Raw genomic sequence first — 288,358 nt, 5'->3', positions numbered from 1 at the left:
TCACAACTGGAGAGGGGGTTGCTAATGGCATCTGGTGGGTGATGGCCAGAGATGATGTTAAATCTAAAATGCGCAGTACAGCCCACCAAAGAAAGACAAGCCCAAAATGTCAATAGTGGCGAGATGGAGACACTCTGCCCTGACAGCTCTTTCTCCTGCGGTCTCTCCTGAAGAAACACCAAGGGAACCAAGGTCTGATGTCCCTGTGGTCCGTTGCATCGGGAACTGTTTCTGAGAAAAGCAAGTTGTGGGGACCGGCAACGCTGTTTTTAGCACAGAGCAAAATCACAGAGGACCGAAGCCCTAGTAACCCTCCCTCCTTCCCACTGGGCGTACCCCTCTGGCTTCCGTCTCCTGGCAGGGTTTGTGCAAAGCCGCAGCTAGAGCAACATTTTGTTATAATCAAACCTCCAAAAGAATCCATGGAACACTGTGGCCCGTCTGCAAAGGCCAGAGGGGGGAAGGGATTGTGTTTGGGGGGCTGATGACGCTGACCTTTCAACCCTTCTTGGCAATGTTTGCTGGCCAGAAAGCAAAGCCAGCTGGAACTTGGACGGTGCTTTCCACAAACAGACAACACAGACTGTTATCTCCTAAATTGGAGGCTTTCTGCAGTGTCTTCTCATGTGGGCACTGGGCTCAGGCAGGAAGACCACCCACAGGCAAACACACAGCACCTCCCAGGGAGGCCTCGAATCACCCACCGCTCTCACCACCTGTTCTGGGGCCCGGCTATCAGATGGGAAGGAGCCAGTTAATAACCGTTTATAAGCTATAAATGGAAGTGGCCATGGCAGGGAGCTGATAAACATTTGGGGGCCAATTATTTGTGTAGCTGACTGTCATTTGCACCCGCTCTCAACTGCTTGCAAGTATGTGTTTCAGGTTACAGGATGTCCAAATGGCTGTTTGTGGAGAGGGGTGTCTACTGAAGGGCCGTGTCTGTGGTCTTGATCCAGACCACAGATAGTGAGAGCTGCCTTGGACATTTTCAGCCTTCTTAGGCATCAGATCTTTCTCCTTAACTCTGCTTAGGGGTCAAAAGAAAATTCCAAAGCTAGGAGGCCCTAAAGTACTTCATGCACTTTGGAATCTCAAATCTCCGTTTTGATGGAAATGCATGGACAGAGTGCTCAGCTCTAAGTTGTTTACAGTGAGCTTTTATGTGCTGCACTTGTTAGTTTATAATGTGGGGTGTTTTTTCCTGCGAAAAAAGAAGGTGAGCATAGGGATGCTACATTTAAACCTTCAGCTGACAGCCTGAGGCTCCTGCAGATTCAGAATTGTGACTGCTGGGGCTGGCAGAAGCAGCATGTCGGGAACTCAATGTGGTGGCAACTGAACCGCCTATGACCTTGGGTTGGCAGCTATTGGATTAAAAGGCTCAGAGGACAAATTTGGAAATGAAAATGGTGTGAGGAACAGGGAAGAAGGGCCTTGACATTTAAATAACAAAAGTGACACCACACTGGTTCTCTCACCTGGTTAGTGGGGAGTGGGCAGGGGCAGCTGGTCCAGCCCTGCATCCCCGTGGAAGGGGTTTCTGCCTCTGTCTTCCCAGGGAAGCCAAAGCTTGGAACTGGGTACTACCGGTTTCTAGTGCCTCTGGGTGACGAGTGCTGGCTCCGGGGATCACTAATTTCAGGCAGTGTCTGGGTGTGGGAATGGTGCCAGGCAGGGGCCTGCAGGAGTCTGGTTCCAGATTCACTGCGCTCCTGCGAGGTGATGTGATCTTCGCCAAGAATCTGAATTTCTCTTTTGCCCCCCGTCCTTATTTGACACCAGGGATGCTTATGGCTCAAGACACTGCTGGAAGCTACAGAAGTTTGGCATACAAACCACCCTCAGGGGATAAATGCTTGCCCTGGAGATAAACCTTATCTCTGACAAGATTATCAAGTAGTCAAGGCCGCATAGGAAAAGCCAGTAGTGCTACAGGGAATAAACGGTGCCAGGGTTTAGTCAAGGGAGGGACGGGGTTCTGGAGAGAGAGTGAAGACTTCAGGGAGGAGATTTGACTTGAGAGAGGCCACCTTGAATGGTGACCTGCTGGCCGGATGCTCAGCAACAGGTGTTCACAGCGACTTTCCAAGGGACAATCCATTTATGTGTCCTAAAGGAACAGGAAGGAGCTGTCCAGGTTAACCTTGGGGAGGCAGATTGTGATCAGATTGTGAGGGGCTTGAGTCCTCGGTGAGGAGCTCAGTCTCTTCCTTGTCATATCTTACGAGGAAGTACTGGAAAGCAGTGATGCCAGGCAGGTGGGTCTGGTGGAAAGGTGAGACACTCAAGATAGAGATGGCTGCTGATCCAGGCATAAGGGTGAGCAGCTCAGAGGCAGTTGGAGTGGACAGGGGGGTCTTTGGGGACTGCAGAGATCCTAGAGGAAGAGCCAAGGGACTCAATGAGGAGGCAAGACCAGGCCCAACCCTGAAGGCACAGCACCTTCCACAGAAGCTAGCAAGGCCTGAAGAATGAAAGGAAGGCATCGTTTCATATACCTTGAATTTGGGGCAAAACATTCAAATAGAAATGCCCAGTTACAAGTTGGAATGGCAGAACTGGAGTTGAAAAGTGTTTCTGCTTCTCGATGCCCCTACTAGATTGCTAGCACTTCAGAGGCACCAGGAATGTCCCAGGACGGCATGAGCATTAGAGCGGGCACCAACCATGAAATACATCATTAGCTATCACTTTCCGAAGGCATGCTCTTGTTAGGCCACAGGCCTGCAACAGCAGGATTACGATAGTCATAATTTCAGGTCCAGAAACTGAGGTTCAGAGAAGTTGGGAAATTTATCCAAGATCACACAGCTTGTATGTGGTTGAATTGGGATGTGAATTCAGGGCTAGCTGTTGCTGAAAGCCATAGCTTTCCCTTTCTCCCTCACATCCTCTCTTGGCCATTTTTATGCAGGAACTCTTTCATACTGAGCTTTTACTTCTCTGTAACTTACACAATGCCTTGGGTCAGGTTTTCGATATGTGTGTTTTATTAATCCTTTTTTCTGCTACCAAATTTCTTACAAACAAATATCCAGAGTTTATTAGCCAACTATTTTAAAAAGTAAAACAAAAACAACAACAACAGAAATCTTGCCTCTTTTTCTTAAAAGTATACACATTCAAGACATCAAATTCATCATTCTTTATCAAGTTAAAAAATTACACTGTGTTTTATTTGGCAAAGCAAAGGGAATTTCTGAAAGACAAGAGACAATATAAATTTACTCCTTGTCTTTATTAGGAAGTATTTATCTAGAAGATTTTGTTAACAGAACCCTTTGGAAAAAGTTTAACACATTTTCCGAAAGTAAAACTCACGGGCCTCTCTTCCATGTAGCTCTCAGGCCAAATTAATCCTTATACATGTAAAAACATTATTTACATATTGGGGAAGGAAAACACACAGATTATGCAAGGGCTCAAAATAGCTAAAAGTCAGCATTTAAAGTTAGTGTTTACCACTTCTATTCTTAAACTCATGCCAGGGCCAAGCTACATCCCATATAGTTTCAGGGGAAAATGAAATCAGAAACCTAGCTATGGCGATTTTTACAGCGTTGAAGTTTTTGCCAAATTTGGGTTCTGAAAGGAATTTCCCTCCAGGGCTTTTTGGCAGAGACCCTGCATTTTTTTCAGCTTTCCCCTGGAGCCCTTAGCTGGGATCCTCTGTTGTATAATCTGTTTGCTTCAACCATTCCTGCTCTCCTCTTTACTCTGAACCACGGGCACATGACGTAGTGTTGGAGGAGAAAGCAGCTCTGAGAGGATATTAGGATGTGTCTCTCCTTCGACTACGAGTTCCTTCCTCCACAGCCAGTTGACGGGAGAGAAAGGGCCAATCTCTATTCATTTACTGGAGAATGAGCATTTTCTGTCAATGCACCTTGCTCTTTCACCCAGGGAATTTCTGTTCGCCAGAGAAAAACCCTAGACAAGGGGTCAATAGTTGGCTTGATGAAACCGCTGCCTCTGTAGGAATGATCTCTTTCTCCCATGAGCCCAATCATGAAGGTCAATATGTCCACAGATGTCTGAAACAAATTAAGTTAAGCTGTAAGGAAATGGAGAGACAGAGCTGGGTGCAGTAGCACATGCCTGTCGTCCCTGAATTGGCAGTTTTGCGTAAGGGAAGTGTCTGACCCCCTCTTCATGTTGATTTCTAGCTCAGGCATATGTCCATATGGTAATGGGTGATGAGACCGTAGCACTTGGCTTCTCTCTTAACCAACCAGGCCAGGCCTGAGCTCTAGATCCAGCACTGGCACAAGCTGGCTATGAGAACTTGGCCAGGTCACTCCATTTTTCTTCATCCATAAAATGGAGGGTTTGGTACATAAACCTTAAGGTTCTTTCCTGCTCTAGAATTCACTGTAACAACAGCCCCCACCCATGAGCCGACCATGAACCTTAGCGGATCTTTAATTTTTTTGTTTATTAGAGTCAGAGTCTCGCTGTGTCATCCAGTCGGACCTCCCGGGCTCAAGCAATGCTCCCGCCTCAGCCTCCCCAGTAGGTGGGACCACAGGCGAATGCCACCATGCCAGGCTAATTTTTAAATTTTTTGTAGAGATGTGGTCCCACTGTGTTGCCCAGGCTACTGTGGTTTTTGTTTTTGGTTTTGGTTTTGAGACAGAGTCTTGTTCTGTCGCCCAGGCTGGAGTGCAGTGGCGCGATCTCAGCTCACTGCAACCTCTGCCTCCTGGGTTCAAGCAATTCTCCTCCCTCAGCCTCCTGAATAGCTGGGACTACAGGCATCCGCCACCACACCTGGTTAATTTTTTGTATTTTTAGTAGAGACGAGGTTTCACCATGTTAGCCAGGATGGTCTCAATCTCCTGACCTCATGATCCACCCCCTCATCCTCCTAAAGTGCTGGAATTACAGGCATGAGCCACCACGCCCAGCCCAGGCTACTGTTTTTATAGAATATAATTTGCTGTGTGATGATTAAATCATGACAGATGTTTAGCTATTTTTTTCTCTAGAAAAGTATGATGATGCAGGGTTTTTCAAAAAAATCTCAAATGTAATTTGAATTATTTTATTAATCTTGCCTATTCTTATGAACAAAAGTACTGTTTTCTTTTTTTCTTTTCTTTTCCTTTATTTATTTATTTATTTATTTATTTATTTTTGAGACAGGATCTTCCTCTGTCACCCTGGCTGGAGTGCAGTGGCACAATCACAGGTCACTGCAGCCTCAACCTCCTGGGCTCATGCAATCCTCCTGCCTCAGCCTCCCAAGTAGCTGGGACTACAGGCACTTGACACCACACTCAGTTAATCTTTTATCCTTTGTAGAGATGGGGCCTCCCTATGTTGCCCAGGCTGGTCTTGATCTGCTGGGCTCAAGTGATCCTCTCACCTTAGCCTCCCAAAGTGCTGGAGTTACAGGCATGAGCCACCACACCCAGACCCAAAGTACTAATTTTAAGGGTACTTTAAAAGTGTTTAAGCCCGGGCGTGGTGGCTCAAACCTGTAATCCCAGCACTTTGGGAGGCTGAGGCGGGCAGATCACAAGGTCAGGAGATGGAGACCACCCTGGCTAACATGGAGAAAACCCGTCTCTACTAAAAATACAAAAAATTAGCCAGGCGTGGTGGCGGGACTAGTAGTAGTCCCAGTTACTCGGGAGGCTGAGGCAGGAGAATGGTGTGAACCCGGGAGGCGGAGGTTGCAGTGAGCCGAGATTGTGCCACCGCACTCCAGCCTGGCGACAGAGCAAGACTCCGTGTCAAAAAAAAAAAAAGTACGTAAGTGCTTTAAATGCTTTTTAAAGCAAAAAGTATTCTCCAGCGTATCACCCATCCTCTCCACCAGACTCAGCTCTGAATGACTTTTGCACCCACCCCCGAGAAGTGAAGATGCGTCACCACTGAAACCTATTCAAAGAAATGTGCCATGTGAACACACCAAAGATGGCAGGCAGAGGCATCCTCAAAGCTGACCTCAAGGTTGGAATAGAGGTCGGTCATCTTCCAAACTGCACCTCAGAGCCAATAGCATTCTTTCTTTAAAAAAAAAAAAAAAAAGTGAGACGAATTATTCAATATCCACAACTGGTGTGATAACATTCCTGCCCACCCAAGTACCCATGGTTAGAGAGTTAAACAAAACATATACCCAAGAGAAAATGTGGAAAATGCTTTAAATTTTAGACTTCTATTTTTTCCTATATGGGAAATTTTCAGGAAACTTGTGTGAGACGAACCTCAGTTTGACATCTCAGGGTAGAGTTTCTCACTGTGTGATTGCAAAACCCATCAGAATTGTAGGGGAAGAAAGATTTCTTTCCTCATTCATCACTAGGTTCATGGCTGAGGCTCCTCTAACAAAAGACAGCTTAACAAGTGAGAAGCATACACGCTGATTTCATGTAACTTTTACCTGACACGAGAGCTTGCAGGAATGAAGACCCAAAGAGAGTGGGAAACCTGCATATTTTTATGCTTAGGTTTGATGAAGAGTGGTCAGGTGTGCGGAAGTGTGATTGGACAGGGGAGAGCTAGTGGTGCTAGCCTGGGGAGACTTGCAAGGCGTTAGTTCAGGTTCTTCTCTGCATCCCTGCGAGTTCTGAGATAAGGATGCTACTCTCCTCTGGGTATAGGGGGAGCCTCTCAAGTGAGGGCCTTATGACTGGCTTCAGGAGAGAAGAGCAGGAGAAAGTCACAGAGTGACGTTGTGGGTTGTAGGATCTGTGTCAGGCGAGAAGGGCTTTCCTGTTTCTGCTATTTTCTGAAATGCCAAGGTGCCAGATTTGGAGGTAACATGCCTTGAAGCTCATGAAAATCATTTGGGGAGCTTGTTAAAAATAAGATGCAGGTCGGGCATGGTGGCTCATGCTCGTAATCCCAGCACTTTGGGAGACTGAGGAGAGGGGATCACGAGGTCAGGAGTTTAAGACCAGCCTTGCCAACATGGAGAAACTCCGTCTCTACTAAAAATACAAAAATTAGCCAGGCGTGGTGGCGCACACTGGTAATCCCAGCTACTGGGGAGGCTGAGGCAGGAGAATCGCTTGAACTTGCAGTAAGCTGAGATTGCGCCACTGCGTGCTTCAGCCTGGTTGACACAGCAAGACTCCGTCTCAAAAAAGAAAAAAAAAAAAAAGAAGATGCCTGGGTCCACCCTGGACCTATGGAATCAGAATCTGCTCTAATGAATAAATACATGAATAAAAGATCTGCCGAGCTTCATGGTCTGCTAATAGGGCAAGGGGCTATCGTTACAGAGAATTCTAGAGCGGGAAAACACTTACAGTTTCTGTGCCAAACCCTGCATTTTACTGATGAAGAAATGCAGATCCAGAATCACCAGGGAATTTTAGATAAACTTCCTAGCTAATTCTCAGACACAGTAAACCCTCAGAAACTTGTCCTACAGTTTGTTTGTGTCCTGTGGAGGACGGCTCTTCTTCAATCTCCTGGGTTGCTTCTTGTCTTAAACATCAAGAATGCTCCCTGACAGCAGAGGAGCAGGCCCGGGAGCGCTCAGAACCGTGGGGGAGCACTCGGAACTGAGCGAACGCAGGCCAGAGAGTGTCCCGCAGCCCAAGGGCTCCGAGTTAGTTTTTAGCTAAGCCATTTGCAGTCAGAAAGAGGCCAAGAATGCCATTCTTAATTTAAGATAAAGGTAAGGCCGAAGGATGTGCGCATATTTGTGACAAGCTCAACATGTGCTGAGCAAAAGACACATGGCACTAAGCAACTCCGTGGGTTTTTTTCCTCCTCTAATGACAGACTTAAATTCAGTCTGAAAGCTGACCTTCAAGGCCCTATTTCATTATTCTAAGCCAGCATTATCGGTTATGGGAAATAATCCTGCTGGCAGAAGGAAATACGTAAGGAGCAGTTTACTTTAGTCTTTGCTAGGCGTGTGATGTAGTATGGGAACGAAAACCAGGGATGTTTCAGGTTCGCCCCATGTCCACCGGTGAGATGACGGACTCGTGGTTTTAGAAATAAAGACATCTTCTGCATGAAGACCGTAAGTTAAATTCCTAGGTCTTTGAGACCAGTGACAAAGGGGAAAATGGAGACAGTGAACTGGGTTATTTTATTTTATTTTTGAGACAGGGTCTTACTCTTTTGGGCAGCTGGAGTGCAGTGGTGCAATCAGCAGAGCTCACGGCAACCTGGACCTCTCGGGTCTGAGCGATCTTTCTACCTCAGCCTCTTGAGGAGCTGGGACTACAGGAGAACACCAGCACACCTGGCTAGTATTCTTATTTTTCATTTTTTATGGTGGAGACGGGGTCTTCCTAAGTCACCCGGGGTGGTCTCGAACTCGGGCTCAAGCAATCTGCCTACCTTGACCTCCCAAAACACTGGGATTACTGGCATGAGTCATCACGCCCGGCCTGGATACTTTTAGACAAAGGAGAAATACCGACATTATTCCTCTAGAGTGCCATGGTTTTGGTGAAGAGACTCACCCTATTTTGTCATTACGGATGTAAGATTCATTTCAGAGTATCTCCCTGAATTTGACTAATTGACCGACTGATTTTTCCCTGGTTACTGTCCTTGGTTACACACACGACAGAATCTCTAAGGCTGCTTTTCGCAGCAGTTGAGTGTGGGTACTGGAGTCCCGCTGACTAGATTCAGATCCCAGCTCTTCTGCTTACCATCTGGGTGACCTGGCTTGGGTCCCCAATCATCCTGGCCTGCCAGGGACTGAAGGATTTTTCTGGATGTGGAACTTTTGGTGCTAAAGCCAAGAAAGAGCCAGGTGAACTGGGGCCAGCTGGTCATCCTGGCCTTTGAGCAAGTTACTTTACTGCTCCAAGCTTGAGCGTACACGCCTACAGTGCAGGTTGCCAGTCATCGTGAGTTACCTTGAGGGGCTGCTGCAGGAGTCAGGAGGTGCGGCCCTAAAGCAGTTGGAACTGGGCCTGGCACGTGGCCCCTGTGTGTTTGGTGTCACTTTTTCATCAGCAACACTCCATGCCACCCCCTGGCGTTACACACGGCATTGGAGGGCGGGTGTCATGTGGTGGCAGAACGCAACCAGAACCGGACCAGACCACAGACACCACGTGTGGACATTGTGAAGTGTTCACTGGAACCTTCCTTCACTGTGTGGTTAATGGTTGAGATGCTTGCAAAACAGGTATTTGGTATGTCTTGTGTGGTAACAGTTGTGACATCTGGGCCCCGAATAACGAGTGTACCTGCCGGTAGGTAGGGTGGCCATAGACTCACCTGTGGGCCATGGAAAGCAGGGAGGCCATGCTCATTGTGATGAAGCTGGTAAGATGGTGACCACGCCTGGGCATGGACGGAGATGGGACAGGAGTAGTCCTGTGTGCGGGGAAGGGTTTGGGGAAGGGGACGTCAGACAAGTCAAACATGGACTTGGACTCACGAGCTGATCAGGGACCTTAAATGTCACCTGCACCTGGGAGTCCCGTCACAGGAGGAAAAAAGCCAAGTCTGTTTTCTAAGTTCCTCAAAACTTAATAGGAGAGAAGAAAAATGATGGGAACAGTCATCAATAACAAAAGGAAAGTAATGGAAATATGAAGCTGTAGGGGCCAGAGTTTATAACAAATCTCCTTCATGTGTCATATGCCATCAATTCAACACATTTATTGAACACCTACTATGTGCCAGGTGCTCTGTGCCACCTGCACTGGAGCTGTGTCCCGGAACACAACAGACAGTGCCTTCTACTGTAGTTGGGCCAGACTTCCATTTCTTCATTCAGCATATGGATATAGAGCACCTACTATGTGCCATGAAGCCTTCTAGGCACCTGCTTTGTGGCATTTGTAGATGAATAAACATGTACAGGAAAATATCAGGGTCGGCTGGGCACAGTGGCCCATGCCTTTAATCCCAGCACCTTGGGAGGCCAAGGTGGGTGGATCACCTGAGATCAGGAGTTAGAGACTAGCCTGGCCAACATGGCAAAACCCTGTCTCTACCAAAAATACAAAAATTAGCCGAGCATGATGGCATGTGCCTGTAATCCCAATTACTCGGGAGACTGAGGTGGGATAACTGCTTTAACGAGGGAGGCAGAGGTTGCAGTGAGCCGAGATCGCGCCACTGCACTCAGCCAGGGTGACAAAGCAAGATTACATTTCACACACACACACACACACACACACACACACACACACAAAATTAATAAAAATAAAAATAAATAAAATATCAGGGACACGAGAGAATAAGAAGGCTCCGGCTCTCGGGACACCTGCTCTGGGTCTGGCCTTCCTCCACTTGCTCAATACATCTTCTCTCATTGAAGCTTCACCACAGTCTACCTCCTATTAAACTAAGCTAACTTACATAGCATGAGCTAACATATTATACATAATTTTATCCTCATTTTATAAATGAGAGAGCTGAGGCACTGAGATGAGAGCCCCACCCTGCTCTTCAGCTCTATCCTAGCCCATCTCTCTCGAGGCCTCGGGCAATGCCGGGGGGTACTTTAGGTTGTTGCACCTGTGGAATTGCTGCCGCTTTCTAGTGGGCAGAGGCCAGAGATGCTGCTAAACATCCTACAAGGCACAGGACCGCCCCATAACAGAGAATTCTCTAGCCCCAAAGGGCCTGAGTGCCAGGTGGAGACACCCTGCTCTCGAATGCCTGGGGAGAGGGCTTGTGGGAGGCCTCTGTGCTCTTCCAGGTTTGGGCCGCGTCCACGGCCACGCAGCTGTCTGGGAACAGCAGGGGCAAAGGCCCCGGCAGGATGGGCATTGGCCTGTGCATGGAGGACACCCAGGAGGAGGCGACAGAGGCGGAGGGTGGGGGAGAGTGGGGAGCTGTGGCCGAGGTCCAGGAGTGGGCATTGACCCTTGAGTGTCATCAGGAGCCACTGGAAGGTCATAAAGTATGAGATTATAGATGCCTTTTTATTGTTCTTTTGCTTATTTCTATTTTATGACAGCTGTGGGCTGAATTATGTCCCCTGCAAAGCTCAGGTGTTGAAATCCTAAGCTCCGGTGCCTCAGAATGTGACTAGGTTTGGAGATAGGGTCTTTACAAGGTAATGAAGTGGAAGTGAGGTAATTAGGGTGGACCCTCCTAATCCACTGTGACCAGTGCCCTTATAAAAAGAAATGAGAACACACACACGTTTGCACACAGGGAAGACTCTGTGAAGACACAGGGAGGAAAGGACGGCCATCTACAAGCCATGGAGAGAGGCCTCAAGAGCAAACAGCCCCTCCCACACCGTCATCTCAGGTTCCTGTCCTCTAGAATTGTAAGAAAATACGTCTCTGCTGTCTCAGCCACCCAGGCTGTGGGACTTTGTTATGGCAGCCCTGGCAAACTCACACAGTGGCTGTTCTCCAGGAGAGAAATACGTGTACACAGCCGTATAGTTACAGAACCCATCCGTCCCCCATTCCACCCCTGCCGCCAAAAAATTAAACAAAGACTAAAAAACAGTAAAAATGCTTTAAAAGGATGAGTCAAAGGAGACACCGTCAACACCCTGGAGACTCCATGCAGAAAGGAAAGCTCCGTCTAAAATCTAGCTGTAGGGATGTGAGGAGAAATCATTTTCCAGAAACCTGGATCCCCCAAGAGGAATTACAGGTAGGACGTTTCAGCGTCTCCGGCCTGACAAGTCCAGACACGCGCGCATCTCACCGTGAAGGCGGACAGTGCTCAGCACACCCAGCCTTCAGAGGATTCAGTCTGGAGAGAAGCACGCAGGGCTGCGGTGGATGTATTCACACCGTAACCACCACCTGCCTCCTTCTGATGAGTTTTGAAACTGCTTTGGAAAAGGCAGTGGTTTACAAAGGGCATCCAAGGTTACAACAGGGGTGGCATCATAGAAAGAAAGAGAAAGGACGAGGAGGAAGGGAGGGAGGGAGGGAGGGAGGGAGGGAGGGAGGGAAATAAACGACTCAAACGTTTAGCAGACAGTTTCAAATGGCCACTATGGGTGGTTGTCAAAATGAGAAGGGGAGTTGTGAAGAAAATATGTAATAAAACATGCACAGTGGGCTAAGGAGGAGGGGCCAAGGAAGCCTGTGTTAGCCCAGGTTACTTTGCACTTGGATGCATTTAGAGTGCTGTTGGTTTGCACACCGCAGACATACTGTGCAGTGGTTCTAAATGTCCCCTTATGAATGGAATATGCACAGACCACAGCTGTCCCCCCCAAACTGTGCCCTATTAATTGTGGAATTGTGGAATTGCCTTGCTTGGATCTCAGAAGGAAAGCTCAGTTGCATCTTTCTCTTTGTAGTGCAATCTGACCTGCATAGACAGGACTGGAGTAAGGCTGTTCGAATTTTCTTTAATTTAGAAACTTCCACCATCATCACTTTATCTGACAGCTTGTGAGAAACCTAGAAACCATTCCCTCAGCCAGGCACAGTGGCTCAGACCAGTAATCCCAGCACTTTGGGAGGCTGAGGCGGGTGATGACATGAGGCCAGGAGTTCGAGACCAGCCTGGCCAACATGGTGAAAGCCCGTCTCTACTAAAAATACAGAAATTAGCCAGGTGTGGTGGCGGGCGCCTGTCGTCCCAGCTACTCAGGAGGCTGAGGCAGGAGAATTGCTTGAACCCGGGAGGCGGAGGTTGCAGTAAGCTGAGATTGCCTGTCTCAAAAAAAAAAAAAAAGAAAGAAAGAAAGAAGAAGAAAGAAAAAAAAGAAACCATTCCCTCTTAGCAAATGCCTCAGTAGAAGCCACCAGTGACTGTTTCCACTGACCCTCCCTGCCAGGGCTCCCCTCTCTATCTGACAACTGCTGCCTATTCCAAATTCCCTGTCGTGAAAACTTCCCGTCCCTAGATGTCTCAGAGGCTGTGGTGGGTGCTGAGTCTGGCTGGGCCTGGAAGGTTGAAGTGGAATTAAAACCATCTGAGTAAGTGACCGTGGGTTGACCATGTGGTCCCGGCCGAGATGCAGTCAGTTTCTGCAAGAGGGTGGGTGATGGACACCTCCTCAGAGAAAGCCGGGAGGGCTGAGGACGGGGTGAGAATGAGAGTGCCCCGGTGTTCAGAACAAAAGGAAAAGTGGTGAGGGCAGGACGTGTTGTCCCTTAGTAGAAAACGGAGTGAGAGGAGCTACGGAAATCGTAGTAGGCTGACTTTGAAGATGGTCCATAATTCCCACCTTCTGGTACATGCCCCCTGATGTCATCCTTGACCTGGTATGGGCTGGACCTAGTGACTTGCTCCTGTGATTAAATTACGAGTGACTGTGACTTCCGCCTTTGCTAGCGCACACTCTTTCTCCCTGGTGGGCTTTGATGAAGCTGCCACGCTGGAGAGGCCCACACGGCAGGCGACTGAGAGTGTCTTCTGGTCAACAGCTGGCAGGGAACTGGGTCCTGCCACCACTGGCAGGCCAACCACGGAGCAAGCCTGGAAGTGGATCCTGCCCCAGCTGAGTCTCTATGACAGCCATATGGGACAGGACGCTGGGAGCCCACACCATGATCGCAGCCTCTGAGACACCCTGAGGGAGGGGTCCTCTAAGCATGCCCAGATTCCTGACCCACAGGAACTATGAGTCCAAAACATGGGATTTTTTTCAGCTATAAATTTTGAAGTAACTTACTATGCAGTGATGGATAACAGCACAAACCCCAGCTGAGACTTGTATCCTCTTACCCCAGACCCTGAGTCAGAGGCCAGCCTGGTGCTACTGCTGGGGCAGTGTGAGCCCTCATTTGCAACACAAGAGGGTGGACCCCAGTCCCTTCCAGGTCGAGAACTCTACATACCTGCTGGCATTACCATGTAACGAGCTGTTCTCCTGCACAAAAGCCTGACCCTTTCTTGCCACTGTAGACCCAGGCTCGGAGCTTCCAGTATGCCCTAATGCCCAAAGGTGGGCACTGAAACCCTTTGTAAAATGAGATGAGCCATTCTTAAATCGCCTAACATTTGGAGACTAGGAGTACCTCTGAAACTATGAAAGCAGAAGCATTTCTCGAATTCTTTTTTTTTTTCTTTTTTTTTTTTTGAGAAGGAGTTTTGCTCTTTTTGACCAGGCTGGAGTGCAATGGTGCGAACTTGGCTCACTGCAACCTCTGCCTCCTGGGTTCAGGTGATTCACCTGCCTCAGCCTCCTGAGTAGCTGGGATTACAGGCACCTGCCACCATGCCCAGCTAATTTTGTATTTTTTTTTTCAGTAGAGACAGGGTTTCACCATATTGGCCAGGCTGGCTAGAACACCTTACCTCAGGTGATCCACCCATCTCGGCCTCCCAAAGTGCTGGGATTACAGGCGTGAGCTGCTGCGCCTGGCCTCTTGAATTCTTCTTCGGGTAACCTCCCCGCCTTGCTCTATTTTTTTCTCTAACATTTCCACCATCTAATGAGCTTTATTATTTACTGATTGATGCTGTCCTTTGCACATTGTCTGTCTCAACCCACCCACATGTACTCAAAAGAAATTCTGCCAATCAGTAATCCTTGTCTGTCTGATTCACTGATGTATTCCAAGCACCTAAAATAGTTTTGGGAGCACAGCATTTGCTCAATAAATAATTGCTTAATAAAAGATTGTTGGCCGGGCGCGGTGGCTCAAGCCTGTAATCCCAGCACTTTGGGAGGCCGAGACGGGCGGATCACGAGGTCAGGAGATCGAGACCATCCTGGCTAACACGGTGAAACCCCGTCTCTATTAAATACAAAAAAAAAAAACTAGCTGGGCGTGGTGGTGGGCGCCTGTAGTCCCAGCTACTCGGGAGGCTGAGGCCGGAGAATGGCGTGAACCCGGGAGGCGGAGCTTGCAGTGAGCCGAGATCCGGCCACTGCACTCCAGCCTGGGTGACAGAGCGAGACTCCGTCTCAAAAAAAAAAAAAAAAAAAAGATTGTTTTGGGGAGGCAGGTAGGATGGGGTAAGGAGGGGAAGGTATTAGGATACAAGTCACAATCAACTTTGAACTGTGCTGCATTAAAATTTTTTATTAGGCTGGGCACGGTGGCTCACACCTATAATCCCAGCACTTTGGGAAGTTGAGTCGGGCAAATCACCAGAGGTCAGGAGTTCAAGACCAGCTTGGCCAACATGGTGAAACATCATCTCTACTAAAAATACAAAAATTAGCTGGGCATGGTGGTGCACACCTGTAATCCCAGCTACTCGAGAGACTGAGGCAGGAGAATCACTGAACCTGCGAGGTTGCGGTTGTAGTCCGCGGTGATGGCGCCACTGCACTCCAGCCTGGGTGACAGAGTGAGACTCCATTTCGAAAAAAAAAAAATTATTAAATGCCCACACTGGATCTTGAGCCCCAGTTTTACGCCCTAACACGGAGTTTTCCAAGAGTTGACCCAGTACAAGTTATCGCTTCCTCAGCCCTCGGAAAGTCTGCAGCCCCTGACCAATTAATCTCAGAGAAGCCAGCTATGGATGGAATGTTTGTGTCCCCCCAACATTCATGTGTTGAAATCCTAAACCCAAATGTGATGGTATCAGGAAGAGAGGCCTTTGGGAGGTGATTAGATCATGAGGGCAGAGCCCTCACAAATGGGATTAGTACCCCTGTACAAGCCCAACAGACCTCCCTTGCCCCTTCCATCATGTGAGGTTTCAATGAGACTGAGGTCTAGAAACCAGGAAGTGGGCCTCACCAGACACGGCACCCGTGGCGTCTTGATCTTGCACCTCCCAGACTCCAGAACTTTGGAAAATAAATGTGTTGTTTATAAGCCACCCAGTCTATGGCATTCCATTAGACCATCAGACTAAGATAGCCTCTATTAGAATCCCCAATCCCTGGCTGGGTGCGGTGGCTCACGCCTGTAATCCCAGCACTTTGGGAGGCAGAGGCGGGTGGATGACCTGGGGTCAGGAGTTCGACAGCAACCTGGCCAACATGGCGAAACCCCGTCTCTACTAAAAATACAAAACAGAAAAAAAATTAGCTGGGCATGTTGGCAGGAGGCTGTAATCCCAGCTACTCTGGAGGCTGAAGCAGGAGAATCGCTTGAACCTGGCAGGCAGAGGTTGCAGAGCTGAGATCGAACCGCTGCACTCCAGCCTGGGTGACAAGGGCAAAACTCTGTCTCAAAAAAAAAAAAAAAAAAAAAAAAATCCCAAATCCCCTCCCATTTTCCCAGGCTGCCTGCACACATTACACCTTTCTATGTGACCCAGGAAGGCTGGGAAGCATTGGCAACGCTAATCAACCTTAATTATGAAGTTCAAAACAGACCATTTTTGAATATTAGTCTGTGGATAATTATATACTGAATTGGACACTTATTCTTTTTCCTGCCTAGACTTTACTACTCTTCTGTTAGTAATAGAATGTGTATTTTTCTAGAAGAGCCCTTACTTCTCTGCTCCTGAATCTCTAACAACATTCGGGTCAGGGCTGGGCACCTGACTCCATCCTGGCCAATCATAGCATGGGCTCTTCATGGCCTCAGTGAGTGGTTCACGGTGGACACTTGACTCCAGCCTGGTCAATCATGCAGGACTCTTCTTGGCCTCATTGAGTGGTTCATTGGTCCACTCAGGTAGACACCTGACTCCAGCCTGGCCAATCATAGCATGGACTCTTCATGACCTCAGTGATTGGTTCATGGTGGACACCTGACCCAGGCCTGGCCAATCAGAGGATGGATTCTCCATAACCTTGCTGATTGGTTCAGGGGTGGGCACCTGAGCCAGGACTGGACGCATAGATTCCCCAGGTCACAGCAATTGGTCCAGATTCCTGGAGGTGATCCAAGTCCAGCTGGTAAGACTCCATTTAGGGATGTTCCTTTGAATTGTTGTGACAAAAGCTTGCTTCTTTTACTGCAGTTTCTGCAAGGATAGAGAATAAACCTGAACCTCCAGCATCTGTCTCTGGATCATGAGGCTGCCTGATAAAAGAGCCTGCATGAAGGAAAGCTGAATGAAGAGGTGGAAAGATTGAGGCAAAGTTCTGATGACATCATCTGAGTGCCTGGATCCAGCTGTGCCTGAAGGTAGGATTTTCAGTTACGTAAGACAATAGTTTCCATTTTCTTGCTTATGCCAGTTGGAATGGGAAGAGTTCTAATCCAATAATGCACAGAGGATATAGCTTACAAACCAGCCCATCTCGTTTTCCTTGTCCTCAGTGCAAGGCAACAAAAAGATGCCAGTGCACATGTCACTGATAATTAAGTTAACATCGCATTATCTCTGACGGCATTCTGAATGGCACAGTGCTACAGAAGAGGAACATTTTACACAGCCACGCTCCTGACTGTTGTCCCATTGGCAGAAGGACTCACCAAGCTGCCAGTTTGTCTGGTGTTATAAATGTCAGACCCTTGGTACCACTGAGCTACTTTGTAAACCTTAAGAGCACAGCGGAGAGGACTGTCTGCTTACCTGTGCCCACACGCACAGTGTCTTAAAGACAGCAACAGGGTCCTTTATGTTTCTCAATCACTGATCTGCAGGTGAGTTATGCGATAGTTTATTTCGCACAAACACTAAGTCTGAGCAGCAAATAGCCCTTTTTACTCCGGATAAGCATGTGAAACATTGGATCTTCTGGCTGAAACACCAAATCGTATATTTCTCGCCCTGCACTCAGCCACTCCAGTGACAGCTACAGAGCAGGCCCGGATCTGAACAGGCTGAGGTATGTGACACAGGACAGCAAAGTGGGAAGTCTGCAGTAGTGGCGCTCAGGCCTGGGCAACTGGCGCGGTGTGTGGTCCAGGGAGCTCTCCAATTACACAGCCCTCCTCTCCCCCAGATTCAGACAAGTCCCCAGGGGGCAAATGCTTTGTAAAGCTTCCCGGGGATTCCCTGGCGACCCCCACTCTAGGCTGAGAATCAAAGCTCTGAATTGCCCTTGCTGTTGATAAGCCTCATACGCTAGTGCTCCAGGCCCTGGTCAGATGAGGCATGGGACTTAATCTACAAACACCTTATCTTCAAAGGGAAAATATTTTCATGATTGCCTAAGTAGTAACATGGTCATTACAGAAGATTGTAAGATACCAAAAGCTATACTGTAAAGAAGAAAAAAATCTACCCATACCTTGCTAGTCTCAGCGTCATCGCCACCAGGGCACTTGTTAGGAGTGCTCCTCCCCCCCCCCACCCCCGCCAGACCTCGGAATCCGAATCTGCCTTTTTCCCAGACCCCCAGAGGGTTGTGTACCTGTTCAAGTTTGAGAAGCCCCGAGCTAGTAATTCTACAACTGCATTTGAGTGTCTTGTAGCATCTTATACTTTTATTAAAGTTGGGATTAATATTGGATAATCAATGCTGCAATCGGCATCATTAAAAATGTGATAGTAACTGTATTTTAGTATGACTCAAATTCTCAGTTTGGTGTGCTGCTTCTCTCCCTGAATAGTATACAGTATCCACCATCACATCGTTTGCTTCTGAGACTTTCTTAAAACCCAGTTTCTCCCTTCATCCTCAGCTGGAGAATAAACCAGCAGGCGGCACACAACGGGTTAACGTCTACCGATCGCGTTAATACCCATCTAAAGACCCAGCGGCCACCCCAGCAAAGCCGAGATTTTGCAATGTTTGCCATGCGTTTGCTTCATGTTGAGAGATGGGCTGAATGGAGGTTTCTTTGTGTTTGCGCGTATTTGTGTGTGTGAGTGTGTGTGTGTTCCCCGCAGTCTCCGTGGGTGGCCTCCTGCGGGTGAATGCGCAGTGTTCCTTCCCACTGTGGCTTATCCTGCAGGGTTTCCAAACCTCCCTCCGCCGACAGACAGCCGGGGAAGCACGTCTCTGCCATGAGAAACCCAAGGAAGCTGCAGAAGAGATTTCTTGGTCTGTTCCTGTTCGGGGAAGGCGAGGAAGGCCTCGTTCGCCAAGGTCTCTTTTACAAGCCTGTTTCCTTTCACACACGTAGTTTTGGAAGGTGCCCAAAAGACTGTCCAGTGTCCCAGCCTTCTCCGACAGCGCCGGGAAGCAAGAGGTGGCTGCTGCCGCTTGCAAGTGGGGATGAAGGCCTGAGCCGAGCTGGGCGATCAGGGCCAGGAAGGCAGGAGGGGAGTGGCTGGGAGGAGGGGGCGCTTCCAGGGTCCGTGGGCCTGAGCTGGACACTAGGCCACAGGACGGGGAGGCGACAGTGGAATTACTGTCTGCCAGTCCCCAGGGTCTGTCATCTCTCTTGGCTTTCCCCTGCAAGAAGATCTCTCTCTCTCTACACACACACACACACACTCACACACACAAACACAGACACACACACAGACACACACATTCACACACACACAGTCACACAGACACACACGGACACGCAGACACACACACTCAGACACACACACACACACTCTCTCACATTCACACACAGACACACTCACACACACAGACACACACAGACACACACAGACACACTCACACTCTCACACAGACACACACACAGACACACACACTCACACAGATACACACACAGACACACTCTCACACACTCTCACACAGACACACACAGACACACAGACACACACAGACACACACACAGACACACAGACACACACTCACACAGACACACACACATACACTCACACACAGACACACACACAGACACTCACACACAGACACACACACACAGATACACACACACGCTCTCACACACACACTCACACACACAGACACACACACAGACACACTCACACACACACAGACACACACACACACACACCATGCGCCCCCCCAACCACTCGCACAGACGTAGGTTCCTGGAACTGTTTCCCCTAGTTCTCTCCCTCACACATCTTCACCCCATGTCCTGCCCTGATCTGGTGTTCTGGGCATGGCTCCTTTTACTGCTTTTTAAAAGGAGTCTGTGGTTTTATGAGGGCTGTTTGGCCGGCAGAGGTTGGGCTAGGCCGGGTTTTCGATGCCTGTGGCCCCGTCAGCCCAGGGAACAGGCCACCGAAGCTGAGCAGCTGCTCCTGAAAACAGCCCGGGACAGCTCTTCCCAGCCTCCGCCGCTGCACTGAGCACTGCACTCTGTCTCCCCTCCGCTGCTAGCTCTGATGGCAGCCCCAGGCCTCTCAGTAATCCTCAGCAACTCAAGCCTTCCCCGGAGTCCTCGGCGGGTGGGCGGCTGTAAAATCTTTTTGTTTGCTGCCTTGTCATCCTCTTCTCATCCCGAACCCCTATGGTCTGGGAAATAAACACCCAGTACAAAACCTCCCTGTTCGTATCTGGTAAATTTTCAACTAAAAAGTTCAGCATTCAGGTGAGTGGGCTCAAGATCCAGCTGGTTTGAAGAGAGGAATAAAGGACAAGGTGTTGGGCGTGGGACTGGCACCCGCTGAAACCCGCATCCTGTGGGTGCCCAGTGTGGGTCGCCGCTGGCGTCACAACGCACAACCCACCTGCTCTGCCAGCTTCCGCAACCTTGATCTCAGCCAATCCTGTTTTGGGCCCCATCACAGTCTTTCTGTCTGTGAAGCTGGGCAAGCAGGAGGTTTCTCAGGGCCCAGGATGGTTTTTCAGATGTGGATATTGGCCAACTCCCGAAGTTGCTAGAAAAATGTAGGCAGCTTGGCCACCTAAGTAAAAGCCATCCATGGCATTTTTCCCAGCCTCAGCTGAATTCAAACCACTGAACTCTTGTGGTTTATTTTTTTTACAGCTTTCGTAGCTAACAGGACTGGATGCCTTTAAAAAACTTTTCAAAATAATATTTTGAAACCTACCATTATTTGGTTTTCCCTCTGTAAAGGCTAATCTGTCATCATTTCCCCATAGCTTGCTTTGTGGAAGGGAGTGGGTGAGGGACAAAGGAAAGGTAACATGCTGACCAAGACAAGCCCGGCATGAAGGAAGGGTAAGTCCCGCGTTCCAGGCCCTGTGCGGCCTCTGCCCAGCACAGTCACGAGCTTTGTGGGCCTCAGTGCCCTCCTCTGGAGAATGGGAAGAGTAGTACGACAGGCCTAACGACAAGACAGTTCTGTGCTTAGGCTGATGTTCGTCAGAGCATGTATTCGCTGTAAAGTGCTACATAATATGAATTGTTGTGCTTTAACAAATAATCTGAAAGTAGTATAAAGTGCTTCTGGACTTGCAGATATCAAGAAACCTGGGTATCTGGGTTATTCATTCTCGGTTGGCAAAAGGTGGTCCCTGCATGATCAGCCCTGCAGGCCCCATGTGTTCTTTCAAGGCCTCAGGCTTTTGGAAAGCTGCTCAGTGCAGCCAGCGTGACTAGCAAGGGCTACTCCGTGCTCTTTACTTACCGGTTTTTGCCTTAAACCATGACAGTTGCCACAAGGGTTAGGGATGCGGGTAGCGTTGCAGACAGACTGACAGAGCTTTGAGTTCTATCTTGGCCAATTAGCTTAGCTTCTCTGAGCCCAGTTTCCTCATCTGTAAAACAGGTATAACAACAACAACAACAATAGTAATAATCTGCTGATATGATTCTTGTGAGATTAAGAGACAATGTTCACACATTGCTTACCAATATGATATCTTGCACGTTGATTAAATGAATGTAAGATAATGGTGTTGATAATTATTTTAAGGAATTTGAGAGAGAAAATTCCCACCTATGAGTTCCTTTGCACCTAGTGGTGGGACTTTCTCTTGGTCATGCATTCATCTGACAAGCGTTTACTGAATACCTTCGACGAGCTCCTGGGAGATCAGAATATGCCATCCCCAAATACGAAGGATTGTTCAGCTGACAATGATTAAGAAGCAGATGCAGGAACCCCTCAGTCTTCCCTCTATTTGTCTAAAAGCGGGACATAGATTTACAGAGACAAAGAGTATTCCTGCCCAGGAGAACAAAGGTCGACCACTGAAGGCTGCTTTAGACTCTCATTGGCCTGGAGGTGATACAGAGGTCTCTACTTAACCGGCTGTCGAGCCAGCCTTTATCCACCATGGATTTGCCTTCCCGCAGGTTGCCCGCAGAGACTTACAGTCCTTTTCCTTTGTTTTGTCCCTTCTCTAAAAATGTACTATTCTTTGTTGAAGATCTTACGTAAGCTGGGGGTCAAGGCCACTTCTTGGAGAATGATTCAGGACAGTTCTCTGGGTATCTCCCATGTATATATAAAATACACATATTAATCAACTTCTGTTTGTTTTTCTCTTGTTTATGTGTCCTTTGTAACAGGGGTTCATTACAACTAAGAACCTACCAGGAGTTACTCTTCCCCTACAAGATCCAGAATGCCTTTTGGTTTCCTCTAATGAAGCAGCAGCCTGACAAGTCCTACCCACTGCTCTAGTACCGAGAACTCCAGCTGCAGCGCACAAAAGGAAAGTGAACACAGGGAAAGCTGGGACTTCTTTGTGGGTCACAGAGGAGTGGTTCCACGGGGTGCCAGGGGTGTGGGAGCAGAGTCTTGGCCTTTGGAGCAGGTAGCCTGCATGGTGAAAAGTGATGGGAATAGTGCTGCATGCAGATACAGGATGGACCACAATAACAAAGAGACTCAATGCGGTGGCTGAGAGGCAAGTTCATTTCTCTTACTTAAGGATGGAGCAGGTGATCCAGAGCTACAGCAGTGGCTCGATGGGGCAGGGAGCCAGGCTCTCCGCCTTGTTACTCCACCTTCTCCTAGGGGGTTCCTTTGGTCCAGGTGGTTCCTTCACATGAATGATGGCTTCATAGTCCAGCAGGTAGGAAGGAGAAAAGAGTGAGGGAAGGCGCAACCGCTCTTTTGAAGGCCATGGCCTGGAACTTACCCAGCTTCCTACCTTAACTGAGTGACATGAGCACAACTAGCAAAGGAGGCTGGGAAATGTAGTCTTAATGCTACGTTGTCCTATGACCAGCAAAAATGTGGGGATTTCATTATTAAAGGCAGAAAGAGAGCATGTTAGGGGGACAAGAAGGCAATCAAAGGGGTAGATTAGGAGGGACGGGAATATCGTTGTCCACCCAGCAAGGAAGACAGTGTTGGGCACATAAGGGAGAGTGGGAAATGTGAAGGCAGAAATGACAGCTGATGATGACGGGGGGAACGAAGCCACTGACCACTCAGGACCCTGTGATCTGGATGGTAAAGAGGGTATTGTGATAGGAGGCCAGTAAAGACAGGGACCTGGGGTTCACTGGGGTGTTGTGCAGGGTGCTGCGGCATGGTGGGCACACTGACTGGGATTGTAGAAGAAAGTACGGTTTGGGGACTGGCGCGTCAGCACCTCAGTGTCTTTTCTGGGAAAATCTGGTTCTGTCTGGAATTTTTCTCTGCTATGTGAATTCCTTGCTCATTCACTATGGGGTCACTTCATTGATTTTCTACTCTTTTTTCTATTTTCTTATATGAGCTCTTCTCATTAATCTCTACTGCCAATTGTTTCAATGTAACAGTATTACCAAGAGGTACCATTGGACTACGGACTTTCTGAGGTGTTTTAGATGTGACCTTGACTTGGTTAAAAAGGATGGATGCAATCACCTCCCAAAATCTCCAAATTTATCACCCTAAAACCTCCAATTGGGTGGTTGAAAACTGCAATAAAAAGTCAGACAGATTTAAACTGGCATGAACCAATGTAGAGAAGGCTTATCAGTACACTTAAAAAACACTTTTATAGTTTTCATCTCCATCCTCAATTTGATAGCTCCAAGCTACAAATGATTCTTATAAACATCTGCTTCTTGTGTTTATTATGGTTTTGGATTTTTGTGCCAAGAATATGCATGACAGGGCTGCCATTCTTTTCGACCAAATGTATCTGAACATGTGTTTCTGCATTCTCATCTGTTTCTCTGTAGAGAAAACATGCATTGAACCAATAGCATGTCTGGAGCAGTATCTTGTGATTTCAACAGCTTCCCTCTGTGATCCACCAAACAGATATTCATGGTGGGCACTCTGTGCTCTCAACCTGAATCTAACTCTGCCAAGCCGTGGTTCTCCAGCTCAGATATGGATGGTATTAACCGGGGGTCTTCCGGGTTGTTGGAGCCTCTACAGCCTGGAGGAAGTGCAGCGTGTCAAGTGTGCCTATGCAAACTCAGCTTTAATCTGCTAAGAAGTGACAGAGCGTATGGGATGACGGGAAAACCTGCCATATTGTTCCTCAAGCACTGAATCATCAAGAAATGCTCAGTAGCAATGAATACGAAGTAAGTTACCTGGGTTCTGGCTCAGTCTTGTCACTCAAAACGCTTTGGTAGGTCATTACAGCTCCATATGCGTGTGGCTGAGAATAAAGAGTCTGAATGTGATGCACATGTAAACACACAATTACGGTATTCTGTGTGAGTTCTAGATTGGAGGTTGTAGGGCTACAAACAAACTAGAGCACCTAAGCTGGGATTTGATGCAGCAGAGCAACGCCTCCCACATTCTGGCATTTCAGGGTGCCCTCCGCTCACTCTATAGTGAAGCTGTCAGCCAAAGGATGTATGTGCCAGCAACACTGACAGTGTAAACGTAAAAACTATAGAGACTGAGATGACAGAAGACAGAGGAGTAGAAGTAGAAATAATTGAAGGTATGTGGCCTGATGACCCTGTCTTACAAAGCAGGGACAGAAGAGGTTTCATCTTTAGTTGATGGAAAGAGAAATAATGGAGTAAATAAAACTACATTGACCGACAGGAACAATAGAGAGACTGAAATGGTGACGAACCTTTATTGGTGGGAAGAATTAAGGAGAAGTAGTGGAGAGGCTCAAGAGAGCTGAAGTCAATAGACAGTGCCTAAAAATAGAAACATATTGTTTAGAGATGTGGAAATAGCCACTTAAAAGGGTTTGCCTCGGGAGTGGTGCTGGGGAGGCATTAGGATTTGTTCGTTGTTTTTCTTTATAAGCTCTTCGTACTGATGAAGATTTTTAAGTCTCGTTGCATTGGTTAGAATTAAGTTTAGTAGCAAGTGACAGAATGCCACAAATAACAGCTTAAATAAGAAAGATGGCTATTGTCTTCTCATGTAAATTTAGTTCAGGGGTAAGCAGCTCAGGACTGTTGTGGTGGCCCTGTTGTACACAGCCTTCAGGGTCCCAGGCTTCCCCCAGTTCAGGGCTCCACAATGCGATCCCTAGGCTGCCATCTTCATCCTCATGGTCCAAGATGGCCACATCCGTGTTCCAGGTAGCAGAATGGAGGAAGAGAGGAAAAAGAGGGCAAAAGGGGCACTGGCCCTGGCATGCTGCCCCTTAGACAAGGGTCCGAGAAGCTGTCTCATGATACTTCCTCTTATATTTAATTGGCCAGAACGTAGTCACATGGCTACACCTGCTGTGTGAGCTGCAAATGAGCTGGGAAATGTAGTCTTTATACTAAATTTCTATGTCCATATTTTAAAACTCAATTACTATGGATAAAGGGGAGGATATATATTATTGGAGAGCTAGCCACCCCTGCTACACTCACCTTGATATAAATAACAAAAATCACGAGCATTAACAATAAGACTGTGTTTTCATAAGATAATGCTGGAAAAGAAAATATCAAAAACTGGAAAGGATTGATAGAAGGAGAGAAGAATGGGTAGATGAATGGATACATGAGAAGCAGGCATGCCGGAATGATCATTGGGAAATCTAGGTAGTTGGTATGTTTAGTGTAAAATGTTCAACTTCTCTGTATACTTGAAAACATTAATAATGTTGGGAGAAAATAGGTTTAGGGAGAAAAAGAGCGATTATTTTTTAAACTATTTTTGAAATTCAAAGCGGGTCTGTCCCGAGGACTTGGTTTTGCCCATCGCTCTTCTTTCCTCAGCTTTCCTTCAGAACTCCTTTGGTTCTTCATATCCTGACTTGCTTCTCCCACACCCAGTGCCCCGACTCCCTGCGTTTCTCTGCCCCTTTATTTTCTGGCTTCTGTCTAGGTCTCAATACATGGCTTCTGGTGCCTCGGGCTGGAGCCCCCCCCGGGTTGCCCTCAATCTGAATATGAGTCAGAGAGAGTCCTGGCCCTGGTGGCCCAGCTCACTGGCATGACCGCCTGGGCAGGCTCCCCTCCCCCTTCCCTAGCTGGAATAATTAAACGCAGTATTTTGTTCAACAACTTTGAAGACAATTTCCTTCCTTCCTCCCTCCATTTCCTCCTTTGTTTTGTGACAAAGTATAGCAGTTATATCATAGCTTATAGAATGATGAAGGGAGACAGGGCTAGTTCTAAGATACATGCACTTTATAAAACCATCAGCATAATTAAATCTCAATGCAGGTCATGGTGAGGTTTTGGCCATTCACTGAGTCAGTGAGTATTCAGTGCTTCCTATGAACCAGACACCATAATGGCTGTGGGCATTGATTCATCCTGGGCACTAGTCATTTGGGAAGCAGCTTAGTTTCCCAATGAAAGCTGTAACAGGGCCTGCTGATACACGATCTTTGGGGTGGCACTACAGCTGACCTTGCCTGATTAGAGGTCCTTTCGGGAATTTGGTAACTAAGCACCTTGGACGGGGGCCGGGGGCCTGTGCTAGAATGCATCCTCCTCTGCAGGGTTTGTGCTGAGAGCCGTATGCCATTGCTGGACTCAGACCACCTGCCCCTACTCATCACACAATCGCCTCATGATTCGACCTCGCAGGTGTGTTTCATGCTTGGCAAAATCTGAAGTGAGCAAACTGTGCAGACTCTGTCTCTCTCTGTACCTTTCCAGTTCGATGCAATCCAGTTCCTTGCCTAAATAGTTCATCCATTTATTCCACGTCAACAATCACCACTTACTTTCTCGATACTCTAGTTTATATGACTTTGGATAAACTTGTCATTGCCCAGATGAGTCTTTCATTATGTTGAGACATGCCATGCTATCCTTTCCTTTTTATTTTGCCTTGGAAAAAATTTAGTGTGTGGCCTTTGTGTAGTGTTTTCTGCCTAGTATTTCCAAACGGCCATTTCTGTAGAATTCAGCAAAAAGAGGAGAGGAGAGAAAATAAGGAGCGACAGGGCAAAACAAAGCCAGCTGTTTGGCTGAAAAACAAAAAAGCCTGCAGTCTCCTTAGCTGGCATTTCCTGTCAGGAACAACACGTGTGGAATTAGTCACATTGTCTTCACTTTCTAGGTAATAGCAGTAAAGCTTGTCAATAATGATGGGAAGGTTGCTGAACGCATCTGCCCCAGCCATCTGGCCTAAGTGACACTACTGGCCTCTTTATGCCCTTGAAAATACGTTATTTATTTATTTATTTATTTATTTATTTATTTATTTATTTTTGAGACAGAGTTTTGGTCTTATTGCCCAGGCTGGAGTGCAATGGCGTGATCTCGGCTCACCACAACCTCTGCCTGCCGGGTTCAAGCAATTCTCCTGCCTCAGCCTCCCGAGTAGGTGGGATTACAGGCATGCACCACTACACCCGGCTAATTTTGTATTTTTAGTAGAGACTAAATGTTGGTCAGGCTGGTCTTGAGAAAATATGTTATTATCAGATGCACCTGGTGTGAATCAGGATAGATCAATTGCTTTGCTATTTCTTTTTTTGTCTTTTTTTTTTTTTTTTTCCTTTTTGTGGAGAACGGGGTCTCGCTATATTACCCAGGCAAGTCTCGAACTCCTGGGCTCAAGCTATCCTCCCGCCTCTGCCTCCCTGAGAGCTGGGATTACAGGCGTGAGCCACCGCGCCCGGCCTGCTTTGCTATTTCTTTGCAATGTCTTTGTAGTAGGAGAGGACTGAGTTAATAATAAGAATAATAATAATTCAGGTGCCTCTTCCTAGGGCTTCCTCAGGACTCATCAGTTTGGGAGCTGATGGGCTAACCCCCTCCCCGTTCCTCCTGAGCAGGGGACACTGAGTAACACACTGATGGGCTAACCCCTCCCCATTCCTCCTGAGCAGGGGACACTGAGTAACACACTGATGGGCTAACCCCTCCCCGTTCCTCCTGAGCAGGGGACACTGAGTGACACACTGATGGGCTAACCCCTTCCCCGCTCCCCTGAGTAACACACTAAGTAACACACTGATGGGCTAACCCCCTCCCCGTTCCCCTGAGTAACACACTAAGTAACACACTGATGGGCTAACCCCCTCCCCGCTCCCCCTGAGTAACACACTGAGTAACACACTGATGGGCTAACCCCCTCCCCATTCCTCCTGAGTAACACACTAAGTAACACACTGATGGGCTAACCCCCTCCCCGTTCCTCCTGAGTAACAAACTGAGTAACACACTGATGGGCTAACCCCCTCCCCGTTCCTCCTGAGTAACACCCTAAGTAACACACTGATGGGCTAACCCCCTCCCCGTTCCTCCTGAGTAACACACTGAGTGACACACTGATGGGCTAACCCCCTCCCCGTTCCCCTGAGTAAGGGACACTGAGTGACACACTGATGGGCTAACCCCCTCCCCGTTCCCCCTGAGTAAGGGAGCTGCTGGTGGCTCTCCTTGTTAATGCCTTTGGTACAAACTGCAGGACATATGAGAAGGAGCCTCTCTAAATGCATGCAGGTGGCTTCTTGCCTCGGGTAACAGCCTCATTGTCCCTTTGTGTCCTCACATTCAGTGAGTCTCTGGCAAAACAATAAGTGACACTGTAGAAAAGGCAGGAGGGCAAATAGGGATCCCTAAACAAAGAAGGTAGTTTGGGAAGAAGGAAAAAAAAGAAAGAAAGAAAATCCCTTGAAACATCTTAAAAGCGGCCAACCCTAAGCATGGCCGTATGAAAAGACATTCTCTTTTATTTCACCAAGTCGACTTGAGTTTACTTCTGTTTTTTCTTTTCTTTTCTTTTTTTTTACTTTAAGAGATTTTGTGGCACAAACAAGTTTCTCCAGAAATCAAGACAATGGGCATTTTAAATGATCCATTGAAAGGATCTTTTAATTTAAGCTGACGTTTCAGACTATATTTTAATAATACCGGCTGCATAACAAAAGCAAAAAGAGCAACAGTCAAACAGCGCTTCGGGTGGAACGGCACCTTTCTCAGCGGCGCGCACAGTGACTTATAAACCTTGTTAATTCACAGGGCAAGCACCTCATCACCTGAACAAGCAGGCAGCGACGAGTGCCCTTCTTTGCAGGTGGGCAACCAAGGAAGCAAGTGACCCTTCAGAGATTCCAGTGTCGTGGCCTGAACGTACAGAAATGTTCCAGGCCAGGCTGATCCTGCCCAGTCTTGCCCCCAAGCTGAAGAGGTCACAGCATCACTGTTCAAACCTCATGTCTTGGCCCTTTTCTGCTAGCTAGTGCCTCAGAGAGTCCACCGTACCTGGTAGGAGAAGGTGGCGGCTTTAAGTCCTGTGGCCAGTTCAAACCTAGGCCAGGACTCTTCTTTCTGTAATCAACTTGTTTTTCAACTTCATCTTGTTTATTGCCAAATCTAGCTTTGTGACGTCGGCTTACTTGATTAAGTTCTTGAAACTGTGGTTTCCTGATTTATTAAATTGGAGCAATGACACCCACGTTTCGGGATGGTTGCAAGAACTTGGAAAAAGTAAGTGCAGCACATGGCACTATGTCTCCCATGTAGGAGATGTTCAAAACACGTTGGATTTACGTATTTGTATTTTTTTAGTAAGTGGGAGTAGCGCTCTCCTGCTTTGCAAACATCAGAGAAGATTGTTCCTAATGTACATTAGCCAGTTTGACTTATCAGGGGAACGATGTGATTCTTGCCCCTCCTTCCTCCCCCCCATGCACATACACACACACACACACACACACTCACACACACACTCACACACACACACACTCACACATACATTCTCTCACACACACACTCACACAGACACACACACTCACACACACGCACAGTCACACATACACACTCTCACACACACTCACACACTCACACACACACACACACGCACACTCACACACACACTCTCACACACACTCACACATACACACACACTCACACACACACACTCTCACACATACACACACACATTCTCTCTCACACACACACTCTCACACATACACACTCACATACACACACACTCTCACACATACACACTCACATACACACACACTCTCACACATACACACTCACATACACACTCTCACACATACACACTCACATACACACTCTCACACATACACACTCACATACACACTCTCACACACACACACTCACATACACACACACTCTCACACATACACACTCACATACACACACTCTCACACACACACTCACATACACACACACACACTCACACACTCACACATACATTCTCTCACACACACACTCACACATACACACACACTCACACACACACATTCTCTCTCACACACACACTGTCTCACACACACTCTCACACATACACACACGCACACTCATACACACACTCACACACAGTCACACATACACACACTCACACACACTCACACATACACACACTCACGCACACTCACACACACTCACACACACACTCACACATACACACACACTCACACACACATTCTCTCACACACACACTCACACACATACACACTCTCACACACACACACACACACTCACACACACTCACACCAGATCTTCCCAGGGAGCTTGGTTACACTTTTTGCAATTTGTGTCAAGTCTAGACTTAAAAAAATAGAAGTTTTATACAACAATGAGCGAAGTTTACTAGTTCTGTGGTTACAGCTTCATAAAGGGAGGTGGTGCAGCCAGGTTCACTTCCTAAGAAGAAAGGTTTCACCCAAGTTTCCCCCAGAAACTGGCAGATAATCTTACAATGAGCTAGTGTTGGGAACATAGGCTTCAGAATAAGACCGGCCTGGGTTTGCCTCCCCAAACTCTGTTCTCATTTGTAAAATTGGGGATGATAGAGGATAGGAATGCCTGTCTCACAGCTTCGTATAAGAATGGATATAATGGGCTGGGTGCGGTGGCTCACGCCTATAACCCCAGCACTTGGGGAGGCCAAGGCAGGTGGATCACGGATGAGGTCAAGAGCATCCTGGCCAACATGGTGACACCCCGTCTCTACTAAAAATACAAAAATTAGCCAGGCGTGGTGGCGCACACCTGTAATCCCAGCTACTCAGGAGGCTGAGGCAGGAGAATCGCTTGAACCCGGGAGGCAGAGGTTGCAGTGAGCCAAGATTGTGCACCACTGCACTCCAGCCTGGCGACAGAGTGAGACTCCATCTCAAAAAGAAAAGAGTGGATATAACGTAGGTGAGATGCTTTGCGCAGCTCCTGGACACCGCTCTGGAAGTGGTAGCTACAGCAGTTCAGAATGATCATGCGGAGAATGAGAACACTTTGCAAATTCAGTGCAAACCTAAGTTTTCCTTTAATCCTGAGCCACAGAACTTGTAGCAGCTAGTTTTGAGTGTACACCATGTTCAGGCTCCTGGAAGAAAGGAACCTTAAGCATCTAATTAATTAGAGAACACAGAAACACACAGAATCTCCTGTAAGGGTGAAGATGGTATTCATGGGTGGATGGAATTGTTAAAACATTTTAGAACAGCTGCTGGAATTTCAGGACTTCATCGTGCGTGTATGTGTGTGTGTGCGTGTGTGTGTGCGTGCACGTGCATGCTTTAAAACTTTGAAGAGTTTTGTAGGGACTGAAAATATTTGGGGATAAATGTCTAAATGCAAAGCTTTTGGCTGAAACAGAAAATTGTCATTCAGAATCCAGGTTTGACTTGGACAGGGAGTGACTTAGAAAAACAAGGAGACAGACATTTATGGAAATTGTATTTACTCAAGGCTGAAGAGAAGGTTTCTGTCTAGCCTAAAAGTGATGTCACAGAAATTAAGAAGGGAAAGCCTGAGGGGACACATTGGGCAGTGCTTCCCAAAGTGTGTTCATAGAACACAAGTCTCAGGAGATGCTTGGTGACGGAGGGGTTCTGTGGCCAACTGAGTTTAGGAAGCGAACTTCACCTCTTGAGATGGACGGTGCGCATGCACATGGAAAGGCACTCAGAAGACTCAAAGTGAAAAACTGTCGTGGCAGACCCCATTGGTGGCTTCTGAATAGCTGTTTCTTCTTTATTTCTGAGATCAGAACTATGATCTTGTTCAAGAAACACAGGGCCAGCTGCAGTGGCTCACGCCTGTAATCCCAGCACTTTGGGAGGCTGAGATGGGCGGATTACCTGAGGTCAGAAGTTTGAGACCAGTCTGGCCAACATGGTGCAACCCTGTCACTACTAACAATACAAAAATTAGCTGGGAGTGGTGTCAGGCACCTATAATCCCAGCTTTTGGGGAGGCTGAGGCAGGAGAATCACTTGAGGTGGATGTTGCAGTGAGCGGAGATCGTGCCACTGCACTCTGGGCGGCTCTAGAGCAAGACTCGATCTCAATTAAAAAAAAAAAAAGAGGAAGAAAGACCGGGCCCAGCCCCAGTGGGCGAATCATCCTGTTTCTATGGCAGTCATAGGCCCTGTACTCCCCTTTGCCAGTCATCAGTACAGGGTGAGCATCTGACTCAGCCCTTCTGGCCAATGAGACTTAAGGGGAGGGAGGCTTTGAGATGTTTGGGAAATACAGAGAGAAACGCAGGGGCAGCTGCCTTTGCGTGAGATAGGGTGAGGTAGCAGGATTCCTGGAGCGGTTGGAGCGGGCGGCGCTGAGAACGGAGACTGGGGACGGTCGGAGTGGCCCTGACACTGCGAGCCCAGAGCTGAGCTCGGGCCTCCAGGCTTCCTGTTACCCCCAGCGCAGGCCCCAGGGCTTGAGCCACGGTGGCTGGGGATGGCACGCAGCCTGTGCGAGGCGGCCTTTCCTTCCCAGTGTCAGCCTCTTGATCTGAGTCCATTTTTACAGAACTGCCCTCACCCCGGCTCCCCAGTAGCGTGTGTTCCGTGGAGCGCAGTTTGGGAAAGGCTCGTGGGAAGGGGACGGGAGAGAGGCGGGACGGTGGGCTCCCGGGCCCACTCCCCCGCGAGTACAGCAGTCGTGCCTTGGTTTCATGGTCTGGAAAATGAGGGGCGGGCCCACATCCCCCCTTCCCTCCCGGCCAGCTCTCGGGGTCCAGTGTCTGCGCCCAGGCCCTGGAGCCGGATCCCGGCAGCCGCCGCCCGCCTGCCCCGCCTGCCGCGAAGCTAAGCCTCTGCCTTCCCGCGGTTTAGAGAAAGGACAGCAGCACGGACTGTCCTCCTGGGGGTCAGCTCGCATTACACACACGCATTGAAAGCTTGCCTTGCTTCGACTTCCCCGCCCACCCTTATAGGGGGTCACAGCGGCCTGGCAGCTGCGGGCACCCGGTGGGGGCACGGTCACCGCACTGGCCTGGGGCCCACGCGGGGTGGTGGGTGGACCGGGTGGGAGGCGGTCATGCGACCCACGCCTCTCCCGCGGCCGGAGGGCATCGGTTCAGCTGGTTCCCGGTCGCGGTTAAGGGGCCTGTGTGAAAACCTCGTTGTGCAGGAGCAGAACTCGACAGCACCCCGGGTTCGGGCCTCCCCGGCCAGGAGGAGCCACCGCAGGCTCCACGCGGCTGAGCGGGCACAGGGGAGGCCCCCGCTCCAGCGCGGTCCGTCACCAGCTGCAGCATCGCCGCTCCCGGGAGCCCCGGCCTCCAGCGGGGCCTTCATTTATTAGCTGCGCGTCTAGCTGTCCCACGAGGTTGAGACCGTCTCCGGGTTTCCTGCAAACAGATGCTCCTCCCTCGCCTTCAGAGCAACCCTGTCCCCCTTCAGAAAGGAACGACAACGAAATGATGCCGGGTTTTCTTTTTGGACGATTTCCTGACCTGTGTGTATGAGCGGAGGTGGGAGAACACGTGACCTGTGTGTATGAGCGGAGGTGGGAGAACAGGTGACCTGTGTGTATGAGCGGAGGTGGGAGAACAGGTGACCTATGTGTATGAGCGGTGGTCAGAGAACAGGTGACCTGTGTGTGTGAGCAGAGGTGGGAGAACAGGTGACCTATGTGTATGAGCGGTGGTCAGAGAACAGGTGACCTGTGTGTATGAGCGGAGGTGGGAGAACAGGTGACTTATGTGTATGAGTGGCGGTGGGAGAACAGGGATGCCAGAACCAAGAACAGAGACTCTTCCCCCCAGCTCTGCTCAGTTACCCTAAAAACCCAAGTAGCCAGTTTTACTACGATATTCTTTAGAGATATAGACACTGAGGCTCAAAAAGACGGAGAAACCCGTCCAAGGTCACACGCAGCTAGAAGGAGGGAGCTATAAGATTCAAACTTGGCCATCTGACCCCAAAGCCACGCCCTTGACCGGCTCAGGAGGCTTCTACCTTGGGGACATGCCCATTGGCTGGGAAATTCTCCCAGATGGTGTCTAGGTCTGTGTGTAGCTTTCAGAGTTATGGAAGGGTCAGAAGATGTATAAAGATTTTCAGATTAATATGCTCAAGAACCTGACCATGTGGGTTGTAGAAGGATGGCAGATTTCAGTAGAGACGGTAGAATCTGACCGCCTTGGAATGAGGTGTTCCTGCGAAGGCATCTTTGGGCGAGGTAGCTTCCCATGCTGTGACACGGCAGCCCCGTGCAGCCTCCAGCCTGGTGGTCTTGGGCGGTAAACAGATGACCTCATTGGCTGAGGCCATCTGTCTGGGCTTCTCTAGAACTCTAGTATCATTTTAAAAGGTGGCCGGGCAAAGACAAGCGTGAGAGAGGACTCCCTTTAGGGATCCCGTGTTGACCGCTCTTTATAACCTCCAAGACGGCTTCTGCAGAAATTGCATTTTTAATATTTAAGTAAGAATTGGCACGCTTTGGGGAGCCTAACTGAATTTCCAATGGATCAGCAGAAAAGTCAACAAGAGGCTGTGTTTCTTGTTCTAATCCCTTCACTTATTCCACCGAATGGCTGTCAGATGTTCAACCACACCGAGAGCTAGGGAAAGCCCACACCAGGAAGGCTGAACGTTGCCTGCTGCAAGGTGTCTTAAAAACAGTGGTGTTACTTAGGGTTCTGGAAACAGTTGAAAGCCTGGAAGGAGCGCCCGTGTGCTTTATGATGCCTAGGGACAAGGTGGGAGGAAAGGGGAATAAAAGGCTTGCTTGTTGCTGAGCTACAAGGAGTCAGTATGAAAATCCAGATTGCCTTAAGCAGAGTTGACTTCCATAGGCTTTGCTCTCTGTATTGGAGGAGCACTGGTATCCTGCAGAATGAGCCTTGGAGCCTCTGCTACACCAGTACTACCTTCTAATAAGAAACGAAGGCAAGGATCTTGATTCCTGGCATTCGTCAAATTGCTGTGTGCAAATAGTTTCCATGTATTTCCCAGCTCTGATGACTTGGTAGTGGTTTCATGCAGCATGTGATGAGAAGGCATCTGAGGCCTTATGTGAGCTCAGAGGAGGAAGGTGTGATGATCAATCAGTGATCCCCGCCATGGTCTCAGTGGGGGAAAGCGGCAGCAGGTAGCCAGACATGTGCCAGCCGCTGTGGAATAGAACTGCGATGACCAGTAGGGGTTTAGAGTGACACCGCTTGAGACTTCCATAGGCCTTGTATTGTGGAGCCTAAGTTTACATATGCTATTTCAGTGCGCCAGAAGAAGGTCTCGCCTCTTTATTTTCTAAAGGTATCTAATCTTCCCTGCAAACCTCAATTGCTGGGTGGCTGGAAAGGATGGGTTTCAGGAAGAGGACGGAGGTGGTTTGGAACTCCTTTAATTTGCCAGTTTTTGGAGTTTAGGTTTCTTCATGTTTAAACAGTTTTCTGGGGAGGGGAGTGGGGAGAGCAACCCAGTCTTTCATGTTTCCTCTTCCTCAGCTTGCTGTTCCCAAGAGGGCACCTGGGTCTGTGGAAATGGGAAGGGGTGGCAGTGACTTTGTGACCGAGGGGAGAAGCCTCAGGCTGGGAGCTGCCCTGGGATCCCGGTTGCTGCCATCTGCTTTGGGTAGTGTCATCTGGCCCCTGAGCTCCTCCGCTCCTGGGCCTAGGGTTCTGCCAGGTAACCTGTGGCTTGTTCTTCTGGTTTGTGGCTGTTCTCCTCCTTGACTTGGCCTCATGTCATTTCTCCTTGATGCCTCAGGCCCTTCTGAACCTCAGCAGTGTCTTCCAGCGGGCCCCTGGCCAGGATGCATGGCTTGCCATCCCCAAGACAGTGCTGCCGGCAATTAGGATTTTGGAGTTTCAAGTAACAATACAAAACTTCAACTCACACTGCATGAAGCAATGGGAAGATGTATTCTCTTACATCATGAGAAGTCTAGAGGCAGGCTGGCCTCCAGGAACACTGTGGTCACCGATAATAGGGTCTTTCTTCCCCTCCGCTCTCTTTATCCTGAAGCTGCTCTGTGCCCTAAACCCTGCCACAAAATGATTTTCAATGGAAAACAACGTGGTTTACTTTCCTGTTAACAGCCCTCAGAAGAGAACCAAAGCCTCTCCTCAAGCAAAGATGGTTCCATGCCTTCACTGTGACTGGCTTTCTTTTCCTGTCAGGACAGAGATCTGACGTTATGTGTGTTACTTCCTTAGCGTGTGGAGGAGTGGCCTCCTCTGCTGTCAGCGCGCCAGGCTTGCCCCCACTCTGAAGCCATAGCCCACTGGTTTATCATCTCCCCAGTATTATTATGCCTCATCTGTAAACTGAAGATGATAGAGTATCTAATACATGGTATTGTTACCAGGCTAAGCTGAAATAATTTATGTAACGTGACTTTGTATAGTTTCTGACACATAAAAGTGATAATAAATGTTAGCTTTTTTTTCCCCCAGTTCTCATAGGAAATGTGAATTTTTTCCTTTGGCAAAAATAAATGTCAACATTCTGAAACTGTTTTCAGAAAGATGATGTTAGGACAGGAAGGTTTTTTTGTTTTGATTTTTTTTTTGAGATGGAGTCTCGCTCTGTGGCCAGGCTGGAGTGCAGTGGCGGGATCTGGGCTCACTGCAACCTCCACCTCCTGGGTTCAAATGATTCTCCTGCCTCAGCAGCCAGAGTAGCTGGGATTACAGGAACCCACCACCACACCCAGCTAATTTTTGTATTTTTAGAAGAGACAGGGTTTCACCCTGTTGGCCAGGCTGGTCTTGAACTCCTGACCTCGTGATCCACCTGCCTTGGCCTCCCAAAGTGCTGGGATTACAGGTGAGCCACTGCGCCCAGGCTAGGACAAGAAGTCTTGTCGGCTTAGTTCATTGCTAGCACCTAAAAGTAAGAGCTGGCACCCAGTTAGAGCCTCAGTTAATGTAAGGCATCTTCTAGAGTAGAACCAGTCTTTTAATTTTTGAGAATGCTTCAAGTAAAAATGTTAAGTCCCACAGATATATCACTTCTGGAATGTCTTGGGTGTTGACACTCAGTCAGAACTCTACCACATCCCTCAACCCTCCAGTGGACATTCGATGCCTTTAGATCCCGGCTCCTCCCCTTGCTCTTGGCAAAGGATGGCTGAAGCCCTGGGGAGAGTCGAGCTGGCTATGACACACTTAAAAGATGTAAAGTGAAGACAGGTTTAAGATCTTTGTGGTGTTAGTGACACCAGGGAATTCTCCCCACAAGGGCCTAGATTTTTAGATCACAAATTACTCATGAACAGAAGATTGTTTATGTAATTCTTGGAGAAGTGATTCTAATAGAGAACCAAAAGGGGGTAAAAAAGATAATCACGGGACCGAGTGAAGACAGTTTTCGGCTTTGAGTGTGCGTGGAGTAAATACAGCGTGCCTTGTCTGAGATTCCAGCACCAGATCCTCATTCGGGACGTAGAGTTCTGCCAAGATCCAACTGCTGCCATGATTTAGCTAGAGCCAAAAAGCACTGAAAAAAGAGACTTTTCATAGAGAGACAGGTGGACAGTTACGCTCTGGCTGGCGTGCGCACTTTGCCTCTGCTGCTGAACAAAAGGTCCCCGTGCAAGGCCAATGCGTAATGCGCCACAGTTCGGCTGGAAATACATTTCCGATGGCTTCCATCCCTCTGCAGAACAACAGGGAAACCCAATTCAGGTCAGCACTTCGTTGCATCCTCATTTGATGAGAAAGAACATTTTTTTCATTGGCTGCCGGCACAGTCTCCCTGCTCGTGGGAAGAAGCATCTTGGATCCACTTGGCACAGGTGGTGAGGTCGAGTCCCATCACTGTCCGTGCAGAACTCCGCCAGCGTCTCTGCTTAGAGATTTGCTGCATATTATCGTATGCAGTGCATGCAAATAGGCCTTCATTTCTCTCTGGCGCCTTCTCTCCTTTTTCCTCTACTCTTTTGGAAGTGCTTGAAAACCTTTACCTTTCAGAACGAGGAAGAATCTACATTTTTATTTTTATTTTTTATTTATTTATTTTTTTGAGACGGAGTCTCTCTCTGCCGCCCAGGCTGGAGTGCAGTGGCCGGATCTCAGCTCACTGCAAGCTCCGCCTCCCGGGTTCACGCCATTCTCCTGCCTCAGCCTCCCGAGTAGCTGGGACTACAGGCGCCGCCACCTCGCCCGGCTAGTTTTTTGTATTTTTAGTAGAGACGGGGTTTCACCGTGTTAGCCAGGATGGTCTCCTGATCTCCTGACCTCGTGATCCGCCCGTCTCGGCCTCCCAAAGTGCTGGGATTGCAGGCTTGAGCCACCGCACCCGGCCAGAATCTACATTTTTAAATTAACAATAATATCTTTTATTTGGCCTGATTTTATTTTACTTTATTTTTTGTATTTAACTTGTACAACTTGATGTTTTGATATACACATACGTTGTGGGAAATCATCACAATCAAGCTAATTAATGTATCTATTACCTCACATTGTTACCATTTTTTTCTTTTTTTTTTCTTTTTTGTGGTGAGAACACAAGATCTACCCTCTTGGCAAATTTCAAGTATACAATACCGTATTGTTGTTATATTCACATTGCTGTACATTAGATCTTCAGAAGTTATTTACCTTGTGTAACTGAAACTTTGTTTTGTATCCTTCGACAAACATCTCCCATTTCTCCCTCCTCCAGCCTCTGGCAACCACCATTCTACTCTGTTTCCATGATCTCCACTTTTCTGGATTCCACAAGTCAGTGAGATCATGCAGAATCTTCTTTCTATATCTGGCTTATTTCACTTAGCACGGTGTCCTCTGATTCATCCATATTGTCACAGTCTCGCTCAGTCGCCCAGGCTGGAGTGCAGTGGTGTGATCTCTGCTCACTGCAACCTCTGCCTCCTGGGTTGAAGCGATTCTCCTGCCTCAGCCTCCCAGTAGCTGGGATTACAGGAGCCCGCCGCCACACCCAGCAATTTTGGGGTTTTTTTGAATTTTTAGTAGAGATGGGGTTTCACCATGTTGGCCAGACTGGTCTCCAACCCCGACCTTAAATAATTCGCCCACCTCAGCCTCCCAAAGTGCTGGGATTACAGGCATGAGCCACCCTGCCCAGTCAGGATTTCCTTCTTTTTAAAGGCCAAATAATATTCTGTTGTGTATATATCACATTTTCTTTATACATTCATCCAAATTGATGGACACATAGGTTGATTTCGTATCTTGGCTATGGTGAATAACGCTGCCATGAAGATGGGAGTGCAGGTACTTCTTTGAAATACTCATCTCATTTCCTTTGGAAAAATAAAAGAAGTAGGATTGCTGGATTAAAAGGTGATCTAATTTTTAATTTTGTGGGAAAATTCCATACCTCTTGCCATAATGGCTGTACCCATTTGCATTCCCATCAATAGTGTATAAGGGTTTCCTTTTCTCCACATCCTCACAAGCACTTCTTATCTTTTGCCTTGTTGATAATCTAACAGGTGTGAGGTGGATATCTTATTGTGACTTTGATTTGCAAGAGGAAGAATATTTTTGATTGTGAAACACTCTAATTTTGTGCTATGCAATATGGTAGTCACTAGTCAGTCATGTTGTAACTATTTAAATTTGAATTAATTAAAATGAAAAAAAAAAAGAAAAAACCAACGAGATCCTCAGTTGCAGTAGCCACATTTCAAGTGTTCAGTAGCCACGTGTGCTAGCACATTGAACAGTGCAGATTCTAGAACATTCCCATCAGCACAGAAAGTTCTACTGAACAGCACTGCTCCAGATTATTTATTTATTTATTTATTTATATCTATTTACTTTTGAGATGGGATTTGCTCTGTCACCCAGGCTGGAACGCAGTAGCATGATCATAGCTCACCATAGCCTCGAACTCTTGGGTTCAAGCAATCCTCCCATTTCACCCTCCCACGTGGCTGGAACTACAGGTGCACACCACCACGCCCAGCTAACTTTTTATTTTTTTTGTAGAGACGGGGTCTCACTATGGTTCTCAGGGTGGTCTTGAACTCCTGGCCTCAAGCAGTCCTCCAACCTCAGTCTTCCAAGTAGCTGAAACTACAGGTTCATGCCACCATTCCCGGCTTTCTGTAGAGAGGGAGTCTCACTATATGATTCCCAAGCTGTTCTTGAACTCCTCGCCTCAAGCAATTCTCCTGTCTCAGCCTCCCAAAGTGCTGAGATTACAGTCATGAGTGGCCACACTTGCCTAGATTCTTAAAGTTTGGTCTATGGTCCAACAGCATCAGCTTCAATGGTCATGCTTTAATTTGAAACATAAGTTGTTAAAATAAATGTCAATACAAGATTCCTTCCTTTTTACTTGCCTTCAAAAAAAGCAAGATCTTAACTTTATAATATCTTTTCAGTGCATATAATTAAATTAAAAATTTTCATATCGTACTTGAAAATATTTATTTTTAATTCTTTTTTGGTAAATAAATTATGCTATATTCATACAAATGGAATATCTGTAGTCATTAAAATGATATTGTAGAAGATTGTTTATGGCATGGCAGGATTCCATAATGTATTTATTTTTATTTGTATTGTTTAATTTCTTTACAGCTTTATTCTGCCTGACACAATATATTGCTGAGGAGGAAAACCCCAGATTGCGAGAGCAAATACTGTGTTACCACGCGCACACATGCACACACACACTCCCACAAAAAGAAGGGATGTTTATTCAGACGTTAACCAAGGTCAGTCCTGCAGACTGTTAGCTATGGACAATGTTGATTGCCTCCCCCGTGTCCATCCCCCCTACTTTCCTTTAGAGTAACTTGTCACTTTGGGCTCAGTATCTCCCCAAGCCCCATTGACTCCTGTGTCTCAAGGGGCAGCTGACCATCTTCGTGGCTCTTTCTGATTGCTCGAAAAGGAATCCCACCCCCTTGTACGTGTTGATTAAGGAGTGGGCGTGTCCTCCGGTTCTGGCCGATAGAATGTGAGGAAGAGTCCATTAGAAAGCTCTTCCAAGAAAATGTCTTACTTGTAAAAGAGATGAGGAAGTCTCTCTTTTTCCTTTCGATGTGGTTATGTCTTGATGTAACACCTTGAACTACTGTTGTCACCATTGCAACAGCCTGTGGGGCTGATGTTAAAACCACACTGAAGACAGCAGATCAGAGAGATGAAATAAACCTGGATTTTTAATGACATCAATGAACCACTGGAAAAACCAGCCCTGAAGCCCACCCAGCTGGCCCTGGCCTCCTTGTCATGTAGTAGAGTCTGTACTGCTTAAGCCAGGTTTCCTTCTCCTGGAGCTGAGGCACACAAACAGATATAATGGGTGCTTTTAACTTCTTTTGGCTCATATGAGTTTTCTAAGTCTTTTTACATGAGAATGTATTTCTTTTGTAATATTAAATACAACACTAAAATCTGGCCAGGCGCAGTGGTTCATGTCTGTAATCCCAGCACTTTGAGAGACTGAGGCGGGCAGATCACAAGGTCAGGAGTTCGAGATCAGCCTGGCCAATATGGTGAAACTCTGTCTCTACTAAAAATACAAAAATTATCCGGGCGTGGTGGCGGCGCCTGTAGTCCCAGCTCCTCAGGAGGCTGAAGCAGGAGAATTGCTTGAACCTGGGAGGTGGAGCTTGCAGTGAGCTGAGATCGCGCCACTCACTGCATTCCAGCCTGGGCGACAGAGCGAGACTCCATCTCAAAAAAAAAAACCCAAACAACAAAACAACAATGACAACAAAAAAACTTACTAAAATTATGTCTTTAATACAAGGGGAAAATAAGCAAAATATGATAACCTTTCGTCTTCCCACCAGTGAGGTGTCCCTTTCCATTCAAGTAAAAAAGTTAGCTGAATTATTTTCATTTCATTGCTACCAAAAATGAAAAAAAAAAAAAAAACAAAAAACGGCCGGGCGCGGTGGCTCAACCCTGTAATCCCAGCACTTTGGGAGGCCGAGGCGGGTGGATCACGAGGTCAGGAGATCGAGACCATCCTGGCTAACACGGTGAAACCCCGTCTCTACTAAAAAAATACAAAAAACTAGCCGGGCGAGGTGGCAGGCGCCTGTAGTCCCAGCTACTCGGAGGCTGAGGCAGGAGAATGGCGTAAACCCGGGAGGCTGAGCTTGCAGTGAGCCGAGATCGCGCCACTGCACTCCAGCCCAGGCGACAGAGCGAGACTCCGTCTCAAAAAAAAAAAAAAAAAAAAAAAAACATCTTTTAGTTTATAAGACCCACATATGGACACTTAGTGAGTTTGACCCTCCCAGTGCTTAAGTTACCACAGAGGAACAAGGTGGGGCTATGGGGCTATTTATGACCATCTTGCTCCATGATACTTTCATAAGACCTCTAGGTCCACATGACGCACTGAAATGCAGAAGCCACCTTGTTAGGGACACTTCAGATTCGGAGATGACACACAGAGGATGTGCCAGGCACAGTGTTACTCTCGCAATTGTTCATAAAGTTAAATTTCTTAGAAGACTGTCTATACTCATCAGCTCTAGTTCATACCCTCCCATTGATTTTTGAACTCACTGTGATCCGGAGTCTTTTGAAGGCCATGGATGATCTTCTTATGACCAAGTTCAACAGTACTCTTCAATGACCGTCTCACTTGTGTCTGCAGCATTCTTGTTTCCTTACTGCCTTTTGAAACTTTTTTCTCCCTCGACTTCTGATGCTCCTGGTTTCCCCCTTGCTTTCTGTACACTCTTAAATCTTCAGGCTTCTCTCATTCTGCTTACCTCTTACAGGTTGAAATAGTCAAGAATTTTCCCTTCTCTATTCTCTTTTCAGTGACCTAAATCCTCTTTTTTATGTGACTGGATCTCACACTGTCACCCAGGCCAGAGTGCAGTTGTACAATCATAGCCCACTGCAGCCTCCTCCTCCTGGGCTCAAGTGATCCTCCTGCCTCAGCCTCCCAAAGTGCTGGGTTTACAGGCATGAGCCAGTGTGGCCCCAAATGCTTTTGATTAGTAGTATTCAGTAGACATTTCTGCAGTGATGGAAATGTTCTGTGTCTGCGCTGTCCAGCAGGGGAGCCACTAGCCATACTTACGTATGTAGGATTTGAAATGTGGATAGTGCAACTGATGGTCTAACTAAGTACATCTTTTCCTCTACTTTTAGAATATTTTAGAAAAAAATAATATTGGGGCCTCAGTTTTGTTGAAATAACTGCTTCAATTCTCTGCTGGATGTCTGCAAAGATCTAGGTGGTAAAAGATATAAGGCCGGCTGAATAGTCTAGTTAATCTTGTGCTTTCCACATTGTAATAAATTTACACTCGTTTCTCTTAAAGCTTGCATGTAGTGAGATGTCCAGTATCCAAGTCCTGCCAAAGTGTTACTCATGATGAACTTGTTGAGGTGAGGATAGGAAAATACGTCTCCTGTTGGCACTTTTTAACTCTATCCCTAGCCTTTATTTGAGCTAAATTTCCTATCCCAAGGCAGGTTTATATGCAGAATTTCACTGCTTGTTTACCTTATTGCTTGTGAAATATCTGGCCATCCTTTGATTATTCAACCTAAAATCCAGCCATTGCTTCTTCAATACTTTCTTCATTCATCTTTGGTGAGCATCTGCAGCTCAGGAGGAACAGGAATATTTTGCAGTGTGGAGATGGGAAGGACCAACCACCAAGAATTTTAATGGTCAGCTCTGGACTAGAGTGTAGAAAACACCAGAAGAAATAGTGATGTAGTCAGCATTACTCAGTTTCGGTGATTATAACTTTTGAAGCTCACCAGCAAAAAAGAAAAAAAAAAAAGTGTTATGCAAATGTACCTCTCTCTTTTCTTTATTTCTTTTCCCAGCAAAAACATTGTAAATTGCTCAAAGTCTTCTGGTGACTTGTCATATTTGGCACGAGTTTAATTGGTTTTGGCAATTGTATTTTAGTGACTCATGAGAGAATACTTCTAGTTTTTTTACTAACAGATGTAGCAGTGCCTGTGCTAAAAGCAATGACAGTAATGTCATAAGGTTATAAAATTGCAGGAATTTGCTGCTGGTGGTCCAATAAAAACAAACTAGTATGAAGAGGGAGCTGTGGGAAGATAAGAATAAAATATACAGTGCTGTCAATGTTTAGTCACAAAAGATCTGATCCTTTGTCATTTGTTTAAACAACATATGTTGAAATTGGGAATCTGCACATGATATCCGAGGAACCACTACATTTTGAATTCAATGTGTTTGCAATCATATTTCATTTGCATCATTGCTCTCACTTCTTGTTCAGGGAAGTGACTCTACCACCACTAGAAAATTCAGATGATATCCTACTCACACTTTGTTTCTTTAAGAAATGTCTTTTTGAAAACTGTGCTGTATTTCTGGGTCTTTAAAAGGTTATCATTTCCCCTTTCATCATCTGATTGGATGGCCATTACAACTGCAGGAGGCACTTTCATTTGAAACATGAAATATTTATGCAGCCAATGTTTGAGTGCCCATTTGTCTGCCAAGAGCTCTGCCAGGTATTGGAGAAACAGTTCTGGAGAACTCCCTGGCCTCCAGGAGCTTACCGTCCAGAGGGAGGAGAGGCAAGAAGACACCTGTGCTGCTTGTGTTAGAAGAACTACACACTATGTCAACATCATAGAGATGAGGTCCATTCGTGTGGGATATTCCCAGCCTCCTCTCTAGTCCAGACCCAAGCGGCATTCTACTTTGCCTCCGCCTCAGTCCTCCGGGGAGATTCTGTCTTTGCCAGCCTTGATGGGGGATTGTCGTGTTTTCGAACGAAGAAAATGGAGAGAGGGAGATTGAAAAGGTGTGAGGAGGCCAGTTGCGGTGGCTCGCACCTGTAATCCCAGCACTTGGGGAGGCTGAGGTGGGCAGATCACGAGGTCAGGAGATCTAGAGCATTCTGGCTAACATGATGAAACTCCGTCTCTACTTAAAATACAAAAATTAGCTGGGCGTGGAAGCGCATGCCTGTAGTCCCAGCTACACAGGAGGCTGAGGCAGGGGAATTGCTTGAACCCAGGAGGCAGAGTTTGCAGTGAGCTGAGATCGAGCCACTGCACTCCAGCCTGGGCAACGAGTGAGATTCCGTCTGAAAGAAAGAAAGAAAAAGGTTGGTGGGGGGGAGAGAGAGAGAGAGAGAGAGAGAGAGAGAAAGAGAAAGAAAGAAAGAAAGAAAGGGAGAGAGAGAGAGAGGGAGGGAGGGAGGGAGGGAGGGAAAAAAGAGGGAGGGAGGGAGGGAGGGAAGGAAGGAAGGAAGGAAGGGAGGGAGGTGTGAAGAAAGGGGAACAATTATTTTTTCCCAGATTAGTTCCTGGGCTTCACCATTATGAAAAAAATAATCCTCGTGGTGGGGAAAATAGAAAAAACACTTAAAAAGAAGTTGAGGCTGGGTGGAGTGGCTCACGCTTGTGATCCCAACACTTGGGGAGGCCGAGGCAAGAGGAGCACTTGAAGCCAGGAGTCTGAGACCAGTCTGGGCAACATAGCATGACCCTGTGTCTACAAAAAATACAAAGAAAGAAATCAGGCAGGTATAGTTGCCAGCGTGGAGTCCTACCTACTTGGGAGACTGAAGTGGAAGGATTGCTTGAGCCCAGGAGTTTGTGATTGCACTGAGCTGTGATCACGCCACTGCGCTCCAGCCTGGACAACAGAGCGAGACCTTGCCTTACAAAAAGATAAAAGAAAAAAAGAAGAAGTTGTCAGGGGGACTAAGCCATGACACATAAACGCAGATGAGCGGGTTGCAGAGGCCAATGTACCTCCAATCAAAAGGCACACCCCTGACCAGTTCCCCCTGAGCGGGGTCTAGGCTGAGGTTCTCAGTCCCAGAGACAGAAGGGGGTTTGCTCCTCTTCATCCAGGCTCTTGCTACTCTTGGCTCTTTGCTTTTGAAGGTAACCACTACTAAATCTTTTTCTTAACTATTTTATTTTGTTATTGTGATAAAATATATATAACATAAATTTGCCTTTTTGAGCATTTCAACTGTACAGTTAAGTGGCATTAACTACATTCATGCAGTGGTGCAACCATCACCACTATCCTTTTTCAAACTTTTTCATTATCCAAAACAAACTCTGTACCGATTAAGCAATAACTCCCCCATTTCTATTTTTTATACTTTATGTTCTAGGGTACATGTGCACAACGTACAGGTTTGTTGTGTATACATGTGCCATGTTGGTACGCTGCACCCATTAACTTGTCATTTACATTAGGTATATCTCCTTGTAAATTTGTTTGAGTTCTTTGTAGGTTCTGGATATTAGCCCTTTGTCAGATGAGTAGATTGTAAAAATTTTCTCCCATTCTGTAGGTTGCCTGTTCACTCTGATGGTAGTTTCTTTTGCTGTGCAGAAGCTCTTTAGTTTAATTAGATCCTGTTTGTCAATTTTAGCTTTTGTTGCCATTGCTTTTGTTGTTTTAGACATGAAGTCCTTGCCCATGCCTATGTCCTGAATGGTATTACCTAGGTTTTCTTCTAGGGTTTTTATGGTTTTAGGTCTAACATTTAAGTCTCTAATCCATCTTGAATTAATTTTTGTATAAGGTGTAAGGAAGGGATCCAGTTTCAGCTTTCTACATATGGCTAGCCAGTTTTCCCAGCACCATTTATTAAATAGGGAATCCTTTCCCCATTTCTTGTTTGTGTCAGGTTTGTCAAAGAGCAGATGGTTGTAGTTGTGTGGTGTTATTTCTGAGGGCTCTGTTCTGTTCCATTGGTCTATATCTCTGTTTTGGTACCAGTACCATGCTGTTTTGGTTACTGTAGCCTTGTAGTATAGTTTGAAGTCACGTAGCGTGATGCCTCCAGCTTTGTTCTTTTGACTTAGGATTGTCTTGGCAATGTGGGCTCTTTTTTGGTTCCATATGAACTTTAAAGTAGTTTTTTTCCAATTCTGTGAAGAAAGTCATTGGTAGCTTAATGGGGATAACATTGAATCTGTAAATTACCTTGGGTGGTATGGCCATTTTCACGATATTGATTCTTCCTATCCATGAGCATTGAATGTTCTTCCATTTGTTTGTGTCCTCTTTTATTTCACTGAACAGTGGTTTGTAGTTCTCCTTGAAGAGGTCCTTCACATCCCTTGTAAGTTGGATTCCTAGGTATTTTATTCTATTTGAAGCAATTGTGAATGGGAGTTCACTTATGATTTGGCTCTCTGTTTGTCTGTCATTGGTGTATAAGAATGCTTGTGATTTTTGCACATTGATTTTGTATCCTGAGACTTTGCAACTCCCCCATTTCTCTCTTGCTCTAGTCCATGATAACTTTTATCTTTTTTTTTTTTTTTTTTTTTTTTTTGAGATGGAGTCTCACTCTGTGGCCCAGATTGGAGTGCAGTGGTGCAATCTTGGCTCACTGCAACCTCCGCCTCCCAGGTTCAAGTGATTCTCCTGCCTCAGCCTCCCAAGTAGCTGCGATTACAGGCACGTGCCACCACGCCCAGCTAATTTTTGTATTTTTAGTAGAGTCAGGGTTTCACCAGGTTGACCAGGCTGGTCTCAAACTCCTGACCTCAGGTAATGCACCTGCCTCAAGCTCGAAAAGTGCTGGGATTACAGTTGTGAGCCACCGTGTCCGGCCCTTACCCTCTCTATGAATTTACTTATTCTAGATATTTCAATAAGTGGAATCATACAATAACTGTCCTGTTATGTTTGTCCTATTTCAGTTGATGTAGTGTATTCAGGCTTCATCCCTGTTGTCACATGGGTCAGAACTTCATTCTTTTTATGGCCAAATAAAATAATTGCATTGTATGTACATATCACATGTTGTTTTATCCATTCATTTGCGGTTGGACCCTTACGTTATTTCCACCTTTGGGCATCGTGAATAGTGCTGCGTATTGGGCAAAAAAGTGGAGCATGTCGGCCAAAAAAGTATCTGGTCAAGTCCCTGCCTTTATTTCCTTAGGATGTATAACGAAGAGTAGAATCGCTGGTTCATATGGTATTTCTGTGTTTAAGCTTTTGAGGAAATATCAAATTATTTTCCACAGTGGCTGCACCATTTTACATGCCAGCCAGCAATGTACAAGAGTTCCAATTTCTCCAAGTGTTAGTTTCCTTAAAAAAAAATTACTGTAGCCACTCTAGTAGGTGTACAGTAGCATCTCATTGAGGTTTACAATTCACTTTTTCCTAGTGACAGGGGATGTCAGGCATCCAGTCATGTACTTATTGACTATGTATATGTCTTGTTTGTAGAAATGTCTACAGTTATCCCAACACATTCTTTGCCCACTTTTGAGTTGTCCTTTTGTTGTTGAGTTTTAGGAGTTATTTATATATTCTCGAGATTAAGCTCCTCTCAGATACACAATTTGCAAATATATTCTTTCATTCTGTAGGTTGTTTTGTCATTTTCTTCATGATATACTTTGATGCATAAAAGATTTTAATTTTGATAAAGTTCACTTTATCTCTTTTTTTCTTTTGTTGGTAATGCTTTTGGCATCATATCAAAGAATCAATTACCAAATCCAAGGTCATGAAGATGTATTCCTATGTTTTCTGCTTAGATATTTGTGGGTTTAATGCATATATTTAGGTCATTGATATATTTTGATTAAGTTTTGTATCTGTTTTTAAACCCTTATAAGTATATTTATACATATGTCTTGTTGAACTTTTGTAAGTTTGACAGCAATGAGGTTACTGGGTCAAAGCATTTTTAATTTTAAATTTCAAGAGATAATGACTATGATGTCTTCTCTGTTTTTTCTGTTCAAAATCATTTCAAACATTCTAGCCAGGACAATTAAGCAACATAATGAAAAAAAAAAAAAAAGCTGCATCCAGATTGGAAAGGAAAAAGTAAAACTATCTCTATTCACAATGACATGATCTACTATGTAGAAAATCCTAGCGAATTCACTAAAAAGCCATCAAAGCTAATGAAATCAGCAAGGCAGCAGGATATAAAAATCAATTGCATTTTTATACACTTGTAATGAACAATTAGAAAATGAAATTAAGAAAACAATTTCAGAATAAATTTAACAAAAGAAGTGCAAACTTTATACTCCAAAAACTACAAAATACAGTTAAAGAAAATTAAAGACTAAAAAAATTGGAAAGCCATCTCATACTCATGGATCAGGAAACTTCATATTGTTAAGATGGTAGGTAATAACTTTCCAGATTATACAGAGATCTCTACTAGAATCTCAGTTGGGGCCAGGCAAGGTGGTTCATGCCTGTAATCCCAACACTTTGGGAGGCTGAGGTGGGAGAGTCCTGGAGGTCAGGAGTTTGAGATCAGCCTGGGCAACATAGTGAGACCTTGTCTCTACAAAAAAACTAAAAATATTAGTTGAGCGTGGTAGTGCATACCTGTAATAATAGCTACTCGGGAGGCTGAGGTGGGAGGATTGCTCAAGTAAGGTTACAGTGAGCTATGATTGCAGAACTGCACTCCAGCCTGGGCAACAGAGCAAGACTCTATCTAAAAAAAAAAAAGAAAATCCCAGTTGGCTTCTTTGTAGGAGCTGACAAAGCTGATTCTAAAATCCATACGGAAATGAAAGGGGCCCCAAATAGCTAAAATGCTGTTGAAAAAAGAAGAATAAAGCTGGAGGACTCATACCTCTTGATTTTAAAACTTAGTACAAATCTATAATAATCAATCAAGACAGTGTAGAACTGACTCAAGGATAAACATATAGATGAATATAATAAAATTGAGAGTCCAGAAATGAACCCATACATCTATGGTCAATTTGTTCCAACAAAAGCGCCAGGATCATTCCATGAGGAAAGAATAGTCGCCTCAACAAATGGTCCTAGGACAGACTGACAGCCGTATGCAAAATAAACCAAGTTGGATCTTTACTGCACACCATATATAAGAATTACATAAAAATGGATTAAAAATAACCTAAATGTAAAAGCCAAAACTATATAAGTCTTATAAGAAAACAGGTTAAATCTTGGTAAACTTGGATTTGGCAATGAATTTTTAGATATGAGCAAAAAGTACAAGCAATGAAAAAAAAAAATTAGACTTTACAAACTTGTGTGCTTTGTAGGTCACTATCAAGAAAGCAAAAAAAAAAAAAAAACAAACAATCCACAGAATGAGAGAAAGATTTACAAAGAATGTATCTGATAAGGGCCTTGTATCTAGAATATGTAAAGAACAGTTATAACCAGTAACAAAAAGACAACCCAACTGGAAAATGGGCAAGGTATCTGAATAGGTATTTTTCCAGAGAAGTTATACAAATGGCCAAGAACGTGAAAAGATTTTCAACATAATTAGCCATCAGGGAAATGCAAATCGAAACCACAGGAAAACGTGGCTTCACATCCACAAAGATGTCTAAAATCAGAAAGTCAAATAATAGCATGTGTTGGCAAGGATGTGGAGAAATTGGACTCCTCATACACTGCTGTTGGGAATGTAAAATGGTTCAGCCTCTCTGGAAAATAGCTTGGCAGCTCCTCAAAAATTTAAATATAGTGTTATCATTTAACAGTGCAAATTCATTCTTTGTTACTATATACCCGAGAGAAATGGAAACATATGTCCTCACAAAAACTTTTACATGAATGTTCATAATACTATTATAATCAAAGGGTAGAAATAAGCCAAGTGTCCATCAACTGATGACTGGATAAGCAATAGTGGTATACCTACACAATGGAACATTGTTCAGCAACAAGATAAATGAAATACTGATACATGGTTTAACATAAAAGAAACTTAAAAATCATATGCTAAGGGAAAGAAGACTATTACAAAAGACCACATATGTTTCTATATGAAATGTAGGCTAACTAGCAAATCTAGGGAGACAGAAAGTAGATTAGTGGTTGCCTGGGACCAGGTATGAGGAGTAGGGTGGCTGAGAGGGAAGATAGCTAAAGGATCCGAGGGATCTTTGCAGAATGATAAAAATGTTCTAAAATTGATTGTGGTGATGGGTGCCCAACTCTGGGGATATATGAAAATCCATTGAACTGTACACATTATGTAAGCTAATTGTGTAATGCATGAATTATATATTGATAAAACTATTACAATTATATCCTTTTTAATGTTTTACTTAGATGGATATTCAATTCAGTAAACATTTTCAAATGACTTTATTTAAAAAAAAATACTAGTGTCCTCTAGGAAAACTGCACCCACTGACATCCCCCCATCAAATGGGGATGTCTGTCCCCTAGACTGATGTTCAGCTGGCAGGTGCTAACACGGGCATACTGGCATTTTACGGCTGGCATCAGTTCGGAGTAGTGGGTGTATATGTTACACCAGTGTTAAAATATTTTTAATTTCTCTCCCACTTGCTTGGCCACATCCTGACCTACCTTGGGTATCATCAAATTTTTCATATTTTTGTGAATATGAAAAATGGGTGGACTCCAGTTGCTGCAATGAAAGCCACTTTAAATTAAAACTATTACTTGAACTACTTATGTGTAAAATCTTTGTATTCCTCTATCTGGAAGAGTCTGGTGCATGGATGCTCAAAAATATTTGTTCAGAGAATGAATGAATGAAATGGGAAATCACATCTAATCAAAGCAGTTTAATCCATGCCGCTTCATACATAATTCCACTTATTTCTGCAATTTTCCATTTGTTTTCTTAAAATTCCCATTAGCTATTCAAGGTTCATATCTAATTTTCAGTGGAAATGTCTCAGGAGCAGGAATATATTATTGGCTGTATTTTTTGCTGCTTTTTTTAACGCACCCAAATTCTGACTATTAATTTTCTAATGCAGTACACCGATGGAACGATGTTTCCTATCTGTGATTAAATTCAAGGATCTGAGGAGTGTTAGTTTTCTTAAACTCCCAGAGAAAAAATTCCTAAAGGTAGTTACCTAGGGGAATGTAGTAGTGCTCACAAATAGCCCAGGGCAGTCTCAGTGGGTGTGGGGCTTCTCCTCATTGGACACCCTGTGGGTACAGAGCATGGGGTCTGGGGGATGGCAAAGGTAAAGTGGGCTCTGTAGTTTGCTCCTCTTAGGAACGTCACCAAAGGATCTGGCTTTATGGAAAATCGTCTGGCTTGATCAATGGAGCAAATCTAGCTTTGCCTGGAGTTTCTCTTTTCCCTAAAATTAAATTTCTATTCAGACTTACGTCAGCAATTTTGTTCTTTTTAAGGACACAGTCCCCTTCAACGTCTCCCCAACCCTAGTGACTGAAGGCATAATTTGAATCTGTCATGCCGTGCTGATGGTATGCGGGAGGTTTGGTCTGGCTGTTAATGCTGGCAAAGGAATTGACTTTTCCCCAACAGGATGAACATTCTGCATTTAATGAAAGCAAGATTTTAAAAATTGGCTTCTATTATACAACTTCTAGGTCTTGTAAAATTATACGTGACTTGGGGACCACTTAGATGCTATACAGGGGTGAGTTATTCTCTCCCAAGAAATCTGTGATTACAGTTGAGGTCCAGGTCCAACGGCTTCACATAAACCTTCCTTTAGAGAGACTGGAGGTGGGTACTGCCTTTAGTGGCACTTGCATGTTCAGCGTGACTGAGAACACTCTTGACAGTGTGACTTCGAACACTCTTGACAGTGTGACTTCATCACACTGTCAATAATTTTCAATTGATCAGGTGTCAATAATTTTTAAATGGCCATGTTTCTTAATGAATTCTCTCCGTGGTTCACTGCATGTAGATGCTACTGAGAGGTGAAGCCAGCTGGATTTCCTGGGTCTAGTGGGGACTTGGAGAACTTTTCTGTCTTACAAGAGGATTGTAAAACCCACCAATCAGTGCTCTGTAGGCAGCAAGAGGGTTGTAAAATGCACCAATCTGCACTCCGTAAAATGCACCAATCAGCACTCTGTAGGTAGCAAGAGGATTGTAAAATGCACCAATCAGCACTCTGGAAAATGCACCAATCAGCAGGATCCTAAAAGTAGCCAATCACAGGGAAGATTGAAAAAGGGTACTCTGATAGGATAAAAACGGAACATGGTGGGGACAAATAAGGAAATAAAAGCTGGCCATCCCAGCCAGCAGTGGCAACCCGCTGGGGTCCTTTTCTACACTGTGGGATCTTCTTTCGCTGTTCACAGTAAACCTTACCACTGCCCACTCTTTGGGTCTGTGCCATTTTTAAGAGCTGTAACACTCACTGCGAAGGTCTGCGGCAAGGCCACGAACTCACCTGGCAGGAACCAACTCCGCACACACTACCTGCTAGATAGCTCGTTTTGCATTCTTCTGAAGTGAGAAGAACATTGCTGCGGACCTCATTCTTAAGTGTGTTCTCAAAATTAACACCTCCACACTGGAATGTGAAATTAATCAAAGCAGCCAGGTCAGCACGTTGGGTGTCACTGATGTTTTCCAGGATGTTTTCCTTCTTAACCTAAAAAAATTAGAAAGCTTCTTTGCCCTCCAAATTGTAGGCAACAGAAAAGGTTAGAATACATTAGAAAACTTAGTTTAAAAGAAATTCCACTTTTAGACAGCACCTGTAGTCCAAGCTACTTGGAAGGCTTAGGGTGGAGGATCACTTGAGCCCGGAAGTTCAAGGCCAACCTGGGCAACTTACCAAGACCCCTTCTGTAAAAAGTAAGCAAATGCCAAATTCCACTTTTAGGAATTTAATTGACTAATAAACTTACTTTTAAAAAAGTCAAGCTATAGACGGATCTTCACTTAGCATTTTTTAATTGATAAAACAGCTGGAAACTACTTACATGTCTATTTGTAAAGAGCTATTGAGATATACTGTAGACTACATTGGATATATTTAGCATCTGACAGAATTGGGTGTCTTGTTCCTGTGTATCCTTGTATGCAACTGTTAAAAAGAATGAAATTGGTCTATTTGTGCTAACATGGGAAGTTCTTCAAGACATCTTATGTGAAAATGAGCCAGATGAGGCACTATAGGTACTGATTGTATGATCTTCTCTGTAAAAAGAAATGGAAAATATGTATGTATATGTGTGTGTGCGTGTGCATGTTGGTATATAAGAAAAATATTTTCTGAAAGAACTCTAAAAAACTGCTAATAATCAGAGTGACAATGACCAGATGAGTACAATATTACTTTTCACTTTACAGCTTTCTGTACTTCTTGAATTTTTGTGTCATGCAAGGGAATAAATTTTTAAAGCATGTTATCAAAGTTATCTAGGTAGTGGGAGTATTAGATATTAGTATGTTCGTTATAGTTTTATGCATGAAGAAACACTAGCAAATGTTATTTTTGCAAGGTGCAGTTATGAGAATATAGTCCTAACAAAAACACCAAGGGGGTTAAATTTCAAAATGTAATTGGTTCTTTAAAATACCTTATAAATTGTAAATTATAAGCTCTTCTAGTCTAATAGAAATGACACTAATGCAAGAACTCTTTCAATTTGATATATGAAATAGGCTGCCTCTGGGATCCAGTTGAGTTTGAGCATAGAAAGTTGTTTCAAAGTGTGATAAACTAGAATTAGGGCTTTTACAAGGCTGAGAGAGAGAAATTTCAAAAAATGTTAATGCGTAATGATTTCAGGAGAAAATTCGTAAAATAAATGTGCATAAACTATAGATAGAATTTATTTCCAAGTGTTTTTCTTTGATTGTACATTTTTTTTCAGAAACTTTTGTGAAGTTTAAAGATTTACGCAAAGATATCATGCTTTGCCACATTTGTAAAGAAATACCGCCAAAAGAGACGTTTAAAGATGCTGAATTACAAACGCATACTGGATGTCTTCCTCTCATGAGGCAGTTGATCAAGTCATTTTACATTTCCTGCCCTCTACCTGATCATTTCGATTCAATGGTTAAAATTAGTTGAGCACAGCCCTGAGCGTTCAAGAAATACACAGGGACATTTTGTTCTCCCATAACCTCAGGCTGCACTGCAGATAACACAAAGCATACACACTCCACTCAGACTTGTTGATTAACTGATTGATTATAAAGCAGGCTTGAAGTTCATTCTGGTGTATATCACTTCCATAAAATTAATGATCATCTCAAAAGTGGTTCTAGTCTGCATTCAACAGGGTCTAAGCAGTAATTCTCACTCAATTTGAGGTTTTTCTCTGATTAAAAATAGACTTTTCTGTCTTCCTTGAAGTTGAATTTCAAAGACCAGTGACTGTGGTTGGTCTGTAAGAAGGAAGTCCGTCAGTCAGATTTGCGTTTGTGACTTAGGAAGGACTTTCGTGCCTGATGGCGAGGGAAAAGGAGGACATTATGTGGGAGTGCGTTGGACAGGGACAATGGGCTTGCATGAGGCCAAGGGTTCTGTAAGTTTTCCAAGAGTTCTGGGATATTTAAAAGCATTTTCTCCTTAGCAAATGATGCCTCAGAGGGTGCCAAGTCTCACCATATTTATTCAGACTACTTGATGTGAGTCACTAAGGGAGACAACTTCCAGGAAGAATATTTTAACAATTTTTTTGTAGGAGTTGACTTTTGCCACAAATGCATTTCAATTAAATATACCCAAATATTTGCTGAGGAAATACCCGGTCAGGTCATAGTTGAGAGTCTATGCATTTCACACCAACTCCATCACTGGTCATATTACTGAAGTTCTCTCCATTACATCAGAATGGCGACTCATTCACTTTTATGAATTTTCTGAAAAAGATTTTCCTCTCTCTGGGTTCTTATGAGTCTCTGGAAACTTGCTCCTGAATTTTATCCCTCTCTTCAATGCTAGCTTAGTTTTAACACCGGTTCAGATATATTTGAAGTAGGTTTCGGGCTTTAACCCTCCATTGCCTCTTTTGGTCGTGATAAACTTAATATTTCTGTTTGTACCAACTCTTGCCCCAGTCCTATTTCCATCTGCAACAAGATGTTGTGGATCTACATCCAAAGTGAGAATTTGTTTGGCCCGATTGTGCTTGTTAAAAGCCCTGAAAGTTGGTGTGTTTATTATCTTTTGACTTTGGAGACTCCAGGCTCAAGTACCTCCCATGACCTTTCGTTCCTGTGTATCCTTGTATGTAAACAGCTTTGCAGCAGCAAAGCTCCAGCTCTCTGTGACCTTGGCAGCAGGGCAGTGAGCAATGGTTTCCAGAGGAAAGTCTCTCTGAATACATCTTGCTCCACATCTCCTGGTCCCAGTAGGGTTGTTGTCAGTGCTAGACATGTCATTTCTCCTCCACATGATCTTATTTTTAGACGAGCATCTTCAAAAGAGCAAGCTGGAGGATAATTTCCATTCATCTTTCCATCGTCTTTCATTTCTTGTTTTCACTAAGCATAAAGACTCTCATTTTCTCATTTCTTTGGGGGTACGTCTCTATGTTTAGCTTCCTTTCAAAAGAAAGATATTTTCGCCTTATTCAAATGGCTTTTGGCTTAGATCTTTCTATCTTCCCAAATCCCAACATCCTCATCCTGAATCCTTAGGAAAGGTGCACAAGCTGGTTTCTGCCTTCAAATAGCACTTTCTGAAGAGAAACATTCCCCTGATTTCCACCCATTGCCTGCCTGCCCTCCAGCTCCCAGCCCAACAGCTGCAGGGCAGACTATGTCTGAGCAGAGACCCGGCAGGGACTCCAGAAGGGGAAAGAGCTTGTGCTAGGGGTCAGGGCAAGACCCAGGGGACACCTACCTTTCTGAACACCATGGCCCCTTCAATAGGATGCCTTTGCAATCTGAATGTGGCTTCCTGGGAACTGTTTAAAACCTTTGCCTTGGGCCATTCTGGCCCTTTGCCCAGAAACAAATGCAGATTAAGGGAAGAAGTCCAGAATGAAGCAAATAATGCTTCAGTATTGTCCCGTTTAAGCATTTGTTTTCCCAGTATAGGATTGTTCACTAATGATGTCTAACCAAGGACAGATGAGGACTGTACATGGTCTCACAGGACTACAAGGTCCTCCCCAGTAAATGTTCATGGGACTTAGAATCTTAGGAAGAAAAAGTCTGAAATATATAAGTGGCAAAGTTAAGAGAGTTTACAGGAAGGGATCAACACTGGCCAACAGGATTGGAGGAGGCATTTTATACATGAGGATGGGATAGCCGAAGGGTGGTGAGAGTTTGTGAATAGATCAGGGCAACCTAGGTTTCATGAGCCAAGGTGTAAATTGGTGGGCAAGCCCTTGGGGATAGAAAGAGCAAAGCCTGGCCTGAATGGAGGGTTTGTGTGAGGGAACATTGGAAAATCATGTCTAACCCCAGAGTTGTCAGATTCCCAACATATTGACAGTGGTTTCTATTATCTGTCTCCTTTTAATTCTCTTGCATTTAATATTGAGATGGGATGATTTTTGTCTGACTGCATTTCCCAAACCTCCCCTGCTTCCAACCACATAAATCAAAGCAAGATTAGATTTTGGATTTACTTTTCTGTATGTTCTGCTACTAGAATCCTCTAGATTTTTCACACATCAGAGTTAAACCCAGGGATTGTCCACAGCCATGCCACAGATCCTCAGGGGGCATGAAAGACTCTTCTAGAGCCTGAGCCTGCCCAAAGCCAAGTCCAGTAGCAGACACCATGTAAATGACAAATGAATATCTAGAATAATCAGGTTATGTTTGCCTTGCTATTATCATCATATATCATGTTCCCAAATTCTACAGCTGGATCATTTATTTTTTATGATCAATCACTACACTAAACCAATGTGTTGATAATCATTTTTTTCAGGTGTCTTTACTGTTCAGATTGCTGAAACATGTAACCAGCAATAATATGAGGCATCATTTACTTTCTTAATCTCTGGGCTTATTTAGCTACTCACAAATATCAGGCTCTTTTGAAAAATATTGGTAGCCTCTAGCAGTTAGAAGGAGGTGAAGGTCTAGGTCCTTTCCCTCCCCCTACCTCACCAGGACTTGTTTTTAAATGAAAGCAAGTCTCAGACCAAATTCTGCCTCATACACACAAACATTTATTGGGAGGTAAGTACAAAAATAGTCATACAAACTCTTTCTCTCGTTATCTTGTCTTTTTAGGTACTTTGGAAAGCATCTTGCAGGAAATATTTACTTTGTTGTGGTCACAACAAAATTTTAACATCAGAGTAGGTGACAGAGATGACATAGGCTGCTCTCCATTAGGTGGGGACCATAAGACAGAATTCTACCAACAGAGAGAGATGCTGTCACTCCAAAGGTGGCCAGCTGCTGGGTTTGCCAGATAAGGGAGGCAGTGCCAGTGGAAGTCTCTTCAGCCAACTACAAGCCTTAGCATCACACATTTCTCCAATGAAAATTTCCTTCTAACAACCCCTGTGATAACAAATAAACCCTCTAGGGCAGATGGAGAAGGACTATTTAAAACCTTTGCCTTGGGCCATTCTGGAGCCTAAATGTAAGATTAGGGTTTGTGAGTGAAATACTTAAACTCACCCAGTTTTCCCTCTGCTTTCATGTAAAAAAAAAAAAAAAAAAAAACAACAAAAAAAAACACAGAAGACTTTGGTGACCAAATGTGGGGGGTTTCCCCAGACACCAAGCAGCGGACACCAGCTGGGTGTTTAATTCAATTCAATTCTGGCTGGGCACAGTGGCTCAAGCCTGTAATCCCAACACTTTAGGGGAGGATTGCTTGGGTCCAGGAGTGTGAGACCAGCCTAGCCAACATGGAGAAACTCCCTCTCTACTAAAAAATGCAAAACTTAGCTAGGTGTGATGGCACGCACCTGTAATCCCTGCTACTTGGGAGGCTGAGGCAGGAGAATCGCTTGAACCTGGAAGGCAGAGGTTGCAGTGAACTGAGATCAAGCCACTGTACTCCAGCTTGGACAACAGTGAAATTCTGTCTTAAAAAAAAAAAAAAAAAAATTCAGAGGCTATCTACCTGTAGATGGCCTCAGATCCCACAGGTTAAGGGCTCAGTACCCTAAACTGATCCCCCCTTCAGAGACCAGTCACAAGTTGGGGCCCCTGGAACATCTGTCCAACTGACTTCATATTGGGGTTCCCACCACCCCCTCTTTGGGTTTGATTAATTTACTAGAGTGGCCACAGAACTCAGGGAAACTTAGGTTTAGTGGTTTATTATAAAGGCTATTACAAAGGATATAGATGAAGAGATGCTTAGGGGGAGCTACGGGGGAAGGGGCAGGGAGCTTCCATGCCTTCCCTGGGTGCACCACCCTCTAGGAAGCTCCATGGGTTCAGCTAACCAGAAGCTCTCCAAACGGTCCTTTTGGGTTTTTATGGAGGCTTCATTCTGTAGGCAGGATTGATTACATCACTGGCCATTGGTGGTCAACAACCTGCCCACCCTCTGTGGTTCCTGGAGGTGGGAGTAGGGGGCTGAGAGTCCCAACCCTCTAATGCTACCTTGGTCTTTCCTATGACCAGTCCCTGTCCAGAAGCTACATAGAGGCTGTCGGCCACCAGTCAACTCATAAGCATACAAAAAGATACTATCACTTTGGAGATTTGAAGGATTTTAGGAGTTGAATGTCAGAAAATCGAGTCAAAGACCAAATATATATTTAAAGAAATCACAGGGTTCTTAATATGTTAACCAACAAATGCTGACTAATCACCCTGAGGCACAGATGAAAGCAGGGTAGCTATCATCCGGTTTGCCTATATTTTAGGTCCTTCTTCCTTAAATCTTCAAAAGCTGTGCTAAGCCGCCTTGAGTAAAAACCTAGTCCGGGTTACACAGTGTGCTGCTGCACTCCTGCTGCTTCCCTGTTGGTCCCCTGGCACCTTCCAGCCCCTCTATCATCATAGTGAGAGCATCACTATTGGATTTCTCCTGAAAACAAATGTAAGAGCCACATGATAGAATCCAGATTCAAATGACTGATGTCCCAGAGACCCAGAGGCAGTTGCTTGGATCCACACAGAGTAGACGCTGTGAAGCAACATCTCAGGAATGAAAAATGTGTTCCCTGAGCTGCCAGGAGTTCTGCTGGGGCAGGCTTCACTCGTCAGGCCTCTCCAGAATTGCCCAGGCTGAAGACAGCAACTTCACCTGAGATTACATCCCCAGCTTGTGAATTCCTGGAGCAGTCACATTGGAAGACTCACCAATACTGGGCCCCCTTGCCACAGCACTTCTGAAGGCTGAGCTCAGCGCCAGAACCCCCACCTTCTTCTCTGCTCAATCCTGCTTCTGCCCCGTTGCTCACGGGTGTTGATCCTGAGAGTACTCCCCAAAAACCCTCCCATGCACTCATCTCCATCTATGGGTCTGCTTCACGCCTTCTTTTGGAACCATTTACTCTAAAAGTATAGGCTTACAGGGGTGCCCACTCATCTTTGCAGCATGTGTAGTATAACCATCCTGGAAAAGTTGCTGGGAGCATCCTGATCTGGAGGGACCCAAGGTATGGCACCAAGCAGGTGTGGATCCTCTGGACTCCAGTCCATTAGCACTGCGTCTTCTGGGGATGCCTGCATTCTGCTTCAGGACCCTGCTGTTCTAGGTTTTGATTGCGTCCTCAATTGTTCAAAGGATGATCTTTAAGAACCGTGTCTTATATTTACTTTTCGTTTGTATTGAAGTTGTATATGCACCGAGTTGAAAGAATCAAATGATTCTGCAAAGCTGATGTGACAGAGACTGCTGGTTGAGTACTGGCATCGAGCCTCACTTTCTTTAATATCAGGACTCCAGTATCTTAGCTGAGCACGTGGCTCACAGCTAGACCCTATGCTTCCCAGCTTCCCATGCAGCTGTGGTCCATGTGCCCACATCCTGACCAACGGATGCGTGGCCCTTCTGGGGCATGTTCCTATCAGTTACGCACATGTGCTCTCCTGACCCAGTCCTCTTTCCCTCTGGCTGGGAAGACAAAAACTAGAATGGCTGCCTTAGTCCCACAGGTGGAAGCTACGTTTTAAGAATCATAAAGATGACCTTCCAACCCAGATTGCTTCTCTCGAGATCATATCAAACAAGAGAAACTTATACCTATCTCATTTAAGTTTCTGTATTTTGGTGTCTTTTTGCTAAAGCAGCTTAGCCCTTTAATTTCATCCATATTGCATGTTTAAACAAACAACTGTATGTTTAAACAACATACAAACAGTCTTCCCCATCCTCTTTTCTTTTTCCCAGAAGCACCACCATATGTTTAAATATTACGTTTCTATTAGATATTTCATGTTTAGGCATTATCTATTGAGTTTCCAATTTGGAAGATGAATATTTCACCCTCTCCTTCTCTCCCACCTTCACCTCAGCCTCCCTTCTCCCATAAACACTCAGCACCCACTCCTCCATCTTCCAAATATACTTATGTTGTAATTTTGGATAGATCAATAGATATTTAATATTTATACAATTATGACACTGCAAGTGGTATATAAAACAGTGTATGGGCCAGGTACGGTTGCTAACGCCTGTAATCCCAGCACTTTGGGAGGCTGAGGCGGGCAGATCACAAGGTCAGGAGATCGAGACTATCCTGGCCAACACAGTGAAATCCCGTCTCTACTAAAATTACCAAAAAAACTAGCTGGGCATGGTGGCAGGCACCTGTAATCCCAGCTGCTTGGGAGGCTGAGGCAGGAGAATGGCCTGAACCTGGGAGGCGGAGCTTGCAGTGAGCCGAGATCGTGCCACTGCACTCTAGCCTGGGCGACAGCGAGAGTCCGTCTCAAAAAAAAAAAAAACAAAACATAAAACAAACAACAGTGTGTGATGGATGCTTTTACTTTCTTGAATAACATTTTGTTTTCCCTTTGAACTTTTATTCTTTACATTTGCTTAGCATCCCATTTGCTTGCTATTAATTCAACCCTAAACAGTGTCCCTTTTATGTGATCTCCTCTCAATATATTCAAACACACTAGGATATCATTAGTTTCATCTGCTTGAAGAAATCTTCCTAGGGCTTCCTTTTTTTTCTTTTCTTTTTTCTTTTTGAGACAGAATTTCACTCTTGTTGCCCAGGCTGGAGTGCAACGGCACGATCTCGGCTCCCCACAACCTCTGCCTCCCGAGTTTGAGTGATTCTCCTGTCTCAGCCTCCTGAGTAACTGGGATTACAGGCATGTGCCATCATGCCCGGCTAATTTTGTAGTTTTAGTAGAGATGGGATTTCTCCATGTTGGTCAGGCTGGTCTCAAACTCCTGACCTGAGGTGATCCATCTGCCTTGGCCTCCCAAAGTGCTGAGATTACAGGCGAGAGCCACCATGCCCAGCCCCTAGCGGTTTCTGAGTATGGTTCCCTCTGGATTGGCTGCTCACTAAGCCTGACGTGTGTGTGTCCCATCTGCCATCTTATAACTGGATATCAGTCTTGGTCTGTGTCTTCTGATTGCCATGCAAGTCTTACTGCCTTCAACAGCTGCAAAGGCTGCTGTGGCTACATGACATAGCATGTTTCCTTAGTCTCAGTGGAGAGGACTCTGCACGGAAGTATCCTCTTGGTGAAGGGCTTCTCCTGAGAGCATTAGCAACCTTCTGCACAATGAAGGGATTGGAAGTCTCCAAGCTGGATGAATTTCTTCATGCTGGGATTTCAAACTTCAAACTCTTCCTGGTAGGCAGAAAAATGGACTCCAGTTAACAGCCTTTTCAAAAACATGAATTCAAGATATTATTGTTTAATTGCTTCAATTCAATATTCTCTTGACTACATCATTGCACATGGACGCTAGTCAATCTTCAATTTGACAGAATCCTCAAATATCTTGGGTATGGCACTGATGCACAATCTTTTGGTCCTTGTCCAAGTACAGGTTTAGGTATAACTTATCAAGAATGCCTGGAATCTAAACAGCCTAGTTTAGAGCTTAAACAGAGCCACCTTCCTCTATACCCTTCGCTGCCAACATAGTCAGAGCATGCCCCAGCTGCCAGTGGGCTCTGAGAAGACCACTTTCTTTGGTGTATTATATTACAGGCTAAACAACACCCCTAAACAACAACAGAAATTCTCTGAGGTTTCCCAATGCCTTCAAGTGGCTCTGGGAAGGCACTGGAAGGTTCTGGATGAAATTACAGGCTAAGCTGCTTTAGCAAAAAGACACACAAAATACAGAAGACTAAACTACGCAGGGAGTCTGGGAGAAAAGTTAAAGAGGAAACTGGGCAACAATTGTCAGCCTTATCTTCGCTTCAATTATCTTTCCTGAATTCCAGTATTTCGATTGCTTGAACAATCAGTGTGGTCTGATGAGAGCTTATCAGCTGAGAGTAGCAGGAGAAAGAAGTGAAGATAATTATTTCCCACTTGGAGCTGAATAAAGTGGAGATAAACCACTGAATGCAACTCCCTAAACACACACACACACATACACACACACACACTCACACACACACACACAGAGCAATATACAAACTCAAAGCTTGATCATTTCAGTCGGGCTACTGATACTTCAAAATTGCATGGGAGGAAATTGTTATGAGTTGAATTCCAGTTGAATTTCTAAATGGAAATGCCTTTGACATTTGTGCTTTTATACCAGGAGTCATTACTTCACGTTTCTGAACATCTTCTACAGAGCCCATGCCAGGCACTGCTGGCTGCATACACAGGTGATTAACAACAAATCAAGGTGGGATACATTAAATAGCCAACGGGATGGGAGAGGAGGAGATGGGACTTTATCAGCATTTCAAAGATGCAATGCAATGCCACGGAGGGGCAAGGAGTCCGTGCAAGGGGAGCGGCATGAACTTGGGGAGCAGGGGAAGAGGTGGGCTTGGCATGAATCTGGCACACTCAGAGAGCAATGAGTTTGTGCAGCAAAGCGGATTAAGGTATAGGAGTAATAAGGGCCCCTGTGAGGGGGTAAAAGGACTCTAAATTTCGGTTGATGTAAGTTGGTCAATGCCATCTTGAAGGCACTGGGAAACCTCGGAGGGTTTCTGTTGTTGTTTAGGGGTGTGGTTTGGTTGGGGAGGGAAGGAAATGTGATATATACAAGACGCTGCTTTGGGATGAGTCATTTGACCGTGATGTAGGATGGATCAGGATGGAGAGAGAGCAGGAGCGTTGGGATTGCTGCCGAGGCAGGGTGAGGAGCTGGGGGTCTGCGCTGAGGCTACCCCTGACCTACAGGCTGTGTGAGCCACGTGTTTCCCATCTTGTCTCCGTTCATCTTCATCATGCCCTGGGAAGTCGGTATCCGGCTCCATCTTACAGGTCAGGAAACCACCAGCAGGCAAGGTCCAAGGCCACGCAACTGGTAAACGCACAAGTGGGACTGGAACCCATGTTCTGGTCTTGACCTGGAAGTCCATGTTCTTTCTACTGTGACACATCAGCCTCTTGTTTTAAAGAAAATGGTGAATAATAGCGGGGACAGAGGACGTGGGAGGGACGCTGTTTGGAACTGAGTTAACTATCCTTGCAGACTCAGCGCCCTTACATTGTACCTCGATCGCATGAGTAAGTCCATATCCTGTTACCTCCCACCTGGGACTCAGGGAGTAAAACCCATTCCATGCTGTAAGAATCTCCCTGAGTGCTAAGTCTGGTGATCGCGGTGAGAGGGAAAGTGAGTAGCCAAACACGTTTCAGGTTTGTGGGAAATTGCAAAGGACAAGACAGAAATCATAAAGACGCAATTGAATTACACTGAGCCGTGGCCCCTGGGATAACAGCTGTTTTCCAGGTCTACAGTGGTTCTCATTAGGAAATGAAAAGCTCGAAGCTCCCCGTCCGCGGCCTCGCGCCGCTGGGCCACGTGGTGACAGGAAGCCCTGTGTTTGCACAGGTGGGGGAGCCAGGAGGCTTTTGCAAAGTGGGTGGCTGGAAGCTCGGCCTGGAGCGCAGGTGCGGAATCCAAAGCAGACCCCGGCAGGCAGAGGCCCGAGTGTCCGGCGCTGTCAGCTCCCCTCTGGAGGGTGGCGTGGAGGGCAGCCCTCCTCGGCGCTGGGCCAGCTCAGGGCCAGATTCGGGGAATGGTCGGGGGCTCTGTCTCCACCGAGGGATGCAGAAGGGTTTGGTCCCGTGTGAGACCAGTTCCTCCTTCCGAGCAAGTCCCAAAAAATGACCCCCAGCATGATACCTCTGTACACAGCTAAAAGCAACCCAAACTCAACAACATTCCTTTTGAGAACACAGGGAGGAATGTCAACTATTTCAGAAAGGACAAGTGTTTAAAAGCAAAGGAAAAAAGCCTCATGAGACCCAGGAAAGGGACCTCCTCCAGTTGCGGGTCTGGGGAGGTAGAGGCCAGGCTGGGGGCCCCTTGGGTGGAGGCACAGCGTTGTCAGGGTTCTGGTTTCCGGGTTGCCAGGTGAGTCCATGGGAGTTGATATAATTATTTAAAAAAACCAAACAAATCTCCATAGAAACCGTAGAGGGACGTGCATGGACCAACGGGGAGAGTACGTCAAGAACCAAAGATTATTATTAATCCATTTCTGTTCACCCAGGTGGAAAAAGAGAGACTGGAGGGAGATGTATGCCAGGACCCCCAGCCGGCCCTCTTAGTTTGCTGGAGGGCCTGGGTGCAGCCCACTGACCTGGCCTTCACCGTCTGCTGATCTCTTGGCTGTGGAGCCACTGATGCCCGCGTGTAAAGGGCACACACCTAGACAGAAATTGCTCATTGAAATGAGTAATGCTAGAAAAATTCACTTGAACATGGAGAACGGTAATAAATATTTAACTCAATCGGACATGTAGATGTCAATGATCATTTCGTCTATTAAAGGACATTTAATATCAAATAGAAAGTCAGAAAACTTAAATTTGGGAGCCTGACCTACAATGAAACAGCTTTGTAATCTCAAGAAATTAATTTTCTCCCCCGGAGGCAGAATCATCCAGGTATGCCTTTTATGGTTTCTTTTCCCTCCTTTCCTTCCCTTTTCCTCCACTTCCCTCCTGTCTACTGTCTTTTTCTCCTTTTCTTTCCTCTCGGCTCCTTTCCATTTTGTTTTGTTTTACTTTCTTTCTTTGCTAACCTGACACATCGTTTCCACTCCGAAAGAACATAAAATATTTAGAGTTTAGGCTACATGACCTCAGAGACACCACGGGCACTCACATTCCTGTCCTGCGTGGGTCGGGGCAGGGCCCTAGGACCTGTAGTCATGACACCAGGCAGCAGCCGCCCTCTGCAGCTAAGCCTGTCCCACTCAGAGCCATCTGGGGGCTTCTTCGGATATCTCCCATGCCTTATCTTGTTTCTCTGTTTTTCCTTTTTTCTTTCTTTCTTTTTTCTTTTTCTTTTCTTCGAAGAGAGAAACAGGCATGAGCCTCCATGCATGGCTTCTCTCTTCGATGTTTAAAAAAAAAAATCTCAACTTTTCCATACCTTGTGTTTAAAACACAGAACTAGAGCCATAGAAAACCAGGGAAAGAGAAAGAGGAAAAAAAAAAAAAGGCAAAGAGACTAAGATAAATGTGACTTTATGGTAGTCTGAGAAAAGTCAATTGACCACAATTAAAATAAAACAATGTATCTTTCAATGTGTCCTGTGAACTTCTCTCCCAGCCAAATTCATAGGATTAAAACGTGCTCCTGGTGAGATGTCACCATTCATGGTATGGCTGGAAGGTAAAACTTAGCTCAACAAAAACGTATTGCGGAACATCTGCGTGCCTGTGTTAGGCCCCGGAAAAAAGAAATGAACAAATCAGACAATGTCCCTGCCCTCAACGACCTCACATGGGGAAAACAAGAACCAGCTCCGTATTAGAAACTATAGAACATCAAGCCAGGCTGAGACAGGTGGAACGTCACAGAGGAGCTGGCCGCGGGGGCTGAGGGGCATCGACACCATGACAGAGTAGTCAGAAAGTTTTCTCTTCTGGGGAGATGTTGGGTTTTTTGTTCATTTGTTTTTGTTTTATTTTTTTATTTTTTATTTTTTATTTTTTTGAGACAGGGTCTTGCTCTGTCTCCCAGGCTGGAGAGCTGTGACCCAGTCATGGCTCACTGTAGCCTCGACCTCCTGGGCTCAAGCGATTCTCCCATTTCAGCCTCCCGTGTAGCTGGGATGACAGGACTGTGCTACCACACTCCTCTACTTTAAAATATATATATATATATATATATTTTTAGAGTTGGGGTCTCGTTATGTTGCCTAGGCTGGTTTTGAGCTCCTGGGCTCAACGGATCCTCCTGCCTCAGCCTCCCAAAGTTCTGGGATTGCAGGCATGATCTGTGGCTCCCAGCTGCTGGGGAAACAGTTGACCTGAGCCCTGAGTGAACGGGAGAAGCAGCCAGGTACACATCTCTTAAATGAGCTTCCCTGGCAGAGGGAATGGGCCGCCACTGCCTGACCCCTGAAGCAGCTGAGATGTGCCTGGCCTGACTGAATATCAGCAGAGGCCTATGTGGCTGGAGCCGCTATATGATTTGCAAGGCCCAGTGCAAAATGAAAATGCAGGGTCTCGTGTTCAAAAATTATTTAAACCTTCAAAAAGACAACAGCAGAGCACTGAACGGATTGTGGGGCCCCTCCAAGCTGGGGCCCTGGGTGACCGTACGTGTCACCTGGCCAGCTCTAGAGGCAGCAAGGCAGGTGATGAGGTCTGTCTGAGGACTTAAGGCTGATCCGATGGCTTGGTAAGCCATTATGGGGACCTTCGATTTTCCTCCAAGTGCAACAGGAAGCCATTGTCAGGTTCTGAGTGGGGAGGGGGTGACCCAATATGCTTCTAGCAGGATCTCTGACTCCTGTTTGGAGGGGAGCCTGGGGAGATTAGGGTCACAGCAGGGACACCAGTGAGGGGTTCCGGCAGGGGCCTGGAGAATGGCAACAACTACAAGAGAGAAAGAAGGACATGCCAGGTGCAGTGACTCACGCCTGTAATGCCAGCACTTTGGGAGGCCGAGGCGGGCGGATCACCTGAGGTCAAGAGGTCGAGATCAGCCTGGCCAACATGGCAAAACCCCATCTCTACTAAAAATTAGCCGAGTGTGGTATCTCGCACCTGTAATCCCAGCTACTCGGGAGGCTGAGGCAGGAGAATCACATGAACCTGGGAGGCAGGGGTTGCAGCGAGCTGAGAAGGCAAAGAGCCTTCACTCTAGCCTGGGTGACAGAGGGAAACTCTATCTCAAAATAATGTAATAAAAGAGAAAGAAGGACACCGCTCTCTCACCATAATTGGATACAACGCTGCCCTCACCACCCCTAGTATTTGGAGCTTTCTGTGTGTTCTTTGGCTCCAGCCATCAGTGAAACTGCTCTTGGGCTGGAGTAGATGTGGGTCTCATGCTAAAAGACGTGGGGCAGAAAGAGAAGCCAGGGCTGCAGGCACCCTTGAGCTACCAGAACGCATGCACCTCTGCTGCTGTGATGCCCAGTGAGGACGGGAAGCAGAAAGAACTTAAATACATCCTGCAGGACAATCCTGTCCTGCAGGACCCTTACTTGGAATTCCATTTCTCTTTCTTTAAAGGAAAAGGAAATTCCCGAGGGCTTAAAGAATGTCTGTCAGGGCCTCCCTCAGGTGTCACAAGAGGGGAGGTTTGGAATTCTAACGGAGCGGAGCCGAAAGGAAGGGCCAGGCTTGAGGCATGACCTCGTAGGTGGCCTCTGTAGGGTGCGACTGCATTGCCCCTGCTCCATGGAGGGACCCAGGAGACGCTGCCTTCTGAACAGTGCTGTGAGGGCAGACTTGGGTGGCGCTATGGGAGGGAGATCAAGGATGCTCCTCCCCAAAGAAGGAGGCAAAAGTGATTAAGACACAAAAAGGAAGAGGAAAGAACAAAGAATGGATGAAAATGACCTGATACATCAATACAACAGAATAATGTTCAACAATAGAAAGAGTTACAGATGAACAATACATACAACATGGAGAATCTGAAATAATGTATGCTAAGTGAGGAAGTCAGACAGGAGTACTGTTGTGTGACTCCACTCACGCAACGCTTCAGAAGATGCAAGCCCAGTCTTATAACAGGAAGCAGATGAGTCCGTGGTTGCCAGGGATGAGGAGTGGAAGGGGGAGCGAGGAAAGGGAGGATGGAACTTTTGGGGTTGTTAGATATATTCATTGCCTTCTTTGTGCTGATGGTTTAATGGGTATAATTCATACATCAAAATGTATCAAATTGTACAGTTTAATATATATGTACTTTATTGCACTAATTGTATTTTGATAAAACTATACTTTTTTAAAAAAGAAAAAAAGGGCCAGGCGTGGTGGCTCACGCCTGTAATCCCAGCACTTTGGGAGGCCGAGGCGGGTGGATCACGAGGTCAGGAGATCGAGACCATCCTGGCTAACACGTTGAAACCCCGTCTCTACTGAAAATATGAAAAATTAGCCTGGCATAGTGGTGGGCACCTGTAGTCCCAGCTACTTGGGAGGCTGAGGCAGGAGAATGGCGTGAACCTGGGAGGCGGAGCTTGCAGTGAGCTGAGATCCGGCCACTGTACTCCAGCCTGGGCGACAGAGCGAGACTCCGTCTCAAAAAAAAGAAAAAAAAAAGGAGTAGAGTAGTAGAGTAGGACTAGCGGACTAGCATCACTAGCCAGCCATTTATGAACCACAGATACACTTTAATATGGATTCGTGCCTATTCACAGCAACGTTCCGGTTACTTCTTACCGACATTTGTACAGGAAGGAAGAGGTCGAGTAACTTGCCTAAGGTCACTCATTTGGAAACAGAGGAATTTGGCTTCAAAGCCAAGCTCCTGGTTTTTCCATCTTGCCAAAACCATGATAGTGGGGTTGGATTTTTGTTTTGTTTTTAATGGTCACATATTACTCTCCCCTCATTGACTTCTCCCCTTCATTCTGTATGGGCTTCCAACTGCTTCAGCCAATGAGTATGAGGAAAGTGACTATATAGCTTCCGCTGCTAGGTCCGAGAAAGCAACACCACGTCTCTCTTCTAGCCTCCTGGGACTCTTGTGCTTGAAATACTTGCTCCTAGAATGTTTCCTCTTGGAACCTGTCAGCCGTGCTATGAGAAGCCCAAGCCATGCCGAGAGGCCACATACTTGTAAGTGCTTTGGTCAACAGTCCCAGTGAGCCCAGCTTGGAGCAGCTCAGCTAGGCATGTGGGAGAAGACACCATCTTGAAAGTAGATCCTCCAGCCTCAGTTGTTCCAGTCTTCCCAGCTGAGGCCGCAGACACCACGGAGCAGAGACAAGCCATCTCTACTGTGTCTTTTCCAAATTGTCAGTCCGCAGAATATGTAAGCCTACTCTAAAGGCTATTGTTTTACGCCACTAAATTTGGAGCAGTTGGTTATGCCAGACAACTAGAGTAGTAATTTTGTCTTGGGCTGACTTGATGGTATAAATGGATCTAAGCAATAGATCCACGGTTTGGGACTATACTGACTACAAAAACAACAAATTAATCCTTCATCTGTTATCAACTCTAGTCCAGTTTTTTTAGAAATGTCATGTGGTCTTTTAAATGCTGTCATTCAAATAAGACCTTCCTGGGCCAAACAACCGATACATCTTCTTATGCAAGTTTAAATAAAGTCTTTCTGGTTTATGTGAGATCGTGAAAGCCTCCTTCTGACACAATAATCCCATGCTCTGTAGTCTGTAAAGTCATTTGGAATTACATGGCAAATGACATTTATAAAGCAACAACTAGCTGGTGAAAGCAACGTTAAATCAGAACATTTTAATAACTTCAATTTTTATCAAGAGTAGTATGTTTTAGGCTGTATTTCTCAAACAAGAAGGCTTGGTCAAGTTTATATTTATTCAGATACCCAAACCATGTCCAGATTACATTTGAACATTTCTTTGAGGGCTCTATGTCCCATTTAACTGCTTTTGACAAGCGTGATACCCTCTAAACCTAAATAATGTGTTTCCCCTGAAAACCCCCTCAGCTAAAAACACATTGTACTGCAAGTAAAATGGTTGCATCATCTAAATTCTGTTATCTGTAGCATTTTGTAAAAGGCCTTGTTCTTGATCTCAGGGTTTCTGAAGCAAGGCTTGAGCATGAAGCCATGAGGGTGCTGCCCTGCAGCCAGGGGTCCGGCCGCTCGTCCAGGACTTGATCTCCAGGCTCTTAGCTCACCAAGGTGGGATGCAGCAGCTTGCAACTTCTTGGGGGAAAATAATTCTTGAGAAGTAATTTCAATGGGTAAACTGGTGATTTTTTGGACAGAGCTTGGGAGAATATCTGGGGCAGAACCAGAAGAAGGGAGAATGTGTAAGAGCTAAAAGGAGGCAACAATAGGAGCTAAGAACAAAGACAGGAGAGGAAAGAGTGGGCTCAGAGCAGGGGAGGGTGGTGAAGTAACACCTAGAACTCTGAAAACCCTTGTCTCCAACTGTGGCTGTCTTCACAAATCCAGACGGCAAAGGCTGCATGACTGTCCTGGTAACCCCTCTGCCTCGAGGGCCTTTGGCCCTGCCCAAACCCATGGCCATGCTGCTGTGTTGGACCCATGAACTGCAAATCCCTTTAGTGAGTGTGTGCAGAGGACTATGGCAGAAACCCACACGAGAGACTTGGGTACTGCAGCGATCCGTTGTCGGGGAAGATTAAGTGGCTCTGCTGGCTTCCATGCTGCCATCTGACTGTGGTCACCTTGAAAGTTAAGTCTTCACTTGTTTTGATCAGTGTGGCTAGCCTTGCTTCTGTTCTTAGGTTAAAAATACAACAGGGAAAACCCACTCCACCGCCACAAAGCGTAAGGCCTGGACGTGGCTAGAGGTTGGTTTTATGAGCTTGTCAGAAATGAATCATCAAGCTACTTGAAGTCAGAGACTCCAGGAAATCTAAACATTTGATAATGCTTGTTTTTGCTTAATTTAGTGAAGCAAGACCGGAGTCAAACCTGCTGCCATGCACAAGGCAGGCAGATTTTTATAAAAACAGAAGGTTTGTCCTCAAGATTCCCAAACGCCTGTGTCATCAGGCTCTGTCTAGATCTATTGAAGGCCCACCCTCCTGTGAGAAGCACAGATGCAATTCAAGCCAAGTTCAACTGGATTGAAAGTTCCTTGGGGGTGGTTACTGTCGCTCACACAGCTTTGTGTCCCTCAGAGTAAGCATGTGTGCAAGATCAGGTTCCCCAGAAACAACTCTGTGAGGTGAGGATGAAGTGGGAGGTGTTTGCTAAGGAAGTGTGCCGGGGAAGGCTGGGCAGGACTGAGGGAAGCAGGATGGTGAGGGGGAGAAGAGCCACGCCAGGGGGTTATCTCAGGCTGCGGCCTGTGGGGTGGCGCCAGCCAGATCCTGCAGGGACCTCAAGAGGATAAGGCACCCGTCAGAGCTTGTCCCCGCTGGCAGCAAAGGACCTGAGCTTTCCTATTCTCCAGGCGTGAAGCCCCTAGGAAATATGGCCAATATTTTCTCCCATGGGAATATAATTTGGGTAGGGCTCAAGATCTGGAAAATGATGTGTGAGCTGATTGTTTTCCCACCTGCTACACAGGTGTTCAAACATGGCAGAATGTGAGTGAGCTTCTCCACTCCCGGTAAGGATCAATGGGGTTCCGAATGCTGAGTTCCTCCCACATTGGTGCTCCTCAGGGAGTGAGCCTCACGGCCCTGGAGTTCTCCTTTAGACTAGCTCAACAAAGCGGGGCATGTCCTAACTATCCAAGAAAACCATGCTCCTTACATATTTAGCTATTATGATTGCTTGCCACCACAGCAGTGCTAGCCTCTGTGGTACAAAGAAATCAGAAAAAAAAATGAATTGGATCCAGTCTGTATTGAATGGCTGTTTTCATTAATTCAGTTACCTATGCCACAAATATGTACTGTGTGCCTTCTGTGCTCCAGGCATCATGCTTGGGTTTTGGAGACACAGAGCAGCAAAATATATAGTTTACAAATGAGTGGACATTCTTGAAGCAGAGGCTGGGAGGGATGGAGGGAGGTGTGAGCCTGGAGGCTTAAGCAGGAGTCCTACTGGGAGCGTCTTGGTGAAAACTGCGCTAGTGACCAAGCATTTTCACTGCTCATCTACCATGGGAGCTCTATGCCTCTTAAAATTTTATCAATGTCCTCATTTTCTTCCACTGCATCCTAGGAGAACCAAAGACCACAGGACGAAAACATGTTCAGACACACCCTCTCTCACTCCAAATCACAATTTTCACATCAAGCTCCCCTCAAGGGGATGCATTTCATAGAACTGGGTGATTGTGTTCTTTTAGGTGTATTGTCCATTTTTCTTGCCCTTTTTCTAAATTCTTTTATCTTTCGGGAACATGAGACTCACATAAAATAATCAAGGGTTAGGTTATCTTTTAAAATCCGCAATAGGTTAGCAATATTTACCTCCTTCTAACTTCAGTTATTGTGTGCAAGCTTTTATTATTGGCATGACATTTTTAAGTTCCTCAATTGACCACATATTGGGGTTCATTTTTTGATGTGCAGTATCTTATAATCCTAAGAGTACAATCCTTAAAAGGAGAGAGAAGGCCGGGCGCGGTGGCTCACACCTGTAACCCCAGCACTTTGGGAGGCTAAGGAGGGTGGATCACAAAGTCAAGAGATCAAGACCAGCCTGGCCAACATGGTGAAACCCCGTCTCTACTCAAAATACAAAAATTAGCCGGGCCTGGTGACGCATGCCTGTAGTCCCAGCTACTCCGGAGGCTGAGGCAGGAGAATCACTTGAATCCAGAAGGCAGAGGTTGCAGTGAGCCGAGATCAGTCACTGGACTCCAGCCTGGTGACAGAGCGAGACTCTGTCTCAAAAATAAATAAATAAATAAATAATAAAAATAAAAAATAAAAGGAGAGAGAAACGCCCTAAGAATGGTGCCCCAGTTCATAATCTCTACTTGGGTTCAGCATTGTAGAAATGTCGGCTTTCTCAGCCTGCCTATCTCTCTAGGATTCAAATTGCCTGATTGAGGTAATGTTGATTCCTTTTTTTTGATGGATTTAAATTTTCTGGCTCAGACTAACATCCACCAGTTATCCAAGCCGGTTGCACAGCCCAGCCACGTTTCGTCACCACCCCAAGTTCAGGATGTGCTCCCATGGCCCGCGGGCTTTGAGCTGGAACTCCTGCTTCCCTGGGGAGGCACAGGCACATCCGTGTGCTCGGGGTGTTTGCAGAGAGCTGTCCCCTAAAGGGCCCCACACGGAGGAGTGGGCTTGGCCCCCTGGATGGTGTTGGGGCAGGGGAAGGTCACAGATGGGTCTCAAGCAGAAGTACGATGGTAAGAATGAATAACAGTCCAGGTTTATCACACTCAGACATGGAATGGAGTACTATTTCCACAGTCTAAGAGAAATAACCGTTTCATGAAACTCTATAAATAATTTACACTCTTTAAAAAAAATTCGAAGCGGAAATATTTTGTACCACCACTTAAGAATTTGTAACTTCAAATTGAAGTTGTGAGGTTTGCGTCTCTATTCCACAATTTATTGACTCTATGACTCTGATCATGTTATGCAAAGTGTAAATAATACGCAGAGTGAGAATAATCATAACGATGTTATGGGCTGAACTGTGTTCCCCCGAAAGACACACTGAGTCCTAAGCCTTAGGATCTGTGAACGGGACCTTCTTTAGAGACCCTACTACACACCTAATGAAGTTAAGGTCCGGCCACGAGGGTGGGCCCTAGTCTAACATGACTGTCCTTATGAGAAGAGAAGGGACGCGGAGACAAGTGCAGAGAAGGCTACGTGAAGATGGAGGCAGAGATTGTAGTGATGCACCTGCAGCAAGGAGCTGCCAACCACAGCTTGGAGAGGCGCCTGGAACAGACTCTCCCAGACCCTTCAGAGGAAGCGTAGCTCCGCTGACCCCTTGATTTTGGACATGTAGCATCTAGAACTGTGAGAGAAGAAATTTGTGTTGTTTTAAGCCACCCAGTTTGTGGTATTTTGTTATGGCAGCCCTATGAAACTAAAACAATACCTGGCGTGCCTTTCGCAAAGGAAATTGTGCCTGGGTGCCCTTTGGAAGCTATTATAGAAGGTTATTATTATTAGGACACTTTCTCTTGTGTGGAAACAGAAACAGAAAACTTAACTCATACTCACTTCAGTTTTTTAAACAAGGAAATTTACTGACTCAAGAGGTAAGTGAGTCGAGGCCTGGAGGGACTCAGGAGTGCAGATGAGTCTCTCGGTTCTGCTTTCCAGAATATTTATTCTTGTTCTAAGGACTCGTGTGGTAACTTCTTGCGGCTCCAGACACACATCCTCCGAAATTCAGATTCAGGGGAAAATAGAGAGTGCGTGTCCCCTGTAGCTCCCAAAGAAGTTCAGGATTGTACCAACACAAGTCACAAGCCCATTTCTTAACCAATAACATGGCCAGGAGATGTGACGCTCCACGTGGCCAAGCTGAGTCACATGCAGCAGCAGAGATAGGGCCTGAGCCGCTCTCAAACCATATGCGCTGAGCATGGCAGAGCAGAGATTCCTCAAAAGAAGCTCATGAACTACTAAAAGAAAAGGAAATCAATATTCCATATCTTCCTCCAATTTCTTTGCTCTTCTTCAAAGCAAGATGTCTGCAAAGAGTTTTTTCTATTGTCACAACCTGTCCGCCTCTTGTCATCCCCAAGTGGGTTTCTGTTCCATCACCTCCAGAATGCAAAGCCAGGTCTCCAGTCTGTCCTCTCTGCTCTTGGCCTCTTGTCAGGTCGTCTCGGTGGCCCCTCCCTTCTTCCTGCACACCTGCCCCTCACCCTGTCCTGTCTGACCCTGCTCCCTCTTGCCCTCTCGACACCATGCTGGCTTCTCAACATCGCAGGGCTGCCGGCCTCCCTTGGCCACACCCTCCCTAGCTGCCTGAGCGCTCAAACACAGCTGCATGCCACTGGCCCCAGATGAAACCCCCAACCCTGACCTCTATCCTGGGCTCCAGATTTACAGCCCTTCCTGCCCGTGTCACCTTCAGAACATATCCGGCCTCCACGCACGTTCCCACATTGCTCCATCGGACGCATCTGCGTTGGTCCCAGCCAGCAGGATGGTATCCCCTGGACTCCCGCGTCAATCTCCCTTCCAGTCTCCTGGCTTCCTCCCTGGCCAGAATGATTTGATTTGAAAACACAATTCAGATTCTGTTACTCCCCTGCTTCCTGCCCTCCACCAACTTTCCACGGCACTTAAAATGGAAGGAAAATGACAGCCCAAGTCTTTACCGCAGCCTCTGGAGTTGCATATGCTCTGGCCCCTGCCTCCTGGAGATCTCATCTCCTGCCTTCTTTGATCCATCTGGGGCAGAGCGATGGGAGTGGCCAGCCCTAGGTGCAGGCTATAAGTGCGTGCACTGACCACAGAATATTAACAGATTGGTAAAACCATCGCGGTTGGTATGATTTTTATTATCACCATGAGTTAGCAATTCTAAACAACCTCAGGAATAAAATACTCCTTCCCTGAAAAATAAAGCATGTGTTGGTCTGAGTTATAAGCTATTGCTGAATGTATGTGGAATTTTAACAATGTATAGGTAAGCTTAAAATTAGCACATTTGTATCACTTATCCTTTAATAGACATTGCATTTTTACATGGAAGTTAATTTAGAGATCCCCCAAGGCACAGCAGTCAGGGAAGCTGCCGCTACATACACTGGTTTGGAGAGTGAGTGTGTAACAGTTTTTGACCATTCAGGCTGTCTTTGGGCACAGTGTACCTCTGATCCAATGATCCCATAATGCTTTCAAAGATGAGAAACAGAGGTTGACTTGCTTCAATTCAGTTTTCTATGTGGCTCCTAGAAGTTTTTAGTTTCCAAAAAAAAAGTGTTCTTTTTAAATTGCTAGCTATTTTATAACTTATAAAAAATAATGATGGCTCTGGATTGCTACGTGATTATTATAGAAAAGGATTTTGTCATACAGAGGAAGCAAGCGATAACAAACACCTCCTGGCGTTGCTGTATTTCCTCGGACGCATGGAGCTTGATCTTGACTCTGAGCCTTCACTCTAGCTCAGTGGTTCGCAACCAGGGCAGTTTGGCCCCCAGGACACTGGCCAAGGCTGGGGACATTTTGACCATCACAACTAGGGATGGGGTATGGGAGTTGCTACTGGCATCCGGTGGTCAGAGCCCCAGGATGCTGCTGCGTGTCCTGCAGTGCACAGGACAGTGGCCCGAAGGAAAGAATTATCTGGTCCAAAATGCTAATAAGGCCAAAGTGAGAAGGTTTAGAAACGCTGCTGTCCTCTCTGCCTAGAACACACCTGCATGAGAGCTTCTCGCGGCTCATTCCTTGACACTGAAGTCTCAGAATCAAAGGAACCTCCCTGTAGAGGGTTCCCCTGACCAGCCCCCCAGAGCGGAACTGAGTCGGTACTGAAGAGCGGAATGGGTTTGAATGTGAAGGGATAGAAGTCGGTATTGAAGGGTGGAATGGGTTTGAATGTGAAGGGATGGAAGTCGATATTGAACGGTGGAATGGGTTTGAATGTGAAGGGATAGAAGTCGGTATTGAAGGGTGGAATGGGTTTGAATGTGAAGGGATAGAAGTTGGTATTGAACGGTGGAATGGGTTTGAATGTGAAGGGATAGAAGTCGGTAGTGAAGGGTGGAATGGGTTTGAATGTGAAGGGATAGAAGTCGATATTGAACGGTGGAATGGGTTTGAATGTGAAGGGATAGAAGTCGGTATTGAACGGTGGAATGGGTTTGAATGTGAAGGGATAGAAGTCGGTAGTGAAGGGTGGAATGGGTTTGAATGTGAAGGGATAGAAGTCGGTAGTGAACGGTGGAATGGGTTTGAATGTGAAGGGATAGAAGTCGGTATTGAAGGGTGGAATGGGTTTGAATGTGAAGGGATAGAAGTCGGTAGTGAAGGGTGGAATGGGTTTGAATGTGAAGGAATGGAAGTCAGTATTGAACGGTGGAATGGGTTTGAATGTGAAGGGATAGAAGTCGGTAGTGAAGGGTGGAATGGGTTTGAATGTGAGGGAATAGAAGTCGGTAGTGAAGGGTGGAATGGGTTTGAATGTGAAGGAATGGAAGCAAGAGCAATGCAGCCAGAGGGCATTTCATGAGCAGAGGTGTGAAAGCTGACGCAGTGCGGCGCAAAAGAAAGCAGCAAGCATTTTGCTTTGACTGGACGGGGGATATGGAAGGGGAGTAACGGAGAACAAGGTTTCAATGGCAGTGGGGGCTGGGTGCTCCAACACACCAGAACTGTTGGCTGAGGTGTTGGGCCTCCCTGAGCTGTGGACGTGAAGCCACTAAGAGCTTTAAAGACTGCAGGCGAGATGACCGGAGCTTCAGGAAAAGGAACCTTGAAATACTGCTGAAGAAGAATCAGGTTTTTGGCGAAATCAGTGCAGTGACTCACACCTGGAATCCCAGCACTTTGAGAGGTTGAGGCGGGAGGATGCTTGAGGTCAGGAGTTTGAGATTAGTCTGGGCAACATAGCAAGACCCTATCTCTGAAAACACATTAGCTGGGCATGGTGGACATGCCTTTAGCCCCAGCAACTTGGGAGGCTGAGGCAGCAGGATGCTTGAGCCCAGTAGACTGAGGCTGCAGTGAGTTGGGATCGCACCACTGCACTCCAGCCTGGGTGACAGAGTTAGATCCTGTCTTAAAAAAATAATAAAGAAGAAGAGGGCTGCGTATGGTGGCTCAGGCCTGTAATTCCAGCATTTTGGGAGGCCGAGGTGGGCAGATCACGAGGTCAAGAGATCGAGACCATCCTGGCCAACATGGTGAAAACATCTCTACTAAAAATACAAAAATTAGCTGGGCATGGTGCCCTGCGCCTGTAGTCCCAGGTACTCGGGAGGCTGAGGCGGGAGAATCACTTGAACCCAAGAGGCGGAGGTTGCAGTGAGCTGAGATGGCACCACTGCACTCCAGCCTGGTGACAGAGTGAGACTCCATCTCAAAAAAAAAAAAAAAATCTAATTGCTGATAGAAAGAACCGGTCTGGTTGGTGGACTGAAGAGATATCTCTGTGATCCACCCTAGTAGATCCACGCTTTGAAAACAAGAAGCAAAGTCTTCTTACACCAGGTCTAACCACCCCACCTAAGGGTAAAAGATGCTGATGATGCCAGTCACCCACACAGAGTGCTCCATCCCCTGGGGCCGTTGGGTCACCATGGCCCACTCTCCCACTCAGACTCACCAGCTGTGTCTCCTGCTGCCAATGCCCTGAGCAGCAGTTATGCCACCAAAGCCATCACAGACACAGTCATTGCTGCTGACACACGTGGAAACTTCTGCATTGGGATAGTCTCCCACCCAAGTTGCTATGGCCAAAACCCAGGGCCCCTTACACCCCTGCTGCTAAAGCTGATGCTACTATCTTCAGCGGCTGCAGAGCTGCCAAGCAGGCATCCCTGCCATGATGTCAGGACCATCTTTTGAAATGACCACACTACTGGGGCCAAAGCTGCTGACACCCTGTGGCCTCAATGGCCCATGAAGGCTTTAATTTTTTGTTATACCCTCTGTCATTGTAGCACGTGATCGTTACAACTCAGGCACGGGCCCATGAGGTCTGAGCTGGAGGAAAAAGTCAGTGAGACAGACACTGGGCTTGGGCTTGTCACTGTAGCAGACCCCAGCTCCCAGCCTCACTCCGCCCCACCTCAGCTGGGGCTACTCGCCGGATGGAGAGCACCAGTCAGCCCTGCTGTCTCCTCATCTCCCAGCCCCAACAACTGGCTCTCTGGCACATTTTGAACAATGAGGGGCAGGAGACCAGGAGGTGGGAAGGAACCAGCAGATAAATTCTTACCCGTCTCCATCCCCTGTTCCTTCTTCTTCATAGACAGACTCTTCCAAAGGCTCTGTGGCTCCTGTCCAGAAGGCATCTGTGTGTGTGTCTCCCTGTGAAGGGGTAATCACCTCGGCAACCTGCGCCTAATCACCTCGGCAACCTCCGCCTTCCATTTGAATCCACTTTCCTTGTCTCAATTCCTTTTCTCCCCTCCCTTTACTCCTGCTGCCTCTGATTACATATTCCGAGAAAGCTCTAGTTTTAGGCCACTCTGGCTAAACTGCTCCCTCTCTGACCCTGGCCTAATGTCCATTCTGTCCTTCCTGAGGCTGAGTTTTCTTAGAAGCTCCTTGAGTCTTCGTAACATAGGTTCCTTCTGCACTCTCTCAAGCTGCCAGGTTTGGCTGAGTTCTGTGAACCCAGCTCGGGCTGTGGGTGGGAACCCTGTAAATCAAAGTCCAATCAGGAAAACAGAAGCCAGGCCAGGGAGTCCCTCTGGAGTTTTATTGGTAACAAGGATTCAGTAGAGAGAATAAAATGGCCAGTGAGGAAGGGGACTGGTAGAGTTGAAGGGGAAAAGAAGACAGAAGATAGTGAGGAAAACAAAGACACTGGCAACGCTAGGAAGTCGATGTCACCCTAAAGGTGGGAAGGACGCGGGACAGAGGTCGTGTTACCAGACTTAGCGGAGGGGAACCGCGGCCAGCGGCAGAGCCCAGGAGCTGGGCTGCAGAGAGGATGGGGGAGGAATATTCTGGTTGCTCCCTTCTTCCTACCCTCCAGTCTCTAACCAGTTCCCCTCTTTCACCAAACCTAAGGGAAACTATTTGGTAAAAGAGCTTTTGGGAAATGAAGTTAATGAAGATCAGCGTCCAGTGAAACAGGAAAGGCGGGAGAGAGCGGGGAATGAACGGAAAGCAAGGAGGCCAACGCACAGGCCAGGATCCAATGTCCCCGAAGCTGAGCGTCCTCCAAACAACTGGACCCTCAGAGACACTGGGCTGGGCTGAAGGCGCTTGTTCGTCATGAAGTTTCAATGATGATTGCCTCATGTTTTAGGTGCTCAAGGGTTTTCTTTTAAACTGAGTTTTATGATTGGGGTTGGAGGTGGGTATCCCTATTTTCCTAGATCCATGTATATCCAGCCTATGCTTGGAGTTGACACACGGCATTAGAATGTAGAAGGCAGAAAGAAAAGGTTGACATGAACATATTCCTGAAAACAGTAAGAATTTTCCAGGGGAGGGATAGCGTTAGGAGAAACACCTAATGTAGATGATGGGTTGAGGGGTACAGCAAACCACCATGGCACATGTATACTTAGGTAACAAACCTGCATGTTCTGCATATGTATCCCAGAACTTACAGTGTAATAAAAAATTATAATAATAATAATTTTCCATTTGCCAAAGCATGTAGTAATTTTTGTGACTAAGAAGCAAAGAATGTTGATTATATTTATTTATGATTAAATATTAAATTGATCAACATTAAAAGAAACTAATCCAGGTAAAGGATGCATTCATTGTTATTATAAATAATATTAAGAGGGGTTAATCCATTTTAAATGAATTTAAAAATCAAATATAAGCTGGACTTTCAATTGAGATTTTACTTTTCAAATCTTAGGCTTGATCTTATTAATTTTGATGAAAGATCAGATATGACTCTTACATAAAAATTGTTATCTCTGTTTTGCCAATTAATGTTTTATGAAGTTTTCCACACAACAACCTCAAATATTTTGACTAGTTACAAGTTAAAATTTGTAATTTCAAATAAAATTATCTAGATTTTGAAATGGATAGGTTTCACTAAATAATTGCTAAATATGCAATCAACTCCATGCTAGGTGGATACAGAGATACGTGCTTTATATGCTTTTATGGGTCTGTGGCTGTGCCTTGGCTAAAGCAGGGGAATGCTTCCTGGCAGCCAACATAAAAAGGAAAACAGGATACATGGCCTTCCTCGTTTGACATGAGGAAGAGCTCTAATTCACTGGAAGAGAGACGCTTTCCTGGAACTGCACCTCAATGTACATTTTGTCAAAAAGATCCAGATGCAAAGGGTATTCGAGCAACATTGCAGATAATCTCTTTAATAACAACAGAAAAAAAAAACCCGAAACATATTTACATGGGTTATTCTTAGAAAGTGTATACTCTCTCACTCTGCCTGAGCAATGCCAAATATGGCCGAGGAATGACACACGAATCTCTGCAAGATTATGTTGTCTTGTAAAGAGTTTTTGAAGTTCTAAGTTAGTATAGAGGTAGGGGTTTGAAAAACTTAAGAACAAACTTAGCGTGTCTCATAGAATATGTTTCTGTAAACAGAAATGATCTTGAGCAAGTTTGGGCGAGGGCCGCTGAGCTGCCAGTTCTTGTTCCACTCAACGCCAAGTTGCCGGAGAGTGAGCAGCGTGTGTGCCTGGGTGGAAAGATTCCTATGCATTAGGTGTTGTGTGCGGATTGTCAGGTTGATATTTTGTCAGAAAATTTAAACAACTTGAGTTACTTTTCTTTTTTTCCTGGATGGAGGGCCATCCAGCTTCCTCACAGAAACGGGCTTGCAAACCATTCAGTCATTCCCCCATTCAAACATTTGGTATTACTGACCAAAACCGATATGACGGGCACTGAGAAAACAGTGAACCAGAAGAGATTCTTCCATCCTTTACATTCAAGGAAAGGGAAGTTTTTAAAAATAAACAAAATAACTTTTAGCTAACCCATGCCTCTTGAAAATCTTACATTCACCATTTAGAGCATGTATCATGACAGTCAACAGGCCACTCCTTTCTCCAATAAAAACGCACTTTGTGACTTTCAGTATGCTAATTCAAGCAGCCCCAGGTGTTGGTTAAGGAACGCCTGAGTGCGGCCTTTCTGATAGAATGCTAGCTCCCATCTTGGATGGTGGATTCTTGGTCAGGGTAACTGATAGAGCCTGTCTCGGTGGAAGTATTTTGTGACCAGTTGCTGACGTCATAATTGTCCACATTTGAAGGGAGGAGGAGAGTGAGGACACATCAAAGGCAGAATCCACATCCTTTACATTTTGGGTAAAACCCACATACCCACCAGAGTTTCCCAGCCAAATCGATTTTGATTCCTCAGGCCTTAGAATTTCTAGGAAAATAAAACTGCTGGCTATACTCCAATAAAGAAAAATGTTTACAGTTTTCTTATCACTCTGGAGACATCCACTTTTCTTACCTCACTCCTCCAGTAAACCGAAAAGATAAAAGCTTGAAATGATAACAGATTTCAAAGGAAAAACTTTGATCTTACCTCCTGCCCAGATAGCAACTGCAGGGTACCAAGCTGATTTTTATAAAATCCTGTGTAACGTATCTTTAAATAACAATTTGAAATGTAGTAACTATTTTCATTTCTGCATCTTCTTGGAGTTAAGACACCAAAACTGCAGGCCCATCATCCTGAAACATGTCGGGGGCGAACACTCTGGGCAAACAATCTTTTAAATTGCTGATGCGGGCAATGGTTCTGCTAAGGTTCTACCAGTAAGTAATCAACATGGAAAAACTAGGCGTTCTTAGGACTCAGAAGAGGAGGACTCGGAGAAGAAAACACTTGCCCAAATTCACGTATAATCACAAAGTAATGTTGGTCATTGGCAGAGAAGTGCAAAGAGACTTTCACTGTCATCTCTCATCAAGAGATCAGATTTGGGGATTATTTATAATGAGCCCATATAATGGGCTGAAAAATAATTCCTACTTGAAATACCCTTAACATTGAAGTTCTTAAGTCTCACTAATCCTGTGTAGAATAAATATAAAGGTTAATGAAACTGAAATAAAATGAGGCATCACCAAGTTTATAAAACTTATTTGGTGGGGCAGAGAATTCATGAGCCTCGGTTCAGTTATTTCAAGGGAGTAGCTTCCTTGCTAGGCAGATTAATGGGCAGCTTAATAGACAGTCAAAGCAAGCTGTGCCTACCCCAGGCCTGGCAACCCTGTCTCTTGATTTAATAGACACGATTGGAACAAATAGTCTGGCAAAGTAAAAAAGTCGGCCTCTTAATGAAAACTCCCAAAACAAACAGAAATGTATTTACTTTTGAAAATAAACTGGTCTGAAAAAATAGAAATAAATGAAATCTTAGAGGGAGACAGCCACATAACCTGCCAATGAATAAAGGTTTGGGGACACAGTGGTGCAGGAGAAGGATCCAGTGTGATATTCTAAGTGTTTCATTGCTGGAGTCTGGTAGCTCTTTCCTCTACCCGCCCTCGGTACAAGGTAAATGATTACTAGTGATGACTTAGAAAATGGCACGAAGTGAAGATCCTTATGCCTCCAGAGCTGTCTCCTTCCTGCTATGGTCCTGGATAACGATCCACCATAATGAAAGAACAGGAATGGCTGCTTCAGAACGGTCTCACATGTCACCCATCATATTGTCCGAAGACCTACTCTCCATCTCCCTCGGTCATGCATGAACCAGCGTTCCCAGGTAAGAATTCTTCTCAACAAGATGCAGGTCTCTTCATCTACTACGTTGTATGAGGCTCGAACAGCCTTCATCTAATGACAACGGCTTTTCTGCAGATCTTTTCTACACTTGGCTTTTTCTTACTGAGAAAGTTTTTGAAACATGCTTTCATATTTATTCATCTCATGCGTCGGCTAACCTGTACGATCTCAGAAAATTCCAGAATACAAACATTCTGTCAGAGCCTATGTGGTTGGTTATACCACTTGAAGAAGCAGTGTGGATCAGAATAATAAAAATCAGATTCCAAGCTTCTATGGTATAAAATAGGAGAGTGTCCTAGCTTTCATTTCCATTAAGCTTAAATCTATGTAATGATGCTACATGTCAATGTCATGGTTTTTAATAATTTAATCCAGTAGTTATCATGAGAAACAATCAATTTGTTGGATAAGTGTTATTAGAAAAAGCACTCAATGGAAAAAGCAGAATTATTGTTAGTACAGAGGCTTTAGCATTCAGATGGAAAATGCAAATAATTCCAATGAACAGGTCAACTTTGTTTGTTTGTTTTTTCTGTAGAAGTAGAGAGTTCAATTCCAACAGACTATTATTTTGCTTGAAAACGGATACTGTATAGTAAAAAATACAGTTTTTAGGAATTCAAATTTTTAATGGCCAAAGTGAGTGTATTAGTTTGCTACAGCTGCTGTAACAAAGCACCACAGATTCGGTGGCTTCAATTAGAGAAATCTGTTTCCTCACAGTTCTGGAGGTTGGAAGCCTGAACTCCAGGTGTCAGCAGGGCAGGTGCCTCCTGAGGCCTCCCTCCTTGGCTTGTAGACAGCGTGTTCTCCCTGTGTCTTTACATAATCTTCCCCCTGTGTGCCTGTGTCCTCATATCTGCTTCTAATAGGGTCACCAGTCAGATTGGATTAGAGCTTTAATGACCTCATTTTAACATAACTAACTTTTTAAAGACTGTATCTCCAAATACAGTCACATTCTGAAGTACTGGGGTTAGGACTTCAACATAAGAATTTCGGGGAGGACAGAATTTAGTCTATAAGAGTGAGCAATTAAAATACTTGTCTTGGGCTGGGCACGGCAGCTCACACCTACAATCCCAACTCTTTAGGAGGCCGAGGTGGGGGGATCACTTGAGGTCAGGAGCTTGAGACCAGCCTGACCAATGTGGTGAAACCCCATCTCTACTAAAAATACAAAAATTAGCCAGGCATGGTGGTGCATGCCTGTAATGCTAGCTACTTGGGAAGCTGAGGCATGAAAATACCTTGGACCCAGGAGGCAGAGGTTGCAGTGATCCAAGATCATGACCCTGCACTCCAGTGTGGGCAATAGAGAGAGACTCTGTTTCAAAAAAAAAAAAAGTCCTGGCTCAGTGCAGTGGCTCACACCTGTAATCCCAGCACTTTGGGAGGCTGAAGCAGATGGATCACTTGAGGTCAGGAGTTCGAGACCAGCCTGGCCAACATAGTGAAACCCCCATCTCTACTAAAAATACAAAAATTAGCGGGGTATGGTGGCAGGTGCCTGTCATCCCAGCTACTCTGGAGGCTGAGGCAAGAGAATCGCTTGAACCTAGGAGGCGGAGGTTGCACTGAGCCAAGATCACACCATTGCACTCCAGCCTGGGCAACAAGAGCAAGACTCCATCTCAAAAAAAAAAAAAAAAAAAAAAAAACTTCTCCTGCAAATTCTAGGCAAAGTTATCTCTTGCATATTCTGAAGTACTGGACTCTGAGACACCAGAACAGACGAAAAACTCTTGAGCTTTTTGAGGAAAACGTGGGCCACTCCTCGTTGCTACTGGACGTCTCTATCACTAGGCCTAATTCCCATGTTTAAAACAGAACTAGTTTCCTGCCTCCCTCACCCTATCCTCCCCCAAATCCCAGTCTTTCCATTTCAGCAGGTTTAGCACTTTCACCCAGTGTCTTTGCCAAAACCCTCAGCATCACCTTTAATTTCTCTTCTCCTTTCACAACCCATAAGATACCCCTCAGCAAATCCCACCTAGCTACTTTCACAGCAGGGTCTGAACCCTATCCTGTCTCACTGTCTCCACCCTGAGAGCCCTTGCCTGGATTCCTGCAATACTCCCACTGGTCTCCCAGCTCCACTCCTGAGCCCTTTATATTTTCTTTGCATGAGCCAAAGTGATCCTTTTAAGGTGTAAGTCAGATCATGTCACATCTAAGAAGATAAAATCTGAATTAAATTCTGTCCGGTTTATAAGGTCACATCATCTGGCCCTGGCTAAGTCATTGGCCTCTATTTCTGTCAGTCATCCTCACCCAAGATTCCATGCTGTGAATAGTTTCCAATCTTCTTCCACTGTAAAAACCTCCTGTTGTTGTTCATTTCCTTAGCACCTAGCATTCTGACAAAACCATCACGGCGAGGCTCTCGGTAAAGCTTGCGGGTTCGTGTATTATTTCAAAGTGACCTCTTTCATCATCACCAAGGGCCTTTTATGTGCCACATTCAGTGAAGGAACCAAAGTGGCAAATGTTAGGGGTCAGAATGGTCCAGAGGAGGAGGTCATTTTTAAGTGGGAGTCTTTACCTATGCCCCAAAATGTATAATCCATGGCCTCACAAACTGCTTGTCCCCAGTGCTGACTTCCTATTCATGAACAACATTAACTAGGCTTTCTGTTAGCGATTGTTAACGTTTTTTTCCTCTTGTTTTCTAGATCAATGGGTTATTGCCAATCATTGTCATTTTTATGATGATGATGGTGATGATACACTAACAGACATCTTGTCTTTCTCTTATCTTTCTCTTGTCTTTCTCACTTTCTATAAAAAAAAATACAATTGTATCTATTTTTTACATTAGGATATTCCCATTAAGCTAATGTGAGATGGTTGACTTTTTAAAATATACGGGCAAAGCAATTGTAGCAGATGCTGTTGGTGCCCCACCCATACTCCTGGTTCTATCACTTCAGTGCTGGCCTGTCACTTGATGGCTGATGGGAGCTGCATCTCTTTGCTTAGGAGGGGCAAGGCCACTCCTCCCACTCACTGGAGGCAGAGGTGCCAGGGGAATCAGCGGTTCCAGCCCAGCAGTCTTTACAATAAGAGATTGCAGTTGGTGTATAAATACCCCAGCTCCCTCTATCCTCAGGCAGGTGAAATTCGCAATGTGTCCTATAACACTTCTCAGAGTTTCTTCACGGAAGCAATCTCTAGCTTTAATTTTAGGGGTAGCAGGCTTTAAAATGTCCCCTATCTGGAGGCTTTCCCTTCCTTGTCTTACTCCTCCACTCCTCTGCTGAGTTGCCCGTACCAGCAGCACGCTAGTAAACCAGTGCTCAAAATACAGAGGAAAACAACAAGTGGGATAGAAACAGCCCCTGCGGGAAGCAGCTGCTGGTCTCCATGGTGTCTATGCTCTCACCATGGCCTGTTTCAAGCTCTCAATGGGACATCCCTGAACCTGGAAAGGACAGCACTGTCAGCTCTCCCCATTTAGGACAAACTGCCTCCAGCATGCTTCCTAAATAACGTCCTTATTTCAGGGTGTGCCACAAAGGAAACACAAACTAAGACAGAAATGAAAGCTCAGAGAAACTAATGCAATTTTCTTAGGTATAAACACCTGGTCAGTGGCTGAAGGAACGCCTACTGTTACCTGATAAATTATACGGTAAACTGTGATATTAGCATGTTAATTACTTAGGCATTTACTTATTTGTCAAATAGTCATGCATTAAATACAGATACTTTATACAGAAGAGTGAAAGGAATTATAATTTTATTATTTTAAGACTGTGAAGTAGATAATGAAATCCTGTATTGCAACATTATATCACAATGTTCTATCAAACGGCTTGATTTCCTCCTATTCACTATTTGCTGCGTCAGTTTCGCTGGCCCTGTTCTCATGTCTGCTTCATGTGAGATTAATTTTGCACAGTAAGATTAAGAGCCATAGCTATATATTGTATTCTTCAGTAGAACAGAAATCATCAGTCTCGGGCTTTTCCTTTAAAAGCATGTTGCTAAAATATATGTAGAACCTCGTAACTTTTGAGAACACTGCCTAGAAGATGCTTGTGTTTGAAAATATTTTCCACTGCCAAGAAATTCTAAGCAGCTCAACTCCTTTTGCTTTTCCTTTGCAACATGGGCTCCATTTTGCCAAGCTCGTGAAGCCTAATCTGCAGGAATGGCCCTCCAGTGTGCAAAATGAAAGAATTTCAATTAACAGGAACATTCTGTCGTGAACTACAAAAATGGGTCAGTGTGCCAAGTATGATACGTGATATGAATTGGATGCTAAGAGAAACTTGGCTGATTGATTCATACATAATTTTTCTCTCTCTCTTTTTTTTTTTTTAGACAAGGTCTCATTCTGTCACCCAGACTGGAGTGCAGTGGCACGAGCATAGCTCACCACAGCCTCAGACTCCTGAGTAGCTGGGACTACAGGTGTGCGCACCACACCCAGCCATTTTGTTTTTTTAAAGAGACGGAGGTCTTGCCATTTTGTCCAAGCTTGTTATTCCTACTTCTCATCATCTTTTCCTCTTCAGAATCTCTTCCTGCTCATCCGGTAGAAACAAACATGAGTTTCAGAGGTAAATCATTTCCTTTAACGCTATGAACCCCACGTGCAGATTTTAACTCTCTTTTACTATATTTGTGACTTTCTCAATACCCTCCTCTATTTAAATCCCTCTTCAAGTTATTCTTTATTTAGATTGTAGATTGTAATGTAGATTGTAATGTCCTCAATTGGAGAAGCCCAGGTCTATAACGAATTTCATGACTATTAATGCTGTAATCATATGATTATGTGGCACAGAAGTAGATATTGGGTCTAATTAGGCAAATTAACAGTGCATAAATTGTAAGCTAGGTCATTGGTGGGCTGTTTAGGTCTGGGAAGAGATAATACTCATTTAATTCATTCAAAGAACCATTTATCAAATGCCTACTTTTGTATCAGGAACTGGGCATGCTAAGAGTATTCTAATGGAATATGGAGGAGTTAACACCTTACTTGCTGTTTTGTTTTGTGCTTTTTAACTTAGTCAATGTTTTACTTGTATTACTCTCCTAACATCTTCAGTACTGTCTTGAATTTATTGATTTGTGTATTTATCTTCCCCCCTTCATTAGATTTTTAAGCACTTTCAAGAAAGGGACTTGGTCTTATTTATAGACCATGCATCCAACTGCCTCACAGAGAGATCTTTGAGAAACACTGTTAAACTGAACTGAACTGAGAGGTGAGCACCTATGTTTTTCATCTGCACTTGAGCTAGCATCAAAACATAGGACTCTTGACTTCATATTCCCAGATGCTTTTCCCTCTATTTATAACTTGTACAGAATTTGTGACACAAATGCTTTTTGTGTCTGAAGAGTTTATTACTAATGGGACAGATTGCATGTTTCATATGGCAACATGTACGAGTGCCTATTTGGATAAGAGCTTTTACAGTGTTGACTTTTATTCTGACTCGGCAGACTGATTCTTTCCCTGGCTCCTCTAAATGTGGTCCAAAGTTGTGGGTGGCAAAGATGCAGCCTGTGGGCCACCTGCGTTCTCTCGGCTGTATTTGAAACAGGGAGAGTTCCTGAATTCCAGATGTAATCCGGGCTTCCAGCACAGCTTGCTGAGAAGAGCCATGCCGAGGAGACTCTGAGCCAGTGATGGAGCTGGTGCCTGCAAATGCATTGTCCACCCTTTCCCCTCACAGTCCTTAGCCTTCAACCCAGTTCTCAAGTTTTGGTCTGCTTTTAATTGAGTACTCAGGAATTCACAAGAAATCTTTGCACACACTTTCCTATTTCCCACTATGTTCTCCAACTTGATTCCATATGTCAGCTTTCTCCCTTGTGCCTTCCTCTCTTCATTCCAATCCTCTCCTCTTCCATGGGTAGAAAACCCTAACACCCCGGCTGGGCCATTTTGCTGAAGTCTTGCGTCAAAGACATGTAACTCTGTGATGTAAATTAAAGTCAAGTGTATGACTGTGATTGTATTAAAAATGGATATGACAAGCACAAGATTAAGACCAGCCAACCCTGTGGATGATAAATATGTGGATCTGTGTTGTCAGTTCCTCCCCCTGTCCCGTGGTATGTCAGCCGCTCTCGTCCTGGAGCTCTTTCCCATTGAGCCTGGGCATGACTACAGCATCCTCTTCAGCGCTGAGTTTCAAGTGTCAATGACCTTCTATCAGAGTTGGCCACAATTTGGAAGCTTTCTTTAAAATCGTCTTTTGCATTCCTTCTCCTCTTGGGAGACAAGAACTATTTTCTAAAGGAGAGTTTCTTCAAGTGTGGTTTCTCTGCCAGCAGCATAAGCATTACCTGGGAACTTGTTAGAAATGTAAATTCTCGGACCGGGCGCGGTGGCTCACGCCTGTAATCCCAGCATTTTGGGAGGCCAAGGTAAAGAGATCAGGACCATCCTGGCCAACATGGTGAAATCCCGCCTCTACTAAAAATACAAAAATCAGCTGGGCTTGGTGGTGGGCGCCTGTAGTCCCAGCTACTCAGGAGGCTGAGGCAGGAGAATGGAGGTTGCGCTGAGCCAAGATTGTGCCCTGCACTCCAGCCTGACAGCACAGCAAGACTCTGAAAAAAAGAAAAGAAAAGAAAAAAAAAGAAATGTAAATTCTCTGGCTCCAGCCCAGACCTACAGAGTCAGAAACTCTGGGAATAGGACCCAGCAATCTCTCTCTCTCTCTCTCTCTGTGTGTCCTTCTTTCTCTCTTTCTCTCTGTGTGTGTGTCCATTGTGGCAAAATATACATAATATAAAATTTACCCTTTGAACCACTTGTAAGTATACAATTTAGTAGTTTTACATATATTCATGATATTGTGCAACCATCACTGCTACTCATTTCCAGAACGTTTTTTACCATCCCAAACAGAAACTCTATACCCATTAAGCAATAGCTTCCCACTCCCCCAACCCCATCCCTAGTCCCTGGTAACCTCTATTCTACTTTTTGTCTTTGTGAATTTTCATCTGTTCTAGGTACCTCAGATAAGTGGAATCATAAAATATTTGTCTTTTTGTATCTGTTGTTTTTTTTTCACTTAGTATAATGTTTTTCAGGCTCATCTAGACTGAAGCATGTACTAAATTTCACTCTTTTTTGAGGCTGGATAATATTCCATTGTATGTATATACCATATTTTGTTTAGCTGTTGATCTGTTGATGGCCATTGGAGTTGTTTCAACGTTTTGACTATCATGAATTATGCTGTTATAAACATTGTACCAATATCTCCTTGAGTCCCTGCTTTCAATTCTTTTCAGTATAAACTGAGAATGAGGATTGCTGGATCACAGGATAATTCTCTGTTAGCTGTTTGAGGAGCTGTCAATCTGCTTTCCACAGCAGCAGCACCATTTCACATTCCTGCCAGCATGACACAAGTGTTCCAGTGTGTCCACATCCTTGCCAACATTTGCTGTTTTCTACTTTTTTGATAGCAGCCATCCTAATGGATGTGAAGTTACAGCCTATTATGGCTTTGATTTGCACTTTGCTAATGATATAGAGCTTCTTTTCATATGTTTTTGGTCATTTGTATATATTCTTTGAAGAAATATCTGTTAAAGTTGTCTTTTTTTTTTTTTTTTGAGATGGAGTCTCCCTCTGGCTCTGTCACCCAGGCTGGAGTACAATGGTGCAATCTTGGCTCACTGCAACCTCCACCTCCCGGGTTCAAGCAATTCTTCTGCCTCAGCCTCCAGAGTAGCTGAGACTACAGGCACGAGCCACCATACGTGGCTAATTTTGTATTTTTAGTAGAGCTGGGGTTTCACTATATTGGCCAGGCTGGTCTCAAACTCCTGAGCTCAAGTGATCCACTCGCCTCCGCTTCCCAAAGCACTGGGATTACAGGGGTGAGCCACTGTACCCAGCCAAGTTATCCCATTTTTGAATTGGATTGTTTGTCTTTTTCTGTTGAGTTGTAGGAGTTCTTCATATGTTTTGGAATTAATCTCTTATCAGATAGATGATCTGCAAATTTTTTCCCATTTCGTGAGTTATTTTTTTCACTGTCTTTATAGTGACTTTTTTTTTTTTTTTTTTTTTGAGACAGTCTCGCTCTGTCGCCCAGGCTGGAGTGCAATGGCCCAATCTCAGCTTACTGCAATCTCCGCCTCCCGGGTTTAAGTGATTCTCCTGCCTCAGCCTCCTAAGTAGCTGGGATTACAGGTGCCTGCCACCACGCCCAGTTAATTTTTTGTATTTTTAGTAGAGACAGGGTTCCGCCATGTTGGCCAGGCTGGTCTCAAACTCCTGACCTCAGGTGATCCTCCTGCCTCAGCCTCCCAAAGTGCTCGTATTACAGGTGTGAGCCACCACACCCAGCCTATAGAGACTTTTGATAGGCAAAATTTTTAATTTTGATGAAGTTCAACTTCTCTATGTTTTCTTTTGTTGCCTGTGCTTCTGGTGTCATATCCAAGGAATTATTGCCAAGTCCAATGTCATGAAGATTTCCCCCATGTCTTCCTCTAAGAGTTTTACAGTTTATGCTCTTGATTCATTTTGAGTTAATTTTTATATATGATATGAGGTTAAAAGTCCAACTTCATTCTTTTGCATATGGATATCTAGTTTTCTCACCACCATTTGTTGAAAAGACTGACCTTTCTCCATTGAATGATTTTGGCACCCTTGTCTCAGTCTGTGTTTTAACTAGCATCCAGGTAATTCTGATGCTGTTTTGTGTGTGTTTTATCCTTTATCTTATGCTTAGCCAATCTAAGATTGAGAGGGTCATAATCAAATGGCTTTCCCAATGCACAGAAGGCATTTTATCTTGAAATTATGATGACTCTCACCTCAGTATTCTAATGGGAATCCTAGACTCTGACATGACTTTTTGATATGACTCATATCAGAAAGGAAAATAACCAACTTAATCATTCTTGGTATAACCAGTAAGTGATCCCCTGAGTTTCTCTCATGGCCCTGTGATAATTAACCACCAAAGAACACCGATGATATTCAGCTCATTGGACTCAACAAATGAAGTTTTCTAACAGATACTCTTAAAAAGCTTTATATATAGTCTTTGAACATTTTTTTTTTTAACCAAACTTGAGTTTAAACTTATTTATGGTAAGCAAGGTTCACCTCAAGTTTAGTGCTGTGAGTTAACAAAAATAAAATTGAAAACTCAGCTCAATTTTGTATTAAAACCTGATTTGAACCATGCTAAATTGGTACTTAGCTTTCATGTATTAATTTTAAACAGAGTCTAACACACCATAAACAGATCTACTTGTATAGTTAAAAGCTGGTGTGTGTATAGCCAAGCTCAATTAGCTACATCTAAGCATGGCATCTACATGCATGCCCGAGCTTTGTAGCAATACCCAGAGATTGATCTTCCACATAGTCCTGGGAGAGAAAGAGTTACGTTAAATCTGCCAAACATTCCAAAATTCAGTGACACAGACTGATTTCTACTTATTATTTAGATACTCAGGTTTACTTAACTGACAAACTGGACTTTATTAGTCAGCTATATCTTTCAATGGTCAGTCATCATCCAACCTTGAAATAAATGTTAGTTGATTAAAGCAGTAATGGTTCAAACATTTAAACCACATGCTGTGGATCTGAAAAATCAAGTCAATATGTGTAAAGGGAAGAATTATTAGAGGATTTATGAAATCTGGCCTGAACAAATTAATTCATCAGTTTAGCCAAAGGTCTGTCAATGAATTCAAGAACCTTTTCGAAAAGGGAAAGATCTGTTGTAATTTAAGTTTCTGTTTATACGTGAAAGTGGTAGATTGTTCTTTCTGAAAAGGGATACAGTTTACACAAACAGATTTGGAAGTTAATTTGAAATTGCTCAATGTCTTTGAGAATCGGAGTGCAATCCTTCAGGGATTTGAACAATTACTGTCCTCTCCACCCCTTCTTGGTGACGGAAGGGAATTTGAACCTCACCGGGACTGCAAAATGTTCCAACAAACCACGATGCCAACTGTCCAGGAACAGATTACTGTCTAGATAATAATGCAGAGTCTCTACCTACCTGTGTTGGATTTGTTAAAATCATATGCTTAACAGAAGATTTAAAGGTACTTCCAAGCATGTACATATACATACACCATACACATACATCTCTTTCTGCCTTATACATTTACTTAGAATCTAACTTTTAAGTTAGAAGAAACTCCACTACAGCCGGGCGCGGTGGCTCACGCCTGTAATCCCAGCACTTTGGGAGGCCGAGGCGGGTGGATCACCTGAGATCAGGAGTTCGAGACCAGCCTGATCAACATGGAGAAACCTCATCTCTACTAAAAATACAAAATTAGCCGGGCGTGATAGCACATGCCTGTTATCCCAGATACTCGGGAGGCTGAGACAGGAGAATTGCTTGAACCCAGGAGGCAGAGGTTGTGGTGAGCCGAGATCGTGCCGTTGCACTCCAGCCTAGGCAACAGAGCAAGACTTCGTCTCAAAAAAAAAAAAAAAAAAGAAGAAACTCCACTATATTTTGAGCTAGTGAGGTGGGTAATGCACACATTTAACAGACAAGAAAACTGAACCTCAGAATCATCGCCTGAATGTGTTCAAGACTGCAGAGCTAGCAAGTGGCAGGACTTAAAATTGAACTAGTGTCATTTGACACAGATATTGCTTTTCCTGTTGCAACACACACCTAGCCATTCCCGGCTGTATTTTCCTAATAACGGGGGCTCATCGCTTTGCTACTCAATCTGTGATGGTGGATCAGCATCATCGGCGTTCCCTCAGAGCTTGTTAAAATGCAGAATCTCAGGCCCCACCCCAGACCTAATGAATTAAAATACGTGTTTTGACAAGATCCCCAGGTTTGTGTTATTGTTTGAGAACCTCTGTTTTAGAGCTCACTTTGGGAAACCTGTGCTAGAAGGTATTGAAATGCTGAAAAAGACCAGCTGAAACTCTTAAGATTCGATTTCAACATTCAAAAACTAATTTTCTATAGTTCAAAGATGCATAATGATTGATTTTTGTAGGTTTTGTTCCAGCTTTATTAAAGATAGAAGATCCACTAATTATTATGCATTTGAAACTAAATTTTTAATTTTTTTTGTTTGTTTTTGAGACAGAGTCTTGCTTTGTCGCCAGGCTGGAGTGCAGTGGCGCGATCTCGGCTCACTGCAACCTCTGCCTCCCTGGTTCAAGAGATTCTCCTGTTTCAGTCTCCCGGGTAGCTGGGACTGCAGGTGCACACCACCATGCCAGCTAATTTTTGTATTTTTAGTAGAGACGGGGTTTCACCACGTTGGCCAGGCTGGTCTCGATCTCCTGACATTGTGATCCGCGTGCCCCAGCCTCCCAAAGTGCTGGGATTACAGGCATGAGCCACCATACCTGGCCAAAGATATGTATTTTTATCAGCACAAAGATGTCAGAGGCGTTTGAACCAGAGCAACTCCATCTTGAATAGGAGCTGTGTAAAACCAGACTGAGACCTACTGGGCTGCATTCCAAGGAGGTTAAAGCATTAAGTCACAGGGTAAGATTAGGAGGTCGGCACAAGACACAGGTCATAAAGACCTTGCTGATAAAACAGGTTGCAATAAAGAAGCTGGATGCAGCTGCAGCAGCCCTCCTAGGGGCAGGACCTGGGCACCTCTGCAGCCTGCATCCTCGGGGGACCTGGGAAGGCCCACACTCCCCCTACCACATGCCCCCCCCCCCCCCCCCCCCCCCCCCCTCCCTGCTACCGGTGCCTGGCCTCTCTCCTCTTCCAGTGCCTGCTCTGATTTCAGAGGGGGATTGAGGCGGAGGCCCAGGACCATGAATGGCAGTGGGAGGCAGACAGATTCCTGGGTGGAAGTGGGTGGTCCCCCGTAAGTCCCCTCCTTCAGGCCAGGGAGGGCCTGTATGCTGGGAGCCTGGCTGCCAGTCCCAAGGACCAGAGCAGGGACTCAGGGCGCCTCTTCCAGGCTGCCTGTGGCCACCCACCAACTAATTAGCATGCACTTCCTCCCCTCTGAAGGCCATAAAAGCCCCCAGCTCAGCTGGAGCAGAACAGGGGATGGAGAGGCCACCAGGTGGACCAGTTGCAGAGAGGAACTACCTTCTCTGCTGACAAGACAACCTGCTGGCAGAGAGGAGCTATCCTCCCTGCTGAGAGCTTTGGAGACCTGCAGCGACGTCCAAACCACTTGTCTGTGCAGAGCAGCTGCCCTCTCCAGGGCCTTCTCTCTGCTGAGAGCTGAACACTCCACTAGATGACCTGCATACAGCGAGGAGCTACCCACTGTGGGTTTCCTCTGAGCTGTTGCAACACTCAGTAAATCTCTTCATATTGTTCATCTTCCACTTATCTGCACACCTCACTCTTCCTGGATCCAGGACAAGAACTCGGGCAAAGGCCCCGCCAGCATGGAGGTTTCCAGACAGAAAAGCAACACCCCAAAGATCCCATCACACCACCAGCTCCAGCTCCATGGTGGTTTATAAAATGCAGGGCGACGTCCGGAAGTTACCCTATATGGTCTAAAAGAGGGGAAGCATGAATAATCCGTTACCTATATGGTCTAAAAGAGGGGAAGTATGAATAATCCACCCCTTGTTTAGCAAATCGTCAAAAATAACCATAAAAATGGGCGACCTATGGAGTAGCCATTCTTGTATCCCTTTGCTTTCTTAATAAACTTGTTTCACTTTACTCTACGGATTCGCCTGGAACTCTTTCTTGCACAAAATCCAAGAGCTCTCTCTTGGGGTCTGGATCAGGACCCTTTTCCCGTAACAAAGGTAGAAGACAGCTTCTATTATCAAAAGGCCTTTATCAAGTTGCGGCTTCACAATAACCAGCCCTCCATGTCAGGAGCTGATGACAGTCACTCAATATTAAATTTTGGCTTGAGGGTCTTTGTGAACTGCAAATTCTCACTGGCTTTTAGAAAAAAAAATTGTAGCCATGACAAAAAGTATTCAATTCCTATCTCTGATATTTTCTGTTCAATAAAACTCCATAGAATTAAAACTTGAAATTCTCTAATTGTGCCTGTGATATACTTAAGCATAGCAGAGCCTCCACTGGTGACGGGACGGTACTCACCATGAGACCTGGCCACACTCAGACCTGTCAAGAGACCTGGCTGGGCTCCTAAGGGTCTATGCACATGAGAATCCAGGAGCTTTGGTGGGTCTGGCTTTCAACAGAAAATTACAAGGCATACTAAAAGGCAAGAATTACACTTTGAAGAGACAGAATAAGCATCCAAATCAATTCAGGTATGGCAGGAATGTTAGAATTATCAGACTGGAAATTCAAAACAACTGTGATAAATACGTTAAGGGATCCAGTGAAAAAACTCAGTAACACGCAAGAATCGATGTGTAATGTAAGCAGAAAGATAGGAGTTCTAGGAAAGAATAAAAATACTACAAATCAGAAACACTGCAACAGAAATGAATACTTTTGATGGACTCATGACTCATGAGCCCATCATCCTGGATGGATGACGAAAGAATTTCTCGTCTTGAGGATTTGTCAGTAGAAACTTCCAGAATTGAGAAGTCATAGGAAAAGGACAAAAACAAAAAACAAACAAAACCCCAGAATATCTAAGAACTCTGTGTAACATTAGCATAATGGAAACAAGAAAGAGAGAAAGGAACAGAAGAAATAGTGGCGGCAATAATGACTGAGCATTTCCCTAAATTAATGTCAGATATCAAGGCAGAGATCCAGAAAACTCAGAGGACACTGAGCAGGATTAATGCCAAAAAACCACACCTTAGATAGATCGTATTCAAACTGCAGAAAATGAAAGATAAAGAAAAAAATGTGAAAGAGGCCAGAGGAGAAAAACACCTTATCCACAGAGGAACAAGGATAAGAATTATGTCACAATCTCCTCAGAAACTATGCGAGCAAGAAGAGAGCAGAGTGAAATATCTGATGTGTTGAGAGAAAATAGCCACCAACACAGAGCTCTCTACTCTGCAAAACTGTTCTTCACAAGTGAAGAAGAAATACAGACTTTCTCAGACAAACAAAAATTAGTGAATTTACTGCCAACAGACTTGCCTCGCAAGAAATGTTACGGGAGGTTCTTCAGAGAGAGGGACTACGCTACAGGTCAGAAACTGGGATCTGTATAAAGAAGAGTATTGGAGAAGGAATAAGTGAAGGAAACTTTTAAACATTGATTTTTCTTATTCTTAATTGATCTAACAGAGAACAGTTTCTTCAAGATAATAGCAGCAACAATGCATTTGATTATGCGTGCTTGCGTATACGTAAATGAATACAACGTGTGTGTGTGTGCTTATGGACAAGTGAAATGAAAGACAACAATGATACAAGGGACAGGAGGGAAGAATAAGATTTTTTTTGTCGTAAAGTACTTGCACTACCTATGAAGGGATATAGCGTTATATGAAAGGTGACTTAGATTAGTTGTAAATGTATATTGCAAACTCTAAGGCAACTACTTAAAAAAGCAACAAAAAAAGTATCTTAAGAAAGCAGAGAAAATGGAATAATCTAAAATTATCAATTATGACCTCCAAAGGCAGAAAAGGAATGGAATTCAAAAATAAAAACAAAAAACAAAGGCAGTTGATAGAAAACTGTAATAAATATGGTAGATATTAATCCAACTATATCAATAATTACTTTAAATGTCAATGGTTAAATATATCAACTAGAAGACAGCTTGTCAGGGTGCATCAAAAAACAAGACCCAGCTATACATTCTCTACAAGAAACCCATGTTAAATATAAAGACACATATATTAGAAGTAAATGGATGGAGAAAGATATACTGTGCCAACACTAATAGAAAGAAAGCAGGAATAATGATATTAACTTCAGAAAGAGAAGAGTTCAGAGCACGGGAGTTGTTAGGGATTTTGGAGGGGTATTTCATAATGAAAGGGGTCATTTTGGGTGAAAACAATGTGTCAATAAAGGTTTATTGATTGTAACAAATGTAGCACTCTGTAGGGAGATGTTGATAGCGGCCGAGGCTGTATGTTTGTGGAGCCAGGGAGTTGATAGAAACTCTGTACTTTCTGATTAATTTTGCTGTGAACCTATAACTGCTCTATAAAGTCTATTTTTTTTTTTTTTTTAAACAGAGTCTTACTCTGTTGCCCAGGCTAGAGTACAGTGGTGCAATCTTGGCTCACTGCAACCTCTGCATTCCAGGTTCACGCCATTCTCCTGACTCAGCCCCCCAAGTAACTGGGACTACAGGCGCCCACTACCACGCCCAACTAATTTTTTGTATTTTTAGTAGAGACGGGGTTTCACCGGGTTAGCCAGGATGGTCTCAATCTCCTGACCTCAAGTTCTGCCTGCCTCGGCCTCCCAAAGTATTAGAATTACAGGTGCCTGGCTTATAAAGTCTATTTTTTTAAAGCGCACATGTCCATGAAATGACATATTTTGTAACAACTAAAGCAACAGAATGGAAATGGAAGCATTTGCATATAATGGAATACTCCATAGCAATGAAAAAGAACAAACCACAGCTGCATGTAACAACATGAGTGTATCTCACACACATAAAAGACACAAGAGAGTACATATTGTATTGTTCCATTCACATAAAGTTTAAGAACAGGTGAAATGAATCCCTGGTGATAGAAATCAGGATCATGATTACCTTTAGGCGGAAGGAGGTTAGGGTTAGGAGGAAGCATGATAGAATCTTCTGGGGTGCTTTAAATGTTCATCATTTTGTTCCAGATGGTGGTTACACAGGTGGATTCGTATCCAGAAATTCATCAAGCCGTATGCACTGAAGTTTTGTGCACTTTGCTGCACGGCACAGTCTTTCCCTTGGCTTGTCTTTCAGCCTGGTTCCCACCTCTGATTTAAAATGAAATCAACAGCCACATCACAAAACATAATTCACTTGAAAAATATGCTTTATTTTTTAAACTGAAATTCCAATTGTCCATAAGCCACTTTGCCATGAAATACACATGGAAGGTTTCAAATTGTTTACTGGCCAGAGTATCAAGCTATTTAGCACGCCCTTGAGGGAAGAGGTATGTTCTGGTGGAGAATCCGAGAATCATGAGCCTGAATGTACACCAAGGAGGCATGACCAGAAGTGAAAAGACAGAAGGAAGGGACAGAAATTGGAGAGGATGCTTTGGTCCAGGGAAGGCTGTTGGAAATTTCTTTCACCTCACAGTCTTGCAAAAGACCTGGGTCTCAACTTCCAGCAAATCGAGATGGAGAATTTTTTAAAACCACAATTAGGTACTTTTAAGAAATCTTCAGGTTTTGCTTTAGTTATTGGCATAATTTCCTCTATTCTCTGGGTTGCCACAGTAGTGAGGATCTGCAAACAAAAAGACATTCTTCATGGAAACAGGGAGAAAATAAACGGTTCTTGTTTATATCAGCACTGTTTTTTTTCCTCTCTGACTTACTCATTCATGAGTTTCTCCAACTGTCTTGAGTCTCTGGGAAAGGGTGTGTTTGCCCATTAATCAAGGAATAGCTATTCTCTCCTTCCTGCACTACTAATCAAGAGAAGCAACGTTTTCAATTTCTGAAAAGTCCATTTTAGATATTCCCTGTATGACTCAGTTGACATGTTCACTGGTGACAGCAATCTCGCTATGACTAACCAGCTTCTACTTTTGACATCTTCTAGTAGAAGAAATGAGTTGCTGTGTAGACATTTCCCTCCAGGTGGTCTTCACCTACAGTATAACAATTAGCCAAGTCTATAACGGGAAACTTTCTTGCAAAGAGATCAGAATGTTGATGTACTATTGCAGAGTGTATGCTGCCTCCAAGTTCTACCTCTCATAATGTCAGAAGATGATGACTTTCTGTGGCAATAAGGATTTTTACCAGGTCTTTATTTGGTGCCCAAGAATAATACTTTTCTTGTGTTTCAGATTTTCAAAAAAATAAGAACATTCCTTCTAAGAAGCTGTTATCCAGCATCATATCTCTGAATGCAGCTGACTGAAAAGTGGGCTTTTGCATGCAAGGTGGATTCAGTTGAAGGTAAATAGAAAGCTAAATTCCTTCCTGTTACACTGCCATGCATGCCAGGTCTTCTCGTCCTAACTGCCCTGAGGCCTCTGCACATCACCCACCGTGGGTTTTGAAGCCCACTGGGATCATCTAGGACCTTGAGCCGGGGTTGGCTGTTACAGGAGCGCTGGTCTATAACTGACAGACATTTCCTCCGCTCCATGTTTCATTTTCTTGTTTAACAGGTAGACCAATTTGCTACTAAGTTGGTTTCTCCAGCCTGGGCTGTGAAAAAGCAGCGTCCTTTGGGAAGCATTTTGCACTTACTGCAATATTCCAGCAATGCCAAGACACAATCTCAGTGAGCTCCACACTTACTCAGGTAAATTCAACTGATTCATGTGCTATGTTAGCTAAATGGAAAAATATTTATTTAACCATTCTGCTTACAAAGATTGTTAGATTTTATACTAAGTCAGAATTTCATCTGCCTCCTTTCTGACATCTGTGTAAAGGTTGGATGCCTATAACATTGACAATAATTTATAATATACTGACCTCTATGAGCCTACAGAGGTATAGTGCTGTAAGCTATTAACATCCTTATTTACTCTGAGAGGATGCAGGATAGTTAGAAACACAGATAATCAGTATTGTAAGGCCAATTGCCTATGTCTTAAGAATAATTACCATTATTTGCCTGGCATTTTATTTGGGTATAGGCGAATGGCATTCTTTACGAAGAGTGTTGTCTTATTCTTAAGTTTAGCTCTGTATCTTTAATGAAGATAATTCCTTAAGATCCTTTTTTCAAAATTCTAAAAGGACCTGTCTTTTACTACAAAAACTTTAATAATTTTTATTTTTTCCAGTGTTTAATTATGAACATTTTCTAACATATAGAAAATTCAGAAGAAAAATACAATGAACACTCATGTCACTTAGACACCTACCATTTAGATTCAACAATTGTTAACATTTTGCCAGACAAGTGGATGTGTGCACTTGTGTGTGTATGTTGTTTGCTTAACCTATTTCAAAATAAGCAGCAGACTTCATGATATTCTCCCCTAAATATTTCAGGGTCATCTCCTAAAAATAGGGCATTCCACTACATGATCACAATACTATTAACACATCCAAGAAAATTAGCAATTATTACAATACTATCTTATACCCAGATCATGTACAAATTTTCTCATTTGTTCCTCAGATATATATTTAAGCAATGTGTTGAATGGCTGGGTTTTGTTTTAAATCCAGATTTATATATCACATTTTGTTTCTGTATTTCTTTTAATCTCTTTTAATGCAACAGTGTTCTCAGTAGCACCCTCATGCCCCAACACATCTTCTTTTCTTTGGCATTGAATTTTTAAAGCATCCAGGACCGTTGTTTTGTATCATGTCTCAAATATGTTTATTTCTTCATAGTGTCCTATAGCTGGTTCATCTCCTGTGTATTTCTCATAAAAGTTGAGTCCTTTAGTTGCATCTTAAATATTTGATCCTAGTTATAGCCACTTATGTTGGCTTTTATATCCTTGCATGTAAATAAGACTTGACCTTATTCAACAAACTAAAGTCTTTCTGATTTTATAAAATATAAGTGCCTCTAAGTGAGACCTCTCTCCTGTACTTTATGACTTCTTAGTAAATGCATAGCACATATTTACCAGCTGAATCACACCATTCAGATTCAATCTCTCTGGATTCTTGTAAGTCATCCAAAATTTTTCATTTAGAATGTGGTGTACTACACTCAAAATTACTCTTTTCCTGCCAATATGCTGTCTTTTTTTCCTTAGGATTATCTCTTTGGAAATTTTTAATTAAATATATTCTTTTGTACTGAAAGGCAGTTAAAGTCTGAAACTTTAAACAGCTGGTTATCTACTTCTAGGGTAATAAGGTATTTTAGAAAAACCTAGAAATTCATGCAATTTATAAAAATAACTAAATTCTTTAGTGTATCAACTAAGTATGAGGGAAATCTGTACGCTAATTCTAGAATGTGCAGTGAGTAACATGAAGTAGAATAGTCTCTAGACAAGTGTGAAATTTTTAATTAATCCAAGCTATAAATATCTGAAAAAGTGATGTTTGAGGGTTTCAGAGTGATTGTAAATTAAACTAATTACAAATTGATTACCATTGATAAGTTGGTCCTTTAAATTTTTCTTAAGATAAAATGAAAGCTGAATTTTTATTTGTGACTGATTTGACTATTTCTGTACAATATTTGCTTTAGGGAAAACTTTTTAGTGTTTTCAAAATTCACCTTTTAGCTGGATCCAGTGACATGTCTGACAAAATGACAGGCAATTTGGAAAGTAAACATGAAAATATCTGGGGAAGGGCAGTCCAGACTGAAGGAACAGCAAATACAACAAACCTAGAGACAAACCCTTAACCGATACTTAGTAAAAAATAAACTAGACTAGGAAAAATGTCTGAAAAACACTAGACCACCTACGTCCTCACTTGCTACAACTTGAATAGTCCTAAAAATATTCCCATGAATACTACATTTAAGAATATTCAAGAAGAATAGTCCTTAAAAATATACTTGTGATAAATTGGGTAAATTTAGCAAATTGTTTTTAGGCAAATTGATGCTTTGCTAAGTTGACTTATAGAGGACTGGTTTTCAATCACTTGATTTCTGGCTAATTTACCTGCAGCTGTGCCTGCTGCAGAATAGACATTTAGTAAATGTTTATTGAAAGAATGATAGGAAAAAGGTTGCATGTGAAACAAAGTGTCAAGGATTGTATTGAGTATTGTATCTGAGAAAATAACTTAACTGGAACCTAATTTGGGTTTGTGGCTTATCTGCCTTTTTTGATATTTGATCCCATCCAAAAACCATCTGCAGGTTTTTTAACTGCAAAGCCCCACAAGACCTATCTCTGGGCCAGTTTATCTCCTGGTGCCTTCCTTTCATCTTCAAAGCAGACCCCAGGAACTCAGCTTTCGTTCCTCTCCAGCAACTCAACCATCCTTTCTATCCCTTCAGATTTTGTTTCATATCACTGCATAATCTCCCTCATTTTGCAATTTCTTCTACATCTGTAGATAAGCGTAGAAACTAAAAAATTTAAGGATCTGATTCCAGATCTCTGAAAAGAAATAGGATAATGAAGCCAATAGGATAATGAAGCCAACAGGATAATGAAGCCAATAGGATAATGAAGCCAATAGGATAACAGCCAATCTGGTAGAAGTGAGTAAGGTTATAGAATCCTTCCACAATTATCAGGTTATCTGTTCCTTGTCCCTTTTAAGATGGTAAATGGATCTAGGAGGATGAGACTTGTGTGTGTGACTTTTTCTCTCCCCGCTCAATTATATGAATTAGTTTTATCTCTTTAGGATTTGCCAAAAAGCAAAGCGGTTATCATTACTGGTTAAACACATTGATACTTATTTATTGTAGCAAACATGAAAGCACTTGTTACAACAGGACTACAACAGTCAGCAGAACTGGGTCCCAGCTGGTGGTGACTCCAGCAAATAGTCAGGGTCCCACCTTGTGCCCACTCTTCCATACCTTTCCTGAATAGTCAGGGTCCCACCTTGTGCCCACTCTTCCATACCTTTCCGGAATAGTCAGTCATCGGTGTTCTAGGTCTGGTGTTTGTTCCCTGAAAGGCAGCAAAGAAAGAGAGTACAGACTATAGTGTCCCTGATGAGATCATATGTGGAGCTCCTAATATCAATTTGGCTTGAATACAAGGACTGCTTTCCTATTCCAAGGGCAGGGTGGAGGTACATTCCTAGGACAGGGAATGGCAGATGTCTGAAATATACCTTGCAGACCACTACACTTCGCTGAGGTGTTGCCCTCTGCATTTATTCCTGAGGGTGGAGTTCACTAAACCACTTTCCTTCTCACCCCATTTTTAGATACAATCAAGGTAGAATAATAGGTGTTTCCTAAACTCAAATTGGCAGTTTGCAGTTTCTGGGACATCAGCAATGAATGACACCCTTTTAATGGACCTTCCGCCCTCCCTCTTCCCCCGAGGAATGATGAACATAGTTCATGTCCTTACTAATTGTCTGTGGCCCAATCACCATACAGAGTACAACGTGTAACTATCATGAAGACAGTGTTCAAGGGCAAGGCTTCAGTATATGAGGGGCAGCAGAAGTGATGGGGGGAGGAGGAGTGGAAGACCAAGGCTGAGCCATTCCCCAGAGGGATCTTGTTACCACCAGGAATGTTGCCAAGGCAGGGGCTTTTGCAGCTGTGTAAAGAGCAGATTAGGAGCAAGATAGAAGCCTGTTGTTAAAACTGGGGCCCAAGATCAGGGCTGGACAACATCAAGCATCTTTGCTGCCAGAGTACCTAAGTGTTGAGTCACAGCAACTTAATCCCTCCTATTAATACCTGGTTTGATTCTGGGGACTGGAGTGAGGCTGAGTCCCCTATTGGCTGCCAGAATTTCAGCTGCAGGGAGAGACAAACTCCAGGAAATCTACAAGTTAGGCAAGAAGGATACGGAGAAAGAGAGGTCAGTTTCCAGAGAATTAAACAACTGACATCAAAGACGTAAGGGCTGTTCCTGGTAAAGGAATGTTTTGCGTGTAGGAACTGGGCAAGGAGAAAAAGATAGTCCAGTTGCATTCACACTCTCACCTGAGTGACAAGGGAAGGCAAGATAACTAAGTGGAACTTTTTTCATTCTGTTGCTTTCTAAATTTTCGAACTAAGTTTAAAAAACAATGAGACTAAGTCTGAAGGTCACGACAACCTGGCGACTTCAAGCTAGACCCCGTGATCATGAGTGTTTGCTCTCACCTATCAATACCATGCCATTCTGAGATTGCCAGACCAACCTTCTTCCCAGCCCTGGCACCCAAGGCTCTGGCTCAGGTCTTTAATACCGACTTCCCAGCACTGACCTGACGCAGTAGCTGCTGGCCTTCCGGCTTGTCCAATGTCAGCCTAGCTCAAAACTGGGTCTTCATACCAAAAAAGTCCAAAAAAGGTGTTGAACTTGCAAATCTAAAGGCATCAAAGGGCTGCAATATGTTGGAGTGGAAAGAGGAACAGAAACTTAACGAAGTTGCTAGAGAACAACAAGAAACCAAGAACACGGAGAGCTTAATTTTAGGCTCCAGGGATTTTCCCAGACTTATTTTCACTGTTTCTTAGGACTCCAATTTTCTAAGTCCTTTGTTCTTCAGTCAAATGGAAGTACAAGGAAACGTGAGAACTCTAGATGAGGCCCTGAAGTCATTGCTACTAATCGAATGGCCCTGGCAGCTCAGATCAGCAGGTACTTTGGGAGCATCAGCAATGACCCCTGTGTCCTTGGGACGTCACTCTCCTGCTATAAAGTCTTCAGTGGATCTCTACTGCCTTGGAAGAATTGAACTCTCTGGCCTCACCTTTAAAATCTTCCAGGAGCCTTTTCTCTCACGAATCCCCTTCAGGCAGCAAATACTCCAGCAAAACTTAATCACTGGTTTTTCACACTTGACAGGAACTTTTTCCATTTTCTGACTTTTCTCAAAGTAAACTTTGTGTAGAATAATATTTTATATTTAGATGTGTCAGTTAGATAAAATGCCAGCTAAAAGCTTTTCTCTTCCAGAATGCCTTCTTTCTGATTACACTAATCTCTGATCACACCTACATTTACTTGACTTATATTACTCAGCATGTTTTTACTATAAAGTAAATCTTGTGTCATCTTCCTCATTTACACTGCACATTCATCAAACACAGATATTATATCTTATCAATGTTTTCAATTGACCTCAGTGCCAGAGAGTTGAACTAATCATATGCCTCAGTTCGTATCACCCAATCATTACAGTTGAAGCAAAATACTTAATTTAGATATTGATTCCTTTTTCATCTCATTCTCTGTTACCATTCCCTCTCCCATTCCCCCCTTTCCAGAGGCAACCGCTCTAACGAGTTTGAAGTCTAACATACGTGTATACACGCTCTTGCAAAATATAATAATATAATCCACTGTATCTTATTAGACCTTGTTCTACTTCTTATTTTTTTATTCAGTGCCGTGGGTTTTTGTTTGTTTGTTTGTTTTGTTTTGTTTTGTTTAATGAGACAGGGTTTTGCTCTTGTCGCCCAGGCTGGAGTGCAATGGCGCGATCTTGGCTCACTGCAACCTCCGCCTCCCGGGTTCAAGCGATTTTCCTGCTTCAACCTCCCGAGTAGCTGGGATTATAGGCACCCATCACCACGCCTGGCTAATTTTTGTATTTTTAGTAGAGATGGAGTTTCACCATGTTGGCCAGGCTGGTCTCAAACTCCTGACCTCAGGTGATCCACCCGCCTTGGCCTCCCAAAGCGCTGTTTTAAAGATCTATTCATATTGCTCTGTTGACACTTGGTTTGTTACTTCAAGCTGCCAAAAAATACTCAGTATTATGCAGTCTGCACATTTCACTCACCCCTTCCTCCAGGAGCGGACACCAAGATTTCCCCTAATCACTGGAAACACCACAAACAGCACTTCAATGACTACATAATACATGACTCCTATGTGTGAAAACTTCTTTACAATATATATACCCAGGTAAGGGTTGGCTGGTTAATAAGGTGTATGCATGTTGAAATTGACTAAGTACTGAATTTGATGAGCTGTACCAGTCTACTCTCACTAGTAGTTCACATAGGTTATTGTTCTCCCACATCCTTGCAAATACTTGGCCTTATCTGATTTTCTAATGCTTGTTTATCTCATGGATATCTAGTTGTAGTTTTTGAATTTGTTTAAATCACTCTTATCTGATTTTCAATACATTTGAGCATTCTTCATATAGCCTTTAGCCATTTAGGTTTCCGCTTCTGCAAATTGCCTATATATATTCTTTGTCTATTTTTCAATTAGTTTTCCTCTTTATTATTGAATGATTTGCATATGTTTTCTTGTACATCCTAAATACCAGTTAGCACATAGCTTCTCGGCCTTTTGGCTAAGATCAAGTGTGGTATCTGTTCTTGTCAGTTTAAATACTACTTAGCACATTGGTTTCAGTTTGGCTGTGGGGTCCTTCATTGAACAATTCTGATGAAGTCAAATTAACAATTCCTTACGTTTTGTTTCTGCTTTTGGTATCTTGCTTAAGAGTTCTTTCCCATACCAGGGTCATAAAGTTAACCTATAGTTTCTTCTGTAGCTTTATAGTTTTGCCATTCATATTTAGATGTTTAGTATGTATACACATATATACATATATATTTCCACACACATATAAACACACACCCCTCTATATGCATATATATATGTATACAGTATGAGATATAAATCTGTTTTTCCTCAATATGGTAAACTTACTTTCCCATTATCATAAACAGGTTTTTTCTTTCCCCAAGGATTTGTGGTATCATGTTTATGGTATCTAAGACTTCCATCTGAGATCTCCGTTCTGTTCCATTTCTTCATTTACGTTTTTACACCAGTACCATACTATTGTTTGTGTTTTTTAAAAAATTACTATAGCTTTGTTTTAATCTTGAGTGTGGTAGAACAAATTCCTGCCCTTTAGTCTTATTTTTCAAAACTGATTTAACTATTTGTGGATCTTCATTCTTCTATATACATTTTAAAATAGGTAAAGTCCTTAAAAACATCTGGCTACAATTTTCAATTGGCATGCTGTAGACTGATGCATCATTTGTTGGTTGGGGGCGTGGATGCTTTTAGAATGTTAGATGATCTTATCTGTAAAGATAAACTATTTCTCCATTTATTTAGAACTTCACGTCTTGTAACAGGTTTTTAAAACTTTAACCATGGAGGTCTTTCACATTCTTTCAAAAGTTTACTGACTTGTTATAGTTGTTTTTATTGCTGTGTATAGCAGCTTATTTCCTAATTATGTTTTCTAGATGGTCTTTACTGCTTCAGAGAAATGTTATTGACTTTTTAAAACTGATCTTGTATACAGCAACTTTGCTGAACTTCCTGATTTGTTTTACCTTCCTGACCTGTTATAATATCTATGTATAATACTGCTCTTTGCCTTTAGAAGATAATTTTGGCCTGAAGTCTTTTGATAGATTTAAGATCAAGATTGGTACTCTGGCCTTTTTTATTGTTTATATTTCTTTTGTATATGTTTTTAGTGCTTTTAATGTACCTTTCTATGTCTTTTTGTTGTAAAGTGTAAGAATGTCTTATTCTCATACTTAGCACTTTGTTTTATAATCCAATATGAGTGCCATTTACTATAATTACTGCTATATCAGGATTTATTTTTTCATTTTATACTTCCTTTTACTATGTGGCTTCTTCTTCCTCTTCGTAGTTCATCTTGTGTTCTTCCAAATAAACAAAAATGATTTCTGCTGCTTTGAGTTTTATATTCTAATTTATTCATCTAGCAAGTTATCTCTAAGTTGTCCTTTTTGACTGGGGCTTATTTCACTTAACATAATGTCTTAAAGTTTCATCCATGTTGTAGTATGTATCAGAATTTCATTCTTTTTAAAGGCTGAATAATATTTCATTGGATGTATATACCATATTTTGTTTCTGCATTCATCTATCAATGGATAGTTGAGTTCCTTCCACTTTTGGCTATTGTGATAATGTTGCTATTATTCACAATAGCAACAACATTGCTCTATGTCTGTCTTTCTGTCTTTCAGTACCACACTATTTTGATTACTGTAGCTTTGAAAGAAGAAAGTGTATGACTTTCAACTTTGTTATCTTACAAGATTGAGTTGGCTATGTGCAGTCTCTTGATATTCTGTATGAATTTTAGAATGGATTTTTTATTTCTACAAAAAAGCATTGGAATATCAACAGGGATTGCACTGAATCTGTAGAATGCTTTGGGTAGCAGTGACATCTTAACAATATCAAGTCTTCCAATTCATGAACACAGGTTTTGTTTGCCATTTATTTGTGTCTTCTTTAATATTTTTCACCAATATTTTGTAGTTCTTAGTGTACAAGTCTTTCTTTCACCTCCTTAGTTGTATTAATTCATAAGTGGTTTTTGTTGTTATTGTTTGTGGCTGAAGGAGATGCTATTGTAAGTTGAAATATTTTCTTAATTTCCTTTTTGGATTATTCATTGCTAATGTATAGAAAAGCAATGATTTTTGCATGTCAATTTTGTGATTTTGCAACTTTCCCAAATTAGTTTATTAGCTCTAACAGATTTGTTTGTGTAGAATCTCTAGGGTTTCCTACATATAAAATGATATCATCTGTGAACAGAGATAATGTTACTCCTTCTTTTCCAATTGCGATGCCTTTAATTTTTCTTTCTTACCTAACTGCACTGACTATGAATTCTAGTACTATGTTAAATAGAAGTGGCAAAACAGCATCCTTGCCTTATTCCTGATCTTAGTGGAAAAGTTTTCAGTCTTTCACCATTGAGTATGATGTTTGAGCTGTGTGTTGTTCATACATGGCTTTTATTACGTTGTGGTAATTTCCTTCCAGTCCTAGTTTGTTTGTTTGTTTTTAAATCATGACAGGGTATTGAACTATGTCAAATGCTTTCTCTGTATCAGTTGAGATGATTGTGTGTTTTTATTTCCTTTACTTGTTAATGTGGTGCATTACACTGATTGATTTTTGTGTATTGAACCATCCTTGTATTCCAGTAATAAATCCCACCTGGTCATGGTGTGTAATCCTTTTAATATACTGTTGAATTGGGCTTGCTAGTATTTTGTTGAGTATTTTGCCTCAATAATCTTAAGCGATATTTAGTTTTCTTTTCTGGTAGCATGTTTCTCTGGCTTTGATATCACATAATGCTGGACTTACAGACTTAGATAAGAACAGCTCACTCTTCTTCATTTTTTTTGGAAGAGTTTGAGAAGGATTGGCATTAATCTTTCTTTGAATGTTTGGTAGAATTCACCAGTAAAGACACCTGCTCCAAGGCTTTTCTTTGTTAGAAGGTTTTTGATTATTAATTCAATTGCCTTACTCATTAAAAAGGTCTACTCAGATTTTTATATTTCTTTATAATTTAGTTTTGTTAGGTTGTGTGTTTCTAGGAATTTGTCAGTTTCATCTAGGTTATCTAATTTGTTGGTGTACAATTATTCATGATACTGTCATAATTCTTTTTATTTCTATAAAATCAGCATTTTTTATTTTTATTTCAATCACTTGAGTCATCTCTCTTTTTTTAGCCAATCTAGCTAAAAGTTTGTCAGATTTCTTGAGCTTTTAAAATAACCAACTCTCAGTTTTGTTGATTTCTATATTATTTTTCTATTCTCCATCTCTATTCTAATCTTTGTTCTGTTTTTTTCCCCCTCTTTGCTAGGCTCTGGGTTTAGTTTGTACTTGTTTTTCTAGTTCCATAAGGTAGAAAGTTAGAGCACTGATTTGAGACCTTTCTTCTTTTTTAATATAAGCATTTACAGTTATAACTTGCCTTCTTCACACTACATTCACTGCATCCTGTAAGTTTTAGTATGTTGTTTTTATTTTCATTTGTCTCAAGATATTTTCTAATTTCCCTTGTGATTTATTCTTTGACCCTTTAGTTGTTTAAGAGTGTGTTGTTTACTTTTCACATACTTGTGAATTTTTTTTCTTCTGCTGTTGATTTCTAGTTTCATTCCATTTTGATTGGGAAAGATACACAGTATGATTTCAATATTTTTAAATTTGTTCAGGCTTGTTTTGTGACCTAACACATGGTCTACCCTGGAGAATGTTCCCTGTGCAGTTGAGAAAATATATATATTCTGCTGTTGTTGGGCATAGTATTCTCTATATGTCTGTTAGTCTAATTGTCTACAGTGTTGCTTGTGTTATTTATTTATTTATTAATTTTCTCTCTACTTGTAATACTCACCATTGAGAGTATGGTATTAAAGTCTCCTACTATTATTGTAGCCAAGATTTTCAAGAGGGTCTTTTTGTTGCAACCTTTCTGAGGTTTTATATGGCTGAGATTATTTCCATTGCACTTTTCATATTTAAATGCCAATCTAGATGAGTGCAAGATTCTAGCTTCAAAGATTTTTTTCTGCAATACTAAAAAAGTATAACTCAGGCTGGGCATGGTAGCTAATGCCTGTAATCCCAGCACTTTGGGAGGCCAAGGCAGGCGGATCACGAGGTCAAGAGATCAAGACCATCCTGGCCAACATGGTGAAACCCCATTTCTACAAAAAACACAAAAATTAGCTGTGATTGGTGGTGCACACCTGTAGTCCCAGCTACTTGGGAGGCTGAGGCAGGAGAATAGCTTGACCCTGGGAGGCGGAGATTGCAGTGAACCGATTGCACCACTGCACTCTAGCCTGGTGACAGAGCGAGACTCCATCTCAAAAAAGAACCCAAAAAACTGTAACTCAGTGTTTTGTTTTGTTTTGTGAGACAGAGTCTCGCTCTGTCACCCAGGCTGGAGTGCAGTGGCACAATCTCAGCTCACTGCAACTTCCGCCTCCCAGGGTCAAACGATTCTCCTGCCTCAGCCTCCGGAGTAGCTGGGATTACAGGCACGTGCCACCATGCCCAGCTAATTTTTGCATATTTAGTAGAGGTGGGCTTTTACCACTGGTCTTGAACTCCTGACTTCGTGATCTGCCCACCTCAACCTCCCAAAGTGCTGGGATTACAGGCACGTGCCACCATGCTGAGCTAATTTTTGTATATTTAGTAGAGGTGGGCTTTCACCATGCTGGCCAGGCTGGTCTCTAACTCCTGACTTCATGATCTGCCCACCTCGGCCTCCCAAAGTGCTAGGATTACAGGTGCATGCAACCATGCCCAGCTAATTTTTGTAAATTTAGTAGAGGTGGGCTTTCACCATGTTGGCCAGGCTGGTCTCGAATTCCTGAATTCGTGATCCACCCACCTCATCCCTCCAAAGTGGTGGGATTACAGGCATGAGCCACTGCACCCGACCAACTCAGTTGTCTTTTTGCAGAAGTTTTTGAAGTGTCTAATATGAATATGTTACCTGTTCATTTGTAAGTGATCTGTTTCTTTCTGAAAGCTTTTAGAAATTTGCCTTTGATATTCTTAAATTTTACTATATAATGTGTCTAAGTATGAAAATGATTCCAATAATAGCTGTATTATTTAACTACGTAAGAATTTGTGTACTCTCCATGTTTTAGCCAAAATTTTTGGATGCATTGATTTGACTTTGGGTTTTATGAGGGTAGGAACTATGTTTTTCTGTTTCATAGCTGTATCTTCAGTGCCTAGCAGTGTTCTTAGTATATGGTAGATGTACTAAATAAATATTTGTTGAATGAATGAATAACTGAATAGTCACCCAGGTGACTGGCAACTTTTCTAAGATTTTCTAAAATATATTATTTCTTTTGTAATTTGTCTCAATAACTAGGGATTTTTTACAGCAGACAAATAAGACATTTAATAGAATTTAACACTAAACTGAGTTAGTTTCAGTAGATGGTCTACAGGTTATAATAAATCTTTAAAAATACATAGTTAGGAAAAGAACCATGCAAATTACCATTGGCTTATACACTCATATCTGAAATCTGAAAGATACTAGTCTTGGTCAAAAACACGTCAGTATGTATTTATACAGTATAGTATCACTCTGTACTTGTCCTTGATTTACAACCCTTTCTTCCCTACTAAACTGTGACCAACTTGGAAAAACCACGTTTTTGAAGGAATAATATAGACAACAAATTTGTACTTTACTCCTTTAGACTAGTGATACGTACCACTATATAATAAGTAAAATACTTAAAAGCAGAAAAGAGTGGTAATTTTAACTTTTTTCCTTCAGGAATATCCTCTTTTATCAACGAATGCTAAGTTAAAACACAAACAAAAGTGGAAGACAGAATGGGGGCTTTCTTCATTTAATTCATCTTTGTTATGGTCTTAGGCTTATTTTGCTTAGTGGATTTATTATTTTCTAATGATATTCAACCATGTGTGAACTCCCCCCATCATCTGCTTTTCTTAACTATCATCTAAAAATACAGTACAAATGTCCACCTTTAACAGGCATGTAAATTTTCAGGGTGCCACAGACTTAGGAACTGACATAATCTTTCTTTAAGAAAAGTAATAGGGCCAGTGTGGTGGCTCACGCCTGTAATCCCAGCACTTTGGGAGGCCGACGTGGGTGGATCACGAGGTCAGGAGATCGAGACCATCCTGGCTAACACGGTGAAACCCCGTCTCTACTAAAAATAACAAAAAATTAGCTGGGCGTGCTGGCGGGCACCTGTAGTCCCAGCTACTCGGGAGGCTGAGGCAGGAGAATCGCTTGAACCCAGGAGGTGGAAGCTGCAATGAGCCAAGATCGCGCCCGTGCAATTGCACTTCAGACAGAGCAAGACTCCATCTCAAAAAAAAAAAAAAAAAAAGTATTAAAAAGGTTGATAGAAAAAGAAAAGAGATCCTCTTCTGGTTGTGAATATAAAAAGCCCAAGGACAATTCACAGTCATACGAGGCCTTATTGTGACAACACTAGGAAATGTATAAAAAATTTAAGAAAATGGTTTCAATAGTGAAATTATTGCAGGCGTTTAGATATTGAGAACCTATTTGTGAAACTGAGCTATATAAATAATTAATAGTAAGAAAAATAAAGTTCATGTTTTTCTACAGAAATTGAATGAATTATAGAAATTTGAGAAGGTGTTAACAATCTTGAAAATATGAATTCTTTGGGTTTTGCATTTCCACTGTGCAAAAGTGGTGTGGGATATTTCAACCAGTCTGTCAAATAATCTATGCATAAATTGGAGGCAGCAGTTCCCCTGAAAGAGTTGCTTTATATTAAAAAAAAATAGTATCCAGTTTAAAAATAAACTCACTTACCTTTTACATGCTTTTTATGTTTCCCTTAATTCCTCAAGTTAATTTCTTTTTAACCAAACACTGTCAATTCCCAGATCATGCCATTGCATTCTAATTTAGGGCAATGTGATAAAAATGATCCTTATAAATGAAGTATAATATTATATTTGCATTCAGAATCAACTATTCAAGTCTGCATATCTTGTAATGGCCATAGAATTCTCTTTACCCTTGTTTCGTGGTACCTAAGCTGTCAATTACTTTGGGAACATTTTTGAAAAGTAAAACTTTGGTAATAATCTTTACAAAGTATATAGACATGGTTTAAAATTTGAACTTAAAAAATTTAAACCATGTCTATATAGCTTCTCTTTTGAAAAAGTCTGCCTTGCTTGAAGAACTTAAGCAATCAGAATTCAATTCAAGGAAAGTTGCCAAAGATGAGGTGATGCATTCTAAAATAACAGAGAGAAAAGTGATCTTCAGCAGAAATCACATAGAATTTTAGACTTGAAATGGATCCTATAGGTCATGTAATCTGAAGACCACTAGGGAAGTCCATGGTAAGAATAGAAAAAATTTTTCACCCTATGATTTTACATATGATTCAAATATGTAATGTTTCCATGCAGATTTACACAATATTATAAATCTACATTTTGGGGGGGGGGATTATCTTGATGTCCTTCAAATGTAATTCATATTACTTTAGAATCTTTACGGGGTGGAGGAGGTAAGATTCTATTATGAATATGTAATTGATTTTTGGAGCTTATTCGTTGGAAAAATACATTTTTGTATTTTTCTAGATGGGAAAAAGTCTTTCTGTGGAACTTGTATCAGCCAGCTCTCTATGCTACACCATTTTTGGATATGTATGAGGGAAGGATAATAAGGATTAAGTCCAAGTATTATTTGTCAATATTTTACGTGAAATCTTATTCAATTCGTAATTTACTTTCAAGAATTAGTTTTAGCATTTTAAATTTTATTGTAATTAAGTCTGCATTTGTTGTATTTATTAAAGCAATGTTAATCTATTGATTTATGTTTACATTTTAAACATCCTACCTTTGTTTATTTAAAGCTAACAAAGGCGAGTAGCATGTTCTTATATGGACATGCTAGTGTTTTATGCTGATTATTTTTATAATAAGTTAATCATATATAACATAAATCTCATAAATGTTTCATGTTTATATTTTTTGCATTTGTCATTAAATTAAAATCTGACATTAAAAAACAAAAGAATGCCAAAAGGAATGCTCTGAACATAACCATATATGCATCATTGACATGCAAATTTTGACATGTAAACAATATAATACAATCCTATTCATTTAAAGAGTTAGGATAAAAGCATGTCTAGGAAGGCAGCTGCTTTATAAATAGTCCTACAAGTGGCATAACTATACCACTTCTTTTATCATTCTAGTACTTTACCACTCATTTGATACTTGACAGCTGTGTGGGGATGACTGGAAAATTTGAATGTGTAAAAATAACTTGTTGGATTGGTTTTTACATTTTTTCTAATTTTAAAGTTTTCTAAAAGTTTTGCATTTTACATTTTGCTTTTAATTTACTTTGAATTTAACTTTGTGTATAGGATAAGAAGTTCAACCCTATTTCTCTCCTCTGTGAAAAAAAGTTCCATCACTATTTATTCCTCTTTTCCTTTTTGATGTTTTATCAAAATTGCCTTGATCATTCTTGGCACTTCACACTTGCATATAAATTTTACAATCCTCTTGTCAAGGTCCAGGGGAAAAAACCTGCCAGTAATTTGGCAAGGAATTGCACTATGAATGATTTTGGAAAAACTGACATCTTTATTATTTTTTATACCATGAACATGGTATATTTCTCCTTCCATGTAAGTTTACAATATGGTTTTAATATTGTCTCTATAAGCAACTTGCACACATTTTTAGATAATTATTAGCTATTCTTATATATTATTGGTTGCTACTGTAAAAATACATTTTAAAAATTATACTTTCTAACTTGTGTAGCTACAGAAATAGTTGATTTTTATAAATTGCACTTGTATCCTCAAACTATGTTGAATTATCTTATTCTAAAGATTTATTTGCATATTCTCTTGCTTTTTGTGTGAATAATAATATTGTTTGTGAATAGTAGCGGTTTTGAGTCTTCCTTCTCAATATCTATAATTTACATATAGTATCTTTTATTATTGAAATGGTTAAGATCAATGATGAGTAGAAGTAGTGATAACAGACATCATTGTGTTTATGGTTTTAATCTATTGTCATTAACATTTCATCATTTCTAACATTTCATCTAACATTTCATCATTAACTGTCATGCTTGTTGCAGGTTTCGAATAGATACTCTTTAATAAAGAGTGTCTTTATTCCTTAACTTAATAAGTTAAGGAATTTTCCTTTATTGCTTTTTTTTTTTTTTTTTGAGATGCAATCTCGCCGTCAGCCAGGCTGGAGTGCAGTGGCGCGATCTCAGCTCACTGCAAGCTCCGCCTCCCAGGTTCACGCCATTCTCCTGCCTCAGCCTCCCGAGTAGCTGGGACTACAGGCGCCCGCCACCACGTCCAGCTAATTTTTTGTATTTTTAGTAGAGACGGGGTTTCACCGTGTTAGTCAGGATGGTCTCGATCTCCTAACCTCATGATCCACCCGCCTCGGCCTCCCAAAGTGCTGGGATTACAGGCGTAAGCCACCACGCCCAGCCCTTTATTGCTTTTTTGCCAATATTTGGTTGGATTTTAGAAAATTTTTTGGTTCATTGAGATGACATAATTTTTCTTCTTTATTTCTTAGAGTGGTAAATGTCACTACTAGATTTTCCACTTTTAAACTATATTTGCATTCCTGAGATAAACCCAACTTGGTCATGATGCATTATTATTATTATTATTATTATTATTCTTGCTAGTATTATTCAAAATTAGATTCAGTTGTCCAATATTTTGTTTAGAATTTTTGTATATAACTGTAAGTAAAATTTGCTTATGATTTCATGTGTCATGGTGTCCTTATTAAATTTTGCTATCAAGATTTAACCAAGTTTATAAAATAAGTTGGGAGGAGTGTTCCTTTTCTTGTATTCTCCGGAAGAGTTTATGTGATATTTATCTATTCCCTTCGACATTTGGCAGAACTTTCCTGTAAGTCACTTATGTCACTTATGTCTGGTCTTTTCTCGGAGGGACATTATCAACTACTGACTCAAGCTTCTCCAATGGTTATAGATTTCTTCAGTGCTTCTTTTCCTTTTAGTTTTTTTTTTTTTTTTTTTTTTTTTTGGCGGAGTCTCGCTCTGTCACCCAGGCTAGAGTCCAGTGGCACCATCTCGGCTCACTGCAACCTCTTCCTTGTGGGTTCAAGCGATTCTCCTGCCTCAGCCTCCTGAGTAGCTGAGACTACAGGCACGTGCCACCACGCCCAGCTAATGTTTTGTATTTTTAGTAGAGACAGGGTTTCACCATGTTAGCCAGGATGGTCTTGATCTCTTGACCTTGTGATCCGTCCACCTCAGCCTCCCAAAGTGCTGGGATTACAGGTGTGAGCCACAGTGTCTGGCCCCTTTTTAATATATTTTTTAAGGCAGTGTACATTTAAACACTTCGGCATGAAATCATTTTTAGTATACTCCCATATTTTTCTAATATTTGAATTCTCTTTAACATTGCCCTATTTTTCATTCCTAATGTTTGAGTTTTTTCTCTACTTTTCTTGATTCATTTCACCAGTGGTTTGCCTACTTCATTATTCTTTTTCAAAGAATCAACTTTTGGCTTTGTTGATCATCTCTATTGTGTTTTTTTAATTACTCTTTAACTTCTGTTTTTTATTTTTTCCTTTTATTCTAGTTTCTTTAGGATTAGTTTGTTGTCCTTTTTTAAAGTTGGAAGCACAGACAATTAATTTTCAGCTTTTCTTCTTTTTCAATATAAGCATTTTTTACACTTTAGCAATGTCCCACAAACTTTGATATGTAGTATTATTATTCAGTTCTAATGGATGTTGAAACAGCAGGACTCAGGGGATGAAATATGAATATAAGTTCATTTATTTGAACAATACTCATTCAAACCCACTTTGAGAACCATTTTTTTCTTCATATTCTTGAAAGGCGACTAGGAAAAGTCTCATGATTCTTCTAGTCTCTCTTGATAATAAAAAAAATCCTGGGGTCACTTCTAGCCACTAAAAAGAGACAAACAAAAAGTCCGTTTGGTAAAGTCCATGTAATGAAAAAAAAATTAAGACTTCAACACTTGTTCAACCCTAAAGACTTCTCCTTTCAGAGCTCACACTTGGTACAGGCAAGTGGTTGGCAGGGGAAAATGTGGGGGTGATTGCTTCTTTTATATGATTTATGCCTCACCTTCCTCTCCTACTTTCTAAGCTGCTTCCAACTTCTTTCGGGTTGATTTGGAAAAAGAGATAAAAATAAGGAACGAGGGCCAGGGGAGGTGACTCACTCCTGTAATCCCAGAACTTTGGGAGGCCAAGGCGGGCGGATTACTTGAGGTCAGGAGTTTGAGACCAGACTGGCCAACATGGTGAAACCCCGTCTCCACTAAAAATACAAAACTTAGCCAGATGTGGTGGCGCTCGCCTGTGGTCCCAGACGCTCGTAAGCTGAAGCAGGAGAACTGCTCGAACCTGGAAGGCGGAGGTTGCAGTGAGCAGAGATGGCACCACTGCACTCCAGCCTGGGTGACAGAGCAGACTCTGTCTAAAAAAAAAAAGGGAACAGGAAAGGTCTTATTTAACCAGCACTGCCGTGAGATTGCAGAGGTTCTCCTTGGGTGTCTTTCTCTCTTGGGTGCTTTTCTGTGTTCTTCAAAGTCACTACTTTCCGTTAGACATCCGGCTGTTCAGATCTCCTCCTGGGATCATCTTGATAGTTCCGCTGGCTTTCACTTACCTATGACCTACATTTACACCAGAGGAAATGTGCATCCTTTCCTAACAGTAAACTCTGGGAGTGAAGTGGCCTCAAAAGTGTGAATCTTTCCTATTACATTTCAGAGCAGTTAGCCATCCATAGTACCTCCCCTTCAGATATCTAAAGTTTGAGTCAAATAGTTCACCATATCCCACAAATTCTAGGGAATGCATACCAAAATTTCCAGGTGATCCCTCTGAAGCCCCTTTTGTTTATCTGGAGGAGAGACATGGCACTGCAATAGCTGTGTCAAAAACATCTTCTCTTCCTCTAATCTCCCATTGCCAATCCTTTTATATTCCACATGTAGGCGAGGAATTAGGATAGTAAAATCTGTGTTAATGACTTCCTTTGGTAATCTTACACGGAATATTACCTTACAAGAAAATGTGGGCTTTGTCATCTTAGGACCAGCTGAAACCGTCTAAACACATTCCATTTTTGGGGTCTGTTGCATATTTACTTTCTAGTCTTCATCATTGTTGGGAACAGGCCCCCCAAAACCTGGCTATAAACTGGCCCCATAACTGGCCATAAACAAAATCTCTGCAGCACTGTGACATGTTCATGATGGCCATAACGCCCACACTGAAGGTTGTGGGTTTACCGGAATGAGGGCAAGGAACACCTGGCCTGCCCAGGGCAGAAAGCTGCTTAAAGGCGTTCTTAAACCACAAACAATAGCATGAGCAATCTGTGCCTGAAGGACATGCTCCTGCTGCAGTTAACTAGCCCAACCTATTCCTTTAATTCGGCCCATCCCTTCATTTCCCTTAAGGGATACTTTTAGTTAATTTAGTATCTACAGAAACTAAGTTATCTTAGTTATAATATCTACAGCAAGCTAATGACTGGCTTGCTGTTAATAAACACATGGGTAAATCTCTGTTCGAGGTTCTCAGCTCTGAAGGCTGTGAGACCCCTGATTTCCCACTTCACACCTCTATATTTCTGTGTGTGTGTCTTTAATTTCTCTAGTGCTGCTGGGTTAGGGTCTCCCCAGCCGAGCTGGTCTCGGCAATCATGATTTTTTCTCTGGCTCATAAGTTATTTAGAAATGTGTTTTTACATTTCAGAATATATCATCCTTAAAAATATTCTTCAATACTGATTTCTAGGTGGAGAACATTTTTACCTCCTTGGTTTTAAAAAAAAAAAAAAAAAAAGAGGCTGGGCATGGTGGCTCATGCCTATAATCCTAGCACTTTGGGAGGCCAAGGCGGGTGGATTGCCTAAGCTTAGGAGTTCGAGACCAGCCTGGGCAAAATGGTGAAACCCCATCTCTACTAAAAATACAAAAAAATTAGCTGGGCGTGGCAGCGTGCGCCTGTAGTACCAGCTACACGGGAGGCTGAGGCAGGGGAGGGTGCAGTAAGCTGAGATTGCACCACTGCACTCCAGCCTGGGCAACAGAGCAAGACTCCATATCCAAAAAGAAAAAAAAAGCCATTTATCATTTATGTAGTTATTTGTCCCTAAAGCTTTTTGCATTAAAGCTTGTTTTGTATATTAATATTTTGAGCTACCCCAACTCTTTCATTTTTTGCCTCCTAGCCTCCATTTCTTTCAACTTTTCTACTTGGCCTTTTTGTCCTGCATTTTGGATTGTTTATTTAGATCTTTCAGTTCACAAATTCTCTAGTAGGGTATGTTGAATTGCTCTTTAAGTTACCATTGAGTTTTCCATCTCAATAATCAATTTTATTTTAAGAAGTTCTGGTTCTTTTTAAAAAATCTGTTTTAACAATGCCTTGTTTCCTTTCTTAAGTTTTCAGTTCAGTTTTTAAAAATATCAACATGTATTTTAACCACACTTTATAAACCCCCTTCTATCGATTACTTCGATTAGCTAAAATTTCTAGGGCTCTATTTCTGTTGTTTGTTCTCTCCTGGCCCTTGTTCATGATGGCTTGTTTCTGTGTATGTTTTGCAGCTTTAGGGTTGTGAATTGTTAGATGGGACTTTATCTCCAGAAATTCCGAGGAGTCCTTGTTTTAACGTTTCCCTCTAGAAAGGATGTGCGTGCTTCTTTCTAGCAACCTAGATGCAATTAACCGGGCACTACATTACACTACTATCTTGGCTTGGGGTTTCCTAGGTAATGCAGACGGTATACATTCAAATCCTAAATTTGAGGGCATAGCTGTGGTTTCAACATTTCAGACGGAATTAACAATACCCCTTCAAAAGTCCCATGCCAAGACAGACAAATCCTTCTTCATCCTCCTCCTTTTCTGCTGTCCAGACTTTTTTCTTCTAGCTCACCTTGCAAGCTTTCTGATTTCAAATGAGAGGCTCTGTTTCAATGTGGGACGTTGTGGGAGCTTAAGACTATGTCTTCTGCTCCCAGAAGCCTGTTAAAATCCAGACCTTTTTGTAACTGAGCCAGACAAATGTGTCCAGGAAAGGAGTGGTATAAGTGCCATCTTAATAAACTAGTTTTCAGTTCCTTCCTTATTTTTGGTCTATGAGTATTTCACATACTTCTTGAAAGCTCAGCTATGTATTTTGAGATTTATTTTTTATTTTTTAAATGTTTATAGATTCAGAGGGTACAGTACAGGTTACATGGATATATTGCATAATACATGGATATATTGCATAATGGTGAGGTTTGCACTTCCACTGTACCCATCACTCAAAAAGTGAACATTGTTCCCAATAGATAATTTTTCAACCCTCACCTCTGTCCCATCCTACCCACTTTTGGAGTCCTCTGTGTCTATTATTTCCTTCTGCATGTCCATAGGTACCTATTAGTTAGTTCCCATTTTTAAGTGAGAACACGTGGTATTTGATTTTCTGTTTCTGAGTCATTTTGCTTAGGATAATGGTGCCCAGCTCCATCCATGTGGCTGCAAAAGACACAGTTTAATTCTTTTTTTTTTATGGCCGCATTATATTCCATGGTGTTTATATACTACATTTTCTTTATCCAATCGTCTCTTGATAGACACTTAGATCGATTCCACGATGTTGTTATTGTGAACTTCACTGTGATAACATACAAGTGTGGGTGTCTTTTCAATATAATGATTTCCTTTCCTTTGGATAGATACTCAGTAGTGGGATTCCTGCATCAAATGGTAATTCTATTTTTAGTTCTTTGAGAAATCTCCATACTGTTTTCCATAGAGGTTGTACTAATTTACATTCCCATCAACAGTGTATAAGCATTGGCTTTTACATCTTGAGAGTTTTTATAAACATATTTCAGCCAGTAGTTCTTGGTGTTTTGTTGCAGGATTTTTATCCTTATCTGACATGAGGTATTAAATGTTCTATTATTTGAGTCTATTGAGTCTATGAAGTAAAAATGGTGTTGCTGAATATTCTAACACTTACTCTATATATCTTTCACTATACCTCGTTCAAGCCTCAAATTTTTCTTTCTTTGGCCGGAGCTTTTTTGCTGTGTTTTGCTTTATAATTGTGGTAAGAAAGAACACATTATATAAAATGTACCTTCTTAACCATTTTTAAGTGTATGGTTCAATAGTGTTAAGTATGTTCACATTGTTGTGCAACGTTGAGTTTTAAACTTTAAGATTTAGGTTATTTGTGGCAAGGGAGGACAGATCTATTTTATCTTCCTTCTCTTGCCTTCACTCATCTTTGCTTCCTTCTTCTTTTTTTTTCCATTGGCTGGAACAATGTATGAATGGAGAAATGCTGCAACCTAAAATCATCTAACTGAAACTCAAAGACTTAATTTCTCGTGTTGTCTTAAGAGTTTCACATCTATTTTTCCTGGAGCCTTTTTGCTACATTAACTTACAATTCTGGAGATCTGTCAACCACATACAGATATGTATTTGACTCTTGTAGTATGAAGATAAAGAGAGACTATTTTTTGGCAAATTACTGGTGGGTTTAACCTTCCTTCCATGAGCCTCTTTTGAAATGGCTGTGTTATCACCATCTGTGTTATTTTTTTCTCTTCTGTAGTTATAATTGGCTCAATTTTTGCTAGATCCTCCTTTGCCAAAAGTTTTGTATGTGATTCAGTTCATTTATGTGATTTATCTAACATCACACATATTAACTACAGGAATTCCGTAATATTTTACAAGATATTCAATTTAACTTTGAAGTGACTGGACTGACAGTGGTAGATGTTCACAATATCAGCATCTACACAAGGATGTCAATGCAGAGACAAAAGCTACTGTTAGGTGGGGGAAGGAATATTTGAGGATATCTAGTTTTATGAGGCAACTAGTTCACTAGGACATATTTTCATGTCATGATTATTTCTGCTTCAGTATACATTGTAAGTACAGCAGTGAGGTTAAATAATATACACTCAGAAAATGAGGTATCCTCCTCTTTTGTTAGTCACAAGGGTATTCCTTCAACCAGATGATACCTTCCATTTAAACCAAAATTTATTTCTGAATTTGCTTATCCCTTCTAATTAGAGGTCAGCTCTGTCAAGAGCTACATCTTAACTCAATGGACCTCTGGAAAAATAAGACAAAATTACACAACTAGTCATTTCAGAGAGGGAAAAAAAATCAAACTTCTTCCCTGGTAGTTGTAGGGGAAAAAAACAAGCTTGATTAAAATGTCAATTTGCATTTTGATTTTAGAGACAATGTGAAAAGAGATACAATCCATCAATAACAAGAAGCAGATTTTTCTAGATTTTAAGATTTCCAATATCAGGGTGTATGTTAGAATCAAGAATTACAATTATAATCAGTAGTGTTTTTTGCTGTGTCGCCAGATTGGAGTGCAGTGGTGCAAACTTGGCTCACTGCAACCTCCGCCTCCCAGGTTCAAGCGATTCTGCTGCCTCAGCCTCCCGAGTAGCTGGGACTACAGGCACATGCCATCACATGCCCAGCTAATTCTTGTATTTTTAGTAGAGACGGGGTTTCACCATGTTGGCCAGGATGGTCTCGATCTCTTGACCTCGTGATCTGCTCACCTCGGCCTCCCAGAGTGCTGGGATTACAGGCATGAGCCACCGCGTCCGGCCTATTAGCCAAAATATTAAACTGACATAATGTCTATGTAGAATGCAACTTTCCAGTGGATGCATTCCATTGATAATAACAGTAATAACAACACATATATTCCTTACTATGACCAGTCACTGTTTTAGGCGTTTTACTTATCTTATTTTTTACAATTACCCTTTTTAGGTAGTTTACTATTATTAGTCTCACTGTTACAGTGATCGGTGAGGACAATAAAACACAGAGAAGTGACCTGGCCAACATCTCACACAGAGATGGCTGAGTTAGATGTTTCACTTAGGCTTAAAGTTACTACCTGGTGGTAAGCAAACAAGTTATATTTTAAATGAAGCATTTTATGAACACATACTACTGGTTTTTAGTATCTGCCAAAGAATTGAGATCTATTTGCAGAGCAAACAGCCATATTGTTTTCTTAAGACACTACTGTAGGCAGAATAATGATCCCCCAAAGATGTTTATTTCCCAATCTCTGGAATTCGTGAATATATTAGCTTACACGGCAAAAGGATTCCGCTGATGTGATCAAGGGCAGAGGCCTGGAAATGGGAAGATGATCCTGGATTGCTCAGGTGAGCCCTCAGAATCTTTTCCAGCTGCCATCAGCGGTAGACTTGAGGATGGAAGGGTCGGAGATGGCACATCACTGGCTTTGAAGATGCAGGAAGGGGCCAAAGGCAACGAATGTTGACAGAAGCTGGCGAAGGCAAGCTAAGGATGGTCCTGTGGAGTCTCCAGAAAGGAGTGCAGCTAGGGTGACACCCAGTAGTACTTCTGACCTACAGAACCGCGAGACAATAAATGCAAGATGATACATTTGTGCTGTTTCAAGCTACAAAGTTTGTGGTCATTGGTTATTGTGGCAATAGGGAACGGATACAGGCCCCGTCAGGTATTTCACTCAATCCATGAAATACCTTAGAGTATGCAAATGGTAACAAGCGCGGGAGCCACTTACGGATCCCTCTGTCTGCGCTGCCTGGGAGCGTCAGGGGCCGTGTACCTCCTGCACCTCGCGGGTGGGCGCGGCTGCCTCAGATGCTCCGGGCTCAGAGCAGACGGCTGAGTCTCCCGCGTTCAGCGACCTGCCAGAAACGTCAGAGGGACGGAGGAAAACTTTACACTGTAACAGTATTTTTACGTTTATTCCCAGCAAATGTTGTTGGCTTTGTATTTAAAGTATTTATGATTCACTACAAAGTGCAGGATCCAAGAAAACGCGCTAGTTTCACTTGGCACCTGTGGGTGTCCCGGGGAGCTCTCCAAGGAGGGACTGGCTCCTGGAAGTTCCTGGGGTGCGGCACCACCACGGACGAACCAAGCTCCACCGAGAAGCGGAGAGCCGCGACTGCCGGGACGCCCTCTGCCAAGCCTCCACCGCCTCAGGGGCCCTTCACAGCCACTGCCTTCCCAAGCCCCCCAGTTATGACCAGCGTGGCTCAGCGCCCGGCCCACCCAGCGACCTCAAACCTCGCGACACTCGCAACTCCCGCGGCCCTTCCTGCTGCAGGCCTCCCAGGGGCGAGACATCGGGAAGATGGCTCCGCCCACGGAAAGGAAGATTTCGTTCTCGCGAGATCCCAGTGACAATTCGGCAGCCCGTTCTCGCGGGATTTTCCAAGGCCAGGATGGAAGTTGCGGGGTCACGAGACTGAGGTCAGATCCTGAGGAGGAGATTTGGGGGTCGCAATGCTGGCCTAGTGTTCTCCACCGGCGGCGGCGGAGCCCGAAAGAACTAGGTGAACACCGCCTTGCCAGCCTCACACAGCGTCCCGTGGCTCTGCCGCCGCTCCGGACGTCGCCCTCCCGTTCTCCTCGGGTTCCCTTAGTCGCTGCCTTAGCTGGGATCCCCCTCCTCCTTCCCGTGGCTTCGGGTTGCCGGAGAGCGATGCTCGGAGGGCGACCGGAAGTGGCGTTGGCCGCCATTGGCCCACCGGCCAGCCACCTCGCTGTCCTCCGCCTTCCGGGTGTTACGTGCAGCCGGGCTCGGCCCCTCCCCCTGGCCGGATGGATCCCTCGGCGCCACAGCCCTGCGCGGAAACCGCGGGCAAAGGTACCAGCTGCGCGCTCGCCCCTTACCCAGAGGCCTGTCTGCTGCGTCGCGTTGGACCAGTTCTCGCCGGTGCCCTTCGGGTTGGGGTTTGCCCTGTAGATCGTCTTCAGTGACAGCTGCAGATTGTGAACCCCCTGCAGGCCTGGGAGCAAATCTCCGATTCAGTGTTGAGAACCTGGACTCGGGGGTCAGCCCCTGGGATCTGGTGCTGCCTCCGACAGTTACTTGCTGAGCAACTTTGGGCAGGTTCCTCATTTGTGAAACTGGGTTCATTACTAGGTTCTTGTGATTTTTATAATGACGTGGACAATACGCAAAGCATTTATGTGACCCCGCGTCTGGCCCATATTAAGCACTCAGTAAACGTCATTTTCATTCTTTATCCTTGTATGCCCAGTTGTTAGTGAATGGCAGAAGTTTGTTGTAAGTAGGTAAATGAAGGTTGAGATATTTAGTTCAATGGAGGTTTGTTGCCTATTGAGTCAGGGCATTATATTCTGCCTTAAATAGGAGGTTTAAAGAAGGTGTGATAATCTACCACAAGTCATCTGGGATGCCTTCTGGCACCCAAATGAATAGCTTTCATTAATAATTGTGCCGTATAACAAAAGCTACCAGGTATTGAGTGATTTTCCTGAGCCCACCAATATGCTGATTGTTTAACTACTTGCTTTCTTTTGAGGAAGATATCAATCTCATTAACTAGATGAATTCAGAGCTAAAGCTCAGAGAGGGCAAGTTACAAGCCTGAATTCTGAGGTCTAGGAATTGATGACGCTGTAATTCAGGGGCCACACATATAAATACCTATAGGAGACTGGCAGCTAAAAATAAATAGATGAAGCTGCCAAGTGGAGATTATGGTGACTGGGACGTTCATTCCTTGTGATAGATATAGTCACTCTGGTATTTATTGGTGGAAGGAGCAGAAAGCTCCGGGGCCCCGAAGTGGGAACATGCTTGAGGAATAGCGAGGAGGCCATTGGAGTGAAAGAGGGAGAGAGAGACCCCATCACCAGAATGAATTGAATTGATAATTAGTTTAAACCAAAACAAATGATTTCGACTCATCAAATTATAGGAGACTTAACCCTGTTAAATCCAACAGGAAATCCTCACAATTTAAGCAGTTGTTCTGTAGTTTGGCTATTGAGAGATTCCATTTCTAACTCAAACTTAGCTGAATTTTTTTTTGTTCTAGAAATTACCCAAACTCAGAAACCAAAAATACTCCAATAAATTGTGTGATTCCCTTAAGGCTTTTTTTTTTTTGCACTTGCTGTACACTTATTTGAAATACAGTTCTTAGACCCCTTTCCCTTTTAAATTACATTTCTCAATACTCCCTTCTCATAGCATTTTTCTTCCAATGCACTTTTTACAGTTATGTATATGTTTATGTACTTTTTAGTTTTCTCTCGCGCGAGATACCAAGGATCTGTGAGATGGATAATTTGTAATAGGCCAGGCGCAGTGGCTCACACCTGTAATCCCAGTACTTTGGGGAAGCTGAGGCTGGAGGATAGTTTTAAGTCCAGCCTGGGCAACGTAAACGAGACCCTGTCTCTACTAAAAATAAAAATTTTAGCCAGGCATGTTGGTGCACACCTGTAGTCCCAGCTACTCAGGAGGCTGAGGCGGGAGGATGGCTGAGCTCAGGAGTTGGAGTTTACAGTGAACTATGATTGTGCCATGACACTCCGGACTGGGCGACAGAGAGACTCTTGTCTTAAAAAAAAAAAAGAAAAAGAATGTGTAATAAATTCACATGTTCATTGAATGTCTGCTGTGTGACTCTGTGTTGGTCCTGGGGATAAAATTTATAACAGTACAAACTTTTTCTTGGGAAGGAAATTGCTCTCTAGTGGAAGAAAAAGACAAAAACAAGTGGACATGATAATTAAATGTTATGGTAAGTGCTACAGAGGCAATAAAATGATGAGATAGAGAATAATGGGGTACCCTACTCTAAATAGGTGGACTGGGAGCAGAGAGCCTGGTTAGGCATAATTTAGGGAGAGTTGATGGTGGCATGCTTTAAGACAGGTCAGCAAACTACTGTCTGTGAGCTAAGACTGGTCTGACACTTCTTTTTGTAAATAAAGTTTTATTGGAATACAGCTCTGCCCATTTGTTTATATATTGTCTGGTTGCTTTTGCATTACAAGGGCAAGAGAATGTATGGCCTACAAAATCTAAAGTAACGAATAGCTAATAACTGACTCTACAGAAAATGTTTGCCAGCCTTTGCTTTAGTGAGATGGTGGCATGGAGGAGAGTGATTCATTTTTGAAGTAAAACCAGGCCATTCTGACAGACTGGATGTAAGGAGTAATATTAAATGAGGTTTAAGGGCTAACTAATGGTTTTCTACCTTGAAAAGTTGGTTAGATGATGATGCCAATTAATGAGATGCAGGAAAACTATTAGTCACCATCATTTTTGACATTAGTTTTCTTCATTTTATACCCATTATGTGGTATAATATTTGGTGAATAATTTGTGCTTAAATCACGTGTGTTGAATAATCGATAATAAAATGAGTCTTAAAAAATGATAGGGTAGGCAAACACATAATGGGAAAAGTAAGTAATGGGTTAAGAATTGTATAAGGGTTGCTTTAGGTTTTAAGGTGCAAATAGTACTGTTATGAAAATAGGGCCCATTGACCTATATGTTGTTTTACTTGTACAGTGGATCAAGGCTTTAGTTTGACATTAAAACACTCTTTTAGAATGGTGTAACAGTTGTCAACAGTTTGGGTCCAGAGATTAGAGTGGGAGAGAACGTTTTTCCCTGTGTACTCATTATTGTTATGGTAAAACTAACCTCATCAAAGTTAGTGGCTTTACTTTTGAAGAACAGCTGATGGATGAGGAACATAATGAACTATTCTTGCTTTAGATAGTATAAACATGTCATGTTGTAATCTTGAGTGTTATAAAAATCTAACTCAAGGTCATCAGGAAGACCCCAGGAAACTGCCAGTGGTTATCTGATCTCAGTGAGAAATGTATAAGAAAAATAATTCCTAATATTCTTATATTTGTGGCCATAGAATTATTTTTGGATTCTTGCCATAAGATTCCATTTGGAAAATTATTTTTACTTAGTTTTTTTTGATACTTTTTAATTGTATCGGTAGTATACTCTATAGACCTCCTCCTCATTCATAGTGGTATATTTTCTGAGAAAATAAAATAGATAGCTGTACAGTTAATCTCAGAATAAGTTCATGGAGAGAGAGGTAATACTCTTAGCAAAAAGAGATCTTAGAATTCATCTCTTCAAATAATTATTCAAAACCCAGAAGAGAAAAAGCGGTGACATCACTGTAGTGGAATGGGAGGTTCCTGTGGTTAGCTGTATACAAGCAGTGGTTAAAGTAACGGTTTAGAAGCAGCAGTATTGCAGGGAAAAGAAACAGCTGTTTCTAGAGAAAGGCAATGGAATAACTATAAAAAAGCGGACAGATGAACCACAAAGCATTGCTGCCCAGAGGATTTTAGTTTACTCATTACCAAGTCCTATTCACGATTACTCTACCATATCATGAAATATATGTATATATATGTTCATGAGTCAGCAAGAATATTTTAGTCGGTGGTTCTCAACCCTGGCTGTGCGTCAGAATTATCTTTTGAATTCAACAGTAACAACCAAACAAAACAATAAAACCAGATGCCCATGACCCCTATCTACTGAGTAAGAATCACCAGAGGTGGTGTCTAAGAATGTACATTTTTAAACTCCAGGGAAGATGATGACACACAGCCAGGATAGGAGCCACTGGAAATAAAGTATGTACCCTTTATTCTGTTTATTATAGGAGAATATCTGAAAATATATTTTAGAAAAACATCTATACATGTTATAATTTATCTTGTTCCAGTTTTTTGGAAAAGGCATTTATGGGAGGTATGTATTTTTTCTCATAGCTGTGGATAAATGAGGTGTTACTTTATAAGCTAGCTTTGGAAACTTTATTTTCTTTATTATTGCAGACATATGGCATCCAGGAGAAAGATGTCTTGCCCCTTCTCCAGATAATGGAAAACTTCGTGAAGCAAGCATAAAATCTGTCACAGTGGATGAAAATGGCAAGTCATTTGCAGTTGTCTTATATTCAGATTTTCAAGAAAGGAAAATACCTCTTAAACAGCTTCAAGAAGTCAAATTTGTTAAAGATTGCCCTAGGAATCTTATATTTGATGATGAAGATTTGGAAAAACCTTATTTCCCAAACCGAAAATTTCCATCATCTTCTGTTGCTTTTAAATTATCTGACGATGGAGACTCTATTCCTTATACCGTCAATAGGTATTTGAGAGACTACCAAAGAGAAGGAGCCCAGTTTCTTTATGGACATTACATCCATGGAAGAGGGTGCATTCTTGGTGATGACATGGGACTTGGAAAAACAGTACAGGTATTTATTTTAATTATGTTATAATTAAAATTCAGTAAAGTCACTTTACTGTGTACATGAGCGGATACTATCTGTAAATCTCTATTTTTACTGCTGTTATGGTAGCTATTTTGTGTGTGCGTGTGTATGTTTGTGTTTGTCTCACCAACTAGATAGTGAAGTCCTCAAAGTTGAGGACAGAGTCTCAGTTATTTTACCATTCTTCAGTACCTATGAAATACTGTATTCAAAAATAATGTTTTGGTACCACTTGGTTTGATTTTACCTTTGATAATACTGGTACTAAGATATCAGTATATTGGAAGTCATTTAACTTTCTTAATACTTTATGGAAGGAAAGCATTCTAATGTTTGTTATGCCTCTTAGCATGATTAAATTGTTCCTATAGGCCTTTTGTGCGTATTGTTTGAAGTTTATCATGTTAGAAGTTTCTTAATCTGGAATCCCTGGGTCACTAGGGGTTCTGTTTGCGAACTTTAGAGAGACTTCCAAATTCCCTAAAATGTATACTAGAATTTGTACACACACACACGTTCCTAAAGAGGCGATTTGTTGTAGTTATCTGTTTCTGTATAACAAATTATGCCAACATTTAACAGCTTAAAACAATATTCATGTATTGTCTCACAGTTTCTGTGGGTCGGGAATCCAGCTGCTGCCCAGCCTGGTCCTCCAGCTTTGCCTGTCACAGGGCTGCAGTCATCTCAAGTTGACTGGGGAAGATTCACTTCCTAGCCCACCTGTTTGTTGGCAGGATTCAGTTCCTTGTTGGGTTCTTGGCCTCAGTTTCTTGTGAGCTATTGGATGGAGGCCTCCTTTGCTTCCTTGCCACATGGGTCTCTTCATGGAGCATCTCACACAAGGTAGCTTGCTTCAAAAAAGGAGAGCAAGTTGGAGGGCAAGAGATAGCACTAGTAAGACAGAAGTCATGGTCTTTGGTGATGTAATAACGGAAGAGACATCTCACACTTTTGTCGTATTCTCTTCATTAGAAGCAAGTTGCTAGGTCCAGCTAGAACTCAAGGGAAGGAGATTAAACAGAACTGGGAATACAAAGAGGTGGGTATTATTGGAAGTCCTGTCAGAAGCTGCCTACTACAGGGTCTTTAGCTTTCGTTAGATTTTCAAAGAGGTTTGTGATCCAAAAAGAACAGAGTTTTGAATCTAGATTTTTTTTTGGATACGGAGTCTCGCCCTATCGCCCAGACTGGAGTGCAGTGGCGTGATCTGGGCTCACTGCAAGCTCCGCCTCCTGGGTTCACGCCATTCTCCTGCCTCAGCCTCCCCAGTAGCTGGGACTACAGGTGCCCGCCACCATGCCTGGCTAATTTTTTGTATTTTTAGTAGAGGCGGGGTTTCACTGTGTTAGTCAGGATGGTCTCGATCTCCTGACCTCGTGATCCACCTGCCTCGGCCTCCCAAAGTGCTGGAATTACAGGTGTGAGCCACTGCGCCTGGCCTGAATCTAGATTTTTTACTAAACAATCACTTCAGATTTTCAGGAGTGTGTGCCTAGTTTGTGATTAAGTTATGCTGCTTCCTTTCTTATTGAGTTTAACCTATTTTCTTCTTCATATTACGTCCATTAGTTATTGGAACTCAAAGGTAAGTGAAAAACTAAATATAACCTTTATAAATAGCCAAATTTCAGACACCAATGATGGAATAAGGAAAAATAAAAGAAAAAAAAATAGCCAAATAATGCTACTGTGTGTAAAGGTCTGGTGTGAAAAGCTAGGCTAAAATAAAGTCTTTCAATAATCGTATTACCATTAACCCTACTCTATGTTCCTTCAAGTCTGGGATAGTTTAGACCTGCACATTGGATGTCCTAAATGATTGTTTGTGGAATAAATGAATTTGCTTTTCATTTATTCCACAATCATTTAGCATGCCGGCCTGTAGGCGGAGGATAGACAGCAAGAATAAAGAAAGGAACCTTCAAGAAACTGCTATTGAAACTGACCCAACAGTCCCACAGACAGTTTTGTTTTTTTGTTTGTTTGTTTGTTTTTGGATAAACATAGAAATTGACCCTTCTGGTCCTAAAGCTTTAAACTTATATTTGTTTCATCTGAGTTCCTTCTTCAGGAAAGGACTCCCAGGCCTCTCAAACAGTATCAAAGAACTGAAACTCACCAGATCATAGAGTCCAGACAGTGAGACACCAGGCCTCTCATTCATCAGATTACTTCCTTAGCCCTCCCAAGTTCGTGTTTTCCCATACATTGTTACGTTTGTTCCCTGCTGTAAAAACTCCTAATTTTGGTCAGGGATGTGGATTTGAGACTGATCCTTGGCTACAGAGCCTGATTAAAGCGTTTTTTGTTGGCAATATGTGTTGTCTCAGTGATTGGCTGTCTGTATGGTGAGTAGCAGGTCTTAGACCGAACCCGTGGTATTTCAGTAACAGCATCTGTGACCAAGGTTACAGATGAGTACTAGAGGAAAATTAATTAATTAATTAAAGCCCTGCTGTAACTATTTTCACATACACTTCTACTGTTTTTGCCTGTGGTAGAATGTTTGTTACCACAATTCTTTGATTAGCCAATGCATGTTCAACTTCAAAATAAGAAACATGAGACTGGGTTTGGTGGCTCACGCCTATAATCCCAGCACTTTGGGAGGCTGAGGCCGGCGGATCACAAGGTGAAGAGATTGAGACCATCCTGGCCAACATGGTGAAACCCCATCTCTACTAAAAATACAAAAATTAGCCAGCGTGGTGGCGCACGCCTGTAATCCCAGCTACTTGGGAGGCCAAGGCAGGAGAATCACTTGAACCTGGGAGGCAGAGGTTGTAGTGAGCCAAGATTGTGCCACTGCACTCCAGCCTGGCAAAAGAGCGAGACTCTGTCTCAAAAAAAAAAAAAAAAAAGAAACATGAGGGTACTACATACAAAAAGTGATCTGTTTCGGAACCACCATCCTGCAACTTAAATACAATTCAAATTCAAATTCTTGTGCACATTTTAGTCTCAAATTTGAAGGCTGTCTTTCATCTCTGAGGCCCACGTTACAAAGAAATTTATTTTGCAGTTCATAGGAGTGTATTTAAAGGAGCTGATTTTACTGCAGAATTTTGTGTCACCTGACACACTGTAATCATTGAAGGACTTGGAGATGCCGTGGTACATGCTGTCGGTGTGCTGTGCAAGTCTTTGAGGGAGCCCATCTGAAGATTAGGAAGTGGTTTCTGTACTAATTTTGATACTCAGCCAGATTTGTCTGATGCTTAGGGACCTAGTTCTCTGGTTATTGTTGTTATAACTCAGGGAATAATTTCTACATAGATAGGTGGTTTGAAAGACCCATTTAAGATAGAGCTTCTATAGATAGATAAAGTTTTTTAGATATGACTAAGCCAGTTGAAGAAATGTGAATGATTACTGTGCTAACTAAGATTTCAAAATGTAGTAAAATTAATTGGTAATGAAAATAGGCCATTGACATTTACTCTTTGAGCTATAATTTTATCTTTTCTTCTTTTTTTTTCCTTTTTCTTGATTTCATCCCTTAAGTTTCCCCCTTTTCATATTCTAATTTGGCCATGATATGAAATTGAAGTCTTTTTTTTAAGCTTGTTTTACATACCAAATAAAGTTTCCTTCCCTCATTTCAAATTTAAAAGTAGGTGAATTTAATATTTTGCATTCTACAGGGGATGAGAATTGAAAAATGTCCATTTGTTCTAGTGACGTAGAAATCATTGGTATGCTGAACAAGAGCCATTTTGCTGGAGCTTTCAGACACAAACCATAACGGAGTAGGTGAAGACATGGACACAGAACGTGTATTTATCTCTTTAATAAATGGCTTTGAAAGGGAGTAAAAGTGACCTAGTAGTAGCTGAAGAGAGGGATGAGAATTTGAGGGGGTTTCTTTTTTATTTGTTTTGTATTGTTTGGGGATAGGAAAGACACAGTATTTTTAAGTGAATTGGAAGGACAGATCTGGTGAAGAGGGCACAGATGAATATGCAACATACATAATGATATGCCCATATACATACATATACTTCTGTAAACACACACACAAACATACATAAGCAAAAAATGGAGTCACATAATAACTACTATCTTATAAGCAGATTTTTTTTGGTCAAAGGTTATAAACTAATTTTTCCCGAATATCTTCTGACAGTTTTCTAAAATACAGAAGAGTTAAAAGAATGGTACAATGAAATGCCATATTCTCACCACTTAGATTCTGTTAATATTTCATTATACATGGTTTTGTAATATCCATCCAACTTTTGTTGCATTTTAAAGTAGCAGACATTAATATATTTTATCCCACATACACGCATCTAAGAAAAGATCATCGCAACCAAGAAGATGAACATGTCTATCACTCCCAGATTTCCTCATGTCCATTGTGCCCTTGGTATGTTTAACACCATGCAGTTCATCACCTACTATTTTTACTTTTAGTGGGACTGAAAAATTAAAGATACTTGGGAGGAACTTTGAATACAAAATCCAAGATTTTTATGACTGTCTCCCAATATTTCACAGAATTTTCACATCGAATTCAACAGGTAACTTGAAAGTGAATCCCTTTTGTACATTTACATGATAATTAGCTAGTGTAAGTACAGTAAACAATTTCAACTGGAGTGTACAGGTTTGGGAACCTGACCTTTGTTAATCGGACAGCTCGGTGATAGGAAAAGAGGTGAGCGGGTGCGTACCGTGGAATAGTGGTTCTCTAAAGTGGGTCTTTGGGTCAGCAGCATTAGTGTCACCTGGGAGCTTGTTAGGACTGTAAATTCTGGGGTCTCACTGCAGACATACTGAATTGTGAACTCTTGGGTAGTAGAAGAGGATGGCAATCTGTGTTTTAACAAATGCTTCAGTTAATTCCAAGGCCCACTCAAGTTTGAGAGCCTTTGCTCAGACGGTATGTTTTTCAGAGGGGAGAGAAAACTTTGATTATCTGGTGAGTTCAGTAAACATTGGTTAAGGGATGTTTAGTCTATGTGAATCTTTTTTTCTTTTTTTGAAGTGGGGGTCTCACTCTGTCATTCAGGGTGGAGTGCAGTAGCGAGATCTCGGCTCACTGCAACCTCCGCCTCTGGGGCTCAAGCGATCCTCCCCCCTCAGCCTCCCAAGTAGCTGCGGCCATAGTCACACACCACCACGCTCATCTAATTTTTTGTATTTTTGGTAGAGATGGGGTTTTGCCATGTTGCCCAGGCTGGTCTTGAACTCCTGAGCTCAAGTGGTCCGCCTGCCTTGACCTCTCAAAGTGCTGGGATTACAGGCAGGAAGTACTGTGCCTGGCCTCTGTATGAATATTTATACATAGAATTATGACCATTTCATTGTTTAAAAAAATACTTTTAGAAATGGAAATGACGTTAGAGACAATTTTGTTCAGCTTTTTAACGTAGTACATAAAACAGGCACAGGAATAACTTCCCTATCTAGGGTCAGGCACAGAAGGAACCATTTTCATTTCTGTTCTGGAACTCTTTACTTTCCCTTCTGTCATTTACTGCCTTCATCTTTTGGCTTAATAATACAGTTAATTAAAAGCCTTTTATTCAATTTTTAACCATTCGTTCAATTGGTTGACATTTAATAAGTAGTCAGTCTGGGCCAGGCGCTGTGATTGGCACTGAAGAGCCTAATATAAATGCATGTGATACCTACTGCAATGGTTAATACTGAGTGTCAACTTGATTGGATTGAAGGATCCCAAGTATTGATCTTGGGTGTGTCTGTGAGGGTGAGCCAAAAGAAATGAACATTTGAGTCAGTGGGCTGGGAAAGACAGACGCACCCTTAATCTGGTGGGCACAATCTTACCAGCTGTCAGCGTGGCTAGAAAGTAGGCAGGCAGAAAAATGTGAAAAGAGAGACTGGCCTAGCCTCCCAGCCTACATCTTTCTCCCGTGCTGGATGCTTCCTGCCCTTGGACTCAAGTTCTTCCCTTTTGCAACTCGGACTGACTGTCCTTGCTCTTCAGCCTGCAGACGGGCTGTTGTGGTACTTTGTGATCGTGTGAGATAACACTTAATAAACTCCCCGTGTATCTCTATGCCATTAGTCCTCTCCCTCTGGAGAACCCTGACTAATACACCTGCCCTACAGAGTCCACAAAAGGAAATGAGGCCAAGAGTCGTGATCCAGTCTGGTAAGTGGGTTGGAGGGAGAAACAAGCCTGCCTGGGGGTGTCAAGGAAGACTCCACGGGGAGGTTGGTGTTTTCACACTTTGCTTTTGGAAACCCACCAAACTATGAGTTTTGAATTGAGTTTTAATGATTTTTATTTTTTGCTGAAGGCGTAGCTCTAATATATATTTGAAAGGTGTATCACAAAAGAGAAGAGCTCAAATTCATTGAATCAAAATAATTTAGTTTTTAATCATAATGTGGTAATCAGTTTTTACAGACACCAAAGTCTTAAGGACTACTATTAAGCAGATGCAGTAATATGTCTTACCATATTTATTTTCTCATCTGCTATGCAAAGAAGATAATAGTACCTTTTGAGTAGCAGAGATAGAATTTTGCAAAGCGTGAACACATTCTTTGAATTTTTGTTTCTATATTATTAGATATTACATTGTTGAAAATGTCATTACTGAAGGCTGTCGTATTAAAAAGATGTAAACCTCACTCTTGAGGGAAATGGGATTGCTGATAATTAAAGCTTTCTTAGGTTATTTTTAGTACCATTTTTGGATAATAAGATCTTCAGTAGGTTCAAAACTACACTAAAATAGGAAGGTTCTTGGGATCTCAAGTCAAGTTATTCACTCAGGAATATAGTAGTAAAAAGAAGATTAATATTGTCTATATTTTCATTCATTGAGAAAATGCTATAATATCCAATGTTGAAGGTTAATTAGCCTCCAGATCCCTGAGCCCTTTTAAGCAGAAACAAAAATGTACCAGTATTTCAAAGATAAAATTGTGTTCCTTGTTTTGGCATGTAGTTCTGATTTTAGGAGAGAGCTTTGTAAAGATAAGTGAGAGAGACCCCATTTCAAAACAGCACTTTGTGTTTTGTTTTGTTTTGTTTTTCAAAGCAAGCAAAAATCATACTTTTGAAGTGTGGTTCTGAACCACTCTCTCTGTACCTTTTTATCTCCCAGGGAGTTGACAAATAAGGTGGTAGACTTTTTTTTTCTTTTTGTCCTATAAGAAATAGACAGTTTTTGCTATGCCTTCTTCTGTTCTGGCCGAAGGGAAGGTTTGTTGCCCTTTCCCCAACCTCAGATTTACTCTGTATGTCGTGAGCTGACTGTGTGAGTAAAGGTGACTTGTAAAACTGTTGGCCGACAGAATTTAGAAAGGAATGCATGTAAAAACAGAAAGCTTTCCCAGAGTGGTATTTCATTTCTGAAATGCAATTTTTGGCCTTTCACTATTTTAGAGGTGACTGATTTAAATATTTGTTTTTGTTCTTTTCATCTATAAGCAATTTTAGAACTGTTCCACAATAAAACATGTTCTGGCTTTTTCTTTGCAGATAAGTTACAAAACCTTCATTGTAAATTTGTCTTTAGTCTTCTGTGAATTAATATTTTGATAGACCTCTGCTGGACCACTATAGTGTGATAAGATGGCTAGATCTCCACCCAAAATACATATTTCCTTTGCCTTCTTAGAGTTTGGGCTAGCTGACAGAGACTGCATTTCCCGAGTCTCCTTGCATGTCAGTGGAGCTTGTGACTGGGTTCCGCCAACAGAAATGAGGGTAGGAGTGATGAGTGCCATTTATAGTCCTGGTCCATAAAAATACACCTGTGCTGTTCTTCATATCCTTCCTTAACTGTCTTTTGTATATTGACGCATTATTGCTAGCATTACCATGATGCCTATTAGTATATTTTAATTAATATAATTAATATATAGCTAAGAGTTTGTTAGTGGTTTTAGCTAGCTTCTCCAGTTAGTTTGTATTCTCAACTAAAGTTTATTATTTCAGCTTAAGTTTTTTGGGACTGGGTGGATGAGTAGTGTTAAGAGGTAGGGTAGATGATTTAAATGAGATACAAAGATTTTAAAAAATCATTAGTGGGTTTAGTGAATTAAGTAAAGCTAATCTATAATTAGAGTTTATAAGTTTAGCCACCACCTATGAAACATCTTCCAAAGAAATCATTAGTGGGTTTAGTGAATTAAGTAAAGCTAATCTATAATTAGAGTTTATAAATTTAGCCACCACCCATGAAACATCTTCCAAAGATCTGAGATTCTTAAATACAAGATACGTTTCACATGTCTTTGTTTTAGAGAATTTGACAAATAAAGTTAGAATTAAGATTGTATATCACCTTGGATAGATGAACAAATTGAATTATGAATTTGTACAATTAGGAATATAATTTTCCTATAATGAAACAATCCGTAGGTGAGTTATGAGCAAATCAGTGGATTAGATCTTATATGACCTCATTTAAATTGTTACGGTATCTAGTAGGTATCTCTTTTGCCTTTTCAGTAGCCTTTGAGGACCAGTTACCTACAATTAAAAAGAATGTATCTATCAATATGGTCTGTGTGTGTGTATACATATGTGTATCTTCAATTCTTTAATTAAGATACACTTAATTAAACAGTAAAATGCACAGATCTCAGGTGTACTGCTTAATGAGCTTTGACAAATGTGTCTGTCTGTGTAACTAATATGCTAATCAAAATATAGGACAATTCCATTACCTTAAAACGTTTTTTCATGCCCCTTTCCGGTCAATATGCCAATTACCTATACTTCTAATTATAAATTTTCTGTGATCAGTGTTAAATTATATTCCAAAAGGTAGTCAGAACCCAACATGTTATGCTTATTTACACCATCAAGGAATTCAGTAAGTTCTAATCTGAGATTATTTTTAATAGAAAACATAACTTTAAAAATATTTATAAAATGAAAATTGTGAACATGCATCAAAGATCTTTTACTTAGGTGGTGTTAACAATAGATAGTTCAATGCCTAAACTCGGTCATTTGTGGAGTATCCTTTCTCTTTCTTTTAATTTATGTTCTACATCAGTCAGTTTGCTCACATTAATCTCTCACTGGATTCTTCAGTAGCTGATTATTTTCTACTTTTTTCTCAACCATGCTCCTTCAGCACATCTAACTACCTCTTCCCTGCCACCCCAAATCAGCTTGATTTCGTACTACTGAATGATAGAAATACTCTTTCATCTAGACTGTTCCAGCATCTGGAAATAGCCTTTCATCTAGACTATTCCAGCATCTTGGTATTTAGTAGGTAATAAATATATTTTTATTGAATGCGTTAGTGAATTTTAAGTTGAATTGGGTAACAGTATGGTTCTATGGTTATAACTTACATTATCTATATTTGCCAGGCTCTGTGATAAACATTCTCCATTAAACTTTCGTGTTAATTAAGTATTCTTGCCTCTATTTAATTGGTGAAAATATTGACATTTATAGAAAAGTTATGTAAATTGCCCAATGTCACACAGCTAGTATGAAGCTGGTCAGACACCAAAGTCTTTGGGATAAGTCCTGCAAATTGAAATGCAAATTTTGTTAGAATATTTTCAAACTTAGGACAAGTTTTAACCATCCTATTTGTCATTTTTTAATAATATTTTAGAAAACATAATTTGCAAAAGCTACTTTGTGTATTATATACAAGATCATATGCAAGGAACAAAGCCTTCTTACCTTAAGGAATGATGCCAGAGAAATAGGTCATGTGTTTTTGTTTTTTCTGACAATGTCTCGCTCTTCTGCCCAGGCTGGAGTGCAGTGGTGCAATCTTGGCTCACTGCAGCCTTGACCTCCTGGGCTCAAGTGATCCTCCCACCTCAGTCTCCCCAGTAGCTGGAACTACAGATGCGCACTACCAGGCCTGGGTAATTTTTGTATTTTTTGTGGAGGTGGGATTTCACCATGCTGCTCAGGCTGGCCTTAAACTCCTGAGCTTGCCCGCCTCTGCCTCCCAAAGTGCTGGGATTAAAAATAGCTACTGTTTGTCTGTAATCCCAGCACTTTGGGGGCTGAGGTGAGTGGATCACCAGAGGTTGGGAGTTCAAGACCAGCCTGACCAACATGGAGAAACCCTGTCTCTACTAAAAGTACAAAATTAGCCGGGCATGGTAGCATAAGTTTGTAATCCCAGCTAACTCAGGAGGCTGAGGCAGGAGAATCACTTACACCTGGGAGGTGGAGGCTGCGGTGCTCTCCAGCCTAGGCAACGAGAGTGAAACTCCGTCTCCAAAAAAACAAAAAGCTCTTGTTTATTGAATTATTGATATTTACTGACTTGACACTTTACATACATACTTTGTAATTTTTTTCAAGAATAAAAATAATTCTGATTACACCATAATACGCAAATGCATTCATATAAAAATGCAAGCTGTAATTTTTAAATTGAAGTTAAATCCACACAACATTAATTCGTTATTTAAAATGATTGATTGAGTGCATTTAATGCATTCAGAATGTTGTGCAACTCCCACCTCTTTCTAGTTTCTGGGTTGTTCCCACTTTTAGTTATTATGAATAATGCTTCTGTAAACATTTGTGTACAAACATTTCTCCTGTGTGTATTCCTAGAATTGGAATTACTGGGTTTTATGGTAATTCAGTGTGTCTTTTTTTTTGTCGAGGAACTGCAATACTGTTTTCCGCAATGGCTAAAACATTTTACATTCCTACCAACAATTGTCCAGGTTTCCTATGCCTCCGCATCATTGCCAGCACTTGTTATTTTTTGGTTTTCTTCGTTATAGCCATCCTACTATGTGTGAAGTGGTATTTCATTACAGTTTTGATTTGCATTTCTGTAATGGCCAGTGATGTTGAACATCTTTTCATGTGCTTTTTTGGCCCTTTGTATATCTTTAGAGAAAGAAATATGTATTTCAGTCTTTTGCCTGTTTTTTAATTTCATTGTCTTCTTTATTGTTGAGTTGTAAGAATTCTTTATATATTTTAGATACTAATCCCTCATCAGATATGTGATTTGCAAATATTTTCTCCCATTCTGTAGTTGTCTTTTTATTTTCTTGTTATTTTACTTTGATGCACAAAAGTTAGGTTTTATGAAGTCCAGTCTGTTTTTTTATTTGGTTGAACAAGTTATAATTTTAATGTATATGTAAATAAATTTTAAAAATAGGACTATTATTTCCATATGTTATTCTGCTCTTTGCTTTTTTTCACTTAAACATGGGTCTTGGAGATCTTTTTATGTTGGTACGTAAGGATTGTCCTCATTCATTAATTAATAAATTACCACATACTATAGGTGATATGTTGTAACTTCACCATTCCTCTAGGGACCTAGGGAGAAGGATTTTGGGGTTTTTGCCTATTTTAGGAAATGGCAAATAGTGAATATCTGTAGGATAGAATCCTAAGAGTATTTCTGTATAGGATAGATTCCTAAAAGTCAAATTTCTGGGTAAAGTGTATAAATCTTTTTTTTTTTTTTTTCTTTTGAAATAAGGTCTTGCTCCGTCGCCCAGGCTGGAGCACCGTGGTGACCTCGGCTCACAGCAACCTCTGCCTCCTCTTCAAGTGATTCTCATGCCTCAGCCTCCCAGGTAGCTGGGATTATAGGCATGTGCCACCACACTTGGCTAATTTTTGTATTTTTTAGTAGAAGCAGGGTTTCACCATGTTGGCCAGGCTGGGCTTGAACTCCTGACCTCAAGTGATCCACCCACCTAGGCTTCCCAGAGCGCTGGGATTCCACGTGTGAACCACTGTACCCAGCCAGATTTGTCTATTTCTTTTAATCTGCCAGTTTTACCTTCATATATTTCGAAGCTCTGTTTCAGGGTCACAAACCTTTATGGTTGTTATATCTTCCTTATGAATTGACTGGTTTTTTTTTACTATGAAATGTCCCTTGTAGACAGCTCTTTTATTCATTCTGACAGTCTCTGATATTTAATTGGAATATTTAGTTCATTTACATTTAATGTCATTCTTATGTTTGGATTTGGATATAACATTTGCTTTCTGTTCGTTCGGAAACAGTCTGATTTGAACAGTTTGAACAACCTGTTTTCTGTTCTTCTTTCCTGCCTGCCTTTGGGTTGATACGATATTTTTTAGAATTTGATTTTAATTTTTCTATTGACTTTTTATCTATACTTCTTTGCTTTTTATTTTTAGTGGTTCCTCTAGTGATAAAATATACATTCTCAACTTTTTGCCGTGTGCCTAATAATGTACTGCTTCTGGTAAAATATGTTTCTTGTAATAGGTCATTCTATTCTCATTTTAAGGAATCTAAGTTAGGAATGCTACGTGTAATGCCTAAGATACCTAGCTGATAACTACCTAATACCTAAATTTCAAAGGTTAAACCAAACTTATATTTGCAGAATATAGCCAGTTTGGTTTTGGTATATATTATTTCCTTTTTTAAATCTCTGTGTTCTGTGTCCTAACATTTTGTTTAAGAGTTCGGCTTCTATATGAGTAAGAGAAACTGGCTTGTAAATTTCCTGTATTATAATGTACTTGTCAGATTTTCTTATCAAAGTTATGCCAAACTCACAAAACGAGGTAAGAATATTTTCCCCTTTTTCTAAACCCTGAAAGGGTCTGTTGTGGATTAGCATTACATTTTTCTTAAGCATTAGGTAGAATTTGTTGGTGAAACTATCTGGCCCTAAACTTTTCTTTGTAGAAGGTTTATAATTACATATTCAGGTTTATTTCATGGTTTTATGAGTATGTAGATTTCCTTTTCTTGTGTCGGTTTTTGATAAGTTCTATTTCTACGTTTCCTCTAAATGTTTACATTTATTGGCAAAGCATTATTATGGGTTATACATATTTTTTGTTTGCCTTTTTTTTTTCTCTATTATCTTTATCAATTTTGCCAGGAGTTTATTTAAAAAATTCTTTCAAAGTATGATCATTTGGCATTGTTGATCATTTTCATTGTATTTTTTAGTAATCTCTGCTTTCTGTGTTAAATTTTCTGTTATTTTCTTAAGTTTTTGAGATAGATTCTTTGATAACTGATTAATAGTCCCTCTTCTTTCCTAATACAGATGCTCCTTGACTTCACAGTGGGGTTATATCCCCATAAATATATGCTATAGCTTAGCCTGTCCTACCTTAAATATGCTCAGAACACTTAACATTAGCATGTAGTTGGGCGAAATCATCTAACACAATGCCTATTTCATACCGAAGTATTGAATCTGATGTCGTTTATTGAATATTTTACTAAAAGTGAAAAACAATGATTGTATGGGTACTTGATTTACAGTTCTACTGAATGCGTATTACTTTTACACCATTGTAAATTGAAAAATTGCAAGTTGAGCTATTATAATAAGTTGAGGACTGTCTGTAATATTCATTTAAGTCCCTAAGGTACAGCTTTAGCCGTACTCTACAAATTCAACACGTATTGTTACTCATTATTTAATTCAAATATTTTATAATTTATATTGTGAGTTCTTTGAACTCTGTTCCTTACTGTCCAAACATTTGGAGATTTTCTGCTTATATTTTTGTTATTTCTAGTTTCTTGTATTGTGATCAAAAAACATATTCTGTATGGTTTCTGTCTATTGAAATGTATTGAGACTTCAGTGGCCTGGCATACGTCAACCTTTTTTTTGTTGAGACAGAGTTTCACTCTTGTTGCCCAAACTGGAGTGCAATGGCACGATCTTGGCTCACCGCAACCTCCGCCTGGGTTCAAGTGATTCTTCTGCCTCAGCCTTCCGAGTAGCTGGGATTATAGGCACGTGCCACCATGCCCAGCTATTTTTTTGTATTTTTAGTAGAAATGGGGTTTCACCATGTTAGCCAGGCTGGTTTCGAACTCCTGACCTCAGGTGATAGGCCCTCCTCGGCCTCCCAAAGTGCTGGGATTACAGGTGTGAGCCACTGCACCAGGCCCCATATGTCAACTTTGGTAACTATTTCGTGGGTACTTGAACTGAAACTGCTTTGCAGTAGTGTGCAGTGTTCTAGCAAATGTTCACTAGGTCAAGGCTGACAATCGTTTTAAAGTCTTCTATATCTTTACTGATTATTTTGTTTGTTCTTGCTGAGTTATTTTAAAATCTACCATTGTGCTTGTGGATTTGTCTACTTTTATTTCAGTAAATTTTTCTTTATTGATAAATTTAGACTTCTTAAAATTTCCAAGTGAACTAATTTTATTATCAATATTAAGTTAAAGTGTGCCTCTTTAATTTCATAATAGTTTTTTGCCTCAGCATCTTTGTCTGATACGAATATAGCTGTATCAATTTTCTTTGATTTTTGTTTACATGGTCTGTCATTTTTATTTTCTAATTAGAACTTTATCCCTTTTTTTTAAGAAGTTTTTCTTGTAAATGGCAAGGAAATATATTTTATTTGGACAATCTTTATCTTTTGTTTAGACTGTTCAGTCCATTTCCATATAATGTGCTTTCTAATATATTTGGATTTAAACTTAGTATTTTACTGTTTGCTTTTTATTTATTCCATGTCACGTTTTTCCCACTTTTTTTGTGTCCTTTTGGACAGATTGTTTCCTATAACTTTATTGTCCCCTTTTATTAGGTACACATTCTTTTATTCTATTAATTGTTACCCTAGAGATGACAATAGATACCATTGATTTATCATAATCTAACATAAATTAGTACTTTAATTTCCTCCCTACAGCATAGTGACCTCAGAATATTATAACTACACTTGTGCTCCTTCCGACTAGTATACATTTGTTGTCATAGCTTTTAATCTGTTGATTTCAACAAAACTTTTTTATTGTTTCATAATGTCAATCAATATACATATATATTTTGTATATATTTACCATTTTGTTGCTCTTAATTTTTCCCTGTGTCACCACCGGTCTTCTATCTAGAGTCATTTTCCTTGTACCTGAAAACATTCTTTAGATAGTTTCTTTAGTGTGGCTCTTTTGGTGACGAATTGGCTCACTTTTTGGTTGTCTGAAAATCTTTACCCTTCATTCTTGAATATCATCCGTAGGTATAAAAATATACGTTGCTTTTATTATCACTTTGAAAATATTCTGTAGTACCTTCCATTCTTTTCCTGCAAGGTCAGCTACTTGTCTATTTGTTTGTTTGTTTGGTTGGTTTTGGTTTTTTTTTTTTTTGAGATAGGGTCTTGCTGTGTGGCCCAGGCTGGAGTACAGTGGTACAGTGGTGCCGTGGCGGCTCACTGCAGCCTCATTCTCCTGGGCTCGAGCAATCCTCCTACTTCAGCTTTCCAAGTAGCTAGTGATATAAGCACGAGCCACCCTGTGCCCAGCTAATTTTTGTAATTTTTGTAGAGATGGGGTTTTGTCATGTTGCCCAGGCTGGTCTCGAATTCCTGGGCTCAAATGATCTGCTTGCCTTGGCCTCCCAAAGTGCTGGGATTACATGTGTGAGCCACCGTGGCCAGACCGGTTGTTGCTTTTTTGTAGGTGATCTGTTGTTGTTTTTTCTGGCTGCTTTTAACAAACATTTTTCTGTCTCAAGTTGTTTCAGTGAAGCACCTGCTTGTGGTTTTTTGTTAGTTGGTTTTTGGTTTTCATTTTGTTTTGGTTTTGGTTCTTAGAAGAAGATTTTGAATCTGTGGCTTGATTTTTTTTAAAATCAGTTAAGTTTTCAGCTTTTATTTCTTCAGACACTTCTCCTGTATCACTTATTTTCTTCTATCGTTTGGGATTCAGACTAGGTATCCACACCCTTGTTAAGTATACTTTTTTCTATAATTTTTCTGATTCTCGCATAGTTTTTTGTTTTATATAGTTTTTCTTCTTATATAATTTATTTTTGTAAGGTAATGATCAGTTATTTTCTTCCATATGGATACCTCATATACCTTTCTTCCCAATCTTTAAAACAACCCTGCCAAAATTATTTTTTGCCATTTTTACAAATATTATTCAGAGAGGTTAACTACCTTGTCCAAGTTCATAGAGCAGCCAAGCAATCAGAGCCAACATTTGATTCAAAGTCTAATCAATTCAGTATTTCTTGCTCTTTATTATATGAGGTTGTGATTCCTTTTTTCTGTCTGTTTTTCTCACTTGATTTCTGGAGATGAGCTGTTACTCAAAATGTTGTATATATTAATGAATTAGTCTATCTTAAAATAACATTTTGCCTTTTCACATATATTTATTAGATAAATAGAAATGTACAAATTTATGGGCCAAATATTATCCCCTTAAGGAGTTTATTTTCTATATGGAAACAAGAATGTATACAGTTTATTCTAATAGAGGATATGAAGAGATAGTTTCCATGGTTAGAAACAAATAAGAAAGTAGTGTCTCAAGTGATGGAGTTAAGAAAGAATTCGTTGGGTAGGTAGAAGTTATCGTGAAAAGAGGGTAATGTGAGATTTTTGTTTGTTTGTTTACAAGTGTGAAAAATACTGTTTGTTATTAGAATTAAAGAAAATTTGTATTAATATTTCACATTCTATTTTTCCCCCCAACAAATCTCTTTGTACATACTTTGTCACTAATTGAATAGTCATGTAAGCAGTGAAATTTTGTACGTCATGATACATTATACACAGTGATTGAAAAAGTCCTTTTTCTCCAGGTTATTTCATTTCTGGCTGCAGTTTTGCATAAAAAGGGAACTCGTGAGGATATTGAAAATAACATGCCAGAGTTTTTACTAAGAAGCATGAAGAAGGAGCCCCCTTCTTCTACAGCAAAAAAGGTAAAATCTCTAGACATTTTTGACTCATGATGCTGGTATTGCAAAAGCACATAGAAATATTTAAATATCACACATTGAAATGTATTAGTATAAATTTTAAAACCTAAGAATTTAAAGATGTTATTAAAATATTTGTTTTATAGTTCTAATTTTTGAAAGATTACCAATTTTATTCCCAAGTTAAATTTGATTGACTATCATAATGGCAAAACGGAATTTCAGCTTGGGTTTGCTTTGGGGTTTTAATCTGTTGCTTGGCTGGATTTACATAATTTACTTAGGTTGATTTGTTAAACTTCCATGAATGTATATGTAAAGTTAATTGAAACCTTCTTTATATTGTTTTTTATTTATGTGAGAATGTAAAGGTGATAGTTATAGATATTGGTAACAAAAGTGCTTCATGAACTTATTTCAAGTTGTCTAGCTGACTAATTGCATCCAAAAAATATGAAATAAGTTCTACCAATACAGGAAAGTTGCAATCAGAAAGACTAGGTCTGTGCTTACTTGTCTCTGCCCTTATGTCTGTGAATGCTATTCATATCCATCCTTCAGTTTTCTCCTTCATAAATGTATGCTTATGAATATGTTATATATAATTCTTACCAAAAAGATTTCAAATAACCAATGAAATATAAAAAGGTATATTATACTTACATGTCTTTTAAAAAATACTACCCTCAGCCTCGCGGAAACCAGATAAGAATAAAAGTGAAGTGATTTTATGAAATCTTTTATCATATTTGGTAATGAACTACTTACTGTAAGTTTTAAAACAGACTCTTTCATACAAGCCTTAAATACAAGATTGCTGAGAAGTCCAAGTTTACTCTTGTCTATCATAAAGACCATTTCAACGCAGACTTTTCAGAACTGCTGGCTCCAGATATTATAATTGTTGTCATTTTAAATTCTCTTAGTTTTTCAGTAGCATAAATGCATCCTGAGTATCAGATTCAATGTGATCCTGAAGATAATAATGGTACTTAATGTATTTTAAGTATTCAATAGCTCAAGTACTGTTTTTAGCTCTGAATTCAGTTGTTCCCTGGTTCTCAATGTCACTACCGAGCCTTTATATATCTCTTTTATGCCACTGTGACAGCAGACAGGAGAGAGAGCAAAAGAGGGAAAAGTAATATTTTAAATATATTAAAATACTTAAAGATATTTAAAATATTATAGAACAAGAATGGGCCAGGCACAGTGGTTCATGCCTGTAATCCCAGTACTTTGGGAGGCCAAGGAAGGTGAATTGCTTGAGCCCAAGAGTTAAAGACCAGCTTGGGCAACATGTCAAAACATCTTTCCTACTAAAAATACAGAAAATTAGCTAGGTGTGGTGGTGTGTGCCAGTAGTCCCAGGTACTTCAGAGGCTGAAGTGGGAGGATCACCTGAGTCTGGGGAGGTTGAGGCTGCGGTGAGCCATGTTTGCACCACTGCACTCCAGCCAGGGGAATAAAGCGAGACCCCTGTCTCAAAAAAAAAAAAAAAACAAAAAAAGAACAAGAATGAAAGAAAATAAAGTTAACAAAGATACTCATTTGATAATGTGGTAAAATATGCTTGTAATAGTTACCTCATTTGACTCAAATTCCTCTCTTACCTTTCTTTTTCTTCCTCTTTATATATATATATGCATATGTGTGTGTATGTATGCATATGTGGTGTATCATATCTCTCTCACACACACACACAAACATACATATACAGTTGTCTCTTGGTATCCATGTAGGATTGGTTTCAGGACCTCTCTTGGGTACCAAAATGTGTGGATTCTCAAGTCCTTGATATAAAATAGTGTATTTACATATAACCTATTATCCTCCCATATACTTTAAATCATCTGCAGTTTACTTAGTGCAATGTAAAGTCTACATAAATAGCTTTTATATTGTTTTGTTTAGGAAATAATGACAAGGTCTGTGTACATGTTTAGTGCAGATGGAATTTTTTAGTATTTCAATTTGTAGTTAGTTGAATCCACTGTTATGAAACCCACAGATATGGAGGAACAACTGTAAATTCCTTGCTATAATGTACATCGCTATTTACCTTCTTCAGTTGATTTCTTAATTTATTTGTTTTCAGTCTTTTTGTATTCTAATAAATTACCTTAAAGCTGTAAGTGGTCCTTTGGGCCAGGCATGGTTACTCACACCTGTAATCCCAGCACTTTGGGAGGCTGACGCGGGAGGATCGTCCAGGAGTTTGAGACCAGCCTGGGCACCATAAGGAGACCCTGTCTTTACAGAAAATAAAAAAAATAAAACAGCCAGTTGTGGTAGTGTGTGCCGGTGGTCTCAGTTACTGGGGAGACTGAGGTGAGAGAATCTCATGAGCCCGGGAGTTCTAGGCTGCAGTGAGCCGTGACCATGCCACTGCACTGCAGCCTGGGCAACAGAGAAGACCCTGTCTCAGAAAAAAGTTCCTTTCAGTACTCCTTTGGCTGTGTTCTATAGTTTTTAACATGTAGTCTTTTCATTAGTCTTTTCTAAATTATCTGTGGCCCCAATTTTTATTCTCTTTTACCCAAGTACTATTTAAAAGAGAAGTTTTAAAATTTCGAAGTGAATAGCTATTGTTGGGGCACAGGATGATAGGAGGGCTGAACCCTTTTTGACAATTTCTAGTTTTGTTGCATCAGATAAAGCCTTGATATTTTTTTAATTGTGATTACATCCATGAATCAGTTTTTATGCTTTGATGTTGTGCATGGTGTAGTCTCTGTTGTTTTAAAATATTGCTTATGTTGTGCATTCTTTGTAATCATGGTCACATGGTTTTATATATTTCTATTTAATCATGTTTGTTAATTGCATTGTTAAAATGTTTAATAGTGTTATTTTCTTTTTGTCTGAGCATTTGGATCTGGAAAGAAGTATGTTAAATTTTCTTGTTATGACTTTCACTTTATTTCTCTTTGTGTTCATACCAACTTTTGCATAATGTCTTCCGTTAATTCTTCAGAGGCCAGGTGTGGTGGTTTGTGCCTGTAGTCCCAGCTACTCAGGGGGCTGAGGTAGGAGGATCACTTGAGCTCAGGAGGTTGAGGCTGCAGTGAGCCATGATTGTGCCACTGCACTCCCGCTTGGGTGACAGAGTGGGACTGTGTCTCAGAAAAAGAAAAAAATTCTTCGGTAAATTTTATGTGTTTGTATGTTGCTCTCACACTTGATTATCCATAGGCTTATCTGCCTATAGAATTTTAAGTTCAAAATTTTCTTTTATAATGACAAAACTCATTTTATTATCTTCTGTCACTCCATGTTGCAGATGAGAGTTCAATGTCAACCTGACTTTTTTCCTTGGAAAGAATTTTTTTTAATTGTTTGGAAGTATTAAGGATTTTTTTAATTGATGAAATTCGGAAATTTCCACAAGCCCTAACAGTCACTGTAGAATTCTTCCACATAAATTTTGCTTTAGAAAAATACATACAGTGCTTTATGCAGGGAAGGTTGCATACTGATGCTAGAATCAGTTTCTTTGATGACTGATGTAACTTTTCCTTCTTAAAATTACTTGGCCATTTTTTTTCTTCACTCAGTCTTTCCAACTACCTTAGCTGTTTTGTTGAGTTTTGTTTTGCTTATCGTTGTTTTTTAGGTTCCTTCTAGGAAAAGTAAAGTTTTTAGTGGGGGAGGGCAGGGGGAGGTTTCGCTTTCAGAGGTGTAGGATGGGTTGCTCAGTTCTTCAGGTGTGCCAGTTCTCATCTGCTCCTGCACTGTTCTGACCTGCTGGTGCTGCCCTTCCAGGCATTCTACCACTATTATGGATTTATTAGGTTTGTTCTTTTGTTTCATTGGCATCAACACAAACATGTGTTGAGTTAGTCATTTGAACTGGAATTTAGAGTTTTTAATGGAATCACCAGTGACATTCTACAGTATTTCCCAGAAGTAAATACAAACAAAAATGGTATCTTTGAAAGTTTTGAAAGATAAATTTGTATTGGTTCATTTAAAACAATGTATGTTTTAAAAAGACAGTTTATGAAATGGAGAAGAAATCAATTCTTTTGTATTTATTATGCTAATGCCACAATTACAATTGAATTCTGAAAAATTAATGGTGAAGCTTGTTGAAGAAAGCTCTTTAATGAACTGAGTGTTAAAAATTAAGGAGTGGTGGGTCTAAGGTATGTGTGTGTGATACGATCCATCTCATATACATTTAAAAACTTTTCAAGTGTGAATAAATCATCTAAGAATGCATGAATGTTTTGTGCCAAGAATAAATTCTTAAAGGAAAAGACACAAGCTCTACATTTTAAACATTGATTTTTGGAGTGGCTCTTTAGATGTGGGCTAAGTTTTGATTGAAATTCAGTTTTTATGAATCATAGTAAATTTATTATAAAATATTTTCTTGCATGATGAAGCTTTAGAGATTCTAAGTAAAATTCATAATTAATGCAAAAGAGGAGGATTTTTGTAGCAATCATAATACGAGCATCAGAAACAATTTCAATGACAATTTAACAAAAATATTTTATTTTATTTACTATACACTATTTTTTTAGTTCTTCATATGTACCAAGAGGATTATGTTGCACATGATGCTCCCATGAGCATCCTTATGCATATATCTTGACAACTTTTGCAACAATAACTGTAGGATAAATTCTTAGTGCTGGAATTGGATAGTAGAGCTGGATTTAGGGGATTACTTTTTGATAACTGGAGTTAAATTACCCCTTATCCCCACCAGTGGTGTGTAAGAATGTCTGTTTCCACCTTTTTATTTGCACTAGGTATTAGCAAACATAAATTTATGACTGTCTGAGAGATTTAAAATTTTTATCTTGCTTTGATTTACATTTCTTTATGAGTGAAGCTGTAGCATTTCAGATGCTTAAAAGCTATTTTTAAATCTAATTCTTGTTTTTAATCATAGTCTTTGATTAATAGTCCTTAACGATATATCCTGGAATCTAATTTTTTGCTCATTATATGTTTTGAAAATGTATCTTCGGTCATGTAGAGTCAGCTTTGAATTGTGTATTGATTTTTTACAGATGTTTAGGTAGTTACAGGTATTGGTCTTTATAGTTTCTGGGTTTTATGTTTGCCTAGAAAAACCTGTTGTACTCTAAAATTATAAGTACATTCACTCATGGTTTCTTTATAATATGTGTGATTTCATTTTATACCTTTATATCTTTGTTTCAGCTAGAATTTATTTTGCTGTAGGTGTCTAGTAATCCAATTTTATTTTTCTCAGGGGGTTAGCCAGTTATCTTAATGTCATTTGTTGAATAAGTCCACTTTTCCACAGTGATTTGAAGGGCCACTTTTGTGTAAAATTAAAATCATTTCTATTTCTAGACATATTATTCTGTCCTAATTATTTGTTCATTTCTCTTCCAGTGCTAAACAGTTTTAGTTATTTTAGCTTTATAACATAAGTTATTATTTGGTAGTTTATCCTCAAGTTTTCTCAACTTATGAAAAATAAATTTTCTCCAATTTCTCCTCAAAACCTATTGATATATATTAGTTGATATTGTGTTGAATTTATAGTTAACTTTGCTTGTCATTTCCATTCTTATATTTCTTATTTACTTCTCTTTTTTAATTGCAAGAGTTGATATTTATTGATCTGGTTTGTAACTTTCTGTTTTGATAGAATATCAAGTTTTGGCATAATGCCAAACTTTAGTACTTCATGTAGTACTTAGAAAATAGAAAGTGTTCAATTGATGAATGAATTAACACATGAAACCGTACATGTCAATGCTAAGTTAGGAATAATAATGTATGTTCAGAGGACAGTGACAGTAGACTTGAAACAAAAGTTCTACATGGGAATAAGTGTGATATCGAAATGAAAAATAAATTATACCTTTACAGAAAAATTACAGAACGTAAAATTGGAATCTTTGCTAGAAAATTCAAAGTTCTAAAAAAAAAAAAAAAAGTTTTTGTATTTATCTCTCCAATCTTAACTCTCTCAAAAATACCCAACATAGTTAATCAATTTATTTAATGCTAAAAGTTGATATTCTATCAAAACGTATGCTGTTTTTATACAAAGGACTTGGAAGGGCCCCTGACTACGGTGGATTCTAAACTGAAATTTCTGTATATTAAATAACCTTTGTATACTGAAGGAAAAAATGATCAGCTATGCACACAGTAGGGTATAAATTATGTTGGGTATTTTTGAGAGAGTTAAGATTGTAGCGATAAATATGAGACTTTTTTTTTTTTTTAGAACTTTGAGTATTTCTTTGTTAAACTGAATTTTTTCTGTATGTTTAATTGGTTCATCTCTGTCGAGTAGATCAATTATAAAACTTTAGAAAAGAATCGTACTGGTAACCCTTTTAAACATAACGAGATAGGAATAGTGGTAACAGGGAGAAATAAAAACATTAAAAAGTTAAAATGGTTGATGACAGAGGATTCTGGGTTAGTACAGGAAAGGTACATGAATGTGAAGAATTACCAGAGAGATGTTGGTGATCCTCAGAGGGATTGATTGGTAGGCATTATTAGGGCAGAAGTCCTATTTACCTGAGTTTCAAGAGAGAACAGGAGGAGAGTTAAATATTGATAAGTCTTGAGGATCTTTGCTCTAGGGAGAGTAGAGTAATGAGGTAATAGCTAGAGACAGATGTTGGGCTAAGGAAAAGAGGTTTTTTTAATTTTCGTTTTTTGAATTTTTTTAACTCTGGGAAATATTCGAACATGCTTGTCCATAGGTGATATGGTTCATTAAAATAGAAAAGTTAATCAGGTAGGGGAGATTGGGGGCACTTTCTGCAGCATTGACTTTAGGTTGGCAAGAAGGAATGGGAGCCACTGTGTACTTTCAGGGGTTGTTTTTGGAGAAGAACATGAACAGCATATCCATGGCAACAGGTGGGAGGGCAAAATATATGGAAATGAATATAGATAGGTTATTGATACGATACTGAGAGAAGTTCATCCAGGAAGTTTTCTTCTGATTGCTTCAATTTTCCAGTGAATTTTCCAGTTCTTTGAGCGTATCTGAGAGAGGGGAAGAGGAAATGGACTAGGAAAATGCAAAAGGAAGGAGAGCTCAAGGAGACCATATATTTCGAGAAGAACACGTGGCCTGCTGGTGTGTGTACATTACCCACTTGGCCTTTGAAGCTATTATTGGGATCCAGATTTTATTCTTTTCTCTCTTTTGGAAAGTTACTTCTCTCTTATTTCTAAATGCCTTTTTGGTAGGGGGAAATAGAAAACACGTGTTTCTTTGAGCAAGGTTAGGTGTCTATTATGTCCTGAAAAAAGCTAATTAAACAGCAAAGTACTTTTTGAGAATCTTCAATGTCCAGATATAGGTAATCACTCAGTTGTATTTATTGTTACTAACTAGATGTCAAAATGAAGGAAGAGGACTATTGATATTCTTGATTTCACTTTGGGATTATTTTTCAGTTTTTAAAAAACAACATTTTTTTATTCTTCTTTTAGATGTTCTTAATAGTTGCTCCTCTTTCTGTCCTCTACAACTGGAAGGATGAATTGGACACCTGGGGATATTTCAGAGTCACTATTTTACATGGAAACAGAAAAGATAATGAACTAATTCGTGTAAAGCAGAGGAAATGTGAAATTGCTCTAACAACTTATGAAACACTGCGCTTATGCCTGGATGAACTTAACAGGTAATGGGAATAATAGGAATGATTGTATTAATATTCTGCTTACATCCCTTTACATTAAGTTTTTTTTTTTTTTTTTTTGAGACAGAGTCTTGCTTTTGTGTTTTTAGTAGAGACGGAGTTTCGCCACATTGCCCAGGCTGGTCTGAAACTCCTGAGCTCAGGCAATCCACCCACCTCAGCCTCCCAAAGTGCTAGGATACAGGTGTGAGCCACCATGCCCAGCCTATACTGTGATTTTTTAAAAAGAAGTAATGATTATTCCTATGCTTGATTTAATTTCATTTTAGAATTGTTGAAATATTAATTCATAATAACTTATTCTCTGAGAAGGAAAAACCTGCATCAGGTTTCCTAGAATTTCTTACTCTATTTCTGACATTGATTACAGGATACTTCTTCAAACAATGATTGTTAAAGAGTGATAAGACTTGTCCTAAATCTCTTGTACAGCCTTTTATGCAGACCCTGTCTCTGAACTAGGTCAGTGATTTTCATGAATTATTTCAATTATGGGAGTCTGTTGTGAATATAGAGTGGCAAAAAATACGCACACACACAAACACACACAGAACCACTGTAGCATAGAGTGTAAGAGAGAAGTGGCCAAAAGGTAACACCAGTGAGATAAGCAGGGAATAGATTATAGAGAGTATTTGGAAGGTACTTTGAGGATTTTGGTCTTTATCCTGAGAGCAATAGAGCGCCCCCTACAGTGTTGTCAGCAGATTACCAATAGGATAAAAATGATCAGATTTGCACTTTGTGAATACCTTAGTTGCTGTGTGTGCAGATAGAGGAGAGCCAAGCTGAATGGAGAAAGACCAATTAAGAGGCTTGTTATGGTCTGAATTGTGTCACTTCTTCTCAACTGCTTTCCACAGTTTAAATGTTCAGGGCTCAACCCCAGCACCTCAGAATGTAACTGTGTTTAGAGACAGGTCACTTTAAGTTTTAAAGAGGTGGTTAAAACCGAGGCTGATTGGGCCTGGGTCCAGTATGACTGGTATCCTTATAGGAAGAGAAAGAGACACCAAGGTCACACACATGCCACAGAGGAAGGGACTTGTGAGGACCCAGTAAGAAGGCAGTCATCTGCAAGCCAAGGGGAGAGGCCTCAGGAGAAACCAAATTTGCTGACACCTTGCTCTTGAAATTCGAGCTTCCAGGATTGCGAGGAAATAAATTTTGGTTGTTTTAAGCCATCTAGTGTGTAGTATTTTATTTTGGTAGCCCTAGCAAACCAATGCAAGGCTTTTATAGTAGTCTGGTCTCAGGACCATGGTAGTGAGGTCTGAACTCTTCATCGTTGTTCTGGCAACGGGCTGGGCCTTGCTAAAATCATTGATTTCCATCTGCTCGGAGCCTAGATTTCTCTCTACAGGGTTACAATTTTTATCTTTTAGGTGAAGATGAAAGCGTGGCATTAGAAACAGTTATCTAATAAGTCTTTAAAATGTTTAGACATTATAGTTATACTCAATTTGAACTACTGCTAACGAAGGAGTTAATGATATTCCCCCAAAGTCAACCGAAGTTTAGAAAACTAGGTAATTTTTTTAAGGTGATACTTCCACATCAGCATTAAAATGATTTAGCATAGGATAAAAAGAACAGTTGATACTTGTTTCAAATTTTATAAGCACAAAATAAAGAGTAAAAAAATTACTAATTAGCTCTGTGGCTTTGGATAAATCGGCTCATGTGGAAAATGACAGAGGATGAATTAAATCAGTCTTTGTGAAAACTAGCCCCTCGAGCCCAGCTGGAGAGTTGTATTAAAATCAACTTTAATGAGAGTTAATTTGTGTAGAATAATTATGCCATTTCAGGTATACGGTTTGATGAATCTTGACCAGGGATTGGTAAACTGTTTCTGTAAAGGGCCAGATAGTAAATATTTTAGGCTTTTGGGCCACATATAGTCTCAGCTGCATATTCTTCTTTTTTATTTTTATGACCGTTTAAAATGTAAAAACTACTCTTAGCTTGCTAAGCATACAGAAGTGCCTGTGGGCCGGATTTGGCCATGGGTAGTAGTATACTGACTCCTAGTTTTGACAAAGGAGTGCAACCACTATCCCAAACAAGGTAAAAACTATTTTTATCATCCCAGAACTTTTCTCTTACCTCTTTACAGTGGCTTTTCCTCAACCCTCACGTAGGGCAACTACTGATTTTAATTTCTGCCACTATAGATGAGTTGAAGCTGTTACGGAGCATGTCAGTGGTATACACAGAAAGCACCCTTTTCTGTGTGTTGCGTCTTTTGTTCAGCATGTTTTTTGAGATTCGTTGGCGTTGTGGAGTGTGTCAGTGACTGTTCTTTCTTCATGTTGCATTGTATTCCATTTTACCAATATGCACATTTTGTTGCCCATCCATTTGAGGATGGGTTTTTGGGTTTTTCCAGTTTTGGATTATTATAGATAAAACTTCAAGGGATATTTGTGTGTAAGGCTTTTTTGGACATATGTTTTCATTTCTCTTGGAGTAGAATTTCTGTATTATGTGGTTTACTGTAGGTTTAGCTTTAGAAGAAACTGCCAAACCATTTTCCACAGTGGTTTTACTCCAGCTAGCAATGTGTGAGAGCTCAGTTGTTTCATATTCTCAGCAACATTTGGTATTGTCAGTCTTTTCCTTTTAGTTATTTTAGTAGGTGGGTAGTAGTATCTTCTAGTGTAATTTGCATTTTTCTGATCCATGTGCACTTGGAAAACAATGTTCGTTCTACAGTTATTAGGTGCAGTGTTTATAAATATCAATAAGACTAGATTGGTTAAGATGTTGTTCAAGTGTTTTCTATCTTTGCTGATTTCCTTTTTGGTTGGCTTACAGTATCTGAGAGAGGAGAGTTGAAATCTTCAATTATAATTGTAGATATGTTTATTTCTCCTTTCACTTCTGTCACAGTATTTTGAAGCTCTTTTATGAGGTGCACATGCATTTATGGATTTTTTTGTGATGAATTGATCCTTTTATCTTTAAAAAATAACTATTTATTTCTAATAGTATCTCTTATCTTGATGTTTTATCTGATATGAGCATAGCCATATTGTGATACATTTCAGTAGTCTGTTCCTTTTTATTGCCAATGATACTATCATATAGCTATCCCATATTTTGTCCATTCTCCAGTTGATTGACATTTGAATTGTTTCCAGATTTTGACTGTATGAACAATGCTGCTGTCTTATGCTGAGTCTTATGCTTACTGCATGTAAATAGATTTTCATGTTTTTATTGCAGTATATCTGTTCTTAATATTTGGAGTGAGTCTCTTATAGTTCAGTCTTGCTTTTTCATCCATTCGGATAATCTTTGCCTTTTATTTGGGTATTTAGACCATTCACTTTGAATATAATTATTGGTAAAGTTGAACTTAGAGCTACCATTTTTGTCAGGTCTGGGATTTAATTTTATAAATCAAACTTGTAAGCTAATAAATTAGCCTGTTACTGTTTCATGGATCCTGACAGAAGACTAATCTGAGGCATGGGGAGGTTAAATAATTTTTCTAGGCCTTGACAACTAAGTCAGTGGCAGACATGAGGATCGAACCTTGACCATCTAACGCCAGACCTCAGGTTTGGTTTGGTTTTGTTTTTGAGACAGAGTCTTGCTCTGTTGCCCAGGCTGGAGTGCAGTAGTGCTATCACCGCTCACTGTAGCCTCAGTCTCCCACCTCAGCCTTCCAAGTAACTAGGACTACAGGCATGTGCCACCATGCCTGGAAAATGTTTTTATTTTTTGTAGAGACAGAGTCTCCCTGTGTTGCCCAGGTTGATCTCAAACTTTTGGACTCAAGCAATCCTCCCACCTCAGCCTCCCAAAGTGCTGGGATTATAGGTGGGAGCCACCATGCCTGGCCAGACCTTAGGTTTTTAACCAATATGCTGTACCACCCCAAAAGATGTTTTGCAATTCGATAAATGTAATAAATTCATCTATCATAGCATCAGTCATATTTTAATTATTTCTTACCTGTCTGTCCCCTTAGACTGTAAGCTCTTTGGTGTAGATTTTTATCTTTAAATTCTGTATCTCAGTACTTTTAGCACATAAGAGTCGCCAAATAAATGATTGTTAGGTGACTGTTTTTTCTGATTATTATAAATATTGTTATAAATATTAAATAAGAATTCCGAAGTAGAATTATGTGACTATAAATCATATGTTTATAAGATTAGAGAAATGTTTATGATTTTATATTTATTTAGTTGTATTTGTTTGTTCAAATGTCTCTATTTTGTGTTTGGCAAATATTTAAAATAATTAATGTTTTACCTGAGCAAATGTTAAGTTGTTTTTGTGAGGATAGTGCTCTGTCCTTTTATCACGGATACTCCGTGGAGGGGATGAACGTGCTGTGTAACATGAGTGAGCTCTAGTATTTTTCTTATCGCTGTTATATTTTTTTACTTCATTTCAGTTTTTATTAGAGTTAAGTATGTATATGATTTAAAGAGCCAAATATGATAAAAGACTTCTAGGGAAACCTGCAGTTCACTGTCCCCCAGTTACCTTTACCTCAGCTCTTACTGATCTTCATTGTCTTTACTTCCTTCGTGCTGAAGAACATGTTTATGCTGCAGCTTTTCCATTTTCCTTTAGTTTTCAGCATCATCTGTTGATTTCTTCTTAAGGAAAATTAGGATTTTTGCCCTTCTCTTGCCCGCTTTCGGATGACCTGGCCCATCTACTTTGTGCAGTGGGAGGATTCTTAAACAGACTGTTGAGCATTTCCATGACTCCAATTTCCAGAGGCATCTGGGGCCACCAATTCTTAACTTTTCAAGAATGTGTAAATAATATTAGATTGCTTCTTGGCTTTTTCCACTATTGGCATAGGACACTGTAGTCTCTGCTTTTGTAAGCCATCTTGTCCATGTTCTTTTCAGCCTCTAGAATTTTTGCTATTTTCTCCTCTCTTTGTTCTTGAGGCTTCTAGCTTTTTTCAGCTTTATATTAAGAAAATGATGAAAGCTATAGAAAAGTTAAAATAACAGTACACGAACATCCATCCATATTCTCACTATCTAGATTCAGCAGTTTTTTTTGTGTGTGTGTGTGTGTGTGTGTATTCAAATGTTGGCAAAATATAAGTTAATGTATGTAAATGTGTGTGTGTCTATGTCTGGTCTTTGTGTATGGTGGTGGTAATGAGTCATTTCAGCAAGTTGCATAAAACGTGACATCCTTATCCTGAAGTATTTTATCATGGATTTCCTAAAACTAGTGATACTTGCTGTCATACCACATTATCATCGTCACACACGAGAATATTAATAGCAATTAAAATTTCCTCAGTCATTCTCAAAACATCTTTAATATCTAATGCTTATAAAGCAGGATTCAATAAAGGTTCAAATGACAAGTTTGGTTAAGTCTATTTATTCTTCTAGTCTCTATCATTTTTCCAATTTGTATTTTTTAATTATATGGCTTTTTGAGGGGACCAGGCCAGTTGTTTTAGGATATCTCACATATTAGATTTGTCTAATTACTTTCTCAACATATATTCATCTGTCATCTGTATCTTAATAAAGTGGTTTTGGCCCAAAGGCTTAAATAGATTCAGATTAAACATTTTTAGCAAGAATGCTTCATAAATGATGCTGTATGGACTTCATATTGCATCACTTCAGAAAGTATTAATGCCAAGTTGTTTGACTGTCAGTGATGCCAAGTTTGTCGCACAGGTTTAGGAGGTTACCATCATCAGATCTCTCCATTGTCAAGATACGTTTCTTGCTTTATAATGATCAGATAATCTGTGGAGTGATACTTTGCCACCATTTAAATATTCTGATATCCCTCCATCCTTTACTTAGTAGTATCAGCACACACAAATTATTCTTGTCTGAATCAGTTACTTTATTAGGTTTGGTAAAATAATATTTTTCTAATTTTATTATTTCTTTTCTACACATTAATGGTATTCTCCTGTAAAGGAAAGCTTTCCCTATTAATCAGGAATTAACCACAATTTTGACTTTAAAAAAGCAAGATGAATGTTTGATTCTTTTGCCTTAATGACCAATTTTTGGAGTAAGAAGTTAGCATAATGGTCATCTGTACTGGTGGCAGTTTCTCACCCCCTTCACTCGCTTTCTCTCCTTTCCTTCCTTCTTTCTCTCCTTCCTTCCTTCCTTCCTTTCTCTTTCTTTCTTTTCTCTTTTTTCTTTCTCTTTCTTTTTTCTCTTTCTTTCTCTTTCTCTTTCTCTCTTTCTTTCTTTCCTTCTTTCCTTCTTCTTTCCTTCTTTCCTTCTTTCCTTCTTTTCTTTCTTTCTTTTCTTTTCTTTCTTTCTTTCTTTCTTTCTTTCTTTCTTTCTTTCTTTCTTTCTTTCTTTCTTTTTCTTTCTTTCTTTCTTTCTTTTCTTTCTTTTCTTTCTTCTCCTTCCTGCCTCCCTGCCTCCCTCCCTCCCTGCCTTCCTCCCTTCCTCCCTTCCTCCCTTTCTCCCTTCTTTCCTTCCTTCCTTCCCTCCCTCCCTCCCTCCCTCCCTCTCTCCCTCCTTCCTACCTTCCTTCTGCTGTGGACCCAGATTGGGTGGATTATTGAAGTATACTTGACATAAAATGTACTCTTGTAAGTTAGAATGATGTTTAGTAAATTTTAAGTTGTGCTGTGACCACGATCTAGTTTTTGAACATTTCTATCACCTCAGAAGGTTATTTGTCTATGGTCAGTCCCTGCTCCCATCTCCAGTCTCTGGCAGCTACTCATCTGCTTTCTCTTTCTATAGGTTTTGCCTTAACTGGACATTTCATATAAATGGAACCATTCAATATAAAGTCTTTGGTGTCTGGCTTCTTTCACTTAACAAATGTACCACGTATTGTGATACATTTCAGTAGTTGTTCCTTTTTGTTGCTGAATGGTACTATTATACAGCTATCCTGTGTTTTGTCCATTCACCAGTTGATGGACATTTAACTGTTTCCAGTTTATGGCTATACAGATTTGCTGCTGTGAACATTCACATACAAGTCTTTGCCTAAGTTTTCATTTTTCTTGGGTAGATACCTAGGAATGGAATTGTGAGGTCTTATGCTAAGTATATGTTTACTTTTTTAGTAAACTGCCAACTGTTTTAGAACAGTCGCTGTGCTTTCCCAAAAGCAGTGTATGAGGATTCTAGTTTCTCCACATCCTTAGCAACACCTGATACTGTTAATCATTTTTATCATAACCGTTCTAGTGGGCGCGTTGTGGTATTTCATGTTTTAATTTGCAGTTCTCTAATAACTAACGATGTTGAGAATTTTTTAATGTGCTTATTTGCCATCTGTATATCTTCAAATAGACGTTTGGTGTCTGTTAGAATCTTTTGCTCGTGTTTTAATTGGGTTGTTTAAAATTTTGTTGAGTTATAGTAATTTTTTTTTTTTTTTTTTTGAGACAGAGTCTTGCTGTGTCACCAGGCTGGAGTGCAGTGGCGCAATCTCGGCTCACTGCAACCTCTGACTCCCTAGTTCAAGCGATTCTCCTGCCTCAGCCTTCTGAGTAGCTGGGATTACAGGCACATGCCACCACACCCAGCTAATTTTTATATTTTTAGTAGACATGGGGTTTCACCATGTTGGCCAGGATGGTCTCGATCTTCTGACCTCATAATCCACCTGCCTTGGCCTCCCAAAGTGCTGGGATTACAGGCATGAGCCACTGTGCCTGGCCGAGTTGTAATAATTCTTTGTATATTCTGTATACAAGTCCTTTATCAGATTATGATTTGCAAATATTTTTGCCGAGTCTGTAGCATGTCTTTTTATTTTCTTAATGGTGTCATTGGAAGAGCAAAAGTTGTTAACTTTGATGAAGTCCAACTTACCACTCTATTTTTAATTCACTATAAGTTTCGTGTCATATCTAAGAAGTATGTGCCTAATCCAGAGTCACAAATTTTTTTTCCCATTTTTTAAAAAGTTTTAGTTCATATTTAGGTCTGTGATCTGTTTTTAGTTAATTTTCATGTGTGTTGTGAAGTGTCTAAATTCATTTTTTTCATAGAACTCCTGGAATTTTGTTTATTCAATATTTTATTTTCAATTGTAGTCAATATTCTTAACAATGCTCAAATATTCCAATTAGGCTGGCGTCTCTGTTCTTTGGATATATTCGCGTTTGTCTTTGGATACATCTGTGCTTTTCGGCTGTTCAGTGTGTCCCCCAGCGTATGCCTGAAATCAGCTGTCTCCATTTTTCCGCAAGACTCTCGTTCCTTTTAGTGAAGAGACCACTATGGGTGCTCATTGCTACTGGGGTGACAATCACTTCTAACCTTTCTTAGTGGACAGGGCTGTGTAATACAGCTTTTTAAAATTATGAGTTTATATTGATATTTTTCATTCAGAAAAACATTACAATAAAACATTGCAAGTTTTATTTGTTTTTCTGGTTTGCAACTTTAAAAAATTCCTTTATTGTTACTTCAGTGATGTTTAAATGAAATTTTTCTTTTTACCATCATTAAAGAATGTCTGTACCTTTTCTGCTGTACCTTTTCTGCATTTTATTTTTGTGGACCACCCAAGGCTGTGACCATTTAACTAAGTGGGTAAGAATCCAATGGAGTCATCAAAGAGTAAAAAGGAAAAAATAATTCCAAAACTTTGATAGAGAAAGCTACTCTCTAAAAATGCTGTGGACTAAGAAAGGAAGTTTTCTCAGCCTCACCCTTCTTTTTTCTTACTTTATAGTTTGGAATGGTCAGCTGTCATTGTGGATGAAGCTCATAGAATCAAGAATCCAAAAGCTAGAATAACAGAAGTTATGAAAGCTTTGAAATGTAATGTCCGCATTGGCCTCACTGGAACCATTCTTCAGAACAACATGAAGGAACTGTGGTGTGTTATGGACTGGTGAGGGAAAACACTTTTTAAAAAATTGTTTCATAGTTCTTCAGCTGAATAGTATCTTGTTTGCTAATCATTAGTTTCCAAACAAAACAGTCGTTTTTCTGTTTTTAGATGTGTTTGATCCCTGATATGTTATACAGAGTAGAGAGTCCCATGAAAACCTATCTTTATATATATATTACTCTTGGTCCCTGAAGTAAATATACATGTTAACTGCCAGTTTCATCCTCATAGTTATAACCTGAAACTATTGTAAGGAAAGAACATTCTGTTTTCTTGGCTTTTGTTTTTGTTACCATTGATAATCAAGTAATGTGGTATATCTCTTAGATGCAAGAAGTTAGTGTTTTCTTTTTAGATAATAAAGCCCTTACATTTTTCTTATTGTCTTTATAAAGGGCTGTGCCAGGCCTTTTAGGGACCAGGACCTGCTTCAAGAAGCAGTTTTCTGACCCAGTAGAACATGGTCAGAGACACACGGCCACAAAGAGAGAACTGGCCACTGGCCGAAAGGCCATGCAGAGACTTGCCAGAAGGATGTCCGGCTGGTTTCTCAGGCGCACCAAGGCTCTTATCAAGGATCAGTTGCCTAAGAAGGAAGACCGGGTAAGAACCGCATTTGTGTATATTTGTGTATATTATTAATTTGTGGTCATATTTTTTTTTACTTTTTAAGAAAAAGTCTGTCTCCTGTGGTATTTTGTAAATACAGTTTTTTGCCTTTTATTCTGTATGGAAAAAAATTGTTAGGCGCAGAATTTCAGAAACCATTGATTGAGCTCAGTTGTTTTCCTTACTGACTTTATTAACCTGTTAACAGGTTTATTATTAGTATACATTAAACTCATTTCTCATCAAAACTTTTTTTGTTTTTTTGATACAGAGTCTGGCTCTATCACTCAGGCTGGAGTGCAGTGGCACAATCTCGGCTCACTGCAACCTCCCCTCCCGAGTTCAAGCATTTCTCCAGCCTCAGCCTCCCGAGTAACTGGGATTACAGACGTGCACCACCACGCCTGGCTAATTTTTTTGTATTTTTAGTAGAGACAGGGTTTCACCATGTTGTCTAGGCTGGTTTCAAACTCCTGACCTCCGGTGATCCACCTGCCTCGGTCTCCCAAAGTCCTGGGATTACAGGAGGGAGCCACCATGTCTGGCCTCATCAAAACTTTTGATGCAGTTTTTCCCTATTAAAGAAGGAAGAGCTTCTCTCTCCAATGTGTTTTCTGTTCACACTTTGTCCTTCCTATACTGTGTACTGTCCACCACACGGTGTATTCTTTGATACCTTAATTATAGCTGTAGAACCAAAGTGGTTAAGAACTTTGTAAAAAATACATAGGTTTGTTTCTTGTAGAATGCTATTTGCAGTTACACAACTAACCTAACTTTTAGAATTTGTAGGAAAACTACATTGTTAAATTGTTAAGAAAATATGAGGAGTGGACTTCAAAAGGATTTTTTAAAAATGTAGTAGTCTTCTTTTATAGTTCTTAATCTTGTGTTTCTTCTAGCTTGGGCAATGAAGTAAAGGTTCTATAAATTACTATGGAACTAAACCTAATTAATGTTGTCCCAAATAAGGGCAGTCCTATGAAATGCCCTCTAATTTTAGTATATCCTCTTGATTGTTTCTTTAAAAAAATAGATTTGAAAGGAAAATATGATACTGATATGCAAGTTGGGGAAATAGATACATCTGACTTTTGATATTTATCTAAAGCAAATATTATTAAATTGAGATACTTCATGAACTCTCACTTTTAAAAATGTTTTATGCAACTTCGTATATGTGATTTAGCTATCCATCTAGTAGGAACAATACAAAAGTATAAGAAGAGAATTATGCATAGAGATTTAGAGCTTGGACTCTGAAATCAAATACTATTTGATTAGAGTATTTGTGACTTGGAGCTTCTCTGCTTAGAGTTTTGTGACTTGGAGCAATTTGTGAGGCCCTGGAATCTGGGTTTCTTCCTCTGTTAAATGGTCGTGATGATAATAGCGCCTGCCTCACGTGGTTGCTCTGAAATGCATGACACATAAGAAATATTAAGTAATTGGTACTGTGTTTAATAATGATAAATAGCTCAAGATACCTTCGTGCTTCCGTCGTGGACCACCATCTTCTATATTCTCTTTTTTTCTTATGTGTACTTTTGTATTTAAGGTTGGGGTCAAGGTGTACTAAATATTTTACATAAACATTTTTTTTAAATCTAGCATTGGGAGGGGGCAGGCCGGATGTGTGCTGCCGTGCATCCTTCTTCAGTCTGGTTTGAGTCTTTAAAAAATAAAAGATAAAAATAGCTTCCAAAAGAGTTCTGGTCATCCTGGCTAAAGGAGCAGAGGAAATGGAGACAGTCAGCCCTGTAGACATGATGAGACAAGCTGAGATTAAGGTCACCATTGCAGGTCTGACTGGAAAAGACCCACTACAGTGTAGCCATGATGTTATTTGTCCTGATGTCAGTCTTGAAGATACAAAAAAGAGGGACCAAATGACATGATATTTCTAACAGGACGTAATCTGAGTGCAGTTTATTTGAGTCTGCTGCCTTGAGAGAGATACTGAAGGAACAAGAAACGAGAAGGGCCTCATAGCTAACATCTGTGCGGGTCCTGCAGGTCTGTTGGCTCATGAAATAGGTTTTGGAAGTAAAGTTACAACATACCTACTTGCTAAAGACAAAATGATGAATGGAAGTCATTACAGCTACTCTGAGAATCGTGTGGAAAAGGACGGCCTGAGTTTTACAAGTCGGGAGGCTTAGGACTGCCTTCGTGTCTACTCTTGGGATTGTTGAGGCCTAAGAGCCAAAGAGGTGGTGGCTCAAGTGAGGGCTCCACTGGTTCGTAAAGACTAGGGCAGAAAAATGTGACCATCAGTTAGAGAAATAAGCCATTCTCATTGTGTTTTTTAAAAACAGAAAAATGGTAGGTTAATATGCTCAGAAGCCATCGTCATTCTTGCTTTTGTGAAGTATAGTTGTGAAGTAACAACTACATAGAGATTTCTCAACCTACAAATTGTGTCTTTTTTTTTTTTTTTAAGACAGAGTCTCACTCTGTCACCCAGGCTGGAGTGCAGTGGCATGATATTGGCTCACTGCAAGCTCCACTTCCCTGGGTTCAAGCGATTATTCTGCCTCAGCCTCCTGAGGAGCTGGGACTACAGGTGTGCACCACCATGCCCGGTTAATTTTTGTATTTGTAGTAGAGACAGGGTTTCACTGTATTGACCAGGCTGGTCTTGAACTCCTGACCTCGTGATCTGCCTGCCTCCCAAAGTGCTTGGGTTACAGGTGTGAACCACAACGACCGGCCTGTGTCTATATTTCTCAGCCTGTTTACAGAACAAACAGGGCATTTCAAAAAAAAAAAAAAAAAAACTAGCATTTTTTTATATAGACATTACTGTATTTGCTTGTATGCACCTTTGCCTATTTATTACCAATAATCTGTTGTAGTGATACAAGCATATAAATATTTGCAAATATTTATATATTTATATTTTACAAATATAAAAAATGCTTTGTCCCTGAAGTCAGGAAGTGCCTTGCCAGTAAAGGACTACCTTTTAAAGTTCTGTTGTTACTGGATAATCCTTGTGGCCACCCAGAACCCCATGCCAAAGGCGTCAAGGTGGTCCACTTGCCCCCAAACACAACATGTCTAATTGAGCTTCTAGATGAGAGGGTCGTAAGGACCTTCAAGGCTCATTACACCTGGTCCTCTATGGAAAGAATTGTCAGTGCTATGGAGGAGAACCCTGATAGAACATCATGAGCGTCTGGAACGATTACACCATTTGAAGATACCATCGTTCTTATAGAAAAAGCCGTGAAAGCCGTCATTCCTGGAATAGTAAATTCCTGCTGGAGAAAACTGTGTCCAGATGTTGTGCATGACCTGACAGGATTTACGACAGAGCCAATCAAATAAATCATGAGAGGCAAAAAAGGTGAAGCATTTCAAGCGACGGATCTTGGAGAAATTCAAGAGCTAATTGAAAGAAATTCAGGATACCACACCAGAGGAATTGAAGATGACTTGATGCAAATACGTGCTTTCAAACCAGTGCCAGACGATGAGGAAGAAGATGGAGAAAAAGCAGTGCCAGAAAACACTGACACTAAATAATATGGCAGAGGGGTTCTGATTATTTGAGACTGCTTTTGACTTCTTTTATGACATGGACCCTTCTATGATATGGGCACTGAAACTAAAGCAAATGGTGGAAGAAGGATTGGCACCGTATAGAAACATTTTTTAGAGCAATGAAAAGCAAAAATGTCAGACAGAAATTACAACATGTTTCCGTAACGTTACACCGAGTGTACCTGCCTCTCCTGCCTCCCTTGACTTCCTTTTCACTTCCTTCACCTCTTCATTTCTGCCACCCATGAGAAAATAAGACCAGCCTCTCCTCTTCCTGGTTCTCCTCAGCCTGCTCAACATGAAGCACTTTATGATGACCTGCTTCCACTTAATGAACAGTGAAGATATTTTCGCTTTTTTATGATTTACTTAGTAACATTTTCTTTATAACATTTTCTTTTTTTCTAGTTTTATTGTAAGAATGTAACATATAATAGATAATACAAAGTAGTGTTTTTCAACTATTTATGCTGTTGTTAAGGCTTCTGGTCAACAGTAGGCTATCAGTAGTTATGTTTTTGGGGAGTCAGAAGTTATACATGGACTTTTGACTGTGTGGGGAGTTAGCACCCTAGCAACATCCATGTGCAAGAGTCAACTGTGTGAGGAACATCATTTGTTCACATTATGATTTCTTTTAATTAAAATAATTCTATGAGGTTTATTTGAAAATGAAATTATACTTTATATTATCCAGGGTGGGGTGGAGAGCAAAGAATATAAGAGAATCGGGAGAAATCATCATAATGATGTAGAGGGAAAAAGTTAGTTTATAGCAAATTTCACTTTTTTTTTTGAGACAGAGTCTTGCTCTGTCGCCCAGGCTGGAGTGCGGTGGCGTGATCTCAGCTCACTGCAACCTCTGCCTCCTGGGTTCAAGCGATTCTCCTGCCTCAGCCTCCCAAGTAGCTGGGATTATAGGCGTGTGGCACCACGCCCAGCTAATTTTTGTACTTTTAGTAGAGATGGGGTTTCACCATGTTGGCCAGGATGGTCTCTATCTCTTGACCTTATGATCCACCCTCCTCAGCTTCCCAAAGTGTTGGGATTACAGGCGTGAGCCTCTGTGCTGGCCAGTTTTCACTGTTATAATCTGTGAAATAGATGTAGATTATGATTTTTATTATTGCTATAAACAAAATACTAATAACCACCTTGTATTTTATCTTGGCAGATGGTGTATTGTTCTTTGACAGATTTCCAGAAAGCTGTCTATCAAACAGTGTTAGAAACAGAGGATGTGACTTTGGTACTTCAATCTTCTGAGCCTTGTACCTGTAGGAGTGGCCGAAAAAGGAGAAATTGTTGTTATAAGGCAAGCATTTCAATATATCTTTATAATCATGCTTTTGATTACATAGTACCCTGTTCTAGTGTAAAAGAAAGTAACAGATAATAAAATACCCTTTCCTCAGATAGTTCTTTAAAGCTGTATCTTAAAAAAATAGTTTTCAAAAATATTTTACAATATCCAATAGCAATCACATATAAAATACAATATTCAAATATATTTTCAAAAAGTTAATTTCAGAAAGTAAGCTTAATTTTGATATCCTCCATTTTAGCTTTTTTTGGGAAGTATCCTTTTGTTTTGAAATTTCATTTCATTTTCGAGAAGTTTCTCATCCACTAATAGTAAACGAACATACTGTTATACAGCAGGCTTAAAATACTATTCTGATGTTAGATATAGTGTCAATTTAATAGAAACTGTATATCAAAGAAAGTGGTTTTTTTTTAAGAAACAAAATGTATTTGTACTTTTTTTAACCTTCTGTCTATATTTCCCGCTCATGTTTCACCTCTGTTTTATTAAATTATCTGTCACATATCTGTGTACATAGAGGAACCCTAAGTGAATATTTATCTAGTTTGATATTTATTTGGTCTCGTTTAATATTTTGCTGTTTTTAACTACTTCCCTTTTTTGTAACAGCCCAGTTTCCTAGGAGCGTTGGAGCGTAAATGACACAGGGTCCACATAGCACTGCCACTGCACTGTAAATTTCATTACCAGGCACCTCCTAATGGCAGCATTTCCATCACTGTGTGTCATGAGGATACTTTCTGTAATAAGGATTTTCTCCCTTTACGAAAAATATCATTGTATTATGATTTACCAAAAGTATGATTCCACATTAGTGATTTGTGGATATTTTGTGCAGTAGTTGACCATCATTTTCTTGAAATTCATTGTGCCGAAGTAACCAGATAATAAATATTGTTGTATGTGATATATCTTATGATGTAAGCGGTGCATAGCTATGTTGGTCCTTTTTATTTTCTATATTTTTCTGGTTACAGACCAATTCTCATGGTGAAACAGTGAAAACCTTGTATCTCAGTTACCTTACAGTCCTTCAGAAGGTAGCTAACCATGTCGCGCTACTGCAAGCTGCTAGTACTTCCAAACAACAGGTTTGGTTGGCATTTTACATTTCTTTGTGATGCTATTGTTGTAAATATTTCGTAAAGTTTTAAAATAGTTATTAAATAATGTTTTTGTGGATGAAATTTAGGAGGAAACTCATTTGCTCATTTTTAAGTGTCGATATCAAGGAGTATGTGCACTTAAGTTTTTAATCAAAGTGAACAAATTTAAGCTTAATTTAAAATAAGAACTATTTTTTATGCCTTTAATAATGTTCATGTCTTTATTTTTCAAAACATTCTTTGGTATAATTACTAAATAACATATTTGATGAGTCAGTTCTATTCCTCTAATAATGTCTGTAATGGTATTTAATCTACTGGGTAAAATGAGGATTTATAGTAATTTGTGTATTAAATATTAGGGCTGTTTACCGAACTGGCAAAAGTTGGTAATTTCAAAGTTTAGGTTTAAACTCAATCATTTACTGTGGTTGTTTCCTTTTATTCTAGAGCACACAAATGGAAAGATGTTTTTGTAATGATTTTATATTTTTTTCTATGTTATAGTTGATGCCTTTTAAATGTAATTTTGAAATCTCGTAAGAATTTGATATTGTTCTTTGATAGTACTCTTCACTCTTTTTGGGAGTATTTAGCACCTTGTTTTGGAAATCTTAAAAAATCTTTGAAAAGTAATGATCAAGTTAATAACCACATCATTAAGAATTCAACGCCATGTGTGCTTAACATATTACTTTAAGAGTTTTTGAATTCTTAGTCTGACTTAGGGAAGCAAAAATCTTCAAAGTAGTATATTCTTTCTAAGAACAATTTTTTTTCATAAATTATTTCAGTTCATACAGGTTTGAATGTGTTAAGTGGAAATATCTTTTCTTCTGCCTTTTCCCTTCAAGGAAACACTTATCAAAAGGATATGTGATCAGGTATTTTCCAGATTCCCAGATTTTGTGCAGAAAAGCAAAGATGCAGCCTTTGAAACACTTTCTGACCCTAAATACAGTGGAAAAATGAAGGTAAGTGCTCTTCTTTCAGGTTGCATACAGACATGGTACGCAAAATATTTTATTTACTCAGTGGTATGACAGAGACACCAACTAATCAAAACAGGTGCTTAGTCATTCAAGAAGAGATAGTGGCTATCGACAAGTGGTGCAGTTATATCAGCATTTACTAGGTCACTGTGAAGCCCGAATGCAGATACGTGTACTCGGTAGGTCCTTTGTAGTAGTTGCTTCAAATATACTTCAGATTTTCCTTATTGATATATTGGACTTATGCCCTCTTAAAATGCGTGTGCTGTTATCACGTATATAATAGCTTGTCTTCAAATGTTTAAGGAAATAACCTGCCAGAAATATAAAACCTAATGCAAAACGGGGGTGAGGACAGGCATTAGCTTCGAATTAGAGAAAGGAATTTCTCAAAGAGTTCAAGATGGGCAAGGTCTGTATGTCTAGAATTTTCCGCATGTTGTTTTTATTTGCAGACCTAGATTGTAAAGTTGCAAATAGTCATTTGTCATACACAGGAAAATTGACCTGTAGCTGTGCTGCTCTTGGTAATGTGTTACTGAGGGAGGGATGGGAGAAGTAAGGCTAAGTTCTCCAACCTTGACCCAGGCCTTGGGCATTGCCTGTGGCAGCAGCATGAAATGCTGACAGCTTCCTGCTTCCTTGCAACAACAGAGTTAGTTTGTTTAACCCCTTAATAACCATCAATAATCTTTATTTGTAGATTCACAGATTTTTACAAAACAAAACTCAACTTTGTTATAATTTTTAAAAGGTAAATTATTTCTTTTGACATAAAAGGAATAGAAAGGAAGTAATTCAAAGTAGTTTCTGTTTTTTTTAATTGTAAAAATACTTTTAGCAATTTATCAAGATAAGTTCATCATGGTTTAGTTTGCTTGGGACCTCTAAAATCAATGAAATAAAATAGAAGGTAGGAATATACATATGTACATAAAGACTGTTGCATTAAAAACTTTTTAAAAAATGAATGTTTTTATTAATGAGGATATCATGTGATTTATTATCACAACAAATAATTCAAATCTAATGATATTTCCTAAGGTAGCAAGTCAATTTTTGTCATCCATCTCTTTGACTTTAATTATTTTTAAATTAAAATATATAAAAAGTCCGGTTTAGAACTGAGCACTTACTGTCCCACAGTTTAAGCCAATAGGATAGTTCCAGAAATTATGGCCTCCTCTGAAAACTGCATTAGCCATTATTGCTACTCATTTAAATTTTATTCCCTGTGACTCTTCACTAAAAAATTACCAGTCTGGAAATTAAAGTTTTATAACTCTGCATTTTATATTTTTTATATATTCATTAAATATATACTTGTAAAATACACTTTTAAAGTTAATCTCCCTAGGAATAATAGTGTCTGATTAAGATAATGATTAGATTTAATTTTATTTTAATTTTTAGGAGGGAAAAGGCAAGCATAAATTGTTGCTGGAGACTTGGTAGTATTTTTACACGTGAATGATGCGGGTAATTTACTTGCTTTGTGAGAGAGCATCCACCAAACAGATGGATAGTAATAAGCTAGGGATATATTTTTAGTACTGTGTTAAATCATTTGACTAACAGCATCATCTGCTCATATATTGATTTGGTAATGTAAAACTTACAGGCTCATCATAGAATCATTGCCTATTGGTTTAAGAACTCCAAGATTTGAGTTGCATGTACTTTTTGATTTCAGGTGATAAAAGATCTTTGTTTGGCTTGGCTTGTCATAGGTCAGCCTGCAGGTGCAAGGACTCTGAACAGAATGCCTGCTATAATCTTCATAGCCTCAAAGCTACACTCATGACCCCAGCTGTTTCTCTTGAGTGTCAGAGTTTTGACCTCAGCTATCATTCAAGGGGTTAGTCACAAGTTGCAATCATTCACCTGATGAAAATCTTCACTTTTCTTTCTCTTGAGAAATGCTGCAGAGCCACTTACTGTGGAGGGTGGGAATAAAGACTAGGAATGCAGCTTGGTGCTGCTGAAGTCACACAAGGGTCATGTTCATCTTTCTAGGCCTGACTGACCAAGTTGAGGAAAGTTAAGATCCAAGATTCTTTGCTGTTAACACCCCCAAATATATGATTCCTTTATAGGTGGATTGTCTTGTTCTGTGGAGGACAGCTGAGTGATAAAACGTTGGGTCTATATTGTTAAGACTCCAACATCTATTGATAACATTGTCATTGTGGAAATTTCTGGGATCTTAATTTATAGTCGTTCATTTAGTTAGTCTCTTTAAACTAGCCTAATTAAGACCTCAAGTCTAAAAACATTTACTTTTCCTCTGACTTGTTTTTACTTTAAAATATTTGAAAACACTTAAAGTTGCAATAGTTATGATACCACCCCAAACAATAAGAATGGATTTCTATACAATATATCCTTGATTTAAAATGTTAATATCTTAAGGAGAATGAAAAACCACAGACTGGGAGAAAATATTTAGCAGAACAATAAAGGAGTGGTTTACAAATATACAAATAACTCTTAAAGCTCAGCAATAGGAAAGCAAACAATCCAGTTTAAAAATGAGCAAAGGATCTGAACAGGTACTTCCCCAGAGAAGATAACAGAGATGGCAAATAAGCATATGAAAAGAGGCTCAACAACGTATGTCATTAAAGAATTGCACATTAAAACAGCAATGAGATACCACTAGATACCTATTAGAACGGCCAAAATCCAGAACGTTGTCACGCCCAAATGCTGGTGAGGATGTGGAGTAACAAGAGCTCCCATCTGCTGCTGGTGGGAATGGAAAAACGATACAGTCACTTTGGAAGACAGTTCAGTGGTTTCTCACAAAGCTCTTAACTAAAAAATTTTACCTTAAATACTCTTACCATATGATCCAGCAGTTATGCCCCTTGGTGTTTACCCAAATGAGTTCGAATGAATTCATTGAGTTTTAATGAGTTAAAAACTTATATCCAGACAAGAACCTCACATGAGTTTATTCATAATTGTCAAAGCTTGGAAGCAACTAAGATGTCCTTTAGCAGGTCAATGGATTTAAAAAGCTGTGACAGCCATACTGTGGAGTACTATTTAGCAATAAAAAAATGAGCCATCAAGCTACCAAAAGACATGGAAGAACCTTAAATGCATATTGCTGAGTGAAAGAAACCAGTCTGATAGGCTACATACTGTGTAATTCCAACTATATAGTACTATGAAAAGGCAAAATTATGGAGACGGTAAAAAGATCAGTGGTTGCCATGGGTTCTGGGGGAGGAAAGGATGAGTAGGTGAAGCACAGGGAATTTTTAGGGCCATGAAACAATTCTGTACGATACTGTAATGGCAGATACATCTCAGTATATATTTGTCAAAACCCATAGAACTATGTAACCCAATGAATAAACCCTAATGTAAATGTGGACTTCAGCTAATAATAATGTATCAATATTCACTCATCAGTTGTTGCAAATATACCACACCAATACTAATAATACTTGATGTTATATTTTCTAATAATATTATTAATACAGATATTAATAAGAGAAGGTGTGGAGGAGGTTGGGAGTAGAGAAAGAGGAGCTTTGTGCATTTTCTACTCAGTTCTGTAAAGCAGAAAAAATATTATCTACCAATTTAAAAAGTTAATCTTATGTGAAACTCAAATTACATACTTCATATAGCATCAGTTGTTTTATTAAAAAATAAACTAAATGCAAATAAAACTTCGTATGTTCTCCAAATATTAATGTTTACCTGATCTATAACATTTTTATTTACCATTTGATTGGTTATCTGAGTAGAAGTTTTTTTTAACTCCATAGCTTTTTTTGAGGGTCTGGGGGGAGGTAGAGGTCAAACTTAGCACAATAGCTTCTCTTGATTAATTATATTGAGTATTTTTTTTTTATTTAAAGGCTTAAATGTTTATCATTAAATAAATTGTTTTAGTGTTTGTTTCATCTTTCAGAAAAATTTTCGACTTTGTATAGAAAATTTCTTTTTCCCCTCTGTGGATTGCTTTTGCACATTGTTCTGGAGTTGTCATTGCCAGATGTGGAAATAAAAATAACAGTGTGACTGTTATACACAAGGCTTTGGACTGTTTGCTTCCTCCTTAAAAGCACTGTGTGTGGGGGCAGATTACTGGCATTTTGAGGTCAAAATCAAATCTGGAAGTCAGAGCTTACTGTAAATAGACAAACAAAGGGGAGAAAATGAGAAGAGGTGTATATCTGACTGATTATTCTAAGAAAATAAATATCAAGACTTTTAGAACCTAGATGTAATTGAACACATTTCATTACATCCATCTAGGGACAATTTAAATACTTCCTAAAAGGAATGCTGCTCTATAATTTAGTTTCTTAACATATTGTAGGTATAAAGAAAGTGTATTTTGGAAATTAAATTAATCCATTTAAATGCATCCCATAATCTAAAATGCTTCCTTTTTATTAAAACCAGATGAGATGAAATAAAAGTCTTTGGGAACTTTACCTCCTTATTGACAATATGATGATGAATAACATTTGATGTAATAGCTAATACTTTATTTCTCTAACTTGGAAAAAATGAAAGGAATTAGAAAAGATGATTGAGGTTAGTATTGTATGAAAATAATTTTAAAGAAATGCTCAAGTGATGTTTGTATGTATAAAGTGTACTTTTAGTTGGAACTGGTTCACTGATTTTCTGTGGTTCGTTTTCAGGTCCTTCAGCAGCTTTTAAATCATTGCAGGAAAAACAGAGATAAAGTTCTTCTCTTTTCTTTTTCCACCAAGGTGAGTTTCATCTAAAGTATATCCTTGAGTGGCCAGCCCTAACTTTTGAGGCATAAAGAATAAAGCACGTGCCTACATGACACCTTATAGCCACATTTTCTCTTATCTGCGCAGTAGGAAATAGTGAGGCAAGCAACTTGAAGTTTTTAAACAGACACTAAAATTTCAATTGTTTTAGGGTTGCCAAATATCAAACTCAAAGATAGATTTTTATTTTCTGTTGACGTTCTTAATAATTACAATGTTCTTTAAGACATTTCAGATATTTTAGAACTTAGAAAATAGCACACATATATTTACGTAAATGATTTGACCAGTAATATTGTTTGTTTCTTAAACATGAAAAGATTCACATGTACCCTAGAACTTAAAGTATAAAAAAAAAAAAAAATGAAAAGATTGATTTTTAAAACAAGTTCCGAATGTTAAAGCCGTAATGTTGCCGGATAACGGGAATAAATATATGGGTCAGAAGTGAGAAAAATATTTATTGCTCTTGGAATTGTAAGAAAGAAATTATGAACACCAATAATTAATACTTAACAAGTCTCAACTTTGTAATGGTCTGAAACTTACTTAACCAAGATTCATGTTTGCCCATCTTCATACCTCTCCTTTAGTTGCTTGATGTGCTACAGCAGTACTGTATGGCGTCTGGGCTTGATTACCGACGACTTGATGGAAGTACAAAATCAGAGGAAAGACTCAAGATTGTAAAAGAGTTCAACAGTACACAAGATGTTAACATTTGCCTTGTCTCTACAATGTAAGAAAATTAAATTCAGTAACTTGATTTCTATCCAATTACTTCTGAGATTTAGGGTAATTTTTAAAACTATTACTAGATTAATTTTTAATGGCTATGCTTATTTAGCAGCAGCAAAAATACTATTATGACTGAAATTTCAATATCTTAAGTTTTAGCTAAGCTTTTCTCTCATTTCCTTTATCAACATTGAATTCCCCTGAGAAGTGTGGGTTTATAAAGGTAAAAATTTAAAAATTGATATTTCCTCCTATGAATTTTCTATGGTAATGTTTTGACCCAAGTCTCCTGGTGAGAATAATCAGACTTCTTATTAACTGGATGACTGAGACTCACTGTAGCAGCAGTTTTCCCACCGTGTCAGGGAGCCCTTGAGAGCCCACTGGGGCTAGGGGCTCGCGTTTCCCTCCCCTGCCTCTACCTCATCTCAACTGGAGCAGCTCTGCAGTTAGAGATTTTATGAAAGGTAAATTGGTTCTAACTCCTAGGTGTGAATATCCCTTTAAGACCTTTTAGAGACTGTACACACTTCTGAAAAGATTTAAATCAACATAAACACCTAAGTAAGATTAATCCCATTTTAGGAAAGAACAGATCAATAACTTTTGACATCCTGTGTAATAAGAATATTATAGATTCACTGCCACTGTCTTTCAGAATTTCAATGGACTTTAAAAATAAACATGTAAAATGCGCAAAGTAAAAATTAAATCAAAATAGAAATTAACTTAAAATGAAGAATAAAATATGTTTATGAATGAGCTAACATTGTTGAGCACTTTAATTATTCTTGAATTCCCACCATTAAGGCAAATGGGGAAAAGCTTTGGATTCCCATTTTCCTGTAAATGAATGCAAGAGGTTATTTTTTGCACGCGTCCTTACATACAGAGCACAAATGACATAGATTACTGTGTTCAATTAAATTTCGTAAAACACATACGCATTCTAACTTTAAAGTGTTTCCGGTTAATAGCTGCACTAAACAACGGTTCCAATAATAGACTCTATAATGACAAGCAGTCGTCTCTCATCCCTCTTCTGCTCACTTCCAGCTCATTTGCTGAGATCCTCCATAAAGCTCCTGATTATCCCTTCACCTCTGTCAGAAATTGCTATTTAACCTATCCATTGAATTTTTTATTGTAATCATACTTTAAAAAACGTCTTTTTGGATGGCATTTTTGTTCTATCTATTAACTCCTGTACTTGGGGAGCTGATCCTTCTATTTGTTGTTTCCTCTGGCTCTTGCTTATGGGTAATGGCTTCTTCATGTTTGGTCACTTTTTTCTTTTGAGCTTATCTTCAGTGGGATTTTTTCTTCTGGAAATCCTTTGGAGACCGGTTGTAGGAGTTTTCCACTTGTGTGGTTTTGCTTTGGCTTCTGCTGGGCATCCTGACAAGACAAGGGAAAAAGTTTTGGATTCCTATTTTTCTGTGACAATTTGAATAATTTATTGCATAAGTCATTACATAAGGAACCTTGCATAATATAACAAATACATTCTTCAGCTGTGTTTTGCAAAAGACACATAAGCTCAGTTTTTGTTTTGTTTCTATCATTTCGCAAGGGTTTATATTTAATATCTGTTGTAACAGAAGTGTTTTCACATTAGCTTAGCCATTATCTTGCCAGAGTACAAAGTCTTCATTATGTTTTAGTTTATCAACTTTGCATAACTTGGAACTTCTCTTAAGCAAGAGTATTAGGCTACTTTCACTACTCTGTCCCCCTTTTTTCTCACAGTGTTTGCTATTTTAAAATTATTATTTGTCTATAAACTACTTTTGTAACTTTCAATCTTTGCACTTCTGCATTAGATCCATTGAATTTCCTCTTAGATCTTTTTCTCTGGATTCTGTGTCTTCTTTCTTGGTTTGCTGCCGTATTTTACTGGAAAATGATTCAAGTTTTGATGTTCGGCTTGTTAACTTTCTACATGCCTTCTAAGTCTTTGTAATGTGTGGTATTAGCACTAGCACACACCCACCCACCCTTCTACTTGTGTCACCTGTACGTATTATCTGTTAACTGTTTTAACTTTTCCATCGTCAAGGGTATTAATGTTTTCAGTAAGTCCTGTACCAATAAACAGTTTTTGTCTATAGGTTGGCTCTAAAATGTGGAGGCAAAAAACAGCGTTTACATTACTATGTTTTAGTAAACTAAGCATCTTTAATGCAGGGGCAAGTAGTGCTATAAGATAACTTATCTGAATGTTCATGACCTGTTGGTCAATTCAAGATTAGTCTTAACATCAACCTCATATGACTTCTCTTTCCTAAGACTTCATCCATGTTTTATGTTTGCACTGTTCAGTTCACTCCAAATTTCAGTCATGACTTTTTCAGTCTTTTCCCCCCCTCAGTCTGTTTTTGCCCTTTGTAATAATCCTCAGTGTTACTAATTCTCATTCACACATTCTCTTCTGTCGAGTCCTCTGTATCCTGAACCTGCCTCCTGAAACCTTTATTCCTTGGTTTCAGTCTGTCCCAGTTGTTTTCTAGGCCTGATAAAAAACTGTCATGTTGAAGCTTTCTTTCACTGCTCTTCTGCGTTGGATCTTTTTCCTGGGTTCCATGCTGTTTTTATTCTTGACTTGCCCCTTTATTTTCCTAGGAAATACCCTCCGGTAACTTTTTAAGCCAGAATATAGAGGAATTAAATTTTATGCATCTGTAAATATAGAAAATGTATTTTATTGCTCTGTCACTTGATACTTTGTTGGACTATATAATTCTGAATCAAAAATCATTTCCTCTTAGATCTTCGAAGGGCTTGCAGCGTTGTTTTCTGATAGATGGTACGGCTAAATGGATGTGCAGTGCCAATCTGATTTTCATTCCTTTTTGGGAACTCATAAGAGTTTTTCTTCACCTACGGTATTCTAAAATTTCATGGTGATATTTGAGTCTTAGTGTGGATCTTCGTTCATTTTTTATGCCAGGTACGGTAGGCTTGTATTCTGAAGGCTTATGTTTTTTTTTTTTTCAACTCTGGAAAATGCTGTTTTATATTGCTTTAACAATGACTTTTTTTCCTTCCTTTTTCTCTGCTCCCTTCCTCTTGCATGCCAGGTTGTCAGACTTTCAAGCTTTCAAACTATATTGGTTCTTTCAATCTCTGAACTTTTCTATCAGATTTTGTCTTTTTGCTCTGTGTTCTGAGAAATGTCAGTTTTTGATCTTATTTTGTTTGAAATGATCACTTTTTTTTTTTAAAACGGAATCTCACTCTGTGGCCCAGGCTGTAGCGCGGTGGTGCGATCTCGGCTCACTGCAACCTCCGCCTCCTGGATTTCAAGCAATTCTCCTGCCCCAGCCTCTCGAGCAGCTGGGACTACAGGCCCGTGCCACCACACCCAGCTAATTTTTGTGTTTTTAATAGAGACAGGATTTCACCATATTGTCCAGGCTGGTCTTGAACTCCTGACCTTGAGATCTACCTGCCTCGCCCTCCCAAAGTACTGAGATTACAGGTGTGAGCCACCAAGCCCAGCCATCACATTTTTAATCTAAAGTTTTTCTTGCTTTCTGACCTCTTTTGTTTTTGGAGTTACCTTTTGTTTAAAACATCAATGTGTTAAATTCTAGCTTTTTGTAGTATTTGGTTCAGTCTATTTAAAGAATGATCATCTGGCATTTTTCCTGGGGTTTGTTTTTTTGGTTTTGGAGAATCAATGGATTTATCAATAAGTTTGAAGAAGATTGGAGGTTTTAAGATATGAAGCCGCCCTATCCATAAACATGGTATCTCTTTATATTTATTTAGGTTTTCTTAGAAGCATTGTTCAAATGGATACTTCGTTTGACCTTTTATAATACTTAATAATAAAACTTATTTCGTCAAAGACATGTTTGTAGAACATTAAGATGTAGTTAAGGTGTACTTTCTGATACACTTACTTGAAACAAGAAGAGCATGTGGCAGACCTAAGGAATAAACAGCCTGCATACTCATTAGGTGACTCAAATACCAGTCCTCAGTTTGAAAAGAGCAATATTCAATTTTTTTTTTGCTTAACAAGTAACGTGTTGCCGTTAACCATGTAAGGACAGAGTGACAAGTTTTAAAGCTGAGGTTTGTGGGTTGTGTTATCATCAAACAGAGAAAAGAGTCTGGGGCTTTTTTCTTCTTTAACGGGAGCTTTGCTTCTTCAGCAAGGACTGAAGTTACAGCTTCAGAATATCTTGGAAGATTACTGCCTCAACTAGTAGAGATCTTACCTGTGGCTCCTATGTGGCATCTGAGATGGCATCATACATGGTTATGCCTGACCTTGCCATCAAGAAGGTAGCTGGAATAGTTGATTATATTTATTTGACATATAAACCTTTAACTTCTTTTCTGCTTTTTTGGTGTCTACATTCCACCCAATCCCCTAACTTACCCATTTTTTTTAGTCCTTTCTGATACTTTCTCCCTATCCCACCTCCCTCTTTTCTTAGAGTTCAGGTCTCTGTGACGTCTTCATGGTGTGTCTAATAAGCCGTTTTCCAAAGGAGAGAATTCAGTTTCTACTGAGCACTGAACTTCAAATCAGGACATTTGGGTTTGAATCGAGACACTTGCTACTTAGGAGACCTTGAACAAATTAATTTTTCTGGATAGTCAATTTCCTCACCTGAAAAATCAAGATATTTTGCTTATAGAAGTCTTTAGAACAGGCCAGGTGTGGTGGCTCACGCCTGTAATTCCAGCACTTTGGGAAGCCAAAATGGGTGGATCACCTGAGGTCAGGAGTTCAAGACCTGCCTGGCCAACATGGTGAAACCCTGTCTCTACTAAAAATACAAAATTAGCCAGGTGCAGTGGCTCGTGCCTGTAGTCCCAGCTACTCAGGAGGCTGAGACGGGAGAATCGTTTGAACCCAGGACGTGGAGGCCACAGTAAGCTGAGATGGCGCCACTGCACTCCAGCCTGGGCAAGACAGAGCAAGACTCCGTCTCCAACAAAAAAAGAAGTCTTGAGAACAAAAGAACTAGCAGATATGAAAATACCTTGCATCGTTCCTGATATATAGTAGATGCTCAATAAAGGTTAATTTATTTGCATTTTTGATAGAAATTGTAGGAGAAAAGATTATTATCATTTTTCTTTCCCTGGATGGTTAGCATCCAGTGTAAAGCATTATCTAAGTGTGAGTTGTTTGTGATACAGTGTGGGCAGCTGATGAGGGAAAATGACGATGTGAAGCCTCACAGAAAAGCCTGAAAGACAGCTGGGCTTAGGAGAACACTTGAGGAAGAGAAAGAAAATCGTTGTGTTCTTGGATTTTGGTTTTGCCTTCTCTCTGTAAAAATGTAAAAATTTATCATTGTTGTCTTACAGAGTATTAAATATAGGATATGTAGATCAGATAGTTTAAAACACAGAAAGATCACAATTGTTGTTATTTAAAATTATATCGGCAGCTGGAATCTTCAACTCAGTATATACACATTATATACATTCAGTTTTGCCAAAAGTTTCCTTTAGAAATTTTATCCCAAGAGAAATGAGTAGTATGCTGATAGAAAAATGAATCTAGCAAAACCAGTATGTAATTTTTATACTAATAATAAAAACTGCCAAAAAATATATCTTTAGTGACTTATCTTCACGGTTACCTTAACCACAGGTCAAGTTACATGAAGACAAAACTTTTGGCTTCCATTGAAGTGGCAGAAAGACTCTGTAGCATGAATACTAGGCACACCTTCATTCTTGGTTTTGACTTTCAGAATCATACACTAGTTGACTACAAACAGCTTTCTAAGCAAACCGTATCATTTGAACTACAATGCTTTCTTCGTACTTATTAACTTGTAAAGATTAAGCTAAGGTTTTGGGGTACTGTACTGCAAAAGTAAAATTTTCCAGATGATATTAAGTGCCTCTAGGTAGTCTAACACCAGAAATCATGAGCTTTGAGAGGATCTGGAGAAACATCATTTTCTGTCTCTCGTAACATTATTCCAAAACACTGTCAACTCTCCCAGAAAAATAGGACATTTCTTTTGTTATGCACCCCAAGAGAAAGAGATTCTAAACCACTCTTTTCAAATAAATAATGAGAATCATATTATATGCCGGTTATTAAAATCTGCCTTTACTGCTTTATTTTGTCTCTGTCTCACACCTTTTTGTTCAACTATTGATATCGTCATGGACCCTTAAGTGCAGCAAGAAAAAGATAAGAATTTCTGCCTTTGAAGAGCAGTGTCGGGCGGCGCATGCTCTACGGAGTCAGGTGTGAAGACCATAGGCATTTAAGAAACAGATACCGGAGTCAGGTGTGAAGACCGTAGGCATTTAAGAAACAGATACCGGAGACAGGTGTGAAGACCGTAGGAATTGAAGAAACAGATACTGGAGACAGGTGTGAAGACCGTAGGCATTTAAGAAACAGATACTGGAGTCGGGTGTGAAGACCGTAGGCATTTAAGAAACCGATAGATCAGAAAGTCCCATGGAAGGATGGTGATATTTTAACTGTTCTTTGGAGATAATATTTTATTAAAAGGAAAAGGAAAAGCAGGTTTTGGCAAAGGGCATTTTAGGCAGAATAGCATAGGTACCAAAATGACTAGAGAACTTATGTGGTTAGTGCTTAGCATTTGTGAAGGCAATAGCTTGGGTGTATGACTCCATAGGAGAACTCATGGGTTATTTTAACGAAGCTCAGTTTAACAAAGAGAGTGTAAGTATCCACTCTGTGACAGGTCTCTCAAAGTTTATAACTCAAAAAGTAGAGGGGTGCAGGAGTTGTTGTTCAGAAACATGTAAAAGGATAGTTCAATACAGTATGGTGAATGCAGGGTAGGAGGAGGCACAGAGGAGAGAGATTTAGTTCAGGCTTTGTTAGTGACACTTGAAGGACAAGGAGAAGTTAGCCAGGTAAATAAGAGAGCAGAGAAAATTGTATGAAGGTAACTTGAAGTGTTTTGGTCATTTGTGGGATAGGTATCAAGAATGACTGGTGTGATACCAGCTGCAGAGATGGTAGGCTTGGTCACTGAGGCCTATTGGTCTCTGATGAATAGGAATTAATGGGTTTTAAACTACAAACAGCTTTCTAAGCAAACCCTGTAATTTGAACTACAATGCTTTCATACTTACTAACTTGTAAGGATTAAGTTAAGGATTTGGGGGACTATACTGCAAAAGTAAAATTTTCCAGTTGAGTGGTACACTTAGTTCTGTATATTCTGTGCTTAAAATAATTTTTATGTAATGTGAGAATGGGCATGGATGTAAGGTCTGAAGTAAGGGAGGACAATTAGAAGGCCAATGAAGTAATACATGCAAGTGCAATCTAATAGCTCTAAAAAGGGCAGTGGTGACAGCAGTGGAGAAGGGACTCAAGAGAAAAACATTTCTGAGCTAAATGTGACAGGACTTGATACTGGTTAGCTTTTAGTGGGAAAGGGAAGTAATGATGGAGAAGAAAGCGTCTGTAGTGACACTTAGCATGGCTTTGGCTTTGATGAGTGAGTATATGGGTGGTATCACCAGCCCAAAGAGAAAATATATGGAGAAAAAGAACCCTGGGCCCAGGGCAGTATTAGATGTAGCTCATTATAAAATGAGCATTGATGTTATTTCATCTTGTTCTCTTCCTTTTGGAGAGAGAACGTGTGGCATCCTGTTGCAGTGTAACTCTTGGCTCTCTGTATTCACTATGACAAGCCTGAAGTATATGCAGTAGCACCCTGACTGCCTGCATTGTGATCAACATGTGGTGTGGAAATAATCTGTACTTAAGAATTCATTCTGTGTTAAGGCTATCTGGATGTTATTGTTAGCCATATTTTAAAATTAAACTTTTTATTCTGAGATATATCTAGATTCACAAGTAGTTTTAAGAAAAAATACAGTGGCTCCAGAGGCGCAATCGGTTAGCGCGCGGTACTTATAAGAAAAATTAGAGAGGGATCCCAGGCCCTCTTTACCCAGTTCCCCCAATGTAGTATCTTGTAAAACTGTAGTACATGATCACAACCAGGATACTGACATTGATACAGTGAAGAGCATAACATTTCCATCACAAGAATCCCTCATGCTGTCCTTTTATAGCCACATCTACTTTCCTCTCTCCCCTTTCTCCCTGAGCTCTAGAAATCACTAATCTGTTCTCCATTTCTATAATTTAGAATAACATAAGAACGTTACGTAAAGGGAGTCATAAAGTATGTAACCTTTTGGGATTGGCTTTTTTCACTCAGCATACTTCCCTGGAAATTCCTCCAGTTGTTGTATGTATCAATGGTTCTTTTCTTTTTATTGCTCTTAGTATTCATGATGTGGATACCAGTTTGTTTAAACATTCACCTGTTGAAGGGCATCTGGGTAGTTTCCAGTTTTCAGCTATTACAGATAAAGCTACTAACATTTGTGTACAGATTTTTGTTTGAACGTTAGTTTTCATTCCTCTGGGATAAATGCTAAATAGTGCAACTGCTGCATTATGTGGTAGTTGCATATTTTGTTTTATAAGAAATTGCTAAACTGTTTCCAAAGTGGCTGTATGGTTTTACATTCCCAGCGGCAGTGTGTGAGTGATCAAGTTCCTCTCCTTTTTCACTAACGTTTGCTATCACTATTTTTTTAATTTTAGCCATTCTGATGGACATGTAGAGACATGTTATTGTGGTTTGGATTTGCATTTACCTAATATCTAATGATATTAAACATCTCTTCATGTGCTTATTGTATAAAGCTGGTGTTAATGCTTCTGTAAATGGTAAAATTCTTCAGTGGAATCATCTGGGCCTGGAGGGATTATTTTTTTTCCCTAAGAGTTTTTTTAAATACATAGTCAATTTCTTTAATGGTTATAGGACTATTCAGGTTGTCTGTTTCATTTAGTTGAGTTCAGTGGTTTGTAGTTTTTGAGGAATTGTTTTTCTTCTAGCTTGTTGAATTTATGACCATAGAATTTTTTATAGCATTCATTTATCCTTTTAATAGCAGTAGGATCTGTAGTGATATCCCTTACTTCGTTCCTACTATTGGTAACTTGTGTATTTTCTTTTATCTTTGTCATTGCTAGTTTAGCAACAAATCAGCTTTTTTTATTGATTTTTCTCTATTATTTTTCTGTGTTCAACTTTATTGATTGTGCTTTTTTATTATTTCCTTTCCTCTGCTTGCTTTTTTTTTTTGCTGCTTTTTCTGATTTCTTAGAGGGAGGACTTCAGATGATTGGTTTGAGACCTTTAGCTTTTTTCTAATATAAGCATTTAGTGTTATAAATTTTCCTAAGCCCTGCTTAGCTGCATCTTACATATTTTCAAATGTTGTGTTTTCATTTGTGTTACATTATTATTTATTTCTCCTTGTATTTTTTTTCACATTTTTTTGGGATTTCAGATTTTGTTTGACTCATGAGCTGTTTAGATGTATGTTGTTCAATTTCTAAGTGTTTGGAATTTTTTTTTTGTCGTCCTCCTGAAATGTGTTGCTAGTTTGATTCCATTACTGTTAGAGAACATACTCAGTATAATACCGTTATACTCCGTATATAGCCGTGTAATTGCAGTTCTTTTAAGTTTGTTGAGGTTTGTTTTATGGCCCAGGATTTGGTCTATCTTGGTGAATGTTCTATAGGAACCAGGAAAAAAAAGTGTGTGTATTGTGCTGTTCTAGGTGGAGTTTTCTGTATATGTCATTTAGATCCTGTTCGTGGGCCATTTTGTTCTTTCATATTCTTGCCAATTTTCTCTCTAGGAGTTCTACCAGTTGAATAATCCTCAACATCCCACATTTGTGCATTTGTCTGTTTCTCTTTTCAGCTTGATTAATTTGACTTCATGTATTTTTCAGCTCTGCTGTTTTGGTGCTGTTTGGTGTTTTGGCAGATTGATCTTTTTGTCCTTATGCATTGTCCCTGTTTTCACTAGTAACTTTCTTTGCTCTGACATATACTTGGACTAATATTAATATAGCCAGTTTTGCTTTTTTCTTTAATAATTGCCTGGTTTATCTTTTATCATCCTTTCACTCTCAACCTAGCTGTGTCATCATATTTAAAGTGGTTTTTTTTTTTTTTTTTTTTTTTTTTGTGGCGAGCATATTGTTTTTTCAATCTACCTTGCCAATCTTATGATTTTAAATGGTATATTTACGCCATTATATTGAGGGTAATTATTTATATTTTTTATTTAACTTTTATCTTTTTATCTCCTATTTCTAGTTCCACTGTTTCTCTTATTTAGACATTTTCTTAGGATTCTGTCTTTGTTTATGTATTTGTTTTGTCTGTGTTTTTTAGTATATTGCTTTGCGTAGCTTCCTGGTAGTTGCTCTGGGTATTACATTGTACATAGTAACTTCTCACAGTCTACTGATAAACAGGTTTACTAGTTTGAATGACATACAGAAATTTTACTTACATTTAAGCTTCTTTTCCTACTCCACTTTTAAGATATAATTGTCTTAGATATTTCCTCTACATACGTTAAGCAGCATATCAGATTGTGTTGCAGTTTTCCTTTAACCATGAAAGTGATTTATGAAACTCATGAGAAATAAAATAGTATTTATATTCACCCCTATTTTAACCTATTCTGATCTTCCTCTTTCCTTTCTGTAGTTCCAAGCCGCCTTCTGCTATCTTTTTTTCTCTTCCTTATGAACTTTCTAGCCACCAGTCTTTGGTGGTAACAGGTGCTCTTAGTTTTCCTTAGTCTGAGAATGTCATATCTCCCTTCCCATTCTGAAGGATATTTTCACTGAGTATAGAATTCTGGGTTGACAGTTCCTTTCTTTCAGCACTTGAAAGATATGCCACTTTCTTCTGATCTCCATGGTTTCTGATGTTTCTCTCTGTTGTTCACATTTCGTAAATGATATTGGTTCTTGATTCTATCTTTTGTCTTTTCCACTGTACTATTGAGCCCATTTGGCAAGTTTTGTATTTCAGCTATTTTTCCATTCCAAAATTTGTATTTTGCTTTTTATATCCTTTTTTTTTTTTTTTTTTTTTTTTGCTGAGACTCAATTTTTTGTTTCAAGCATGTTTGTAATTGTTGAAACATTTTTTTGATGACTGTTAAAATTCTTGTCAGGTAATTCTAACATCTGATTCATCTCAGTCTTATTCAAGCTGTAATTTTCCTGGTTCTTGGTATAAGTGATTTTTTTTATTGTATCGTTGTGTCTTGGACATTTTGAGTATTGTGTTATGAGACTCTGCATCTGATTTAAATCTTCCATTTTAGTATACCTCTTCTGACACCATGGCAGCCAAGTAGGGGTGGAAAGCTAGGTTCCGTATTTGGTCTCTGCTGATAGCCTGAGAGGGAAGTGCTTTACTACTGCTCCCACCTGGCATCCCCTGACACCATGAAGGGAGACCCTGTTCTCATTGGGCAGAAAATGAAAGCTCTGGCTCCTCACTCATGCTTCCGTGGCACCACCCTAGCAGGAATCAGTGGTGGTGTCTCATTACAGCCAGGCAAGAGTAGAAGTCGAGCATCCTCATTCATCCTTTGGTGACTGAGGTAGGGACGGCACCGCAGACTGTCCTTTGGTGACTGAGGTAGGGACGGCGCCACAGACTGTCCTTTGGTGACTGAGGTAGGGACGGCGCCACAGACTGTTCCTTGGTGACTGAGGTAGGGATGGCGCCACAGACTGTTCCTTGGTGTTTGGCAGGAGTAGAGCGGTTATTGTCTCATATTTTTCCGCCTTTCAAGGCTATGCCTTTCCTGGTTCTTTGGCTAAAGGGAAAAGGCTCTTCTTGGGATTTTCTTTTCTTTTCTTTTTTTTTTTTTAGTCTGTGACTTTTGGCATTTCCAACAGCTTGGGATATGTTAAGAATCCAGCCTGTGGTATCTTAAGCAAAAAGGAAAGCTAAGCTTTCACTGTCATGCCGTTCCTTAGGCCTTGTAGTCCCTAGCCTGCCTATCTTCTCTGTACCTTTCAGAGTTTTGTTTATTTTCTGTGTAATATCCAGAGTTTTAGCTGCACTTAGTGGAAGAAGAAGATGTGCATCTATTCCTGAATTGAGTTTTTAAATGTATATATTACTTTATTTAGCTAGAATGTACTAACAGTTTTTAAAAATTATGTTAGGAAAATCTTGCAGAAACAGTATTTGAGTATCAAAAAAAAGTAAAAACCAGCACAACCTATTTACATGGGCTCTAATGGCCAGTTTTTAAGGGATTTTCTAGAGTGGTAGAAATAAAATTGTGCCTTAAATATTTTATTTGTGGCATATTTGTATTTTAATCACCACCTTACTTTGATGAAATTAATGAAATATTGTACTGTTTTGGCTATAGAAACCTGGCACAGTTGAGTTATAGCACAATTAGTTTTTGCTGTTCTAATGTGCTTTTTTTTTTTCTCTTTCCTCCAGGGCTGGTGGACTAGGCCTCAATTTTGTCGGTGCCAATGTTGTTGTATTATTTGATCCTACTTGGAATCCAGCCAATGATCTTCAAGCCATTGACAGGTATAATACAAAATTTAAAGTGATCTGCAAACACTTTTAATCTAAAAATACTCTTGAACTTTTAAGATTGCTTATACTATGACTATGATTAGAAGAAAGGGGGAAACTTGTAAAAACGTACATTTAAGATAATCCTGACCTTCTCAAGCCAAGTAACAGTCCAAAAATAGCCATTTATTTTTCATCCATCTCAGAATCCTGTTAATATGACAGAAATGACTTAAAAAGAAAGAATAAATTCCTAATACTGCAGGAAAATAGGATAGTTCTATACTAGTAGATCCAAAGTTTTGAGAAACTCCTGGAAGATAAAAAGCAAGTAGAATCTGTGATCAGGATATCAGCAGAGAAATACTACAAAGTCTGCAGGAAAGAGTACAGAAATTTTAAGCATGGGGTTGCAACTACAGTATGTGGGAGTAGACAGAGTGCATCTTCTGGGAAATTGATAATGTCCTGACTCTAATACAAATTCCTCTCCCACACCCTACTTTACAGAGAGTTTGGCTGTAACAGGTACTCTTTGATTAAAGCTGAAAGAATAATTTTACACATTTTATAAATAAATGGGGAATCTGACTGTAGAAAGCTTCCTAGAATGGGTGTTGGAACCAGATCATAAAGCCAGAGCAAAGCCTGTAGTACTTCCAGATCTCCCCAGGACGTGAAAAGGGGAAATACACGTGTTACCTGTGTGGAGACACAGACCGGCTTTCCAGTGATTCACCTAGTCATCATTTTAATTATGAATGGGAAATGAAGAATTACGAAACATTTTAATAAAGCTAGCCTAGCAAGAAAGCAAAGGACAAAAGTGAAAACAGACATTGAAGGGAATAAAATAAGAATAGGATGCCAAGGAAAAAAGTACATAAAAAACCAAATTAGTTCTTAGAAGTTAAAACTCTTGCCAAAATAAAGTAACTCAGTAGAAGGTCTGAAAAAAATGGAGAGGGCTAAAGTTAGCAATTGATATGGAAGATAAAAGGAATGAATATTTTTAAACATAAGTAACAAATAGTGTGAAATATGAGTAAAGAGAAATTGAGGAAAAATCCCAGAAATCATCATCTGTCTATTCCAGAAATAATGAACAGAGAGGCTGGAGGACAGGGGAGATAATTGATGACATGATTGGAGAAAATTGTTATTAATTTTGAAGGGGCATTTAGTATGAAGTAGGAATAATGACTGAGAGAGAGAAAACATACATATTAGTAATATTTCTAAGTTTCAAAGATAGAAGAGCTAAAAGGTTCCAGAGTGAGAAACAGGGAGAGGATGATTTATAAAAACTGCAACAAAAAGGAAAAGACACATTATCAACAAAGAAATGAGAATCAGACTCAATTCAGCAGATCAGACTTTGAAGAACATACATTTCATCAGCATTATAGGATTCTAGATGACAACAGAGTTGTCAAAATGAAAAAATTTATATGGCTATATGTGAAAGAAAATTATTTTGACTTGTATTTACAATTTGTGGCTAAAAGTTTAAGTCTGAAAAATCACTGGGAGCGTGTCTGAGAGGCTTCATGCAGTTATAAAGAAAGAATTCCCCAAAATGGCCGGGCACGGTGGCTCAAGCCTGTAATCCCAGCACTTTGGGAGGCCAAGACGGGTGGATCACGAGGTCAGGAGCAGGAGATCAAGACCATCCTGGCTAACACAGTGAAACCCCGTCTCTACTAAAAAAAATACAAAAAAACTAGCCAGGCAAGGTGGCAGGCGCCTGTAGTCCCAGCTACTCAGGAGGCTGAGGCAGGAGAATGGCATAAACCCGGGAGGCCGAGCTTGCAGTGAGCCGAGATCCGGCCACTGCACTCCAGCCTGGGCGACAGAGCGAGACTCCATCTCAAAAAAAAAAAAAAAAAAAAAAAAGAATTCCCCAAAATATGAAGGGATGGTATTAAAAAATTAGTAACAATCAAGAACTAAAATGTTATATAATTTTGATAAAATGTCAGAATACAGGTAGAGGAGGGGTAAAATTGTCTTAGAATTGTCCTCAGGAAAGGACCAGGATACCCTGGTCAGTTCTCAAATTGTATGCCAAAAAATGTTTTTAAATGCTAGCAAAAAATTTAGGGGCAACAACTAAAAGAGTGAGTTACAATAATTATCTGGTACAATTTTCAAAAACACAAATACTCAGACTCCATCCTGCAGGCATTCTGATTATGTAGATGTAGAATGGGAGTCAACATCCTATATTTTAAAAAACACCCAGGTTGTGGATCAAAGGACACTTATCAACAGAGAAAGAAAGCAGTCTACCGAATGGGAGAAAATATCTGCAAATCACATATCTGATAAAGTGTTAATATCTAGAATATAAAAAGAACTCCTAAAACTCAACAACAACAAAAAACACAACTCAGTCTAACAATGAATAGGACATTTCTCCAAAAAAGGTATACAAGATATGTAAGTGGCCATTAAGCACATGAAAAGATGCTCAGCATCACTAATCATTAGGGAAATGCATATCAGAACTATAATGAGATACAACTTCACACACTTTGGGATGACTATTGTAAAAATAAAAGTAACAACAGAAAACAACAAGTCCTAGTTGAGGATATGGAGAAATTAGAACCCTTGTGCATTGTGAATGGAAATATCAAGTGGCACAGCTACTGTGGAAAACAGCATGGTGGTTCCTCAGAAAATTAAACATAAAATTACCACAGGATCCAGCAATTACACTTCCACTCTGGGTATATACCAAAAGGAATTGAAAGCAGAGACTTGAAGAGATATTTGTACACTCATGTTCATAGCACCTATATTCACAATAGCTAAAACGTGGAAGCAACTCAGGTGTCCATCGATGGATGAATGGATAAACAAAATATGATATACACATAAAATGGAATACTATTCAGCCTTAAAAAGAAATGAAATTCTGATCATTGCTACAACATAGACAAACCTTGAAGATGTTATGCTACATGAAATAAGCCAGCTATGAAAGTACAAATGTTGTATGATTCTACTTTTGCGAAATACCTGGAATAGTCAAATCCATAGAGATAGAAAGTGGAACAGTGCTTATTAGGGGATAAGAATAGGGAGGAATGGGGAAGTATTGTGTAATGGGTATGGAATTTCAGTTTAGGATAATAAAAAAGTTGTAGCAATGGATAGTGGCGATGGCTAGAAAACCAAATTTAATACCGTTGAACTGTATTCTTAAAAATAGCCAAAATGGTAAATCATGTGATGTGTTTTTTGCCACAATTAATTTTAAAAACCACCCAAGGTGATTATGATACAATTGGTTCTCAACTCCACTTTGAAAAACACTGAATATTAGGTGTAAAGCTTGCACAAGAAACAAGATTACCAAGAAAATGTAATTATTTTAGTACCTGATAGGAAATATATCGTTGTGTTGGGAAGATGGGGGAAACTCAGAAAGCATGACCAATGAAGTGTCAGAAGTAAATCCAAACATAAATATTAATATGTTGAGACTCTTTTTAGAAAGAAGGAAGAAAGTGGAGCTGGCAGAAAGAAAAAATTAGACTCAGGTTTATGCTTATTATGACACATGTATGTAAATATAAAAGACACAGAAAGTTGAAAATAAGATTAAAAATTCAAAGCAGGGAGATGGTAACAATCCTGGCTAACACGGTGAAACCCCATCTCTACTAAAAATACAAAAAATTAGCTGGGCGTGGTGGCGGGCACCTGTAGTCCCAGCTACTCGGGAGACTGAGGCAGGAGAATGGCGTGAACCCGGGAGGTGGAGCTTGCAGTGACCTGAGATCGCGCCACTGCACTCCAGCCTGGGCGACAGAGTGAGACTCCATCTCAAAAAGAATAATAAATAATAATAAATCCACTAGGCTAAATAAGTATATAAATTACTTAAATAAAAGCTATCTACCATAATTTAATAACTGTATACAGACACATCTCATTTTACTGCACTTCACTTTATTGGGCTTCGCAGATAATTGCCTTATTTACAAATGGAAGGTTTGTAGAGATCCTGAGTCAAGCAAGTCTTCCAGCACCATTTTTCCAATGGCATATGCTCACTTGTGTCTCTATGCCACTTGTATCTCTGTGAGAATGTAAGTTTTTCATTATCACATCTGTGATGGTGATCTGTGATTACTGATCTTTGAAGTTGCTATTGTATTTGTTTTGGAGTACCATGAACCATGCCCCCATAAGACGATGAACTTAATTGGTAGATGTTGTGTGGGTTCTGACTGCTCTGCTTACTGGCCATTCCTCTGTCTCATCCCCTCCCTTAGGCCTCCCTCTTCCCTAAGACACAGTATTTAAATTAGGCCAATTAATAACTCTGCAATGGCCTTTAAGTGGTCAAGTGAAAGGAAGAGTTGCATGTCTGTCACTTTACATCAAAAGCTAAAAATGATTAAGTTTAGTGAGGAGGACATGCTGAAAGCCAAGATGGACCAAAAGCTAGGCTTCTTGTACCTAACAGTTGGCCAAGTTGTGAATGCAAAGAAAAAGTTCTTGAAGGAAATTAAAAGTGCTACTCCAGTGAATACATGAATGACAAGAGCACCAAACAGCCTCATTGCTGATACAAAGAAAGTTATAGTGGTCTGGATCAAAGATCAAACCAACCACAGCATTCCATTAAACCACAACCTAATCCAGAGCAAGGCTCTAAAACACCTCAGTTCTTTGAAGGCTGAGAGACGCAAGGAAGTAGCAGAAGAAAAGTTTGAAGCTGCAGGGATTGGTTCATGATGTTTAAGGAAGGCAGCCACCTCTATAACAAAAAAGTGCAACGTGAAGCAGCAAGTGCTGATGTAGAAAAACTGCAGCAAATTAAGGTACCTACGTTAAACAGACTTTCAATGAGAACAAAACAATCTTATATTTGAAGAAGATGTCATTGAGGACTGTAGTCACTAAAGAGGAGAAGTCAATACCTGGCTTCAAAAGACAGGCTGACTTTCTTGTTAGAGACTAATGCAGCTGGTGACTTTAAATCGAAGCCAGTGCTCATTTATCATTCTGAAAATCTTAGGGGCTTTAAAAGTTATGCTAACTCTACTCTGCCTGGGCTTTATAAATGGAACAGCAAAGCCTGGATAATAGCGTATCTCTTTACAGGATGGTTTACTGAATATTTTAATCCCACTGTTGAGACCTACTGCTCAGAAATAAAATGATTTCTTTCCAAATATTACTGCTTATTGACAATGCCCCTAGTCACCCAAGTGTTCTGATGGAGATATACAAGGAGAGTAATGTTGTTTATACAATAACACAACATCCATTCTGCAGCCCATGAATCAAGTTGTGCTTTTGACTTTCAACTCTTATTAAGAAATACAATTTGTAAGGCTATAGCGGTCATATATAGTGATTCCTCTGATGGATCTGGTCAAAGTCTATTGAAAACCTTCTGGAAAGGATTCACTATTCTATATACCATTTAAGAATATTTGTGATTTATGAGAAGAGGTCAAAATATCAAACAGGAGTTTGGAAGAAATTGATTCCAACCCTCATGGATGACTTTGAGGAGTTCAACTTTAGTAGAGGAAGTAATTCCAGATGTGGAAATAGACAACTAGAATTAGAAACAAAGCCTGATGATGTCGCTAAATTGTTGCAATCTCATGATAAAACTTTAATGACATCGGGCACAGTGGCTTATTCCTGTAATCCCAACATTTTGGGAGGCCAGGGCGGGTGGATAACTTGAGGTCAGAAGATCAAGACCAGCCTGGCCAACACGGTCAAACCCCATCTCTACTAAAATTAGTCAGGTGTGGTGGTGTGCACCTGTGGTCCCGGCTACTCAGGAGGCTGAGAATCGTTTGAACCCGGGAGGTAGGGGCTGCAGTGAGCCGAGATAGCACCATACCCAGGCAGGATGTATACCCAGAAATGTCCTAAGAAGACTTTTAACCTTCACCCTATGCTGTCCCCAAGGCTTAAGACACACCCTGCTAATTAGTGAAGGTCTTCCATACCAATTTGCAAAGACTGGGGGAGTTGGCTGTCTTTCCAAATGGTAGTTTTCATAAAAAGACCACAAGACATAAAAAAAAAAAAAAAAAAAAAAAAAAAAAAAACGGAAAGGAAGGGAAAGGAAAGGAAGAAAATACGGCTTATTCAGAGTAACAAAATAAATCTCCAGAAACTAACTGTCCCTGAAGCAAAACAGGCATTGGAGCCACTAGACAAAGACTTTACAAGTGTCTTAAATACTTGAAGAGTGAAAGTAAAACACAGAGAAAGAACTAGTGAGGAAAAGGATATATCAGCAAGATGAGAATATCAACAAAGAGATAGAAATTTAAAAAAAGAGAGAGAACCAAACAAATTCTGGACATGAAATTCAATTTTGGAATTGAAAAATTCACTAGAGGGGTTCCACAGCAGACCAAATAGGGAGAAAGAATCTGCAAACCTGCAGATAGGTTATTTGAAATTATGTAATTTGAGAAGCAAAACAAAAAGGGAAAGTGAACATATGGGACACTATCAAATGGACCAATATGTACATTATGGAGGCTCAGAAGAAAGGGGAAAGGACAAAAGGGTAGATTAAGAAATAATGAAAAGCTCTCCAAATTTGAGGGAAAATAGGGATATACAAATACAAGAAGATGAACCGAGTCTAGATAGTATAAACCCAGTGAGATCGACACTGTTGCACATTATAATCAACTGTCCACAAAGACGGCATCTTGAAAGCAGCAAGAGAAAAGCAACATGTCATGTACAAGGAATTTCCGTTAAGATTATCAGTGGATTTGTCAGCAGAAACTTTGCAATCCAGAAGGCAGTGGGATGATATATTTAATGTGTTGGGAAAACAAAACAAAACAAAAAAACTGTCAACTGAGCAACAAAGAAAAAGTGTTTACCGAGAATTTTATATTGGGCAAAACTGCCCTTCACAAATGAGGGTTGAGATATTTGCAGACAGACGAAAACCTGAGGGAGTTCATTATCAGTAGACCAGCCCTGTAAGAAATCCTAGCCCTGGTGTGGTGGCTCACGCCTGTAATCCCAGCACTTTGGGAGGCCGAGATGGGTGGACCATGAGGTCAGGAGTTCAAGACCAGCCTGGTCAAGATGGTGAAACCCCGTCTCTACTAAAAATACAAAAATTAGCCAGGCATGGTGGCAGGTGCCTGTAATCCCAGCTACTTGGGAGGCTGAGGCAAAGAATTGCTTGAACCTGGGAGGCGGAGCTTGCAGTGAGCTGAGATTGTGCCACTGCACCCCACTCCAGCCTGGGCAACAGAGCGGGACTCAGTCTAAAAAAAAAAAAAAGAAAAAAAAGAAATTCTAAAGGGAGACCTTCAAGATGAAATGAAAGGACACTAGACAGTAACTCAAAGTCATACAAAAAGATAAAGATCTCCGGTTAAGGTAAGTACATGGACAAATATAAATACCCATATCGTAATTTTGGCTTATAATTCTGCTTTTTCATTTTCTACAGGATTTAAAAGATACATACATAAAATAATTATAAATCTATGTCGATAAGTACATTGATATCAATGTAAGATGAATTGATTTAAGGTTGTTATAACTTAGGATATTATGTATAATCCTTACAGTAACCACAACAAAAGCATCTAAAGTATATGTAAAAGGAAATGAGAAAGGAATAAAAATATGCCACTAAAAACATCAATTAAACACAAAGGAAGGCAATAATGGAGGAATTTAGGGGCAAAATAGTTAATAGGACATACTGAAAATAAAGTGGCAAAAGTGAGTTCTTCCCTATTCTTAATTATTTCAAATGTAAATGGATCAAATTCCCTAATTAAAAGATGTAGATTGGCAGAACAGATTTAAAAAACAGTGTCCAACTATATCTTATCCGTAAGAGACTCACTTTAGATCCAAGAATTACACAGGTTGAAAATAAAAGCATGGAAAAGGATATTTCATGCAAATAGTAACCAAAAGAGAGCAGGGGTGGTTGTGTTAATATTAGACAGAATAGACTTCAAGTCAACAACTGTTAGAAGAGAAGAAAGGCATTATCTGATGGTAAAAAGTGGATTCACCAAGGAGGTTTAACAATTCTATACATAAATTCAACAAACAATAGAGCCCCAAAGTGTATGAAGCAAACATTGACAGAATTGAAGGGAAAAACAGCTCTGCAATAATAGTGGGCAACTTCAATAGCCGACTTTCATAATGGGTAAAACATTCAGACAGAAGATCAGTAAGTAATGAGAGGATTTGAACAACACTTAACAGAGATATATAGAATTTTCCTTCCAACAACAGCACAATACATATTTTTCTCAAGTACACAATGAACACTCCAGGATAAATCATGTGTTAGGCCCCAAAACAAGCTTTTAAATACATTTTAAAAGATTGAAATCATTCATTTTTTTCCAATGACAATACAGTGAAACTAGAAATCAACAGCAGAAGAAAAATTGAAAAATTCACAAATATGTGGAAGTTAAACAATACATGCTTAATGAAAGAGTTGAAGAATAATTCACAAGGGACGTTAGAAAATAGCTTGAAGTAAATGAAAACACACACCAAAACTTACAGGACGCAGCAAAAGTAATGCTAAGAGGGAAATTTATAGCTGTAAATGCTTACATTAGAAAAGAAGAAAGGTCTAAATCAACAATTAACTTCTCACCTTAAGGAACTAGGAAAAGGAAACCCCCCAGAGCTAACCAGAGGAAACAGCAAAGATTAGAACAGAGGTAAGTAAAACGAAGAATAGAAAAACAACAGAGGCAGTCAGTGAAACCAAGAGTTGGTTCTTTGAAAAGATCAAGAAAATGGTGGATAAATATTTAGCTAGATTGACTAAGAGAAAAGAAAGAAGACTCAAATAATTAACATAAAAAAAAGAGGGGACATTGCTACTGATTTTACAGAAATAAAAAGGAGTATAAGAGAGTACTGTGAACATTTGCGTACCAACAAATTGAATAGTCTACATGAAATGGATGAATTGCTAGAAATATACATCTAGGAAGAATGTCATGAAGACGTAGAAAACCTGAATATACCTATGACTATTTAAGGAAATTGAATCAGTAAATCAGAAACCTCTGAACAAAGTAAAGCTCAGGACCTTAAGACTTTACTGGTGAATTCTACCAAGCATTTAAAGAATCTGCACCAATCCAACCGGGCACGGTGGCTCATGCCTGTAATCCCAGCATTTTAGGAGGCTGAGGTGGGCAGATCATGAGTTCAGGAGTTCGAGACCATCCTGGCCTACACGGTGAAACCCCGTCTCTACTAAAAATACAAAAAGTAGCTGGGCATGGTGGCACATGCCTGTAATCCCAGCTACTCGGGAGACTGAGGCAGGAGAATAACTTGAACCAGGGAGTCGGAGGTTGCAGTGAGCCAAGATTGAGCCATTGCACTCCAGCCTGGCAACAGAGTGAGACTCCGTCTCAAAAAAAAAAAAGAAGAATTTGCACCAGTGCTTCTCAAACACTTCCAAAAAACTGAAGAGGAAGAAACACGTTCCAATTAATTCTCTAAAGCCAGCATTACTTCAATACCAAAATCAAAGACTGCAAGAAAGAAAACTACAGACCAATAATCCTTATGAATGTTAATGCAAAAATACTCCGTAAAATGCTAGCAAACTGAATTCAGCAGCATATTGAAAGGATGATACACAAAGTAGGATTTATTCCTGGAATTCAAAAATAGTTCAACATCCTTCAAAAATCAGTGTAATACGCCACAGTAATGAATAAAGGAATAAAGACACACAATCATTTCATTGATGTGGAAAAGTATTTGACAAAATTCAACATCTTTTTAAAGATGACAAAAACAACACATTAAAAATAAAAGGAAACAAGCCAGGCACGGTGGCTTGCGCCTCTTGAGGTCAGGAGTTCAAGGCCTGCCTGACCAACATGATGAAACCCCATCTCTACAAAAAAATATAAAAATTAGCCAGGCATGGTGGTGTGCTCCTGTAGTCCCAGCTGCTTGCCTGGGTGGCCAAGGCACGAGAATCACTTAAGCCTGGAAAATGGAGGTTGCAGTGAGCTGAGATTGCAACACTGCACTCCAGCCTGGGCGACAGAGTGTCTCCGTCTCAATTAAAAAAAAAAAAGGGAAACTACTTCAATGTAAGGTCATTTATGAAAAAGCCAGAGCTAACATCATCCTCAGTGGTATCATGATTGAATTGTTTTTCCTCTAATATCAGCTACAAAGAATGAATACCTGTTTTTGCTAGAAAAGGACAAAGATTGTATGATTTCATGTTGTACCTAGTCATCAAATTCACAGAGACAGAAAAGAGAATGGTAGTTGCTAGTAGCTGGGGGACTGGGGAATGGGGAGTTACTGTTGAATGAGTACAGAGTTTCAGTTTGGAAAGTGTCTGTAGCTATATAGGTGTTATAGTTGCATTACAGTGTGGATATACCTAATGCCACTTAACTGTACACTTAAAATTGCTTAAAATGATTTTTGTTACGTATATTTTGCCACCATAAGAGGAAATCAAGAGAGAAAAACTTGCTGTTTAGAAATAACAATGAAATTACTGTGGATCAATATTTAAATTCTGATGCTAATTTCAATTTTTAAATTCATTTATTAAAAAAGAAAGACGGAAAGTAAAAGAATAATTTAGAAAACTAGAAAAGGAACAAAGTAAAGACAATAGAATTATATGCGTTATTACATTATTAAGATAAAAACGAACATAATATAAATATTAACTAATTCATTGAAAAGAGTAAAATGGAGACACTTTTGAAAAGTCTAATCTGAGGGAAAAAGGCAAATACATAGGAACGCTTAAGAAGCAGAAAGGCCATCTAACCAATAACAATATTTATTTATAATAATACTTTGTGTACAATTTTATTCAAATACATTTGGAAAAATAAGGACAAAGGAATAATGGCTACACTTACTGAGTGTTTATGGTAAGGTAGGAACTGTCATTCTTGGTGCTTTCCATGGATTATCTCATTTAATACTCAGAATATCCTCTGTGATGGGCACTGTTATACCCATTTTACTTATGAGAAAGCTAAGGCACAGTGCACTTTAGGTAACTTGCTCAGGGTCACAACCAGTAAGTAGCAGGGTCAGGATCTGAATCCATACGGTCTTACTGCAAAGCTAACACTTTTTATCAACCTCTCTCCACAGACAGCTGTCAAGGAAATTGGTCAAAATGAAAACCACAGAAAAATCTCCCTCTGCCCCTTTTTTTGGTCTTACGACATTTGTTGTATTTTGTACTTTTTCATTAGGTCATCGAGACATATTAATTATCCCAGTATTCTTCAAAGCACAGTGTACTGTGCTTTGGTATTCACTGAAAGTTAGTTCACAATAAAACTGAGTAACTAGCATTCCTTTTCCTCTCCCTCTCCTTCCACTGACTGACAGCAGGAACTAAGAACAGAAATAAAGCTGATGACCTACCTGTTGTATGACAGTTCCTCAGCACTTGTCTCCACATGGTGAGAGACTCATCACTCACAAATCCCTGCTTTGTGGATCAAGAAATGGTGAAGCTTAGGCGCACAGTAACACGTGTCTAAAATGTTTGTCTGTAAAGATTGAAGGATATGCATCCTAATGGAATCTCTCCCATTCACCAAACAACTGGCTTAAGCATACATCCGAAGAACATTTTCTTAGATCCATTTCTGATTTTCTTTAGAACCCAAACGCATTGTACATTGTAGGAGAGAAGGGGATGCTGAGCCCCTCTCCTCTGCCTCCAGGTTACAGAATGGAAGTGAGAATGCAGTACCTTACCCCTGGCGGTGCTGCGTCGCAGGAGCCACCATTTCCTGCTGGAGATGTAAGATTTGCACGATCCAGAGATGTCCTCTAGTAAAAGTCCTTTGTGAGGAGGGGTGGGTAAAGGAGGCAGAGAGAACATCAAATATAACATATGGCCGACCTTACGAGTTCAAAGATAAATTTCCCCCGAATTGTAACGTTTTCAAGCATATAGGCAGTATGGCCTTGCCCCGGTTCCCCTCAGCAACTGTAACAGGCATTGGGTGCTCATACAGAGCATCGTATAAAGCCTCCATGTGAGAGAAGCTGTGGGGAATAGACCCACAGCTAAACCACTGTGATGAATCAGTTTAGAACTTTAATTAGCACTAATTAAAACCATCCATGGGCTGTATGGAAACACCTTGGATGCCAGTCAACTGAGTGATTCAGTCAGATCTACTGAATTGAAATCTCTGTGGATAAGGACTGTAAACCAGCACTTCCATAGACTTTCCAGTTGATTAACTACTTTTTGCTAAGTTGTGGGGTTTTTTTACTTTTTAATAGTTTTAATAAAGTATAATTGACATGCAATAAAATAAACTGTACATACTTAAAGTATACAATTGATAAGTTTTGAGTTATGTACCTGTGAAACCATCACCACAATTAACATAATGAACATACCCATCACCCCAGAATTTTCCTTCTGCCCCTTTGTGACCCACCCCTCCCATTCTTCCCCATCCCCTTATCCACAAGCAACCACTAGTCTACTTTCTGGCTCTATGGATTAGTTGGCATTTTGGGGATTTTTATATAAATGAAAGCTTTGGGGAACAATCTGTAAGCTTAAAGCTGCTATAAAAGAAAAACCTAAATTTAGGAAAAGTTTTTAAACAGTGGAAGGTGATGTTTATAACAGAAATGAAGTTGATATTCGTAGGTTTTCTATAATACTTTTCTCCTTAATAACATCTTTTTATATGAATTTGAATTTTTTAATTATTACTAAATAACATAGCATAAACATAAAATGTTTATTTTTAAATTAATTAAAATTTTAATAATTTTCCATTTTTATGTTCCCGAGCTACCTCTTGAACCCAAAGTTGTTTCACTTGATTTTTGTTTGTATTTTTAATCTTTTTACAGAGCATACAGGATTGGACAGTGTAGAGATGTCAAAGTGCTTAGGCTGATATCCTTGGGAACTGTGGAGGAAATCATGTATTTACGACAGGTATACAAGCAGGTAAATATGTTTCCCTTCTGTTTCAGAGGTCAACATTTATGTTTTTAAAAATTAGGAAAAACTTGTATAATATGAAAGTTTTAAATTTTACTGTATCATGTAGAATTTAATAAGGTCATAAAAAATACCCTTGAATACACTTCTATGAAACAGATTAATTTTTGGGTTCATTGAATTTTTGAGCTGAAAGTTTTCTAGAGTAGTGCCTCTTAAACTTTAGTGTACATGCAAATTACCTAGGGATCTTGTCAAAATACTGATTCTGATTTAGTAGGTCTGAGGTAGAGCTCATGATGTGGAATATTTAACTGGCTCCCAAGAGTCCTAGTAAAACTAATCAGCAGCCCACAGTTTGAGTAGCAAGGTCACAGCTCCCCAAACTACAGGCCAAGATATAATGGTTTACCACAAATGGGCTACAGGTGCACTGAGATGTTGGTCCCACAGCTTTCTGGACAGCAAGGGTACCTAAGCCTGTGTGTTAGTTCATTCTCATGCTGCCATAAAGAACTGCCCAAGACTGGGTAGTTTATAAAGGAAAGAGGTTTAATTGACTCACAGTTCCACATGGTGAGGGAGGCCTCAGGAAACTTACCATCATGGTGGAAGGGGAAGCAGACGTGCCCTTCTTCACATGATGGCAGGAAGGAGAAGTTCTGAGCAAAGAGGGAAAAGCCACTTATAAAACTTTCGGATCTCTTGAGAGCTCATTGTAATGGAAGCAGCAGCATGGGTATAACTGCCCCATGATTCACTTACCCACCAGATCCCTCTCACAGCACGTGGGGATTATGGGAACTGTAATTCAAGATAAAATTAGGGTGGGGACACAGCAAAACCATATCAGCTAGCTTCCAGCCTTGACTAACCTCTTCTTTTTACACCAGGTAGATATTCATATGTTACCATTCTCTATAGGTGCCATCACATGAAGATTAGGGAGCACTGCCTTAGAGGTACATACTGTACATGATGAAACTAGGACCCCAGAGATGTGCCAGTAAATGAAATTATAGGAACAGAACTTAAGTGTGCTAACTACTTTCCTGGTACTTGTAATATTTGTCTAAAATTGCATTAACTCTTAAATATGCTTGGCATATCAATTACTACTTCATTTATGCCTCTAAACAAACAATATTTATTTAGTTTACAACTGGATACTTGAGACAATCTGGAATAAGGTTCAAGTGTAATCGTAAATATTGCATTTGAATTGCTTCCTATATGTTCAGTTGGCATCTATTTAAGAGCAAACATCTGCCACATGTGTTGGTAGTTAACCTAAGAGTGGTGATCCAATCTTAAATTTATGCTATTTTCTTCATTCTAAAAATAGAGTCATACACAGCAGTTTTTGTTTTTCTTAAAGCTTTTAGCTCTATAATAAACAGTTGATCTTTTTTTTTTTTTTTTGGTATAGCACAACTACTTGAAAATTATTTTTTTCTAACCTATTTAACCAACCTTGGGAAAAAGTGGGAAGTTACTCATCTTAGGAGCTGTTCTTTTGAGTACTGTCTTAGACTTCTCTCAAGTAAGAGTCTTTCCTCAATTATGTAGTAATTTTTTTCGGTCCATTACTGTATACATTTCTTTTTTACCTATTCATCTGACTCATTTAATGAAATGAAATGTCTTGTTATAAAATATACATTACACAGTAGTATATAATAAAAGAGTCTTCAGAAGATGAGGTAATTTAAGAACTTTATATGACACAAATAAAGAGAAAATGGCAATCATGTAAGGAAAAGGCACTAAATATGGTTTAAAGATAGTTTGGAATTTAAACCAATGGAGCATACCTTCTAGCCTCCCAGGTTGGCCTTCAATCTTTTGCGGGGACAAAAAAAAAAAAAAAAATTATGTTCTTTAAAAAAAAGAAAAAACCTGTAAAAATGTTAGAAAGCAAGAAGAGTTTTCTTGGTGGCTCCAAAATTGTAAGGAGTCCTAAAAGACAAGGAAGTTGGGATCAGATTGAAGGAAGAAGCCAACCTAAACTTAGTCAGAAGAAAACTACTGAAAAGGTAGGTGCAGCCTCTGGATATTCCAAGCTTAGAGTCAGCAGCTACTAAAAAAGAAGGAAGCCTTGGGGTGTCACTGATGGTGTAACAAGACAGTTTATCCCTTATAATCTTATCCCGTTTGGACCAAATTACAGCCAGCAGAGGTGTTTACTCTCAAGTGAGAACAATAAGTAGAAGTACTGGAAGCAAAGAAGCAAGACAGAGCTCCAAATATTTCTAATATTCAGAAGAAAGTCCCTCCTGTTGCCCAGAAGCCTAATTACTTGCACCCTCCACTATTTTTCAGATAAGCACTGCAGTAGACAGAGATAAGCGTGTGAAGTATTTAAAAGCAGATGAATATCCCAGCCAGAAATAATTACCCAACAGTTTAGGAAAGTAAACACTTTGAAAAAGGCAGTATAGTGGGCTGAATACTGGCCTTCAAAAATATCAATTTCTAATCCCTGGAAATTGTGAATGGTACTTTATATGGAAAAGGAATCTTTGCATGTGTGATTAAATTATGGGTCTTGAGATTCGGGGATTATCTTGGATTAACCACAAGTGTCCTTATAAGAAAGAGCTGGAGGACAGTTTGACACAGAAGAGGAGAAGACAATGTAACCACAGAGGCATTGATCGGAGTGGTGTGCCAGAAGCTAAGGAATGCTGGTAGCCACCGCAAGCTGGAAGAGGCAAGAAATAGATTCTTTCCTAGAGCCTCCAGAAGGAGTGTGGTCCTGTCAACACCTTGATTTCAGTTCAGTGATACCGATTGCAGATTTCTGGCTCCCAAAACTGTGAGAGGCTCAAATGATCCTCCCACCTCAGCATCACGAGTAGCTGGCACTATAGGTGTGTGCCAACACACCAAGTTAATTTTTTATTTTTATTTTTTGTAGAGACAGTTTCACTATGTTGCCCAGACTGGTTGAAACTAAATTGTTAATTCAGAACTCTCCCACAAAGATAGATTCCAGCCCGGATGACTTCAGTGGTAAATTCTGTCAAACACTTAATATTGTTTTTGAAAACAGAGGAAGAGGGAACACTTCCAACTTATTTCACAAAGACGGAAGAATCCTGATACCAAACTTGACAAAGACATTGCAAGAAGAGAAAATAACAGATGAATATCTCTCATGAACATAAATATGAAAATCTTTTACGAAGCATCTGTTTTGAGTCAATTGCGTCCTTTCCCCTCAAAAGATAGGTTGAAGTCCTAAGCCGTGGTACCTGTGAATGTGATCTTATTTGTAAGTAGGGTCTTTACAGATGAGGGTAAGATGAGGTCACACTGGATGAGAATGGGCTGTCATCCATTGACTGATACCTTATAAGAAGGGGGAAATTTGTATACAGACAGCCACAGAGGAAGAACACCATGTGACAATGGAGGCAGAGATTGGAGTGATGCCACCACAAGCCAAAGAATGCTATGGATTACCAGCAACTGCCAGAAGCTACCAGAAGTTAGAAAGAGGCAAGGAAGGATCATTCCCTAGAATCTTCAGGCAGAGCATGGCTCTGTGGACACCTTGATTTCAGATTTAGCCTCCACAACTATGAGAAAATAAATTTCTATTGTTTTAAGACATCCAATTTGTAGTACTTTGTTACAGCAGAATTGGGAAACTAGTAGAGCCTCTAAGGCAAATACCAAGTAAATTTGACTATATTTTTGTATGAAACTTCTGTATGACAAAGGAACTGCAAACCAAATTCAAAGAGAGTCTAGGAGCAAATGTTTGCCATACATGTAATAAAAGAGCAGCAGCTGCAAAATATAAAGAACTCCCACTGTATTCGTCTGTTTTCATGCTGCTGATAAAGACATACCAGAGATTGGGTTATAAAGAAGAAGAGGTTTAATGGACTCACAGTTCTGCATGGCTGGGGAGACCTCACAATCATGGCAGAAGGCGAAAGGCACATCTTACATGGAGGCAGGCAAAGAGAATGAGAATCAAAAGCAGGAGGTTTCCCCTTATAAAACCATCAGATCTCATGAGACTTACTACCACGAGAACAGTAGGGGGGAAGCCGCCCACGTGATTCAGTTATCTCCCACTGGGTCCCTCCCACAGCACATGGGAATTATGGGAGCTGCAGTTCAAGATGAGATTTGGGTGGGGACACAGCCAAACTGTCTGACCTACAAACCAATAAAAAGAATAATAGGCTTTTCACTGAAGAAAAAAATGCAAGTGGTTAACACATATGTGAAAAGATCTTTCTAACCACACTCATAATCTAGAGAGAGAAAATGAGACCATTTGCATTGTATATTCTGCGAAAGCTTTTTAAAAAAATGCATATCGAGGTGTTTTTTGTGGGGTTGGGGAGATTGGTGCTGTTCATTGTTGGTTGGGGCATTTGAGAGATGCTCATACACTATTGTTGAGAGTACAGCTGGTGTAGGTATTGTCGAGGCTCCATACCTAACTGATAGAAATCCTCTCACATATGTACAGTGAAGGGTGATAAGGGTTTTTACTTAGCATTGCTCTCATTTGTTTAAAAAACAAAGGAAACAACCTAAATGTCCGACAGTAACAGAATAAATTCTGATACCTATATTACTTCGTGACAGCAAAATTTTAAAAAATTGTAGTCAGATCAAATGTACTGATGTGGCAAGATGTCTGAAGACACTTTTAAGTGAGTCAAAAAAGCAATATATAGAACAATATCTACAGTGTTTCAGTGTGTTTACAAATAAAGCTGTTGCTGTGTGACAGACTGTTTTATGACATGGTTCAACTTAATGTTTTTTCAGTTTTATTATGGTGCTAAAATGATACCTGTTTATGTATGAAGTATGTTCCTCTACTTACGATGGGGCCACATCCAGATAAGCCTATCGTGAGTCCAAAACCTACTTTAGACCTAATGGTGTTTTCAACTTACAATGGGTTTATCTAGTTATAGTCCCATCATCAATTAAGGAGCATCTGTATGTATAAATAGCTTTAACTTCATTGAAAGATATCTAGGAGGATGCACCTAAACATTACAGCACTGGTTAGACTAATAAGGAGTGACCTGTATTGTTCATGAGGGACTTTTATTTTGATATCTTTTGTTGCATCTGTTGTGATGATGCAATCAGATATTTTATACATTTTAAAAATATAAACATCACTTATACAGCAGCTGTGCTCCTTCAGGTTTGGAGCATTTAAGCAATCTAAAGTTTGGCATTCAGAAAGTCATCTCGTGTGTGTGTGTGTGTGTGTGTGTGTGTAAATGTTATTTAGAAGTGTTTGCAGAAGAATTGCAAGAATAGCAGAAAGAACCCCCAATTAGCTTCACTCAAGTTCCCTATTTGCTGACATTTTACACACCTGCTTTCTCTTTGTCTCAGCTATTGTCTTTATTCTTTTTCTGAGTCATTTGAGAGAGAGTTAGACTTCTCATCAGCATGTATTTCCCCAAAGAAGCAATACTCTAAATTTTCCAGTATGTATTTCCCCAAATAATATATACATGTATTTCTAGTATATATTCCCCACTCCTACTTAAATATACATAAAAAACAGTTTTATGCGTTCTAAACACTCAGTTGTATATACAGTTCTACAACTCGCTTTCCTCACTCCCCACATTCCTCTCCAAAGTGCAGTTATTCACATCAAGAAATTAACATTGATAAAACATCATGCTGTAATCCACAGGACCCATTCAATTTCCCCAGCTCTCCCAGCAGTGTCTCTTTTTTCCTTCCTGGTCCAGGATTTCATCAAGGATCATGGCTCCATTTACTGGTGTCTCTTCAGTTTTTTTCAACCTAGAATATTACCCAGGCTTTGTCTTTCAAGACCGTGACAATTTTAAAGAATAAGGCCTTTGTGTAGGATGTCCTTCAGTCTAGGCCCATTTGATATTTCCTCATGTCCAGACTGAGGCCAAGCAGTATTGGCAGGAATACCACAGACACGATACTGTGCTCTTCTCGTTGCATCAGTCAGAAGGCACATGAGGGTGACTTGCCCTACTAACCTTGATCACAGGTCAAGTTTGTGTCTGCTGAGTTTCTCCACTGCAAAGTTACTATTTTTTTCTTTGTAATTGATGTGTAATTTATGAGGAGATCCTCTGAGACTGCCAGTTGCTCATCAAGCCTGCACCCATAACCCTTAGTGTTCATTTGTGATTCCCGCCTGAATCAGCTACCACTGTAATGGTTGTCAGGTGGTGACTTTTCTTTTTCCATTATCCTTCTTGGTTGTTCTTTGGAACTCTACCATTAAAAAAAGAGCTTTCCCTTCTATTTAATTTGTGTGGTCTCATGGCTTCCCATTTTAGTAACAGATTACAACACATTGAATATCACTATTTACTTTAATGTTGACACTGTCTTATATTTGGCCAGTGGGCACCCATTAGGGTGGCTTGTGTGTCATTTCGACTTGCTCCCATCCTTCTTTTTGCACTTCTTTACTGTGGTAGGCTGAATAATAGTCTCCCAAAGATGCTCACATCGTAATCCCCCAAACCACCTGGGTTATCCAGATGGGCCAGTGTAATCACAAGGGTTTTTTAAATAAGGGTCAGATGTGCACATCTTCATCTCTGCTTTCTCTGACCCTACTGCCTAATAACCCATGGTAAGGAAGCAAAGAGTCAGAGAGAAAAATACGAAGATGCCACACTGCTGGCCTTGAAGTTGGAAGAATGGCCATGAACTTCTTAACATCATAAATGTTGTTTTCTTTTTACTTCTTTCTTTGTCTGTTGTTATGATGAGATCCAAGCATTTTCTCCCTTATATGGATTTTTCATAAGCTAGAAATTAAGCTACATTTTCTAATTACTAATTTTTCCCCTACCCTCTTGAATTTTAACATGATTTTTTTTTATAGTTAGCCTACAGATGGAAGCACCTGGTTTCCACTTTTACTGGAGCCACTTTAGTGCAAACTAATGTGCTTTTTATAAATTTTGTGATAAAACTTTGCTAGGAAGCTTATAAAGACTCAAATTGAGGCTTACAAATTACCTTGGTGATTATAGTTACAGGTCCTACAGTCTGACATTATCGGTGTTTAAGGTAGTTCGGTAACAAGGGGAAAATCGGTAGGTCCCTGGGCTGTCACTTGCATCAATTGTTATTGTAATTTTGTGCTCCCAAGATTACAGCCCATGTTTCTGGACATTTGGTGTCAAACTGATCAAGTTGGTATGTTGATCCATAACTTCTTTAAGTGAAGGTCCCGAGGGTTTTGTTTTAAGAGAGGTGTCTTGAAAGTGAGAAATTAGTTAATAGTATAAATTTTAGATTCGGCCAAACCAAGGTACAAATTCTAGGAATGACACTTAGCTGGCAGCTGTGAGCAAGTCACTTAATTTCTCTAAACTTAAGTTACTTTATTTTTAAAATAGAGAAATTTTAGTTATTTTATTTCTAAAATTGAGATGACATAAAGTTGTAAGGATTAAGTAAGAGTATGGAAATAAAATGCTACACGTGTAATAAATATTCAATAAATGGCAGCTGTTATAAACAAAAATTTTAGTTGCCTAGAATCACTTATTACAGTGCAAATGAACTCTGATGATAATCTCAATAGGTAAGCATCATTTCTCTTTTTTTTTTTTTTTTGAGACGGAGTCTTTGTCACCCAAACTGGAGTACAATGGCCACCTTGGGTCACTGCAGACTCCACCAGGTTCAAGTGATTCTCCTGCTTCAGCCTCCCGAGTAGCTGGGATTACAGATGCCTACCACCATGCCCAGCTAATTTTTGTATTTTAGTAGAGAAGGGGTTTCACCACGTTGGCCAGGTTGGGCTCTAACTCCTGAAATCAAGTGTTCTGCCTGCCTCCACCTCCACCTTCCAAAGTGCTGGGATTACAGGCTTGAGCCATTGCACCCGGCCCTTAAGCATCTTTTTTTACTAATTTCTCCATCAATGGACTGAAGTTATTTTACATTCTGTGCATTCTTTTTTTCTTTCAAGAAATTTTAAAATACTCCTGGGGTTAATCAGATTGTATTTTAATTTTATATATTTATATTACAGTTAGTAAAATATCCAGCAATTAGAAAGTGCATATTAATGTTGATACTGAAGTGGTGTTTTTAAATGTTCCATGTCAGTGTTCTTTCTGTATTCAAAATTATGTCAAAGATGCAGTGTTTCTTAAAGCAGTGATAGGGCTTTTGCTGTTGGTAGACAATGTAGTCCAGCCACAGTTAGTTTGACACCAAGGTGGTTATCGTATCATTACTTGAGATTGTAATTTAACTTTAGTGATATAGTGATTACTTCTGCCAGTTTTAGTAGTTCCTGTTATAATAAGAGTTTTAAAAGGAGAAAAGTGAATTCAAATGTATGCTTTTATTATTAAACATTTATGTCAGGTGGATATTCCATAGAGATGTAATCTTGACTCAGTTGTTAGAAAACAGATAAAATAGGAAAACAAGATCTCTGTCTCAATAATACTGGCCAGATGATTATTATTTCACCATAATGGCAACATCTGCAGGGAAATTAAAACAAAATTTCCTCCCTCAGGAGGTTCTGCCCGCTCCAGCTAAAGCTGTGTGTACAGGGAATGCCAGGAAATTCTGACATGTTGTTGGAGCAAACACTTCAGAAATATCTTGTGTTTTTTCTGTTTTAGCAACTTCACTGCGTGGTGGTTGGAAGTGAAAATGCCAAACGATATTTTGAAGCAGTTCAAGGATCTAAAGAGCATCAAGGAGAGCTTTTTGGGATCCATAACCTCTTCAAACTGAGGTCCCAAGGATCTTGTCTTACAAAGGACATTCTGGAGGTGTGATCATCTTCTCTAACCTTTTCAATAATATCTTAAATACAGTTTTTCTTCCTCAGGAAATTTGAAATACAATTGCTGTTGCCTTTTCAGAGAAACTTTTGGTTTTCTTTATCAAAAATGCCTTGGACTTTTTACTTGTAGAGAATAAGAAATGAATTATTATACCTCTAAACTAAGGTTTTCCCATGCATAATTACACATAATGCACACACATGAACGTATATACAGGGCAGTATGAACTCCAAGGCCGTTTTAAGATAGGCAGAGAGAAGCTTATTGTTTTGAAAACAGCTGCTGAAGTCAGGAACTAAAAAAAGAGGTTTTCCTAAATAAACAAAAACATAAAATGTGTTTTGATTAAAAGTCACCAAATACTCCCTGAGATGTACTCTCATGTCTCACGGAGATTTTTTGTTTTCTGTTCCCAATAAAAATTCCACACCAATATTTTAAACTCTCCCGTTGTGTTCATCCTCAACATACAGATGTTTCTTATTCTTCAAACAAATATTTTATATCCTTTTTTAAAAAACTCTTTTAAGTTCTTTTATATAGCAGAATACTAAAGATATTAACTATTTTCTAATTGATATTCATACAGGTATCATAAAATCCTGGAATATTATCTTTTTCAACCTCCTCATGGGATCGATGAGGAAACTGAGTCTTAGAGGACTTCAGGATATTTCTCTTGATTTCCATGACTTTGTAGTAAAATCTTAATGTACTTAATTTGTTCAGTAAGTACCATAAAGACAGTTCAAGGAGCAGTTGGTTCCTGTCCTTGAGGAACTTGAACCATCTTCTCCGGAGGTGGAAGAGAACGTTTACATAATAACCACGTAATGTCAGGAATCGTACGCTGAACAAGTTCAGCAGTACACCATGGATGGCCGGGGGGAGGAAAGTATATATTATTTGAATCCTATAAATATTATTACTATTGTACAACTTCTGATGTAGACTGCTGAGTTTCTCTTTTATAGTAATTACATTTGATTCTGAATTCAGTGACCCATTTGAGTCCTGCTTTTTGGGTTTTTTTCCCCTTGCTTTTTAAATACACTGTTTCTTTTATGAATTTGTTCTTTCCAGTTTCTCTTTTCATGTCAATAAGTTTGTTTGCCCTCCAGCTCCCAAACCCAGCTGCTACCTCCATCTCAGAGTACTACTTGACATGCTTATATTCACGTTAAAGTCATTATCTATAGTATTAGCATTACATTATTTATCCTGTTTTCTGTCATATATTATGACATAGTTATCTGTGTTTATCAGAATAACCACCTATTTCTTTGTTAAACAAGTGTTATGTGAGACGTATCAGGATGACAGGTTATTAAGTAGAAAAAGTTCTCTTGTTCATTGTGCCGCTGCACTCCAACCTGGGTAACAGCGCAAGACTCCGACTCAAAAAAAAAAGTCTCTTGTTCACTGGTTATTCTAAGAATATCTTGTTTCACCTTCAGAAGTGTTTATTGATGACAGGACCATCCATGTCTTACATTTTCTTTTTTAAAAATATCTTTAAGTTCTTTAATATACCAGAATACTAAGGATATTAACCTATTTTCTAATTGATATTAATAAGGGGTGACAAGGTCATCCATGTCCTACATTTGTCTGGCTAGGCATATCATTGGCACTTGATTATTAAGTTAAATTTTGAATTAAAATTACTCATTTGTCATCATTTAGAATGTAAACTTATTCAGGGTTGGTTAGATTCATGCTGCTTTGGTCCAAAGGTGCTTCTAAATATTATTATTAGCCCCATATAATGGGAGCACATATCATAAAGTAAAAGAAGTATTTCACGTCATGTGAGACATTTTTAATTTTTAAAGGTTGTATAAAATCTGTTTTAAAATGTTTTAAGAAGTAAAAATTTGAATATTTACACTTACAATCTTATGATTTCTGGGCAGTTTCATTCTGTTTTGCATTGACTTTCCATTATCTATATTATGGTTTCTCTTCAAAGATAGACATTGAGGGTTCATTTTACAAATATTTGTTGAGCATCTGCGAAATGTCAGGTACTGTTCATAGAGCTGGTACATACATAAAAGAACAAAATAGACAAAATGATGCTGTCTACCAGAAGTCTACTTTCTATATGGGAAGACAAATGATAAACAGAATAAATAAGTAAAATACAGAATGTATTATGATAGGTAGATTCTAAGGATAGAAAATAGAACAGGGAAGGGAAATGGAAACTGTCAGGGAAGGGGCATTGCAGTTTTAGATGGGGTAGCCAAGGAAGTCCTCACTCTGAGGGCTGCATTTGAGTGTTCAAAGAGGTGAGGGAGGAAGGTGTGTTTTAGACAGGGGAAACAAATGCAGAGGTCCTGAAGGAGGAACATGCCCCATGTGATCTCACAGTGTCAGGGAGGCCAGACTGGTTAGAGTGGGGTAAGCAAGAGAGCAAGAGATGGAGCCAGAGAGATGACAGAGAGCCAGACCATGCAGGAACTTTGACTTTTACTTGAATGAGACAAAAAGCAGTTAGAGGGTTCTGAACAGAAAGATGACATAGTCTGATTTATATTAGCTTGACTTACTATTGAAAACTAGACTATAGAAGTACAAGGACATAAGCAAGAAGCCAGTTAAGAGGATACTACAGTAATCTAGCTGAGAGATGATGTTGGCTTGAGCCAGGGTGATGGTGGCGGGTGGCGTGAGAAGTGGCTTGATGGTGTATATATTATCCAGCTGGCATTGACAGGATTCGCTGATGGGTCAGATACAAGGTATGAGAAAAAGAGAGAAGTTAAGGATGGCTCCAAGGTGTTTGGCCTAAGCAGCTTAAGACTGGAATGGCCATTTATCTACAATAAGGGAGTTTCAGCAGCTTTAAGATTTCTAGTACTGCCACTTTCACCTGTTGTAGCCATTTAGCTTCTGTTACAGAGATAAATGGTAGCCTGGGAGTGAGGCTTCCCATCCCATTGCTGTAATAGCCTCCAGGCATGGAGAGTAAAGGACTTGCAGCAATTCATAAACCATTTGTCATTCCCTAGAGTTCCATAGGGGATAGTCTCACTCATTGCCCTGGATACCAAGTGGCTGGAACCATTAGTATGTCTGTGTATTCTTCAGTTGGGCATTTGTAACTGTAGTGATGATAGTATTATTTCTTCTTGCTCTAGCAACACATACAGCCTTAAAAAGTGAATTGATTTCCTTTTGAGGAGAATTTAATATTCTAGAATCTAGGCCATTAGAACTTCTGCTAAATGATACACCAGAAGCTTTAAAGTCCAAATACTTTCCCAAAGATGTAGCAAGCCTGTTATATAACTGGAATATTGTTTTTCATTTCATAGTAGGATGGACCTTTTTATTTTGATGCCTCCTACACCTAAGGGATATTTTCAAATGAATATGAACAATAAATATAGTAACAATATAGGCTAGAATATCAAGTTCCCAATATTCAACATTGTAGTGTTTGAAATGTTAATATGTCCTTACCATAATTATTATATGGGAATGGTTGTTACGGATATCATACTGGGTAAATATATAACATTTCTTCACTCTCCCTCTCCCCACTAGTACTTTTAATGAAGTTGGCTGGAAAGTGTTAGTTTTCTGTGTCTGTAAAAGTAAACTTTAAGACAAGAATTAAGAGTATTTTTTAAATGTTTTATAAATGTTTATATATGAGTTTCTTAATTAGCAAGTTGAAAAATAACTTTAAGAATGCTAAAGCAAGCTGCATGCAATGTTTCTTTCTTAACTTCAAGAACAGCATGCCTTGCTATTGCTTATCTGGTTGTGGCTACCCCCTGTGTTGCATGGCTATCTGCATTCTCTCTTACTGACATTATAGAGAGAAGGCCAAGTGGAAGCAGGGATCATGACAGCCACAACATGGTTGAAAGAGGGACCTCCAGCACACAAACTGGAAATGGTATGTAATGTTTCAGCTTGTAGCCTACAACACCTAGAAACTATGCACTGTGACAATTTTGTTTCTTTTCCTTTTTCCTTCATTTTATAGCCTGTATAAAAAAAAAAAAATTAAGAGTCAAGGACACAAAGTCAGAGGACTATGGGTAAAATTAATAATTAAGGCTGATTTAACATTCATATAACAAATTCAGGAGCAATTCAGCCATTTACAGCTAAACTGAATTTTAACTACCCCAAACTGTAAATCCAGTACCACCTAGATAACTAACCCATCCCAAATAAATAATTTTTGACTAAATGGTAAGTTAAATGGAAAAATCACCACCAATGTGTATTTAAAATTATTGAAGCCAAATATTAAAGTTGTTCTCTAACTGAAAGCAGATATTTTATTTGATTCCTTAATTTTGTGATCTTTTTAGTAGTTTGCCATCTCATGTACCACCAAATCTTAATTTTATCATAAGGCCATCTTAAAGGTGAAAAGCATGTGTGGAAGGCTTTTGTTATTGTTTCTGGTTTTTTCTTGTTTGTTTTTAGAGTCTTAACTGTCAGTTTATACCAGTCCAATGACTTTAAATTGGGGATGAAATTTTTATAAATTTAAAGAAATATATGAATATCAAATATTGGCAAAAGTATTAGCAGATAATACTTTCCCGCAATATTTTACTATTAGAGGCTCAGTTTTAGAAAACTAGGGTATATTTAACTCTGACTAATGTGAAAAAGTTACATATTGAATTTAAATTTGTAGCAAATTTTACTTCAAAATTCTTTATTTCTGGTGATCAAGAGCCTATTGGCCTTTTTAATCAATTAGAACAATTTTCCAGTCGTGAATTCTTTACCTTGTTAACTCCTGTAATCTGTCTTATTCTTAAAGCATGATTAGAAGTATCTGCTAGATGACAGTAAACTCCAGTAATTCTTAAGCAGTAGGTTGTATGCTTTTCACTTTCGAGGCCAGAATTACGTGTCCTTGCATCTTAGAAGCCAAACACTCCACTTTGTGTTTTTTTCAAAATACTTTGATGATATGGTATTCCAGTTTAAACTGTTTTATTTTGGAACAATATTCAACATGGAAAGAGAAAAGACTACTAGACTATGATATTAAACCCTTTACTAAATGTTTATTAAATGTTGTACTTTTAGAAAATACTAAGTGATACACTTGTACCTAAATTACCTGCCCAAAGTTGATTCCTTTTCACTTGATTCCATATTATATCTTGAGGTTTTCTGATGTTTTTGTCATTGTTTCTTCTGTAGCCTGGAGAGCCTGACTGTCAGGAATGCAGAGGTCCAGGACAAGCTGCAGAGCCACTGGCAAAGGAAGTGTGTGATCTCTGCAGCGACTTCAGTGATGAAGAGCCAGTGGGAGCCGCAGGAGTGAAGACTGCCAAAAACAGAGCACCCGATTCAAATAAAGCTTCCAGCTCTCCAGGACAGCTTACCTTACTCCAGTGTGGTTTCTCAAAATTGTTTGAAACAAAATGTAAAGCAGTTGAGGACAGTGATGGAAATACTGCCTCTGATGATGAAAGTTCTGATGAGCAGCCCACATGCCTTTCAACAGAAGCCAAAGATGCTGGTTGTGAGAAAAATCAGGACTCTCTTTGTACTTCAAAATATCAGAAATTAGATAACATCCTAAATCCAAAAGAAAAGCATATTTTTTATAGAAGTGAGAAGACTTTAGAACAGACTATTTCTTCTAAGTCTGATGAGAAAAAATTTACAAATACAGATAAACATTGCATTTTACAGCATGACACGGAATCAGAAGACAGTGATGTCATCTGCCCTACACAGTACACAACTGAGAGCTTCCCCGACAGTAGTATAAGGTTTCAGCCACCCTTGGAGGGTGCTGAGGATTCTGAAACAGAACACTCTGTAAAAACTAGAAATAATGATAATGGTCGAAAGACTGATGACAAAAGAAATGGAATAATTTCAGAAAAGTTAAGTCCTGAGAACACAACCCTGAAATCTATTGTGAAAAGAAAAGGCACCAGCGATATCAGTGATGAATCTGATGACATTGAAATTTCTTCCAAGTCAAGAGTAAGGAAGAGTTCATTGAGGTTTAAGAGAATAAAGGAAACCAAAAAAGAACTTCACAATGCTCCCAAAACAGTGAACAAAACAAACCAAGTATGTGCAACAAATGAGGATCATAACTCTCAGTTTATTGATGATTATTCATCCTCAGATGAGAGTTTATCTGTCAGCCACTTCAGTTTCTCTAAACAGAGCCATAGAACAAGAACTGTAAAAGACAGAACCAGTTTTTCTTCAAAATTGCCTAGCCATAATAAGAAAAATAGCACTTTCATGCCAAGAAAACCAATGAAATGTTCAAATGAGAAAGCTGTCAATCAAGAGCAGTCATATGAATCAATGGATAAATTTTTAGGTAACTAAAGACATTCTGAAAACTTTAAAAAGTATATTTGTTTTATCAAGTAGTCTGTGAGATACTTTGAATTAACTTGTAAAATAGCCCTGAAATCAAGGTGCTGCATTGAGGCACAAATAAGGAAGGGTTGGGTAGCAGGATAAATGGGAGACCACATGTAGGTCAAGATAATGTTGCCATCTACCCCAGGACCCCCTCCATGTGCCCCTCTAAATCATAACTCCTCTGCCCCCATAAATACCAATTATTCTAGCTTCTATAATAATTACTTATTTACATTTATATGGTTTTATCACCAAATGTGCATCTCTAGGTGAATTAATCTGTTTTCACACTGCTGATAAAGACATACTTGAGACTGAGAAGAAAAGGGGGTTTAATGGATTCATAGTTCCACATGGCTAGGGAGGCCTCACAATCATGGCGGAAGACAAGGAGGAGCAAGTCATGTCTTAACATGGTTGGTGGCAGGAAAAGAGAGAGAGAGAGCTTGTACAGGGGAACTCCTCTTTATAAAACCATCAGATCTCATGAGACTTACTCACTGTCACGAGAACAGCATGGGAAAGACCTGTCCCCATGATTCAGTTACCTCCCACCAGGTCCCTCCCATGACACATGGGGATTGTGGGAGCTACAATTCAAGATGAGATTTGAGTGGAGACACAGCCAAACCATATCACTAGGTATTATGGTCCAGTCTCATACATTTTTAAAAAATGTTAGGCAGTCTTTTTTAATCTACAGGAATCCTCATCCCTTTCATTGCCTTACAATGTAACTATGGAAGTACCTGGACCATCTCTTACAGAGTTTCCCTCAGTTTGTATTTCGCTAATTGCATCCTCTCCATGCAGTTAAACATGTTCTTCTGTCTTCTATATTACCTGCAAAAGAGCAGTTGGTTCCTGAGACTGGATCAGACTCAGGTTCAGTTCGTTTGGCAAGATAAAAGTGTTTAACAAGACTATAGTAGGCACAAAATGTTTATTCTCTCTTTATGATCCTAGCAGCCATTGATGCTTAATACCTATACTTATTTATTCATTCATTCAGAGTAGCAAAATATTTTCTGTTTATCTCCTTTCATTTTCGTTTAATTATTTAGAATGCTTTTGTAAAGAGGTATTTCACTACTTCCCCTCATCTACTATGGCTTACCCAGTGGCACAGGTCATATATGAGAGACAGGAAAAATGCTAATTGCTTGCTTTATTTACCAGTTTATAGTATAGTAAAAACTAAATATGTCTATATGCCATAAGAATGACCCATTCTTTTCTTAGTAATTGATTCAAACACATTTAATGGGTCCCAATTCATTGCAATTAATAATATTAAGGCTCCGTTGTCCTATCTGTGGATAGAAGGGAGTCTCTGAAATGAATATTTTGGTTCCTGAAGCCTTTTGGCATGCTGCTAGTCATTTTGGAAGCCTCTTTGTTGTCTAGTCTTAACAAGATGTTCCAGGATCATCTCATACATTTTCTGTCCCAGACCTACAATCAGTCATTATTCCAAGAAGTCTTGGTTTCTTTTAGAGAGAAAGTGTGTTTCAAGACCACAGTATGGTGCTAGTAATGATCATTGCTACTGTTGACTTGGTTATTTCTGGGCCTTTTCAGTGGCCAGATTGTATATATATCTATTTATATTTATATATATATATATGTGTATGTATACATATATTTGTGATATATTTTTATATATGTATTTATGTACACATATTTGTGATGATAAAATACCTCGAGTTTATATTTACACTTTTTTGTATTGATACTTAATTTGAGCAATAGAGCTCTCATTTAGCCTCTTTATTATGTTTGAATACCAGTTCTACAATATTGATAATTCTGGTTCTCAAGCATATAGGGAATGATTTACTTTTAATGCCCCATTGTTGCTCATTTGCTTTATCCCGTATTACACAAAGAATAAAATAGCAGTACTACCACAGTTTGATTACTGACAACATTTAGGGTTTATCTGTTTTTGCCTCTACTCTCCCTTTTCTTCCATTTTTAAAATGAATATACTATGTCTTTCTTGTCCAAGATACAGACATTGCATTATATACTACCCTTCTCTTAGACTTCACTTGGTCCACAGGTAACTACACATTTCATGGTCCCCATCAGTCCTTAATGTCAGTGCTCCTCACGTCATTCTGGTTGTCTGAATCTGACTGTCTGGTAATTCTTCAAGAAGTGTTCGTGAGAATAATATTCCCTGAGATTCTTGCAATAACAGTTTTGTGCCCTTATACCTGAAAGTCAGTTTTGCTGGATGTAAAATACTTGGCTCACAAATGTGAGCCGTCTTAAATATGTAGCTTTGTTTTCTTTTGGCATAAAGTGTGGTATTATATGTTCTTTTTTTTTCCTTCTCCGTAGGTGCCCAGGGGATTTTTTTTCTTTTCATTATTGCCCAATAATTTTACTAGATTGTGTTTTGATGTTGGTTATCCTGGGTCCATATTCTCATATACACAGTGTTGTTTTCACTTAAATATTATTTTGGGAAAGACTTGCTTGTACTAGTGTTTTTGGTTACTTTTTCTATTCCTTTGCTTTGGCTTTCTTCTTCAGGGACTCCTATTATTCAGATGTTCAGTCTTCTTTGCCTATCTTCAGTTTTTGTCACATTCTCTCATCTTTTTGATCTGTTCATTTCATTTTGCTTTTTTAAAATGTTGTTTGTTTCTCTTAAGGCTTATCTGTTGTGTTTATTCCCACTTATGTTCCTTCTAGTTTAGTCTTCATTTTTGAAATTAAAAAAAAAAATTTTAAGTCTTTCCTAAGTTCTTATCACTCATTGCTGGGTTCCTCTAATTCTGATTTACGTTGTTGATTAATGTCTTTTTCTGTTTTGTGAGCACATCTTTCTAGCACGTTTTCATTGGAGGGATATTATTCTGCTTGTTCTCTTTTTTCTCACAGTAATTTTTGTGAGATTTGACCGTGCTGCTTTTCCCTTGGTCATTTTTATATGAAATTACTTACTCTAAATTTTACAAATGAAGCAGAGCTTAGAAAATCTTTTCTCACTTCACAGAGATCCATATGTTATTTCCATGTAGAGTGCTGCACTGTGTTGGACCTTCCTCTCACTCTCCCTTGCTTTGCCCTAGATCTTTTCTTTCCCTCATCCTTGTTCTTCCTATCCTACTTATTTTGATTCTCCCCCAGCAGTTTTTCCTCTTTGTTGGGCCCTGACCTGGGTGGGGGCCCTGGTGGGTCAGTTTTGGGAGTTCTAGCAGTTGGCCTGCTTTAGCCCCTCCAGGCCTTCTTACTGTGTCCCCCCTGCACCCTCTCAGCATTGGAGAGCAGGAAACTTTCCCAGATTCAGCTGCTGTTCCCCAGCTGGCCCCTTGTGCTTTCCAATGAATACCTGTTGGCAGTTCTGGGGTCTCCTGTTTTTAGGTCTGTCAGGCGCCCTGTTGCTTCCTCCTCCTTTCACACAGATACTGAAACCGTGCAGAGTTCATAGCTAGTGGAGATTTTTCCCACCTGCTTGTACTTTAGGTGTCATGAGGGTATCTTATTACCTAATTTTGATGTAAATGTCCGTGGGCTTTTGGTTTTGCCGTCTGATTGCTGTCTGTTTCTGTGTACAGATTCAGAGATTCTCCTGCTTCTCTTGTTACCACCCTCTGCCCAGAATCTGTATGGTGATTTTAAGGCATTGCCTTCACAAATATCTGACTTATTCCCCCAAAAATTATGTGAAAGAAGCTGAGATACAAGCAAGGATATTTTGCTATAGAAATCTTAATTGTTGTATTTGATTTATGTACAAATCAGGCCTTCTTTGTGGCTATTAGCATTCTCATTTAAGAGTTCATTATTATATATATTTTGGTATTATTGTAAATAAGTACTGAATTATCCTTTGGTTTGTGTGCTACAGTTAGATTTTAGGTTTGAGGAATTATTGCATAAACTTTTTTAAATCAGCTCAGTTTTTTGTTTGTTTGTTTGTTTTTTACTGTGCAAAAGGTGTCAGTAGTTAGTTTAGAACTAATGCTATTTTGAACAATGGATAACATGTGTCATCAAAATTAAGAAACATCTGAGTAAATTTTCTGCTGTGAAGGTTTTGAAACTATGTGCCATATATAGTACCTGGTATTTTGAAGTTTAAGGAGAATGTTACGCTAGTTACTGTCTCATCATATTATTTAACGTTTTATGTTTGCATGATTGGCAATTTCTGGTTGGAGAGGTTCAGTACTGAAACAGCACAAGTGTTGAAGGTCATACCTGAGGTTCATTGCCAGAGCTGTTGGAGGGAGCATTTATAGGCCTTGGTTCTGGCCTTCTCTTTTATGATCACAATTCAAAAATGAATTATAGGTGCCTAGAAGCAAAGCAATAAAAATCATAGCTATTTTTTAAACCTCTTTCAGATAAAAGCCATGAGTTAATTTTTTTCATTTCCTAAAAAGCTCTCATCTTGACATTCTCTGGGCATATGTACAAAAAAGACAAAATACAAACAATAAAACTGAGCAAAGCCAATCAAACGAAACTCCCTGGTCATAAACCCCATGCTCCCATTCCATCAGTGTAATCAAGTACATGTTTAAAGGAACAGAGAAGGTTGGTTTCATTCTTTAAATTAGTGAACAACTTTTTTTTTTTAATTAACAATAAAATTCATAGAGAGGACCTTCTTCAGCCATGACTTTTCTCTTGGCCAAAACCTCCATTTCAAGTTTAAAGATTGTTACCTACTATCAGTAGTTCTCATCTCACATTGATGAGAAGGAAGAGGCATTTCCAAGGTAACCTATACTAACATATTTGAACTCTCTCTCTTTTCAATATTTTTCCTAAAGAGTATTGTGGTGTTGATGTTTCTCTTGAGTATTAAAAATAAGAATAATGTGTTTTTGTGGAACCATACTGCTGTATACTGATACATCACTTAAAAAATGTAAATTACCTCCTAGATGGCGTTCAGGAAGTGGCTTATATTCACTCAAATCAGAATGTGATTGGATCGAGCAAAGCTGAAAATCACATGAGCCGATGGGCAGCACATGATGTATTTGAGTTGAAGCAGTTTTCCCAGCTGCCTGCTAACATAGCTGTTTGCAGTTCTAAGGTAAGAAAAATATAGGATAGTATCATCTTTAGTTACCTCATTTTTCACAGAAGTTACTCAATAGTATTTTCTCTAAGTACTCCCTCAAAAATAGCTACAAAAACTGTAAGGGACATACAAATAAGTGTAAAAATCAAAACATTTGGGAGCTGTAGTCATTGAAGATGCTTTAGATTAAACAACAAATTTACACCCAAATACCTAGTAATGTTGAGTTGCTTAATAGTTTTCCTCAATAAAAATTGTCCAGTACCCCCAAAATGAAAAGGAGTGTGAGGGAATCATGTAGTTCAATCAGAACCAAAACCATTTCTGCTCATATGGAAAAAGGAAAGTATGTGATTAGATTGCTCCACAATTTTTCACCTAAAATCAAGACACACACAGATAACTTGTTTCATATAGAATTTATATTTTTAGCAAAAGGATTTTTTATACTGTTAAAAGTCATAAATACTTCCTATGGGCTCTTCCCACTTCAAATTGCTGTTGTGATATTTTTGTTTATGCATAGTCACTTTCTTCAAAGGTTTTTACAAAATATTTTCTTCTGTTTGGCTTATTATTTTCTAAGAGCTAAGTGCCTCAGGAGTAATTTTACTGTCACTTTATGGGCAGGAGTTCAGAATGCATACTGTATATAATACCAATATTTTGCTTCACCCTAGTGCTATTTTACTTTTAAGAATGAAGGTGGGGGTAGAATTCCTCTGAACTATCAAGGGAATTAATTTATTTGTACCTCACTGGTTTGACAAAGGAATCAAATTAGCTTAACAATAAAACCAGAGTACAAAATGAAATTCAGGACCAGAGAAAATATAAATTAAAGTGGAAGTTTAAGACGGGGAGAAAGTTAGAATACAAATGCATAGGACATAACATGTTCTACCCAGATATTGTATAGTGTTAAAAAAGATATTGCTAATTTGATTGAGTTTTCTGGTAGAAAAAACAAAGGAGGTAAGCTGTCTATTTAGTGATACCTCAACTAGTGCATGTGGAAATGTGTGTGGGCAGTTTGGGTGGTCACAATGACTGAGTGTCTAACTGGCATTAATGTCTGGAAGCCAGGGATTCCAAATGACTGTCCTGGACAGAGGACTGGGTTGAGGGGGCAATGGGGAGGCACTCCCACATGCAAAGAATTGTTCTGCCCAAAATGCCACAACACCGTGCTGAGAAAGGCTGAGTGAAATGTTTGTCCTTAAGGAAGAAAAAAAAACAAAAAAGCACTGGTTCTAGGAGAAGCAAAGCTTTTCCTAGCACTCACTTTGAAGGAAATTTGTCACTTGGGGTTTTTTGGGGACCACAGAACGATATAGTAAACAGCCAGTTGTCTTATAATAGCCCTAGAATAAATCTAATAACGGACTTTGAAAGGCTATCCTTTGTAGCCTTTTTCAATGTAGTCCATAGGCCCAATGCCAAACTACAACTTGTGAAAGCATTCTTTCATGACCCAAATATGCTGCTTTTTATACTCGTCTTCTCATTTGATACAGGAATGTACCATCTCTCAACCAACACTTTAAACAGCATTTCTGCAGTTTGATTGCCTTGTATGTGCCGTCTGAAAAAGGCAGGCCGAATTATGTTGGGTTTTCCAGAAACTTGCTTTGTTAGGATAAAGAGTATGTCAGAATCTTTTAAACAGATAGCTAATTTTTTATTAGGATTTTTTTTTAACTGTGCCCTTTTTAAAAACCTTCTCCTTCTACATACAAACAAATTTTAATGTGAAATGTCAGATAATTTGGCAAACCGCTGTAGTGGATGTTAATGAAATAACTGGATACTGGTCATTAGCTTATCTAAATATTTATTAGAGAAGAAATTTACAAGCATATAATTTCTCCAACAATTGACCTAAGAAGCAACCTGCTTCTTAAGCAAAGTTATAAAAATAAAATGCTGGAAACACAGTTTGCCTGTGAGCTCTTACAGTCCAAATATTTTTGAGGTGGACAACACAATCTCGTTAGAAACCTTGTCTGTTTACAGTGATTTTCAGAGGGAGGGGCATCTCTTGCTAGGAAACAAATTGGAATACCTACTCCCTGGGTGTTATAATATACCCTTCGAGGCTGTCTATCTCCCTCATCACACATACACCAACTTAGTAAACCTTTTCAGAGAAGATAAAGAAATTAGTTGTTTAATGACTACATTGTGGTGAAGTTTTAAAGCCACTAAATGGGAGGTCCATTCCCATGGCGCCCTTGCTAGCAGCCCAAGCACAGTCTACAGAAACACTTATTTCAGTGGCTGACTTCAGTCAGTAATTGATACAGCAAAATTTCATTCTAACATTTCAAAGCTGTCTCACAGAATTTCTGAGAAGAAAAGTTCCCAATCACTGATTTCATCATATCGCGTCATTATTACTTCAACACCTTTAATGAGGAAATCATTGAAACACACTCATCATCTTTGGCTAGAGAGACGTACGTTACTCAGAGGTTTTGCAGCTGGTGTGGCAGTGGGTGGCAATAGTGAATTTACAGTTTTGAAAAAAAAAGTTACGAGAAGAAAAGAGAATAAACAAAGGGAAAGGGAAATGAAGCAAGAACAAAAGAGACTCAATCATAGTGTTAGAAAATACCTGCAAACTTCTTGATCCTGAAGTCTCCAAAAAGCTCAGACCTCCCAGCGATAGTACAGTATCTTTCATCTGGGGCTCAGTCTAGAATCTTTTCGGTGACTGGTAATTCCTCTGAGTGCTTCATGTCTGTCATCAAAGTTTTATTAAAGAACTTTACTTGTGTTTGAAAAGATTGTGTGTGCATGCATGTGTGTCTGTAGCCAGTTGCAGACATGTTGTCTCAGTAAGAAAATAAATCCTATGTGTTTTGTGAAATCAGTACACAAGTAACAGTTGCCACAGTATACCAGGATTCCAGCTTCAAACGAGTACCGTAGAGTCTGAATCAGAACCTTTAACTAGATTGCAAGGGAATATACTAAAATGAAAACTTCTAAAAGAGAAGTAATAAACACCATAATGCTAGATAAGATCCTATGGTCTTTCAGAGTTTTTCATGTATAGTAATTATTTGATGTACAGTAATTATTAATAACCAAAATGACAAAAACTGTGAATCTACTCTTCAAATTCAACCATGGATCTTAAAAAGGAGTAGAATGTACTCTAGAGTTCGTCTGTTATTTTGCTGTGTGGAAGTATGTCGTGGAGCTGAACTGTACCTGTTTGTGATGTGATGCCCCCTTTTCTCAGTCAACTGCACGTTTTCAACTTAAGTTTGCATAAAATTTTCTGAAAAGAAATGTACAAAGACAGCCTTCAATTAAGGATTAATCACTATGGCAACTGAGATGTGGTGACTGAAGGGGGAGGATGTATTCTCCCCTCAGTTTCCTGCCAGCTGTCATAGTCAACCTCTGCTGCCTGAATCCAAGCCAAAATATCGACTGTGACCAACTCTAAGAAACTATATCTGTATTTTTATAAATTGGTACAAGTATCAGACTATAAAAGAAGACTTAATCCCTTGAATTGGATGACAGACACTTGGCACTCTTGTGAGTGTTTGACAGAGAAATAACGGGTCGCTTTGTAGTAAAACCTGGATTAATAGTAAGCCCCTCTTTATGTTATTGCAGTGTGGTGTAAATGAGAGAACTAAGCGTGCTGTCAGCCCGGGGCGGGAGGTAGCGTGGGGAAGTGTCTTTTATATAACCAGTGCAGGTTTAAGCACTGTTCAGAATACTGTAAATACAAAATATTGTGTTAGTAAGAACTTCTCTTTCTTGTATTTGTATTAGATTGGCATTCTGTAGATTACTTAAAGAAAGGATTTCTGTGAGCTACGGTGGGTTTGATTGCAGTATGTTTATACAGCTTTTGGAGTCAGCTAGGAGGGATGGACTGTTTACAGTGAGCAGACTTTGGGGAGATAGAGCATTCCATTATCCTGTTTTTCAGGATAATGAATGGCATGATGATTTAAAGTAATTGTTCACAAATGGCTGGTTTACAAAGTAGTCCAGTAAGCAAGGTTTACGGTTTCAGCATGTAACTCTTACTGGGTGGGATAGTTCATGGTCTTAATCGTTTCTCTTTTTGTAGCTAGACATTAATTTTATGGCATTTGTATCAGAAAGTTACCCTTTCAAATAATTTTAGTAGATATCAAGATTTTAATGTGTGTGTGTGTGTGTGTGTGTGTGTGTGTGTGTGTGTATGAAATTATGTGACTGGTATTGACATGAAAAAGGCTTTTGTGTTTCTACACCTAAAAGTAGGATTGGTTTTAGATAGCTTTCTGATTCAGAAGATAATATGTCATTTGAATAGAAAATACCTGCTACTTAGCGGAAGGAGAATCCAGTTTTTAAACTATAAACATAGAGACCTATTCCCCTGCTAGCTGGAGGCTACAAGAAGCTGTAGCATCTTTTTGCACAATGATGATACCAGGATTCATGGACTAATGTAACTGATGAGCTGATGTGTGCAAAACACATTCAACACCTTGCAAGAAAAGCATTGAAATTACTCAAAAAATGTAATTTTTTATTATTGTAATTATGATTATTGCTTACCAATGGGGTGATGTGTAAATAAGTCTCTACAATAACCTGCTATTTGCTTCTCTGGTTCCTTGTTTAAAATTCTTTGTCACCTGTGTCTGCTGATTGAACTCCTACCCCTTGTATCATCTGTGACAGCTCTCCCCCAACTCTTCTCCAAAGCAATATAAATTTTTCCTCATTCTTCTCTTTACTTGTGTGTGTTTATCTGCTATAGCAGTTACCTCATTGTATTATGCAATACTAGGTGAATATGTACAAGATGCTTTTGAGTGCAGGAAATAGAATAACCATCAAACATTGGGCTATATAGTAAGTCACTAAACTAATTCAAATAACAACAGGTCTGGAAGGAGGTGTTTTCCAGTGTGACCGCCCCGTGACACTAGGAAGGGGGTGTTTTCCGGTGTGACAGCCCCGTGACACTAGGAAGGAGGTGTTTTCCAGTGTGACCGCCCCGTGACACCACAGGGATTCAGGCTCTTTCATTTTCTGCCCCGCTATCTTTAGTAAATTAACTTTCAGTCCTTAGGTCTTTTGCCTCATGTTGCCAGATGACTGTTGCAACTCAAGAACTCATTTCCTCAAACAAATCTATTCTGAGGCTAGGGAAGTGTAATTGTCTTCATATATCTCTCTCTCCTATAGTATTTATTGATTTATTTATTTTGAGACAAGAGTCTTGCTGTCACCCAGGCCAGTGTGCAGTGATGCAATCTCTGCTCACTGCAACCTCTGCCTCCTAAATTCTAGTGATTCTCCTGCCTCAGCCTCCTGAGTAGCTGGGACTACAGGCACATATCAGCACAACTGGCTGATTTTTGTATTTTTAGTAGAGAAGGGGTTTTGCCATATTGCTGAGACTGGTCTCAAACTCCCGACTCAAGTGATCCACCCACCTCGGCCTCCCAAAGTGCTGGGATTACAGGCATAAGCCACCATGCCCAGCCTTATCTCTCTCCTTTTGTCGGGTGTATTAGTCCGTTTTCACATTGCTGATAAAGACATACCAGAGACTGGGTAATTTATAAAGAAAAAGATTTAATGGACTCACAGTTCCACATGACTGGGAGGCCTCACAATCATGGTGGAAGGTGAAAGTCATGCCTTACATGGCAGCAGGCAAAAAGAAAAATGAGAGCCAAGAGGAAGGGACAACCCCTTATTAAACCATCACATCTCGTGAGACTTACTCACTACCATGAGAACAGTATGAGAGAAACCACCCCTGTGATTCAATTACCTCCCACTGGGTCCTTCCCACAACACAGGAGAATTATGGGAGCTACAATTCAAGATGAGATTTGGGTGGGGACACAGCCAAACCCTATCATTCTGCCTCTGGCCCCTCCCATGTTCTCACATTTGAAACAAATCCCATGTTCTCACATTTGAAAACCAATCATGCCTTCCCAACAGTCCTCCAAAGTCTTAACTCATTCCAGCATTAACTCAGATGTCCACAGTCCAAAGACTCATTTGAGACAAGGCAAGTCCTTTCTGCCTATGAGCCTGTAAAATGAAAAGCAAGTTAGTTAGTTTCTAGATACAATGGATGGTCAGGAATTGGATAAATACACGCATTCCAAATGGGAGAAAGTTGGCCAAAACGAAGGTGCTAAAGGCCCCATGCAAGTCCAGAATCCAGTGGGGCAGTCAAATCTTAAAGCTCCAAAATGATCTCCTAGGACTCCATGTCTCAACATCCAGGTCACACTGATACAAGAGGTGGGTTCCCATCGTCTTGAGCAGCTCTGCCCCTGTGGCTTTGCAGGGTACAGCCTCTCTCATGACTGCTTCCATGGGCTGGCATTGAGTGGCTGTGGCTTTTCCAGGTGCACAATGGATGCTGTCAGTGGATCTACCATTCTGGGGCCTGGAGGATGGTGGCCCTCTTCTCACAGCTCCACTAGGCAGTGCCCTATTGGGAACTCTGTGTGGGGGCTCCAACCCCACATTTCCGTTCTGCACTGCCCTAGCAGAGGTTCTCCATGAGAGCCCCACCCCTGCAGCAAATGTCTGCCTGGACATCCAAGGGTTTCCATCCATCCTCTAAAATCTAGGTGGAGGTTCCCAAACCTCAGTTCTTGACTTCTTTGCACCCACAGGCTCAACACCACATGGAAGCTGCCAAGGCTTGGGACTTGCACCCTCTGAAGCCATGGCACAAGCTGTACCTTGGCCCCTTTTAGCTGTGGCTAGAGTGGCTAGGACACAGGGTACCAAGCCTCTACCATTTTTCTATGAAACCATTTTTTTCTTCCTGGGCCTCAGGGCCTGTGATGGGAGGGGCTGCCGCAAAGGTCTTTGATGTGCCCCGGAGACATTTTCCTTCTCAAAGAGGTTCTATAAATGAAAATGTGAATAATTATTCTAATTTGTTAGTATGAGCATAACTCTTTTGTGGTGAGTTGGCATTAGATAAGACAAATATGTCTGAACTGGAATTTGTGATATTTTGCAAATTATCTGATGAAGATAATACACCTTTAATATAACTAGGATCTGCTCTCACAGTTTTTACAGCAAGATGGTAAGTTGATGTTTTATTTTAGAGATGTCAGCCATCTTTTTAGCCACATTACTTAGTATCAGTCAAATTTCAGTTAATCTATAAACAAGTCTCATGACTAGCATTACCTGCTTCAGAGTGGATTGGAAAACCATATCCCACTATTTCATTTGCTATGTAAGGCTATTTTGTTGCAGGTGAAATAATTGAATGCCTTAACAGCAAGGACTTTTTATCTTGTTTAGAGAACTTGTTTGGCAAATGTCCTCCAGAAATTAAGTTTTCTTTGTCGTTGAGTGGGGGGAAAAATAACCCTGTTACTCCTCTGTTCTCACCTCACAACAATCAACACACAAGATTTCTGTGACCAGCTCTGTGGGGGATTCTCCCTTACACCAGCGAGCAGTCAATTCTGTAGCAGATGCCAGCTGGGTATCCTCCGATTCCGTTCCAGTACTATCTGCCTGGATACAGTATCAGATCCAACAGGTTGAACACTCAGTCCCACAAGACTGCCCGCAGCTTGTCACTCAAAAGACCCAGTTTGTTTTACCTGTGCTTCTAACCAAGCAGCTATAAATCAGGGTTCCCACAGTCCCCTCCCGGGGCTTGTTTAATTTGCCAGAGCAGCTCACAGAACTCAAGGAAATACTTAGGGTTACCATTTTATTAGGCTAGAGATGAAGAGCTGCGTAGGGTGAGGTATGGGAAGAGGTGCAGAGCTTCCACACTCAGTCCTGAGTTCTCCGCCCTCTGAGAATGTCCACCTTCTCAGCTATCCAGATGTTCTCAAAATCCAGTACTTTGGGGTTTTTATGGAGGCTTCGTTACATAGGTATGGTTGATTCAGTCAGTCGTACCTATGTAATGGTTATGATGGTTAAGCCACTGGTGATCAGCTTAACCATCAGCCCCTGTTCCTTCTCTGGAGGTTGGGGGTGGGGCTGACAGTCCCAACCCTCTGACCCTGCCTTGATCTTTCAGGTGACCAGCCCCATCCTGAAGCTCCCTAGGGGGCTGCCAGCCACCAGCCAACTCATTAGCATAGAAAAGCACATCACTGTATTTCAAGGATTTTAGGAGCTGTATGCCAGGAAACCGGGACAGAGACCAAATGTCTGTTTCACAGTATCACAGTCATATTTGTGTAAGTTTATAGTCATCCAGCAAGCATTTATTGAGAGCCTATAGGGCATGACTCAGGACTTAGTACAATAAAAATACATGGTTGCTCTCTGGATTACAGGAGTGTGATCTAGTTAAATAGATAAGACCTAAACAATCAAAATAATTTCAAACAGTACAGGGGGCCCTACCTATTCAAAGAGATCCCCTAGATTTCATTATATTTCTCTGATGGGTGAAATGAGGATCTTTGGCCTATGTGCAGCATTATTTGGTTTGGTATGTTGTATGAGATGACATAAAATCTTAAATCAAGGTACATTCCATTTTATAATAAAGCTGCCAAATGAGAAATCAAAGCAATAATGCAAGAAAAGAGTATGCAAGGGAAGTCTTGTGAAGCTGCACCTTCGAGCATAGGTAGGACGGTGTTGGGCAAGGAACTAGGTTCTGAGGAAATCTGGAGCCAGAAATGTGATGATGTGTTTGGCAGCTAGTGAGAAGACTGCACTGACCAGGCAGACTTACATTGGACCACAGAGAGCAGTAAGGTACATAGGGGGTTAAGAAAAAGTCATGAAGAGCCTTTCATTTAGGGCAATAATCAATAAATGTTAAACTGATCTGAACAGACTGAGATGTTAGGCTTTATACTCTGACAGGTTAATTTTCAAGATATGCCAAATACCTAACCATTCCACAGTGAAGAAGGCCAGGAGCCAGGCTGGAGCAGGTTGATGTAATGATTATTCTAGACAAAGACTATTCTATTTTCACTGAACAGGTGGGGGACCATTTCATGTGTGTGGATATAAAGCTGGGTGAAGCCCAGACCTACTCATGATTATCATGGTCAAACTTGCCAACATGGAGGTATCAAGTATGTGTGAATGAAGACATTCCAGTTTATTAGAGACTGACAGTTGTCAAAGTGTGGTCCGTGGACCCTAAGATAGCCCCAAGACTCAGGGGGGTCCACCTTTTCACTTGTTGACATTTGTACTAATGATTCAAAAGCAATGTTGGGGAGCCTGCTGGCAGATTAGTATGAACAGGCAGTGGCCCTTAATTGTAGCAGTGAGACAAGATAGCTCCCTTGACCCCCTTCGCGGGCGGGAGCTGGAGTGCCTCATTTCACTCAGCCCGCCGCTGGCCACTCCTTGTAGGAGGGAGTGTACAAGCGAGCAAGCAGGTATGGGAACAGGAGCGAACAAACGCTGCAGCCTACGAGTCGCTCCTCTCTGGTGGGAGCCGGCTCTGTGCAGGCCCTGCAGCAGCATCCAAGCATATTAAAGAACCAGCGCTCTTTAAGCTCTGCCATCCGGGGACAGCTAAGTGCCACCCAGCTCAGTGGAGGGTCAGGGTGGCAGCCCCTGCCCTCTTGGCACTTGGGTTCTTGACCGGTGTCCAGGAAGAATCAGGTCATATGAACTGTTTGAAAGGTGATGCATGCGGAAGACTTTGTTGAGCACTGAGAGGCTCTGAGCAGACAGGGAGGCTGGAAAGGGGATGGGAAGGTGATCTTTCTCCTGAAGCCTGGCTGTCTCCGACCAGGCCCCTCTCCAAGCTGCACCGGCTGAAGTTAGCTGCATCTGTCCGTAGTCTCCGATGCCCAGTTGCTTCCCTGCTTGCCGCTCAGCTGCTAGTGTTGCTCTGCCAGCTAAGTCTTTTATGGGCCCAGGATAGGGGCAGGGGCAAGCCAAAAAGGCAACGTTTGGGTAGAAAAACGGGGTCAGCTGTTTCCACGTAGGGCCACAGATCCAGGCTGGGCTTAAGGGTGGAGTTTAGATGGGAGCCCAGTCCTTCTGTATCACTAGTAGTTAATGGATTTTTTACCACCACATTGTTGCAGGAAAAGAAAACTACTTTCTGTTATGAATATCTTCGAGGAAGCAGCAAAATTAATTTTAGCAAATCTCAACCCTTTACAAGCCCATCTTTTTTGTATTCTGTATGATGAAATGGGAAGTATGCATAAAGCACTTGAATGATTGTTTGAGTTGCACATTGAACTGTCTGCTTTTTTATGGAACACCATTTGAAAGAATGACTGACAGGCGGGTTATTCAGACCTTGGGTATTTGGCACTTCCTCAAAAAAATGAACTTATTGACCATGTCACTTCAAGGAAAACAATGGGCAGTACTTGTTGCCAGTGATAAAATTCAAGCTTTCAAGTGAAAGTTAAAATACTGCAAAGCTTGTGTCTACTACCATAGCATTGACATCTTCCCAATACTTGTTTTTCTGATGATAACAAAAGTGATTTTCTAACGTGGTACAATTAAATGTGTCCATGTTTTGAAGATCTGCATAACTCTATTAATCAGTATTTTCTAAATGACCAGTGAATGATATTAAAAATCACACATGGGGAAAAGATTTACCAAAGTTCAAGATACACCAATGAATTTTAACAATATAAACATTTTACTGAAAGGTTTCAGATTTTTAATGAAATTAACCTTGAGTTTTGGTATCGTGTCAAAAAAGAAAATCCATAATTATCTGAAAAGACTATTAAAATATTTTTCCCTTTTCTAACTGCACGTCTGTATGAGACCAATTTTCTTCATAAGCTTCATCCAAAACAACGTGTCACAACAGTTTGAATGTAGAAACAGGAGAATTCAGCTGTCTTTTATTAAGCCAAATATTAAAGACATTTGTAAAAATGTAAAACATAGCCACGCTTCTCACTAACTTTTTGGTTTTTTGCTTTGGAAAGTACAGTTACTTTTGTCTTAAAAAGTTCCTTATGTTAACATGTAATGGGCTTTTATTTTAATTAGTTAATAAAGACTTCAAATTTTCAGTAGATGTAACCCACGCAGACAAAAACTCTTTGAGATTCTCAATTTTAAAGTATAAAGAGGTTTTAAGACCAAAAAGCTTCAGAACTACTGTCTTAGACCCATATGAAAACAGTTGCCTTATCATTAAATTCACTTCTGCAGGGTATGCTTCCATTCGGCCTTTCTGTGTGTGAAAACGTTACTTTCTCTAATCGTAACCAAAGAAAGCATATCAGAATAGAAGAGAGTAAAGATGATGTGATTATAGGGAATTAACTCTAATACTAAAAAAGCGGACTCTTTAACATATTTTAGCACTTTATTATTAATAATAAATAATTACATCAAATCTCACAACTAGTTGTAATGTCTCAGTGTCATTTGTGGTACGTGCTTGAAATCTTCTTCCCCAGACACTGGAGAGCCATTTGGTGGCTTTCTAATCAAATCAGCCTAAGTGGCCCAGCTGGAGGCCTGGGCGGAGGGACGTGAGGAGCCTCAGCTAGCCACTGGAAAACACAGGCAGCAGCGAGTGCCTGCCAGGAAAGGCTTTCTTTGGTTAACTTTTTTTCACCAGCACCATTCTTCTGTGATCTTTGTTGCCAGCGATACGAAATATAACAGGTATTGTTTCATATGAGGTCACATATAACAAGTATTATTTCATGAGGTCTTCAGGTAGTCTTTATATAAAATATGATAATACAAATAAAACTTAGTACCTAGAGAGATTTGAAATTGAGGTCAAGGCCACAAGATGTGATGGACCTATCCATTAGTACTTAGTGGAGATCCTACAAAGACTAGTGGAATTGTGAATTTTAAATACGAAAGAGACTGGTAGGAGTCCCAGATCCAAATCTCCCATCTCCTAGATCCCATTCTCCACATCTTTCATTATCCCCAAGATGATCCTCAGAAAGGTACAGAATCTCCCCAAATGGAAAGAGTAAGTGGCAAAGTAGGGCCTGGATGCCAGGGCCATGGTGCTGAGCCCAGTGCTCAGACGGCTCTCTGGAAAGGCTTCGATCCCTCTCTAGCCTTTGTCTGTAGGAGGAATTAAAGGGAATTTACTCCTGGGCTGCACTCCCATGGAGGACTGAGGGTATTAGCGAAATTTTCCACTGCACATCTGCAAGCTTTGGTGAAGATAATTGCTGTGGTCTCGCTTGGCCCTTTCCCACAGAGCCATCAGATCAGCAGCCCCCAGGGAGACGGAGTTCCTGTGTGTCTGTCTGTAGCACATGGCATTCACCTGCTCCCCTCAATGCTGCCACTTCGCATCATTTTAAATAGATGGGTTTCCTGGACAGTGAGTCACCCCTGTGAGTGATGCTGAATTTCCACAAGCAGCTTCTATCAGATTTAATTTGATAAGTGTTTATTTGAAGAGATACTTCCATTATTCTTTAAAAAAAATTAAAATTAAAAATAAAAATAACAGCTCAGGACAGCCAGTATAAAGTTGTCCCTTTGTGGCTGACTCAGAAAGCAAAGCACTATTGAAAAAGAGTTTAGCTGGATTATATAATAAGCTCCTTCCAGGAAGAGAGCAGACCCATGGCTAAAAACTTCTATCTCCCTCTCTCCGCAGAAAAGGTTTTGGATTTGAATTCAAATGCTGTTGTTTTTTTGAGATTTGAACATCATTTTTAAACATAGGCAGAAAATTTGACTCTTCTTTTGTGGTGGGTCCTCTGACCAAATGGCTTTTCTGCAGATGGTTAAGACAATTCAGGGATAGCTCATAGTTGCCTTAGGTTCTTTTTGAGTATTGGAAAACTGCGTTTACAGTAATGTTTTCTATCTCCAGGCACAAACCTTGAGTGATTTTGAGTATTTTCATACTTAAGCAAAAATCCTGAAATTTTTTGTTGTTTTGTCTGCTTTGTGGCAGAGTTGGCATGATCAGGTGGATATGAGGGCTTGTGGCCACACGGTGTGCCCTTGTGTGATGACCTTAGAGTGTCTTGTGAAGCTCAGGAACAAGGTGTACAAAGAGCTGTCCTGGGATGGGCAGATCCTTTTTGACCTTAGAATCAGAATTTTTAATTAAGCCTCCCACTCTAGCTTCTCAGTGGGTCAGAGCCATCAGAACCTTCCAGTGGCTTTGAAGATCTCCTCCTTGTTTCCAGTTTTCTCATTGACTCATCAAGCCTAATTGTCTGGTTATGGAAGAGTTGGTGTAGCTGTTCAGCATGCACTGCTCTGTGTTCTGTTTGCTCCATGAGGTATATTCTGGAGAAGCCAGCCCAGTAGATAGATCCGTTCCACACTTGCTTAATAAAAGATTTCACTGCTTCCACGTAGCCTCCTGTGGACAGCGGTCAGGCTGTTCCGCTTCCCTGTGCACCATCCTCCCAAGCTTTCTCTGCAGCTTGGAGTATACAGATGAGCAGGGGAGAATGAATCAGATTCTCTCTGCAGATTGTCAGCTATAGCTGTGTCTCCAGGAGTTCACCCAGAGATTTAGAAAGATGCAGAGATTACTGAATACTTCTCCTGCGGAAATGGGAACTAGAGGCTGTTCTTGATTGCATTTGAAACTCACTCTCCTGGATTGTGACTTTTTTGCGTCGTTTGTTACAGTGTATGGGTATGGGAACGATTCCTCCCTATCAACTTTTTTTCACTCCTTTGCTTTTCCTACCTAGGTGCCCTCTACCGTTCTTTAATAACTTACCTCCAAAATTGCTTTTTACTTGGAGAATATTAATAGAGGGTTTCTTTTTTCTTAAACATTCTCTGAACAAGTCTAGTACAGTCTTCTACTATATGAAGATTTATTCCATATGTAGCTGAGTAAATAGAAAACTGCTGATTTAATCATGTGCCCGTGAGGTAGGGAGGAATCTTCCTTATGTTTTTAAGTATACTGACATCACAGATAGCTGTCTGCAAAGTTGTTAAGAGTTGATTTTGTTTTACTTACCCTTTCATATCAAAAATCTAAACTTTTTAGTTGAGCCTTTCAATAAATATCATTTCAGTGAAAATAATGCAACTTGGTTTAGATCTAATGCCTTGAAATACACAGAATACACTTTTGGTTCAGAAGAAAAAGAGTATTATCAAAGTTCATTTGGATGTTTCATACTGTCGGTCTAAGTGAAGATGAGGAACTTTTCTGCTGTGAACCAGTATAACCCTAAAACTTGACCGTAAGAAGCCAGTGATCGTAAGAAGTCAGTTATAGAGGATGATGGAAAGTTAGTAGATCCAGGGTGGACTCATTCTGGCTACTCTGAAGAAGAAACTTTTCCCTACAAAAGTGCCTTCTTGTTTATTATAATCCTAATATATAGGCGTTCCTTGTTTTAGTGTACTTCGTTTGATTGCACTTTGTAGATAATGCCTTTTTTACAAAGTTTTGTGACAACCCTGCTTCACACAAGGCTGTTGGCATCATTTTTCCAACAGCATGTGTTCACTGTGTGTCTCTGAGTCACACTTTGGTAATTCTCACAATATTTTGAAGTTTTTCCTTACTATTATATCTGTTAAGGTGATCCACAGATCACATGCATGATCTTCGATGTTCCTGTTGTAATTGTCTTGGGCACCAACTGCACCCATTCAAGATGGCAAACTTAATAAATGTGTGTGCTCCGACTGCTCCACCAGCCAGCCATTTTCCCTCTCTCCCTCTCCTTAGACCTCCCCCTTCCCTGAAATGCAACAGTATTGAAGTTAGGCCAATTAATAATCCTACAATGGCCTTTCATTGTTCAACTTTAAAGGAAGAGTCTTACATCTCTCACATCAAAAGCTAGAAATGATGAAGCTTCATTAGAAAGGCATCTCAAAAGCCAAAATAGGCTGAAAACTGGGCACCTGTGCCTAACAGCCAGGTTGTGAATGCAAAGGAAAGTTCTGGAAGGAGATTAAAAGTGCTACTTCAGTGAACACACAGACGATAAGAAAGTGAAACAGCCTTATGCCTGACGTGCAGAAAGCTGTAGTGGTCTGGGTCAAAGCTCAAACCAGCCATAATATTCCCTTAAGCCACAGCCGAATCCAGAGCAAGGCTCTAACACACTTCAATTCTGTGAAAGCTGAGAAAGGTGACAAAGCTGTAGAAGAAAACATTTGAAGCTAACAGAAGTTAGTTCATGACATTTAAGCTAAGAAGCTGTCTCCATAGCATAAAATTGCAAAGTTGAAGCAGCAAGTGCTGATGTAGAAGCTGCAGCGAGTTATCCAGAAGACCTAACTAGGATCGCTGATGAAGGTGGCTACACTAAACAATAGATTTTTCAATGCAGACAAAACAGCCTTCTGTTGGAAGATGTCATCTAGGATTTTCATAGCTAGAGAGGAGAAGTCAGTGCCTGGCTTCAAAGGACAGGCTGACTCTCTTGTTAGGGACTAGTGCAGCTGGGGACTTTACGTAGAAGCCAGTGATAATTTACCATTTGGAAAATCCTAGGGTCCATAAGGATTATGCCAAATCTATTCCACTTGTGCTCTATAAATGGACCAACAAAGCCTGGATGACAGCCCGCCTATTTACAGCATGGCTTACTGAATATTTCATGCCCACTATTGAGACGTGCTACTCAGAAAAGAAGATTCCTTTCAAAATATTGCTGCTCATTGACAGTGCATCTAGTCACCCAAGAGATAGGTGGAGATGTACAAGGAAATGAATGTTGTTTTCATGCCTGCTAACACCATGGATCAAGGAGTAATTTTGGCTTTCTTATTTAAGAAATACAGAGCCAGGCACAGTGGCACATGCCTGTAGTTCTAACTACTCAGGAGGCTGACCTGGGAGAATCACTTGAAACCAGGAGTTCAAGACCAGCCTGGTCCACTTGGTGAGACCCCATCTCTAAAAATTAAATTTGAAAAGAAAGAAAATAAGTTTCGTAAGACTATAAATGGCATCAATAATGATTTCTCTGGTGGACCTGGGCATAGTCAGTTGTTAAGCTTCTGGAAAGGAGTCACCATTTTAGATGCCATTTAAAACATCTTTGATTCATGGGAGCATGTCAGAATATCTACATTAACAGAAGTTTGGAAGAAGTTGATTCCACCTCTCATGAATGACTTTGAGAGATTCAAGACTTTAGTGGGGGAACTAACTGCAGATGAGGTGGAAACAGCAAGAGAACAAGAATTAGAAATGGGAGCCTGAAGATGGAACTGAACTGCTGCAATCTCATGATAAAACTTTAATAGGTAAGGAATTGCTTCTTACGGATGAGCAAAGAAAGTGGTTTCTTAAAATGGACTCTATCCTAGTGAAGATGCTGTGAGCATTGTTGAAATAGCAACAAAGAATTTAGAATGTTACATAAACTTAGTTGATAAAGCAGTGGCATAATGTATGCACACTTAATAGACTACAATATAGTGTAAGCATAATTTTTATATGTACTAAGAAACCAAAAAATTTGTGGTGGTGGTCCAGAACCAAATCTACTATAGTAAGTTATAATTGTCACTACAGTAGCAACTGCACTGCAGCATTATTTATCTTGTACCATTTATTGTGAAAGATTGACTACTATTTTAATGAAACAAACTTTTCTAACGAGCACTAAAATGTTTATAAAGTAGATATGGTTTTTCAAAAAACAAGAATATTTGAAAACTGTACCAGTGGCACTGCTGCTTAAAACAGTGGTTTTTCAACTCTTTCTGGCCACATACACCTTTAAGAACATGATTAAAGCCATGGGCTCTTTTTTTTGAAAAAATGTGTTCATGCTCAAATGTGTAAATACAGCTTCAGGGGATTCATAGATAACGCTTTCTGAAGTCCCTGAAACCCATCTGCTGAACATTTGGAGGGTCAGTGGACCCAGGTTAAGACCTCCACTCTCCCTGCCAGTGAAAAACAATTAATGTCCCCCTCAAAGATGTCTGTTGACTCATTTCTGGAACCTATGAATACATTACATTACCCAGCAAACAGGAAAAGAAATTAAGGTTGTAGATGCAATTTAGGTTGAATCAGCTGACCTTGAGATGGGTCAGTTGGATGTATGCAGTTAAGGATGTTAATCAACCCACTTTGATCCTGGATTATCTGGATGGGCCCAATCTAATCACGTTAGTTATTAAAAGCAGAGCCCCTTTCCTGGCTGTGGTGAGAGGGTGATTGACTCTGAAGAACAGAGAAGAAGGGTTGCTAGCTTTTGAAGGGGACCACAAGACAAGGATTGTGGGCAGCCACCAGGAGCTGGAAAAGCAAAGAAATTCATTATCCCAGAGCCTTCAAAAAGGGATGCAGCCCTGCCAACATCTTGACTTTAGCTTAGTGAGACCCATGTCAAGCTTCTGACCTACAGAAGTATGAGATAATGAATTTATATTGTTTTAAGCCACTAATTTTGTGATACTGTAATGGCAGCAATAGGAAACTAATCCAGTACACTGCCCCCAACCCATACGTAGTTTATACATGTAACCTTTAGAGCTTTCATTCAGAATAAGCCTAAATGGCACATTGATTCCTAAAATCTATTTTTAATGTAACTATTTTGTTTCACAGCCTTGTTTCAGTAAAATGTTAAAAGTTGCCTGCTAAAATGGAAATATGAAACTAGATAGATTTTTAAAAATAAAAGATAGCTGTTGAGCCCATGTTAAATAAGAATGATTTTCCTGGCCAGGCGCGGTGGCTCACACCTGTAATCTCAGCACTTTGGGAGGCTGAGGCAGGCGGATCACAAGGTCAGGAGATCGAGACCATCCTGGCTAACATGGTGAAACCCGGTCTCTACTAAAAATACAAAAAAATTAGCTGGGCGTCGTGGCGGGCGCCTGTAGTCCCAGCTACTCAGGAGGCTGAGGCAGGAGAATGGCGTGAACCCAGGAGGCGGAGCTTACAGTGAGCTGAGATCAGGAGACAGAGTGAGACTCCGTCTCCAAAAAAAAAAAAAAAAAATTTCCTTTTATTATTGCCTAAAAGAATCAGATTTTAAAATGTGGAATGTTTGGCAAAAATTAAAGATCCACATGTCTAATAACTATGGTTGCAAAAGCTGAATTTTCCTAAAGAAGTTATGAAACTGATTTAAGAAAACTGTATCTCTATACATGTGAGCTTTGCAATGCTACCAGGGTCATAAAGACCCAGAGTAAACAAGTAAATAATTGACAATTGCCATTCTTTGGCATGATTTCTCTATGGCTTCAGAAATTGCAAAATATGAGAATGGAATTTTCTTGGTTGGCCCAGTTCCTTCTCTTTCTGCTTACTCCCTTTACCTTCATGTAAGCAATATCATCTCATCTCATAGTAATGAATGATTATTTCTTGGGGGTATGCTAGGATGATGAGTCTTTGTATTAGGAACTTTTAGTGTTCATTTTGTTTTGTGATGGAAAATAAATGCATCAAATATCTTTCAAACTTTAACAACATTTTTCTTTCCATTAATGTTTTAAGGTACAATTTTTTTTTTTTTTTTTTTTTGAGACGGCGTCTCACTCTGTTGCCAGGCTGGAGTGCAGTGACGTGATCTTGGCTCATTGCAACCTCTGACTCCCTGGCTCAAGTTATTCTCCTGCCTCAGCCTCCCGAGTAGCTGGGATTACAGGCACTCACCACCACTCCCAGCCAATTTTTGTATTTTTGGTAGAGATGGGGTTTCACCATGTTGGCCAGGATGGTCTCGATCTCCTGACCTCATGATCCGCCCGCCTTGGCCTCCCAAAGTGCTAGGATTACAGGCATGAGCCACTGCACCTGGCCCAGTTACAATTTTTTGAAATATATTTTTAAGGAAAGTACTTTTAACATTACTGATATAAAGCCCTGGTTCAACCTGACCACCTGGCATTTTGTGTTTGTCCATCTGAACCAAGTAGCTTTTGAAGATGTCAATTTTCCTTAGAAATGGTTCGTTACTAAAGAACATACACTTGTTTTTGTCAGTTTCAATGAAATGAACCGGAATATAAGTTATAGAGGAAAATGTCTTATACAAAAAAGAAAAAAGATAAACATAATCGTATTTTTTAAAATGGCTTGTTACTTTTAAATCCCTTAAGGGTAGGGGGAATAATCTTTGTATATATAAATATCTTTGTATCTCAAATGCATAGCATGTTGGCAGGAATGTAATAGGTGCTTAGTAAATATTTGTGGAATTAAAAGCCATTCCTTGCCCACATTCATTGAATGTATCACTGCTTAAATCCCATTGAACTTCTATTAAAAAGAAAGAAAAAGACCAGGCACAGTGGCTCACTCTATAATCCCAACACTTTTGGGAGGTTGAGGCAGAAGGATTGCTTTTGAACCCAGGGTCTTGCTATGTTACCCATGCCAATCTGGGCAACATAGCAAGACCCTGTGTCTATAAAATGATACAAAAATTAGCTCGGCCTGTGGACTCATGCCTGCAGTCCCCACTGCTCGGGAGGCTGAGGTGGGAGGATCACTTGAGCCCAGGAGTTTGAGACTGCAGTGAGCTATGGTTGCACCACTGCACTCCAGCCTGCACAAAAGAACAAGACCCTATCTCAAAAAAAAAAAAAAAGTGTATCAATAGCAAGAATCTAATGAATTCTAGTAGTCTTTGTATGTCTGAAAAGTTCTTACATGATAGTTTAACTGGGTATAGAATTCTAGGTTGACAGGTTTTTTTTTTTTTTTCTCTGCATGGTGAAGATACCCCATTTTCTTTTGGTGGATAGGATTGTGATGTTAATGAGAAGCCTGATGTTAGTTTGGCTTTTGTTTGTTGGTTGGTGGTTTGTTTTCCTGAGACATGGTCTGGCTCTGTCACCCAGGCTGGAATGCAGTGGCACGAACTTGGCTCACTGCAACTTCTGCCTCCTGGGCTCAAGCCATCCTGCCAACCCAGTCTCCAAAGTAGCTGGGACTACAGGGCCATGCCACCACAGCAAGCTAGTTTTTGTATTTTTTTGTAGAGAAAAGGTTTTGCCACATTGCCCAGGCTGGCCTTGAAATCCTGGGCTTAAAGCAATCTGTCCTCCTCAGCCTCCCAAAGTACTGGGATTACAAGTGTGAGCCACCGTGCCTGGCCTAATTTGGCATTTCTTTGTAGGATGTCTTACCCTCTTTCTCTGGTAGTTTTTAAGGTGTGCCCTTTGTCTGTGATATAACAAAATACAGATTTATTTTCATTTTTCCTACTAGGGATTCTTTCTCCTTTTTCGGTTTGAGGATTCGTTTCTTTTACAGGCCTCTGGCATTGCCTCTTCCATCTTCTCCATTCTCTCCTGGCATTTTAGAAACTTTGCTATGTCTTCTGTCTCTTAACTTCCCTATTTTTTTTAGTCTCTGCACTTCATTCTGAGTAATTTTATCCTTCCAATTTATCAACTGCAGTGAGCTGTGATCATGGCACTGCACTCCAGCCTGGGTAACAGAGTGAGACTCTGTCATGTGTTTATTTATTCATACATGAATATCTTTTCAGATTGCTTTATTATAGGTAATTCCTCAGATTTCAGTTCTTACATTGGTTACATATGCTCAGCTTCATGATGGTAGGTTTTATATGTTCTTGATAATTTTTGTCTGAACTCCTCCTGTTTTCATTGGAATCAAAAGCATTCTCTGGCTTATGGCAATCTTCCCATGGTATATTTTTTATTCACCCCTGATTGAGATCTGTGGTTTTCACTAGTTCCGGACAAATTGTTTATGTTGATTTTCAGCTTAGAGTTCCCATACCACCAGGTGGTACAAAATCACATTCCACACGTGGCACTGGCTGGGCATTCCTGTTCGTCGCCAGTGATTCTTTCTATCTAGAGTAAGAAAGTGGTCTGCTTCTAGCCTGTGTCCCAGGTTTGGCTTTCCTGGCTTTAATTTGTAAATTTGACTCCTCATTCCTGTTTTGTGTTTCTTTGTTGTTTAGTGCAGGAAGTTAAACTGTTTCCATCTCCGCTCTCCACATGAGTGCTGTAAACTATAACTTAAGGACCGACCCTACTAGGGCTGCTGAGCTTCAGCTCCCGCTCACCACTGTGGGACTTCCTTGTTCGGGGCACCTAGACATTCTGCTTGCTTACTTTTGAGCTCCAGTGTAATTTTGTTGTTGTTACTGTTAAATTGTAGTTAGTATTTCTCTTTTTGGAATAGGATGAGGACTCTCTACCTATTCATACTGTATCATCTTGTCAGGAACTATATATAAAGTTTATTTTTCTTGACTCACTGTCAGTAAAATTTGTTAGACAGGCAACTCATGGTCTCTGTAAAAGGGTTATGATTCCATCTATAATTCAGCCAACTGTAGTTAGCATCTCAAAATCACTAAATATTCTTGCAACCCAGCAGAGGTTGAAATAAATGTAAGATTTATGGTTTCTTATTTATTTATTACATGAAGATTGCTATTTTTTACATTTATCCATTATATGAAATTAGACAACTGAAAGACTGCTTAATAATTTTGCAATTATTAAATTAGAAAATTTTAGATATCCTATGTTTATGCCATAGTGTATATAATCATTAATTTTTATCCTTTGGTATAGTAGATATCAACATATGTATCAGTATGCCCGAGTCTTGACAACGGAAATAACATGTTATTGCCAATACTTTTATATCTTAAAGGTATAAAATAATTTTTTCCTGTGTCATTTTCTTAAAGACCTAGGTTAACATCTTCTGACATTGATGTCAGTTGGGGAATGTGATTTACTTCATTATAAAGAGTGTGACATTCTCGTTATTTGACCAACAGTGACTATGTTTTCAGACATAGCTTTTGTTTCCTTTCTTTTTTTCAGACATATAAAGAAAAGGTGAATGCAAATACATTGCCACACACAAAGAAAGGCCAGCAACCGAGCGAAGGCAGCGTTTCACTTCCTCTTTACATTTCACACCCTGTGAGCCAAAAGAAGAAAAAAGTCTACCGTACAAACCAGACCACCTTCATAATTGGAGAAACACCAAAAGGAATCCGCAGGTACGTTGTCTCTGACAACACTAGACTTGAAGAATAATTCTGAAAAGAAATGTAGCTCGGTAGTAAAATATACAAATATTTGGATTATAACCATAACTGACATCTGAATATTTCAGAAAAATCTGAATTTCAAAAATAAATTGCAAATGTTTTAGATGTTGTTAGAAGGCTAATCCCTGAATTGATTACCATAAAAAGGGAAATCATGTTATACAAAGAAATGATATACTTAAGTACATTTTATTCATTCAGTCAATGAATATATTTTGAGCACCTAATATATGCCCAGGCATTGTGCTGAGTCTTGAATATACAGTGTGAAAAAAGGACAGACGTAGAGCCTCTAGTACAGAGGAATGGGGTTGGCATCAAACCATAAAGTTTTAAAAAGTAAACCTACAAATAATTATAAAATGGTGTGTTATAAGAAAAAAGAGAAAGAGAATAATAGAATGGGGAGGGGACGTGGAACCACCTTTCTTTTGGGAAGTCAGGGAAGACTGTCTACACAGGTAGCATTTGTGTTAAGAGCTGAAGGATAACCATGCAAAGAACCAGAGTAGGAGCATCTCCAAGGAGGGAAGAGGTTTGGTGTGGTCAAGGAGCTGAGAGAAGACTGGTGACCCTCGTGCAGAATAAACCAAGCAGAGAGTAGCATGAGATGGAGGGTAGAGACGCAGGCGGGGCTGGAGCGTGCCAACCCTTGGAGGCTACAGAAAGACTTTGGATTTTGTTCCAAGTGCAGTGGAAAACTGTTGAAGAATGTTGCTCTGTTGCAGACACAAGTAGAGAGATGGCTGGGTCTGCCCAGGGGTTAGAATGAAGGGAGAGAGAAGCAAGGAAGCTGTAGAATGTAAAGGAGTAAAGGAGCGATTATAAAGTTAAACCTAAGCTGGACAAGGGAGGCTGATGGATCGTGCAAAAGCACAAGAGTCCGTGAATTTGAGGACTTGAGTTACCAGCATATCCCCCGGCCTTGCTGTTGTGGGCGATCATCAAGTAGCTGAGCTGGAGCCTGAGATGACTGAGTCAGGGACTGGAGGTTGAGCTTTTGATGGTAATGACAATGGCAATTTATAAACTTGGGAGTAGGGGGCTAACATGGAGTTGAGATGAGTTTGGAGGTGAGCTAAAGAAAGTGCTGGGCCAGGTATTGATTGGGCGGGACATCCACATGGATATTGATGTTACCAAGAATGATGGCAAGAGATGGGGTGGGAAGCAAGATTAATGCAGAATCTTGAGAGTTTAGCTGCTAGCAGGAAGCAACGAAGGGGTCACTTAAGATTAAGGAGAGAACAGTTTAGCTGGATGGCATAAATGTTAAAGAGGGGAAGGAGTTTTCTAAGAAAAGAATGGTCTGGAAGCAGCAGTGTCTAGAAGCACTAACCCTGAGGTTGGAGAGCCATGAGATGCAAGATCCTTGCCTTGCAAGGGCTGCATGGGAAGAGGCAGTATCATCAGAGCACGGGACCATTCAGCATAGAAGTAGAAGACTCGGGGGACTGTTGGTTCCAGGGGCACCGAGGGATGGCTTGGAAGGGTGAGGGATTGGATTAGATCAAGATGTACAGTAGGAGGAGATGAGAGGCCAGTGGTGATGGATGACAGCAGTGAACAGGCATGGGGGGCGTGGTCGGGCTGGCCCTGCTGGCTTCTGGGGGCAGTGGGAAATGTCTCTGGCTCTGTGGGTTCAAAATACTTCCTGCAGGGGTTTGGCGACTCCCAGGCAGCCAGTTCCTCAGCTGCCCGGGGAAGAGCTTGTCCCCTGGCTCTTTGGAGTGCTAGCGTGGCTTGTTGGAGTGTGGCTCTCAGCTGTCTGTAGTTGCACAGAAAGGTGAACACCTCCCGCACTGCCACACAGCGCACCTCCCACCGACAGACCAGCAACAAGGATTTTTGCGGAGTGTGCCTTTTCACTTTGGGCGAATATTTTGCCAGGAGGCTGACCATATACCTTTTTCCCCCCAAGTTTGCATGCGTTCTCTGTTCTCGATTGCCTCCGAGAGCCATGTTAGGACACTGGTTTGTTCTGTTCCGGGCTTCAACGTAGCTGCAACTTGAATCTCTTCCCTAGATATATTGTATGCTGCTTCTAGTCCTCCTTCATCTTCTTTGCTCATCAGTGCCTTCTTAAGAAGTGGTTTGGAAACCGCCTCTTCAACATCATGATGAGTAAGTCTGGAGGGGACTCCTTTGGTGACTGGCAGTCTCTGAAGGAAGTATCTGGCTTTCTTTTCCGTGCATTTGCAGCCTTACAGAGAGCAGGGAGCTTTGCAGGTGCTAATTCTTTGTGCCCTCTGAGTCAGAAGACTAAGAAATAGAAAGAGTTCTTCCTCATGTTTCTCAGTGAGTCGTCCTTCAATGCTCATGAATTTCATTATGTCACAACCTGCACCAGGGAGCAGTGAGGCATGATTGAATCCTTTCTCAGTGAAACTTCACATTGTGACATATGAGGTCATTTCAGAAAAGGTTGCGATGAGCTTACACTGACTTATGAAGGCTCAGTCAGTGACCCCAAGGTTAGGATTGGCACCAGGTTGAAAGAGTGATCGTGTCAGCTTGATGTCAGGGCCCGTGCTAGCTAGTCATACTGCGGCTTTGTTGACGTCACTGCTGGGTTGAGTTCGACGGAGGTTGTGGTGCCTCCTGGCTTGACGGCTGAGAGGAGGGCACTGAGTCTTTTGCTTATCTGCTGCATCGGGTTACAGCTGGGCTTGCACACAGCATGATAGATGAGCAAGAAGACAGCCTTCACAACCTTGCACTTGGTGGTAAATTACCCATGGTTTTCCAGTCAGGCATGCACCATGGTGCTATTTTTATTTTGCCTTTCTCTCCAGCAATTGATCTGTCCGGCCTGATGAAATCCTTCAGCCCCAGCACCAGATCAAACGTTGTAATCAGCATTGTGAAAGTGACTGATGCAGCACCTGCTGTGTGGGGAGTTTGCTTTTGGAATGGACACGATGCCGTACGGCATGCTGCATATGCATCTTGAGCTGTGGGCAGAGCAATGACAGACTCGTCAGCTTCGTTGAGTTCTAGTGGCACGTTCAAGTGTTTCAATCACTATGTGCCTTATTGGCTTTGGTTACCAATTAGGGATGTAGAATTAAAACCGTCCAACCATGTACATTTTACCACCCTCTTTTCCATTAACTGTCCTAGTCAATAGAATCAAGACTGCACCTTCCTCCACTGCAGTCACATGATCATCTGAACGAAGTGTTCAGTCCTGCCTCTCCTTCCGGAAGCTTAGGCAGACAGAAGATGAATTCAGCTGTGTTCCACCCCCTTCCTCCAGAAAGGGAGGATTTTGAATTGTGTCCGTGGTACATAACTGCTTTTGATACACTTGCTGAAAGAGACATATCTTTGGTTTCTTTTTTCCCCCTTTCACTAAATGGGTTATGGAAGTCTACTCTAGTTAACTAATTTTTCTTCACAAAGTGGCTGGCTTATGCCACCTGGTTGTACCCTGCAGTTCCTTACGTTCTTAGAGAAAATTCTGAAGGCCCAGAGTTAGGAAAGCCAGTTAGAAGGCAAAAATAAAATGAATGATAATTATAGCTTATCCTGGCCGGGTGCGGTGGCTCAAGCCTGTATAATCCCAGCACTTTGGGAGGCCGAGACAGGTGGATCACGAGGTCAGGAGATCGAGACCATCCTGGCTAACACGGTGAAACACCGTCTCTACTAAAAAATACGAAAAACTAGCCGGGCGTAGTGGGGGCGCCTGTAGTTACAGCTACTCGGGAGGCTGAGGCAGGAGAATGGCGTAAACCCGGGAGGCGGAGCTTGCAGTGAGCTGAGATCTGGCCACTGCACTCCAGCCTGGGCAACAGAGCGAGACTCCGTCTCAAAAAAAAAAAAAAGAAGTACTGAATTATAGCTTATCCTGTAAGCAGCAACCACGTGGCTTAGTGTACTTGCAGACTACTCAGAGAAAACGAGGTTAGAAGCAGCTCTCCTCCCAGAGCTCGCAGGGTCGCCGCTGAGGCCGCGGTTCCAGCACAGCGGAGGTGAAGTTACTTTGGCAGTTGCTGACACCACCAAGCCTTAGATAAATAAAAGGCATCAGCTTGTAACCTGGCCAATCACTGAATCTTTACAAGCACAAATATTTATTAGAAGAGCCATGAAAATGGATTTGAAGATGATTAATAAACAGAATAATCTCTCATTATTTCATGTGAAGTGAAAACTGGAACCTCTTAAGAATATGCTTGTTACTTTCCAACAAGAACATTGGCAATTTCCAGGACAGAAATTTGGAGTCATGTATATGTGTTATTAAATATTCTGTTGGAGATGAAAGTGGCTGTTGATAAAGCATGGATAGTATCTGGATTTGGGGAAGTTAACAAGATAGTGTAGTGAGGACTAGAAGCCATGGGCCCATCTGAAGCCACAAACGAAAGCTGTGAGTGTGCTTTATGGTCTACCACTAACAGCAAAGGAAACACAAACTATATAACCTGGTCTGTGCAACAAAAATAAAAGTGGCATTGAAGCTCCTACTTACATACATTAAAAGTAATTTCTTTTATGCTAAGGATTCTGTGGTGCATAAGATAAAATTCAAACTTCTGACCTTGGCCTACAGACCCCCTATGATTTTTAGCCTCTTCCTTGCAGTTTCTCCTGCCACTCTTTGAACCAGGTCATCTTGGACCTGAGACTGTACATATGCCCTCTCTCCCGGGAGACTTCTCACTCATCATTACCTGACCGACTTATCAGGAAGAGATGCCTTTTCTACCCACCTTGCCTACCACCAGTCACTGACCTAGGTTTCCTTTCTATGAATGCCAGTAGCGCCCCATATTTACCTCATGGTAAATTTACATTATGGGTTTATCACTCTAGTCTAGTTTGATTTTCATGCATTTGTCTACCCCAAGTAAACTGTAAACTCCTTGAAGATAGAAACCGGAGTCTTATTTGCTGTTATATAGTTCCTGCTATAGTGCTTAGCACATAACAGACTCTATAAATATTTGTTGAGTGAATGAAGGAATGTTTTAAGGAACTATGGCATAAAATATAATTTCTAAAACTTTAGGATTTTTAATCATGGGCTGCTCCACTCACTCTCTATGACTTTTGTTCAAAGGAGTATTTATAAACATTGAGCTGTTCTATCTCTTGGCCCAAACTCATCAGCAAAGCAATACCCACTGTCTTAGTCTGCTTGGATTGTAATAACAAAATACTATAGACTGGGTGGCTCAAACAGCAGAAATTCATTTCCACAGTTCTGGAGGCTGGATGGCCAACAATAAGAAGTTAGCTGATTCAGTTTCTGGTGAGGGCCTTCTTCCTGGCTGGCAGGTGGCCACCATCTCCCTGTGTCCTCACATGGCAGAGAGGAAGAGGCAGAAGAGAAAGAAACTGTGTGGGTTCTCTGGCATCTCTTCTAAGGACACTAATCCTGTTGGATCAGGGTCCCACCCTTATGACCTCATTTAACCTTAATTACCTCCTAAAGGCGCTAACTCCAAATACTGTTACGTCCTGAGTTAGGGGGCTTCAGCAGGATTTGGGGGAGGGGCACAGTTCAGTCCATAGCACCCTCGTTTAGGGAAAGGAGCAGGGCTCAATGCCCAGGTCCCTAAGTCTTTCTGCCTCTATCTTACCAAGGTTCTTGAAGGCCCATTTCCTCATACATGTATACAACCGCTTTTATTAGTATCTTATACTAAGAATACAACAGACTTCTTCTAATAGCATCTCACTTCTTAGCTTAGGTGTCCATACCAGCTGGGGAAAAAATAATCTGGGTTTATCAGTTTAGAACTTCCCTTTGGACTCATCAAAAAGTCTTACACGATTTCTATATTGTATTTGTAGAAGAAGGGGAAAAGGAGAGGGAAGGGAAAAAAACAAATGTCTTTCTTAATTTTTCAGAATTTGCTCTTTTCGTTAAGATTCTTCTTTGACAACTTTATTTCATGGGACTTGAATACAATATGGATTTTCAAGTACAGATTCTGTAAATCATGATCCTCATGTCAGTCATAAATCACTGGCTCACTGGAGGAGTAGCATGCTGGGCCTCCATAATTCCCCGGAAATACCTAATATAATAGCATAAATCAAAATAACTTACAAAGTGGTGATTTTGTGAGCTAAAATACTTTTCTCAGTAGCATCAGGGAAGAGGCCTCATTCTACTAGGATAAAATGCATTTTCATTATGGAATTCAGCAGACATGCTAAAGGAACAAGATTACCTTCCTTGGCCTCTACATTTCCTGTTACTGGTGATGAGTTATTTCAAAATAAAATGTAATGAAAATAACCACTAGTTTTGTTCATTTAATCTTTAGAAAACAATTTGAAGAAATGGCCTCTTATTTTAACTCGTCTTCTGTAAACGAATTTGCTGAACATATAACCAGTGCCACATCAGAAGAACGACAGAAAATGCTAAGAGACTTTTATGCTTCTCAATATCCAGAGGTAAAAGAACTTTTTGTGGATTCTGCATCAGAATTCAACACTTCTTCCTTTGAGAAAGGAGAGTGCACCAGGAAGAAATCTGAAAAAAGAGACTCTCTTATAAAAGCAAGGCTGTCAGATTCTGAAACCTTGTCATTTAAAGATTCTACCAACAAAATTTCTCAAGTTTGCAGCCTAAAAACATATAAAAGAAAATCAATTAAGTTTCAAAATCATAGTTCTTGTAGAGAAGAGGTGTATTCTAATGATGCAGAAACTAAGAAATCACCTGTTAGTTCTACTCAAAAGACTGACAGTGGGAAAAATAGCCAAGCATCCAAAGATACTGTGACATCCCGTTCTCAGAACAGTGAGTCTGAAACACACGAGAGAAGGTTAGAAAATACCATGAAAGACAAACAGGACCTCACAAGAATGGGCACTTCAAGAAAAGAACCCCTTCTGAAATTGGAAAACAAAAAGATAGAAAATCCAGTGCTGGAAAATTCTTCTGTGATAAGCTTACTTGGTGATACCTCTATTCTTGACGACCTTTTTAGAAGTCATGGGAACAGTCCCACACAACTGCCAAAGCAAGTTCTTTCAGGGCCCGTGGAAAAAGCAAAACAGAGACCAAAAGATTTCTGGGACATTTTGAATGAGCAGAACGATGAGAGTCTTAACAAACTCACAGACTTGGCAGTAATAGAGACTCTGTGTGAAAAAGCACCTCTAGCAGCACCCTCCAAAAGGAGAGAAGAGCCAGCAACTCCTCTTTGGAAATCAAATGAGAAATTTTTATGGAAGAAATTTAGCTCAAGTAGTACAGATGAAAACACAACCAATACACAAAGTACTACATACGTATATAAATGAATTACTGCACCAGTGAACTGCTGCCATCACTGTTTATGGCACTGGATTCCACACTGATTCTATTATCTTGAACACAGTTGTTGACATACATTTTTATTAAATTATTGCTTTAGGATTTTTTAAAGTCTGAAGTATTATCATGGATCTGTTTTTCTTGATATGATCTTTCAAGAATATGATTGTATTTGTAGTATAAACCTCTGTTATGAATTAGAAAAGATTCTAGGTTTGTTAGTAGGAGACTTGGGACATCTTTCTTACTGTATTACATAATGATGTGACACTTGCCCTGTGAGCATTGTTTCCCAGTATGAAAGATGAGGGGTCTGAACCAAAACAGCGTGAGTGTCCTTCCAGTTTAAAAAAGCTTTGCTTTGCTCTCCTGATGGCTCATAGTCTGAATCATGTCCGCCCCTCAAATCAGGTGTACACCAATGTGTTTCTTTTTTACTAGCACTTGGGAAAGTTATTAAGTATTTTCTTTTTCCCTGGGTATCATGTTCTATTATTACTTTAGAAAAAAGTCATAACTAGTACTGAATATATGGTATATATGATATTAAAATGGTAATTTTGCAACAGCTCAAAGTTAAAAGGTTAATGTTACTTTGCTATGTGAGCTGTGATTACTACCATTAGCCACAGACACCAGTGCCTCAACTTTTTATGTACCTATTGGATTTAATCAATGTAAATAAAGGTTTGTATAGTATTTTTGAAGTTAAGTATGAAGAAATGAGTCAACTTTTTATTTTGTTAGAAACTATTACATTTTGAGTGTAATTTATATGGTTTACAACAAAATGAATGTGCTCATTGTTGAATTCATATGTATTTAGAAGCCTTTACTTGGCCCCTGTGTTCTGTGCTAGGGGCTTGAGCTGTGCAGGTAAGGCAGAGCTACAGGTGAATGAAAGGAAATCATGTCGGTGAAAAATCATGGTGGAAAGCCCCGGGCATCTCGTGTCAGGACCTGCACTGCCTCCTGTCCTTCAGTCAGTTCACAGGGCTGCGAGAGGAGGACACATCCATCCGGAAAACGGCCTGAGCCGGGAACTGGCTGTGCTGGAGAGCGCTGCTACCGAGCTGAGGAGAGGGGCTTCCGTGCACCCAGGATGTGGAGTCATTGCTCAGAAGTGAACAAAAAATCAAAAACCAAAGTCTTCTTAAGGGACTGATCAGCCAAGTGTGCTCTTCTTTAGAGCAGTGTTCCCTTAAAGCCCTGAAGACACCTCTTCAAGGAAATAAACAACATCTGCAAAAGGTGCAGCTGCCCCTAAGTATTCGAGGCAAAGAAGCCTAAGTTTGCAGAGATGATGATGAACTTTTCATTCGTCCACAGAAAATGAGAACGCCACAGGAAATACACGGTTATTTTCTAATTAAAGTTCAGTGTGTACACTTTTTAAAATCTGAAGTTATCCTTCCTCTATGGATATCAAAATAACCCTCTTTTATGAAATGATGATAGATCATAGCTTTTAGTCTTTTTCATTGTCCCTGCCAAGACTAAAAGTTGGCAGTCACGTCGGTCCCAGAAGTTTTATTTGACACTTACTGGTCTATAAAATCCAAAGGAATGGGGATCACTGCCTGCCTTAACGGTTTTTTGTTTTTTGTGTTTTTGGCACGTGGAGGATTTTTATGTCACAAATCCAGCTAACAGTGGGTCTAGGATCCAGGCCTCACCAAGGATGTTGCTGAACCTGCCAGCCCCAGTGACAGGCCCGCACCTTCAGAGACCAAGAGTGCCCATCACTGTCTGGGCTCAATGCAGACTTGTTTCTGGTTTCACCTCCACCAGAGACTGCAAACCATCTTCCTTCTGCCCAGTGCTTCTGGGAAGCCTCACTGGGATGGTTCATAAGCCACTTTGCTGTGGGTGATGCCCGTACACTGTGGCGTGTACGGTGGCTCCACTTGGTGTTTGTTGCAGGCGGGAAGAACATCTCACTTTTGCTTGGCTAAAGGCTCCCCCAGGAGGGCTGTTTTGCCTCGTAGGGTCTTGCAGGGTTTCGCTAGGAAAACAGTGCCTCTGGTAGTTACTCTCTACCCCTAGGAGGAAAGACAGATTCGCCCTTCCTTCCCGAGTCCCAGGCTGTGTGGTTCCCAGCCCCAAGGTAGCAAGTCAGCACCTCCGAGAGGCTTTTAAGCATACAGATGTCCAGGGTCCTCGTCAAGAGACTCTAAATCAAGGGGTCTAGGGCTCAGCACAGGCACCCTTTTTGTTTTTGCGCTTTCACAGGAATTCTGATGTGCCAGTGATTGTCTGAGGTTTGTCCCTGGGCAGGACTCACCTGCCTGACCTTCTGTCTCCCTGGGACGCAGTATTTCCAGAGAGGTGCTTCAGTTGCCCCACCACGACTTCCAGCGCCCTCCATGTCCACATACAGCTGAGCTCATGATGGAGCACACCGTGTGCTTTGTGTTGTTACATTCGTATCAAAATGCCCACACATATCTGAACATCTGTGTTCACAGTGGCATTATTCACAATAGCTAAAACATGAAGAAAGCATTCCAAGTGCCTATCAGTGAATAAGCAAAATGTTATACACACACATGGGAATATTATTCAGCCTTGAAAGGAAATTCAGACACATGCTACAACATAGATGAATCTTGAGGATGGTGTGCAAAGAGAAATAAACCAGACACAGAAGGACAAATACTGTATGATTCCACTTACATGAAGTACCTAGATGAGTCAAATTCTTAGAGACAAAGTAGAACGGTGGTTGCCAGACACTGGGGGGAGGGGAGAAGGGAGTTATTAATGGGTATAGAGTTTGTGTTTTACTGGATGAAAAGTGGCCTGAAGATGGATGGTCGTGATGGTTGCACAGCAATGTGAATTTAATGACACTGAAGTATACACTTAAAAGTCATTAAAATGCTAAATTTTATATGTATTTTACCACAATTTTAAAAATGGAAAAAAAGTATGACCAAAAGCAACACCTCTCCAAAATGTGTGTTATATGCCAAATGTTGACATATGTGAGATCGCTGACTATATTTTACTTATAAATTTGAAATTAATATGGTTTTTACATTGACACTCCATATAAGCCATTATTTTGAAAAAACATTTTCCTTATTAAAAGATTGGGAAGAAAATTCACACATAGCATTTTCTTTTTTTGTAAGACAGGGTCTCACTCTGTCACCTAGGCTGGCGTGCAGTGGCGCAATCATAGCCCACTGCAGCCTGGACCTCCCCGGCTCAAGGGATCCTCCTACCTCAGCCTCCCAAGTAGCTGGGATCACAGACATGCACCACCCTGCCCGGCTAATTTTTGCATTTTTTTGTAGAGACAGGGTTTCGCCACATTGCCCAGGCTGGTCTCGAACTTCCGGGCTCAAGCAATCTGCCTGCCTTTGCCTGCATTGTTTTTCTATTATACTTAATGTATTTTGTTTGCTTTGCTGCAGGTGAAACTATGATGGTTATATTTATTGCCTAAGTTTCCATTAAGACCAATCTTAATCATACCAATATCATACCTGTCATGGACAGAGATAATACTCATCTGATATTCTTGGTTTTTTACTGCTCTGTTTTGTAGATAAGAATCAAGAATGCTTCTTTCTACAGATATCTTTTTTGTTAGCTAAATAGGCCTCACAGTCTCATTGAAAGAAATAACTAAAACTCACTTTATATTGTTTCAGTTGATCTGGCAGGGGGAAAAATGCATGCAGCTCTGAATTTCTAATACGTCTCTAAGGAAACTCCAGTGAGTTGTCTTGTCAGACTAAAATATCAATTATTGACCTCTATACTTTCGGATTTTCTTAATTTTTTTATAAAGTGGGACATGTTTCTGAACTGAAAGAAACTTCAAAAGAAGCCTCGTAATAGCTAATTCATATTTTTTCTTCTTTCCTAAAACTATTATAAAAGCATTAATAGGAACAAAACAATTATTTTTCAAAATATAAATGCCAGAATGCACCATATGAGAATCCCCCAGCCCCCTCTGCTTGCCTCCCAGCACCCTCATTGTGCTCCAGTGTTCAGCTTTCTCTTCCTCTCCGTCCACCACTCACTGCCCTCTCTTCCCACTGCCGGTACCTAAGTGACCTTCCTTCACCTGTGCCTGGCAAAGCCCCAGGTTCCTTCCACATCACGCCTGACTCCGGAATTGACACCTCCCTCTCTCAGCTTCCTGCTCACCATGGAGCCTCAATGACCTGCCCACCATTCCCTCAGGCAGCACTCCCACTGCCCCAAGACGCCATCACACCTTCACCCTGCTGGGACCTCCTAGCTCCCTCAGCTTTCCCTATTCCACATGGTGGGTGTTTCAGTCCGTTCTCACGCTGCTATGAAGAAATACCCGAGAAATACCAGGATTAATTTATAAAGCAGTTTAATTGGCTCACAGTTCCGCATAGCTGGGGCGGCCTCAGGAAGCTTACAATCAAGGAGGCAGTTCGCCTGAAGGGGGAAGAAGGGCACCTTCCTCACAGGGTGGCAGGAGAGAGAGGAAGGGGGTGGGGGAAGCCCCTTATAAAACCATCAGATCGGCTCACGCCTGTAATCCCAGCATTTTGGGAGGCCGAGGCAGGCAGATCACAAGGTCAGGAGTTCGAGACCAGCCTAACCAACATGGTGAAACCCCGTCTTTACTAAAAATACAAGAAAAAAAAATTAGCCGGATGTGATGGCGCGCGCCTGTAGTCCCAGCTACTCGGGAGGCTGAGGCAGAGGTTGCAGTGAGCCGAGATCGCGCCACTGCACTCCAGCCTGAGTGACAGACACTCCGTCAAAAAAAAAAAAAAAAAAAAAAAAATTTCCTGAAAACTCACTGTCACGAGACCAGCGTTCGGGGAAACCACCTCCATGATTCAATTACCTCTACCTTGTCCCGCCCGTGGCACGTGGGGATTATTAAAATTCAAGGTGAGATTTGGGTGGGGACACAGAGCCAAACCGTATCAGGGGAACAGGCCTTCGGCAGGTGGATAAGATAAGATGGGAGGAGTTCTGAAATGCACAGCCAGGATGCTCCAGAGGCCAAATCATCAGGCAGGTCATCCCAAGGACAGCAGTTAATTCACTGACATGCCAGCAAAGGGCAAACCCAACTGGCGCGGGGAGCCCAGGTAGGGGCGCCGCTCACCTCCTAAAATGCCCTCAAAGACCCCTTAGGGCACCGCCAAATGCTGGGACATGTTGGGGTGGACAAGCAGGTCTCAGGAAGCTTAGAAGGTCCCCTAGGTGGGCGCTGAGGGACAAGACCCACGGAGGAAGGCAGCCGCGGATGATGGAATGCCCTCCCAATGGCTTCCGCAGCTCAAAAGGAGACACACGCTTGGCGCTGGAGTCCTCAGAAAAGGCCACTTCCAAACTGTGGGGATGGGGAGTGGCCGGGCCTAAACGAAGGGGAAGGCAGAACAGCCCCCCTCCAGTCTCCCGCGGCCGTGAAAACCCCGGAGCAGCAGGCGCGTGGGCCATTGGGTGCGCAGGTTCCTGGTGTGGCTTGGCCAGGCGGGGAGCGCGTCCGACAGTTCACCCGCCGTCCAGGACGCGCGGGCCGGGGAGGGGGAGCGGGAGAGGGCGGAGGGCGCCGCGCCGGGCCCGTCGGGCTGTGGGACCGAAAGTCCTGCGTGTCGGGGGCTGGCAGCGCAGCCGCGGCGAACCCAGCCCCGGGGGCACCGCCTGCGGGCACAGGAGCCGTTCGGCTTTCCCCCTCGCGCCCGTTACTCAGGCGTCCCGGGGAACCCCGCGGGCAAGTGTCGGGCTGCGTCCGGGCAGAGGCGGCCTCGCCTGGGTCCGCGCGTTCCCGAAGCCCCCGCGGCGGGGCCCACTACGCGCGCCGGGACCGTCCCGAGCCGTCCGCTCCCCGACTCGGGCTGCTTTTCCCTGTGCGGGAAAGAGAAAGCGAACGAACCAGCTGATGGCTTGGCCGGCTGGAAACGGGCAGCGAGGTCCAGCTGGAGGGCACGAGCTCTCCGGAGCCGCACACCTCGGGGAAGCTCAGTCCCCACCCCCGGCAGGAGCGAGGGGCGGTCCCGGGGGCTGTTCCCGCGGGGAGGGGAGGGGAGGGAGGGCGGCGCGACCCTCTGCGGGGTCCACCCCTCCATCCTCCAGACCCCGCGGCCTGCGGGCCACGGGGCGCATTCTCGGAGAGCGACGGGCGGGAAGGGCACCCGGGCTGGCGACGGGCGGGGTGAAGGGGAACTCGGTTAGCGGGGACGATGGGCCGAGTGCCTCCTGTGCCCCCGCGCGAAGGCGAGACCAGTGGGCTGGCGGTGTGGGGCGAGGCCGCCGGGGGCCCAGGCACCTGCAGCCGGGAGGGTCCGCTCCCTTCCCCGCCCTGGACGGCGGCCTGCGCGAAAGCAGCCTCCACTGGGTCCCGCGCGCGTCGCGCCGAGGTCGTGGAAGGCCGAGGGCGGGAGGGCGGAGGCGCCGGCAGGGTCGGCGGGACTGGGGCTCGGACGGAGGACAGGGGCTCGGAGGAGGCAGGAAGGACGCCGGGTACTGCGGGGCGCCGGGGGGGTTCCGAGCGCAGCGGCTGCGGAGCCGACCCGCCCAGTGGGAATCGCGGCCCCGGCGCGCCCACGACGCTCCTCCAGGCCGAACCCCTGCGGCCCCGAGCCCCCGGCCTCTCGCCCCCAGCCACCCCCCACTCCCACCCCGCAGGTCGGCCCTGCAGCTGCCTTCCCTTCCTCCACCTCCCTCCCGCCTCCGAAGCCGGCGCCCCCGGCCAAGTGGCCGCTCTCAACCTGTTACCAAGTCCTAGAGAGAACTTCTCCAAAATGTGTCCTGGATCCCCCTGCCAAGGGCCCTGTCCCGCCCCTCCAGCTCCCATCTGGATGCCTGCAGACCTCTCCCTGGCTTCCGAGGCTCTGGCCTCCTCCCTCCCTAATCCATTTTCCACACCGCTTCCCCGGGAGCCCGTTAACGCACACCGGGACCGCGGCGGGGGCAAGCCGCCTGTGTCTCCACATGGCAGGCCAAGGGGGACTGGGTGGGGAATAAAGGCTGCAGGGACATCGGCTAGCAGGTGTGAAGCCCTTACTGTGCGTCATTTGTTAAACACTTCCAGTGGATTTTCTCGTTTAATCTGTCCAACAATGCTTCTGGGCCGGTATTCGTATTGTTTTACAGAGGGAGAAACTGAGGCACGGACGGGAACTCGGCTTGTAAGCAACGGAGTAATCCAAAGCCAGTCAGCCCCACGCCGAGTTTATTCACCCTGGCAGGGGTTTCCGCGGGAACCATGACCCTTCCTAACTGGGGTGGAAGGACCCGCAGCGCCAGCGGGGTCCGGGCCAGACAGCAGCGAGCGTCTGTTAACAGCGATGCTGAGTGGGTCAGGCCGTGGGGCTCAGGTTCACTGTGATCTGGAATGCCTCCGAGGCCCCCTCGCTCATCCACCTGCCTTTAGTGGATGGGTGGTCTGAGTTTCTGGAGATGGACAAGATGAAGCAGTCTCTACAGTTGGCTCTTCAGCCCCGGTGCCCCCCACAGCCGCCTCTGCTTTCCTGGAGACACCGCAGGCTCCTGACCTCAGGCCGGCTTGTGCTGCTCCACCCTCTCCCTGCCCCACAGACAGGCCCCTTAGCGTGCTCTCCCATCCCTCACCCCTGCCAACAGCAGGCTCTTCTGGCCACTTCCTTTGCATGTGAATGAGTCCAGGTCTAGGCTGCCTTTGTCCAGGGAGGCCGGTGGGATTTCCATCAGTAATTAGCGGTTGGTGAGTCCGGGGTCAGCAGTGGTCTCCTTTCCAGGACCCAGAAATGACACCACAAGGGTAACTGGCCCCTGCTTCCTGCCTAGGAATTAGCAGCGTCCCACCCCAGCACTCCACGGCCTAGATAAGATGGACCAAGACCCCAGAGACAACAGGACTCTGGGACAGGGAAGGGATGTATGATTAGCATCGGCTCTAGTTAAATTCTTTTTTTTATTTCTGTGCATTGATTGACCTATTATGTAATATGCTTTCTTCTTCCTGGAATACAGATCCTACCAATGGTTTTATTCCTTTTTTATGTAATGTTTAATTCATCTATCTCTATAAATCCATAACATGAAATTGAAAGGGTCTCAAAGAGCAGTTTCCCCCCTAACTCTTCCACTGTTCAACCCAGGGGCAAGCACTGTCATCCCTCACTGCTACCAGCTTCTGGTCAGGCTTTCTGGCCACATGTGTGTAGACATGCTTCATTCTTCTAACTGTGTTTTTGATATTTTCTATATTAACACCAAAAAGAGTGTACTAAGAAATCAGTGCTATTTCCAAATAGAACTCAGAGTTCCTCAACACTGCGCTCCTCCCGTCCCAGAAGCACCTACTTCTCTTCCTTAGTTGCCTCATCAATCACATGGGGCTGGGGCAGTGAGGAGGATGTTTGCCTCTCATAGAGACTTAAAGGTTTTCCTCATCTCCTCTGGGTACAGAACAAGAAATTAAGGATGACCTGAAATATACAGGGCTTGGATGAGACTTGAAACAATCGTGATGATAGGAATTGCTGGGTTCTGGAACCGAGGAGTGCAGTAACCAGGGGCTTAGCAAGCTGAGATATCCCCCCAGTGAAAGGGGACCCGGGAGCATAACTCAACAAAAGTCGTTTCTCTTCCTCAAGATGGATATTTCTCCTTTTCTAGTAAGAGTGTCAGTATCAGCATTTATCTGCTGGAGATTGTTTAAATATCAGGTGTACTTAGTAACTTTGCATCTATTTTTCTTAAACACAAATTGCTTCCCAGAAGTGAACCGAAATGACCACCTCTAAAAGTTGCTACTAATTATTGCTCCAGAAACCAAAATGATCCCACTCCCATGGCTGGCCATAGTCTAATTTCTTCACAAACAGAGGCAGAGCAGCTTGCACCACGTAACCCCAAAGCTTTTCTGTAACTGATCAGAAGTTCCTTTCTCCACCCTTTAGCAGAGGTGCTGGTGACCAGGGAAGAGGAGAAGGTAAAGAGCAGAGTGAATGAAGGGATGTCGGGGACAGATCCTTTAAAGTCTGGGTAATCAATCCCAGTGTATTCAAGAGAGAACTCAACTTGCTTTCCTAGATGGGAGGCGGTGGCCCATGGCATCCACGGCAAACCACTCCCTTCTTGGATAGTTGGCTCCTAGACTTGAAGGCTGTGCTCCTTGCTGTCCTTGGACCTCTTCTGGTTTCCTTGGTGGGCTCCTGCTCCTCACCTTGTCCCTTGGATTTCCCAGGGAGCTATCCCCAATCTAGGGTTAGTCTCATGCACCCACCATATTCTAGGGGCCCCTCCACTCTCATGCTTTTAATGAATTCGTTTATGGGTGATCACGAATCTTCACCACAGCCCGATCACCCTTCTGAGTTTCAGGTGCACACCCTGTTGCTTTGGTGTGACTGCATCCCGTTGGGTTATCCTTGGGCACCTCACACTCATTGTGTCTGAGACGGGCGGATCACAAGGTCAGGAGATCGAGACCATCCTGGCTAACACGGTGAAACCCCGTCTCTACTAAAAAATACAAAAAACTAGCCGGGCGAGGTAGCGGGCGCCTGTAGTCCCAGCTACTCTGGAGGCTGAGGCAGGAGAATGGCGTGAACCCGGGAGGCGGAGCTTGCAGTGAGCTGAGATCCGGCCACTGCACTCCAGCCTGGGCGACAGAGCAAGACTCCGTCTCAAAAAAAAAAAAAAAAAAAAGTTTTCATCCTCAACTCTGCACTCATCCTTCTGTATCCGAGACTCCTAACTCAGTTAATGGCATTGCCTCAGTCATTGACCTGGTAGCCCAGCACCATCTCAGCACCATCTTTTTTTATTTGGTTGGATGCTTCCATTCCTCTCAGCCACTAATAGTATTCACTCAGTAACCGAGACTTCCAGAGTTGACCTCATAAATATTTCCTTAACTCTGATGCCTTCTTTCCAGTTTCCTACCAGCGTCCTGGTCCCTGAACCATTGCAGTAGCTTCAGGTCTTTCACTTCTTAGGTGTTCTAGAGAAATCTGTCATATCTAGTAGAACTCTTTGGTTGAAAATGACACAGACTGGCTTAAGCAAAAAGCAAAATCATGGATGTCAGGCTGGTCTCAGGTGTGGCATGGTGTCGAAGCTCAAGGGACACCACCCACACCCTGTGTCTGCAGCTCACCACTCAGGTCTGCTCTCCTCTCACTCTGGTGGGCTTCATTCTCAGGCTGCATCATGGGAGTGCAGTAGCAGCAGCAGGTCCAGCTCACCTGGTGCTTCCAGTGTCAAGTTCTACAGGAAGGAGGCAGGCCTGAGGCCGGATGGCAGTGAGTTTCTGTTAACAGCGACACCGAGTGGGTCAGGCAGTGGAGCTCAGGTTCGGTGTGATCCAGAATGCCACCGAGGCCCCCTTGCTCATCCACCCACCTTTAGTAGATGGGTGGTCTGAGTTTCTGGAGATGACTAGGTGTAGCAGGAAGGGACACTGAGCTACACAACACATCCAAAGCCCACCACACATCAGACCCACGGATTCCCCTGCAGAAAGTTCCCCAAGGCAAATTCTGCCAATTGAAATTTTGTCAAGATGATTTGATTCTTCTGTTGAAACGCAGTATTAATCATTGTTGAACTTTTTCATTTTGTTTGCATTGATATTTCCACCAGTCATCTTCAATAAGAATGAATTTTAGAACTGATCATTTGGATCTGCTCCTCAACTTGCAAGGAACTGTGCACAGTGTTGTTAAGACCATGCCTCTGAGATGACTGGAGAGACAGATGGAGAGGTGGAGGATTTGTATTTAGAGTCTAGTCAGGGAAACACACCTCCACCCTCAGATAGAATCTCCTGTTGTTGGTCGATACTGGAGGATGGAGCGGCAAGCCAGGATTCAGATATGGTGACTGATAGAAGCAGTGAAGATCTCTAAAGGGTAAAGAGAAGTCATGAGGGTTCTGAGAACCAAGGTCCTGGAAGCTGGAGAGGGGGCCCTGGGGAGTGGAACCGACCTCTGCACTCGCCTGGCCCTGGGGCCTCCCGGAGAGCTGGACTCAAATCCCGGAGATGCATCAGCCGGCACGTGGGCAGGCAGGTCCGGGGAGTGCAGGAAGCAAACTGGAAAACTGGACACGACCGGCCACCGCGGGGAGTCCCGGGGGCTGCTGGGGCTCTGCTGACCGGAACAGGCTCCCGTCCTGGGACCTGCGGCCGCCACGCCGCCCTCCGGGGCCGCTGTTGGCAGAACCTGGCGGGAGCTCGCTGCCCGCAGAAGGCTGAGGGCCTGGCAGCCAGGGCGAGGAGCCCAGCAGGTGGATTCGGAACTCAGTGTGGGGCCAGAGCGCCCTCAGTGTAGGGCGGGGCGGGGGGAAACGCGGGAGAGCACGGGGTCTCTGGGCCAGCGCCTCCCCAGTGCCAACGCCCACGGGCCAGGTGGCCTCCGCGGCATCTGCTCCACACCCCACGCGGAGAGGGGCTTGTAGTTTCTGCACACGCCCCACTGCATGCACACCGCACCACACACACCACACTGTACACACCACACACACAAACAGCACACACACCACACTGTACACACCACACACACCACAGCACACACACCACACCACACTGTACACACCACACACACCACACTATACACACCACACCACACTGTACGCACCACACCAAACACACCACGTACACACCACACACACCCCCCACACACACCACAGCACACACACCCTACAAACACACCGCACACACCACACCACACACACCACACTATACACACCACACCACACTGTACACACCAAACACACAAACAGCACACACACACCACAGCACACACACACCACACACAGCCCACACACCCTACAAACACACCGCACACACCACACTACACACACACTATACACACCACACACATCACACTATACACACCACACCACACTGTACACACCACACACACAAACACCGCACAGCACACCACACACACCACACTACACACAAACGGCACACTTACCCCACACACACACCACACACAGCCCACACACCCTACAAACACACCACACACACCACGCACACAACCACACACACAACACACGCTATACCAAATACACCACACGCACCGAACACACCACACGCACACACACCACACAAACACACCACATGCACCGAACACACCACATGCACACAAACACACAAACACAAACACACCACACTACACACACCACACTACACACACCACACTACACACACCACACACATACCCCACACCACCCCCACACATGTCACACTACACACCCCACACACACTACACTACACACAAACACACCACACACACCACACACACCACACACACACCACGCACATACCCCACACCACCCCCACGCACGCCACACTACACACCCCACACACACTACATTACAAACACCCCACACACACACCCCACACGCACACCACCCCCCCACACACCCCCACACTACACACCACACCACACCCCGCCCCCAACACCCACCTCCCGTGCCCCCCTCCCGCCTCCGGTGTGTGGTGTGTGCTGTAGTTCCCCACAAAGCAGGTGGCAGACGGAGGGGCCGGCAGGACAGGCCGCCTGCGGAACCGGGAACGCCGAAGTGGACGCAGGAGGAGCGGGCGGGGAGGGCCCAGGCCCCGTGGGCGGCGGGAAAGGAGAGGGCAGGGACGGCGAGGGGGCAAGACCCGGTGCGGGAGGCTGCGCGTGCCCGGGGAGAAGGCGGCCCGGCTGGGAGCTGAGGCGGAACCGAGGGCGCCCGCGTGGAGGCCGCAGCCCCTGCGCGGCCGGGCGAGTCCAGAAGGAGCCCAGGGCGGACCCCCAGGCCGGCACCGCCGCGGCCCAGCGCCCGCCCGCGCCCCCAGCGCCGCTCCACTTGCACCTTCTCCCGGGGCGCCGGCGGCCTCGGCTGCCCCCGCGGCGTTTCCCCAGCTTCCCTCCGAGGCCCCCGCCGCCCTTTCTCAGCATCCCTCGCAGCTTCCTCTCCATCCGCGCGGCCTTGCCAGGACCCTCCAAGCCGTTCTCCTCCAGGCTGGCTCCCAGGGCGCCGTCCAGGCCCGGGACTCACATTCCCAGTCCTCATGCAGAGCCCGGTCCCCGCACCGAGGCGGCAGAGGCCGGAGCGCGATGCAGTTCTCCGCGAGAGCCTAGGTCTGACTCTAACTCTGCCCTGGATCTTCCGCTTTCTAGGAGCGCGTGGCATCGGCGGTCAGTTCCGTCATCTGGGCTCTCCCACCCGTACCACCCGCCCCTGGGAACGGATGCGACAATGGACCCGAAGGCACCTTGCAAACTGTAACACTCTCACTTGCCAGACGGCTCTGCCTCAAGGGTCACACCGAGTATCTGCTTTCAGAGTTTCCTATTTTCTAGGGAAAAAAAAAAAAAAAAATCCCTATCTGTGCATTAAAAATGCAGGCCAAAACGTATTTTCCACCTCTCCCCTCTGTTCACTGGGCTTTGGCTTAGCATTTTCCCAAGCTGTGCTTCTTGGAGCACGAGTGCCCTTGAGATGTCAGTAGATGCCCCATGAGAAAAGTCAAGTTCAGGAATATCCCTTCATCGAGGTTAGACTGTGCCCTCTCCTGTGAAAGGTCCTGAGAGGCGTAACCTTTTTAAACCAGTTTTCCAACTGACTGAGCCACAGGTCTTGTTCTCCTCCATGGCACTCTCTAAAATTCCTGGGGACCACTAGGGTCCCACGCAACAGAGGTAGGAACCCTGCTCTAGGCAAGTCAAGCCACTTGCCATTCCGTCTCAGAAAGGTGGTCCTCGAGTTCTTGCCACCAGGATCCCCTAGTAAGGGCATCCCTGATCCTCTTCCTTCCAAAGCCTGGCTGTTCCCCTTTTCCTTCTATTCTATGAGCTATGCAGAATGGTTCCGGTAAACCCACCTTTCTGAGTCAGGTTGTCCAAAGCAAGTTCTCTTTCTTGCAACTAAAAGACTGACACAGACCGGCAGGCAAAAAGTCAGTGAAGGAATTACCATTCCAAACTAGAAATTTCCCACATTCACCTTAGCATTGGAATGGGTGAGTATAGGTCATATACATTGTGTGATGTATTCACACATACTGCACAGCAACAGGAATAAACTATCTTCAACCTTAGGCAATGATGTGGGTGAATTTCACAAATACAGTTTGTGAAAACACAATGAGCTAGACCCAATTTGAATTCATTTATAAGAAGGGAAAAGCCAGCAAAACTAACCTATGTTGTTAGAAGTTAGGATGGGGGGCCGGGCGCAGTGGTTCACGCCTGTAATCCCAGCACTTTGGGAGGCCCAGGTGGGTGGATCACGAGGTCAGGAGATTGAGACCATCCTGGCTAACATGGTGAAACCCCGTCTCTACTAAAAATGCAAACAATTAGCTGGGCATGGTGGCACGCGACTGTAATCCCAGCCACTTGGGAGGCTGAGGCAGGAGAATTGCTTGAACCCAGGAGGCGGAGGTTGCAGTGAGCTGAGATCGCGCCACTGCACTCCCGCCTGGGTGACAGAGCAAGACTCCGTCTCAAAAAAAAAAAAAAAAAAAAGGATGGTACAGTTAGGACAAGTTAGTTAAGAAGTTAGGATACAGTTATACAGATGAAAAAGAGGGAATACAAGAAGGCTTCCAGCTGCCCTTACCACTCTGGTCTGCGTGCTGGTTTCCTGGATGTGTCCAGTTTGTGAACATTGAGGAGCTCTAACCTTAGGATAGATGTGATTTTCTGAATGTATGTTGTACTCCAACAAAAAGTTTCGGAGGTGGGTGTTAGAAGAGATTGTTTCCCCACTGAGGGATTCCTTTTGCAAAACCACCCAAAGGAAACGTGTTGATTTCAGGACCAACAGAAATCGAATGATACACCAAGTCGTCTTAGCTTACTTCACGTCTGTTTGGTTCTCACATTTATCTATACATCTGCATGCACGATCTTTACATTGCCGCACATGTCAAAGAGTCATTCTGTATCGATCATGGGCTTTTTTGTTTTGTTTTTTTCTACTGATTTTATGCTGCTTCATCCTTGGGGCCTTGTGGACTTAGGAAGGAACTGCCCCTCCCAGAGTTAGCTGAGTCCCCCGGAGAGCAAACGACTGGCTGTTGGGCGTGCCATTGCTTTGCAAGCTGACCAGTCCAGAGCCCAGACACCAGCCACCTCCTCTATTTGTCTTTTACACTTCCAGAAGGCAGCCTTCCTCTGCCCCAATCCCAGTGAGAGGTGAAGCCAGCTGGACTTCCTGGGTCCAGTGCGGACTTGGAGAAATTTTCTGTCTTACAAGAGGATTGTAAAACGCACCAATCAGTGCTCCGTGGGTAGCTAGAGGTTTGTAAAATGTGCCAATCAGTGCTCTGTAAAAACACACCAATCAGTGCTCTGTAGCTAGCTAAAGGTTTGTAAAGTGCACCAATCAGCACCCTGCAAAATGGACCAATCAGTACTCTGTAAAATGGACCAATCAGCAGGATATGGGCGGGGCAAATAAGGGAATAAAAGCGGCCCCTCCACTCAGCCGGCAGCGGAGCCATTCGGGTTCCTCTCGGTGCTGCCCGAGCTGTGTTCTTTGGCTCTTCACGATATGGTGGTGTTGCTCAGGCTTTGGGCCGCGCCATCTTTAAGAGCTGTCATACTTTCACTCCTGTAATCCCAGCACTTTGGGAGGCCGAAGCGCGCGGATGATGAGGTCAGGCGATTGGGACCATCCTGGCTAACGCGGTGACACCCCGTCTCTACTGAAAAAAATACAAAAAAAAAAAAAAAATTATCTGGGCGAGGTGGTGGCGCCTGTAGTCCCAGCTACTCGGGAGGCTGAGGCAGGAGAATGGCGGGAACCCGGGAGGCGGAGCTTGCAGTGAGCCGAGATCGCGCCACCGCACTCCAGCCCAGGCGACAGAGCGAGACTCCGTCTCAAAAAAAAAAAAAAAAGCCTTAACACACCGCGAGGATCCGCAGCTCCGGCGAGACCACAGACCCACCGGAAGGAACAAACTCCGGACAAACCGGGACAGCTCGGGCCCACAGGACAGCCCAGGGCGCACCTGATGCATTCAAGCCATCCGATCCTCAACCCTCTGAGCCTTCATTCCTTCCGGGAAACCAAACCGCAGGGAAGTCCTTGCCGCCCTCCCTGGTGCCTCCGGACAGGCCCTGGTGCTGGCGGCGCCCCTGCTTCCAGGGATCTGCGAGTATAAAAGCATCTTCCTTCGGGACAGTCATCTCGGTGTCCCCGCGTCTGCCATACCTGATTAAATAACAAGTCCCGGACGCATTTTAAAGCCTGCATTCATGTCATAGTTTCCAAAGCACCTGCTGTGTGTCGTGCACTGTTTTCGGGGTTGGGCTAGAGCCGCGTCCATGCAAACAAGGCGCTGTGCTCTAGGAGCTGCTGTCTGATGGAGAGAGATTATTCCACGAAAAGGAAGATTTCCAGATAGAGTGAAGTGGTGCGAATACAATGGACCAGCGTGGGTTGTTTTGTTTGTTTCTTTGGGCTTGGGTTTTTTGTTTGTTTGTTTGTTTGTTTGTTTTTGAGACGGAGTCTAGCGCTGTCGCCCGGGCTGGAGTGCAGTGGCCGGATCTTGGCTCACTGCAAGCTCCGCCTCCCGGGTTCCCGCCATTCTCCTGCCTCAGCCTCCCAAGTAGCTGGGACTACAGGCGCCACCACCTCGCCCGGCTATTTTTTTGTATTTTTAGTAGAGACGGGGTTTTACCACGTTAGCCAGGATGGTCTCGATCTCCTGACCTTGTGATCCGCCCGTCTCGGCCTCCCAAAGTGCTGGGATTACAGGCTTGAGCCACCGCGCCCGGCCGAGGGGTTGTTTTTTAAGGAACAGTGGTCAGGGAAGGTCTCCCGAAGGAGGTGACGCTTCAGCCACAGTCCGAATTGTTCCTCGTATACCAAGGGCACCCAGAGGTCTGTGCTCGGGGCCTCCAGGCATCCAAAGTAACCAACATGATGTGTCTGCCACTGGTGCTCAGCCAGAACAAACTCTGTCCCTTTCCCAACAAGCAAAGTAGGGCTTCCATCCAAGAGAAAATCATTTCCCGGCATCAGCAGAGTCCACAGCCTGCTCCAATCAAGTTGCTTTCCAAATGCTATAAAGTCTAGGCGCCCAAGCACCAGGATCCAGGCGCTGGGGTGGCAGCGTGCCAGCGCCCTGAGGGCAGCGACAGTTTGCATGTGTGTTTACATACTGTTTGCAAATAAAGAGTAAGTGGGCAGATCCCTGAGCCCTCGTCACTTCCCACCATCCCTGGGGACCCGCTGCCTAGTTCAGCTTAGCAGGAACTCAAGCTTGACCCTGGGCACTGCAGACTTGACCCTACCACCACAGGCCTGGTCTGGGAGCCCTCCTGCTTGCTGGGCACATCCTGAGTGACCGTCTTGCGTCCGTGTGAACAGCACACAGACATTCCCACCCCTTCTTTAAAAAATTTAGATCCCTCTGACTTTGGACAACATTGCAGACAAGAAAAGTAGAACAATTTCAATCACAAGCCCTCAACCTGTGGGTGGCATGTCATGAGTCACTGGCATGGCATGGGTCAGTCTCTAAGCCCATCAGGCAGGGAACGGGAACCCTGAGCCCCAAGGCCAGCACCCCACACACCTCCCTTCATCAGGGAAAGGCCAGGGACCCCAGATCTGAAAAGCCACTCCCATGCCTTCCACTGGAAACCCCCAGGAAAGAGCAGCTCCATTCATGTGGGGCAACTGCCACTGGGCCAGGCAGAATCAGCTCTACCAATGGAAACCACCCTCAGCGCCTTCCTCCACATCCTCTTCCGCAGCCTCCTTGTGCCTCACCGTCTATGTCAGTGACAGAGCCTCAAGGAGCATCTCCTAGGAACCCGGCATGAGCTGGCTGGAGGGCCGCCGCTGACTCATTTACCTTTTCCTTGATCCAGAGTTTGCCTCCCACCCCACACCTCCCTGGCGCACCTGCTTCTTGTGTGTTCATTCAGACGCAGCCTCCGCTTTGGTGGGTGTCCTCCAGGAGCCCTTTCATCTACCAGGAATGTCACACTCCAGAGCCACAAAAACTTGAAGCCACCCTTCACACCTGCGGCAACTGAGAACCAGTTGGCACCTCACCAGGAGCCTGGAGCCGGCAAAGCTGGGGAGGGATTATGTGGGCCCAGATGCAACGCTGGCCATCTCCGACATGCCATTGTCCTCTACAAACCCCACCTAGCACTTCATACTCTGTGAAAGGTCCATTCCCTTGTATGTAGGTCAAATTTCAAATTCTCAAGGCTCCCAGCTGGCTTAAAAATGTCAACAATGACTCTTTCTACTTACCAAGCATTTTCTATTTCCCCATTGAAGCAGGAACCCCCACAGAGGCACGGCCCAGACTCGTTTAATGTCAAACCCAGGCCTCCAGGCTCGTGTGTTGGTGAATTAGCAGCCTGTACCAGAGGCATCTCCTTGGAGCAAAGCTTTCATGGAAAGTGCTTAAATCCTATAAATGTAATGTAGTTGCTTATCTACCGAATTATAATATTCATTTATTTGTGTAAACCTGCCAGTCACCAGTCAAAAATGTGAACCACAAGAAACTTTCCATTAGGATTTAGGCCCAGTCATTGTTTCCAGTTTGAATCTGACATATTATACCTGAGAGGATTACAGGAAACCATAAATGATTCTTTTGTTTGTTTGTTTGTTTTGAGATGGAGTTTTATACTTATTGCCCAGGCTGGAGTGCACTGGTGTGGTCTCGGCTCACTGCAACCTCCGCCTCTCAGGTTCAAGAGATTCTCATGCTTCAGCCTCCCAGTAGTTGAGATGACAGGCACACGCCACCATGCCTGGCTAATTTTTTGCATTTTCAGTAGAGACAGGTTTTCACCATGTTGGCCAGGCTGGTCTCGGACTCCTGACCTCAGGTGATCCGCCTGCCTTGGCCTCCCAAAGTACTGGAATTACAGGTGTGAACCACCATGTCTGGCCATAAATGATTCTTAAGTTCTGCAATAGGTCTACGTATAATGAAGGTTTTTTGCTGTTTACAAAACAAAAAGTAAAACCCAAAGTCATCACCCCCAGGAGGCTGGGATCTGGGTGGCCAGAAGAGAAGAGCTACGTCTTGGAAGAACACTATCCCTTCTGTTTCTATCCGTGAAATAAAAGGAGATGCTCCTTTCTGTTTGCAGTTGTCCTCTGGCAGCTTTTTGAGAAACAACTTATTTGGGGGATTCCGCACTCAATTCAAATCCAGACGCCCAGTGCAGAATCTGGACTGAGCCTGGTCACAGGCGGAGGAGATTTCACTGCAGAATGGAGGAAAGCAAACCGGGGCTCAGGAGGCCAGGAGGACCATCACCGGCCTGGTGCAGGGACATCACCTGCAAATGAAGGGCTCATTGTCTACACCAGGATTTATGTGCGTGAGCAGCCAAGGTGCTCCGGGTGGCTGCCAGCTCTGAGCCCCGCTGCTCTCCGGTCGCTGGGAAACCCATCAGAAGCCTGGCCTGGGAAGATGCTGCCATTCTCCCAGGCTGAAAGAAGGTACATTCATCTTCTCAGGCACGAAGGCAAGCGTTCTGTGCTCCCATCTCAGTGCTGCACGCACTCAGGGTAGGACAGGAGGAGGTCCGGCTGACGTTCGCCATAGTGTTCACCGTGGACCCTCTTGTCTGATGCCACCGGCACCTGTGCAGGCTTTGAAGGACACCTGTATTGCTCTGGTTTGCAAACGTGGATGTTGGAGGAAGCTGTAAGTGTAGGCGGAAGACACAAACACATTGCAAGTGACTGGAGGGCCCTCCAGGCATCCCGTGAGAAGAGCCAGGGGGCCCACTTGCCTAAAGCTTCCCTCTCAGTGCCCATCAAAGTGCCGGAACTCTTGCTTTTACAGCTTCTTAAATCTGCAAAGGAAGCTGGTGTGGGATGATCTGTGATAGTGATGCTTAGACATTCAGGGAAGGCTTCCTGGGGGAGGTGGTCTTTGACAAACAAGCAAGAGCATTATGAGCAAAAGGGCAGCGAGTGAGATGTAGCGGCTTCGGGCTGCAGCCGGCTCCCCACAAGCAGCAGCTAGGGCTGCACACTCCATGAAGCTGGTGGGAGCCCTGCCCCTTCTGAGTTTGGGTGGGAGTTTCCCAGGTGCCACTGCAGCTGCCCAAGCTGCAGCTGTGGACAGGGGCCCCACCCTCCTACATGGGGCTACAACCACCCAAACTGTGGCTGTGGACCCGAGCCTCTCTGTGCTCTTGGAAGGAGCCAGGAGCAGGCAGGATCTGCCCTCCTGCATGAAGCCGCAACCATGTGACCCATTGCTGCAGACCTGGGCCACTCGCACCACGGAGCAGGCAGGAGCCAGGGACAAGCGGGAGCCCTGCCCCTTCTGAGATGGTGCGAGCTCCCTGGGTACAGTTGCCACTGCCCTCCCAGGCACAGGACCTGGGCATCTCTGTAGCCTGCACCCTTGGGGGCCTGGGAAGGACTCCCCCATCTCCCCCACCACGCCCCCATCCCTGCAGGCTCAGGGGTGTCTGATCCCACTGCCTGTCCTCTCTCCTCTCCCAACACCTGCTCAGATCTCCAAGCAGGATTGGTGCTGAGCCCGGGGCCATGAATTGCAGCAGGAGGCAGACAGATTCCTGGGCAGAAGGGGGTGGGTCCCAGTAAGACCCCTCCTTCAGGCCAGGGAGGGCCTGAAGGCTAGGGGCTGGGCCACTAGTCCTGATGACCAGAATGGAGATTCATGGTGCCTCTTCGGAGCCTGCCCCTGGCTGCTCATGGACCAATTAGCAGGCACTTCCTCCCCTCTGAGGGCCATAAAAGCCTGGTGCTCAGCCAGAGTAAACGATGGCCAGAGACAGAAGATGGCAGAGAGAAGTTGGGATGGTCAGTCAAAGAGAGGAGCTACCCTCTCCACTGATAGCTTCAGAGATCTGCAGAGAGGGTGGGGCCACCTGCTGGGCAAAGAGGAGCTGCCCTCTCCAGGGACTCCTCTCTGCTGAGAGCTGAACACTCGACAGAATGACCTGCCTGCCTTCAGAGGGGAGCTATCCACTGTGGGTCTCCTCTAAGCTGTTCTAACACTCAATAAACTCCTTTGCATCATCTTCACCCTTCACTTGTCTGCATACCCCAGTTTCCTCGTTCTTCCTGGATGTAGGAACACTGGACAAGATAGGCAACAGGTTAAGCTTGCTCTAGAAAGATCACTGTGGCCAGAGGTTAGGAGATGGGTTGAGGAGGTGGGAGAGTGGAAGAGCAAACCAGTGAGGAACTCAGGAGAAGCTGAGCCAGGGCAGTGAGTCTGGAAGCATCTGTGATGTGCAGTGAAGGACTCCTTTTGTTTCTGATCCTTCTCAGACTGAAACTTTTGGAAAATAAATTACCAGACAAATACAACTTTAAAAGACATACAAAATACAAGTCCCATTTTTTAAAAAAAAAATTTTGTTTTAATGGGGGTAAGATAACATACATTTATCATCCCAAACATATTTAAGTGCACATTCCAGTTATATGCACTCACACTGCCACGCTTCTAGTCTCCAGAACGCTTTCCTTTGGCAAAACCGAAACTACCCATTTAACAGCAGCCTCCCACTTCCCGCCCCCAGCCCCCGGCAACCACCCTTCTACTTTCTGTCCCCAGCCCCCAGCAACCACCCTTCTACTTTCTGTCCCTATGAATCTGACAACTCTAGGTATCGAACATAATTGGAAGTACACAGTATTTGTCCCTTTGTGTCTGGCTTGTTACACTTAGCACAATGTCCTCAAGGTTCATCCATGTTGTAGCATGTTTTGGAAATTCCTTCCTTTTTAAGGCTGCATAATATTCCACATTTTATTTCTCCATTCATCCACGATGGACACTTGGGTTGTCCACATCATGAGTGTTCGTGCTGCTCTGAATTTGGGTGTCAGTATCTCTTCAAGCGCCTTCAGTATCTCTTCAAGCGCCTGCTTGCCATGCCTTGGCCACACACCCAGAAGTGGAATTGCTGGATCACGTGGTAACTCTAGTTTTCATTTCTTGAATCACTATACTGTTCTCCACGGAGGCTGCACCATTTTACATTTCCACTGACAGTGCACAAGGGTTCCAATTTCTCACATCCTTGCCAATATGCGGATTAGTTGATGTCTTTTTCCCAGTAGCCATCCTAATGGGTATGAGGTGAAGCCCCATTTTTTTTTTAATTATTAGACTCAAAAGGTATAAAGTTACCCTGTCAAATTTCTGTAGTAGTTTAAAAAGCTTACTCTCACCTTCTACACTTACCTCACTGCAGACCAACATCAAACACTTCCGGAGCTGGCCAGCCCTGAGGTAGCCTGGCCTGGCAGTGCCCGTCCCTGTGCGTGGAGAGGAAGAGCAGCCGGAGCTGCTATTGTCACCTGCACGCATTGACCGTGTGATCAACACAGCAGCCCCAGGAGGTACCTTTGGTATGATCTCCAGCCAACATACGAGGAAACAGTGGCCCAAAGAGGCCGGGGGCCTTGCCTGAGTCAGCAGGGAGGAGAGTGATGGAGGCGACAGTGAATGCCACGTACAGCCTCTGCCTATTTTTGACATTATTGTCTTGTTTTATTTTCCAGGATAAATTAACTGATTGGTCATATTTGGGGGAAGACAGAAGGCCCCCAGGTTCCGGCCTGAGTCACCAGGTGGAGAGAGATGCCATCCACCAAAGCAGGAAACACAGTCGGGGAGGGCACGGAGCCAGGCACACGTCAAGGTGGAAGTTCAAGTGATGTCCGAGTGGGAGCAGGGCCAGGGCAGTCGGGCAATAGCTTCTGAGCACCTGAACGAGGACTGGGCCAGAAGAGCCGGTGAGGAACGCTGGGGCAAGGATAAAGGATGAGTTTGGTGAGATCCCACAGATAGATCATAACATTCTAGAAAGAAGCAGAGGAATGAGGTGGCGGGGAGAAGGAGGAGCCAGAGGAGATGGGAAGAGATGGAGAGAGAGAAAGTACCACAAGGAAAGAGATATCAACAGGTGTCCAGGGTGGCACAGGGGCCACAAAGCACAGGTAATCTAGTATCTATGGATTTGTCCATGTGGTGGCCCTTGACGGCTGGAATGAGGGCAGAGCAGCTGGTATCATAGAAGCCAGGAAGGTGGAGGCTAGGCTGGCATGCGTGGGTAGGTGGGTGGTGGTGGGAAGGGGGGAAGAGTGCAGACCACTTTTTCTAGAAGCTCCCAGGAGACAGGGCAGTCCCTGAAGGGTGGGTGTGAGGTTCTGGTGTGGAAGAGGGATGTTGGGCCAATGATGGATTATTATTTTGTTTTATCTTTAAAAAAAAAATACCTGGAGCAAAGTTGAATTTGTTTGTATCAGGCAGGGGAGGCAGGAAGGCAGAGCCAGTGGAAAGGTGAAAGACTGGGAGGGATCAGTGACGACTGCTGGAAGGATGTGGGAGGATCAAGCCCAAATAAAAGGAGAGAAGCCCGTCTTCCCCAAGGTGTGCGGGAAGACCATCTACACTACAGGGTCGTGTGTGTGGGAGGACCGTCTGCGCTGCGGGGTCGCACGCGCGGGAGGACCGTCTACACTACAGGGTCGTGCGTGCGGGAAGACAGTCTACACTATAGGGTCGTGGGTGCGGGAGGACCGTCTACACTGCAGGGTCGTGCATGCGGGAGGACCGTCTACACTGCAGGGTCGTGCATGCGGGAGGACCGTCTACACTGCGGGGTCGTGTGTGCGGGAAGACCGTCTGCACTATGGGGTCGTGGGTGCAGGAGGACCGTCTACACTGCGGGGTCGCATGTGCGGGAAGACCGTCTGCACTACGGGGTCGTGGGTGCGGGAGGACCGTCTACACTGCAGGGTCGTGTGTGAGGAAGCACATTGCCACTGAGCAGGGCAGAGAGTGGTGTCTGGGCACTGGGAGAGAAGCGGGCTGTGGATGTGCCACCGGGAACAGCAGTGGGCGCCACCTGGGCCTGAAGAAGGCCAGAAGCAGAAGGAGCCCAGTGGGGCCAGAAAGCATGAATCCGCATGGCCACGTGGCCATCTGGGGTTGGCCTCCATCAGGGCTTAGCTACCCTGCCCAGGGCAGAAGCAGCGGCGTGGACGGTGAGCTTGCTCGAGTGAAGGCTTCACAAGGCAGCTCTGGCTACAGTCAAGGGGGCAGGAAAGAAGGGTGACTGCTGTCATGTGGGAGAAGAATGAAGTGAACTGTGGTGGTTTTGAAACGTGTCCACAAATTCCTTGATCTTCCTCTTTTCAAAAGGTGGAGTCTAATTCCCCTCACACTGAATGGGGGCTGGACTTCACAATTTGCTTTAAATGAACAAAATGTAGCAGCAGTAACAATGTGTGACTTCTGATTCCAGATCATAAACCTCCTTCTCAAACTTGTTCTGGAGGAAGCCAGCAGCCATGTCATAAGGAAGCTCAAGCAGCCATATGGAGAGCCCACATGGGAAGGGACAGAGACCTCCTGCCCACCGTCATGGAGATGAACCACCTTGGAGGCAGTTCCCCCAGCCCGAACACACAGATGACCACAGTCCTGGCTGACATCTTCACTGCAACCTCACGAGAGACCCCAAGCCACAACTTCCCAGCGGAGCCCACAGATGTGGTGTGAGATGATGTGCTTGTCGGCTTAAGCTGTTAGGGCTTTGGGGTGATTCGTTAGCAGCACTGGATAACTCCTGCACTGCCTAAGTGTGAAGGCAAAGAAGGTGGAGCATGGGGCGGGGCCCAATGAAGGTTGGGCAGGTGAGCCCTGGCAGAGGTGCAAGGGGCCGTGTGGTGGAGCGATTAGTGGCTTGAGAAGAAAAGATTGAAGTGGGGCCAGAGGAAATGGAGGAATCACAGCACCAGAGGTCCCCATGGAAGTAAAGATGTGGACTGAGGCGTAGAGAAGAGAGTGGAGTTTCCTGTTTTTGAGAGAACGTTTCTGGGTGGATGCAGCTCAAGGTGTGGCAGAGTTTGGGGAGGGAGAGGGACAGTAGAGTCATGACCCCTGGACAGTGAAGCCAGCCAGGGTAGCCAGGGTAGCAGTGGGACTTGGCTTGGGGAGAAAGACCCACCTTCCAGTTCCTAAGGCCTCAACCTACGGGGGAGTGGTGGGGACTAGAGATTACAGGTGGTAAAGGGGGCCTCTCGGGGTGGCTTGACCCTGCAGGGAGGTTTTCCCAAAAAGAGGAGGCATAGCTGCCTGTAAACACCCAAGAGAAGACTCCAAAGGCCAGCTCCACCCCTTCTGGCTGCAGACGACAGGGAGTGAGAAGAGTCTCTGTCCCCAGGGCTGCACAGAGGATGGTGTGGCCAAGAGAGAGCAGGCCACAGTGGACAGGCAAGCAGCAGGACTGGTGTTGAGTCACTCCACAGCGTTGAATCTACTATCTGCAGGACGCCAGGGACACCAGAAAAAGATGTGGTCCAGGCTGGGCATGGTGGCTCACACCTGTAATCCCAGCACTTTGGGAGGCCGAGGCAGGAGGATCATCTGAGGCCAGGAGTTCAAGACCAGCCTGGGCAATATAGCAAGACCCATCTCTAATTAAAAAATAAAAAATAAAAAAAAGACCTTATCCAGAGGAGAAACAGGCAGCAAAGGCAGTAAAGCCCTCAGAGAAACTGGGTCTCCAAGAAACACAGTCCTGCCCTCCCTCAGTCCCCCAACAATAGCTCTTTATTCCCTGGGGGCCTCCTAGCTGCAATGGCCACCAGCCTCTGCGCTCTTCCTGCTCGTGTCCTCATGCCCTTTTTCTGGGCGTCACGTCCTCCCTGGGCACGACTCTTCCAGTGGAAGTGTCTGCTGCTGTGGTCATGAGACGTGACCTGGAGTCACTGCCCTCTCTGGGCCTGGCTTGTCGGCTAGATCCTCTCTGCCCTTGGGTGAGTTTTCCCGGGAGGCCTTCGGTTCCTCGTGAACCAATTCTCATGAAGGCCTGGCCTCCGATTCCAGGCAAGTCTGAATCTAAAGTGGTAGAGCTCACGGCCAGGCGCGGGTGCCCTTGGAGCTCTGTGTATCTCCCCGGAAATCCTGGGATCTGTCCCTATGTATTTAACCCCACTAAGGTTCCTAAGTCCAGACCTACCCACAAGGCCAAGGGCTTTCACAAGAACAATGGTGACACCTGGGTGGTCCCTGCCCCCCATGGCTCTCGTGTCCGTGTGCGTGGGCCACGGCCACACCTCATGGGGAGGTGACCGGAGCCACGGCATCTGCAGAGAATGAACACTACTGCATGACAAAGCCAGCAAGAAACGCCTTCTGCAAACCACGCTGGAAGTGAAAGGAGACTCGAGGCGTGCCCTCAGCCATCAGTTTTACCCCTTTGATTCTGCAGTTGTTTAATGTTGAGACAAGTCGATTTGAAGCTGTATAATAAATGAATTCCAGCTTGAGCCTTGGCAGGGTTTGTTTGGCTTGAGGGAAGTCGTTTATGCTAATGGCCCCCTCTGCAGAGCTGGATTTATATTATACAGAGTCTTGTCCATCATCTGGATGCCGCCGTAAACAAGATCATCTTTGTCTACCAGGAGCAAGCCCGATGCCAATAACTTTAAATAAACATGAGCCCCAGGTTTTGGCGAGTTTGTCACAGCGCCGTCGGCCCCTCCCTGGCTAAGGTAGCGTCGGCTTTCCCACTGACCTTGTTTTTAGAGGCCTCGCTCAGGGAAAGGATCTCACGTGTAGCCGATGAGCGCTGCGCCCCGGGCTGGGCCGCATTCTTTTGCACGGTTTTGGCGCTTTGTAGTTCTGTCAAGTTAGCGTGGTCTCCTTCTGTACCGGATGGAGCAGGACATGGGTCCGGGGCAGGAGCTCAGACGCGGAAGTGACGTCACAGACCTGAGCTCTCGATGCCCGCGATGGCAAGGCTGCAGGTGCCAGTGGGCTCCAAGGCTTCTATTACTAATAGGGCTGTGACTTAGCTCTATGGAAGCCATCAGTGTTGAATTGCATTCCATGTGGAAAAGAAATAGAATTTTGCAGACGTCTGAGTGTCTGTTGCAACTCCAAACTGAGGACCGAGCAACCACAGAAACATACAACTCTTCGAACAGTGATAAATGGTCTTCATGGAGGACTGAGGGGAAAAGCCATGGCCCCCGCCTCCACCACTAATCTCCTCTGCAAAGAAAGCAAAAACTGGACAGGGTGTAAGACGCACATTCCCGTCCCTGGGCAGAAGCACACTGAAAATAGCTTTGCAATAGCAGCTATTTGGTTACGATTCCAGGCTTCGGGTGCAGAACATGGGAAACCCATTCCTAAGAGCAAATGGGCTGCTTATGAGGACCATTCTTATGAGGGGCAGTGCTGGGGAATGTTCCGTCAGGAGAAACCTAATCAGAGCGAGGTCCCTGATGACCCTTGTTTGAGACTGTCAGAGCTCTGGAAGTTTTTCAGATGTGATTTATAAACCCTCTAACTGAGCTGAACAAATAGTAGTTTCATAATCAGAGCATCCGATATCACTTCATAACTGCGAACTGTATGGTGTTTGGACTAATTCTGTGCAAAATAATCGAGCTATTAGGCCAATTGGGAGGGTCGCCAAGGGTGACAGTAAAGACTGTAGGACCTGGAGCCACACGGGGTAGGGACGAGCGTGGCTTTGCCTCTTTCTGTTTGAGTGAGACCTCAGGCAAGTCATTTAATCCACCTGTGACTCAGTTTCCTCTTCTGTATGATAGGAGTAATAATAGTACTTAGCTCATATGCCTATGGAGAGGATGGAATTCACTTTAGTGTGGCACATTGCAAGTGATTGTTGTGCTTTGATGGCCCCTTCTTGTCTAGTACGATGTGAACGCATAGCAGACATTCAAAATAGACCTAATAGAATAGCTGGTTCAGTGCGGGCTCAGTTACAGAGAACAGAATTCACTCCTGGTACTTTACATGAGTCGGGCTTAATTAGGCAAAATGACTGATAGAATTGATGGGAGGGCTAAAAAAACCAACTTGAGGTTGAGCTTTCAGGGATGATTCCCAAACCCATTCAGTAGAAGCAAGCCACCAAGACGCAGCAGTCTCTTCTGTAATCCAGAAACAGTCACGGCTGCTGCAGGCTCCAGAAATCACATGACCCAGCTAAATAGAGGCCCTCATGCCTTCTAGACAGATATCCGTGAACTTGCCAAAAAACTGCAGACACTGACACCACTCCTCTCTCACCTTCTAAATCTGTGACAGATACAACTGAGTGGCTAACTCCAACTCACACGCAAAAGCTCAAGTACAAGAATGTTTGGTGAAGTTGCTGAGCATCCCAGCCCCTGAGTATCAGGGAGATAAGCCAGAAGGTAGGTGAGACGCAGGCTGAGCCCCAGCCACCACGCCATCACAGCGGTCAGGAAGCAAATGCCTACAGACAGGGAGACCAGAACAGGCCTCTCTTTTCCTATCCTCATCGTCCAAACACCTGTGGCCATGGATGAATTTCAATGTGGTTCTACATGCTGTGTTCTTTTTTTTCTTTTTCTTTCTTTTTGTTTTGAGACAGAGTCTTGCTCTATTGCCCAGGCTGGAGTGTAGTGGTACAATCTCAGCTCACTGCAACCTCTGCCTCCCGAGTTCAGGCAATTCTCATGCCTCAGCCTCCTGAGCAGCTGGGACTACAGGCATGTGCCACCACACCCAGCTAATTTTTTTATTTTTAGTAGAGACGGGGCTTCACCATATTGGCCAGGCTGGTCTCGAGCTCCTGACCTCGTGATCCACCTGCCTCGGCCTCCCAAAGTGCTGGGATTACAAGTGTGAGCCATGGTGCCTAGCCAATGCTATGTTCTTTTAGACTCATACTGTAGAGAGTACTAGCAGATTCCAGAAGTTTCTAGAGAGGAAAAATGGAAAATACTAGCAGAGACGAAGTGGATATTGCTGAACATCTACAAATATTGAAGGAGGGTAGATTTTTTTTGACGATCAAAAAATTCCAAAAAGTCTTTTGTTATTCAACCAATGTCAGTTTTTGTTCAATTAAGACCACTTGTTCAGCAAACTGAAGTTTGCTGTTATTTCCCCCAGTTTGGAGAAATTTAAGAAGTCAGAAGGCAAAGATGACCGTGAGAAATCTGTTCTGAAATTGTCTGGCCAATTCTGCAAATTCATCAAGATAAAGATTGACAAAACTAAGCAAGGGTCCCTTGACTCAACTCCCTGCTAGGAGACCCACTTAGGTGCACAAGTGGGTAAAACGGCCAGGGAGTGGTGAAGCGAAATTCCTGGATCTCCTTGAAATGAGGACTCCACACACTATGGTACTGAAATCCACAGGTACTGAAATCCACAGACTGACAGAATATACGCATGTCAGGGCCGGTAGGGTTACGGCAGTGGGAATGTTTAAACAGGTTTTATTTAAAGAGGTTCTGGCCGGGCGCGGTGGCTCAAGCCTGTAATCCCAGCACTTTGGGAGGGCGAGGCGGGCGGATCACGAGGTCAGGAGTTCAAGACCAACCTCCTGACCAACATCGTGAAACCCAGTCTCTACTAAAAATACAAAAATCATCCAGGCGTGGTGGCACACACCTGTAATCCCAGCTACTCAGGAGGCTGAGGCAGGAGAATCACCTGAACCCGGGAGACGGAGGTAGCAGTGCGCCTAGATGGCACCACTGCACCCCAGCCTGGGCGACAGAGCGAGACTCCATCTCTAAACAAAGAAGTTCTGCCTCCTTTACCTGAATGTTTCACAGGAATGGATATTGTATCTGGTTGGGGAACGCTTTTCCTAGCCAGGATTGTGAAACCAGCACATGTTGATAAAGTCTGAGTGGAGGCTACAGTTGAGGAAGTCAGGGTGGATGGAATTCAGGTCAACCTGCAGGGGAGAGGTGGTGTATCTGAACAGGCTTCATGGGAAGTGGTTGCGTCTCTTTCATCTGATTGTATTGTGGGGATGAACTTCGTATCTGCCTGGGGAACGTGCTCCCTGCCTTGTACTGTAAAATGGAAGGCACGCAAATCGACCCCTCGAGCAATATGAATTGGACATGCTTGTGGGAACAGTAAGACTGCCTGAACCCACACAGTGAGGAGTAGAAGCTGGAGTGCTGGGAGGGACAGGTGGCCTATTTCGAAGTCCTCTCCGGACGACAACTGGAGCTTATGGCGAAAGCCGGTGAGTGCCTCCCACCGACAACTGCTGAGACTTTGGACCAGAGAATTTTGACTTGAGGGGTATTACTGCCTTGCTATTGGAGTGATTGAAGCTACCTCTATGACAGAAGGACATAAAATGGTCTTGAAACCCGAAAAATACCCACGATGTCTTGGGTGATGTTGGAGAGACACTCTAATGGGAATAGCAGTGCCTGGGAACGTTCCATAATGAAATGGAAAAGGTTTCTGTTGGATTCTGCTACCTGGGGAACGAATGCAAGGAGACACCCCAAGCAAGGAGCCTCTTTTCCCCTAAGCCTGACTCTGGAACTAGAGTAAGGAGCTGTGGGAGCAACTGCATCCTACTGACAGCTGGACCATGCCCTATAACCAGCTCTCAACTGACCAGCAAAGCACTGCTTGGTTTGTGGACGGCAGTTCCAGGCAAGGGGACAACATTCTGTCTGGAAGCTGCCACTCTGACCAAGGAAGCCAGAAGCAAATCAGCTCGGTGGCCGACCTGCATGCTGCTTTCCTAGCAATGACTGGGCGTGGCGAAGCCTCTGTGTCTGGTCTTCACTGACTCCTGGGCAGTGGCCAATGGCCTGGCCACAGGGTCAGGCAGAGGGGCCATGGGAACCTAGCCTGTTAAAGGGATGCCCGTATGAGGCCCGGCCCTGTGGAAATCTGAAGGGTGCATGAAAGTAACACATCGAATGCCCATCAGAAAATTTCCCTTCCAGGTTGGAAAGGTGCCTGGAATTGGCAGATAGCCGTTTGCCATTCTCACTTAGGGTGGCCACCTGGGTCCATGAAATGAGTGGCTATGGGAACTACAGCAGTGCAGAGATGGGCTGAGTTTAGACACGTTCCTCTTGCACCCTCTCAGGCACAAAATGCCAGTAAGGACTGTTCTGTCTGCCCGCAAGACAGAGACTGCCGATGGCTCCGGGATAGGCTCCCTGGCGGGAAGGCCCTGAACACAGCTGGCAAGTGAGACTGATGGGGTGGCTAGGGGCTACACATGGGTAGTTCTGTAGTACTTATGTCACCTTATTCTATCTGGGTGAAAGAGGACTGAGGAGGAGGTACTGGTATTGCTATCTGCAATCTACACTAGCACAATGGCTGATCCTAATGTTCATTGCAAAGGTGGAAAAGTTTGGGTATAAATGGAGAGAGAAGGAATAGTAGCTGGGAGTAAAGAAATGAATCAATGAATTATAGATAGAGGGAAATCCAATATTACACGAACACCTTGAAAGAGGCTCAGAGCAAGAGACTGTACTGTCTCTTAGCTCAGTGATCCCAGATGCCTGAAAGGGCGAAGCCATGTGTGTGCCGAGACCACTCGCTTTCGGAACCTGACAAGACGGACTGGAAACCAGCAGAGGTGAGTGGCCTTGCCCTGGCAGACACTCATACAATCTGACGGACTGGATTGGGTCCCACTGATATGGCAGTGTCTGAGTTATTTGTCCTTTCAATTGAAGGGGATCTGTGTTCGAAGACTTGAGGTGGACTTTGCTATGATAAAATATATACATGATCTTCAACCAGGTTCCCTGGCATACACTCCCAACATCCTTAGACTCTCCGAAGTGCTGTCTTTTCTGTGCTAATGAACGGCCTGATGGCTGGCAGCCCCTAGGTAGCTTCAGGATGGAGCTGGTGAAAGACCAAAGCAGGATTCAAGGGAGGGTAGAGGGGCTGAAGGTTAAGCTGACCACCAATGGCCAACGGTTTAATCAATGCTGTCTACAGAATGAAGCTTCCATAAAAATCCAAAAGGACAGTGTTTGGAGAGCTTCTGGACAGCTGAACACGCAGGGGTTCCTGGAGGATGGCTGCGCCAGGGGAGGGCATGGCAGCTCCACACCTCTTCCCCATTCCTTGTCCTATGCGTCTCTCCATTTGTATCCTAGTAATATGTTTATCAGGAATGGTCAATTTAGGTGTCTTCCTGAGTTCTGTGATCTTCTCTAGCAAAATAATCAAACCCATGGAGGATGTGGTGGGAACCTCGATTTATAAGTGGCTGGTGAGAAAGACAGAGTAGACAAGCGGGGGCTTACGATCCACCTCGGAAATGAGGGCAGCTTTGTGGGAGCGAGTCCTCGACCTGTGGGATCCACCGCTGTCTCTAGGTAGATAGTGTTGGAATTGAATTGAGTTAAAGGACCCCCCGCCGTGCTGCAGAATTAGCTGCTTGCTGGTCACAGAAGTCATGTGTGTCAGTTTCTCTGGGGTGAGAGCAAAAGATAAACGGTTTGTTTTTACCTCAAGGAGGATTAAGGAGCAGCTCTGGGGTTGGAAGAGGACTGAGCTGAGGGTGGGTGGTGGTGCCAGCAGCAGAGGCGGCAGGCGGCCTCTCAGCCCAAAAAGGGGATGGGTGGAGGGAAACCCTTTGCGTCGTCCCTTGTTCCTTCTTTGTGTTTCCTGCTGTGGGCTGGAGAAGCCGGGACGGTCACAGACTCTGAGGGGGCTTCGGGAAACCCCCGGGAAAGAACTCTTTCTCCTGATCGGCGGCCCTGCTTGAGGTCAGAGATCTGTGTGCCCGGTTGAGACACCCTGGAGCTGGGTGGGTTCTTCATTTCAAACCAAACCAGAGCCCCAGAGCACACCGCACTTTTTACTTGTCCTTGGCAAAAACATCTTATTTCAAACAGCACGCGTGTAAGAAGAAAGAAGGCACCAAGCCGCTCCGGTCACTCTCCTTGAAGCACCCTGGGGCCTTCGGAAGGGACTCCAATCCCAACCCCACAGGATGGCAAGGAAAACAGGAGCCAGGACACAGCGTTGCCAGCTTTGCCAGCCAGATGCAGTGCCGATGGCGGCGTGGGCTGCAGATTTGGGGTTATGACCCTTTACTAAGGAGCACCCTACAGCATTTCAATAGGCCCTGGGGGCTGCAGGGGCTAGGCTGTGCCCCCATCACCCTGCCCAGTCCCCGTCCTCACCCTCCCCCCGCCCCAAATTTACCCTGGTTCATTGTACCTAGGAAGCACCATAAATAGTTCTTGAATTTAAGTGCCTCATTCTCCCTGAAGAGACGGGAGCCTACTTTGAAATAAAAGTTCTGAAGGAAAAGAAGAGAGCCTCACATCTCCCAAACTTCAAACAGTCAGAGGCAGTTCGCTGGGCTTGAAGTCTGTGGTCAGGGAGGGCGATGGCGAGGAGAGGGCAAGTGACACGGCCCCAGTGTGTCCTCGAAGAACCCTCCTCCTAATCACCTCCGGTTTCCCCCGTGTCCCACAGTGACGGATTTGACATAAGCAACGGCTCCATGCAGCCAGGCCGGCTGGCTCCTCAGGCTGTGCTGGGGACACGGGGCCGGTTGGTGGGGGTACCTGATGGACCCGCTGAACTAGGGGCAAGTTGTGACAAAACCAGCCTTATTGTTGGGGAAAATGTGTGAGCTGTTTTTTTTGTTTTGTTTTTTTGTTTTTTTGTTTTTTGTTTTTTTGCTTATTCTCCCACACAAAGGTGATTTCAACAATTCCATTTGGCTGCAATGTTTTCTTCTCTGAGCAGCCGTGTTGAGGTGGCCCTGGCTGTTCTGTGAGCTCTCTTTAGTATGGGCTGCACACACTGTCGTAATCCATTTTTTCATCAGCTCCAGGCTCACAAAGGGCCCCCTAAGCCCTGGAAACCCCCCTCTGACGCCGATTACGGGTTTCCTGGTGTCAGTCATGGCCGGTTTGTCAGCGCGAGGGAGAGAGAGAGAGAAAGGGGGAAGGGGAGGAAGAGAGGGAGGAGGGGGTTGCGGGGGAGAGGGGAAGGAGGAGAGGGAGGCCGCTGGAGTTCAGCCGCCTCTGTGTGTGGTCTCAGGCTAGTCCTTATTTCATGAAATACATGCTTCATTCCTGGCTCAGGGTAAACCTAAGCGTCACTGAATGAGTCCCTTATCCACTTTCCAAAACACTGACGCGGTTTGAAAGGGCTCTGTGGGAAGACTGTGACTATCAGCAAAACCAAACAGGCCGGCTTATTTAGCTAAGCATTTTTAATATTTAAACATCCCCGCCTTCAGCTATTGGTGAACCGCGCAGCCAACAAGGCAAGAAGTCAGGCGCAAGGCGAAGCTGCCCGTGTTCCTGCAGGTGGGCCTGCTGTCCCTGTGCGGGGCCAGCCCAGGCCGCAAGTTCTCTGGCTGCCTCAGAGCTGGAACTGAGGACCTGGGGGAGCTCCGGGCCAGAGCCCCCTCTGCCGCCCTCACCCAGGGCAGTCTGGGTGGCGGCTGGCTGTGGAATCACTCACAGCCTCTTCATAATCAGATGTGGTTTAAGCTTAACCTAGTGTTTTCCACCCTTTGAAAAATAAAAGTCGAGGCACCCCCTCCTCGTAGAAAAAGAAAGCGCTCTGATGGCAGCGTCATTAAAATGCTAAGCTGGGAAGCTGTGGGCGTCCCAGGTCGGGAGCAGGTACAACAAATATTATCCCTGTGGACATGGCCAGGGCTCCCGCTCCGGGTGACTGGCGGCCTGTAAAATCGGCCTGCGACAGACCACAGGCTGGACCCCTCCCTGCCCGGACAGGATGGCACCAGACACCCACCCACCAGACTTCATACCACCAGCTGAAAGTGGCTTTCTGGTTTATGGAGCAAGACGGAACTGTAAAGCCAGTCGTTCTCGTGGGCCAGAGTCAAGTCAGCGCCCCCGCCCCACCCGAGCCAAAGGAGGCTTCTGGAGGCCCCGCCAGGTCCCCCTGAGCCAGCCGGAGCCCAGCCAGGCCTCCGGGCCAGACTCACCGGGTGCCACCGAGGGCCTGAATGGGCTCCCTGTCTGCCAGAACAAACAAGCTCCCTGGGCAGGGAGCCCTGGGCACAGCCTGGAGCGGAGCAGGCCGGAGGTTACGAGTGACGCCAGGAGGACAGGGGACTTCTTCTCTCTGGAGATTCCATTAGGGAAAGGCTGCCAAGAAGTTTGCCAGGAAGTTCAGTCTGCTCCGATATTGTGGGTTCACTGACAAATAGCCCCATTCAAGGAGGACAGGGCCTGAAGGGCTTTGCTAAGGCGACCGCCCCACCCGGCCAGGACCCCCTCCTGCCACCCCAGGCTGCTACCCAGGCTTCCTCTGGGGCGGGCTCCCGGGCTGCTCTGCGCTCCCGGAGCAGTTTCCAGCCCAGCTCCTGTTTGCCCGTCTATAAAATGTGTGCATTGACATCTCACTGAGGGGTTTAGAAAAGGGCCTGACTTAGATAGTGCCCGGCCTTGGGGACGCCTCAGTGAATGGGGACCGTTGTTACTGCGACTCAAACTTTGGAGCAGTTTGCAGACAACCTCAGGCTGGAGGCCTGGGGACACCCATAGCCCCAGGGACTGGTGAGGTGGGTGATGGGGACCACCTGACATTCCCTCCCCCTCCCCCCACATACAACCTCCTGGTTGGGTCTCCCCAGCTAATTCCACAGAGTTCTCTAAGCTCCCCGCTTCAAGCCTCCTGAGACCCTAACCTGGGCAGCATGATGCCTCCCACTGAGAGCTGCATCCACGTGGACCCCAGGCTCATCACAGAGTCGCGGGATGGCAGGAGCCAGCCAAGGCACACAGAACACGCCTGACTCCCAGCCCGTCATCCCTCTGGCAGGCCACCCTTCAGGTCAGAAGGGGAGTCTTGTGATTGCGCTGCTGCGTCCAGCCCCCATGGTCCCCCATGGGCCGTCCTCGGAGGCCACTGGAAGCGGACTTCTTGGCCCTGTGGCCCAAGGGGAGACCATGGACCTTGGAATCTTAGACAACTGCCGTCGCCCCTAACTTGGAAGCCTGCAGGCAAACCGGAAAAGCAGGGTGCTGCACAGGGCAGGTGTGCTCAGTCAGGAGGTGCTGACCTCCCTTCGATTCTGAAGGAAGAACGCAGAAACCATTGGAAGAGTGTGGCTGGAAGGAAGGCAGAGAGGGTGTGAGAGGGAGAGAATCTCAAGCTAGGATTTCTCAGAGAAGCACCTCAGTGTGAACGCTGCTGGGCCATGGCAGGGCTCAGCACAGGCGCTTCCCTCCCCGGGGTGTGGCAGCTGGGAAGGAGGAAAGGCATGACAGGTGTGGCCTGAGACACAGAGCTGGAGCGCGGGG

At 42.0% G+C, this 288,358-nt stretch overlaps 1 protein-coding gene, 1 long non-coding RNA gene and 1 pseudogene across 2 annotated transcripts; 2 read left to right on the top strand and 1 right to left on the bottom strand.

Moving 5' to 3' along the window:
* The first annotated feature begins 61,769 nt into the window (after positions 1-61,769).
* Positions 61,770-253,029, top strand: ERCC6L2 (ERCC excision repair 6 like 2). Its single transcript, XM_025360047.1, has 23 exons — positions 61,770-62,384; positions 85,626-85,630; positions 97,984-98,043; positions 101,164-101,166; positions 126,441-126,652; positions 130,657-131,081; positions 147,627-147,749; positions 155,205-155,398; positions 164,099-164,260; positions 164,656-164,863; positions 169,593-169,733; positions 170,723-170,836; positions 171,706-171,825; positions 176,517-176,588; positions 177,209-177,354; positions 189,706-189,801; positions 202,705-202,804; positions 211,453-211,605; positions 215,453-215,533; positions 216,811-217,960; positions 222,918-223,072; positions 244,790-244,971; positions 251,310-253,029. The coding sequence occupies exons 1-23, from the start codon at positions 62,313-62,315 to the stop codon at positions 252,295-252,297; spliced, it is 4,962 nt and encodes a 1,653-aa protein (XP_025215832.1). The 5' UTR covers positions 61,770-62,312; the 3' UTR covers positions 252,298-253,029.
* Positions 107,838-108,047, top strand: LOC112608819 (annotated as a pseudogene).
* LOC112608254 lies at positions 124,583-126,447 on the bottom strand. The gene is made up of 3 exons (XR_003115965.1): positions 125,839-126,447; positions 125,558-125,684; positions 124,583-125,378 (listed from the first exon to the last, which is right to left on the bottom strand). It is a non-coding gene; the product is annotated as an uncharacterized LOC112608254 (long non-coding RNA).
* Positions 253,030-288,358: the final 35,329 nt, after the last annotated feature.

Source organism: Theropithecus gelada, chromosome 15 (assembly GCF_003255815.1).
Source record: "Theropithecus gelada isolate Dixy chromosome 15, Tgel_1.0, whole genome shotgun sequence".
Taxonomy (NCBI): Eukaryota; Metazoa; Chordata; class Mammalia; order Primates; family Cercopithecidae; genus Theropithecus; species Theropithecus gelada.
The sequence above is the reverse complement of the archived record's forward strand: the minus strand, read 5'-3'. Positions and strand labels throughout refer to the sequence as shown.

Bases quoted from the DNA above. Each gene is read 5' to 3' on its own strand.
- ERCC6L2 (XM_025360047.1), top strand. From the start codon at position 62,313: ATGAAGGGATTGGAAGTCTCCAAGCTGGATGAATTTCTTCATGCTGGG. The intron at 176,589-177,208 runs GTGAGTTTCATC...CCTCTCCTTTAG, and splicing joins TCTTTTCTTTTTCCACCAAG to TTGCTTGATGTGCTACAGCA. The intron at 223,073-244,789 runs GTAAGAAAAATA...TCTTTTTTTCAG, and splicing joins TAGCTGTTTGCAGTTCTAAG to ACATATAAAGAAAAGGTGAA.